General features: G+C 35.4%; 2 protein-coding genes and 1 long non-coding RNA gene across 7 annotated transcripts; 1 reads left to right on the top strand and 2 right to left on the bottom strand.

Annotated features, from left to right (window-relative positions):
* Positions 1 to 3,640: 3,640 nt before the first annotated feature.
* Positions 3,641 to 16,872, bottom strand: LOC149918880 (uncharacterized). 2 transcript variants are annotated; one of them, XR_016464630.1, is made up of 5 exons: positions 16,170 to 16,872; positions 15,057 to 15,238; positions 14,067 to 14,244; positions 11,561 to 11,683; positions 3,641 to 4,684 (listed from the first exon to the last, which is right to left on the bottom strand). It is a non-coding gene; the product is annotated as an uncharacterized LOC149918880 (long non-coding RNA). The 2 variants fall into 2 exon arrangements; XR_016464629.1 differs by lacking the exon at positions 3,641 to 4,684 and adding an exon at positions 7,570 to 7,751.
* Positions 16,873 to 20,037: 3,165 nt separating this feature from the next.
* On the bottom strand, positions 20,038 to 126,375 carry GPATCH2 (G-patch domain containing 2). Of its 3 annotated transcripts, none has more exons than XM_090135025.1 (10): positions 126,070 to 126,375; positions 117,856 to 118,566; positions 114,160 to 114,221; positions 107,379 to 107,561; positions 106,299 to 106,378; positions 58,574 to 58,638; positions 56,408 to 56,447; positions 53,087 to 53,151; positions 37,247 to 37,329; positions 20,038 to 23,940 (listed from the first exon to the last, which is right to left on the bottom strand). In XM_090135025.1, the coding sequence occupies exons 2-10, from the start codon at positions 118,548 to 118,550 to the stop codon at positions 23,771 to 23,773; spliced, it is 1,443 nt and encodes a 480-aa protein (XP_089991151.1). In that variant the 5' UTR covers positions 118,551 to 118,566; positions 126,070 to 126,375; the 3' UTR covers positions 20,038 to 23,770. The 3 variants fall into 3 exon arrangements, with proteins under 3 accessions (XP_089991151.1, XP_089991150.1, XP_031451720.1); XM_090135024.1 differs by lacking the exon at positions 126,070 to 126,375 and adding an exon at positions 125,233 to 125,353; XM_031595860.2 differs by lacking the exon at positions 126,070 to 126,375 and adding an exon at positions 125,311 to 125,538 and having other exon boundaries at positions 20,039 to 23,940.
* On the top strand, positions 125,464 to 216,269 carry SPATA17 (spermatogenesis associated 17). 2 transcript variants are annotated; one of them, XM_031595864.2, is made up of 10 exons: positions 125,464 to 125,859; positions 130,804 to 130,893; positions 133,217 to 133,298; positions 138,445 to 138,495; positions 144,579 to 144,682; positions 161,727 to 161,850; positions 177,732 to 177,935; positions 183,951 to 184,102; positions 193,068 to 193,203; positions 216,122 to 216,269. In XM_031595864.2, exons 1-10 carry the CDS (start codon positions 125,516 to 125,518, stop codon positions 216,200 to 216,202), a joined length of 1,368 nt encoding a protein of 455 aa, XP_031451724.2. In that variant the 5' UTR covers positions 125,464 to 125,515; the 3' UTR covers positions 216,203 to 216,269. The 2 variants fall into 2 exon arrangements, with proteins under 2 accessions (XP_031451724.2, XP_031451731.2); XM_031595871.2 differs by lacking the exon at positions 138,445 to 138,495.
* Positions 216,270 to 242,762: the final 26,493 nt, after the last annotated feature.

Raw genomic sequence — 242,762 nt, 5'->3', positions numbered from 1 at the left:
CTTAAGTTGCACTAGGGGAGGTTCAGGTTGGATATTGGGAGGAAAATTCTTCTCAGAAAGAGTGGTGAGGCAGTGGCACAGGCTGCCCAGGGAGGTGGTGGAGCCACCATCCCTGAAGGTGTTCAAGAACTGTGGACATGTGGCACTGAGGGACATGGTTAGTAGGCATGGTGGGGATGGGTTGGTGGTTGGATGGACTAGATGATCTTAGTGGTCTTTTCCAACCAATGATTCTATCTTCAGATAAGTTTCTCATTTATTAGACACCTTCACTCTTTTGTTTTCTTCTGAAAAATATCACCCTTTTTGTATTGGGCTTCTGTTATTTGCTAGTCAGTTTTGCTCTCCATTATTTGCTCTCTGTCTGCATTTTTTTCTCTTTGAAAGCACTTCTCCTGTTTCTGAAACCAGCATTGGCCCCTTACCAAAAATAGCAGATGTCAGGGTCTTGCGATTTGGTTACCCATCAAAATAAAAGAGCAGTGGTGTTAAACCTGGTGATTCCATAAGTTTTCTTGCCATAAATAGGATGCAAACATTAAGGAAATGCTACCTATGAATTAAATTAATCCAATAACAATTTAAGAAAAAAAAGCGCAGTTGGAAATCTTGCTTCATAGCTGTGAAATGGTGATACAGAATTGCAATGCACATACCTTCTAAAGAGCATCAGTAAAAAATTCAAATGAACAGAACTAATTATAGGGACATCCTAACACTAACAGGAAGAAATATAGACAGAGAAAATTGAAGTTGCTGAGAAAAACTTCCTGACATTGAAATGCACAAGGCTTTCAGGCTGCCTCTCAAGGGAGCAAACAGCAAGGCCCTTCACTAGAAATGTTTAACACTAGACTGGAGGAATCACTGGAAAAATATACTATTGGGAACAAGTTGTTATTGGCAGAAAGATGGACTGAATGCTGTAAAAGGGATTTTCTATTTCTAATGTTTACTTTTTATGATAGTCATTTATGTTTTTCCTTCATTACAGGTAAAGAAAAATCTATAAAAGTTATTGGCTCTGGCAAAGCATCTTTAATTTATATAGGGCAGTGCTTTTGGTGCACTCTAGCAAGCTTTAGCTCTACTTGCATTTTTCACGTACATTGGAAGGTTTTTCTTTTTTTTAAATATATTTTCCATTGCACCAAGTAAAACCTTTGCAGCACTGAATGAATGTTCCTCTCTTCTCCACAGCTTTCTCAGCATGTATGCAGAACACCCAGGAAAAACCCATTCAAAATCCCCAGATTGGGTCTAGCTGTGAAGAGGAAGAAATTAACATCGGAAGGCTAAAGGAAGAAGCAAATCAGTAGAGGCAAAAATGAAGCATCCAGATCATGAGAAAGGAAGCAGGAAGACTTTTAGGGTTGGGAAAGTGGGAACTGAACACAACTAGACTAGGATATGCCTTACAGCTACTTAAGAATCACTGTGATGCTCAGAGGCATTGCGTAACATCCATCTACACCTTAGTGATACCAATTTTCAGGACAACATTTGCCATATTCTAAGTGGTGAACGGCATTCAGGATGCAAACTTCATTGTAATGAGTACAGGGAACAACAAAGATGGAATAAGTAAGGATAAAACAATATTTGGTGATGGCTCTGTGTTGCACTGATGTGGTATAGGTTGCTCAGGGTTAAGATGATCAGTGTTATCACAGAATCATAAAGGTTGGAAAACACCACTAAGGTCATCAAGTCCAACCACCAAACACACATCTTTCTATTTCTGTATGCAGAAAAACAAGTCCATTCTTAATACCCAAACTCTTCTCCCAAGTAGCCTTAGAGCTGAAAATTGAAGCATCAACCTCAATGTGATGAGACCAAACATGAGAAAGGTTATTTCTCCCTGCCACCCCCTGCAGAGCACCAGCAGCTTGGGCTGGGCTTTCCAGAGGGATGCCCTGAGGATGCAGCCATGTTGTGCCATCCCACCAGGGACACCATGATAATGCAGCCAAAAGGCATCTCCAGTACTGTGGAGTGATGAGAGATGAGAGTGGTTTCCAAAGACACAGGCCTCTTGTTTTTGCTGAGCAGATTGAGTCTCCTTGCCTGGCTGCTGAACAAAGGCTATGATTAATGGAAAGATGTCAGGATGATAATCCTTACTATCACAAAACACTGGACAGGGTGTTTTTCTTGGCAAATTGAAGGGTAGTGGGAAGAGAATAAGAAAGCAAAAAGGAAGCAAGAGAAAGGGAGAGGTTTTGAAGAGAGAAAGTAGAAATGTTATATACATATATATATATATATACACACACATATGTACATATATATATTTAAAAAAAATACAACCACCCCTCTGCCCATCCTCTTTAATGTTTCTCTGGTGGAGTAATAAGATACCTTCAGTGTTATAAATAGCGGCACAGATGTTGACAGAAAAATGCTCCCTTAATTACCATACAAACTGCTTTACTTGAGTGAACCGTTTAAAGCGGCCTCCAAAGGAAGTTCACTCAAGCAATTCCACAGATTACAGCTAATGAACAATATTTCCTCGCTCCTATTTAGTGCTCATTAAAATGTAAAAGCCTTTCATTTTCAACAGGCATACAATAAATAATTCCTTTCTCCCTCTCTCTGCTGCCTCTGAGCAGTCGGGATGGAAGCGGGGAGGGGAAGGGGCTGGCAGGGGAAAAGAAGGGGGGGCTGTGGGAGGCTGAGCAGCGGCTGGAGAGCAGCAGCCATGCCATTGCCATCCCTTGTTGTGCAGGGCAATGGTTGTAGTTGGTGATGAGATGAAGCTTGTGCAGAGGAGTGTGCCATGGGACCAAGGGATGCACATGAACCTGTGGGATGGAGAAGGGAATAAGATGTAAATGCTATGGAGAAAACCAGCCATCTGGCTCAGGCTGAGTTTGTTTTGAGCCCCACTGAAGATTTCTTGCCTGGAAAATGCCCATTGCGCTTGGCTCCCTTTGAGCTCATGTACAGCCCCACAAAGCTGGAGGGGAAGGTAGTTCAAAGGCTGCACATTTTAGATTATTATTTTGAGTGCTATTCAAACGTTAAGTGAAAAGCAGAAGCACCAGCTGGATTCCAGTTACTCACTGTTCCTATCTGCCCATAGGCACAGGGTAGCAACTGCCATTGGTTTGTGCAGTAGAAGTAAAAGAAGAAAAAGATCAGGAACAAAAAGTTAGCCAGCCCCTAAGACGGTTTGTGGATACCTGTTTGAGAACTGCAGGGAAGAGAGCCTGTGTTGCTCCACTCTCAGGATGAATGGGTAAAATAGTACGTTACCGAAACACAGTGCTGCTGTTAAACTGAAAGCATACCAAAACAGGCTTCAGCAGTCAGTAATTACAGATAGAAAGATAACTCTCTTGATTCCTACATCTGCTGAACCCCCCCCCCCCAAAACCGCCATACCCTTCACACTGGTTTTGTTCACTGTTGTGGTTTTGTTTTCATTTCCTTCTGAATTTCTAAGCTCTGCTCCCCACATGGCAGAGGCTACATGTCCTGCTCTGCCGCCCAAGCAAAGCCTAGTGTTGGCCTCCCTGAGCAGCCCCAGTAGAATAAACCCAGCAGAGCTTTCTCCTGTCTTCAAGGCTGGGAGAGTTGGAAACTGTATTTCCTGCCATGGTGCTAGTGTGCCCTATACCTGAGCCATAAATAAGGTAGTGCATGGTATTTAATCATCAGAAAAGAAAGAAGAAAGTGGAGAACTAAGACCTCATGTTGACCTAAGCCTCAGACTTCGATAAACTTGTCAGGAATACCACACTGTGATGACTTTATCTTGATGAAAGCTGTGTCTGGGGAGGAGGCGCTCCCACCGCTCACAGGGCCGTGTGCCGAGGAGCCCTCTGGTTGTGAAATGAAGCTTATGGGCACACTGGGATTTCTGCATTACAATAATAATGACTGTAACAGTGCTCGATTTGTGAGAAGTATTTGCTGTCAATAGCTGCAAAAAGAGGGCAGAAGAGCTATAAAGCAGGTCCACCTCCCGCCCTCTACTGGGAGAAGTGGTGTCCCAGTCCCATCAATTGGATGGGCTCCTGTCTGATCATGTCCTGATGTCACAGCCCACCCTCCCAGTGGGTGAAGCCACCTACCCCAGTGAAGAAGTTTACCAGCAGCCTTGTTACTAATGCTTTTAGCACTCTGTACTTGGCTTTCAACTAAGGTCATTTGAAAACGGTCTTCAACACCCATCTCATTTGCTTTTTTATGCTTGCCAATTTAGTGTTGTATTCACAGTGATTAATTAGTTTGTGGGGAAGGTTTATTAGGTAATCTTCCTGTCAATCAAAAATGACTGAGGTTTCAGAGCAGAGAACAGAACACACAGAGATCTGATAATGATAGAGAACTGATGTTGTTGCCATTCTGTACAAAAAGTTGGAGCTTAGCCTCGACATGCAACCAGGTATAAAATACTTTAACGTGTGTTTACTTCTACTCATATTCAACCACAGAAGCAGTCTGATTCTCTCAGACTTCATTTATATTTCTAACAAGAACACAGAAATCCCCTTATCTGCTGTGCCTACAGCCTGCATTTGAAGACTGACAAACCTGCAGGGTTGTTTTAACAGACCAGGCTTCGGGCTGTGGTTGCTTCAACAAAGAAAATCCCATAGATCATCAGCCTGCCTTCTTTATGCATGTTTTTACCAATCATTTATACGGCTTCCAGCACTCCATGGGTTTACTGGAAAAAAAAAAAAAAAAAAAAGCTTAAAATTGCAAGGTGGTTCTTTTCCTTTTAGATAGGAAATGTAACTAACCTACATGAACTCAGTGTTTTCCAGAAGATCTTGAACCTTACTGTGAAAAATATAGTGAAGTTAAATGGCTTTCTTGACCAGAAATGGTATTATATTGAAGAGGCTACAGAGAGGACTCGAAGATATTAGCTGATTAAATTATACACTACGTAAATGTATGTCGCATTATGATTTTTGCAGTATTAGGTTAAAATGTGAAAGGATATAGATTAATACTAAGAATCTGACTAGCTTACCACTTTTCAGAGTCATTACTGTTCTAAATTACAGTGGTGTCTGTCTGTGAATGTAAAAAGGTATATAACACCCTGAGAATTAGTAGAAAGTTAACCGGACTCTTTCCTCCATCACCTCGTTGAGAGAGCTGTGGGTTATTTCTATCACTCAGAGGTGATGAACAGGCAGCAGCAAATCAGATTGTAAATTCAGATGAAATTATACAGATGTAACTTTTTTTTCTTTTTTTTCTTTTTTCTTCCCTAGCTAAATTTAGGAGTTCATTTTGTGGGCTTCGGGATTATAGATCTGAGGCTGAAACGGGAAAAGATAAAGGGCACACAAGGCTGCAAATTGGGTACCTATGACATAAGGACAGATAATTTAAAACTATAATCTGCTGAATGTACAATCAGAGTATTCAAAAGCAGCTTTTTCAAATAAATTAAAAAAAAAAAAAAACACAGAAAAAGAAGGAATAGGTAAGAGCATTTTGTTAAAATATTTACAGCACGTGTTCTACAGCTTTGACACATGCACCCTCCCTGCATCCGCTCCTGCACAGCCCAGTGCAGACTGATGGCAGCTGATGAACATGCACACGGGCAGACAGGTTTCAGCTGAGCGTTCCCTCGCAGACTGAGCTCTGCCATGCAGATGAAATAATTCAGGAGTGCACTATTTCAGTGTTACAAACACAGTGGTTATATGAAAATATGTTGAAAGTCAGTCTAGAAGCCAGAACAACGTAATTTCCATGTGCATTTGTTAATCTGCTTTTTTTTTTTTTTGCTTTTATAATTTGTTTTAGTTTGTATTTTATTGAATCCAATTTTGAAAAAAATCTTTCATAGCTTGACAAAAAGTAGTAAGGCTCCACTCAGAGGTTCCTTTTCATGCTCGAGACATGAAATTGGAGTAACCACCAATTTGCACGCATAATTCGAGCATACCGAATGGAAAACAAAGGAAGAGACAAAAATTAAATCTGGTTTCTTGCTGATCTTATTGCAGAAGACCACAAGGAAAAAAAAAAGCTGCAAATTAGCTGTTTTCTTAAGATTTCCTCGGAAAGCTGTATCAACAGCATTTTGTCCATGGGTATGCAGGCGATGCGGGTACGCCTCGCATGCCTGTGGTAGATGGATGATACTGATGGCAATCTAACTGGAACATCCTGCCTGAATATGAACAACAGATTTGTCAGTGTGTGACAGGCTGACAGCCCAGCTCCCAGCTGCTTGTCCACTGTTGTTAAATCAGTACCTTGTCTAAGTGTTCAGCAAAGAGGCAATCTGCTTCCTCCATTCGTACAGGCAGGTTGCCAGTTAAAAAACAAGTATTGGCTTTAGGCTGCGGTGCCATAATGCATTGAAAAGATGCAATCTAAACCTTTGTGTGCTCCTTAGGCAACAAACAGCAGGACTTGGGAGCACAGACTTAGGCTGGAGACTCTCCTTTTCAAAACAACACAGATAACTCAGAACAGGAATCAGGAAAGAAACGGAGGAGGATTTATAAACTGGGGATGACTTAATAGAACTATTTCAAAAGGAAAATATTGGTTTATTTTGGTGTCTGAGAAACAAGTCCGTGCTGCTGTACTGAAACTTGTGTCAGAATTTCCCTTACAGCCCTGTCTTTAAGCAGTTTGTAATTCATCAGCAGCAACAACTTGCTGTAGGCTGAAATTTTACATGCAAAGACACTACTCAGGAGCACTTTAGGGAAAACAAAAGGGTAAAACAGGAAAGGAAAAAAAAACAAAAACCACAGTAATTTGTACAGAAACACTACATTAGGGGACACAAAGAGCTTACTGGTTTTAGGAGCTTTTTCCACTTGTCTCCACCTGATTAATTTGTTTGCTATTATATGACCACATCAAAGAGGTTTTAGACCTGAGAACCATCACAAAATGAGCTAAGGAAACAACAAATCCAAGCATGAACACCAACCTTTCAACTCCTGGGTGTGGTGTTGCACAGGGGGCAGCCTGCAAGGCGATGCTCAGCTACATGAGGTCTGCAACAGATTTACAGTGCCCCTGGCAGTGTCTCCTTTGCAGCAGCCGTGGTCTGTCAGGCCAGTCATGAGATCTATTCAGGAGTCCTTAAATACAGATGTATAGATCTCAATAGGCCTCTGTAGGATCCAGGGGAGCCATTACATTCTGTTGGATCAATCCTCATCATGGTTTCTCTTGTCCTCCATGCAGGTGGGTGGGGTGTCACCTGGGGTTCCACTCTTGATCCAAAGTCATCGTGCAACCATACAGGTCCTCATGTTTTGCTCCAGCCTCCAGCCCTCCCTCAGGAAAAGACTTAGGTGGCAGGTGCAGCCAGCTATGCTTTCCCTCCACCGCTACCACTCCAGTGCTGCCTACTGTGGGCCAATCAACAGTGCCCAAATGGGTCACAAATACACAGCCACAGCTGAATTCTCTTCTTAGTGTGAAAACTGTACCTAATGAATGCTGCAGAGAACTTTAGGTCACGTGCTTACAGCTGATATAACAGGCAGACTTTGTGAATAAAAGGAGGGAAAAAAAAAAAAAAAAAGCTAAAAAGCTAAAAAACCTATTACTGGGTTATTCTGTGATTCTGTTGCAATTACCAAGCATCCCATCAGTCTGTGTTACATCAGCCTGTGTTACGGTGTTTCTCCTTTCAACAGATGCATGAGATCCAGCAGAGGTATGCAGCCAAGGCTGAGAGGAGAAACATGGTCAGTGTGTTTTCTGCAGCTGGAGTCACTGCCACTGTTTGCCACAATCTATTGGGGAAAGGAGGCAAAATGTTTATGAGAGCAGTGTCCACTCTGCAGCTCACATCACTGTTGTTAGGATGCACTGTAAATTCAAACATAATTCTGTCACCATTAGCTTCATTATAAAAAATAATATATTTAGAAATATATCACATTCTATACCAGGAACTATCTTCTGCTCTAGTATTTCATTATGGCTGTACTTTTTAAGGAAGCCAACTATTTTAAACATTCACATACTTAGTTGCAACCCATGATATCACATGGTATTACAGAAAAAAATCATTAAAGCAAAACAAAAAAGCTCAATCCCTTCATACAGTTCATGTTAGGAAATGTATGAAATAACAGATGTGTTTGTCTTGCAAGTCTTTCTGATGATTATCTTTAATTAAATCTGTGACTGAATCTTCCTTTTGCTCTTTGGTCCATCTTGGTAACCTGGCTAGGGACAATGAGTGTCTGAGTTGTACTTTAATTTACAGCTCCTTCCATGTTTGCTTTTCAAGGATAGAGTTAAGGATCCTTGAGCAGCCCCACTTGCACAAGGTTTTAAGGTAGCTGTGTAAAAATGGTAATTAACATGGAGGTATTATGCTATTTCTTTACCATGACACTGATACTAATGACACAGACACTGAGATGCTATTTTTCTGGCCAAAAAATAAAAATGACAAACTATTCTAAGTTAACCTGAAGCTCATATGATGGTTACTCAAGGCAGTAGAAAATCTCTCTCAAAATGAATGGGCTTTAATGGGTGTCACAGTTAAATATACAAAAAACTGCATTAGTCTCTCTCTCTCTCTCTATATATATATATATACACACACACACATATGAATACATACTGGAGTACTAATGTCAGTGGCTAAAAACGTGGGGAAAGGGAGAGGAAGAGAACAGTCAGATCTGTACCTGCAGCAGCCCTGTGGCTCTGGCCCCGCAGTGGTCTCTTTACCATGCACACAACCAGGAATACTAATGCACACCCAGGGACGGCGTCCTCCCCTGCCCTCCCTTAGAAATTCAGAGGGAAGAGGGTTTTGTATGTGATAACTATTTTTGCCCTCACATTCCACATTTCAAGATGATTTTCAGTCAGTGAGATATTATGAATCCTATTTAACTATGCTTAAGATCTCTCATTTAGAGTTAAGTGGAAGAAGAAAAGACAAAATTGTCTTTGCAGATGTTAAAAAGAAATTCATTGCAAGCAATCACCATTTAATATCCAGTGCTGACTTTTTGAACAAGTGCTTTCTCTAAATAATAAATCAAATGGGTTGGCACTAACAATAATACCTCAGAATATGAATGAGGAAAACAAGAATATTAAAACAATAGAAACATTAACATACAACAATCTGCTGCTTACGGGAAGGAATGGCAGAGGACAGAGTGAAAAATAGTGATTGCTTTTATTCTGTTTTGCTGTGATCTGTCATCTATAGGAAGAGGAGCTCCAGCCCCCAGGGCGCACAGCAACGGGGATGGAAATCCTCACACCAATCTACAAAGCCCAGGAGAGTGGTCCGGTGTTTGCCACCAATTTGTGCCAATCAGTACAGAGTGCACAGGGCTTGGGATATGAGTGTACTGTAACAAGATTGTTTTTTCTCTGGGCTGTCCTATATCTTAGGGTTTCACCAAAAGTAATGCCTCCTGTTTTATGATGCCAGCCCACTACATCAGAGGTGGATGTTGGTGGTATGGCAGTAGGCTGAACCTTTCACCAACATCCTATTACATTTTGTAGCCATGTGACAGATGGCAGCAGAGGGGCACTCTGACTGAATGGTGTCTGACGTAGAAATCTGTATGAAGCAAAGGCATGTCATTGAATTCCTCCATGTGGAAAAAATGGCTCCCATTGACATTCAATGATACTTGCTGAACGTCTGTGGAAAACCAACAGCGGACATCGGCACAGTGAGGAGGTGGGTGGTGTGTCTCAGCAGTAGTGACAGGGGGTTAACTCTGCTGGTTCAGAGGTTTACGAGCATGGCATGCAGGCTCTTGTTCATTGCTGGCACAGATGAGCAGCTAATGGTGCTGACTATATTGACATACAGTGCTGTGTAGCTAAGAATTTGCGCTATCAAATAATGTTACTGTGCTCTTTGTATCTATTGCAGTTTCCATGGAAATGAAAGAGGATGCATTACATCCAGGGCAACCTATGTAGACATTATGTCCTGGACTAGCCACATAGTCTGTGGAAACGGCTTTGCCTTAATTCTGCCACATTCACTAACCCCATAAATAACATACCCATGGACACGGTGAATGGATTTGCAGACTTAAGACACAAGTTAGAAACAAAATGAGCAGCAACTTCTAGATCAGTAATTGAATTGGTTGAGCCTTCTGCTAGGATCAATGTGTCCAATTACTTCAGACTACCATGCTCCTGTATCCGTTCACTTCCACAAAGGCACCTGCCACTTCTAAGCATCTGGATGCCAGTAAACATAAAGAAAAGTATTGAGAGGAGAATGGTAACCAAGACTGACCTAAAACCATTGTCTGCTCTTGTGTTTGGGCCAAATTAATGTTAATTAATTAACGTTATATCAACTTAATTAATGTTAATTAATTAAAGGCAACTTAAAACTGTCACAGAAAACAGGACTCAAAGGGATATGCGGACAACTAAAGCTGAGGAACAATCTCTGGAAGAACTGAGTCACAGAGACTGAGCTTCCTGACAGCCCTTACTCTTTTCTGGGGCTGGAATTGGCGGGGAAGCTGCCTGTTGCCTTCTTGGTTATTCACATGAAGACAGCATAGTTTCAGTTCCTGTTGCTGAGGTCTGCTTAAGTGACCTTATGCCAGTTCCCAGGGTAAAAGTATTCTCTGTTAACCAACAAGTGATTTTAAGGACCCTTGAGATAACTGCACTTCATCCTAATTATATCTAAGTACATCCACATCCCTGCTATGATTTCAGTCTTATTAGGCCTTGCTGCAGCTTCCCTCCTTGCTCTCCTGGGCTACTCCTACCCAGTATCCCTGATGATGGGTATATCTAGAACAGTAAATGAGGGCTTTTAAGTCAGCTGCAACATAGCACATGTGCAGTGTCAGAGACCAAGGGGAGATACTCTGGTAGCTGACATCTGATAAGGCTGACATTCCAGGACCTACAGTCAAACAGGAGTGCATTTTGGAAGCAATCCTACCAAATAGCTGCATGTTATGGAAAGTTCCTGCCAGTAAAACAATTAGGATGATCATAATTTTTAAAAGATTTCTTCATAAGTTCTCTCATGGCAAAGCTACTATCTTTTTAAAGGTTATCAACAAGTATCCAGATTTCAACAGCCACTTTGGGTATTTGTTTAAAATCAGGCTAGAGTAGCACACTGCTAACTCAACACTGCTTTCCATGAAACAGCAGGAAATCTTCAGTCTGAAGGGGAGAGGAAAAGTAAAGCAATGATTCACTGAAGCTGAAATAATCTCTGTTACATACTAGTCTTCTTCCAAGTATCCATGTATCAACATACTGAGAAACCAAAATTAAAAACCCTTCCAAATGTTATTCAAATTAAAATGCTACTTTCTTGGCATGCAAACACACATTTCATCAGAAAACACTGCAAGTCCATTACTGGAAAATCTCCCAAATCATTTCAAGGCAACACCTGGGACAACAGTTTTACTGCTGAGTCACACTGAGAAGTCTGCTGAGGAGGGACACTATATCACAATCCTCAAAAGGGATTTGAGAGGTAAGTTAACAAAAATCAGAATGTTGTTAATGCTCCAAGTTAAAACAGAGCATACAAAACCGTGGCAGATACACTTACTGTATGTGAATGTCTTCGTCCAGTGATTTCTCTAACAGATATGTCTCCCAGGATATGTATGATTCTTGTGGCCATTCTGCAGATTTTCTGCTACTTTACCCTTCAGCACATGAAAAATATTTTCTGGAAAAAAAGTTAATCAACGTTAAGCTGATAACAAAGCTCAGTTAAGAGGAGAGAACTATGGAAGAGACAATACCATGGAAAGTGCATTTCAGACTCATTCCCAATACACCTTCTATAGAAACACAAAAGAACATAATTTAGGTCAGGTCGATTGATTTCTTCTCAAACCCTGAACCAGGACTCCTCCACCCCAAGCCCTGCCTGCAGTCACCATGCAGTGCACTGGTTACCATCCCCAGGTAGGATCAGGATACTGACAGCCTGTTCTCAGAAGGCCCAGGCAGGAGAGATCCTGTTACTATCTCCCAGTTTGCCTTTTCCGTCTATTCCCTCTCTCTGCCACCAGTAAGTCCAACTTGCTATGAAGTTGCATTGTGAAATCTTCCATTGATCTTGCCAATAGCTACATATATTCAGGACTTGCCAAAGGAAAAAAAAAAAGGTAAAATTATTAAAAGTACAGTGTAGGACTGAGGAAGAGAATGATGCCAGTCTTTTACGTTACATTTTCCTGCAATAACATCAAGCTTATTGTAGCCATAACCTGAACTGTAATAACTGACCCAAAGCTGCAAATCTTTAACAGACTACATGGTGGACAAATGCAGGCAGATACAGTTCAATCACCTGAGAGCAGATCCAATCAAGGCTGGCTGCTGGAAGCCTGGAACCTACTCATGATTTTGATGCAATTGAATAAAAGCTGCTGAAGAAAGTCAGGGAAGACTTCACTGCATTTGAATGTTTAGTAAGAGCCTAATTTTATTCCTTGGTGAGAGAATTTTGATTAGTCATCTTAACTCTCCATTCCAGAACACAGTGTCCAACACAAAGTTTCCCCACGCACAGTATAGCACCAACTTGCATGTATGCAATGGATGTACTAAATGTATTTTCCCATGGAAGCTTTCACAGAAGCTTGACAGTTCATGTAGGTGACCATCTCTGCCACTATGCTTGCCCAGTGCCTTGGAAGCAGACCTGGTTGTGTCATGAATCCTCCATGCACAACTTCCCCTTGAGACGGGGGTGTCATGTCCCCTCCTGGGGAGGGTGATGAGGGGGCTGAGCATGGGTGCTTACCTTTCTACCACCCCTGCTCTTCTTAATGCAATGGCCAACCGTCCCCTTAAGGTCTTGGGAAGATAATTTGGATGCGAAGGATTGTGAAGGAGATGGCTTTATGCACAAAGCAGGCTTTTTTTTTTTTTTCTTTTTTTTTTCCCTTCATCTCTGTACAGGAATTATCTGCCTTCTGCTGACACACACCTGTGTTGTCACATAGGTCTCTTCCAGTGCCTTCCACCAAAGGAAATGGAGCTTCCAGTATTTCACAGAATGCTTCTGGCATGAAAGCTGCTGCCAGAATTGCAGTTACCTGGGATGGTATCATCATTTGCTTCTCAACTAATGCAATATTTGCCTTAAAACATTCTTGAAAGGTGTCAAGAAGTTTTAACAGTTGCAATTCATAATATATAAGCAATACTATCTGCTGTTATTGTTGAACTACATTTCCAACTAGCAGAGCTTCTTCTATTTGCTGTGAATGTATATCTTTTAAAGACCATATCTGTGCGATATTTTTTTCAGCAATATTGATGGGTTGATGTCTATTTACAAATGAGTGCTTCAGAAAAGACTTAGCTGAATAGTCCTAAATGATTATATTTAAAATATAGAAACTACTGAATTATATTTGCTTCATATTCTTTTATGGAAAGCCTGCTTATTTAAATACCCTGCACACACTGAATTTCCTGGTTATGAAAAAAAGTGAAGAAAAATACTATTTGCTTTTAGGTAATCGGATTCTGTGGGATCTAATCCTATATCCTATTTATGGCTGTGCTAGCTATTCAAAATTAAAATGAACCTTTCATCCGTGTGTATCATAAATGGGCATTTATCAGGATTATATGATTTTGCAATCCATCTGAATATGTAACCAGAATTTGTTTTCTTTCCGTTTCACTATGTAATTACCATGCAACAATAACAAAAGTGACATGTTTGAAGAACAGATAAAATGCTGTAAATTGGCCAGTAATGGTGATATTTCCTCATCTTCTGAAAAACCCATTTATTCTCTCTCTCAACAAATCAAGGCATTGTCAGCCCATACTCATCTTGTGGCCAGAGGGGCCCTACCAATTTCTAGATGTAAGCGAATACTGGAATGCAGATGAGGGCTACTAACTAAGGCTTTCAACCCAGGCAGCTGGTCTTAGCTTGCTTCAATTTCTAAATCATCCATAATGGGGCCAAGACCTCCGAAGCACTAAAAAGAGCAAGCTGACATGCTGGACAAACTGTTAATTTTTTCCTGAAGAAGCTGCTATATTGCACATCTGTCACTGCTGTGCAGACAATTACTCACCGAGTGGAAAAAAATCTGCTGCTTGTTTCTAGTGTAGTTGTTAACGGGCGTGATGGAAGAACACAAGAGCGTGAGAGAGGCTGCAGGAAGGCAACTCCATGCTCCTCCTAGGCTTGTGAAGTTCTATTTAGTAATCAAAACATCGATGCTCTCCATAGTGTTCAGAGTGCATCAGCTGCTACAATTAAAACCGTGCATTAGCTAACATTCTATAGCTGATTAGTGATGTAAGTTGCATATATTACTGTCCTTAGAATCCTTTTTGAAGTGCAGCATTGCTTCATAGAAGACATGGGTAAGGTTTTCAAACAGCATAATTGCAAACAAGAAAAAAACCCTCCAACAAATCAAAAACTCCAACAACAACAACAAAAAAAATACAAAAGCAAAACTCATAGGAGTAAGTCTGATTGAAGCATTACATTTCATGACATTTCTTAAAAACCTATTAATATTAAAAAAATGCTTAGTTGTAATTACAAATTTAACCTGAGAGCTGCTGCAGTTACCATTTGTAATTGTTCCGACCTGAGTGGGTAGCAGGACGTGGAACATGTCAGGGCATGTAAAAAAGCACCCAGGTAGAGCCTCCTAACAGCTATCAAAGATGGCAAAGGAATCTGTAAAAATCCCAACCTTTGACCATGATCGGCATACCGGTCATTACACCGTTAATCTGTATGAAATACTAAGTCTCTAAAGAACAGGCTTCAATATTTTATTAAAATCAGCTTACGGAGTGAGGGTAACAACAGCAAATCCAGAAATGATCTTTCTTGAGGGCAGAAAGATCTGAGCACAGCCTTCTGCTGGCCTGCACGCCTTCCTTCCTCCCTCCTTACAGCTTATAGCACACTTGTGCCCAGTGAGGAGTGCTCCATGTTCCAGGCCTGCTCTGCCAACCCCAAACTTTCAGAAGTCTTCAGTCAGATCCCTTCTTCCACAAATTAATGATTTCAACTTAAAATCATTAAGTAAAAAAAATATTACCTCCATGGTTCTTCTTCCTTCCCTGTGGCAATGAACATAATACAGAAGTAATTTGTGTTTTCCAGGCAGAAGGCTGCAAGATATGCACAAGTGGAAGTGGTGACTTTCATCGAACAAGCATTAATTACTATGGAAGACTCTCAGAAGAACATCTCGGCCGTGATCAGAAAGCTTCATATAAACTGTAAACCAACAAAAAACCTAAATCAATTTTTAAGAAGAGGAGCTGATCTCAGCTTGTGGATCATTATTTCAGCAGCCATCAGCCCTGGAGGAAAGACCCGAGGTGGGGGCATGTGGTCTACTGGCAGTGTGTCCACAAGGAACGCCTCACCTGCAGGAAAAGTGAAGTAACATTAAAGGACACTTCTGTAACAGAGCAAGTGGCATCTGCAAATTGGAGGATGATTTATGCTGTCTGACAACTCAAAGATAGAAGACAACTCTAATGTGTAGATAAAACCAAAAGTGGTAATAGTAGATCACACCCTTGGCAGCTAATGGCATCGTCTTGCTGTAGAGAAATCTGGGCCTACTTAAAATGTCAGGGGTACAAAGTGACGCGCCTGTGCTGAGTGGTATGCCAGCAGCTAGTCTGCGTGATTTACTTGTCAGTTGATTATATATTACATAATCCTGCTAAATAAAATAGTATTTATTACTGGTTGACTCGGAAAAAAAAAAAAAAGATAATAACACTTTCAGGGTAAATTTTGATATATAAAATTTTTTTGTGATATTAAATTGACATCTGAATAGGCAATAAATATTATTAAATTGGGTTAAAAATCAAAAGACTAATAGCATACTTCATTTGCCAAAGTTAACAGTGATGAGAAATGGTTACTCCACATTCACTTACACAGCCAGACTGCCAGCATTCCTCCTTTTTGATTTACCATGCATACGACAAAAATGCATTTTGCTTCAGTATAGTGACAGTATCACTTTGCTGTTAGCATCTTTATCACAATGGTTCCAAGAGATCCCAGCCCACATGGGCTGCATTTGTAAGACCTGCACTGACTGAAGAGCAGCTGACTTGGAGCAGACAGGAAATTTTGGCCAGAGTCTCACATGATTTTCTTCCTCCAACTACATTCAAACCCTCACCTTTTTCCTTCCCTCCATCAGTATTTATTATAAGAAATAGCTGCTGATCCTGGCTCCCAGTGAACAAAAGGACAGCTCTTATTCCTTGTGTGCTCAGAATCTGCCTTCTTTTCCAGGGAAACCTCTTCCAAATATTTCTCTGTAAAAGCATTATTTGGAAACAATTGGGATCACAAAGGTGTATATGAAGTGTCACAGAATTTTTCTACGGCTTGAAAAATAATTATCAGCTTATTTGCATTGTTAAACATTAATTAGCTGTGAATGGTAATTTTTTTTTTTTTTTTTTTAACACTGCAATACTTCAAATTCTCATTACAAAATAATTTCAGCTCTATTAATTAGATCCAACAGTAACTCATAGTAATGGATGACACCTTAAGTGAGCTATTAAATGCACTTTACCACTGATTAGGAAGAAGACAACAAAAAAACCTGGCTACGTTTACATTAAGGCAGAATATTAAACAATACACTGCAGATTTATTGACTTGTGTAGAAATACCTCACTTTTTTTATGCACTGTGGGTTACCAGAACCAACGTTTTGTGATAGTTTGGTGAAGTACATGGCTGATAGTTTAACAAAATGTCCATTATTTAAATTTTCCTTTCCTAACTTTATGTATTATTCTCTACAGGGATCTACATCTGTAAAATGTATGGGTGTTTACTTGTTAGATAAGCTGGCAAATGACTTCACCTGCTCTACCACACAGTAAAACAATGCTTTTTAAAATTACTATTATTTTTAATTAATTTTGTACTTTTTGACTCGCTAGGTCCAAAGAAAGCACAGGAATGTGGTTCTGGCCAAAATTCTTCAGGCAGCCACTATTCGAGACTGTAGCAAAATTCCAAGCTTCCCTTGCCATGACCATTGTAACCCTTTTGTTATGGTCCCATACAATCAGTCATGTAGTAGTTCACTAGAAATAATTCCTATCTCAAACCTTTGCCTAAAAATGTGCATCTATAATGAACTGATCCTGCCAAATATTTGAACCTCAAACATCATCCAGATGCTCTTTCTCCACGTCCTGGCAGCCTGTGCTGGGAAGAAAAAAATCCATGTTAGTGGCTATGAAACACTATGAGCAGCATATTGTGACTTCCTACCCATGTCGGAAGTCCAAGCCTTCACTTAAGGAAGACATTATTGATAATATGTCTCAGCCGCTGGTGCTCCACATGCTCACTTTTGCACCTGAAGCAGTTATTCCATAAGAGTCAGTGTGTCTCTGGGCTGCTTGGTGAGCCTTCAGAGCCTTCACACTGTAGAGCAGCAGCTAGAGTGACCAGGAAGAACCAGAAACCAATCTTTTCACAGTAAAGACCACTCACATTTCTCACGTACAGTAGCAAGTAACATAATTACCACTGAGTCTAAATGAAGATGACAAACATTGTCCTTCACATGTCATTTCAACAATTTCTAAAGAAATCAAAACTACAGAGAAGAAATTTTGCAACTTGCTACTTGCAAATGTAACAGAAGAAATTCCTGTCTCTTTCACCACAATACTCTCTAAGAAAACAGCCAAGTTTATGCAAAAGAGAAACAAATAGAAGGATGGTGAATCTTAAGTGAAATCAAGGATTCAAATGGAGAAACATTTTATGGAAGAAAAAATTGAAGACCATTAATCCTAATTCTTCAAAGAACCTTTTTCCATCACTGGAATCCAGGTTATATGAAAATATATTGAAACTGTGTTACATGAAATTTCCAAGGAAGTAAAATGAAAAAAAAAAATCACAGTTCAATAAGCAGGTAACAAAACTCATTGACACAGACAACGAGGGAGCGATAAGAGATGCCTAAGAAGAAGATGGAGGGAGTTTTACGGTGGATGAGTGCGGAACAAGCTAGGGCTGACTCAGTGAGAAAGAGTGAAGAATTAATGGTGGTAGATTCATGAGAACTTACCTCAATTACTAAATGAGCCAGTATATCTTGTGGAACTGAGTTTCCTGTATCATGTGCTTTTTAATCACTAATAATAACACTCTTAAGTGGAAACTAATGTACATTGAACTGATATATTTCTTGCTGGCTTTCTTTTTTTTGTACACTGGAGAAAATATTTGGGACACGTTCCTTCTGCATACTTCTAATGCATGTTCTCCCTTGCTTATTTTCTTTGAAATTTGAGCAATTTCAAATTGCTAAAACTTATACCTTTCTGCTATTTCCTTATTGAATCAAAAACATTTTTCAATTTTGTTCCTTCCGTTATTCTTGTTACTTGGCTGGAATGAAAGACTACATACCACATACAGAATCAGTTAGTTACTGTACCCAATATTACGTACAACAGCCAAACAGGTGCTCTGAAGAAACTCTATGCTAAAGATAAATAGTCCAGCATGATCCAGCTGACTCTAGGGTTTTGTGGGAACTCTTGCCATGGAAAACTGAGGATCCATATCTATAATAGGGAAGGAAGTTAAGGCCTCAGTCTGCAAACACTTTTACGCATGCTTATTTTTATACCTATCAGGAGCTTCACATCAGTGGAGATACTCAAGTTCAGAAAAAGTTGTGTGTCTTCCAGTCTTCATCAGTTTGGGGCTGGGGAAATAGTAGTCTGGTGGGGCTGAAGAAAATTCAAATTTGAAGTGTCAAAGTGTCAAAAAATAACTGACAAGGGCAAGAGTAGGCCAGTCATAAAATAGGCCAGGTGAGGTATGAAAAACAACTTCATTAGTCTGGTACAAATGACAGAAAATCTGGAGCCTTACCATTTAGCATAGACATGAGATAATGTGGGAACATGGGGAATTATCACTTCACACATATATAGTTATACTTTTTCAGAAAAAAAGGAAAGGAAGAACAACACTGAAGACTTAAGGCACACTAAGCTGAAGATACCTATAATCAAATATTCTGAATGATAATCTAATTTTCATTTTCAGCTTTTTACTTAAAGACTGACTATTCAAAACAAGCAATCTGTTCGTCAAAATACCTCCAGTATCTGCTTTGTTGCAGGACTCCAGAGACCCACAGGAAGCCTATGCATTTCCACCAGAATTATCTTACTGGCAGTTAATCATGAAACTTTCATTGCTTTAGTTAAGTTTTTCACAACAACTCAAAGCAGACATATTGTAAAGTTTGGTGATCGTCTTACCAAACTTTGTATATATGCTATAGCATAGATAAACAATCTATGCTGGTAAAGCTCATACAGTTTCTGTAGCAAAAAACCTCCCACTACTTAAGAATATTGATACTGAAATTGCTACATTCTCCAAGACTTTTTCCAGAACAGAAATATCATTAAGCAAACAAACATACACACACACACACACACACACACACACACACACAAACCTGTAAGTACTATGCCTGTAAATAAACAGACAAATGTAGCTACATCAAAACTTTTCCAGGAAGAATTCAAACCAAAAACAAGGTGTTCTTTTAACACGCTAGATTAGCTTTAGAGCTGAACTACAAGTGGATAGTGAAATAATTCTGGTTTTCACTATGCTGCATACTGCAGGCTAAACACATGCTGCCTTTAGGTATGGTATTCTGTTGTGGGCACCTCAGTGGATGCTGTGTGCTAGCTATGCCCCTGCTCCCAAAAACTTTCCTATCAATTAAAGCAAAATTAAAAAGCCTCCTCACTGTATAGTGTAAGAGAGGGAAGGGATTCCCATTTCTGATATGCCTTTACTGCTTAGCACAAGGAGCAAAAAGATGAAAAAAATGGCATGATTTCTCCTTGGAGCAACAGTTTTTGAGTCCTGCATGAAGAGAAAGCATAGTCATGTCACAGCTATCAAAGCATGCACATACTTAAAGCATGAAGTGGACTTGTATTTAAACATCCCAGAAGAATATGGTAACAAAAGTAATGCAGATATTTTATATGTGGCATTTTGTGATGTGGTTCATATTTTCTGGTTAATAACCAGCTAGTTAAGTACTGGTAAGGAGGAACAATACTTTTACTAAAACAGCGTTATCACAATAGACATGTGCTTGCTACAAGATATTATTAGCAATCCTAATTACATTTTCAGAAACAATGCTTTTGCACTCACCTGAACAGTAACACCACCATTGAAAAGGGCAACTTAAAGAAAAGAACATACAAAACCCGTGGAGTCTAATTATTTTATTTCATCTTGCATTTGTGCTGTTAAAGCAAAGCGTTCAATACATATTTAGCTATTTACTGCCATTCTACACCCATTATTGACCTAATTGAAGAAAGACAAATGCATGGACAAACTTGTTAAAATAAGCATATTGATAACGCTTCTCTGACTTCAACAAATATTTACTTAAAAACAGTATTCTGCCAGCAACTGCTCATGTGTTTCTTTTATTAACAGTTAATGGCTTAATTCACAGAACTCTGAAACACAATGGAATGTAGCAAAATGCGATGTTGATAATACTGGATGTGTCTTCTTTTTACTAAACAATATGCATAGGCAGAATATTATGTTAACAGCTTAACTACCAATTAATCAAACACTGAAATGGGAAAAATTTGGTGAGTGATAGTAATTTTTAGATACAAGATGAACCAATATTTATGCAGGCATAAAAACCTTCAGTATCATAGTCAGTACGAATTCTTATTGGAAATAGTTCTACATGTAATGTAAAATGATGTGAACCAGTTTTATAGCTAGTATGATTGTAAGTTAAATAGCAGATGATTTTAAGTTATGCATGGGAAAATCCTGAAGAAAAATAACCAAGTACTTCAACTTGTTTCAAAGCCAACAAACATTGCAGTGACTTAAAAAAGACAAAACAAACCACAATTATTTTATTTTTTATTTTCTTCCTAATGCTAGCCTTAATTGTGCAAAGTTACACTACTGGAATATTATAAATCACACCTGTGAGAAGTGGAAAAATGATGTGATTCTGAATGGGAATTTTACTGCATTAAATTACCTCAAAAAATGAGATTAAAATATTCTAATAAATCAATTTCTTCTACAGCTGATCGTTAACTGTGGCATCTAAAAATATCTGCTGGAAAACAGTCAAGGCGTACTTATCTCCATATGAAAATCAATTTGACTGGTTTTAATGTCTAATAATTTCTAACAGACTGATATAAAACAAAAAACATGGGACTTGATGAGATCCACCCGTGGGTTCTGAGGGAACTGGCAGATGAATTTGCCAAACCACTATCCATTGTATCTGAAAGGTCATGGAAAACTGGTGAAGCTCCCACTGATTGTAAAAGGGGAACCATAACCCCCATTTTCAATAAAGGAAAAAAAGAAGATCCAGGGAACTACAGGCCAGTCAGTCTCACTTCTGCGCTTGACAAGATCATGGAGCAGATCCTCCTGAAGGTCTTGCTAAGGCACATGGAAAACAAAGCTGAGGTGATTGGTGGTACCAACATGGCTTCACCCAGGATAAGTCACGTCTGACAAACTTGGTGGCCTTTTATGATGGAGTTACAGTGTCAGTGGATAAAACAAGAGCAACTGATGACATCTACTTGGACTTGCACAAAGCAGTCCTGCACGACATCCTGACTGTCAAATTGGAGAAAAATGGATTTGATGGATGGATCACTCACAAGATAAGGAACTGGCTAGATGGTTGCACTAAGAGAATTGCAGGCCCTGCCTTGAAAGAATGGGAGTGTGTCATAAAAATTTATTACTGTAAATAACAAATACAGAAGCGAGCACCTCTGCTGTCTGCAGAATTCCAGGTTGTTTGCAATTACGTGGCCCTGGAACTCTTTGGGTACGGAATGTATTTAACTTGGTTTGTGTGTAAGAGATATTAGAAGTGTCTAACATACATTATCCTATGCTCCAAAACATTCCATAAAAAATTTGCACTGATTATAAATGCCAAGTCTGTTTAAAAATTCTTATAATGTTAAAAGGCAGAACCACACAATGATATCAAGGATACAAAGAACAATAAATGGCTCTTCTGAAACTCATAGAACATCTGCACTCAGCTATTATCAAGAACAACAACAGGTACTAATCTTTTACTCTACACTATATAAGTTGTGAAAGAAAGTTTCTGAATTGACAGTACTCACCCTGGAAAGAATGAACAAAACTTTTAAGAAAATTCCATGTTATAATGTTGCTACATTTCCTAGCATTGCTTTTCTGGAAGAAAAAAAATGGGTGAATCTGAAAGAAAAAAATCAGTGATAAAAACGGTTCTTAAAATTCATCACTATGTTTCAGTCACATTAAGGAAGCTGCACTCCTGTTATTCTCAGAAATTTTCTTTGCAACAATCTTTGAGGTATTTTTCTAAGCAGTTTGGTAGCAAGGACAGGGAAGAAAAAGAAACTGAAGAACCAAATCCCGTTCCCTCTGTGATCAAAGTAAATATTTCTAGCTACTACCGCAGGTGCAATATTTTCTCCTTAGTCCATCTGCACAACCGTTTTCATCAGCCCTATCATTCAATTTTAAAGTGGAATTTGTTTTATACTACAGACCAGTAGTGCCCTAGGAGCTTGATTGGTTGCTGCTTAATGAAATTACTTCTGCTGATATTAGATACATTAGGATAATGATTAAAACACTTAATGACTCTTCTTGATTTTAAATTGCTAGCTTGGATGTTTAAGAAGCTATCAAAGTATGTTTTTCCTTCCTTTCCTCCATTCTAATCTCACTTCTTGTCCTTTTTCAGTTACTTTATGTTCCTTAAACATTGTGGCTCACTGGCACCAGCACAATCACAAAACAAATGTTGAACACTGCATTGTTTAAAATACCAAATCCCAGCATATTAATACTGACAGGGGCATCTTTAAAGTACAACTTTCTGGTTCAAAGTTGAAATATATTGTTAAGAGTAAACACATTATTCATATAAAGAGATATCCACACTCAGAATAAACTTTAAAATTTTAAAATATCTGCTGAAAAAAGATAATCCTGCAAATGTAAAAACAAGTATAAAAGCTTTACTTTTGAGCTTGAATGTGGAAGACAGTGATACATTGCCAGATAATGATGTTGAAATGGCATTCCTATGATGACAAAACCATTTTTCATGCTCTTATACAAAATTGTATAACATATCACCTTCCAGCAGAAAACATGTATATCTTACAGGCAAAATGACAGCTTATCCTCAAATACTGTTAAACACTAGAAATATCAGGTTTGGAAACTTGGCCTGAAAAGGGGGAAAACACAATTACTATATAAACTTCAATTTTCCTTGACAAACCTTATCAAGGCTCTTGAGATGAAATTATACTTACAAAAAAAATTGCTTATATACTAAAATCTGCTGTGTCAGAAGGTTCTATGAAAAGAAGCAAATACACTGAATTTTTTACTTAATACAAACTTTAAGACCAGAGGAAATAAAAAAATACAAGTGTTTGTAAATGTTAGCACCATTGTGAAATCAGATTCAAACGCCGGTTCTGTCACTGTGGCTGTACCTTGCAGCTGGAGTAGCTGATGTGAAGCACACAGGCTTCAGTGATCTTTGAGAGAAGAACAACTGGATTTGCTGATCATACCAAATAATACAAGTTTGCAATTCTTGTCTTTTTAAATTATTTTCTATCTTTACTTTCACTTGGCAGCCAAAGTGCATTTCTGTCAGCTGAATCCAAGTCCGAGTCCTTTTGGTCTCTGGATGGCTCGTATTGGCTCTGCTATCCCTTTCCCGTCTGGTCCAAGGCCAGTGCCAGGAGTCCAGCCCATGCTCTGAAGCATTCGGTTTCCAATGTTGTTTTCTGGGATTGGTTGAGTGTTTTCACCTACAAACCCTGAGATTAAAGAAACACACAGCATTAATCAGCACTGCCCGCCATGTGGAGAAAAGCAGGATAATCTCCTTTAAAGCTTTAAATCTTTCTATTCTCCTAATTCATCTAATAGGTTGCTAGAACAGGCTGTCTTTGCATATGTTGACCTCCTGACTGTATATGAATCCAAATAATACAAGCTAAGGCTTTACTTTATTTTCAATATTTCTAAGGACTCACTCATTATATAAGTGTGACAAACGCTGTTGCAGATCCTTTTTACTCCAATACAGTGGATTTTACATCAGTCTTGAAGAATATGCATCATATGCTTAAGTCTACCAATAAAAGGGCTAGATTACACAAATGTCTTGTCCTACACAATTATTAAGCTGAGACAAACCATACTATCATGGCCACCTATCCATCCTCAGCAATATTATCAATGCGCTCAAGAAGATCACTTTCAATAAACGCTACAAATGTTTTCTGCTTAAACACTTGCAGCTTCTACAGAGATTATAATACAGACAAGAGGTCTAATATTCTGAAATACAGCTATATCCTCACTCAGTTTCTGTTTTACTAAAATTGCAAGAGATTTGATATTGTCCAGTTTACTTTTTGGTATTTTCAACAACATTGAATATGCTGTTTACAGGCTTCTTCCTACACAATTGTAGAAAATTTCACATACTCCAGAGAAAAGACTGTCAAGATTGCAAAATGTAATTTAACATTCATTTTCTTATGAAAATAGCAAAAGAAATGCAAATGTCAAATAACAAAGTGTTGTTTTTTTTTTTTCCCCAGGCTTCCAAGCCCCTCAAGATAGACTTCTGGAAATGACACATGGGTAACCTTCCCTTATGTGTCCATCTTGCATCAGGAATATAAATTATATTAGTTTCAAGAATTTGCAGTGATTCTTATGACATTACAAAAGGCAAAATTTTAAGAATGAACTTTTAAGCTAGCACAAGCTACTGCATGTAGGTGGTTGGTTTTTGTTTTTATCTTTGTACAGCATGCTCCTTCCCCCTGACAAGAGAACAAAACCCACCACATGCCCAACTCCAGACATTATCTGCTTAACTTTCTACATGCTCATTCTGGCCAGCTACTTTCTGAAAAATATTTTAGGAGGAGTCCCTGGCGTTTTGTTTTTGAAGGCTATGATATCTTCAATCAAGAATTTACCAGACAAGAAGCTGGCTTACTAAACAGGAACAAAACAAAAGTTGAACAAGCACTTCTGAAAAGCCTCATTTAACACCCACAAAACAAAAGCAAAGCTGCATAGGGGAAATCCCACAGGGAGGTAGAGGTTCAAAAGAAGAGACGCATTATAGTGACTGAGTTGATGAATTTATGGTACTCAAACACAATCCACAACAGATCCGTTTAGATTCAGCAAAACAGTGGCTACATAAAAGGTTGGCAGCTTCCAAGTACCTCAGTCTTCGAGTCAAAGAAAAAGGGAAATGCACTGAGAGAAGGAATTCTTTAATACTAGTTTGAAGCTATGCTTAATGCTAGACTTAAAAAAGGCTTTTAAGTCAGCAGACTCTCATCCCCGAGAGGGTTTCCCTTGAACTGACCAGCACAGAATTCAATGACCAAGACTTCCTTTCTTTTCAGGCCCCCACAGGCAGAGGCAATTTTCATACAGTCAAGTCCCTGACATTGCCTGGCATACACAACACAGGCTTTGCAACCTTCTTAGTTAAACTTTCTAGGTCAAAAAAAAACAGAAAGAAGAAAGGCAACAGTTCAACAAAAGCAAAGGTAAACCTCACAGGTAAAATCCTGGAAGCCTGTTTTGGTTCACTCTTCACAGCAACTCATGGTAAGAAATGGCATGTGGTTTCAGTAGCCATGGAACAATTAAGTGAACTTCAAAGGAAAGAAAGATCCAAGAGATCCGTCAAGCAAGAAAGAACAAAGATAAGAGTATATTTCATCACATATAAGTATTGGAAATACCAAACCATTCATAATGCTGCTTAGACAAAGACAAATGCTGCTGGGCTGGCATGCAAGGCACAGCTTGAGTCAAAATATACAGATTTTTGTTGGTCCATTTGGGGGGAAACCCACATAATTTTTCCTGTAAAATACATACCTTTGTACTTGAACATTAATTCTCAAGAAATCCAGAGCAACTTCACAAAAAAATGCACGAAGAAACAATCTGTACCATGATATAGTTAAATAATTGGATGTTGCTATTTTGTAATTTTTTTTTAATGTTGCTCAATGTGACATTGTTTTCTTTCTGCAATTGACAGGAAAATTAGAATTCTTTTTGTTTCAACAGACATACATACATCAGAAATGCATATAAAAATTGTTTTTTTTTTCCCCCCTGAATATACTTCTATTTCCTATTAGAACACCAAGGCCTGCCCTCAAGCCTTCTGTTTCATTTTTACACTTTGCCAAGTTACAACAAAAACAGAGAGCAGAAACTACCATAAACTTGGCTTCCACGCTCCCTTTTGGGCAAACAATCAAGCAGCACGCGCTGTCCAAAGGGTAATGTGCTTGGAGGCTTTGTAGAGCAGCAATAATAAAGCAAAACCAAAAAGCCACACAAGTTGCCTATGTTATGGGCACGTACATTGACTAATTACTCTTTCACGTAAATAACGTAAATATGAATAGCTTTTATTTCAATTTTGAAAAAGTTTAATACATGCAAATCATTTGCAGTATAGTCAGTTTTTATATAAACATTTCTATGTCTGTCTTATATTTCTCAAATGATGAATAAGAATTGCAGGGATATTAATTTATAATGTAATTTTTTCTTCTGAATCAGAAGAACATGGGTAGTTATATTCATAACTGCCTTTTTCCTCCATCTCACAGTCAATCAGAAATAAAAACAAAATAAAACCAACCCTGCATCTTCGACCCACTGCACAATCAAAAAGAACTCTTAAAAAAAAAAAAAAATCATACACTACACTGTTTGTTATTTCCCTGACCCCCAATTCATATGCTCTGGGCATTAATTTTCTAATTAAAATCGGTAATTGTCCTTGTAATATTCATCTTCAAGTTCAGTTTTTAATTCAAGCCTAGGGCACTTCTTGGACTAGCCAGTAGGGCCTGTTAGAGAGAATGGTCCAAGCACATTGGCCTTGAAAAGGGCTGTGGTACCTCTGGGATGTGTTCAGTCTTGACCCACCCAGGAGCAAGAACAAAATCAACACATTGTGCCATCCCACAAAGCATAACTATGCAAAATCTGATTAAGCAAAAGAAAAGGGATACATTTTTCAAAGTTTATTGCTGTATGGGGCTTTGCGGGGTTGCATGAGTTATGAGGAAGTTTATTAATAATTTGCCCCTATGTAGAGTCTTTTCTTTTTACACGCTGAAAATATCTCACTATAACAATTTAGTTCCTGAACGTTCAGATGAGAAGTCTACATGCAGGAGTAGTTACCATTACACAAATGAGGAGCTAATACTGAGGAACAGTAGCTTGCTTGTGAAGATAGTACTTAAAAATTCCTACACTTGCATCCCTTCACTTAGCAATGCTGGTAGCCAGAATAATAACTTTAAAAAGCCCTACCCTCAAACATTAGCACATATGAATAGACACACTTCAAGGTCTACATTTATTATGCATATGACCTTACATACATGGAATATGATAAGAAAGAAACAAATCTAGGAAGAGAAAAAAAAACTCATCACATTTATGTAATTTTTGATATGATATTTATGATGTCATGAAAGGCAAGTTTCAATGAAAAATAAAGGTATGCAATTTTTTCTTAACAGCTGTTGAGACAGGTATGTCCTGGTTAAACAGTACACTAGCATTCAGTGCCATACCCTTGATTTTACAGTGATTGCCATGAATTAATTTAATTCCATCTGTAAGCTAAAATCAGATCAGAGGTCTAATGCTGCTGCAGGCTCCACATCTGTTTAATCATTTTTGGATACAACAGCTTGAAAAGTTCAGGTTTTAAATTTGCTTCATATTTAAGAAACAATGCTCCTCTGCAGGAAACAAATGAGCCTATGCATAGTTTTGATCAGACAGATATATTTCATTTGCTAAAAGCTTTTCTTAAAATACTTAAAAGCTCACTGATTATCATGTATTATAGAATAATAGACTGTGACCCTATCAATCAGAATTGTGACAATATTTATTTGTATGGTCCAATTTCTGGGTAAGACTAACATCAAGCATCTTTGGTTTAAATATGTGTCAATAAAATTGGAATAAGCTAGGTTCAATCTCTTGAATAACTCTTATTTAAAAAGCACTACTGTTTTTATTTTTAAGCTGTAAGAAGCAAATTAAGGCATACTGAAGTCATTTCATCTCTGGCCACTGAACTTTTGTGATGTTAAGAAAATGTGTTTTTTTTTTAAACAGTTCTGAGAAAATGACACCATACAGAAATATAGTCTTGGCCTTTCATCTTTTTTTTATATGATTAAGACCTGTGAGTAGAACAGCAATGCCTTTGCAGAGCATTCCACAACTATTATTTCCTTTTCTATCGCTCTCAGCAGCCTTAAATCCTTTAAATCCTTTCCTAGAAGGATCTCTTTTTGCTTGGGTAATTTTTGCAATACATGGCCTGCTAACCCTTACCCCCTACCCTGGATCTCACTTACGTCTATCACAGCAGAGTCAGTCTTTCTACCTCAAATCTTCCAAGGAGCGTTGTGGATGGTAATTCACTTGCGTAATTGGCTCAAGAGATGAAAATCTTGTATCTGCCTCTCTTAGCCACTAATCTATCCAGCTGACTGCAAGCCTAATTGGCAGCTTGTTTAGTAATTTGGCTCCTAAAGTGTTGTATTGATGTTGGATAAACAGCCAATGGAAGGCGAAACGATACATGCTGCTTCACTTTAAAAGCTAGTGCACTTTCCCCCTCATTTTCTGAAAGCATTTAATATTCCATCTCTTCTTTTTCTCTTCTGATTTCTGACTAGACAGATGAGCTCAGAACAGTAGGGACTGATCTTGATACACAATACATTTTAGAAGGAATGTAATCAAAATAACATGCTGCTGCAGTGCATCTTTGCTACGTTCATTCTCTCTAAAAAAAATGGGAATCAGACTACCCAGATATTTATATTCTTAAAAATGTTTTGGATAATTGTAGAGTCAGCAATGTGAGCATGGCTGACAGCCATACTGTGATTTTTTTTTAAAATCCGTACCTCTAGTGGTTTTCACAATTCACTATGCTGTAGCAATATAAAAAAAACAAGCAAACAAAGAAAACCAGATACTTAGAAAAATAATGCAGTATTTTCGTATTTGAGATTGAACTGTTAGACTTAGACTAACCTTTCATATATGCCTCACAATGAGGTATAAGGACTATGCCTCAATAATAGCATTAGAATAATTATGGTCTAGGTTAAGTCTGCCTGCATTGCATTCTACTCTAGCCACTGTAGAGATGAAACCAGCAGAGAAGGCAGTCAGAACCTCAGCTGTTGGAAGTCTTCATACCTACCCAGCACCCACAGCAGAACTCAATGTTTGCACTGCTACAGTTTCACTCCAATCGTCCCACTGCTAGCTGCATTAAAAGTAATTGTTGCATAATTGCAATAGGGGTAGATGCATCCTGTAGTACAAACCCTAGATTTTACATTAATTTCCAACCTTCCCAATTATAAATCCACACACTGATGAAAATTTGGACACCAAACTGGTTTAACTGGTCTTCCATCACTGCAGATCACTTGGGCTCCCAAGTTTTCTTCCCCTTTCTTGCTTGACAGGGCCACAGTGAAGTGGGTGAAGTGTATTCTTTTGCCCATTCAATCTCTACTATCTTTGCTTGGAAAAAGCCAGAATTAGTAGAATTCTGCTTATTCCTTGGTAGGGGGGAATCTCTTGATATTTGTATTTTCATATTTGTATTTTCACTGGGGTCCAAATGAGGCCAGCTTTTTCCCTATCTATGCTGACAGTCACTGGACTGTATTTCAGAAGTGTTTCTACCAGGGAGAATTCTAAAGTTTTGCACAACACCCTCAACTCTTGCCAAAACTGCCCTCTTCTGATAAGTATTCTCTGACTTGTATGAAAATAATTGTAACCTTGCACTGAGTCCTGCTGAGAAAGAACTTAAACCACAAAAATGTTCTCCAAATGGACAGCTCTATTATTAATTTCAGCAGAAGGACTGAGGATTAAATGGATATTAGGACTATGCCTCTATGCTTCGAATAACCTTAAACCAAATTTGGATGGAATACCAGGATACCATTGGTAATGGGTAATAATTACTTCTATCACTGATGCTGTACCTATGTGGTTAGAGTATTATCTTCTGTCACATTAAATTTAAAGATGAAGATTAATTTATTGAAACTAGTCAAATACATCCACACACATATATAAATTTTACTATGGGTTAAATAAACATTTGCCTATTTTTCAGGGCCCATATCTACACTGCTGCTAGAGGCTACTTTACTAACAAGTATACAATAATAAACACCAAGAACAAAAACTGGAACATATAACATGTGTTAAATGTTATATACGTTATGTATGCATGTTATATGTTATACATAGTTGCAGACTTCTGGCTAGAATACAGAGATGATAAGAGGACTTAGATGATTCTTGTTTTGGAGAGCTTTCTAATAAAATGAAGGCCTGGGAAGACATGGAACTATTTGTTTCCATTTGAAAGATATAAAAATAACCACAACCAGCAGCACTTTTTCTCTTTAAAATGCAATCATGTCACTTATACAAGCCAACTGCAATCCTTGTGTTGGTAATGAAGACATCAGAATGCAATTATCAGATGTGACCTTAGCAGTGATAATGTCAAGCTATAGGTTGACAATCAAAAAAAAAATCAAAATTTCCTCAGCTCTTCTCTTCATGGCCCTCCTCTGAACCCACTTCAATAGCTCTGCACTGATTTTGTTTTGGGAGCCCCAGGCCTGGATGCAGTACTCCAGATGGGGCCTCATGTGAGCAAAGTAGAGGACAATCACCTCCCTTTCCCCATTGCCATCTCTCTTTTGATGCAGCCCAGGATACTGTTGGCATCCTAGGCTGCAAGTGTACGCTGTTGGGTCACATCCAGCTTCTTGTCCACCAGGACCCTAATTCATTCTTTGCAGGGCTGCTCTCAATGAGTTTTTCTTTGAGTCTGTGTACATGCCAGGAATTGCCTCAACCCAAGTGCAACACCTTGCACTTGGTTTTGCTGAACCTCATTAGGTTCACATGAGCCCACTTTTCAAGTCTCTCCAGATCTTTTTGGTCACTTTTAATGGTCACCAGGGACTTTGCCTGACAGTTACAACTTTTCAAATATGATGGAACATGGCTTGGCAACCACATCAGGCAGTTTCTTCAGGACCCTGAGATGCACGTTGTCGCCCTGCAAACTTTTACAGTCTCATGAGGTGGTCTCTGACTTGCTCCACTCTTACAGTGGGAGGGATATTGTTCCCCCAGCCTCATCTAGAGGTTCAGGGTTGTGAGAGGTATGGGAAGCCCAATTGCCAGTGAAGGCAAATAACTTGAGAATCTCAGCCTTCTCCATGCCTTTTGAAGCCAGTTCTCCCTTCTCATTTATCAGAGAGGGTACCCTCTCTTTTGCTTATCTCTTCGGACCTGCAGAACCCCTTCTTGTTATTTTTTCACATTTAAGTTAATCATTCCAAGAACAATTTATGATGCAAGTTCAGTTCCATCTGTGCTTTGGCTTTCCTGATCCAATCTCTGCATGACCAAATGGCTGCCCTCTGTATACTTTCCAGGCCAAGCTTCCCTGTTTCCAGTGCTTGTACATTTTCTTATTTTCTCTCAATTTGAGCATCAGGTCCTTGCTTAGCCATGCTGGATTTCTGCCTTTCCTGCAAGCTCTTCTTGCTCTCAGAAAAGCATCCATGAAGTGCTGCAGCTCTGTTCCATTCCTATATCCCTATGGCCAGTATCCCAGGAGATCCTACCCACTAATTTCTAAGATGGATGTCAGCTCTCATGAAGTTCAGAGTCATGACTTTGCTCTTTGCCAGGCCCATATTCTCCAAGATCAGGAACTCAAACTATCAATGCATCTGAGTGGTTGACAGAAAATCAAGCAAAAATCAAAACAAAATTAAAAAAAAATCCTCCTCTCTCCCCAAAAAATCCCCCCCAAAAGCATTTAAAATGAAGGTGGCTCCTCTGCGAGGAAGTGTTTCTTTACAGTACTTAGTGTTGTTTCTAATACATGGTACACTCAGATCTTTCACTTTTTAACTGACTTAGTGAAAAAAATGAAAAAAGCCTCTAAAATTCCATCTCTGCAGAAATAAATTACATTAAAATATATATTATATATATATATATATATATCTTTATATATATATATATCTCCATAGGCTGGATGCTCAGGTAGATAGGCTTTGTAACCCATAAAAGATGATAAGAATCTGTACTGTGATAAGAGAGAGTATTCACAACATGGCAGTGTTATGACTGCTCTATGAAAAGAGACTTCTGTTGATAGAGTCGTACAGTTAGTAGGTGGAAAAGCCATGAATCAAGCTAAGAAGAAAGTAGGCATAAAATAGTTTGTCTAGAGTTTTGGAAATCTACTGACAGCTCATTCAACTCAGCAAAAGCCTTCCCTGTCTTTGCAACTATTTCAGTAACTTGACCTTCACCACAAACTCACCCTCAGAAACCTCTGTTATCACGGTGTAATCACAATCTTTTTCAAATCATCATTTTGGTACTGCAGATATTCAGGTCTGATTTTTAATCACTGACATATTAAGCATCAGCAAAATAGTTTGCTTAGCTGTTCTGTTGGCAATTTTTAAAAAGGAATGAAAACATGTACCCTTTTGATTACCTTGTTAAAGTGAGTCATGATGGCATTATAGGAGTGCTCAGTGTTTCTGCTGTAATTAAGAATGTCATATTTTTCATTGAAAAGCTTTTTTTTTTTTTTAAATGAGAATCTTAACTTTGTCATTTCAGTCTGTATCAGTCTATAGCACAGCATGCAACACTCCATATAAAGACAAAACATCTGAAGTTTGCTTTTCATAAAAATTATCAATATTAAGTTGTCTATAAAATGCACAATAACATATTTAATACGTAAATTCTTTGTATTTCAACTACAAGATAGCTTTCTTTTTAAACTTAGATTTTGCAAATCCACACTATAAAGCACAATAATAAACACCAGATATAAAAGAACATTTTCAAATATAAATAAATGGTTATTTACTATGCATACAAATAAAACTTAACATTTTTATTATTCTGGATCCAATTTTCTACACTCTTTAAATTAAGTTCTTAACATCCTTCAGATGTCAAGCAGAATTTGCACAACAAAAAAACAATTTCTTTCAGTAAGCAAGGTTTAGAAGCATCTCATATAAAGACAAACAAAAGAAAGAAAAAAATAGCTGATTGAAAAAATAAAATCTTTACAGAAGGTGACAGAGTCACTAGGAGAGAAACTGGAGTGAATATATCATGGCATCTGAAATTCTGTAGCATCTACTAGTTTGATATGAGACTTTAAATCGGTAATCTGAGTTGTTTACTGGAAGCATTTCCAATGTACACATTTCAACTATAAATAACACTTCATAGAGAATATCCTTTCTCTTCTGTACATTTTTTGTTGTTCTTTGTTTTGTTATTATTTTCATTGGTACCAGAACCCAGTTTTGGTAGGGTTATTTCCAAGATGATATATTGGCTTGCCAAAGAGCTTTTATACAAACTTGAGGACATTGTATTGCTGCAGTGAAATACGTCAGTGTGTCATCTGAAATAGCTCTACTGCTCAAGTAGTCAAAGAGGGCATAAAGTCATTAAAAATGACCTGGCCCCAAATTTTACTTCTGAATTACTGAAATAATATTGATTTCACAAAAGGAGGTGTGCAAAAACAGATATTTCTAATGTACAACACTTGATTCTTACAAGCAATTGTAGAAAGTAAACACTTTTTTTTTCCATCTTTTTTTTCAGTTGATAAACCAATTACCTGCCTAAGCTCAGTTAATACACAGATGGGGCTATATCAAGCATCCAAAATCCAGAAAATTTATTTTAGAAAAAAAAAAAAAAAGACAGATTAGGACTTCACCACCTCAGTACTGCCAGGTTTTAACAATCCATACCTAATATTATTTCCTGCTTTCTTCATTGCTTTTCAACACAGCTTTTCTTTACCTTTACAAATGACATTTTTCAAACTATATAATGCACTGTGTTGCTCAAACTTTCTTGCTTCAATAGTTTCTCATTGCTGTACAAGTAAATCTACATCCTTTGTTACTAATATACACAAACCTATTGGTATGTGACTTTGACTCCAGGCTGAGAACAGGTTATAAATTTAGAAATCAATACCTAACTCTATCAATATTCATTTTATTTTTTCAATACAAAATACAAAGGTGAAGGAGCAATAAATAAGCTGGAGTACTGAAATAAATTGGGTGTTCTTGTCACAATTAATAAACGTTTAACCAATAACACTGCTTGCTACAGAAGTCTGTAGCTTTTAAGATGTCTGAAAAGAGCAGGTGCTACTCTTGCGAGACTCAAAACAGAGAACATATTTCAGTACTTCACTGGTATCACCAGTCATTCCACTATTACTGAATCTAAACATTTAAATGATCGTTTCCAAGGCCGTGCATAGCACTACAGCAATTTCTTTATCACTGTAATTTTTTTTGAAAAACACAGATGATTTTTAGGATGTTTCCAGAGACTATAAGCTTAAGCAGGTCATGCTGTTTCTGATGCTATTAAATTCAATAGTTTATTTCCACTTTTTGCTCATAGCATACTAGAATGTTCAGTTTAAGTAGTATACTTTAAGAAGCAAAGTCTATGGAACTGTCTGATCTACAAGGGCTGCTCCAGAAGTAATGCCTCCTACTTTACTATGCTGGCCCACAATATTAGAGATAGATGTTGGTGGTATGGAAGCAGAGGTGGAACCTTCCTGCCAGTATTCCATTAAAGGCTGTTGCCATATGACAGATGGAAGCAGAGGGACAGTCTGACAGAATGCCATCTGACATGGAAGTGTATATCAAGCAAAGGGGTGTCACTGAATTCTTCTACATGGAAAAAAAATGGCACCCAATGACATTCATTGATGTTTGATGAATGTTTATGGAGACCAAAAAATGGATGTGAGCACAGCAAGGTGGTGAGTGGTGACTACGTTGAAAATCAGAGCAAATTTTCAGCTACAAAACACTACCAAATAGTGTTATTATGCTCTTTGTATATGTTGCAGTTTCTATGAAAATAAATAAGAGGCATTACTTTCAGAGCAACGTATGTACCTTTGTTTTTTTCAAAGGACCAACTTCTATTAGGCAAAAACATTGCAGCACACGTGTCTCCGGAAAATATTTGCAGTTAATCACTCATTTACAGTCACCCTTTCAGATTTCACTGTTAAATAAGGAAGGTTATTAGCAGAATGCTTCTTCTATCTTCCAAATTCCGTTCAAGTACGTATACACATATATTTTTCTTTCAAGAAAATATTTATTCACTAACTCTTTTGCATAAAATTTAGTCCTTCTGTTCCTATATCTTATCTGAAACAACTGAACGGAAAATAATACAATATCAAAAATGACCACTTTAATTCAGGTTTCCAGGTGTATTTTCATTCTTAAAGGATACCATACACCTTTCATAAAATGGTTTAAAATATTTACATATGTTATCAAGCCTCATAACAGATGAACTATAACTTAGTTGTAAGGAAGATATGCAGTGAAGAAAATAGTACAAATTTATAAAACGTTATATATTATCTATGTGTATGTAAAGTTTACCAAAGTTGCTTAAAAACTTACAACACATAATTTACAAAGTTACTTAAAAATTTACAAATTTACAAAATGCAGAAAAAAAAACTTGAGAGCACAGAAAAATATCCTCCCTCCTTCTGTAACAAAATTGAGAAGATTACCTTGAATTTAAAAAAGGAAATAACTCCTCAAATTACTTAAAAGGTATCCCATATGATACATTTACTCATCATTATTCTGTTATCCATCAAATAAAAGAAAGTCCTGGGAATTCAGAATCTCTAAAACTGTAAATATAGAGATACACAATGTTGAATATAATACATTTGCTTTAGTATCAAAATATTGGCTTTGCAAAGTTGCGCAGAGGAACCAGATTGTAAAATAAAATACTGAACACTGAAAGCCCAAGGTAAAATGAACAATAAAATGAATTTCATGATATTTCATACCCTCTTAGTACAAAATGACATCCTTTAGTACTTGAAAGTTATCAAGTGAAAATCACCTTGTAGAAATAATTATATTATTCTCTCTTCAACCATTAAGTATTTTTCTTTCTCACTTCACATATGTTCAGAGTCTTCAAACCTGACCCATACATTCTCTTTTTCCATACTACTGCCACTGAGGTGCTTTAATAACATTTTTAATATTATTCTTAGTCTGTTACTGCCACTGAGGTTTAAAACAATGAAATTTCAGAACAGAGAATTCAGCTGGAATACAAATATTAGCCTTCTCCAAAGACAGACATCTAGAATACATATGAAAAATCATATGTGTTATGTTATGTATGTTGCTATAGTAATTACAAATGACTACCATGTACAATCCAGATTTACATATTACCAATACATAAAACATCTTATGCTGACACGCACACACACACATCTATTGTTTCCAGTATGCACAAATATAATTAATACAAACAAACTGACAAGTGTCCTATAAATCACTGCTAGGTATTGAAAAAGTCATTTCACAGCAGTGACATCAGCAAAATGCACACAATGGTTGTGACCTCGCATCTGTAAAAATCTTTCAGAATTGTGCTTGGAAATTGCTTCCTATTTAATCCACAGCATTAATTTTAAAGTTTATCACCAACTCTTCAGTTCTTTGCAGGATATTTACTATATTCATATGCACTCCTCACAGAAAAATAAGACAACTTAAGTCTTCTACCTTTTAATGCTGAGCAGGTATGAGCCATAATCTTTAATGTCTGTGATTCTTAGTATATGAAAAAAATATAGTCTTTTTAAATAAATGCTCTTATAAAGATCTAGAAATTGAGAATGTTTGGAAAAAAAAAAAAGATATCCTCTTAATTCTACTAACAAAAAAAGATTAAAAAAAACAACCCTGAAGTTACAACGTAAGTTACTGAATTTACCCACCATTTATCTGGGTCACTGACCTACTGCTTCATATTTACAGATTTAACATCTTGTGTTTTGTGTTCTGTCCCACTGAAATTGGTTACCTGTGGGTCCTGGCAGGGGAGCAGCTTTCCTTCTCCGTTTGATGTCTCCCATGCACAATGATCCTAAATGCACACTGGTTTGCCTGCAAGTAATTATAGGAGAAAACTATTAACAAAAGAAGAAAAATGCCACAAACACAAAGCTTGTATAATCCGAACCTATATCAAAACATTCAACCGAGATGAAGCTGCGCTGTGAAGCCACCAATCTTGTTTATATCGAAGCATAATTATGTTTGTTGACAAGTGCTCAGTATCTAAACATAGCACCATAAATTGTTCTTGGAATGAATAATATAAAAGGGATGCTTTTTAATTTTCAAAACCGGTGATCTTTCTAGTGCAACATAAAACAAAAAACAAAAACACTGTTGCTTCTGACAGGAAAATAGCTAAGATTAATTATCTAAAGAAATCACAATATTGTCGGTACAATATCAATTGGCTAGTAATGCCTAACTGTCAGAACGACATTTATTGCAGGAAAACCATTGTCAATTTCTTTTTAAAGTAAGATGAAGAACAAATGAGAAAACATGGAACAGCCAACTCGTCAAAGGTACATGAAATCATCTTGCAGCATAACAATTTGCCCTTTACTAATTCAAAGGTATGGTATGATAACAATACAACAGAGCACAATGTCCAGTCTCTCATTAAACAATCATAAGCTTAAGACTAGTAAACTGTTAGAGCTGCTTAGGACAGTAGACAAGCCAAACTTACTGCATTAAAGCCACCTACCTAGCAATGAGGTACCATAGGAAGGGGTAAATTTGGAATTTCCAAATAATGAATTTTGCAATATAATCTTAAAGGACATATTTTTCTTAAAGTAATGTGCAATCCCTGTAGAAAGAAACGTACAGTTGGCTTTTTTTTTTTTTTTGTAAAGAAACGAAACCAAACAGGGGATAAATGGAATAATTTATAAATGCCACAATTTTAATGCTTCCAAATATGTTATTCAGAACTGTGAACCTCTTACCACAGTACCATGGCAAATTCTGATAAAAATACAAGCTGAGAACTGCATCTGATAGTCTACTGTAGCACAGAAATACTCTGTCACTCAGGGAATCTGGTTTCAGCATGGATATGTGACCTAGCCTTTACTGCATGTATAATTTTTTTTTTTAAGCTCCTAATGAATAACAAATGACCATTTATGTCGAGAGACTTCAGATCTTTTCAATAATGCAAAGAGTGAAAAGAATATATTGATTTAAAAAGTAGCAATGTACAGTCTTCTATATACTAAAAAAGAAAAAAAAAAAGATACAGTAAAATAAAAGCATTGAAGTACTTCCTTCTTAGTTAAGTAGTAAAATACTCCAATAAATAAGTTTCATGCAGAAAGGTATTCCAGCTTCACTTAATGAGTCCCTATTTCAACATGTTTTTCTCTTATTTTCAGTTTTTTTCTTCCCTGCAGTTCTCAGTTGAAATACCACCCTATTTAACATCCAGAAACTGCAGTAGAACCACTGGACTAACATAGTGCTATATTTCAGTCCAAATTCAGACAGAAATCAAGGAATGTAACACATAACCAACTGTACAATACAGAAAATGAATACTTAAACATAGTATGGGAAAATACATATTTAAGAGATGCATATAACATTGATATTAAACATGTAGAATAAGTTGTGTGGCAATTTATATACCAAACAGTGTGCAACTCTGCACTTTCAGAATGAAAAATGGAGAAAGTCTCCAGGAATGCAAGCAGGATGAAAGATAAAAATTAATAAAGTCAGGCAATTGAACCTGAAGACACAAGCTAGAGCAGTAACAGCTAGCAGTGTTTGAGTTATTTTACCCAGAATTGATTATCTGTTATACTACATTGAGATATCCAGATTATTGATCTCTAAGATTATGGTACTGGGGTCTCCCCACTTTTCCTCCAGGCACAGGAATGGAGTTGCAACAAATAACACTAAGTAAGGACTAGTTTGTTATTGTTGTCACCCTTCATGTAGAACACAGCAGTTACTTTTTAATTTAAAATCAATGAACATCTGAAAGGCAGCCCTTTCCTTCAGCATAAATGAATCATTTGTCTTTGCAAGGCACAACAATCTGATCACCAGCCAATGTGAGTGTGGGTATTTCTTTGCTGTTGAAAATTCGGTGTGCCACAAATAAATAGCAATATGCTAGAGTCCCAATTAAGCTTTGTCAAATCTGGTTTTATGGCCACTAACATCAAGTCTCAGACTGGCTCTCAATACGGAAGTGGAGTTCACTTTCACCAGGTCTTACCATCTGATATGCACTGCCATTCAGATCGCAGCGAAACACAAAGCTAAGGGTTTTAAGAGGAATGGACAAGAACCATCACGGTTCTTGAACTAGCAGTTAGATGAAATGAAGCATCGTACTTCAGCAGAACACTACATTTTGAAATGCTCGTAATGGGGGTATTAGAAAGTAGGGAGAACTCTGACCCTCAATCAGGCTAAGTTCAGCATTATGTTCCTTAGCATTAAATCAGAAGAGTGAGGATTACAGAAAGGAAGATAGCTATTTGCCTGACTACTCTCTACTTATCCCTAGCTTGCTTCTAGCTATCATTTATAAATAGTGCTCTGCAGGGAAGCTAGGCATTTTATTAGGGAAAAAATAAAACTTGTTAAGACCACCTTGCCTGAAAACTTGGCTTTTGACGAGCTGGTGACAGGGACTAGAGCAAGCAGTGTCAAATGGAATAATTTTTAAGGAAAGACAACAGGAACTTGTCGCCTCATTGTATGCATTTACAAATAGAGGCTTTCCAGAGTATTAGGCCTAGTTAAAGCTGCCCTCTGGATAAAAAGTGTTCCCAAGCAGCCTCAGACAAGCTTGGGAGACAAACAGATGTGACTATGGTCCCTGGCGTTTGGCAAGAACACTCACTGTCAATAAGAAAAATATGAACATGGACAGGGCATCAGCTGCACCACGGCAGAGCAGGCCTGCAAGTGTCACAGCCGCGGCAAAGTTGTGGCAGGGGGAAATCAGAGGGCTGCAAAAGCCAGGCTGGTGTGAACTTACACTAGCATGCCAGGAATTGTTGTTGTGGCATGCCTCAACATATTAAACAAAAACACTGAATAAACTACTGTCAACTTTTATTTATTTATTAAAAAAAGTCCTGGTTGCTATATTTAGACTCTTTATTAGACACGGTAAATAAGAGGCTCAAAACTGAATATAAACTATAGAAAGCAGGAACAGAAAAAAAAATTATAAAACTCTGTGGAAATAATAACAATGAAAACCATTGTGTGATGGAACCTACATCTGCATGGCTTACATGATGACCCACACTGAGAGCAACTGAACACACACCTCTGCTGCTACTGGAGTTAAAAATTCACTAGCCCAATCACTGAGAAGGGTAATATGATGAACTGGTTAGTTGATACTCCCCCAAATGACTTTTAGCTCACTGATTTATTACATGCTACTGTAATCACAACCATTCCAGGAGTAAAAAACAAACAAAAAAAAAAAACCAAAACCCCCACAACCCCTAAAATAAACAACGAACAACTACAACAACAATCTCAAACTCAATGCTCCCCCCAGTTAAAAAACAAAAACAACACATAAACCAACTAAACCAATAATTACTCTATAGTCTCTTCAGAAAGAAACAATGAAGGCTGTTATTAATGCAGTTAACTTCATTGACATTCAGTATATTTACTGTCAAACCATTTACCTTACTACACTGCAACATTGCTAAGATAACTTGTAAGTAATGGAAATTATGGTTTTATGTTCCATAATAAAAATGTATAGAAGTACTGATGACTAACAAAGTCAGATATGGGAGAGTGTGCATTTTCTGTTTAACAACATTTATTTAATATCTCTACTCTTGATTTGGAAAATCCTATGCTAGAGGCTATTATAACAGAATAATGTTTTGAAGAAGCCTGATTTCTATACTGTAATTAGGTGAACCTGCAATAATCAATACTTGTATATCCATTATATTCCAACCAACATCTCTCTCTCACCTGAGGAACAAATCCAGTGTAAACAGTGCCACATAATTCTGCCACAGTATCAATAAATTCCTGCAGATGGCTGTAGAACTCTTCAATTTTATCATAAGAACGCCTTAGCTACTGTAGAAACTTGACAAAAGTTTATAAGCAAAATTATTTAAGAAGAGATTAAAATAAAGGAAGAGTTGATGGGCTTGCAGTCTAGCAGAGACTTGAAAGAATTATTTTCAAGTGGAAATGTAATTGCCACTGTCATTTCTCAGTCTTAAAATATAGATAAGCAATAGATATGAATATAGATATAATTGAAGACAGAATGCAGTGAGGACCATGATTCACATTACGTTTCAAATGCTTTGAGAATTCCTTATAAGCTGAAATTAAGTAGACAGGATGTGAAATAACATTCACATTAGCATAAAGATTAAAAAAAGCAACAGAATTCAAAATTGCAAACAGAAGGAAGTCAGTAAAATGAAGTGCATTGTATAACTCAACTTTACAAAATCAAAGCATAATCTGAGTGATGATGACAATATCACAGAAAAGGTTCTCAAATTCAAACACATACTGGACCTGTACTACAGATTCTTGTTTATTACATGGCTCAAAATGCAGACACTGTTGTATGCTGTTGCCAATGGAAGCACATTCATTAGCACTACTTAAATAGAAAGTCTGGATGCATTTTTAACTCCTACTGTACCCTTCTAACTCTCTACAAGTGACTAGCAATGGCTTCAAGACCATCTGATTCCACAGAACATTTTATGATCATTTTAGAATTAAACAGAATTAAAAACTACAATGTACATTTTACTAAACTTCCAATCAGATTATGATGAACACAAACTTCTACAATTTCTTTTGACTGAGTGTCCAAATGTGGGCACAGCCTCTGGCTTCCATGCAAATGGCCAGAGAACTGTAAACCTGTGGTAACATTTATAAACAATTACACATACGGATGGCTTTTTTGCCCATTCTCAAGAAGGTTTCTACACCCTCTCACTCTCTAAATATGCAAAATGCACGTGCAGTTCAAGCAGATGTGCAGGACACTACTCTGAGGTCATCTCTGTGGATTAGATGACACCAAATAAGAATGAACAGAATAATGGATTTAACAATGAAGATCAAGACTCCAAACCTCAGTATAATGTAATGCAGCAATCTTGAAAAAACAATCCAGTAACATTTTGGTAAGAGAATTTGAGATAAATGTCACTCAGTGCAAATCTACCTTACTTCAAGTCAAATCAATGTCTACAACCTATTTTGTTATTTTTCACAGAAACATCACATGTGTGTGCCTGGTGACAATCTGGGCAGTGTGAGCATTAAGTATTAGAGCAGCTCTCACTGTCTACCAAAGCTACTGTGATAGCTACACTGTTGGTGAGCGATTCTGCACTTAAGTTTTCCATGCAGAAAAAAAATAAAACCCTTTGATAACGCGGTGCTGAGATCGATCATATACTAAGGGTAGATATGAGAGCCTACCACTACTTCTATCATACTCACCCAGCAAATTAAAAGGATTTCATGGATTTTATAGAAACAGACAATATTTAGCCCTAGGAGACTGATTCCTGGAAATTAAAAACTTAAAAATCTCTAGTATGCCTGATTTTAATAGGTGAAATCATTCACAAATTCATACTTACTCCCTCAAGTTAACATTTTGGAGATTGTAGAAAGAATAGTGCTCCCCCCCATACCTTCTGAACAATAGAGCATTGACAGTATTGGAATGGATTTCCTTCTTGGCTATGAGTGCTAAATGAAGACTGCTGCAAATTAACGTTGTCTACAAAATATGCTAAAAGTTTTTACAGTAACTCTTCATTCAGTGCGAAAGAACTGACAAAATAATATGGAAATATAATTCATATGTAGCATAAACATTAATTTTTAATGGTTATGAAGATGAATATAGATTTCTTCTCAGTATCATTTTTCTCAGACACCATTCACATGAAATCAGTTCCACATTTGATTCCTCTACTTTCTTTGCAAACACTGAAGCTTTTCTTTAAACTTGTTTAAAGAATGACATCATCCATACAACAGAGTGCAGCATCTGCCTCCACAAGTGTGAAAAAATATTATAATAACCACAAAAGCTATGCACTTTGTCCTTTTACAGAATTTTAAACAGCTGTGATAAAACAGTGCACGTCAAACTCCTTTCATATTAAGCCAATCTGTTCACAACATAACTTTCAACATAAGCATGACATACCTGTTTTATTGAAAGTCCTATGAAAATACTATCATTAATAAGAAAAATAAAGTTTTCCTCCTGCCCACGTCAGCTTATCTCATCCACATACTGTATCCTAATACCTTCCTTTGTGTTACCTGTTCAGCATTTCTAAGGGTCATTCTAATATAGAAGTAGTAAGTAGTACAAGGTCTGAAAGTCTATACAGGTAAAAGCAAATGCTATGAAAAATAAAATTTTACAGTGCTACAAACAGAGACACCTGATCTCAAGTCACTCATACTATATTTGCAAATCAAGAGTCTCTAAATTTTTTTCTTTATTAGAGGCCTACTGCCCTCAGAAAGGATAATGCATTGTTTTTTCTTGTTTCTAATTAGTAATTTAAGCATATGTTCAGCATTTAACTCTAAATGTTTGCCTTTTCCCCAAGCTCTAAGACAGCTGTCCAAGATGTGAATGCCAGAAAACATTTAAATATCAACATCTGTTGAATTATGTTAATTTAGTGTAATATAATTGGGCATGAGTTGGAATTGATCAAAAGTATATGAATTACACAAAGGCAAATCTAAACCAATATCTTTGTATACAAACAAGTCACCAAGGAACACTGATGGAACAGAACTAAAAAATCTACTTCTGTTAGAAATTAAATTGCTAAAACTACAGCTTTTCTTCACAAATGACAAGATTTCATGTTTTTAGAACTGAATATTTATAGCAGAATATTTCAAAATAGTTTTGAATACATATTTTCCATTATGATTTTTAATCACAAAATACCCGATAAAAATAGGTAATGCTCATCTTTGTGTGATTATGCAATATAGACAGAAAAGAGGTTCCATGAATAATACCATTCTTTCATAGGACAATATTGTTTCACAAATTCTAAAGCAAACATTCTTTTGTTCCTTTTTCATCTTCTAATAACATCATTAATATCCACAATATATGGGTCCTCATCTAGTCTGAAACAATTTCAAAAGCATCTTTTTGACTTGAGCAATAACCATGGCCTTGAGCAGCTATTTCCACGTTAGGATTGGATAGCTTAGTCAGCCACACTGTTCATTACAGATATTTCTGAATACATACTTGTTTACTGAGTATGACATTCACTAAATATAGTCAGTACAGGACAAATGCAACTTGTTGAAAATCCTTGCAAATGCAGTTCTGGATTATACTCACACTTATATAGCTTTAGATTATACTCATGTAGGGATAGGTTAATATCACTGCAAAAATTAGTCCCACTTTCAAAATGTTCTTTTTGTGCAGGCTGAGAACAAGAAACAGTGCAAAAATATATCATAAATATCTAACATAGTAATAACAGAACAAGAGAAACATTTATAAGGTTGGACTTTGATAAGGTCGGTAAACTTTGATATTGGTTCCCCACTTTGCCTCTACTATAAGAAAATGAGAAAGCACAGCCAAATGAAATGCATTTGCTCCACTGTAAGAAATTAACAGTTCAATTCTTGCAAGCAAACAGCCAGCACTACATAACAATTTTCAACTGATCATTCAGACCTAGATCTAGATCGGTGATCCAGAAGCTTTTCATCATTCTTTAGCCTACTGTCTTTCAACTGGCTCCAAGAAAATAACTCTACAGCTGGACTCCTACATCATTCCCCTTAGTCTTTTCACTCATATTTTTAACAGTGTGACAAACAATTCTTGAAGCAATCTCATTTTCTGGTCAAGATAGTACAGCTATAATTCAGATACTAATAACGTTCTGAGAAAATGAGATACAACCATGTGTATGAAGAAAGAGAGAGGGAAAAAAATTCACCAAAGCTGAGACTGAACATTAAGCTGTTACGAAACCTCACTAAGTACAAGGTATCTGCACGTGTAGGAGTTAATGCAAAATTTGAATTTCTGATATCAAAGAAGTGCAGATAAAAAGAAGCTAAAAAGGCATTGACTGATGTCCTCTCTTCTCTATTAACTGATGATACTAGCACTTCAAAAAGCCTTGACAACACAAAGTCCCAAATCCAAAAACAGTACACTGATTACTGTCCTCTTCTTTCTTTTGGCTAGGACAGTTCTTGAATTACATTTTCCCACATAGGCTGAAATGTGTTACTACAATAAATAACCACGATTTTGAAACATCAAAGAAAATAAAGAAAATTCTACATAATATGAAACAAGCTACTCACATTTTCTAAAAGCACACAAAAATGCAATCCCACCTTTCCTCCATACATAACTATTCATCCTTATGTTCTAGGAAAACAGCTTTCATGTCCCTGCATGGTGTAAAAACAGAGAGGATCTAAATTTTTAGATCGCCCAAGTACAAATCACATCCCCAGTACAAGTAATTTTATGACTACACAAAAACTCATGCCGGGACAAATGAGTGCCAGAAAAACAGAAAGCAAAAAGGTCTGTTGTGATTGCAACACTGTCTAACAGCAGACTAAAAAGTTAAGGGAACTTCAGCTCAAGTTTTGGATCACAAACTGGAATAAGCATCAATCTGGCAACTACAAAAAAAAGCATAGCTAAAAATAGGTGTGAGAAACAAGCATATCATGCTGAAATTCAGTTATATGAAACTGAGAAACTTGCTATCAATTCATACAGGGTAAGATTCAATCTAGACTGTGTATCAGGAAGATCCAGAAGTACACCAGTTCTGGACGTTCTCTGTCATTCTGTTTATTTTTTTTTAAATAAGGACTACTTAACTTATTAACTTGACAGTTAGTACACTCATGTATTGTTGGAATATTAAAGTTTTTTTTTCACCATTATTTAGTGACTTATTTATGTACAATATCGTAAACTATATTAGCTTTTAGTACAACAATAATGAAATTCCGTTTGTGGTTTTGTCATTAAAACTTAGCTTTACATTGCAGATGCAATGAAAGAATGTATTTTTCAAAACAAAGTTGGAGGAGTTGAGTTAAAAATAATATTACACTTTAAAGATAGTGACTCATATTAGTTTTGTCAATGGATACTTTAATTTATCCAAGAATGAATATGGAACCTTAAATATTTCCTTAATTTTTTTTTTTTTTTTTCCCAAAGCAGAACATACCAGCTACCCTTTGAAATAACAACTGAACTGCTCTCCCCTCTTTCTGCATAGGCAAGTCTTCTTATGACCTCAAAAATAAGGTCATTGTATAGAAAACTAGATCAGGAATTGCCCTCTTTCAAAATGGCACCATCTCTTCTCAAAGAGGAAAAATTGCAAACTGATGAAATAACATCGTCCCTGAGGGTGATGACAAGGGAAGAAAGCAATGTGTCCTCAAACATTCACATAATTTAATCTGGAACTGCAAATATTATTAAGCACCAATCACAAGCGTAGAGTTAGTGCTTCATGGCACTCCAAAGACGAGATAAAACTGCTTAGTTGTTAATTTCTAATGATGTAAACACATTTAGATTTTAATATTTTATCTGAATCTCCTGCATGATTGATTAGCTCTGGGGTTATAATGTATTAACTTATTACCTTTAATAGTTGTACACTTAAATTAAAATATTTAAACATTACCTTTTAAAATATTTTTGTTAGGAGTATTTCTTCATGTGATGGCAAAAATGAAGCAGGCAGTAAACCAGTTATGCATTCCTTAATTTTACTGCAATGCATCTATACGCACATTTTCATGTATAATTTTGAAAAAACTGGCTGAATTTAACTCCTCTGGTATTGTAATTTCATTCCACAAAAGCCACATTAGACAATTACAGTACTTGTAATTAACCAGTAGTCTAATGTACAGTTTTCTTATCCCAGTCTATTAACAGCTGCTCAAAAAATGTAGTAATTAATGGTTTCATTTATTTCTGGCAAACCTGCAAGACGACAAATAGTTTTGTATCTGCTGCAAATTAGGACTCTTTCCCAAACAACAGATGACACAGTGGGAAAGAGGGAGCGGACAGAATACTTGCACATCTTTGTTTCTTTAGAAGATCAAATAAAGAGCAGCTGTAATTCTATTTGTCACATCTGTGAAAAAGAACATACTGTCTTTGTATCATCAGGTGAAACTGAACAAGTGCTATACAAACATACAAATAGGGGCCTCCCTTCCAAACTGGGAAAGACTGAAATTCATATTGCTATCCAGAGGAAAAACACACTTTTGAAAAGCTCTCATCAGCTTTGGTGCTACTTTTCTTCTAGAAACTTTTGTTAAGAGAATACTACTAGTCATAATAAAGAAATAAATAAATCACAAACATACAGAATTGAGAGATGACACCTTTTTACCAACACAGGGCATAAATTTAATCAGGATAGAGAACAACTAAGGCAAAAAAGCGAAGAAGTTGCAGAAAACCCAGGGAAGTCATGATTAACATTCTTTTAACTGACACTCATTGTTATTTAGTATAATCTGACATTTCCTGACATAACATTTGAACTATTTCCATAGCCCTCTTCCATTAAGGTCTCTCATGTGGAGAAACCTGTATTTCAGCCTATGTTGTTTGCCATTGCAAGAGCATGCTGTATAGCCTCCTTGACAACTCAGAAGAGAACAGCAACAAGTGGCCATTGGAGGAATGGCACATAGTCTTCCTTCCTCATTACAGTAATGGCTAAGTAGATGCCTCTGCATCTATTTAAGCAAATATCAAGGTTCTATCTCAAGTTATGATCTACTTTGCAGCCACAAGAAGTGGATAACTACTTCATCCTAAGCTACATTGAAAAGATTGTTAGCACTGCATCAGCTACCTCGTTTAATCCTAAATTGAATAATTCTATACCACTGTGAAATCACTTCTGTAAGACTTTGTTCAAGCCAGGACTGAACTGTATAAGAACTACAAATAGGGTTTGTTTTTGTTTTTGTTTTTTTTTTCCTTTTAACGATCACTAGGGGAGCATTTGAGTGTGGAAAGCCAACATGGAGTTGTCAAGACCAACCAAAGAACTTGCATACAGCAGCAGTTTGGACACTCTTTTCAGTTTCTCCATCCATGCGTGTGCCATAAATTCTTACAATACAATAAGAAAAAATAAAGACGTAGATAAAATAAAGATAGATATTTAACGTGGGCACATTGTAAAAAGAAATAATGTACAAGACCATTATGTAAAGGAAACAATTATATGAGTTTAACTTATTTAAGTAGTAGTGGTTTCCCAATCTGAAATGCTGTTTCTAGACTACAGCATAAATAACTAGTTAACAGTGTTGACTGTATAATGAAAAGTAAAACTTTAACATACTTAAGCATTCTGGTTATTCTGTCAAATGAGAATATAGCAGCACTTCCTAGCTTTACAGGATATTGTAAAGACAAATACTTAAAAAATTAAGACATGCAAATAGTTATGTGACAGAGGTGCCCTAAATCCTTAGCAATATATTACTTGTTGAGAACAATGATTTTGTAGTAGCTCAGCAAAATATGGTTCTGCTCTGTCTCAATAGCCAGCCAAACGAATGTTCTCTGCACTGGGGAATCTTCCTTAGCTACAACTCCTTTTTCTAAAATTTTACAAAGGTGACTTAAGAAAATGCACTTCCCCTCATTCTGGGAGCACGCAAACAAAGAGCACATGCTCAGCTGTGGCAGCTCAGCTGCCAAGCAACAACTTGTTAACTTGCCATAACTCAATCATGTTCAATTGTTTGCCTGCAGCCTCAGGCTACAGACAGACATTTGGTCTGCTAACAACTGCACCAGATGAAGACATTACTATCCCAAGCTATTTGTTATCACACATCTGCTAGAGATTATCATCTCCACAGCTCTGCTGGGGGAAGAAATCATGTGAGCACTCCCTAAAATGGTTTGTACAAACCCAGCCAATTTAATTTAAATAGGTGAGTTGAGCTAACCAGGCTGGTTTTGCCCAAAGCGTATTAAAAAAATAAAAACAAAAAACCTACTCTACTGGCAAAAGACTAGCATAAAACAAGGAGCTGGGAGAATTAACACCTACAAGCAGTGTAGTGGGATTTGGGAGGAAATAGTTCCTGTCCTCATGCAAAGAGATAATATAAACAACTTTTTCAAGGCTATGTAGGAGGAATAAACACACAGCTTTAAACCAGAGATACGTAGCACTGTTTATATAATTTCAGTAATCAGTGACAGAAGAGTTTACTTATAAAGGTGACATAAATAAATACGTGTATTACAAATACACAAATACAGAAGATCACATGTTGAATTGTATCAGAATCATTTAAGTTATCCAGTACCTATGTTTTGTAGTGCAGAACTATCCCTTCCTAATATTTTGTTACTCAATACCTTTATTAACAGTTCTCAACAGTAATCCTTTGGAAGGAAGATCCTTCCAATAATAAAGCTTGCTATTAATTTGCATAAGATTAGCTTACATGTATTGATTTTGACAAAAGAAACCTAATACAAGCAATCTGCTATGGTAAATCTTACCCAGAAAGTATAAGCAATACTCCTCTATGGATAGAAAGTTTCAAACCACTGCAGTGTTTAGAACTCCACACCCTTCTCATGTATTTACCCAGTAAATTATTCCACAAGTCACCAATCTAACATAATGCAGGCCTTTACATCTGTCTACTTGCTGAGACAAGTGTGTTCAGTCACCCAAAAGGGGTAAGGAACAATCCAAGCAAGCAGCAAAAACATGCGTGTATACAACTGTCTTATATACATATAAAAAAAAAGAGTAAATGTTTTCAAGAATAGAAATAAAAAGATAAAGTCCACCACTAAAAATACAGTTGCATGAAAACTATATAAAGAAATAGATGGAGAAATTAAATCTTGCAGTACTGTTGTTATTCTACCACCACATTCAACAGCTGAACAGCAATACAGTTTAAAGTTACGATACTTACTTGTGTACTCATCCAAATTACATTCAATGCATCAATTAGTTTAAATAATCTAAAATACGAACTAATTATGTGTCAGTTTTAGAATGCTTCAGACTCTCAGGTGTGAGTAAACACCCGCTTTTAGCAAAAGAATGCAGATAACTGCATATGAACAGAGAACAGTACAATCAAACATTCACTTCAAGGATACTTAATTCTGAAAGGCTCTAAAATTTGTTCTGGTATTATCTGTTGGCACTTACATCTTGTAGTGGTGGGTTTTTTTTGTTATTTTCATAGCTGTTGTTTTTGGTTTTTTTCTTTGTTTTCTGTTCTAAAGCATCTGTGCATACACAAATGACAGATTTCTATTTTAATATTCCACATAATGAAATTGCATATTTATAATAAGGCTAGATCACTGTACATAATATGTGCTATTAAAATAGTAACTTTTATAAGCACTTTGTTAAGTAAAAATGTTTTCTCTGTATTGAGTGATGAAAGTAAGTTTAACCCTTACAGTAGAAACAACAATTTATGAGTTTTAACACAGGCAATCTTCAATATTAACCTTAAATAAATCTTACATTTCTTAGAATCATAGAATGCCTTGGGTTTGAATGAACCTTAAAGATCGTCTATTTCCAACTCTCAGCCATGGGCAGGGTTACCACCAACATCACATGACACTATGAATTTAATTTATAATAGAAGATCAGACAAACAGTCATGAATCGAATGAGGGTAGATACTATGAAAATATGATGACATCAAATATGTATTTGTCACATGCTGTTCCTATATATGTGAAGAAAAATCTATTTTGATGAGAACTGCTTTTGATTAAAAAAAGTGCAATGTTACAATAAAAAACACTAAAATTTGTAGGAAGAAAGTAGTCCCCATAACATTACTGGCCTAACAGAAAAAAGGCCTGCACATAGTGCAAATCAAATTCTTATTTGCAACAGTTAAGCTGCGGCAAGCCTGTTAAAATTTGTTCAAAGTACAGCTTACAAATACTTATTTGATATTCTTAGAATTGTCAGATTGTAAAAAAAAAAAATAATAATAATAACTACCATAGAAGTCCGAGAACTTATTTTCCATTCATTCTTAAGAACTGACAATGAAGGTTCTGCACTAGGCAGAGAAAACTTCCTCTTTTTTTTGCAAAACCACAAATAATTATTCTGAAATAACCCAATGACAACCCAGCACATGATCTTGCTATTTTTAAACATACTATAGAACCAGGGTATGTTATCATACTATTTCTATTTGCAGTAATAGTTTATGTAAGTCTTAGTTTAATAATATTCCACATATTTTAGAGAAAACAACAGTCTTCAGACCTGCACTGCTTTTATGCAATCCTGCCAAGTATTTGAAAATACAGTCTACCAACCTATTGCTGATTTGGACATGAAGAGGTTGAAGACCACTCCTTGTATTTAATGGCATTTAAAAAAAGTAAAAAAGTTACCTACAGAAGTGACTAGAATAATCATTTTGAGAGAACTTCACTGACCAGAAAAAAATAAACGTGAAAGTTAGATTCTGAATTCCTCAGACACTGTTCCAGGGTGCTAGGGCATAAAAATGGTCATTAAAGGACTTCAAATATAATCTGCTTCTTAACATCCACTTACTCTCAGTTTCATGTAAACAGCTTAATAGTGTATACTTATTATGAAAATTCTTATCTAACGTGGATTCAAACTAATACAATGTGATAAAAATATTTGCTAGAAGATGTATACAAAACTTTTTAGATATCTTTGCTCAAAAAATAAAAGGTGAAATAGGCAAAGCCATCATTTCTGACGATGAATGACCAGCATTTGCTTGACCAGCATTTTAAATATTGTCTAAGCAAAGTTTGAATACAATCACATAGATTCATGTTTAGTATGCATATTTTTGAAGGAAGTATTGATCTCACTTTCCAGTTATTCATCAAAGCAATTATTCAATAATGTGAAAAACTTGTTTCAGGATGATCACGTATGTACTACAACATAAATGCTTGAAAGACAGGTGTACTGTCTCACACAAACCCACAGTATTTTACAGTGATATAAATCCATGATAACTTTTAAAAATAATTTCAGGACATGATGTTTACACAACAACATTACAATTCTGAAAAGTACTGCGTACTTTCCCATAGTTTCTCAGTTTTGAAAAAATAATAGTTACAAGAATTCTTTTGTCAGACCAGATTGATTCAGCACGTAATTTACACAAAAACCCCTCTAGGAACAGACTTCTAGACTAAGGCCCATCAGTTCAGTATTTAACGTGTTATTTTGAGGGGGAGGAAACAAGCTGGAGGATAGAACTAGATATGTATGATTAGTTTTCACACTGAGACTCTTGTTGTTGAAACATGACTTAAGAACAATTGAACTGTTAAGGTATTTATGTTGACTTCTTGATTTCAAAAGTTTGCATGCATAATAGTTATTTCATACATTATCAACAATTAACTTAGATGCCAGAAGCATAAACCTTGCTTCGGTATCCATTTAATTCTCATGTTTATTAAAGAGATTGAGTTTATTAAGTGTAGTTGGATACAGAAACCGATAAAGTCTGTGCCAGCAAAGATTAGGTTATACAAAAGAGACTGTTTAAAGTAAATCACAAGCACAGAAAAACAATGAAAATACCCCAAGATATATATAAAATTTATATTAAAAATTGAGAATTAATAAATCAACAACTGCATTAACAGTTGTAAAGATGGCTGTTAACCCAAACTTACCTACTAGCTGTTTTTACAGAGCTGTTCTTCTTGTGTCCTCTGTCCGACCGGTTGTCTCGCAAGAGCTGAAGATATTCAGAAAATTGCTCAGAATAGTTTCACATGCAATGACTCTCTTGTCTTTTAGAAATGTTATTCTTTCCTGACTTTTGAGTAATCCTTCAATAATGTTTTCACCCTGGAGTCTGAAACTGATGGATGCCTAATAACATTTTATGGTAATAACTAAGAGTGCAAGATATATTCACAAACACACTCCTTATTATAAATTCCCAGTTAATTGAAAATGAAAAAATAAACATTCTAAAGGCACATTACAAAGCCAGTCACAGTGTTACATTTTACTTATCTCTAGACGTTTTCACAAGTTCCATACTTTCCATTTTTAAATTTTAAAATCAAAAGTGTTGGGGAGACTTAAATTATGAAAAAAATATATTCAGGTTGGTGCTTGTAGCTAAGCAAGTATGAAGCAGTTATAAATTTCTCTAAGCCCCAGGAATTTTGTGGTTTTTTTTTGTTTTTTTTTTGTTTTTGTATAATTTGAAAGCTGCAGAAGCAACAAAAACACATTATTAAAGCTTCACACAATAGTGGTGAAGCAGGGATAATGAAAGAGCTACTTAACTCTAGTAATTGTCTCAAGTTCTGGAACAAGCTTTGATTAACTCCTTTTTAGACAAACAACAGAAGACTTTTCGTTAGGATCATCTCCAAAGTTAAGAATTATATTTTCAGCATTTTGGTATTTGTCAAGATGGGTAAAGTGGCAGTTAATAGCAAAGAAATGCTGTTAAAAAGTTGTAGTAGTGAAGCCGAAACTCAACAGTATGTAAAAAATAGAAACATTTTTTAGAGCTAGTCATATATTGAATAAAGTATAGAATGAACTTAAAAGTCCACTGGAAATACTTGAATATTATGACTTGGTGAACTATACCTTCATCCTGTGTATGAGCATGAACTCAAAAAAATTACACCTACCTAAAAATTATGCTTAATTTTTCCCTAAATTTTTATTGCTTGCTTCTTACATGAAGACTGCTCCTTGTCATTTCAGTTATTAAATTTTCACATGCAGTGAATAAGCGTGCTTTTAATTTTAAAAGGCAATCAAAGGATGTGTAAAGAGATCTTATTCTGATACATTATTGCAAGTTAGTTTTTCCTTCCATTTTCTTAAGGTCAGCAAATCAGAGCACTTGCAAATCGCATTTAAATATGGCCACAATTCTTACCAGTATCATTATTATATAGTGTGTATTTATCTCATGATGAGATAAAGACAACATTTTTATCATTATCAATACTCAGGCTGAAAAGTAAACTGAAATCATATCTTATGAAAATACAGATCACCAGACAGATTTCAATTACCTTTTCTATTACCTATTTTCTACTGTAACAATTTTAATTTCAGGAATTAAACTAGAAAGTATTTAGCCTGCATAACCTACAGTTATACAGCATGGATCTTCACAACTTCAGCGATAATTCTTTAGACTCTCTCATTTCTTATATTGGTCAAAAAATGCCAACAAAAAAACCCAACAAAACCAAACATGATACCCCAGAAGCATGTCTTACTTGACACTAGCTTAACTTCAGAATTCATTAACAGTCTTAGTTAAGAACAGAGTGAACTTAAGATAATCTCTGAAACTGCAGCCCTTAGGAAATGCAAAATAAACGTGTAGAATTTAAAATTAATTCATAGCTACTGTTATCCGAAAAAAGATTATACTCTGAGACAACCAATATATTAAAAAAAACACTCAAAAATAATTACACAAATTCATTTTAATCTAGTAAATTTTGCTACTTACAGCATCAAAATTTCAGGAATAGGACAAGGATACCCCAAAGGGAATCTTTTATCATGATTAAGTCTGGATGAGGAGCTGCAAGATATGGTTTAATGCTTGTGGCAGCAATGCTAATGGGAGGACGGTCGTACTAGATGATCTTGCAGGTCGTTTCCAACCATACAATTCTATGATTCTATAAAATGAATCATGCTCATTTTTAAAATGCTGTTCTACTGTGATTCTTCTACTAAGAAACACATTTTGAAATGATATGAGTTAAAAGTGAATCATATAAAGCTGCCTGTTTAGATGTTAAGAGTCAGTCAGCTTAGTGTAAGATGTCAGAAGTTCTCAATTGATAGTTAAAACTGTTCTATGCACTTTTTTCCACTCCAACAGTTTTGAGCAGGTAAAATAGAGAGACTCAGCTTTGCTATGGAGTTCAAAAGAAGTGGGGGGCACAGGAAAAGAAACATGTTGATTTAAACTTTAACTTTCTAGAGTTACAAGTGGTCATGATGGATCACCCTATGATGAATCTTTCTAAAGATTCTACACATCTTATTTCTTTCTGATGTCTCAAATCTAGTCAAATTTGTAAGCACACAAGCAATCTGGTACAGATCTAATTACATCTACTGTGTTATAACAATTTTTACCAACTGAAAAGTGAACTACAGAACTGTTGTCTTAAACTTTGATGCATCACTGATTTATTCAGTTAGTTTTACTTCACATTTGATATTAAGTATACAAAACCAGATATATTTTCATAGTTGAAAGTTCTTGGACAGCATGTTCTCTTTGGATCTTATAACCGTCCATAAGGAAATGTATTCCTCCACGTCTGAAAACAAGCTAAAGAATTGTTATGACTCTAACCAAAAATAAACATGCTTTCACACTCTCCTGAGCACATTTCTAGGCTTGAGCATCTTAGGAACTATACCATAGAGGTAGTAGATACAGCTATAGTTTATCCTAACCAATATCTGTATTGCGGCACTCTTTGCTTGGCTGGATACAAGGGAAATTTAACAACTCTTTTTCTGCTACTGCCGTGGTCTTTTTAAACAATGAAATTAAGAAAAACTGAAATGAAAATCATCCTGCAGAAGCCTGCCAACTCTTGTCACTGTTAGGTTTCATTCACAAAAATCAGGAAATAAATTTTGTTTTGCTGCATTTTAAGAAAAAATAATATTTAGAGATTTTACGATTAACAAAATCTTTCCTCACTAAAACAAAAATGCAACAAAACAAGAGACTTTTTCCTTTAACTTGCCAAAACTCAAGGAAACTTAACTGAAATTAAGTTACTAACTCACAATTTTTAATTAAGGGATTTTTTTGAAAGGCGTTGCTGTTCATAAATTTTCTTGCAAGGAAATATGAAATTATACCTGCTTTGTCGATCATTTCTTTAAATATTAGCCTGCTGCCTTTGGCACAGAGGTAGTTAAATTCCTTAACACATCTCAAGTAAACTGGTTTTGATCAAAACAGTTCTTACCTGGCTATGTTCCTTCCTAGCCCCAGGGCTAAACCAATGGCTGTGGGAGAAGAAGAAAAGACAGGTTTAACAATATAACTAACAAAGCACATGCTGTCATATGACCAGCCTGTGCGTGCTTTTGGGTATTTTATTATCTGCCAGGAAAATACAGCCGTTGGCTACGCTTTATTTTAATGGGATATTTTTATTGAACTCTCGGTCTGCTACATTCTGAAAGAATACACTACAAATTTCACTTCTCAGTAGCCACTGGATTTATAGGTAATTATATTTTGTCAGAGAAGGTAAAATAATATAAAAATGATAATATTTTAATATACTATAATGCACATGCTATAAATAAAAGCAATCTGATATTTAATCCTGAAGTGTTATTTTTTAATGATTATAGCTGGAAAGATTTTTAAGTACTGTGGACTATTTGGTAATTGTTGCTGTATTACCTCACAAACTGAAGTCTGAGTTTGAATATAAAGTGAAATTCAAAGTCAGAAGAATTAGTGGGCTCATCTACATACAGGTACACAATTTTGACTATTGGTAGAGTTACTGCAATTATCTGCAATTATAACTGTTGCACTTTTTCTGAAGTTATTAACTACAATAGTTTATCTCCACTTTTTCTGCACAGCACACTGGAGCACCTACATAATGATGCTAAAATGTTAAGTTTAACTACTATACTTTGAGAGGAAGCAAAGTCCATGGTACTGTCTGAGCAATGAAGGATGCTCTAAAAGTAATGCCCCTGATTTTATTATGTTGTATCACAACATCAGATACAGATGGTGGTGGTACTGAAGTAGAGGTTGAACCATCCCACAAATATTTTTATTGCCATGTGACTGATGGCAGTAGAGGGGCACTCTGATACAATGGCAGTTGACATGCAAGCGCATATGAAGTAAAGGTGCATTGCTAAGTTCTTCCATGTGCAAAAAAAGCATTCATCAATGCTTGCTGAACAATGATGAAGACCAAACAGTGTACGTGAGCTCAGTGAGTGGTATGTTTCAGCAGTGGTGACAGCAACAGTAAGTCACCTCCACTGGTGCAGGTATTGATGAGTGCAGCATGCAGGGTTTTGTTTATTACTGGCAAATGTGAAAAGCTAATGACAGTGAAAATATTGAACACCAATGGATTGTAGCCATGAATTTGTACTACCACATAACGTTATTGTGCTCTCTGAATCTGTTACGTCTGTGGAAATTAATGGGAGGTATTACTTTCAGAGCAACATACATAAATTCTTAAGTCCCAAATCTGAAAGCTCTTTGCTGATGATCAGTCCATCTTCTCATTCCCATATAATAAGGACTTATCATACAGTACCAGTTCTACCTGAAACCTATGTACTGCTAATCCTTTTTCTACTTTCCCAGATAATTAAAGCATAAGTGTGAAATTTATAAAAAAATGAAATGACAGCAAGAAACTTACAAGTTTACTTCGAAATATAAATTAGTAGACATTACTATAAGCTGGACAGGAAAAGTGTTAAACAGCTGCACTGAACAATACAACTTTCAAATGTATGATTTAGAAATTATCGAAAAGTTACCTTATTGTTGTAATCACTCAAAAGAGATTAAGAAAGAATACAACTAATGTTGTCAGCTGGACAGAACAGCAGTTCACATTAATTGCACACTGGAGTAGCTAAATAAGCTGAATGACATTCTTTATTTGTGTGTGTCCAAACAATTAATGTATTTTCATAAAAAATCATGATAATCTTTTTTCCTCACCTGACACATAACATTTAAGATTCAAGAAAGTGATGCTTTTTTATTTTCAATTATTCAAACGAGGCATTTCTGAAATTTACTTTTGAAAAAAAACACAGCACGTCTTTTTAAACATCCTGTTCCATTTGATATCTATTCTATTTTAGAGCACTAAAGAGTGTTGCTTTTTAGAAGAGCATACTCTTAGCAGGTTAATAAAAATACATTTACAAAGTATTGAACTGCATGTTTCATTAAGAAACATAAAATGAATTACAGAGGATTATAAATGTTACTATTAAATAAATAACATTATGTAGCTGAGCCGAGGTTCCCTTATCACATTTGTACAGTTGCAAAACGTGGCTTTAGGGAAGAGGTACTACTGTAACACAAACAAAAAAATATTTCTAAGTCCAGTACTGATACTCACTCATGGTGAAGAGAATCCTGGGACAAGTGAATTGTCTTCCTGCTACCACCTGGTCCCGGAGTTATCTATGGTAGAAAAGTGAGAAAAAATATTTTCTTTGAATTATGGAGCAGAATATGAACACAGAGACTGTTTATTAAGGAAGCATATTGCACGTACTGAATGTTGTATCTAGTGTACTGTCTCAATTTTGAAAATGCAATTAGCAATATCTGCATTTTTAAATTAAAAACTGAGTGCAAAAGGTACTGTACAGGGTTTACTAAAATCCAATTCTGATTGGATGTTAGACATTTATAGATATCTGGAGCCCACATTACTTTTTGAAAGTCCGTGAAGTGCTCACTCTGAAAAACTGAAAGTTAGATGGTTAGAAAACCACATTCAACATACAAAAAAAAAAAAAGAAAAATCTACTCAGCCTTTGAAACCCTGACACACACATCTTGAAACTCAAGTTGATGAAAGAAAAAAAAATAAAGAAAATGATTTTTACTAAACTATGTTGTACAGTTTTTGTCTAGCCCTTTACATGCACTGAAATAAAAATGACTTAATAGACTTAAATTAAGAGTAATCATAAGAAATCATGACAGCACAGGTAGAATTTTCCTGTAACGTGCAGATGATAATATTCTGGTACTATTCAAATATGCAATCAGCTTTATTTTTATAATCTTCTTAATAGAACTAATTTGTCTGAACACGTAGACAGGCAAAAGAAGAATTAGGGACCACCCAATGAAACTGATGCTTGGAAAAAACAAAGCAAAAGGCAAACAATTCCTGCTGGAGGGAATGCAGGAACTGACTTTTAGTTCATTGGAGTTAGCTCTGCAGTCAGATGTGGGAAAGAAGTCAGACATCGTCAGTTTTGAAAGGAGGCAACAAAATTCACCAATAATATGCTTGTGTGGCTCAGACTTGCCGAAAGAAAATAAGCATAAGGTTCACAAATAAAAACAGCCTATGATTTATTTAAGGAACAATGTGTTCAACTTTTAAAGAAAAACATCTCATCTTATCATAGAGAAAAACCATGGCAGTTGGAGCTCCAAAATCTAGAAAACTTTGAAAGAACACTTACGAAGTAATTTGGAAGCCCCAAGATTTAAGTACTTGACACTACTCTGATTCTTTGACCTTAAAAGTAACAAGGGGCCTAAAAAAGGGACCCCTGAAATTAGTCACTCTTCTGGCTGGTGCTGCTTGAAAAGAAAGTACTGCAGAAAAATCTTCGCATGCATTAAAAGCCCCAGACAAAATGAGGGTGACTACATCATTTTACTATCTCAAGGATTCTCTTCAGCACAGAACACACATGCAGAACAGCACACCTAGTCCTTTATTAGCTTTTGCAGTTTACTGTTTTACGAGAGTTACTGATGCTGTACGTAACCACATGACAGCAGTAAATCAGTGACCAAAGTTTAGACAACTTTTACACTGTTATTCATCTATTAATTGAGAGCAAGAAACACCAGTTCACAAAGACAGACCTAAAAATACGATCAAATACTTAAATATATAATTTCTAAATGTTAAGGTTAATAACTAAGCTGTTACTTTAACAAAATAGGTAAACATGTTGCTCGGCTCTCAAGAGTTACATCCTGCATTAATCTCAAAATGAAGTTTTCATGCTATTCCAGTGGGTACCCCTGGAATATAGTAATCCATTTTCTACACTATGGCTATAAGAAAAGCCGACTGTGCCTATGTCATGCTTTGTTAGAGGTTCATGATCACATTATCTCATGGTGGACCTGACACTTTTATTCAGTTTACAGTATGTTCTGTGTACAGGCAACTTATTTCCTTTGCCAGGGCTGCTGACAACCTTTTCCACACTATATTAATCTTGTTTATAGACTTTATCTTGGTACAAATATCAGAAAACTGAACTTTTTATCTCAGGGAGAAAATAAACAACATGTTGACAGAAGCAAAAGCTATTTTCTGGACTAAAATTGGTTGTTTACCCACAGCCGTACTTATGGAAACAAGTTTAAGTTTCCAGCTTACTCAAAATACATAATCTGGAATTTAATAAGCATTGAAAATCCAAGAAAAAGCACTTGACGGATTTTCAGTTTTAAAATAATATATAAAAGACAAATACATTTTTCCATTAATTTATATGAGCATATGAGCTACCTGAACAGATACAACTGACCACAAAGTCCACCACTTCAGTTTTTCTTACATAACCTAGAAAGCTTCAATTTTACTGAGCACACACACAATATTTAATAAAATTAAAATCATAATGCATAATTACAGATCTTTGTATAAAACTGAATGGTGATGACTATAATATTCATGATGGGTAACGCAAAGAAATTCATCTTTGCAAAACTGCCATCTAGGGCAAAAAAAGCTATGGCTTATCTTAACCTGCTAAATCACTCTTAGCAAAATCAATTGCAATGTTTATACACAGGGAAACAAACAACCACTTAATTGTTCAGATTCTTTATTTATGTAGAAAAATTGCATAGTTTTCTAGAGTTGGTTTAGAAGTCCTAGTGCACAAAAAGGAGGTGAATTAAGTTCTAGTGTTCCACTGGTAAATGAAAACCAAACAGAACTGAAGGTTTACAAAAGATTTCTTTTTATTTTTTCCCCACTCACAAAATTGCCTGGACAGCCTGATCTGGTGGATGGCAACCCCGTCCACAGCAGAGGGTTGGAACAGGATGGACTTTTAAGGTCCCTTCCAACCCAAACCATTCTGTGATTCCACAACTTTATTTTTTGCAATACAGCGTATAGAAGGGGTTAGGGCCTGAATGTACACACACACACACGGGAATCATAATTACTGTGATGGCAGTAAGTAGATTGACCAGAGTGTTGTTTTAAACTTAAAATTCACCAACAGAATGCTTCTGGTCAATTCTTCTACAGTATTAAAGATCTTCACTCCATGCACAAGACTGTTAGCTTTTAAACACTCATATGTTAAATTAACAGTAAGTATAGAGTATCACAGAGCTGATGCACAATAATCTCTCAAGCTTCTTCCCAGTGTATTGAATAGTCTGCATTTCTCCAAGCCCTATTATAACTGAGCACACTCAAAGGAAATTAGGTAGCTGTAACTAATACAAAAAGTAGAAGTATTTCTATTTCCCTCCAAATAAGAACAGCAGCTTTTAAAAAAGACATAACAAATGACTAGGAATAATGTCTTAAAGAATGAAGGACAAAACTGATTTTCAATAATACAAAAGAAATATCACGGGTCTTCACACAGCTCAATTGTGTTGCACAATCTGCATTGTGGCTCAGATGTGTAAAGCAGCAAAATATGATGTGTAAAGGGAAAGTAGGACTGACCTACTGGTTCTATTAAGCCTTCATGAAGACATGGTCCATTAGCAGAATACCTAGATCTATGCCAGTTTCTTGCTACTCTATAATTATTTAAAATCAAACTTTTACTAACAAAGCATTGCAAAACTCAATGGATCATTGCCATTATGCTTGTGAAACATAAGCAAATGATCGGAAAGAAAAATCTCAAGAAAAATAAGGCAGAAGACTCGGACTTCAACATTAGTTAACACTTATCTCCCAGTACATCTCACCATTTTTTCTTCATAAAACAAACAAACAAGCTCCCATGCATCCTAGATAGAATGAGAATCAGAATGTTTCTAGGAGTCAAAGAAAATGTGCAAGTTCACCTATCTCGTGTGAGTTTCACACTCTAAGTTTTCTCTACATTTCTTTTTTACACAACTAATAAAATACATCTCTCTCTATTCATGCTTGGTTTTCAATCGAATGATTAATGGAAAAACAAAAAGAAAGGAGAGATTTAAAAAACAAGTCCAATATTCAACATCATTTCTTCAAAGAAAGGAAATTTAAATCACATACAAAAGCAATAGAGAGAACTTCGTTGTAAACCTACGCTTTATGCTTTTACACAGCTTTTTCTGAGCTTTTTTTTTTTTTTTTTTTTTTTAATATAAGACTTGCATTTGAAATTAACTGATTATAAAATTAAAAAAAATTTACACTCTCTTTGAAAGAGTTCACTCCAAAAGCAGCCTGGAGCTCTGCAAAAAGAAGACTGACACTATCAAGGATTAAGAATAGACTTCAGAAGAAAACATAAAAACTTTTTTCTTTAATTTAAACCAGCTCGTGGTATGAGACACATATAAGCTTCAGGACTGCATAAACACCATATAGTATCACAATGTCAATTTTATACATTGGGAAAAGAAAAGTCTTTAGGATAGCCGCCTGAAAAGTATTAAGTACGACAACAAAACATTGCCAACATTTTTTTAAAAAACATCTGGAATTCAACTAATTATATTTAAATTAAAACAAACTTCCCTTAATAGAAAAAGCTACCACTAAAATGTTGAGGTTCATATTGTGTATAAAAAATATTTATTACATTTCAGCTATCTATAGATAAAACTTATTCTAGGGTGAAGTCATCTTCACTAAGACAACAGGATTTTGACTTCAGTAGTGCAAGGACTTGATCCTTATTAGTTACGAATGATCTAAAATGCTGAAACAATGAGTTTTATGTAAAACTCTTATTAGTTAGTGAAGTTACCTGTATGGTGATATAGAGAGAAGAAAAGAGCAGAGCACAGTGATTAGGACAGTAGCCTCAGCCTGTGAGATTGGATTCAATTCCTCCATATGCTACACGCTTGCTTTTTTGACCTTTGGTTAGTTTTTACTTCAGCTCAGTTCCTCATTTGGGAGAAATAACAAAAGCATATAAACGAAATCTTCCCCTCTCCCTCCCCCCCCAGAAATCTAAATTGTGGTAGTTTCTCCTTACTTCATGGGAGTAAAGTAATATAGTGACAGTAAAAATTGTACCAACAAAAGATATTTTAAAAGTGTATTTGCTTTAAGACTGCTTGAAGTACACTACTGAAGGTGATTTTTATTCTTAATATGATAAGACCTATTAGATAAAACAAAAAAGTCAATATTAAACACACACAAACAGAACTACTCATAAGCAGAACCCCTTTCAGGTACAAGTCATGTTATGACAGCTCATGGCAGTATAAGCTTACTCAGAGCGAATTAGAAAACTCAAGCACACAACAAAACCCTATTTTCAAATCACCGTCCAGCTTCAGGAGCAAGCTATGAGTGGCCTCTACTGGCTGACCAAAAGCTATATAAGTCACTAAGCTTTTAGTATGAGTTACAGCCATGGTATCAAGTGTGTGAAGAAATGCTAGCAGAATTTGCTCATCAGTGCCAGGTAATTGACCTATATTCACCTAAATGACTAAAAATAAAAGGCAAGTCATGCATAGATAGGCAGCAGGAAAAAAGAATACATGCAGTCTTAGTGCTCTTATGATTTTTCAAATTAAGTACTGTAAATATAAGCATGCAAAAGTTTGTTTTCCCAAAATTGATAATAGAATTCAGCAGAATATACTGTCTGCTATAAAGTTGAAAATAAACACAAAAATGAAGTTGTGTATAATTTATTTTCCTTATATAAAAGATGATTAACTACTCCAATTATGATATCACTAATTTCGTTTAGATGTGCAATTAGAAATCAGTTGTACCATCTGAGATGACACGACAGCAGAGACTACAAAACTCCTTTCAGAAATATGCAATAGATTTGGCCTTTTCCTTATTTATAAACTTAAAATACAACATTAAAAAAACAAATAAACAAAACCCCAACAACCCTAGAAGTATGAAAGTGCATCTACTCTCACGCAGCATTGTCACAAAATTTCATCAGCAACGTAAAAATTATACTATCATTAAGAAAAAGAAATATTGATTTTTTTCTGGTTGCTGTTTTGACCAAAAACAAAACAACAATTGTGACCAACACAACAGGAAAGAATACAGGCAGTAAAAAACATTCACTAGGCTATCAGTCAATATCAGTGTTCCAAAGAAAAACTAGTATGTAATTTGATTTAAAATACAAACACCAAAAAAAAAAAAAAGCAGCTTGATAAGGAATTCAGTTTTTTCCTTCATCTTTCTTCTCTGCAGGAATATGGACTTGATTTGCCATCTTTCCCCATTTTCACTGCACCCAGCCTTGAGGTACTATTGTCAAACATAAGTCACTATTCAAGCCAAAAGGTGACTGCCTTTATAAGCAACAGCACTGTGCTCACACGTGGCAATGTATATTTCCAGCTCTCGTTCTGAATTGTACCCCATTTCAGAATTCTACCTCATTTCAGAATTCAGTCCTATTATCTTGACTGCTCAAAATGGTTCACAGGGATATCTGGCTGACATATGAGATAACCCTCCATCTCGCCAGACACCACTGGGATATGACATGCTGACCTACAGTAAGCCCTAATGATTAGCCTGAAACACAAACCATACAAATGGAACTTCTAGCTAAATAATTTGTTTTAAGGTCTTTTCATTTTACTTGTTCATTAAAACTCAATTCTGTCATCAGTTCCATTAACCTGCACAGCAATGAATATATTTAGACATGCTGATGTTAGATTTCAGATATTATCAAAAAATAGATTAAAATATTCTGACTAATATACAAACTGCAAGTAACATCATCTCTGTTTCAGAAGAGAATAGATTTTAGTGAAATTTATTACAACTAAATGAAAAACAAATGGCCTATCACTGGAACTGAACAGAAAGTCCCACTGCCCTTAGCACACATTGTTATCTTACAGTAAAATAATTCAGTTGCTTTCTTCCTTTTGTATAGTTTCTACATCACTGTACTTCCAATAGCTGAGAAAGTGGTTAAGACTAGCAGTCAGAGAGGTAGATCAAACTGAACTGCAGGGATAACTCACCTTCATCTTTCTGCTGCAGAAGGGTTTCTTATTTTAGTACCTCAGTTCTGCACAGCCTGAAAGTCTTGATCTAGTCAAGCTTCATTCCAGAATTATTATTATTATTTTTTAATGTGGTGTTCAATGAGTTATATTACAGATTACAAAAGCCAAACAAACTGATCAGTTTTCAGGACAACAAACTAATAGAAAAATGGGATAGTAAAGAATGTTGATTGCAGCATACTTAATTTCCTACATGAAGAAAAAAATCCAGGTATTGGAAAATTTTGATTTATATTTTGATAAGACTGGAATAAAATAACATTCCAAATGTATACAGATTGATAAACAACAACAGTTACGAAATTTACACATTTGAACATTCACCTTTTAGATTATGTCGTAATAGAAGAATTAGTGCCCACAAACTATTCTCTATTTCAGGTCAAGGTTGCTCCCACAAGTAATAAAATGGTGGGGAAAAGGTTTTAGAAGAGTCTCAGACACAAACTTGGCTAGTTTCATTGTTGACTTCCGTTCATGGATGACAGGGCTTTTTCAAGCTTGCCTGTCTGTATCTAACTGTTCTACCCTGCAAGCTTGCATGATTGGCCAGTTTTATAAATTTCTCTGTATTAGCCACTTTCTCTGCCATCTGAACTTGTAACATATAACTGTTGTCTCCAATAGTTAATGCCAGACAACAGGAGAAGCAAGTGGGAAGCTCAGAAATCAACATTTCATTGAGCACTTTTAAGGTCAAGCTAAATTCAGGCTTAAAATATCCTATTTTCTCCTAAGCAAAATGATGTAGAAATAAAATAAGTTTAAAATATATCACAATAAACATACATTTTCTTAGTAAGATACTCTCACGCTTTTCCATCGTCTTGTCTTCAAATATCAAACGTAAATAATTCATGAGTTCCATTATAGAAGAAATGGAAACAAGTAGGTTCTAATAGGGGTGTGTGAGAAATCAAAAGTGGGAATTCTACTCATACATTTTAAAAGAGATGGTCAAGCATGTTAGAGTTAATAGTGGTCCCACATCAGGATATCAACATTGAGATAAAGTAGTGTTGCACTTCAACATTTTGAACATAATGCAGATACCAAAGATGTATTGTACCAAAAGCTCATGAATGTATTCTGCTAAGTCATCAACCACTAACTTAGATTTAAAGAATAAACTGTACTTATCTTGCTGTCAAATCTCTCTTTATCAGTATGAATCTTTCAAAGTTCTCTTTGTATGACATTAAACCCTACATAAAGGAAAACTACAGTAGACTCTTATAAGACCTAATAGACCTTTACCTTGGGGGGTTGGACTCAATCTCTAGAGCTCCTTTCCAACCCTTACAATTCTGTGATTCTGAGATATTAATTTAAACTTGTAATACAAAAAAGCTAATTCATAAAATGGCAAAACCTGTCTTCTAGAAATAGAATGTTGCTTGTGTCTGCTACCCATTAATCTAGCAAGATGACACATCACTGTTGTTTTGTTTGGTGTTTTCTGATTATTAAAATGAATATAAAAGTCTCATGGTTTTCATGGCACACTATGTATCTGCTTGGTAGTTCCAAGGTGTTTTGTCAAACAATGGATGTTTGATATTCTCTGCTTTGTTTGAGGCTCAAAGACATCCTACTGGTTGTGTAAATAACACAGCTTGCTCAATACAGTGCTTGTCCTTCAAGTTGGTTGTGGTGTGTTTCCAGGCACAGCTTACCAAGTGAGTTATTAAATTTGCATTTCATTTGCTGCCAATTCCCATCTGTGGTATTTGCTTACTAAAGTTTCAGCAGTAGCACTGCTGTACATATATCTCCTGACAGGTTTAAATTGTATAGGTGTCAGATATTAGAAACAGGTTTAAAAAGATGTTACAAAAAAGAATTTAAGACACTATACTGACATGGACCTATGTTATGTGCAAATACGGCAAGGATATTAGGGTAATAATAAGCACAGTGAACAAAAACTGCAGAAATTACTAAGGGGGTACTGAATATATATGTAGAAAGAACAGCATAAAACTAGTCAGAAATGAGGACAAAAGAGGGTCAAAACGAGCAGTGAGACGTATTTTTTTGAAATAAAATATTGGCAATATTCGCATTGATTTTTTTTTTTTTTTTTAATAGTCTGCGATTTTAATTACGTCAATTTACTCAAAATTAAACTTTGGATTTTATCATCTCTTTTTTTGTTAAATATATTTTTAAATCAAATATTAAAATATCCCAGCCTGGCAATCAGTTTTGAAACTTTTCTCCAGGAAATAACTTGTACACATCAGTAACATCTAGTGGCAACCAAGGTATTTAACCAACTCAAAACAAAATACATTTTGAACTTATTTTTGTATTTTTAAAATTCTAACTATGTAGCGAGATTTATTAGAAAAGATGCTGTTGGCAAGAATTAAATGTTCAATAAAAAGGTGACATAAGTGCTATCAAACATTTGGGAACATTTTTAAGTTCTTCCTGCATCTAAGTATCTTAAGGAAGGTAATCAATTGAACAGAAAACTTGCATATAATTCCGGGAAGCTGGCAAAACATTTCATATACAAAAAGAATGATTCAGCTTACTATTAAACCAGAGGTCATCTGTCCAATCATAAAATAGTACTAATTGCACCAATCAAGATAGCTCTAATAGGCATGATTTGAGTCCTAATCTTTACAAAAGTCTTCAACTCTGAATGAACTAAGTGATGCAGACCCACTTGCCCTACTATAGTTTTCCCTAGCTTATCCCAATCTTTGACCAAACCAGGTTAGAGGAGGAAAGAACTGTAGGGGTAAAAGAGTTAGCTTTCATCCAAGGTAAAAGCGTCCTAGCTACAAAAATTCCCCCCATGAAACTACTTCTAGCCAGATTTCATAGTTACAAAGGACAACAATGTACTTCAGCTTAAAGTTTCTGAAGTTATTTCCTACAATGTTCTATGATCCACTGTGATAACATCCTTGAATCCTGATAAAAGATTCCTTATTTCTACTGTGGGACTTTTCCACACCACCTGAATCCTTTGAATTGACTCAATTCATCTTTAGATGAAGATACTAGTTTATCACATGCAAATGCATTTTTAGTGGAAGGCAACATGAGCAAGCATTTGGTGCTATGGATTAATTCAGGAATAAAATAGAACTATATTTTGAATATGCAATATTAAATATTACAGGCTCTTTTCAATAGTGCAAATAAGTTGCACTTGACAAAGCTCTCCCTTCTAGCATTGCACAAAAAAAGGAACAGTACTACAAAGATTTTGCTCTGCATGTTACTTTCAGCTCTCTACATTCTGATTTTTCTTACCCTTTATTTTTTAAAGGAAGTAGGCTTTCAATTGGTATAAATATGCACATTAAATGAGCTACATTTAATTGATAAAACTACAATCCCTGTATTAGCTGAGAAGCCAGTACTAAAATGTACACTCAAATATTTGTTTCTAGGACAATGAACTTCAAATAGGTTTGAAAGAGGAAATGTTAAGATCCAGAGTATCACATCATCTTCCATAATGCCAGACTGTAACATTTATATTTAGAAGCTAATTATCTCACAGTGTAAAAGCTCTCTGGTTTGCATTTTCAAAATAGTGCTATATATTTAAACTATAAATATCCTTCAGCTCTTCAGCAAGAACAGACTGCTAGCTTTTTGAAAAGGGCAGCTGCCACATTGTTCCCTGGGTGCAACACAATGGCAGGTCAAACTTTTGTTCCTCTTGTCCTACAAACAATTTTCAAGCCCACGCTCAATAAATAAATTTGGTCTCAGCACTCCCAATCAGGGCTGCACAATCCCCTCAGTAGCAGACCTATGATAAATGGACTTATTTTCCCAAATCAAACACTTGAATTTAAATTCAGATGAGTTAATGCAAAGGTCAACATTGTAATCAGTTCTTTTGATCTTTATAGAATTTCTGGAGTAATACATAATAAATCTGAAACAAGGCAATTTGCAGCTCTGTATGTGTGGCTGGTAATAAAAATCTTAACGATTAGAGCCTTTATGTACTTAGGGAACGTTTTATAGTAGTAGCTGTAGTGAGAGCCTCAATGCATGGGGAATGATGGCAATAGATAACACTGAAAGACATGATTGCTTGATTGTTTATATAGTTTATACAGTATGTATAGATTATACATTATAAATTAAAGTGCAATGTTTCTGAAGAGTCTCGATGTTTTTTATAATATTCAACTTATGATTTGTACCCCCTAAAAATATAATCTTGATAAAAACTTCTGAATTTAAAAAGGATCTCACATACTGAGAATTTTATTAGTTCACATGCTAGTATGTTAGTTCAGCAAATTTTAAAGAAAGCAAGAAATGAAAATGTTTTAGATCAGTGTGTGTGTTTGTTTTATAGCATTTCTAAAACAGGAAGATTCCTTTTACTGAAAGCATGTATTTAGAAATACAGTACACCACATCTCCTATGAATGCAAAGCTGATTGTTAGATAAAAGGTACCCCAACTGAAAACTGGAATGTACAATCCTAGAAGTACACTAAACATCAGGAATCATACAAGGAAAGATAATTTTAAGATAAAGGGGACAAAAGTTGGAAAATATATTTTTTTTAAATAAATCCTTGATTTTACATTTATCTTGCCAATTGGTCTATAAGTCTCTAAAAATATCTTTCTTTTCCAATAATCACAAAGGAAACATTTAAGAATTGGTATCAGTGAGAACACCTTCCACAAACATTCAATTATGCAGTGGAGAGAATAAAGCCTATAATTTAAAAGCAGCAAAAAGAATACTTTTCTAGGAGCACTAAACCTAAGCAACTGTCGGTAACAACTGCACAGGAAAGACCAAGAGTACATCCATGGAAATTGCAAACCAAGACCTCTTTCACCAGGGCGTATCAGTTAGCCAGCATCTATTCAGTGGAGTTGAGAGACAAAAATTGATCACTTGTTTAAGTTTCCTTACTCAAGTCTCCTATTTTCATGGAACATACAAGCTTCTCTTTGGTAAAACCGTTCTTTATCTCACTCCTAGTGCACTTTGTGTGTTAATTATACAAGTAGGTAAACACAGCATCACAGATGAGTGTTTGCAAAAAGTAATGCACTTAGTTTTGGTGCAGGACACCATCTCTTTCATAATAAACAGAATACTTGACTGTGATCTACTTGGCATGCCTGACAAAATGTCTGAAGTCTCATCAGCCAAGATAACATTACTGTTTCAAGATGAATGCACATGCTGCATCATGTAAGGGCGATGCAAGTGCAAGTAAGCCCTAAGAATTCTCCTAAGAATGTGAGTTAACACTGCATGACAGGCTCATTAAAAGTTATCATTAGTCAAAATACAACACCTAATATACATATAATGCAATAAAATCATGCTGATCATCTTCAGAAATAATTGCATATGGGGAAAATCTTATTTCAATAGATATTCCTTGTAGCATTCCACAGGAGTTTGATAAAAATAGCAAAAATGATAAAGTGTAAAACTGAGAAAGAAGTCACAGCACATACTGCGCAATGTAACAGTTGATATTGGGGCAAGTATGCACAAATCAGTTTTCACAGCTTCATCATTTGAGTAGAAAAAGACTGATGTGTTTTGATGATTATGGATAAAAATTCTCATCTGCCCTCCTCATAAGATACTAGTTTCCTAAAATACTGGTCAAGAAGATAGAGTGAGATCCAGTTTTTCGTGTCTTGTAAAAAACAAGCAAGCAAACATCAAAGATGCATGATAAAAAACAGCCCATATTCTCATGAACAAAACACATTCTAGGAACACACTAACAGTGAGGATGGGCCACTAGTTTCTCACATCTTAACTGACTAATACAGCATAGTGTTGGCTTCGTATGAAAAGCTTGGCATACAAGATTTCAAATACAAGAAGTTACTATTAGAGGAAAGTACATACATTGCCATCTCTGATTACTGGAGTTAAAAGCTTATGATTGAAAAAAAAAAAAAAAAAAAGAAAGAAAGAAAAAGAAAAAAAAGGAGGTTTTGATTAAATTGGTTAAAAATACCAAACAACACTATCTTATGATAAAGACCATGGACTACTGGATTGAAATGCATAGGAGGGCACCAAAGACAGATTTTTCCAGCTTTCTAGAAAATTGAAGACAGACAAATGTAGCATTTTTAAATTGGAAGGAGGGTGACAAAAAGAAGTAATAAAAACCGAAGACCACATCACCACATTAAAAGAACTACTTTTAGAGGTACTTGAACAAACAATACACAGCAATATCAAACCACAATCCATGTAACTCAATATTGTGCTACATGATTGAGAACAATAACCCACACAAAATTCTCCAGAAGTGTAAATCTTAAACCACAGTTTTAACTCAGGTAAGTAGCCACACTTGATTTTTGGCTATAAAAACAAATTTAGAAGAACCATAAGAGAAGGAAAAACGTGGGAAAAAAAAGGGGGGGAGGGAGGGAAGGCAGTGGAAAGATCATATGCTAAAGACATTGAGCTACGAATGCAATCTTTTTAACCATATTCCAAAAGGATATGAACAGGTAAAATGATTTTGCCAAGATTAAACAAGAAACTGTAACTGAAAATACAGAGAGATGGGAGCCTGAGCAAAAGACTGAAACCGCGTAGAAAGACCATAAAAGAAAGGTGGTTTCTTAACAAGACAGCCAAATAAAACAATTTAGAAAGAAAGCTAAGTCAAATCTGATACTACTGACTGACACAACTAAGAGTAGGAGCATAGTCTGCAATGACTGAGTACTATATATGTTAAAAAATATAAAAGTTGGCCCATTTGGGCTATTACAGGTGAAAGGGAAGAACTGGGAGAGGTGGAGATGAAAACTAGTTATGAGCAATTTGCTGTTACAAAAAAAATAAGGTCTTATTTGTGCTTTGCACTAATAATTTAAAAAGCAATATTGTGTAGCATACTAAATTCTTTCTACTGTTTCACCTTCTAGTATATTCCTATCCTGTTTTCAGCAACATCATCATGAATATTTCCCAGCTGTTTGCTCAGAACAGAGTTTCTGTTCAAACAGAGACCAAGACGATACTATACTATTATTTTAATACTAAATATTTACTTTAAACAAAACTGATTACAGAATGCTAGCTACAAACTTGCTTTCAGCTGGCACATTAAAGCCCCCCTCCAATATACAACTAATTTAGTAATTAAACATTTTGTTAGTATAATTAGTGCAAATACATATAACTTGCTAAGTAAGAAATATAATAACTTGTGTAATTGCATATTCAACTATCATGTACAATTTCCAAAAATTTACCTTGACATGACAGAAGACTATCTTAAAAGATTCTACAGTCTCACAACTTATCTTGAGGACTATATCCAAATAACTACATCATACAGCATGTTCAAATGATGGAATGTTTTTTTTCCACAATACAATTGCTTTCAAAAGTAAACAGCACAGACAATAGAGTTACTGATGTTTTCAATTATTTGGTTACAATATATACCTTGTTTAAAGATTCTGAACTTTTTTGTGAAAAAAAATCTCCATTTTCTAGGTAGTCCCTGATATATGGATGGTCATATTATAAAGGTATGTATGCTTACCATATTAAAGAAAAAGTAAGTTGAAATGCAATACGTAAGTATAAAATGGGTCTAATGAGGCATCATAACCAATTTTTATAATTGTTTCTAAATATAAGCATTACTGAGCAAAATAAGAAAAATAAAATAACCAATAAAAACATTGTTACATTGGTTTCACATTTTGAAACTGTGAGCTGTTTTTTTTTTTTTAAATATAAATATCAAGCAGAAAAGTTATAAAAAAAGGAAATGGTTGTTACATGTAAAAGTTGGAGATTGTTCGGAATTGTACTGGCTGTACTGAATTACAACATACTTTGTACTGCTGAGAAAAGACTAAAAAGACTCCTGTCAGAAACTGTATACACCATAATTTTTGTTAAACAACATGTTTGTTCAAATAGAATTGTGAATTTACATACATTAGTATGCTAATTGTTTACATACTAAAAGAGCTGTTGTGTAAAAGCAACTAAACAAATTACAGAGCTATGGTGTTGTAGAAGAGAAAAATATTACTGTACAATAGGTGACAAACACCCTAGTGTAACAGCTGATTGTGAGACTATTTGACACTTTACACAAAGGTTTTAAAAAATACACCACTGCCAATTCCATCATATTACAGAGATAACCGTATCACAAACCAAGTGCATTCAGTGATCCATTGATCCAAAAAACAATACGTCCTACAGTTTAGATTACAGATTCCAAGTTAACCATGAGGATCTCTCTGGAATTGTAGATGCTCATCTTAAGCATCAACAGGCAAGGGGGATGCAACATCTCCCGATTCTCTCAGGATACTCTTTAAAGCAGGACCAGTTGACTAGTTTATCAGCAGTTTGAACCCTTTTGAGAATTAATCTTACAGGTATAACTGACAGAGATCTTCAAGTGTAGCAGAGGGGATTTTTACTGTTAAACAATATGTCCACTATGGTCATTGTTTCCAAGGACGCTCTCCTTTTAGATAGACTTCATTCATGTGAGAAGGCTCAAAAATTTGAACTGTGTTTCAAGAAAAGAATCTGTCTACAACCCCGCCCCAAACATTCAAGTTTTGTAAGCAAGATCAGGTTTTAGACATAACTTTACATTTGCCCATTTCCCTTCACTCTGTTCTTGAATTTTTAATCCGCCGTGGGGAAATGCCTAATGATCTACATATACAGTGAACATAACGCTAAGAAAACAAACAACAAAAACTTCTAATTTTTATTTTACTCTAACGATCAGAAGTCAACAAGATATTTATTGTAGTCTGTAGGTGTTTATGTCTTTTGAGGCTTGCTTATCCTTTTAGTAGTAAACGAGTAAGATATTAGTCAACAGAAAAAAATACAGCCATCTTCCGGAAAAATTGCCAGTAAAAATTCCTTTATCTTCTCTATATAGAGTAATTAACATCTGGCTGGTATAGAAATGAAGACATCAAAGAGAAAAATATATAAATCCAGGAAATAAGAGAATTGTCTTTCTTTAATAACAAATAAACAATGTGCATCAGTTTAGTTGGACACAGATTTTATGAACTGAAGGTAGATGGTGAAAGATTTTTATAACCATTTTGCTTTAAAAGATATTAGTAATTAATGTTGCCTACTGTGATATACCTATGACTTAAGCTACCAGTTACTGTTACAAAATACTTCATATCACTTACATGTCATTTCTCACATTTGTTGTTGCAAGGAAGAAAAACAAAAGCCCTTCTACTTTTGTATTGTTCACTCTAATGAGCACTTGGAGCTTTGCAACTTGTTAGGTGCTTCATGCTGAACTGGTATTTATTTAGCATAGTCCTTTAAAAATATCAAGTTCAATTTGCTTGTAGAATGCACAAAAAAATATCTTACTATTGCTAAAAAAAAAAGAAAACCAACATGGAACAAACCCAGCTCTATGCTAAACACAGTGATGAATTCAGATTACACAAAACTAAACTGCACTCTAAAATACCTGCTTTGGGAGCTTGTGTATATGGGTAGCATCTATGTCCAACAGAGGATTTCAGCTGGACAATGATAAAAAGTCCATATGTTACAGTGCCACCATAAATTATGTTAGAACGTATGGTCAGGCCACAGAGGGGCTCCAAAAATAGGTTAGAAACAGCTCTCTGACTGAAAACAAATTGCCTAAATTCCAATATGAGAAAACAGTGTTCTTGACATATATTTTCATGTGGCTACTGCTGTTTTGAGATAAGTCTATTGAGATGGAATACAGTGTGCCAGTACTTTAAATTTGGAAGTTGTTATTCCATCAAGACTCTAAAATGCAGAGAAATCATATGTGTCTGATGCCTCTAGGCTCAAAGATTTATCATGAAATAAGGAAAAAAAAATGAATGATTGTATGCCAGTTTGCCTGGACATTAGCTATCAAACCTGCTGATATGGAAGGACTGAAATCTCAGAAGACTTCTCTTTTAATCATCATACACTTTAAAACGTTCAACAACTACTGTCAGACAGCTAAGGCACATATATGATGCAACACTTTTGAAATGCAAACAAAAGAACATACAAACCAGAATATTATTGTACTTAATACTCTAAAAATTAAAAGAACACCTGACTCCGCATATCTGTAATGCATCAATTCACAACTTTGAATCTTTTAAAGCTGGGATTAAGCCGTGTAAGAACCTACCATGAATGTAAAACAAGACAGCTTTACAGAAGAAACTGCTGTTAAGCCGCCTGCAATCCAGACACTATAAAATTCTAGCCTCTAATAAAATCACCTTCACTTTAAAATGATGACATCTGACAGGATTCTTCTTTCATGCCACTAAGTTTCTTAAACCACAAGAACAAAACAAATTTAAAGAGAGCAATTATATTGACTTCATAAATTAATATTCAATAAACTCAATTGTTTTCTGTTGAAGAACTGATACACCTAAGGGGGAAGGAGGGGGAAATCAATCTGAGATTCACTGATTAACATGTTATGTTGATTAATCCTATGATCTTATTGAAAAGTCTAAAGATCAAACGAATATTAGATAAGCTGACATGTTAAACTAAATAGTATTCACTTTTCAAATTTTTATTTCTAGTGTACAGCAATTATTTGAATAATCTTTCATGCTTGTCTGATTGCATGTGTAACTTTCAAGTATATCAATGTAAAAAACCCAGAAGAGTTGTATTTAGCAGAAAAAAGCATTGAGTTAAGATGCATTAAGGCAATTAGGATTAATAGTAATTACAAGAAACTTGCTGGGGGCTAGCAACTCTACTATTTCCACAGCAGCAGTTATGTCTTCAAATTTTTGCCAATTTCTGTTGCGTTTAGATACTTTCAGGTAATTTAAAGCATGCTACAGGGAAAACACAAGTATTCTTGTATTTCAGAATCTTTTTCCATTACCACCTTAATGTTTTCAGTAACTTGCCACTGATCTGTCTAACTTGATTTCCCATCTCAAAGAAATAAAAAGCTCCATTAATGTAAAGGTTCCTTCTTAGGATCACCTTTGGCTAAGGTAAAACAGAAGCTTGAAGTAAATGAAAAGTTTAGTTATTTTAATTGCCGTTGCTGTGCCAAACAGCACAAAGCCATATTGTCCCACAGCATGAAGTGATCAGATATCTGCCCGAAATGATGGACAGCTCTGGTCCAGTGAACAGGCAAAAAAATCCCATTTACTCTCAGCCAGATGGGACCTACTGGACGCTTCAGCGCAAACAACTCATCCTTCTTCAGACCTTCTTGTCCGACTCTTGAGCTAGCTCCAGCTGATAATGATGGATATCAAGGCTACAGTAAAGTGGGTGACAACAGCAGCCTTGTTATAACTGCCAGTCTTTCAGTGTTGTCATTATTACACGCTGAAGATTTATTTGATTTTATTGTTGTGCACTGGATCTAGCCATTTACAATTCATCACTTTCTACAGAAGGTTCAAGATAGTGGCCATAGCTATAATTGCTACCTCTACCTGCTTCTGGAAATTATGAGGTCACTTGCTAGGGCAGCCCAACATCCATAGAGCTCAGCAAGGTCTGAGGGGCATCTGCAGAAAATACCACTGATGCTACTCTTCTACATTTGGAACCATTATCTTGGACATTTCAGAGCGCCAAGCTTCACCTACAGTTATGGTATATACATACTTCAGAATGTCTCTGAAGTTCTAATTATTTAGCAGCATAATAAAATTTTATGCCTGCTTTAGAATCCAGTGTGTTGGTGTTATAACTCTCCTCTATTTGTAAAAAAACAAAACAAAACATATTTTATGTAACTATGAGGAAGGACAATGGCAGTGCACTTTTCAGACAAGCTTTCTTAAGATTACAAAATAAGATGATGTACAATGTATTAAGTTTAAATAAATCAAAAATAATTAAGAAAAATATTTCACTGGAAGAATCACGCATTTTTATGATGAGTTTCTTACTACATAATTACTTTAAAATCTGAATTGGTTACTCAATACTTCAGTTTTTGCCAGTATTGGTACACACTGAAGTATATGAATGTTAATTTCCTTGCCAAAAAGGAAATGCTGTCTTGACAGAATACTGGAAGATCAAATCTTCCATTCCTAGAACTGAACAAAATATGTTCTGTTTCTAGTGTAAGACTTAATTCTCACTTCACTGTTTTTCATTTTTAGAACAATCAATGTTATCTAAAACAAAAATCTGGTGAAGTATAGATTTATCTTCTACTAGCCATCATAAGGTAGCTCTGACAACAATGCCTGCTATCTATTTATTTCCACAGAACATACAACGTGCAAAGTGCACAAACTATTTGATAGAGCAAATTCTCAGCTACAAAGCATTACTTTTCAACACAGTCACCACATTAGCTATCTTTCTTCACCAGCAATGAATAAGATCCTGTATGCTGTGTTTATAAAGATCTACACTGGTAACTCACAGTCTTTCACCACTGCTGGGACATACCACCCACCACCTCACCGTGCTCACATCCACGTCTGGTCCCCAGAAACATTCAGCAAACTTTGATGAATGTCAATGGGTGCAACTTTTTTCAACTAGAGGAGTTAAATTCCACATCTTTGCTTCATACACTCTTCCATGTCAGATGCCATTTTGTCAGGCTGCCCCTTTGCTGCCATCTATCACAAAGCAACAAGATATAACGGGATACTGTTGGGAAGGTTCATCCTCTACTGCCATACCACCAACACCCACCTCTGACATCAAGAGCCAATATAATAACATAGGAGGCATTACTTGTATTATTCAGACAACCTGCTGATTTCTCTATTGCCCACAGTATTCTACAATCACTAAAACACAATATATGGAAACCATGAAGGAAAAGAACTGAAACTCTGTTCAGGCAAGCTAGGCCAGTGAGGAGGGTTAACTAGAATCCCCCAGGAGATGATAGAAATGCTTTTACCTAAAAGTTATTCCAAAGGTGCAATTTAAAAAAATAAAAACAAGTCTGTTCTAGGTCATGGTTATGCATACTGGTTAAGTCCCTTCAAAAAGCTCTTAAGTTTTCAGGTACTGTTAGATCAGTACCCTCCTAGTTCCTCTATCTTCGGCATACAGACAGAAACATCGTATAAGGAATGGTGTTATTAAAAAAAAAAAAAAAAAGTAGCTAAGACTTTAAGTCAGTCATTAAAAATGTATTTTCCAACAGTCTCATACAGAAGTGCAAACATACATGAAATGATTAAATTATTCAGAACTCAACATGACCTAACATTATTAAAATATCACTGATGGATTTGCACATTTCACTTTCAAGTAACTCCTCTCATTCAGGAAAAGTTCTGTAATTTTTTTCCTTTTCCCGATGTCACACAAGCAAATGACATACAGAATTCTCTTGGAGTATTTATTTTTTTGTTAAAGTAGTATCATTTAATTTCCAACTACAGAACTATCTAATACAGCAAAAACGCTTTAAGGTCTCAGTCACTCAGTCATGGCATTTCTAATAAAGGTGAGCATCTAAGAAAGACACTACAAGACACAAAAGGTCTGAAAAAGGCTGTCAGTATAAGAAGATACTGAAGTATTTTTCAGATATTCCACATCAAAGCAAAGCTTCAGTCTGTTGTTCCCTAGTATAAGGTAAAATAGAAAACTTAATTTAGGTAGTTCCACCTCAGCATTTCACTTGTTTGAAAGTGTAATTAAGGGCAGAACTTTATCATAACCAATCAAGACAAAAATCTACATATTTATTAATTTTAAAAATACATATTGAAGTTTACTAAAACATCTGAGGATGAAAGTGTATAGTTGTTTCGAATCCTGAATAAGTACAAGGATTTAGCAAACACAAAGGTCTCATGTTCTTAAACTCTAGTCAGCTAAAAATTTTTATTTCTGATATGTATGTAATACCACACGAACTATCTCAGTCTAATCTGGAACTTTACAATTATTTTCCTATTTTAAGCATAATAAAATATCATTTAGGCTGCAAGAAAATCCCTACTTATTACTAAGTTAGGAGTTTGGAAAACGTCTGAGTCCTCCAAAACAAAGATAATCATTTCCAAGTTACCAAACTTTCAAGGTTCTGCTTAAGAGCAAGTTGTATCTGCGGGGAAACAGAGTAATCAAGGAACTGAGAACATTAAATCATTTCAGAACCTATTCTCTGGCAAATACATTGTATATATTTTATGAATAGTTTTCCCAACTAAAGTAAGATTATTAAGAATATCTATTAAAACTGTCTCCTGCACCTCAGAATTAGTGCCAGGTTTTCAAAATGAGATTTCTTTATCTCCCAACATGCTTTTAAGGCTTCTCTCATGTGTTGCTTCTGTAGCTCACAGCTTTGGGGCAAGAATAAGTAAATTCTAACTGCTACATTCCTGTACTAGTATTTAAAAAATAACAACAACAAAATCAGTTTTGTGATTACACCTGGATTTAAAACGAAACAAAACTTAGGGATTTTTAAAAGCGACTATACTGGGAAAGAAGACACTGAAGAGGCCAAGAAAAAGTATCACACCAAATTGTTGCCATTCAAGAAGCTGTTTGGTAAAAATATGGAATGGTGTTTTATATAAAGTATTAAAAACAGCATTCTTGCACCCAGCACTTTCACTGTCTTCGAGCATGCTAGTGCCTTACTCATTCTCTGTTCTTGTGCCTCCACACCAGTTACATGTACCACTGTGTGTAACACTGCAACTCAAGAGACATGACTTAGGGTTAGGTGTTTTCTTCAAGTAGAAAAGACCTTGCATTTCTTAAAGTAGAAAAAAGTTTCTTGACCACCTTCCAAGTGATTTTTTCTAGTTGAAGTGAAAACTAGAAAGGATAATACCAAGAATGCCAACAAAAAAGTTAAAGAAAACTTCTTATACCTTGGACTACACAAGGGTTTTTTAAATCATGACAATCAAAAGATATGAAGCAAACTGATTAATGCATGTCTTTAAATGCTCCAAATAAAGGGATGGAAAGAAGATGGATGTCAAGAATCTTTGAGGAAGAATTAATTAATACCGAAAAACATAAATAAAATAGAGACAGAAGTGCAATGTTACAGATTACTAAAACAGCTTTAAAAAGTTTTTTTTAATGCCTTAATCTGACGTGATAAAAATCATCACTTAAAAACGATAACATTATTTGCAAATTGAGCAAGAGGACCTGATGATAGCCATATATAATCAGTTGTCACCTTGCAGCTCAATTAGACCTCATGTAAAAATGAGGCATGTAAGGAGAAATGAGGTTTTGACATTATCTCTGCCAGCAAGATAATTACACAGCCTTCATTTAACAGTAGGGCAACACTACTGTAGCAACAAATTAACTCAGCTCCATTTGCAATTCATGGTGTGTTTTCTCATTTAATACCATTTGTCTTACCCCAAGTGAATGTTTCCATTAGTTTTCTCCATCACAGCAAAATACTCTTCAACTTCATACATTACATCACCAACTACTTTAGTTCCAGTAACTTTCAGAAAGCTGTATAAATTTGATTAAGTGATTCCCCCTCCTTCTTCCCTACTTTTAACTAAAGCATTCCTTTTTTGGTTTACAGCCAAATAATAATACAGCAGGTACTTCTGGATTTGATTTAATGAGCTAAGAACTGATTCCATTCTAAGTTTATTTCATTTATTTGGTTGACATCAAAAGTCTCTACATCCTTCACTTTAAGAAAAATATATGAATACGCTTCTATCAGTTATGAGTCCAAACAAAGCTTCACTAGTGTTAGCAATACACACCGCTTAATGGAAACATTATTAAATAGAACAGGTGTGTGCATAGTGATGATACGCAAAGATTCTGTGAAAAGGTAGATATAACCACCTGGATTTACATTTAGAACAGATGCATACAACTTCTTAAAAACAAACAAACAAACAAAACTAAATAAGACACCCTGGGCAAGAACTGTCTTCTCTCAAAGCTGGATGCATGCTAGGTTAAAAACCCCAGCATTATCTTAGAGCTTGCCTTTCTCACAGCAATAGCATTTGAATAAAGCTCTGAAGACACCCTTCGTGCATGCACTAAAAATTCACATACAAAGCTTCAGAATATCCTTATTGGCAGCAACTAGCTGGCTCAAATTTAGTTTTTCACTTTTGAAGAATAATCAACATTTACATTCTGGTGGCATTATTGCAGTTAAGCAGAAGTTACCATAAATGATCGAAAATTACTGTTTTGTCACCTAGGAAATGCTTGCATTCTATAATATACAGTTTTGTATATATTGTAACTGCTAGTCATCTTTACAATGTACACAATTGCTAAACCCTTTTCTAGAGGTATCAATAGTTTGAAGCCTCTTAAGTCTTTAAATTCCTTCTCTTCACTGGAATTCTAATTGCACTTGAACTTGAAAACGCACAATGATTCTACCCTGTTATTTGGCAGGTACAGATGAAATGAATTATCTATTATCAAAAGCTGATTTCTCAGCATCTTCATTCTATTCCTCATAGCCACCTGTTTATTGTAACAACACTTCAAAATATTACACAAAATTCTAAGATGATAAACAATTTCTTGATCTTCTGAAGAATTATTTCTACAAAATACTACAACTTTTCCTACAAATTCCTACTATAGAAGTATGACAGCTACTATTGTGCTGACAAAAACATAAAAGAGGTAGTAGACGATCGTCCATCACAGTGTCAATCCATCATAAAAATAATCTACTCAGAACATGCAGGCCTGAAAACTTAAAGTCACCACTGTAGCTAGTATGAACTGGGGCAGGTTGATTGGCTAGTTTATTAAATGCAAGTTCTCTCTTTGCCTATTTATAAAATACATGGCTATTACACTCTGCACAAATAAACAAATTATGAAAAGGAGATACGTATTGGTTTTAATCACATGCTGTAAAAGATTAGCCATCTTTTGCACCAGTTGTAGGTCTCTTATCATTCTCATCATATTGAAAGCTTATCCAACAGATGTCCTCCTCTTACCCTCCAGTGGTTCTTTGTGTGCTCAAGATTAACACACTATCACAATGTTTTTATTCTGTATTAACCAGCACAAGATAGTTGGAGGAGTCTTTGTTGCCATAAAATAAGGAAAGTTACATTAATGGCATTCAAATTGTGTTCGCTTGCAAGGAACAAGAGCAAAATACTATGCCAGCATTTTGTGTAAGGTATTCCATGCAAAAGCTAATTAAAGAGTTTGAAAAACAGCATTATAGATACTCTTTTGAAACTTTATTTCATTTAAAATCAACTACCAACGATGTGCTGAATGTCACCTTTTTGTAGCGAGTGAACAACCTCTCTGATAATAATCTAAACCACTTAAAAGAAAGGGTTATGTTTTTGAAGCAGTTAACAAACATGAACTCTGTGCTCGTCAAAGGAAAGCAACAACTATTTTCCAAATTAATTAAACAGAATAACAGATAGAACTGACACACAGATGATTTATCCAACTAAAGTTCACAAGATATATTTAGCCTATAATAAAAGAAAGGGTGTCACTTTTTGTTACATGATTCCAAGGTGACTGCTTATATTTTGAACTGCTAGGCTAATTCTAGCCTGAGCACAAATCTGTCTTTTATTTCATAATTAATTTTCAGTGTCAAAACCAGTAGATGTCTTTTTTTTTTTTTTTTTTTTATACCAACCTCCTCTGTCTGCTAATTATATCACAAGAGAAATTAGGGTTGGAAACAGAATAACATTGTGACAGTATGAAAGCAGAGAAAAATTTCTGAATTCAGGCTGAGGCAAGCAAGTGAACTCCTTAACTCACTCAGTAAGAGACCTTCAGGTTTTTGTGTTGCTGTTTGTTTTTTTTTCCTCTTAAGCACAGTTAGATAACTGGTAACAAAGTATATAGAACAAGTGTTACCATTTTAAATTAGCAAATATTCTATTTTGCACTATTACCCAAAATTCTTCTTTCTATACACTACATGGAAACTCTACCAATAGAAATATCTGTTAGGAGGAGAATGGCGACAAAAGAAAGGAAAGGAAATTGATGAAACATACAGCAAACATTGGTGTTCTGCATCATTCTTTACAAGTCCCACTGCCTACATAAGCGCTTAAGTTAAAAGCCAAAGCTCCAAAAGTAAACTCTGACTTAAACATATGAAAATACTTCCACGAAACCAGCTCTTTAATCGCTGTTGTTGATCACCTCCAATACAATTAATAAAGCCTGGCTGTGCGAGTCTGCACTTCAATAAGACAATTGTTAACACTCATTCTCCCTGAACTTTCTTCTTTGTAGATATCCTTGGACAAATGTTAGATTTCCCATTGCACTCAATATACTGAAGCCGGGGTCTGCTTGATTGCAATAGGAAGGTACTTTCAGCAATGCATTCCACCTAAACAGTTTCAGCTAATTTCAAATGGAGAGCCTCAAACTACTGGAGCATCTGCCAGCTCCTCACGCTTAGCTCTGCACCCTGAAAAAAACCAGGAGGCAGCTGAGATCCTGCACACAACAGGCTCTGAGGAGTGTTTATCTTCTATGACCCAATTGTTAGCTGAACACCTTTCCTGAAAATGACGTCTCAAGTTCAGTTTAGCCCTAAACAACAACAAAATCAAAGTAAAAAAAAATCCATACCTCCAACCGAAAGGACTATAAAACGTGTTCCTATTTCCAAAATCTTTTAACAATCCTACAGAACTATGACTAGCAGTAATAATAACGTCTCAGGCTTCCTCCTTGTCAGTTATACTCAACTGAAGCAAAAGTTCAAGTTTCAGACTCACAGATTACAGGGATTATTTGAATTCTACCACCAACAGCACAATCTAATTCAAGCTTTTTCTCAAATTTTTCATATCCTGCACACATTTTTCTCCTGTTTTGTTTTATGTCATCTCCCTCGGCACAGAGAAGTTTCTGCAATTTTTATTTTTTATTTTTTAAATTCTTCCAGCATTAGTAGTTCTTTGATTTCTTCCAGTCTCTTGTGCAAAGAACATTCTGCATGAACTCATCAGTACAGCTTTCACCCTTCCTCCAGTTAATTCCCTTTGGAAGACCCTCATCTGCAATGCTGCCCATGGGAAAAACAGCTGATTTATACTGACAAGTTAATTAAAAAAAAATATTTTTTAAAAAATCAGCTTATTCTTATTTACCAGTCAACAGTCAAATACCCCACTACACTACTTCCCTCAATCTTCTTTGCACATCTGTTTTTACCTCCTTGTGGCAGGGACAGAGATTTTTACATCTGAAAGTACCTACTACTGTGTGAGAACAACAGAAAATAAGAACAAGCAAGTAAAACATAAGTCTGCTAGTAACGAAAATCCCAAGCTGTAATCATGTTAGAAGTAATGGATGAACTCCTATCAATTAAAGCAGAAACACACAGTATGAATTTTTACCTCAAGCAGGTTTTGTTGTTTTTTTTAAATGCAAATAACATTTTGGTAAGCACATTTAAGATATTTGGTAGAATCACTCTGAGACCTACCCATATTTTAAATTGGAAGTGAAAGACCCACCTCGGGATGGCTTTGCACAAGAAACCCAATAGAGAAGATACGTTCCCTGCCAAAAAGCAAGTTTTCCACTCTGAGGGGTTTGTTTTCCCCCTTCCTTTCTCCTTTAGGAGTATCACTCACGCTGAAACGTTAAGACAATGAGCTAACACATTAGACAGAACTGTCACCAATGGCTCACTTCACTATAACTGGTCAACAGCTTCACAAAATGAAGGTTTTAGACAGATGATAAAAAGAGAGAACTTGGATACAGCAGTAAGCTAGCTGTAGACTCTGGCTGGTTAGCATTCTTTGCTGATTTAACAGTGGTAATTCCCAAGATAGGCATTGCTTCTGATATAGGACTACCAAAGCACTTGAATTTAAATGTTTCCCTGTAAAATTTAAGCACCTGGTCAAGAACATAAATCAAGAGGCTGCATGCACCCTTTCAATGTTGAATACTATTAAGTTAGCCAAAAGACTAAGTGAGATGAAGTCTCTGCCAAAATTGGCTCTTAACTACTCAATTAAATCTGACACATTTTAAGAAAAAAAAGTGCTTGTTAGAGGCTTTTTTTTTTCTGGACAATGTGAGTATATGCAGTTTACTCTGTTCTTACTCAAGTCAATAACAGAACTTTCGCAATGCTACTTCAAGTCCTCTAAAGGCAACAGCAGACACTTTCCATTCCCACAGCGAATATATATTGGTGCCAAAAATAAGTATGAAGCTTCAAGTAATAGAAAAGACAAAGTGTGTGAGAATGAGAAAGACTGTCATTAGCCCACCAAACCCAGACAGGTTTTAAAGCTTCATGAGCTTGTGTTGCGTTGGTTTCATTTCTCAATTCTAAGTTATATAAACAAAACCTAAAGGCAAAATCCCACCAAGAAACACAGCCTGTCCTAAATGACTCACTACTGCTGAACAGGGCTGCCCTACTTTCCCCCCATTTTCATCCTGCTGTCAACTTCATTTTCCTATCACAGAAATCTAATCTAGAGAGAAAAATCTGATTTTCCTCCTTCCCCCCAGTTCTGGTAACTGACGTAACTCAGAATTGGGCCTTGTGACCCAGAACTGTTGCAAGAGGAAGAACCAAAAGGTATGAGAAAGGCGTAAAAACTAGAATTGAGTTTAAAAAAGAAAAAATCTTGAGAGAAAGAAATGAGATTTTTCCTTCTGGTTGCAGGAAACCACTGTATAAACTCAGCCACAAGAAACCTTCCACATCCATGTTTTTCTTAAAAGACATGCTTTCCTTAAACATTAGAAACCCAAAAATGCCTGCTTCAATTCCCATTAACTGAAAGACTGAAATAACTGAAAATCATAACAAATAAGCAATATTTTTCTTCCTTCAAGCTTCTGACATAATTCATATAATGCATTACATCTGAAAAGAAACTTACTGGATTTGTACTTGGACAACATTCAGTAAACAATTCACATGCAGAACCATCTCCCTTTGCATCAAATGAATTGTGTTATAATGGAATGAGTGTGATAGTTGAAAGAATTGCTTACAATTGCACATACAAGAAAAAAGATAGCTAAGTCTAAATTAAGATGTTGGCTATGAAGTTTCCAATAGGACCTTGACATGACTGTTGACCTGCTCATGACATGATCACACCAGTAAGGATTTGGAATTCTATTAGTATTACCAGAGGAAAAAAGTCAAGGAGTCATCAGGAAAACAAATCTATATCTGCTACTCCATCAGCCAATTACTGTTGTTAAAGTGGAATTAGATGGGTATTGACAATGCAAAGGGGATAAGGATTAAGCAGATGACTGAGTATACAGCTAGCACTGCTGTTCTGGCTTTTTTTTAATTATTATTTTTTTTACTAAAAAAGCCTGAAAGATACTCAGATAAGAAATATTTTCATACAGAATATGGTTTTTTAACTCTATAATGTCCTGAAAGTAGCAGTTATATCTATCAATATAGTATATACATTATTGTTCAAGACAATCACAAAACCAGGTGAAAACCTAGAGTATTGGAGTACACTAAGGCAAGAGCATATGACATGAGATTAAACTGAGAACTCACTTCAACCTCAATTATCTGCATGACACAAAGTAATACAGCTAACTTATGTTGGAGGTATTTTTCTTAGTTCTTGAGAAATTTAATTAAATAAACAAAACCTTAAAAAAATCTCAATTAAATGTAGCAATCCCCACAAAGTCAGCACACTCTAGACATTTAGGATTTAACTTATATTTTTAAATCTTTTCAAATATTGCAGACTATGTTGAAAAAGGGCAGAGTTGGAATTCTTACCCATCATTTATTGCAACATAATAATTATCAAACCACAACCAGGCATTATCTGAAGCTACTATGATAATTCCTCAATTCCTCGTTAAACACTAAATCTGTGAGAGTTGTGTTGCTATGGAACAACTACACAAAAAACTCTTAGCAAACAATTTTCTCTTATGGTCTAGATTTACTGATATACAACTTCCAGTATAAGGGACAAAATCAACATAATAATAAAGCTAATCATGAAGCTGTGATGAAGTATGCATGTTTTGCCTTTATTACCTAACAAAGATGCCAATACTACTGACAAACATGGCAAAACCAGGAGACAGACTGAGTAAAATTCTCTCCTGAATGTTATTATTTTTCAATAATAATTATTTCTAGCAAAGGTATTGAATGTCTACAGAATTACACAGCTATGGTATGAGTTTTCATCCATGATCAGCAGTACTGAGCCACAAATTATGTTTCTACACAAACCGAAGAAGAATTTGTCATATTCAAGGAATTTACTATCAACATAATTTTCAGTTTGCCTATTTGGTCCTAATAAACCAAGCTAATAAACCTGATTGCAGGTGATATAATAAAATGTGATAAGGATTTAGAAGAAATTGTTGAATTTGAGTGGAAATTAAAATTCCATGTGAAGGATAAAAAAAGAAAGTATGAAGATGCATGTAAAATGGTTACCTTGTTTTACTTGATACTAAATAGGGTTGATCAAAATAAACATACTTTCTATACATTCCAAATCCAAAGAATTCTTATGAATTCTACTACTACCTTTCCCATTATATGCTTCAGCTGACTATAACTAGCTAAGACCTAATTCTTATTCTGTGCTAACAGGAAGCATGTTTGTTTCCTCCTTGACCCATCATTCCTGAAAGTCAAGGGACTCAACCTTCTTGAAATTTTGCCAAGAATCTTCTTTATCAGTACCTTAGGGAAATTTAACCTTATACACTAATAAAACAGGAACACACTATACTTTTAAAATACTCAGACAAAAGTTGAAGAATCAGAGGTCACTATAGCCACAGATCTAGACACATCATAAAGAATTCAGTACAGCTTCTGTAATTAAAAAAAAAAAAACCTTTATTATAATGAACTGAAATATAAATAACTGTCAAAATAATTAAGGGTGAAAGATAGTGTTTACTAGATGTAACTAAACTTAACTAGTATAAATCCTTCAGAAACAGTAATCTCTACTTATTCATGATTTATTTTGGATAGAGATACTGTTAACTGGAAAGAAAACAAGCAACTCCACCTAGCTCCTTATGGCTTTACATACGACATTTAACTGACTTTGAGGTCTAACAAAAGAACAAACACTGATCAAACGTTGAAGCATTTATAAGGTCATTCCCACATGGGTTTCTTTCATGTTAATAACTGAGTTTATGCCACAGCCTTTCATCTGGGAATTATTAAATCTAGGGTTGTCACCTCAGGCTGGGAACTTTTTTTCCTCAAGAAATGTAAGGTATCTAACAACCATTTATTTCTGAAGGACTGTCGAATTTAACTAGGATTTTCTGAAATTATTAGAATAAGGTAGGAATGCAGAGGAAAACTGATGATAGACTGCCTAATTCCCATAGAATATCCCGTTGAAAACAGCAAGATAACTGAATTTCCATCCAGAGACTGATAATGGATAAAACAACCTACCAAGAAGTTCAATGCAAGTTGGGGAGACAAACTAAGCTGTAGAATTTTTTTTTTCTTCTAAGTTATAGTGTATACAGGTACGACATTCTGGGAAAAAGTTATTTTCCTTGCATGTGTACAGAGCAGACATCACAGAATTCAACAGCATTCTTAGATGATCCAATGGTTATAAGACTCTTGCAAGCAGCAGCAATGTGATACCACTGAACATGGAAACTATGTACCCAGTTTGCAGAATGCCTGTCATTTCCTAGATTTTAAGCAGTTGGAATGACAGTGAAAGACAGGAGTTCATCTATCCCAGAGTGGACTTACCTTGCATTTGTAAATATTCATGTGGGCTTACTAAGCATGATTACTAACACAATGTTTACAAACAAACAAAAAGGCTCACATTTACAATATTTGATTCACACCAGGTACATTAGCTAGGTTCAATATATAAGTGTTATATCCAGTTTTACATTTCACCTGTACTCCGGCTCAGCAATCAGCAGAGCATGTTGAACAGTCACAGATATGGACAAAGATGTTTTAACAGAGCATGTAAGAGGATGTAATTCGTCATACGATTACTTAGAATAAATGAAAAAATTTAACCTTCAGGTACAAAAGAATAGAAGTGAGAGAAGAAGAAAGTATTTGCAATGGTAAATCTTGTACACAGCAAGCAGCTATCTGAAGAAAAGAAGTAGAAAGAAGAGATAGCTGTTAACACAGTCAAAAAAAAAAAAGCACAGAACTAAAATTTTACTCAAGAACACTTACAGTACATTTGGTCATTTTGAGAATTCATAATTATTTTATCATCTTTAAGCTTAAGATTTGTAAAGCTCATTTCAAGTTTTTTTAGGTGTTAAACCACCACCAAAAATAAATACATAAATTTAAATGCTGACTTAAGAAGAATTGCCTTTTAACTAAATTAACTAAATTTGTTTAGAGTTTAAAGCACAGAAAGCTTAAGTTGTGTCATATTCAAATTGCCTGAACTTTGTATTAATTCACAGTGCAATTGTCTGCATTGTCAGCAGACATTTCAAATATCTGTAACAGAGATTGAGAATAAAGGGCAAAAGAACAAGAAATACACAAACAGGTAACATAGAAAATATAAACTTAAACCAATCCACTAAATGTAATCCGCCTTGCCACATCTCTTTTAACTTACTGGAAAAGTTGCTCTACTTAATATTGACAAAGAGATGTATAAATCAATACATTTGGAACAAGTGATATATTTTAATTTAAAAGTGCTCAAACTGCAGATGCTCTTAGCACATACAAATAAGAGTTTTCTTCTTGTGTATTCCTGACAAGATAAAATAGTTTAACACTTAGGCGCAAGCAAGGAACAACATAAAAAAAAAAACCTTTTGAAATAAAAACAGTACTAAAAATAAAAACACATTGAAATGAACTCTATTTAGTATTAGTCTATTTACCTAATGAAGTTTTTTTTTTTTTTAAAAAAAAAAAACAACCACCATCCACACTGCATACAAAAAGAAAAAGATTGAAATGCTCAATGTTTGTTTCGCACTCTGGTCCAACTACTTGCTATTGCCAAGAAGTTCAAACTCAGGCAACTATCAGTAAAATGGATATCAGAAAAAGAAGAGGAAAACTAGCTCTCAAAGTCCCAAGGGTAAATAAACATTCCCCACTTGCTTCTACTAATGCACATATTCTTTCTTTGCTACTTCAAAACCACTGTTAGCTTTCCTAGTTTTGCAGTCTTAGGTGTATTAATTGCACTAAACTTTTACTGAAAGAGTACAAATTTAAAATCCGTTCTCAATTTCACAAATGAATACGGACATAAAATCATAGATGCCACACACACAAAAAAAGATATATATAAAATTTTACCCATAATATGTTTTTAAAAAGTCTCTTTTCTGTCAGTACAAGGCACTCAGCAAATTCAAAAACAAAAAGTTGGTATGAAACTATTAATAAAAGGGAGAGTGGGAGATTCTTTAACAATGTACCTAAACATTAATTATTTGAGAAGCAGCAGCAGGCAAGCTGGGACAAACTCAAAAGGATCTCAAGTTAGGGAAGTTTTAACTAACATATTCTGTGAAGTTACTTTTTGCAATTCTCAATTTGTATTCATCACTGACTGACTGAAGGATACAGAGAGATAATTCATTCTTAAAGAAAATCTTTAGAATATACTTCACCAATGAAATTACTAGTCCTAAGTTTATAAAGTTGTAATTGTTTATAAGGTAAGCAATTAAAAAGTGATATGTAAGGGTGATATAAAGAGAAATATTTTTCTTAGCAACACTATTGCTCTTTTTGCTACTCCCTGGCATATAATCAAAGTTTCTGCTGTTTCTGCAAATGAATTCATCAAGTTTATAGTAATTTGAAATTTGAGCTACAATTTTGATCATAACAAATTACTGTTAATAAGGTCAACTGTTCATTCACCATGATGCTATGCTAAATTTGCAATGAATGGTAGAGACTAATTATAATTTTACTTGTAAGTACTGCAATAGACCATTTGAACTGAGAGATTGGATTAAATAACTCAAAATGGAATCCTGCAGTTGGGTTCTTAGGAAGAGCGAGAAGACATTCCTCTTTGTACTTTCTTTTCATTTCCAATATGCAGAGAGCATAAATGTTTTCATTTCTAACAGCTAAGCTGTATTTAAAGCTACCATCAAAACACAAACTCAGAAATTAATTGTAGTGGGGTCCTATTTGGTAGGTTCTGGCTAATGCATTGCCAAGCAGGGGTTGCTGCTGCTTTTCATCTTTGCTGTTGCTACTCTTTAATGGCAAAGCATACTCAGCTTTACATCAGGCTTAAAGTGATATATACATTTATAAAAACTGAAGTGAAATTATGTGAGAAGCCATAGTACTTTATTAGAAATGTAGGTGATACTGATATGATGGTACAAAGCATCAGACTTCTGGAAATGAAAGCCTCAAACATTAAGATTTGACCAGGCTAATTTATACTGTTTCACAAGGTAAGTATTTCTATTTTAATTGTTTCTAATAAATACGAAGATATTTAATAAAAATCTTAAAACAGTTTGAATCTGTTTCTAGCAACAGAATATCATCTGAATAATATCAGCAAGAACAATCTTCTTTTCATCATACACCCATTTTAAAATTACTTTATTTAATAAATATGCATCTTTCTGCCACATGCTTTACATCAAACATCTTTCCTTGCTCTTCTTAAAGCCCATGCACTATAAACCCTATTCTGCGTCACCGATTTTAAATTTCATCTATAAAAGTCATTTTACATATATCACAAATAACAATACATGCCCCAGTTTGAATATTAAAGCTGTAATTCAATTTCAAGGTTCTTCTGACAGTATTCCAGAATCACTGTTTTTTTTTTTTATTATTCCCTCCAAGATGCAACCTGAATCCTTTTCAGTACATTCACAAACTACTACAGATCAAGAGCTTAGAAGTGGATGCATTTAATCAAAAACTAAATTAGGCTTTATTGCTATACATTCAATCAGAACTGAGAAGTTGGTGATATATTATGATGATTACAGAAATCAACAAACACAAATAATTATATGTTGATAATCCATAGCCCCCCTCCCCTGTGACTCAATATGTATTCTTTCATTCTTATTAAATGGAAGTGAAGGTATTACCAGCTATTAGAGAGAGGTGAAAACCCACATAAATGGAAACTCAGATTTACAGAGTCTAAACTCCATCCAAGTCTCTGTTCTTCAGAATTTGTTAAATCTAAGAGCTCAGAAATACTAAACTAATTGAAAATACCAAGCTAGGACTGGATGAAATGATTGGAATTTAGTCTCTGTGAATTGAGATTGCTGAACCAAAGACAACAGTTCCTTCCTCTGTAAAGTATGAGATTATATTTTACATCATTATCAAAGCAGGGATCATATTAATATGATTACATCAGGTATAGTGAACGTAGTTACTAAAATCGTAGTTTTCTACATTACAGTGAAATATTAGCTTCTAGAGAAGTTAACCACTGTGTTACGTGTATTTATTTCTCCTTGCTAAGAAGTAAGCTGGTCCCATAGAATTAATTTGGACTACTTTCTTAAAATACGGTTGGCATTAATAAGCTATATACATATGGATATCCAGGCACAAAGGGGAACATTTTTTGCCATGCCTACGTACTCAAGTTTTTAGTCCTAAATTTCCTTTTACCAAAGCAAATTATTTGCATAAGTAACCTTAGAGATAGAGAAATGAAAAAATAACACCTCTGAAAATAACTTTTCCCTGCACTCTATTCTCCTCAAGTTTCTCGTCATACTGCTGTAAACATCTACATATCCAAACGCAGCCAAAGCTATTTATCTTGCATCGGGCATAGGTAGCAGGGTTTTAACAGAGAAAGAAGCTGCAGGTGAGACCTGTGTAGGACATGGCAAGGGACTGCTCTCTGGCACCTGGTATTAATTGGCTTGACAACAGACCCATCATGCAGATGGAGTTAGAGGTGTTCCCATTAGCTCTACAACATGCTTAAGAACAGAGGAGACAAGAGATGATAGCAGGACAGGAATAGTACATGACAAAGAGCAAGTGACAACAAGATAAGGAGCAAGGCAGAAGACATAAAAGAGAAGGAGAGCTGTTGAAGCAAATAAGCCACCTGAGCAAGGACTGAAAAGGAGACTGAGAGGGAGGTATGACCCCAAAGATCCATGGCTGGTGAAGGAACCCATGCAAGAGCAATCCAGTTCTGGATTACCACTTTGAGTGCTTGGAATTTTCCTGCCTTCCCCAAATTGTTCTTCAGAGAAGAATTCTTAAGCACAAAGGTGCTGCAGTTCAAAGAAACAATAGTAAGCAATTCTGTTTTGTCAGGCCACACAAAATGTGGTTGATACTAAGCAACACTGTGCACGTGAATCCAAAGGAGTCATCTATACAAAGCACACAGACTTTCAAAGTTGTAGAATTACTTACAAACCTACACGAGAGCCACCAACTTCCTCAGAATGTTCAAACTTAAAAGATGTGAGTTAAGGAACGTGTGTAAAGCTTTGAAAAAGTCTGCTCTGAAAGAATTTGTCAGGCATTTTGCCAAGAAATAGATCATTAATGGTTTCACTGATCTCCCCTTGGAGAGGGGGCTGCCAAGACAAATCCTCTTAGCTATACTGGAAAGGTTAAGTGAGGTCAAAAAGTCCCACCTCTCCCCAGCTGTGGGCACTTCATCAGTTTGATAATTTTGATAAAGAAATAAATGAATGCTTTAGGTGTTTATGTTTAATTAGTCTGATGCCAGCAGAGTTTCTTATAACTGGTATTATACTTCGGCTTGTGTCTGCTTTGATTAGCTCTCTTAACAGCCGACCAGCTCTGTCATCCTACTGGAATAATCTATTTTGTGCAAGTCAATGCCATTTGAGACCTCTGGGCTACGTGTACACTGACAGCATGGCTGGCCACTTACAGCTCCTCCAGCAAGGCAGAGTAAAATAAAGGGAATGCCAGATGTACCTGAATCTCCAGGCAGTTTTATTTCTTCCTTTAGGTTAAGGTAGACAAAGAGAGTATGTCTATCTTCTTTTGAAGGCATAAGAAATAGTAACTGCAGTTAGGAACACGCTTTGAAAGCCACAGACAGCATAGTGGACAATGCCTCAAGGATAATATTTTCCTTCTACGGCAAACTATTTAAACATCAACCTCTTCCCTAAACACTTTTATGCAGGGGAGGCAATGTTACCCTTCTTTCAAGAATAGTACTTCCACAGTAGATCATCATAGCAACTGAAAGCTGAATGAAAATAAACATTTACTATCATAGCAAAATAGCCACAATGAACACCAAGAGCTATTAATTCAAATACTTTCTTCACAGATTAATGTGCCATTTCAACTATTTTGAAGCTTCATTTCTTTACCTTCTTTACTGCACAACACTAACTGGAACACAACAACACTAACTGGAAGACTACCATCCTCTCTCAAAGAATCAGTAACAAGCAGTACATGATCAATTGTATGCGATAGTCTTAGCTTTTACTGAAATAGTAGCAAAATAATTGATGAAATAAATATATATATATTTTTATCATCACTACATGGTAAGCTGGCAGACTTTGCATGCAAAGGATGCAATCTAACCTAATACAGTACATTTGTGCCTTTTAACTTGGGTTAACCTTTCCAACCTTAACTATTCTATGCTTCTATGTACAAATCACACTTTCCAGAAGAAGCTAAATCATTTGCCTGACCAAAACTTAAAAAAAAAAAAACAAAAAAAAACCAACCAACCTAAACATTTTAGAAAGCATCTCTCCAGCTCGTAACATCTAAAGGAAGGAGAAGAATATAATGGAACATCTGAACTATCACTGGAATTTGCTACTAAAGGTTTTTATTGACTTATGTTTTATCATTTCATGTTAGCATTGCGTACACGTATTTCAATGTTATTTTGGAGGAAATCACGATCACATACACATAACTGAGAAGTTACAAGAAATTTCTTCCATGCAAGATATGCATCTTCTGAAATAAAAAGAAAAAAAAGACTGCTGGAAAACAGTAAGATCTGAACAAAAAAAATCTTGAGAATATACTGAATTTGAAATAATGAATTTAAAGATGTTTAAATTATAATCATGTTTTTCTAGTATCACAATTATTGGATCTCACAGTTCATCTCTAGCTCTGCATTGGCATACTCTATTAAATATTTATTTTACCAACTACATTTAGTGATGCTTTGTTAGTTTACTTCCATTTGGCGCTTTTTCCAAGCACGTGACAATTACTCTTTTTGCATGTGCATTATAAGGCTGCTGCTAACCAATGCTGCCTTCAAAAAGTAGTTTTAATTACCAGTACTAGTTAGGTGATCTCCACCACCCCATGGCAGTGAAAAATACATATTTAAAGCATTCAGAACCAACACCATATTTAAAACAGTTTGCTAAAGGGAAAACCAAGCTCACAATTCTATGGTAGTTTCTACAGAGTACGTAACTTTGAATAAGAGTCCTAAGGAGACTCTGTATTCATATAGATTCGCATAATAGCTAGAAACTCATCCTTTCCGGAATCATAAATTGAAAGTTTCAGTTGTTTTCAGTATTTTTGTAACATGCATCTTATAACAAGAAATAGATTAACTGGATAGTATCAATTTTGACATTTTCAAAAAGTAATACCTAACCAACCTGCTCTTAAAGAGCTTTCTAAATAGATACATTATGACATACAAATACTGTTGTAAATACTTTTTGTATCAGATTTATGTTTGTATATGATTCAACTGCACTAAGGTAAGGTCTAACAAACATATAACAGAATGGCATTCCCACAGAAATATAAAAAATTAACTTTAGAGGCATTAACATATTGACACTATTTTTAGATGAGTAGCTAAGACCTGTAATTAAAGACTGATCTTTGCCTAAGAAAACATCTGTTTTCTTCACTGAGCAATTAGTAAAATTAATGAATTCCAATTCATCCACACAAATGATTTTTTTTTTTTCTTAAAACAACTTTGGAATCAATCACTTCAAAATCCAAGATGCTTTCACCTAAGCAAATTTACCAAAAAATGATGCTAAAGATCAAGTTCAAATTATCAATGTCATCTTCCCGCACGTACACTTGAAACACTTCCTTGCCCTCTCCTCACTTTCTGCCAGCATTTATATTACAAAACAAAACAAACTTGTACATTAGGTAACTTGATGTGCCTACATACTATATCAAGCTTATTTGATGTGCCTACATATTAGGTCAAGCTTCTTATATGAAATCCTTGACAGAAAAGTAAAAGATCACACTACTTTACTGAATGAGAACAGGAAATATGTCTGTTAGAAGATTTAGAAAAAAACTAAGACTATTCCTCTCTGACACATTTTATTAGATAGAGAGCAGGAAACTGCTGAACAGTGAACACAATTGCACTGATAAGATTAGCAGATCAATCATTAGGAAAAGCAAAAAGAAGTTTCTTTTGAAATATTTTCTTCTTAAAAAAAGAAATAATATATATATATATATATTTTTTTTAAGAACATTTTTAAGAACAAGATGACCGTACCTTCAGAGGTTAATACTGGATAATTACAGAAACAATGCAGAATGCTTTAATTATTTCCAGAAGTATTATTGTGTTACTGCTATAAAGAGACAACAAAAGGAGGCTTATATCACACTCTGCATGGTTACAGTTGGCTTTTAATTCCAAGGTAGCAATTCTGATCATCTGTACTAAAAATCTTAGGCTAAATCTTATGCATCTGTTCATCTGATACAATTCTTTCTGCCCTCCTCTTTGAAACAGGGAGAAGCACAGGAGAAAAGCAGCGAACAATCTCCTAAGTACTTGTTTTATGAATCTGGCCCTCAGTCAAGAAGTTGCAGTGAAAAAGTCTTTTAATCACCTTCTGATCAGAATTTACTGGATTGTAAGTTCAAGGGTATTAAAATGTGCAAAGGAGACTATGAAAAAAAGGCTAGGTTATAGATTTTAACTTCTTAACTAGAAAATTGACTCAAAATAGATTTTCTAATTTACAATGAATCAAAAGAAAAAACATTAGACCATAGCAAAAGTGGCACAAATGTATCAAAAAGCAAATGAATAAACATTTGAAAAGATTTATTATTAGAAATTGTAATAAATTTTGGGAAGATGAATCGATTTTAGTTAAAAGGTATAACTGACAATTTATTGGGCGGGAAGATGCATTATTTTCCAATTGTTATCCACCTACAGTAAAACTGATTTGTGTCCTATTGTATTTTATGGAAAAGGAGAGAGCAACTTTCAGTGATTTAGATTAAATGTATTAATCATAACCAGGCACTGTGAACTATATATCTACTATTAAAGAAGATTTTTGACATCTAATTCTGTAGCAATATTTTGGCTCTGTACCACTCTTCCTAAATCCAATTCCTGCTACAGTTGGCAGATTTCTCCCTTTTAATTTTATGAGGCTTAAAGTAGCATTTAACCACCCATGCGGTAAATAATGCAGGATTAGAAATATTTAGTGTTTTGTTTCCCTTTGAAGAGTACTAATCCATCAACCTCCAAATATTTTTAGAACATTTTCCACATTCTAGTAATATTTAATACAAGATTCAGTAAAACACTATGCAAATGAAGTTGAATTTGCCTTCCTACAAGAAAAAAATCACATTAAAGCTTTAAGAAAATATGCATATACGTCACTGATATAAGGGAATTAACTTAATAAAGATACCAGTTTGTGTACAAAGAAAGCTCTAATGAAACCTTCACAATTTATAAGTATTATACATGCTGTGTCTATTACATGCTTTTTTGACAATCTGGCAAAATGCAGATAGGCATACTGTTCTTCTGAGCAAGAGATAACAATAAGTTTTAAAATATTTATGACCAACTAACAATGAAATAGTAGCTTTTCAGAAAGTTCAGCAGTCCTTTTTTTTTTTTTTTTTCCCATCTTTTGCTTACATGCTATATTCCAGTGCATAGGAAAGGGAAAGCTGCCTTATGGTAACTTTCAACAGGCAACGCTCTTATTCTAGGGACTGTAAATTGTCTTAAATTGCCTTAGATTTACATCAGTGATTAGATCCCAGATTTACAAAGAAGAAAAGACAGAAGTTCAACAACAAAATGTCAATCACTGTATGCATGCATTTTCAAAAAGTAACAGTACGGAACAAGAAAAGAAAAAGATTTCCTTTCTTCAGTTGGACTCTATTTTACAGAGACAAAAAAAAAAAAAAACAAATTACAGTAAATCCACTATATATATATATATATTAAGGTCTTTGCATACTAAGTCTTCTAGAACTCAGCAATGCAACAGGAGTGCATCAAAGGAGAAAGGAAAATGGGATAGATTTTGTCTAATACTCAATAAAGAATTTTACATGTGTTTAAAAATATACATTTAAAACAAGACAGTTAAAACAGTTTGCTCATCAGCTGGCAGTAAATATGACCACATAAATAAGACAATTTTTAGTTCTTAGAACTGAGGATAAATTTACTTCCTGACATTTAAAACTACTATCTGCAGGACTGCTAAGTTGAAGTTGAGAAACAACAAAATACAAAAGTTATTTTCATACTTAAGTATGCAGGTGTTAAAAGCATCTGTCAAATTAGGCACTGCAGTTAATACAGAGAAAACAAAAGAAATTTGAATTTGCTAAATGAAATTGCAAGGGACTGACAGGAACATATTTTCAGTAGTTATCAGAAGTAAAATGGATAAAGCGATCAGTTGTAATGGTTTACAGTCATCTCTTAATTCACTTAGAAATAAACTTTAAAAAAGCAACAACAGAATACAATACAGCTACTGTGCCCTAAGCAAAGGGACAGTAACTAAACTGCAAGGACCAATAATTATTGAACCACTCCAATTCATCTGGATGTAACATATGCCAGCAACCCTTTTTATTGTCCTGGTAATATACCTAATCCAGTTTACTGCTTATATATTCAAGACCTGCTCCAAAAATATTGACTCCTATTTTTATCTTACAATATTGGTCCACAATGTCATAGGTGTGAAGGTTGAACCTTCCCATCAATATTCCCTTATATGCTGTTGTATGACAGCCAGCAGAAGAGGAGCAGTCCAACAAAAAGGTATCTCACGCAAAAGAATATACGAAGCAAAAGTGCATCACTGAATTCTTCCATACAAGAAGAAACGGCATCTACAACATTCATTGATGCTTGCTGAATGTTTACAGAAACTAAAGCTCTTCTTTCTGAAGATCTTAGAAAAACATACAAAATAAATCCTACAGCTCCTTTTCTAAAGAAAAGGATCCATTCTGCCTTCTGATACATGTATACTTGCTGTAAAAACAAGACACTTACTGTAAACATCATGAGATAGCAAGTACCAGCAGTCAGTTCCAAGAAATTTATAGCTTTACTTCCTCTTTGAAACCATGCTCAGATATACCCATTTGATTTTCTTATTTCAAGAAATGAAATGGTAGCAAACATTTTGCAGACCATTCTCAAAATGTCAAAATTTTATGTTACATTCTCGTTAGGCTTTTTAATTCTAGAATTAAACATTTCTTTGCAAAATTAGAAAGAATGCCAGAACTATCCCTAACAACAATCCATTCATCTTCTAGTTTCTAGACTGGAGAGAATTCAGTGAAGTCACACCTACCAGAACCGTGGTTGTCTCCTCTTCTCCATCGTTATTTTTTTTTTAACAGGTTATGCAAAATTTTCCTTACAACTGACTAACTAGAGCCACGGTAACAGAACAATGGTAGAGAAATACCTCTTCACTTCTGCATTTTATCTCGCTTTACAAAAGCAATGAAATGACATTCCTGGGTGATTCAATTCCAGTACAATGCATCACGTGTTTGCTGCTTTATTTTTCAGACTGTATTTTGAAGATATTTGATATGAAAAATTGCTGGAGAGGATTTGAGAGATACAGTATAAAAGGCCTGTCATTGTGACATTTGCTCTGTTGTAAAACAAAGTACAAGAAAACTATCTAGAAAACTATCATTTTAGTGGTTGGGTTAAGGTGAATTACAAAGAATTGTGCTCAGACATTTAAAAAATAAGCAGCACATTTGGCATTTTTAAGACCAGTGCAGGAGGGAAACTTTCACAAAAGTGGGGTGCCATTTTCAACACTGTACTGCAAGTGAGAGTCCAAGAAAAAGGATTAAGTCAGTACATATACGTTAGTTAGACAGAAGCTAATCTTTGATATTTAAAGCATGCTCTGATTTTCATAGCAAGTGAAAAACACCACCACTGTAAGCTCTTCACTGTATAAACAAAATATCTGTTTCAGTAGTTGTACTGAAGAAATAACTTCATTTGTTGGTAAAGGAAAAATGTTACCTCAATAAACTGTTGATTGCATGACATGTTAGAAATACTCTTTACCTTTGTAGGATCAGAGAGTTTAAGAATGAAACTAAAACAAGTTTCAAAGCTACCTATACTTTAATTAACAGTATAAATGATATTCCATAACACTTTTCATGTATTATCCTTTCATTATGAGTTATAATCACACTTTATTTTTCAACTCATTGCAAAATCATAGTTCAATCACAGGCTGAGATAAAACAAAAGAAGTGAAGTGCTGGAAATTTTAGACATACAAAGAACATATGAACAGCATTAGTAGTAAAGGCAAGAAAGACAACTGTTAAGGAACACGCAAGAAAGACAACTGTTAAGGAACTTTTTTTTTTTTTTTTTTTTGAAGAGTTTGTCTTTCAAGGACTGTTGGAACAAACCATTACAGTTACTTGTATTTTTACTTTTCAACTAGAGATTTTTGAATTTTCTAAATATCTGCTTCTGTAGTGATGCAGGAAGAGATAAGGAAGAAGCAGTAGCTAGGCTACCAGTTGCTTCAGCTCCTTCTTACTTATGAAGCCTTAGAAGATTGATTCTAAGTATCAAGGATTGCTTATAGTTAAAGATTAATAAGTACACTTTTGCCACACATGTTGAGAAATCCGATTATTGATTTATTAAAAAAGTCATTCAAACTCACAGTCTGAAGGAAATCTAAGAATAGATGCAAAGAAACAGATGCTCACCATCATGAGTTAGTGCCCTTTGAACTACTGCAAACTAGCTGAGGATTTCTGTTTATCTTAATGCACGCTTAAGCAACAGAAATAACAACAAAACTGACTATCCATTGTTTGGTTGAAATCTATATGTTTGGTATTTGAAATGTTTGTAATTCCTTTTTGGCTAATGACCTACAGCTTTGAAGGAGATAAGAGCTGAGCTACAGCACAGCATTCATGAAGAGGCTTCTGACTAATCCTGTAAAAACAATGCTCAGTTCCCTCTTTAAGGAAGGAATCTGTAAAAAAAAAAATTTGTCATATAATACCACTTCACTCAATTTTCAAAATAATATGTCTTGAAAAAGCACCTGAATACATCTGTTTCATCAATTAGCGGATACCTAGAAATTGAATTTCTTATCTTGAAAGCAGGAAGAATTCCCCATACATCTTCTCATCAAATTAATATGGTAGTAGTTACCTGATTCTGTATGTGAGGCATGTGTGTGAGAGAGAAACAAAGTTGCAGGATTTGACAGAAAAGTCCAAAAACCAGACCTTGGATAACAGGTCTACAGATGATAGCTTTCACTCCTTACACGATTTTTGAATAACTGCAACTACATTTAGTTAAGCTCAATAGTACAACTGTGCTAGGAGAAAAAAAAAATCCCATCCCTAAGAACAAGACTCAAAAAGAGATTTTCTTATGAATCATGAAAATCAAAACTCATAATAAGTTAACAGATAGAAAAATTTGTCCAGTTGAGAGAAAGCATCATTTTTTATTGATTATGCTTTTTACACTGTAACCCAGAGAAATCAGTTCCCAGGTTTTTCCCTAGTTAAGGAACCAAAGCTGCAAAAAGAAACATGTAAGAGACCTTAGACAAAGCCCTGCAGCATCTTTGCCCATTTTTGGTAAAGAAACTGTGTAAACTAGATCGTATACAACTGCAGAATTCATGCAAACAACTTCACACAATATATGTTTGTTAAGAGTTCATTAAATATTGGTATGGTATAAAAGTACTCTTACCACTGTACAGGAACAGTTGAATCACAGTCTGAACCACTGACTGAGCACCCTGGGAAAGGACTAGGTCAGCCCTGGTAGCACAGGTGAAGGCAATTCAGCTGTGTGCCCGGAAGGAGTAGAGCCTGGCTCCACCTCTCCTAGAACCCATTTAAGGGCTGACTGCCACAGGGGAAGGATCTCTGATTGGAGATCCATCTCTTGTGGAGTTTTTCCCTGCAAGCCTAGATCTTCAGAGACAAGAGAGCGTTCTTTGCATTTGTCCTTTTTTCCATTTCACTCTTGTATCACCTCCCCATTACACTAATCTTTCCAACTGTAACAACCATGTTTCTGACTAGAACTACAAAACTGCTACAAGAAATATGACGCAGGCAGGATAAATTACACAAGTAACACTTTTCCTATTTCTTTTCAAAGAAAGTTCTGTTAAAAATGAGGCTGCCATAATGCAAAGCAATGGAAACATGAAATCTCAGCATTATAATTGCATGCCAAAATATATACTTGATAAATTATTTAATTTATGGATTCCGTTAAGGATTGTACCTTTCTTGGATAAGTAGAATGAACAATCCAAGGGATAAGTATTTGTAATGAACACATATATACTATAAGTTTTTGTGCTCATGTTTTTACCTACCTGCTACCTACTTACTCAACCTGCACATTAGATTAAGTAGAGATTTCTACAGTATTTTTCATGTTTACACTCTTTTGTGTTTTACTTCTGATGTTTGTGCAGTGTTGCACAATTATTAAAAAAGTGTTTTGATTCAAAAGCAGTAAACTGATGATAGAAAGTCTCATGAGTTTGCTTAAACAACTAGTCATTGAATGAAATGCAGGAAGAATATCTGGACAGAATCTGAGCATCAGATGTAGATACTTCACATTAAAGATCACTAACTGGCCTGCAAAGAGGTAATTTCCCCTGGCTCTCCATTTCTGCTACTTCTAGAAACAAAGGTGAGAAAATTACTTAAATTGGCACCTTCCTTGGGATATAGCAAATAATCATGCAGACATTTAGACTGATGTTTCTCTCATAGCATCCAAACAGTTGAGCATCCAAACTCTCCTAGAGGGTGATGATCTATCAAGGTATTACCTTACCTCTGCATTTTGCATTCTCAAAACCAGTAATCTTTTCAAGTTGCTAGATGCACAAACCTTTAACTAAATCATGCAAAAAAAAAAAGAAGTTCTAAACACATACTGCCTTACAAAGCACTAATTCTATGCTCACATTCCACAGATACAGACAACACATCTTTAGAGGGAATATATACTGTGTACTTCAGGAAACATATCTTAGCAGGAAAATACACTTTTTTCTGTGTCTCCCTTAAAGTCTGTGTAAAAGGGATAGAGACATGAGACTATAAAAAGAGACACCATTACAAAAAAATAAAATGAAAGAAGTCACATCACAACTCTGTTCAGTGAGTTGCGTACGCAGTGTTCTCTCCTCAGGATATCAATCTCTCTAAAAGCATTGCTGCTCATCTTCACTGTTACCATCTAATAGCAGTAATTACTTCTTGTTCTGTTTTATCACATGTCACAGGTATTAAATTGCTTTTTGCCACTGAAGTATCTAAAAAAGATTTTCTTTAAGCAGCTATCACTGCCTAAAAGGAAGTACATGAGTTCTTGCAAAGACAGATGCAGCAGATGTGCCCACAAACATAAATAGTTGCTAGGGAGGTCAGAAAACTCTGCATCTGAAGAGGCAACTGCACATCCATTCTCTATATGCTCTCCTGTCTAAACATAGTGGTTTAGAATGTACATTCACATGTCAACCTTGTTTCACAACTCTATGTAAATGATATATTTAATAACTGAAACTGAATTATCAGTCTTTAGTAGATCAGCTTTTGTATTTGTTATAAAACAGACTATGATACTATCTTTATACATGAGATATCATGACTGGAAGACAAAATGGGCTAAGGATAACCTAGAAAGCATAGAAGAAAATAAACATTAGGGGCTTTTATCATATATATACATTCACAGTATATCTTCAATTGAAACTTAATCACCTTTTTACAATTTAGAGGAAAAGGTGGTTTTTAGGGTAGTTAAGCCATGTATCATCAATACCATGAAGCTAACCTATCAGTTATAATAGCTCCTATAAAGTATCAGAGTGAAATTGCAATAAGCCTAGAAAATGGGCTACAAATCCTAGATATGCTCAAGCAAGCACTGAACCAAAAATAAAAATAGGTAGATAGGAAACGAAGAACTAGATAACATTCATCTCATTCATGACCACTAACAGCAGAGATCACAGGCCAAGGTTTTAAGGCATCTTATTCTGTTTCAAATGGCAATTATTGGATAGAGGTTTCAATGGCTATAAAAACCTTCTCTTTTTAAAAGTTACATTCCTAACAGTTCCTTCTTATTCTCTGCATGTGCAACGGAACTTACATTTCACAGAACTATCTTATTGTATTAAGGCAAATTAGGATTTGAAAACATTTACTGTTCTCAAGTAACAAAGAAAGTCAATGCTACAGTATTTACCAGTGAATAATAAACATATCCCCATATGATAGTCTTTCCCATCTCTCCTTGTCTTCCAATCGCTTTTCTGATAAGAAAGAAGTAGACTGCACTGCAGTAATTATATTTTAACATTTTAAGTTAAGAAGTGAACTTCTCCTCTTCATGACTACCTCCAAAGAAAAAAATTCTAAAAAACTCATTAGAATCCTAGCTTAGAAAAAAAGCTATTAGGAAATGCAGTTACCTACATTGTACATAAAAGCAAAGACAGCAAAATTTTATTCCTCCATTTATAAATATTACTCCTAGAGCTGGAGACACACACAAACACAAAAAAAAAAACAACAACAAAATTCCTATTTGTAGACATAGTTCAAGAACAGTCTCACTCCAAAGGAACATCTGATTCTATAAGAGGTGTGTCACTAATTTTTTTTCACATGCCTTTTTCCCTTAGCCAGTCAAACAGAAGAGATTATGAACAGATTTTCAATGCAAATTTTGGAAAGAAAAACAATAAAATTGAGTATTGTAACACTGTAATGCAAAGGGAAGCACAACAATAACAGTCAAGTTGCAAAGTCCTAGGCATCAGCAAGTGAGGACTTGCTCAAATGCAACAGTCATGAGCAGAGACACAAAGGAAAGAACCTGATCACCTTCAGAAGGTTTCAGGTACACAGCGATCTCCAGCAAGATACTCTTGCCTCTACTGCCAACCCTTAAAAGAAGGGGTTCCTGGCTCCATCTCTTCCAGTCAGTCAGGTGTGTTGTATGCACCTGAGCTCCCCTGGGTTGGCCCTGCCTTCCCACCAGGAGCTCAATCACTGGTTCAAGCCATGACTAAACATTTCTGCTACAACCACATACTCATTCTAGGACACCATCAGAATTAGAAAAAATTGAAATTAATTGGGTTTGATTTTCTTTTTAAGAGGAGAGAAACATATTTTCATATACACGTACTATATATACTGAAAAATGTGTTAATTATAAGAAAACCAAAATACCTTTTCCTACACAAAGCGCAAAATAAGCACTGAGGGACAATCTTGCATTGTTTTTGCCATTTTAGCACTCAGATATATTAAATTAAAATAGAACTGTAGTAGAGAGAGTCTAAAGCACAGAAACAGCAGTGACACTGAAGTCTTATCTTTCCATTACCTATTCACAACATTAGGAAACAAGAATGAGAGGAGTATGCTCTTACAAACAAAAAGGCAATAAGAATGGCTCGTAGAAATGTTAGTATCAATGAAAGGACCTACCAATGCATTTTGGTTTCCTGCAGCCTTTTTTGCGTTTCTTGCTGGCATTCCATGAAGATGACTAAACCTGCTCTGGAAACCTTCAAATAAAAAGTAGAGATTTGTTTAAGCATATTTCCTATACCATATAATGAAGAATATTTACCTTTATATAATAATCTATTGATTTACCTTTACTTAAACAAAAATACATTTAATATAGCCAGCGTACTAATAGGAAAAACAAGAACACAAGGGGAAGTGGTTAAAAAAGGCTAAGCTGTAATGAAAATGAAGTCTTCCTGTAGATGCCATCCTGGTTCTATGCTCAACTGGCTAAATAAGCGGAACATATATAAAACTACAGGAAACAGATTTTACATTGCTTACAATATCATTAGTACTAAAAAGCATTAAATCCTGTGAATATTCAGAGACCAAGACCACTGAAAAAACTGCAAGCATCAGGAAAATAAACCTCGTAAGAATTCAGTGAGTTCAATATGTAGATAAGGAGTCTGAAGATAATTTGACCACCGTTCACATGAAAGATCTATATCTGAATGTGAAAGAAGGTAAGGTAAGATAAAAGTGTGGCAGAAAAGTGAGGTCTGACAACTTCAGTCCTGAAAGAGTGGATCTATATGTAAAGGTATTAAGCTCTGGAATACTGTGGCCACTAGACAGAATGGATCCACTGTTGTTTAAAATATTTTAAAGTAAAAATTAAATAATACTCTTAGTAACAATCTCAATCCTTGCTCAAAGTGAACACTTAATTCTTTTTTACAAACAACACAGCCTGACCATAAAGCAAAGCAAATGGTCAAAGAACTCTAGTAAAGATTCACTTTAAGCAATACTTACTACTTCTCAATGCAAACATCAAGACAACAACAAAAAGGCTATGAAAATGAGCCAAGTTCTACATTGACTTTTGTAATTATTGACAGTTTTCTGATTATTTGTGAGATCTCAAAAGTGACATAATTCAAAAAACAAACTGGCATCTCCAGAACGTTCTCAATATTTAACATACTTTACAGACATCTTTCTATTGTACCCAAGTGATTCTACAGTTTGCATATGATTGTCACTTACCTCTCCTCCCTGAATGGGACATGAGGGGGAAAGTACCAGTTAAGATACTTTCAAAGACTGGGTCGGGCAATTCTCTGTCCAGTTCTGTAGAGCCTTCTTGATCCCACCAAGGAATGACTCCTGTAATTCCACATGCTCCACCAGATTCATTTTCATGAAACCAATCACTCTGCTCATCATCACCTGTGTAGGGACATACACCCAAGCCCCCCAAAAAACAGGGAGAAGGAGGAAGATAAAAATCAGATGTTATCATCCATAAACACTGACAGGACAATTCTTTCTTTTGCTTTATAGCTGTACAACAATTACTTGTGTATGGCAATTCTATTTGGAAAATGTTTCTCAGTAGCATGACAAGTGCTGCCATCAATGAAAGCACATAAAATGTAATGTTTTAAAACCAATTTACAATAGTGAAAAACAATAATAAACTAGTTAATCCTTTGGCAATAACTGCAGGGAAATCCATTTAAGTTACTGCACTTTACATATTAACAAAAAACAAGCTTTAATCTCCTGCAGGGAATTAAAAGGTATAAAACTGTGAAACTAGTTCTTTGCAGCTGATAATGGTATATAATTAGCTTAATTTCATGATTTGTATGGCTAGTAAGAGGGGAAAACAATCATGAACAGATGTGACTAAATGAAGTTAATCTGATTAAGTTCATTTAGAAATAAGTTTTGAAAAAGTTGATTTTAAATGAAAACTGACAATACCATGTGATTGAGCATTACACTGCATTATAGTACAAAGCTGGTCATTTTACTAACATTTACAGATGTAGTATTTAAATACATGGAGTCAAAGGCAAAAACGAGATGACTGAAAATCTGATCTTACATATGCCTCATATACAATACCAGCAATTAAAATAAATTGCTATGTTTGTCTTTAAAACATGTTCCTTTAAACTAGGTAGTTGACAGAATACCAGAAAATATCTTTAAAGACAAGAAAGAAAACTTGCCATATAGCCCAAAGTTAGATTTTAAAGGGTGTGCTATACTCTTCCATGAAGTAGCAAACTTTCTGGATATCTTTTTTCAATTTTTTTTTTATTAGGCATGATTATGAAAGACATAAGGCACAAAGACAAGATTTAAAACACAAATTTAAGAACAAAAAGCATTAGTGAAAAGACATTACCACTCCTTCCTATAATGGGAAAATACAAATAATGAGAATGTAAGTCTGGGGAAAAATAAAATTCAACATACTTTCTCCAAATAAGAAGATGTTGAATGGAAAAGAATACTTCTCCAAGCACAGAAGAAAATGCATGCAAATGATTGTCAGGACAAGCACGTCAAGAAAACAGAATAATTAAGTCCTTTACTGGTATCTTGCAGATGACCTGTGATCTTTTCATAGTTAATGATCTCTACAAGCAGTAAAATTAGTAAAGGCTATAGAAAAGAAGCTTTTAGATGCAGGAAGGGAAAAACAGAGACGGAAAGGGATTTACAGGACCAAATAGTAGTTACGTTTGAGGACTTTTCAGGCAGAATTCAGGTTATTCAGAGTATCTATTTGGATGACACCAAGCTGTGGGGTGTGGTCACACACCAGAGGAATGGGATGTCATCCGCAGGGACCTAGACAGGTTTGAGCAGTGGGTCCAGGTGAACAAATCCAAATACAAGATCTTGCACCTGCGTCAAAGCAACCCCTATTAGCAATACAAACTCGGAGATGAAAGGACTGAGCACAGCATTGCCGAAAAAGACCTGGGGGTACCAATGGATGGGAAACTGGACATGAGGCAGCTGTACCCTGGGCTGCATCAGAAGAAGCATGGCCAGCAGGTCAAGCGAGGTGATCCTGCCCCTCTTCTGTGCACTAGGAGGCCTCAACTGGAGTACTGCATCCAGGTGTGGAGTCCTCAGTACAGAAGAGGCATAGATTTGCGGGAGCACACCCAGAGGAGAGCCACAAAATGATCCATGCAATTGAACACCTCTCCCACAAGGACAGGCTGAGAGAGCTGAGGCTCTTCAGCCTGGAGAAAAGAAAGCTATGAGGTAACCTGAGGGTGGCCTTTCATTATTTAAAGGGGATCTTTAGGAAAGAACTGGACAGACTCTATAGCTATTCCAAACAATAGACTAATCTAAGTTTGGACTCCTTTGTTTATATTTTCCAAGTCTTCGTGCGAATAAATTTTGTTTGAATATTCTGTTGCAAGATGTGAGCTCTCGTTACTTCAATTAATTAAAAAAATAATACCAGTAACTCAAAGTAGTTTCCTTTCCTAGGAAATTAAGTAAGAATTTGACGTAGTCTTCTCAACTGGGCTCAGGGACAGAAGTTTATTAGAGCTATTCAAATTAATTCTGGAAGAAATAGCTGGAATTTAAGACTAGGTAGGTGGAATGCAGGATAAGACAAATAGCACCTATGGAAGGAAATCAGTGTCCTCATTACATGCCCTATATTTCCTCTGTGGGAAAAAATAACTTTCCTCTTTATGCAATAAGAATATTAGTACATTAAGAAAATACCAACAAAAACATCTTAATTGTACTATTACATATTTTCTTGCACCTCCTTTACTGGCAAGTTACCTCTTGCCAAAGATAGACTATAGGACTTCAGAGCTGAACCTTATAGGTTTTTCTGACATGACGAAAGAACCCAGGTATTCCTGCACAAAGAGCACATGCAAGCTGAAAAACAACTCTGAATCTTTTGACTATTTTCAATTGGATTATTGTCTTGAGATGGGCATAAGCCTATTACTGCTAGCCTGAGTGAGAGCACTCTCAGACATTTTGTTTACCTGCTGCCTCACCCTAAGAGATCTCCCTTTTCAAAAGGGCTCAGGGAAGACCCAGTCTGTTCAATGGATTTCAGACCTTGCACACACAGAATATAACACAGAGCTGGGAATGCAAACAAAGGCCTCCCAGTTCAAGAGCTGAGCAACCCAGCACTTTGACTTCATCTTACTGAAATGGTAGTTCTCAAATTCAAAGCAACATTTTTGCCTTCAAAATGTTTCAAAAGACGGACAACACTTCTTTTCTTAGGGCTGCTGAAGATCACCTCTATTTAACTCAAGACTAACTGTGTCTTGAAAGAATGTTATGTTCTAATGTAAAGTTAAAAACGTCTTTAGATCTCCAGAAACAGATCTAAGCCCATACACTCTCCTATCCACCTACTTAAAATAAAACACGCTTGCTTTTGACCAGGACCAACGCTTCAATAAATTACCTTGAAGCAATGTATGTTCAATCATAACAAAAATGCCAAATCAATTCTAAAATTTCAAGGCGCTTCAGTTCCTGGCTTAATGTTCTTAATATTTTAAAAAGCATCCCATACTCCAACACTTTCTCTAATATTCTCCAGTAACACCACATGACCTCTGCTTTGATTTCTACAGCTGCGATCCACAGACAACAGCTAGTATTTCAATTATTCTGTTCACATACAACAGCTTCATGTTTCTTCTGCACCTACAAAAACTACAAAATAGCCACAATAGCTCAAAAACTTTTGCACCTACACTGACTATTACACATACAATTTCTCTTATTACTGGGAAACAACACTGATAACTGCAACCAGAAGAAATGTTATGTGAGATTCAAATTAATTTATCAGTAAACAAAAAAGATGTACAAAATGAGTACTGGAATATTGAAGAGGGCACTGTAATTACTATATGTTTAATCACAAAATAACAATACAGCTAGATTTAAAAGTTTAGTCACAGCAGAACTTCAACACTTCCTGTCCTCTCCAATTTCAACTACTTATCACTATTAATGTAACTGTGCTTCCAATTTTCTGCAATCTTAGGGATATTTTCAGCGCTGCCCATCATGATCTACGAGACCTCAAGTCACATTTTTTTTACTTTTCCCAAGTGCACTAATAGATGTTGGTGAGCTGGGAATGCAAACATTTATTTTAAGATGTTGCTATTTGACTTGTTGCTATTCCTCTCTTGCCCCCTCTTTCCTCCAAAAAGCAGCATCATAACATTTAAATAGTGTTACAGTCTTCTTAATATAGTGTTGAAAGCTTAATTTGTAAAGAACCTTGAAATTTCAGGTGGTCCTACTAGCAAGGCCTATTGTGTTATACAACATATTGCAATATAAGGCTTGAACTACAAATGAGGCCAAGATGCTGATGCCCTGAATTGTACATTCTGGAGGAGGGACACTGGGAAGTCAGGAACTGGAATACAGCTTTTAAAAATGGACAACAAAAAAAAATCAGGTAGTTTTTAATGCTTTCATCTTGTCATTTTCCAGCTTTGTTTCTTTCACCTAGACTTCTACTTTGTTTTTAAATTAGATTTATTTTCTTGTTCCTTCAATATTTTCTGTCATGTGCATCTCAACTTTGGCATAAAGATGAAATAATTGCATCAGAGAGAAATAATTCATAAGAGGAATAGAGAAAATTATTAGCATTTGGGGGAGGAGGGGCTGGGGAGGATGGCAATAAGCATCACTAGAAAAGAAACAATTTTGGTTTTGTAGGAGGATCATTGATAGTATTTTCATGGAAATCATCACAAAAATAATGCTATAAAGTAGATTTAAAAATGCTTGAATCAGATTCTGTGTCAAGCTACTGGACTTCTAATCAAAACATTGAAATAACTATCACAAAGTAGAGAAAAGTAACATTTTGTTGTTATAATATCCTTCTCAAGTTTAAATATTCTTGCTTGTTCTATTTATATTCAGAAATAGTACTTCAAGTCTAACACTTTCTTCTTGACATTATCACAAATTGAATCAAGATCCAAAAAGCAGACAAAAAGAATTGCAGCCCTACAGCAAAGAACCAACACCTTTTTCAAAGTAACATTGTAGCAGTGGAAGAATACTGCTGTTCACTGATCCCTCCCCCTTACTCCCTCCAGAAAATAAACAAAGGAAACAAAATTACTGACATTTTCAAAAACACCTTTCAAAAACTTAAATAACTTAATTTGGTACTTAAGGAAAAAATGATACAAAAATATCAGAAGGGCACTTCAACAATGCGGAGCAATGAAATGCGTTGTCATCTTACATGACAAAGTAGAGAACAAATATTTTAAAAAACTGCAAGTCAAAAAGAAAATTCACACAGGGATGCAAACATAAAACTGCTGAAGGTATCTCATTTTGATTTTAGCATTTTTGAAAATTTAAAAGGTTGATCTAAACTTTCAAAAACAGCCTAGGTTATTCAGAAAAGCTCTGAGATACTTAGAATGGGAGGTACAGGATACATTGCAGCACTTACTGCTTGCCTTGGTCAAAGCAGGCACACTTCTATTCCATATTCAAAGAAAATTATCTCACTACTAAAATGTTAGAAGTTAAAAAACAAAAGAAACCAAGAGAAAGATAGGGAAAGACATTCCTTTAACATAAAGACTACTATGGAATATGCCAGCTTTTATTTTCTTGCACAGAATCAATTCTTCCTATCAGTGGAAGAACACAAGAAAATATGTAGGTCACTCCAGAAGTAGCGTTTCCTATTTATTTCCATGGAAACTACAACAGATATGAAGAACACAATAACACTACTTGATAGAGCAAATTCACAGGTACAAAACACCATTTTTCAACGTAGTTACCAGCACCAAGAGCCTGTATGCTGTGCTTGTAAAATCTGCATGACCATCCAGAACACAGCTTATATTTCGTGTCGCTGTCACCACTGCTCAGATGCACCACCCACTGCCTCACTGTGCTCACATTCACTGTTTGGTCTCCATAAACATTCAGCAAATATTGATGAATGTCAATGGATGCAATATTTTCTGCATGGAAGAATTCAATTCCACCTCTTTGCTTCATTTGCACTTCCATGTCAGGCACCATTTTGTCAGATTGCCCCTCTGCTGCCATCTGTCTCAGGACAACACCACATAATGGAATATTGGTGGGAAGGTTCAAATTCTACTGCCATACCACCAACATCCGCTTCTGACATTGTGGGCCAACGTAACAAAATAGGAGGCATTACTTTAGGAGCAGACCTAGTAGTTTCCAATACCATCAACTTAGAATCAATAACATAGCAAGTCTTAATTACCTGAGAGACTATTTTTGCTTTATCTTTTCATATTATCAAAAACTGCAGGTTCCTGAACTGTGAGTTTAGCAAATATGCTGGCACTCTGCAGGTTAAATGAGTTGCACTTAGAATAGCACAGTGAAAACTGAACTTGAAAGCTTGAAGTAAAAACAAAATATTAGACCACGATCCTCAATAGTTGTATCACATAATAATGTGATCATATATATTAAAGGAAATTTTGAATCTTTACTGCATTTTACTTTAAATCTAAGTTCTTCAGAGAGGAGAGAGTACATCTGTTGTCAGTCAGACTGATAAAATTGAGTGGTTGTTTAGTAAATGTCATCTCTAGAACAAAACAAATACATCAACTCGAGGAAAAAAAGAAAAAAGCCACATCAAAAATAGTCTGAAAGGCAGTATTATGATCACACTGTCTTGTCAAAAAAGTGGAGTGCTCAATGAATTAAAAATAGTTTAGATAATTAGAATATCTTCAAAATATTTTTATGTTATCTGTATTTTTGATATTTTAATTTTTTTTTAAATTAAGTCATGGGTTGGGGATGCCCTCTTATAACATTTCAAAATCCCTGAACAAAAGCCCTATTTCAGCTCATTAAAATAGTAATAGCAATTCAAACAGTAATTAACTCATGAAATAACTTGTAACACTTAATAGAATTTCAACTGAGGTTGTTTGAGAGGTGAAAGGAAAGATTGTTTCAATACCTTGTCTTCCCTCATCATTGGTAAACAAACCAGCATCACTGCTGCTCAGGCTGCTGGATTCACTGTAATGAGAGAAAGAAAGAAAAAGATCAAAAAACCAATTGATCTTTCAGTCGTAAAATGTTAAGGAGACAAGGCTGTGCTCAGATGGAAATTAAGCACAACAAAGATCAGAAAGAAAATAGGATTTTATTATTATTATTTTTAATCAAACTGCAAATATCCTAGTTCCATTAACTACAGAGTATTATTTTTGGCACATAAAACCACAGGAATCTAATGGTACCCTGACAGTAGGCCAGATGTGACTGCTACAAGGTGCTGACAAAATTGATGCATTTTATTATGTGCTTCCATCAAATGCTCACTGCTCCTTTCTTATGCTACGCAATTCAGCTTGTTTCTGGAGAATCACTGCTCAATAAAATAGGAAAAATCTCAATCAAAAGCATTCTACACTTTCCTTCAGCATGTGAAGTGCAGGAATCTGAAAAATACAAATTATCTTTCTAAATATCACTGGCAAATAATCTGAAAAAATGCACTGCTTAAGGATTCACAATTGTTACTGTCTCACTGAGAAAGAAAAAAAAATTAAAAAAAAAAAATCAACAGCACCAGTAGCAAAGTATATAAAAATAAAGGTTATCTTAAGAAAGTTAGTATGGCCAATGGTTGTAACATCACCAAATGAGCACAAGAAAAGAGCACAAAAGAAAACAAGGTACAGATGACGATTTCCACAATTTCCATCAGAACATTAAAATCAGAGTGCCTGTATACAACATGCATGCAAGTACTCTCTAAAAAAAAAAAAAACCACCAAAAAAAAAACCCAACAGAATCATCAATGAAGTTCATACTTCACTGTACACATATTGTAAAAAAAAAAAACAACTCCCTGCATCTCTAAAAACTTAGACTATTCTCTTTTCTTTTAATAACAGGTTACAATCTGTTGAGTTTCACTTGCAAGGGATTTCTGTAAATTAATTATTTACTTTCCATTGAATAGAGCAGAAAGCAGTCTCAGCAGAAGTTAATAATGTTTTACTTACAGTGAAACATAAAGCAATTTGAGGAAAAAAAAATAATCAATTAACCATATATTCAAATTAAAGCTGCAAATACTACAGTTACTCTCAACATTACACACAAGCTATGTGTGTAAACAAAGCACAAGTTCTTTTTACATCTCTGCTCATCAGAAAACACTCTAACACAATGTGAAACAGTATGGTATTGGGAACCAATAAGCAGTGTGAAGTTTCTTGTTTTGTTCTCATGTACATAACTTTAAAGATGAAGTTCTCCTAATCATTGCTGCATGTTCTACACTTACTACATAAGCAAAACTTATACATACATCTCTTATATAATATAAACAAAACAGATTCAAGCACTTGATTTGCACAGTTGTCCTAAGCAGAAGAAAGGTGACATGTTACAAGTGTTGATATTGTAACTATCTCTAACGATCATAACCAACTTAATCACCACACGGATAGCTTGACTAGCCTTACATTTAGTTGTGTACAATTTTACATCATACATCTCTCTAAAGAAAAAACACTTCCTTTACACAGATCCTTCCAGTCCACTTTCTACAATTAAAATGAAAGGTAGGAAATCCTTTCAGCCTTAGTATTTCTTTCATTTTTCCCCACCAAATTTTCCTATTATTCCCTATTTTAGGAACAGTTTGTTTGTTCGTTTGTTTTAATATGACATTTTAATTGTGCAATTATTCTTACTGAAGGACTAGCCAGTTTACAACAACATAACAACTTGGAACTTTCAAAAATACTTTTTTCCCCTCCTTTGTTTAAAAATAAATAAAAACAAAAACATCAAATTAAAAACAATACAACACTAACATAGCCAACAGCAAACAGTGCTCATTATTCTCAGGCCACAGTTAGATAGGGCAGGAACTCCACCTGAGAAAATTGCAACATGACAGTCAATGAACAAAGAGTCACAGATTCCCTTCAGCAATGAAATATAGCAAGCAAAAACTTTGCAGGAACACTTTCGATAGTGAAAAAGCTTTCACAGCGTTAGCTCCACATTTGTGGAAATAAAGAAAAGGAAACAATTTTCTTAATAGCAAACTGTCCCCTTGCCTTGTGGTTATTAATTAATCCTGCCCCAAAAACTGAGCAGTCACTGAGCACCAACTGGCATGCTGCTGGGTAAGCATCTCCTCCATTAAAGGACTCAGTTGAACCGCTCTCATTTTCAAAAGCAACAGTTCAGACTTCCTCGAACTTCAAAGAAAAAGAAGTAGGAATCAACAGTAAGAAAATATTTTAAAAATAAAATTTAAAAAAATGTGACATATGCACATAGGATGAAACACGCAACAGTTCCCAGCTCCTAGGAAGATTTCTAATCATCTGTCTTTAGGTACTGATCCTGAGGGAGGCCAATTCCCTGTATCAAAGAGGAAAGTGTTCTAAAGGCTCCCTGATGAGGCATACCTCTGACTTCAATGCATAAGTGAGATGTCTGAAGCTAAACTGCCAAGTAGTACTGCTTCTGTTCTAATAACTGAGACATAAGGAACACTTTTTAGAAGTCAAGATTCACATTATTTTCTCAACTGCTTATGATCTGCTGGTGTGAGACAATGCCAGCATGTAATAAAGCAATTCAAATAACTTTCCAGACAATAATTGGAATTCATCACTTATCAATACTGCTATTATTACTGTAACCAATCTGCTCAACAGTTTGTAGATAAAATGCCTAGGGGGAAAAAAAATAAACAACAAAAACACAACCAAACAGAGACAGTAGTTCTGTCACACACCTGATCAAAGTTATGTGTTCTAATAGGAGTCTTTCTTGTTGACAGTTCTGTATTGAGAAGCAGACACATGGGATAAACATAATCAGGCTTACCAGGCCCTGCAGGTAAAGTCCCTTGAGTAAGGTGGAAAAATGACTTACACCTTACTGTGTTGTCAAAATAGTACTTTCAAAACAATTACCATTGCAGTATGCCTGCTGTCTGGAATGGATGGATGAGGTGTACTGCCAAAGGGTCATCATTCCCCCATTTTTCTAATGGCAAGCTCAGGTGTTTCTGAACTGTAAATTGGTTTATGCATTTCATAAATGATGTATATCCTTAGCAAGCTGCAGACTTTTTATGCCCATGATACAGAAGAACATACTGTCTAAAAGATAAACCTAAATACTGACAGCCTTTCTGATGAAGAGATAACAACCAAAACATAAATGTCTAGAGATTAGGAAAATCTTAATTTTTGCCTGTGAGAGTGTCTGAGAACTGTTTCCTGTTGAAATACTCAGAATACAAAAACTACACAACAAACAGGATTAATCATTTCTATATTCTGTCATTCTTACCCTTGAAACAATCATGACACACTATTATTTTGTTACTCCTCTGCTACCTGACTATTTTATGCTGGATTCCATTAACCTGATCAATTCAGCTCAGTTTATATTAACTGCAAACTTATGTCAAAAAACAAGAAAACAGAAAAAACAAAAACACAAAAACCATCAACCAATCCTAAAAGTTATTTGTTAAACAGATGCTACTTGTACTAGCAATTTAACCCTGAAATGAAAGGAAAAAAGCATAAATATTTCCCATACTAGTAATAGAAACATAAGCAAACAAATATTATCTAAAGTTCTGTAAAAAGAAAAAAAAATAACCTGTCACTCATGTTCTCATCTGAGCCCTTTTGCTCTTCATATTCCATTTTGTCCTTATTTGCTTGGTTCATTTCTTCATTTTCTATTACTACTCCTTCGTCCAAGATTTCTGGTCCTTGTCGAACTGCAGCTACTTTTCTCTTTTTCACTTTGTTCTTAGAAAACTCCTGATGTTGGTATGATTTATTGTCATTGTCCATTTCTTGATCTCTGTTATCCTGCTGTTGAGTTATTGTCAGTGCATTAGAAACTTCTGACGGCAGATCAATTGCCATCCGTTTCACTTTTCTTCTCCTGCGCAAAGTTCTGTTTCCTAAATTGTCCACAGCCAAATCTGGTTCATGCCATAGAGGTCTTTTGCCTCTGATGTTATTTAAGTTTGAAGAAGGCCTGCGTTTAGCAATCAACAACTGGTCATCAGAGTCACTGTGGTCTTTCTTGTTAGTATGATTCTCCCTGTAATCTTTGCTTGATTCTTCTAAACTGGAATCAGAACCTTCACTTAAACAGTGACCGGTCTCCCAGGGATGATGGGTGGTAAATGAACGCCTTTTTCGTCCCCTCCTTTTTCTTGCCTGCCGCTTCAGAAGACAAGAGACACTTCGAGAATGATCTCCAGTATCAGCAAAACCTCCTCTGGCTTGCTCTGAACTTTCTTCCAGTGCTGAGACTAAATCGTGAACCAGCTCCTCCATAGTCCTACTGAAATGCCTATGTTTTCCAAGAGGAAAAAAACAAAAACAACAACAAATAAATCTAAAAAAACTATTAACAATCTTACATAAGATCATTTAAGTCATTTAGACAATGTACTTTTATTGTTTATTCTACAAATGCTGCTCTATTTCTGCTGAGATCCAAATCCTTGCCAGTCAGTCCTACAGAACTTACAACACATCAGTATGCTCTCCTTTTGAAAGTCACCAGTATGATGACAATTGATTAATATGAAGGACTGTCTGCAAGTTTTATACAGGACAAAATACAGTTTAAAAGCAAGATTCTTGATTTTGTAATACAACTTAATGACAGAATTAATAAGTAGCTATCTATGCACATCAACAGAGTTGCAGATATTGAGAAATACTGTATGCATAGCATATAAGTTCCCTCATTCACTACAAACTCCAAAGTTAAAGCTGGTTAGACAGTAATAGCTGAATAGTTAGGAACACAAAAGCATACAAATGCTAAATATTAACAGAGGGACTGATGAGTACACTTAAAAACAAATCCAAGTTGGTCATGAAAGCTTTTACCTAAAGACATGATATATTTTTCCTTTTACAGTTTTCACATATACTTAAAAATTCACTAGCAAGCTCACCAAAAGCAGTGCTAAAAACACAAACTCATTTTGAACTCTTGAAACTATTCTGTCAATTGCATTTATTCTTTGTATCTTCTTCTAACCTGCTATAATCTCTAGCCCCATTATTCTCACTTAACCTAACATTTTCTTTGTCTCTTAGTATAAGAGAATCTTTGCACTATTCTGTAAGAAATGAAAAAGCTCTGGAAGACTGCTACAACTGTTTTTAATCCTTGTGTTCCCAAGAATCGAGCTCTCTACAACTCTCCTTAACCCATTTGGTTCCCAAGAATCAAAATCTCCGTAATCATACAAAAACCTCCCAAAAACAAGAGAAACAACATAGCAGAAAAAGTGTTTCAAATGAAGCAATAATTATCTGAAAACTCAGGGAGAGAAGTGAAAGTCAATTAATCTAGAATTGACTTGCAGGCATGCAGCATTACAGTGATTTAAAACTAATTCTTGTTTTTGGTTCCTGAAGCTTCTCTTACTGCATGGGGTGGGTTTGCTTTTTTCTTTTCCAGGAGATATTACCACAATGCATTGTACTTAAGCTTCTCAACATCACTGCGCTTTCAATGTGACAGTGGCTCACATTAAAACTTTATTTCTGAAGAAAACAAGAAATCTCTCTAACGTTATTGGAGCTCCCCTTTCTCTTGCTATGATCTTGCTGGCATTGGCAATCAAACGGAAACAGATTTTTGTTCAACTGTTCTAAAATTAAAGAGCATATGGCTACAACTGTACTATTTACCAGGCAAACCCAGTTTTGCAGCTTTTTGCATTGATCACAACCAGCTGTCGAGGCTGCATTCCAACCCCACGTAGTATACTTTAATCATCACTGTAACAAAAATATTTGTGTTTGAAATAGGTTGAGAAACAACTGTGATAATGGGAGTCAGACAAAAAAAGTATTAAAGACATCACCCGTGAGTCTCAACCGTATCCTTTAAGACATTTCAAAGACTGCAATAAGGAACACAGAACAACATACTGTGATAGATAAAATATTAAGTTGAGCTGTAGTTTAGCATGACTCACAGCAGGCTATAAAAATGCTGTTACAGAAACAGCCCATAGCTAGCAATAAACTGTAATGTCCTCACTAGGAGAAGATTCTATTTTACTATAAGAAAATACACCTTGCCTACACTGACCTTTACAATTATCTCAAGCAATTTCCTCGTAGTTCACTCAAGACTGACCCGTTTCTTCTCTACCCTTATCAGAACAGACCATAAAAGCTCTGGTTGCAGGAAACAACGTATCAGCTTTTACCTACTCCACAACAGTTAACACAGATCACCTATAGCATTAATATTCAGTATAGAAACTACTAATGGAAGTAGTACTAATGATTCCATCAAGTACTAAGTAGTAGTATTAATCCCTATTAGTACTACTACGTAGGTGCTTGTTTTTGCAATGCAAATTAACTATACTTTCTATTCGCTTCCCACCTAAAACATATAATGCAGAGCTCTGACTGCTCATGAAACGTGTAACAAACATTTAACACACTGACAGGAGAGCTAATACAGTTGCACAACTCTTAAGAAGAGGTAATATCTTCTACTGACAGCTGCATTTACATTTACCTTCTATAGATTTTCCTGTTAAATAGACAAAGTGCTCCTTGCAGCAGAAGTTATGCCATATCTGTCTCATCAAGTGTGAAAAGTAACATTGATAACAAACCCAAAGAAAAGCAGTTTTCTCATATCCATGATTTTCGCTTCCTTCACAATCAACCTTGATCACAAGCTAAATGCACAAGAAAATCAACTGCTCCCTTGCACATTGGAATTATAAAACCAGACTTATATAATCTTGTCTCATATGGATTCCTGGATGTCTTGTAACATGGTTGTACTCACACTGCACCTTTATCTGCAAACAGGTACTAATTCAAGTCTTTCCACCTCAGAATTTATTTTCTAAAAACAATAGTTTTAAGACCTCCACTACTTCAACAAGCTGGGCTTGTTTAGCCTGGAGAAAAAAGGCTGTGGGGTGACCTAACTGCAGCCTTTCAGTACCTAAAGGGAGCCTACAAACAGGACGAATCAACTCTTTGAAAGGGTAGATAACAGCAGGACAAGGGGAAATGGTTTTAAGTTGAGGGAGGGAAGATTTGGGTTGGATGTCAGGGGAAGTTCTTTACTATGAGAGTGGTGAGGTGCTGGAACAGGCTGCCCAGAGAGGTTGTGGATGCCCCGTCCCTGGAGGCGTTCGAGGCCATTTTGGATGGGGCCCTGGGCAGCCTGGTTTAGAATTAAATATGGAGACTGGTGGCCCTGCATGTGGCAGGGGGGTTGGAGATTCATGATCCTTGAGGTCCCTTCCAACCTGGGCCATTCTGTGATGCTGTGATATTTCAATGCTTCATAAAGCTGAAATTTGAAGTGAACAGATGTAAGCACTTGGGAGGATGCAGTAGATGAAAAAAATCTCACTGCCCTGCCAAGAGAATTTACTGATTCTGAAGAACTATCACTGTTCTAGGGATAAGCATGAAGCAGAAATCATATCAGAGCAACATAACTAAGTCTAAAATAGTAAACAGCTAATAACATTCTGTAGCAGGCAAGGAAATAACTGACTTTTTTAATATATATATTATGGTATATGCACTTACTGTATATAGAAGAAACAGAAGTTGGACTTCCATTATTTAAACCCACCAGCCACCAAATGGTCATCCCAAAAAGGAGGACCCAGAGCATCCAGTTCAACATCTGCATCTAGCTACATCTTTAGTTGCTCTCCACAGCACATACAGGCTTGCAAAAGTTACACAATGACCCAAATGCACTCCACTCTTGTACCAACAACCATCACAGTCACAGCAGCTAGCAGTCAAGCAACAGAGAATCCCTGTACTCCTCCACTTCTAAAAATCTGGCCCAGTGCTTCCTGTGAAGAGCCAAGAAATTCAGAGTAAAATTGACTTGCAGACCAAAGAAACTCAAATGTAACTTTCATTTTAATGAATTTCTTTAAATCTGAAAGTGTCAAAACAAACTTACAAAAATTATGCCTCAGAAAACAATTATTTTGAGTTTCACATAAGACAATGTGAACAGGTACAAAATCAAGGATGCTAGAGACAAGTCAGGATACTGTGTTGATGCATACGTATGTTTGAAAAAGGAAAAACAAGCCCCAAATCCCAGGCTATAGTTCATCTTTAAGGTACAGAAACTCTCTTTCTGTAGGAAGATGTGTGTGCATTATAAATCAATTTCACAAACAATCAGAAGTGCAGAAGGGCCTCACAAAAAATGAAATTTTACTTAAGTCATAGTTCTACAATTACAGATGTACGCTTACTACACTGCTGAAATTTTCAGTGAACTAGTTTTGATATCAAATACATAGCTTCTAGATGATTATCTGTACAAACAACATTTTATTCCCCAACTTATACATTAAAAGTCAATTCTCAGTCCTGACTCTGCATTTGAGAAAATACTTTAGATATGGTTTAGGAATTCTCCTACATTTGACCTATACAAGAGAAAGTTAGTAGCATATGAGTAATGATGGGATTTCATCAGCTGATTTTGCCGCTGGTCCCCCTAAAAATCAAGGCCAGACAAACCTGTAACTCTGGATTTTCTACAATTGCTACTTACCTAAGAAGAAGCAACAACAAATACTGTCAAGCCTTTTTAATAACAGTCTCCACTCATATCTAACAGTGAAGAAGTATTCAGTACTGAGCAATGGTATACAGTCAGAAAGATGCTGACATTTAATAACACTCTAACACAAATGAATTGGTCAGCCAGAAATGAGATTTGGGGCAATTTATCATGAGAGGTAGCAATTCTTGCAGTACTATTCCTGCCATTTGCTGATATGCTTGCCCTTTTCAGATGTATGACTTCATTAATTAATTGTCAAGGTGGAGAATCACATGAACTGTCAAATAGTGATAATACACTGTACCATCAGAGTCATTGCTAGAAGAATCAGAGTGCCCAGTAAGTATCCAAATTGCAAACTATTCCTAAGTTGTCATAGGTGCTTGTAGGAAAAAATGAAAAACCTTTGGCTTCAAAGTAGATATGAGCAATTCTACTCGACAGCAGTTCAGAAATTGTCAGCTTATTTAGTGCCTTAACATTTTTACTAAGATCAAGTTCTTTATTTTCTACATTAAGTATTATGCATTGAAAAATACCTCGCTGCATTTCAATCAAACAGGCTTCTTTTAAATGACAGCTTCCAGAACAAGGATAAGAAAAGTGCAACTCTGAGGGACTGTTAGAATTTTTAAATGGATCTCCCTTCAGAACTACCAAACTAACAGTCCTATAAATTACAAGACATCAATAACTCTCTCAGTACTGAATTTCTCTGGGCAGCGTGTTTGGACAAGCAAAGTCATTGCTGTCTGAGGACAATTACAGAAGTATATGTCAAAATCCCATAGCCTGTTTTGCTGAACATTGATTTTAAGCCTCAGGAACTAAATTACTTTACATGGACAGAAAATAATAAAACTTAAAGACAAATGACAGATTGACCTTATAATGAAAACTTTTCCATAGTAAAGACACAGGTTAGGAAGGTCTTAAGCCATGTTTCTGCTATATGCAGCTTTAGTAATAGAATAAATATAGTTCTGCACACCTTGTTTTCTGAAGTGTTACACACTACATCAACAGAAGTTAGAGTAGGCAAATACATATACTAACATCACTAGTCATAAGTTTTCTAGAACTATATGCTATCTAGGCAAGTACAATCCTAATTAGAAAGCTTTCTCTTCTATTAAAAATTGAGAGGCATGAAAATACCCACAGGAAAAAAAAGTGATGCTGTCACATGAAGTGGAGAAGTTTGCTACATTAAAAAAAATTAAGTACTAAACCAATCTTTCCCTTCTTCCCCATGCCCATATGAGAAACAAAGACAATGGTAAGAGCAAATTTGTTGAAGATCTGGGAACTCTAATTGCAGATGTTTGTATACAGAAATTCTCTCTAGAAAAAGTAGCCAAGCCTTAAGCGAGGCCTGGAGTCATCATCAACATTCAAGAAAAACAAACAAAACCAACAAACCAAATAACAAAACCAAAACTCATCACACACCTCTCCACTTCCATTAGTGAAAATGAAATCAACTGTAAGTTCCCTCTAAGTTGTACATAAAATACTAAGAATACTGTGCAGGAGATTAAAACCAGCTAGTTGTGAAGAAAATGAAACTTGGTTTCCAGAACTGGCATCCTTCATGAAGACTCCCCTCAAACAGCCTTTTAATCTCCATCACCTGTTAACAAAACTCACTCTTCCATCTTCTGCTACTGAGTTACCATTGTCCTACCAAAGATGTAATAAAATCTTTGGAGTCACTGCGCTAATAAAGACTCAGAGAATCATTAAGGTGGAAAGATCACTAAGATCACCTACTCCAAACCACGCCCACTAACCATGTCCCTCAGTGCTAAATCCACATGTTTCTTCAACACCTCCCGGGACGGTAACTCCACTACTTCCTGGGCAGCCTGTGTCATCGCTCCTTTTTGAGAAGAAATATTTCCTAATATTCATCCTGATCCTCCTCTGGTGCAACTTGAGGCCATCCCGTAGCTGCTACCCAGCAGGAGAGGCCAACCCCCACCTCAGCACAACCTCCTTTCAGGCAGTTGCAGAGAGCAATAAGGTCTCCCTGAGCCTCCTCTTCTCCAGACTGAACAATCCCAGTTCCTTCAGTCGCTCCCCAGAAGATTTGTGCTCCAGACCCTTCACAGCTTTGTCACCTTTTGTTGCCCTGTGCCGCCCTACTACCTGAAAACAAACCACCCATGTACCACACTGTAACTGCACCTGCTGTGGTTGGCCATTGGCCAAAGCCACACTTGTTGATTCTCGGTTCGAATCAAGACGGCCCCAGAACAGGAGCCGCACCTCGCTGGACGCCTCGGCAGCCTACACCGAGAGGTCAGGCGTTCGGCAGGTGTACCACGGTGAAAAACAAAACCCCGCTAAGGCCGGACACAGGCCGAGCCCGGGGTCCCCCAGTCCCGGCGCCGAGCCCCATACCCGGCACGGCGACGGCGCTCCCTCGGCGCTTCCCCTCCCACCCAAGCGGCGGCCCCGCCGCCCGCGGCCCGGCCTCACCAGCTCTTCCTCGCCGCCGGAGCTCGGGTCGGGTTGGGCTCGGCGACCCGGAACATGAACCCGGCGCCTGCCCCGGCCGCTCCCCGGGGAGGCTGGCGCCGCTTCGCAGAGACTGAGCCGAGGGGAGCCGCCACGGGGGTCGGGGGCTGGCGGCGAGGGCCGGACGGGGAGGACGCGGGCGACCGGCGCTGCTCCTCAGTCCCCCATGATGAGAGCCCGGAAGCGGCCGCGGCTCCGGCAGGAAGGCGGACGCGACCATCTCGCCTCTCCCCCTCTCCGTCCGCATCGCCGACGCGCGCCTCCTGCGCCCCGCGCCGTGCTTACGGTCCCTCACGGCTCCCGCGCCGCAGCGCTGCCGCCGCCCTGCGCCCTCCGCTCCTTGCCGGTAGCGCCGCGGGATGCGCCGTTCCTCCCCGCGAGCACGCGGAGTGGTGCGGCCCCGTTGCCATGGCGGCCGTGGCGTCGGAAGGGCGGGGGGAGCATGGCCGCGCTGGTTCGGCTGGAGGCCAGGCTTTCGCGGCTGCGGGAGGAGTATTTCCTCAAGAACAGGTAACCCCGGCGGGATGGGACGCGCGTCCTGGCGCTGGGTTGGGGCCGCCCGTACCGCTGCCAGCCCCGGCTGCGAGATGGCGGCTGTTCCCGCCCGAAGCGGCGGGCGTTAACCGTCCCCCTCCGTGCTGCCGGCCGGTCTGAGGGAAGAGAGCAGCAGGTTCCCTTAAGGGTCCGGTTATTTATTTACCTATCTATTTATTTACTCACTTTAAGCGACTGAAAGTCGTTGAGAGAGCTGATGCTTAAGATCCACGGTGTTTGAAACTTCGCCTTGTTGCTGTGTCAGGTCGTGGAGTTTGACTTTGGTCCTTGTTCTTTTGGTTCTGGACGTCGGTCCTCTGCAGCACCCAGGATGTTTCTCCATCAAAGGAGGGAGGCACCTGCTCTGCTGAGATGCCCTGGGACAGAGCACCGTCTGCCCAGGCCACCTGTTGCCATTTTCTTGGCGCAGCGATTCTAAGGGGTTTTATGACAGCAAAGGCAGCAGCAGACAACTCGTAACATACCACATTTTAGGAAATAAGATGTTTTAGGAAATAAAGTGTTTTAATACCTATTTTGTTTAAAACCAATTTTATTACTTTGTGAATTTGTACTGTAAAGCCAAATGCACTGTACTTATTAGTGCACGGGTAACAATAAAGCTCACATATTTAGGATAGTTGTTTTTCTTCACTATTTAATGCAGCTTTTCTTTCAGAAACCAATTACACCACCATTAGCATCAATAACACAGCTGTAACATTACTAAAAGTTAAGAGTTGAAGTTAATATATGAAGTGTTCTGTTACTTGTTCTTTTGCTGAACTTCAGTTCAAACTGTTGCAGCTGTACACACAGCAGTTGGCTATATAACCTTCTTTTATCATGGAATCATAGAATGGTTTGGGTTGGAAGGGATCTTATAGACCAAGCTCCAGTCTCCCTACCGTGGGCAGAGTTGCCAACCACTAAATCAGGCTGCCCAGGACCTCATCCCAGAAACTGGCCTTGAGCATCTCCAAACTTCACTTGAATTTCAGGCATTGCAGGTTAGAAGGAGTAGGCTGAGCCAGACATGGAAATCAATTAGCGAGCAGCATGCTTGATATCTGGTGGTTTTTGTTTATTTGTTTGGTTGGTTGTTTTTGGTGTTTGTTTTTGGCACATCTTTTTGAACTTTTGAGAATGGGCTATAATCCATCAGTTTCCTAAAACTCAGACATTTTCATCTGAGAATTTAAATGAGAGGCTTCAAACACTCCCGTTGAGCTAAAGGGCTGACCAGTGATCTGATCTCTGTTCTTTAGTGTGCAAATCCTTAACTTCTTCAACAAGGCTGTCAGTAAAACCTTGAAACAAATCAGAATAACTTGTTTAGAGATTTTGATGGAATCAGAGAATCATTAAGTTTGGTAAAGGTCGCTAAGATCACCTAGTCAAACTGCCAACCCATCACCACCGCCCACTAAATCATGTCCCTAAAATGCTGCATCTGATTTCATGTCTGTTTAAAGTTTTAATAGTCCAGTTCCATATTCATTGCTTTTGTGAAGTGGCAGAAATTGTAAAACTCCTTGTAATGTTTAGGCAATGATGAGACAAAATACTCTCAGAGGTGCATTCTTCTATAGACAGCACAGCCCCATTAAATCACTGAACTTACTCTGCATTTTCTGAATAAAAATGATGATGAAATTATTTATGACATATTTTTAAATGCTCCTCTCAGCATTTTGCTTCATTATACATAAGCTCAGTTAAGAATGGTTGTTCAGCTGAGCCCAATGGATGAAGGATATAAAGATGTGGAATGCTACATAAATTCAAAGATCTTTTGCTTAACTTTTAAATTTAACAAGTAAACTTTGGGCATTGAAGCGTGTCAATTTTGCAGTAGTCTGAAGTATTTTGTTCAAAGTGAGACAACAGCTTTCGTTTCTGCTGCAGAACTATTCTACTTACAGTAATGGATGTGTTAAAATTGCCAAATCTGGGATGCTCTGAGTACCTGTGTGGGTAATGTGTGTTCATTCATTATCCACATAGTTGAATGGTATTCATACAGAAATCAGTGATATTTTTAAAAAGCACTTTTTGAAGTCAGCATTCTGCCATGAAATATCAGGTTACCCAAACACTTAACTTTCTCTGAAGCATCAGAAAGTGCAGAAGAGTATAGATTGCAAAGTACTTGGTTTGTGGGTTTTTGTTTGTTTGTTTGTATTAACTGTGCTGTTCCCAAGTACCTCCAGGAGTAAAGCTTGAAGGGTTTAGGTCTATGTGTACCAAACAGATTTTAAAACAAACAACAACAACAACAAAAAAACCAACAAAAACCAAAAAACATGTCTTTCTTTACTTATCTGTCAAAACCTAAAAGCAGAACTTTGTAGAAGATGTAGAAACTCCAGAGCAACTTGACTTAATGGGACACTGGTGAAAACTAAGTATTCTTGCTAGAAATTGCTGCTGCAGGCAGAATGCAGTAATTGAAGTCCCTGAAAGTAAATCCCAAATTAGAAAACCTTTATCTTTCAGAATGCATTTCCTGTTTGAGGACTCTACATCTGTTCTATTAAAGATCAGGGCAGGCCGATGGGTGTAATGTCCCACCTGTTGATTGTGGTTAGACCAGCTATTGATTTAACCTGGCTGTTCTTCTGATCTTAGTAATGTTCCTGACATTCTTTAAGCACAATTCCATTTTGTGTCAGAGTATGGGGTTTTCTAAACTGTCTGTCTTCTTAGGGAAAACACCTTCCTAGGGAAGATCTTGTCCAATTATAACACAATCCCTGCACTTTCTCACAATAAGCATTAGAATATACAGGATCTGCTAGCACACTTATTTTGTCAAGAACTTAATTCTACGTACTGTAATATTTATATGTCAGATTTTGCCCTTTAATATATCTTAAAAAAAAAAAAAAAAGTATTTGAAAAGTATTTTTGACTCTTAAGCCTAATTGAAACACTCTGGCAACTGTGCAATCTGATCAGGAGGGTAGATATAATATTGAACAACTTATGCTCCAAACCACTTATTTGCTGACAAGGCCAGTTGAAAGTGGAAACTTGTGGAACTAAACTGCAAGAAAAACTCTGTTCTTGATCTGCTTAAAGAAAAAAGATTCAGCCTCTCAGCACTGGAACTCATAGTAATGATTTCTTCTTAAACTCTCTGAAAACTCTCATCTTTAGTCTCTTTTAGATTCCTAGTTTCCTTATGTGCCTTTATGCTTTGTCACAATCACTATTTTCCTAGTAGACTAAGTCACAGGAAGAAGACAAGCAGGGACTATCTCTTGGAATTACTAAGTAACTTTCTGATGAGGCCCTTTTGCTTGTGTTTCTTGCCCCATTTCTGCACATGATTTTCACTTGTACTACCTAATTTAACATAAGTCTTCGACAGGTAGTAGTTCTTAAAGATCACTTCGAGGTCATCAGTTCTCCATCTATCTTGCATCTTCATCTGCCTGACCAGTATCTCTGTAGATAACCCTTCTTCTCATGTAAATTAAGAACAAATTCTTCATCTTTCTCTGTATCCTCACTTCATCATTAGTTCATCTAGGATCTGTACTAATCAATCATGCAGTCTCAGCATGTTTTCTACTTTGTTTCTTTTTGCTCCCTCCTTTCTGGCCTGCAGCACACACTAATTTCATTTTTACATTCTCTCCAAAATCCACATATTTGAATTCCCATTGTGCAAAGTCCTGTCAAGACTCAATAATCTGTTGCATTGAGTACTATAACTCTGTGTAAGAAGATCCCCATGATCATCTCTTTGGAATGTGTCCAAATTACATGTACAATTTGTTTCTAACTCCTGGCTTCCTCTTCCTATTAAGCTACGTTCAGATTTCGTATCCTGATAGTACAAGCCTTCCAAAATTTGGAAATTTCTGTATCTAATTTCTTTTCTATGAATATTTTTCTCTTATATTTGTCTCTCACCTTTTCTTAGTCATTTCTTCCTCTTTTCCTTATTTCTCTTTTTTGAATTCCTTCCTAAGATAGCAGCTAAAAGGTCTAAATCTTCTACTTTCGTACTGTAATATAAGCTCCTATTCATTAAAAAAGTCTGTGGCAAGATATCTGTCACCACGGATTCTATCATTGTTCAGGTAATATACAAATAAAACTTCTGGTATTGTTCATAAAAAAATGTATTAAAATTAGATCTCCTTAATAAAATTTTTATCTTTAATAAACACTCAATATTTACAATGATGGCATTGACTGTAGTTAATTTATTTAATATCTCTGTAGCTACCCAATTTCATACACAGCTGTGGGGGCTTTGTAATAATTCAGACCAAATTATTAATAGAGAATTATCTGTATTTTTCAGCTACAACAGAGGAGGCCCATAGTATAACATGGGTATTCAGTACTGTATGACAATAAGGCTTGCACTCTTGCAAACCTTATGTCATCTAGATGTTCTAATGCTTTAAGGTTGCAGTAGCATATGTTTTGTTTTCATTTCCTTTTAAAATCATTTCAATTCTGTACTAAGTCGTAGCATAATTTGGGCTCATTCATGCATTGATCTAACACAATTTCTTGTGTTTTTCTATTATTTTCTAATCCTAATAAAGTTTATTTTTTTTATATGTCGATTTTATTTAGTCTTCTTTCTTATTGATTTTAAAATCTTTAAAATTGGTTACAGCCTATCAAGTCACTAATTCTCTTCCAGAGACTTAACTGTTATCTTTATGTTAAATGACCAAACTAACTTATTTTTTTCTGCAGTAATATTGAAGTATGTGGAAGTATAATTGTAATTGTGAGTGCAAAAATCCAGTGAAAAAGATCACAAGCTACAATAAGGAATAATTACAAAGAATTTTCTGTTTTGGTAGTAAATTGTTATGTTAACAGGTATTATTACTTTTTATATTTTCTATGATTACTATAACTAACTACTCCTTCTTATATTATCAGATCTGTGGATGAAGACAGAAAAATAGTGTACAAAGCTGCTGTCAAAATTCAGAGCTGGTTCCGAGGATGCAGAGTCCGAGCCTATCTGAGGTAGTGTGTTAGACATATTTTAATCTGTATTTCATTTCTGAATTTCTTTATAAAATTTCTCATGGTATTTCTTGATTTTAATAAAATGAGAATGTTTTTAAAAATAAAAAAATATATCAAATGAATAAAACATATGCTCTACTCTAAAAAACTATTAATTTTTGATTTTCAGAACAACATGCGATTAAAATGTCAAGATTCTAACATGAAGCTAATAAGTAGCACAGAAACAGTCCATCTTCAGAAATAGAATCATAGAATGCTCCAAGTTGGAAGGGATCCACAAGGATCATCAAGTCCAACTCCTGGCTCCATGTAGCACCACCTGAAATTCTAACCCTATGTCTGAGGGCATTGTCCAAATGATCCTTGATCTCTGGAAGCTCAGGGCCATGATCACTGGGCAGCCTGTTCCATGCCCATCACCTTCTGGTGAAGAAACCATTTCCTAATCCCCACCCTGGCCCTGCCTATTCTGTCACTTGCCCCTCCACTCTAAGAAGGAGGACTCACTTCTCAACCTCACATATTAAAAGGGTTGTGATAATTGTTTTGAATACACATACTACAGAGTCCCGTTTGTAATGACTACACATCAGGACACATTTGCCAGTCTTTCCCATTATCTGTGAATAATTTCAATTTATTTTGATACCAGTTCATAAGTTAAACTTTTAGAATAGAATTAGCACTCCCACCAACACTATACTAATAGGTCCTAATAGATAGAAAGTATTAATTATGAGATCTCAGTGTGACTGGGGAGATGAGGATGTTCCTCAGATATGCTTTTTGCAGTGACTTTTCATATCTCAGTTACTGTGGACCTTAAAAAGATTGCCTAGAGAGCATTTGGTAACTGAAATCATATTGTAGAAAATTAAATTCCACTGCTCAATTTAGCCAAGTCATTTTTTGAATTGTTTCATTACATATTTTTCTCCATTTGTAAAACAGAGATCATAAACAATTACTTTGGTCTGTAAAATGCCATGTATGACATTTAGTTAAGTTTTTTAGAAGTGTTGTTGATTCCTTCTTCCAGGAGACTCTTCCATTTTTCATGGACATAAGCCCAATTGGTCCAACTCATTTACTTGAATTTCACTATCCTTATAAAGCTTAAGACTGTGGGGGGTAGGGATTGTTAGATATTTCAGTTTGACCCCTTACTTATCACAAATTATCATGTATCACCCAGATATACTATGTCAATCCTAAATTACAGTTAGGCTGAATAGCATTAATCACTTAAAGGCCAATATTTTTCCCAAGAACAACCATTATTTGCACTTATTTTAAAAAAGAAACAACAAACCACTGGTAATCTGTTGTCCATTGTCATGTGTGTTGTCACAGGATGCAGCCATCATATGCATGTATTTAGCAGGGAAACAAGCACGGTATTTTGGCCCTTCACAGCATATCAGCTGTACCATCCATGTCAAAAGCCCCTCCAAAGACAGACAAGAGAAATTGATGCCCCTCTCTTTCTAACATGAGTGACAACAGCACACTGCAGAAGAAAGTGAAAACTCAAGTGTCTCTACCAATGTATTCTATAGGAAAATGCTCTTCTAAACACACATCTGTACTACCTAATGGCACATATGACTTTTGTAACATAAGAAAAAAGACTGTAATTGTTATGAGCATGTAAGCAGAAGTAAATCAAAGTGGAGAAGAGGATTTACTCTGCCTCTATGTACAGAGTGATCCTGCTCAGTGAATGCCTCTTTCCAAAGATGGATGGACTTAGGAGCACAATTTCAATATATTCAGTTGTGAGTGTTCTGATTAATCCTCCTGAATTACCCTGGTGCTTTGAATCATGTACTGGGAAGGCTTACCTCCAATGAGTGACTGTAGCTGTACTGGGTGGCTTCTGTGTTAGATGTTCATAGATAAGTAGTACAAAAGGTCCCCAGTGCAGATTCTGAAATGGTTAGATATGTTGGTTAAAACAGTTCATGGAACCAACTGTCTTGCAAATTACATTCTTACAGCTTGTTCATAAATATTTTTGGAAGTATTATATGTGTTTATATATATGGAAGATTGCAGCAACCGATTTTTTCCAAAAGTAAAGTGGATGTGTATGAATGTATGTATATAAGTTGAAAAGTGTGTAAAGCATGTGTGTGTGCGTATATATATGTTTGCCTGCATTCATGCACAAATATGTATGAAGTAGGTTTGCAGTGGCCTTCAGTTTGAAGTATGTATGGATAAAGCACTATGCATTACTTTTAATATTAGGAATTAATGCATTTGCGGTTGTAATCTTTCAAAATAATATATTGTTAAATATGTTTAATTTTAGATATCTGACCAAAATGGTGATTTCTATACAGAAATGGTGGAGAGGTTATCAAAGCAGAAGATACTTCAGAAAAATGACTAAGGTAGAAAACCAGGTTTATAAATCTTGTTTGCATATTTATGGAATAAGTACAGAGTAATTCATTTACTTGCCTTGAAATTTAGGAGCTGAAACTTTGATTCTTGATCCATGCAGTCATGTACTTAACTGTTACTGTAATGAAAAACACCATAAATTTTTGTAAGCCTGTTCATGATAGTCAAGTTAAGTTAGTTCTGAAGTGTTTGCAGTTCTGGAGTAACAGTTCCCAATCTAGCAATGAGATCTGCTCCTGTAGAAGCCTTACTGCATGATGCTAATGGCAGGACTGCAGTGTTTCAAGATGATTTTTTGTTCATTTGTTCTTGCTGGTAGAAACTCTAATTCTGAAAATAATATAAACTCATATCTCTACATACCACTGTTCTGTATTTTAGTGGCTTAAATTTCTTACTTAATGAACCTTGAAGTATTTGAGGTTTTGCCTTAAGGCACACAGCAGATCACAGTCAATCTAATTCCCTTGAAAGAGTGGAAGATGGCAAAAGCATATGACAGCATACGAGCTGAAACCTTTTTAGCAGGTTTAAGAGATTAAGAAGGAGCTAATTTATCTTTAACTTAAAATAATAAAGTTTTTAATGTGTAGTTAACTTCTGTAATTTGTCAATTTGTGTGAATATTTTACAGTAATTTTGGCTTGTTAGTCATTTATTCTTGATGAATTTTTTTAATAGTTGTATTTAGTCAAAACTGACAAGTAAAGCAGAAGGAAAAAGCTGAGGCATTATAACTCATATCTTACAGGCTAATGTCCATACCTCCTACTAAACTATGTTTTTATGCTTGCAGACTTGTATGCCTAGAACTTATCTATTCCTCCCCTGCAATTATCAGTCATTTTATTAAAATTTTACCTCTTCCAGTTTACCTGGCTTAACTTAATTATGTCATCCTTCCAGGCTGTGATTCTCAGTCCATCTTCCAAAACACTTCTATTTTTTTTTTTTTTAATTATTATTATTTTTTTTTAAATATAGGCTAGATAGCTGTGTAGTTGGACTGGATTCTGCTTTAAAATAAAAATAACAATAATAAAAATAAATAAAAAAAATCTTCACTGAATATTGTCCTTAAATTTAGGGAGGTTTGGTTTCTGTGCTGTAATCTATGACAAAACCTTAAGCACACCCACTTAAAATATATTCAAAATTATACAACAAATCCGTCCAGTTTCTGGCATTCATCCAATATTAGCCAGAATTTTTGAGAAACAGGATCATGTCAGTGAGCAATACAGAGCAGTCAGCATAGAAAACCATATTTTCCCTCAAATGCCTCAATTTGTGCTTCCTGACTCTTTGGAGAGGACTGAATAGCCCAGCCTGATTGGAAGCCAACCTGAAAACTATACAAGTAGCAGATAATTTTGTCCCTTTAGACTGCTATATTCTATGTTGTCTGTTCTCAAATTGTATTTAGACACAAAGTTCAAGTTCATTCCCTATATTCACCCCTATTTTTCTACACTCAGTGACTGGGTGAATTTGGAAAATTTTAAAATGAAACAAAAATCTTATCAGCAGTTAAATGCAATTTTTCAGTTAAAAGATCACTTAGTGTTCACTCTGAACTCTTGCTAACAGTAGTTGTAATGACTCACGATAATGAAATGCGGTAATATGTTTGACATGATTGTTTCTTAAACACAAAAAAATTTGGTCACTTCAAAATTTTTCTGCTGATAATGACTATATTGGTATCTGCTGCCAGCAAACAAGGCAAACCATATGCACAAAATACCCATGATTCATAGATAGTAAATCATTTTAATGATTATATTCAAAATTGTGAAATGTGAGTGGTACTGATGCGGAAAATAACAAAGGCTGAGGCTCATCAGATTGGCTGTCCATATGTGCATCACTGCTAGTATTTCATTTGTTACTCCTCTATTGCCTCTTCTGTTGATTTTTAACGTTCATTAACTTAATAAAAAAAATCTATTTATAGTGTTTATGTGACCAAAGCTATGGAGTTCTCTATATTCTAATTATAGCAGCTTTGGTAAAAATGTTTCTTTCTTAAAAAATTAAGATTAAGAACTGATCTACTGTAAGTTTCTCAATGCCTTTGTTACATTGGTAGTACTAGGTTTTGAAAGTCTTTAAGTACCTGCAGGAAAGGATGAGTTTTCAAACCAGGCAAACACCAAAACAAGAATCAGTCTATATCTCTGTGCTCCATTTTATAGTACTTCCCAAAGACAAGAAATCGCCTATTGAGGCAAATGAAATTCTAACATTTCATTATTAAATAAAGTTGGTATGCATGATGGGCTTGTTTTCAGCTCTCTTTGGAAGAATACGTATATGTAAAAAGTATTTTATGGTGCATAATTTGAAACCATCTTAAATAATTTAGCTTCAACTCAGTAGCCAGTTTTAAATTCCCAGATCAACAGGAATTAGTCAAACGCTTATTTCTTCTATTAAAAAAAGTATATTGACTCAGACCAAATGATTTTTCCTTCTCTATGTCTGTTTGCAACCACAATTCTGGTTCTTCGAAATTGTCACCTCGTATTATCTGTATAAATGCAAAGAAAATACTAATCACGATCAGATTTGTAAGTGATCCCCCAACATGTTTTTAAACAGTAAAAAAGGAGAAAGATTAAGTGTTGCACAGCAGTTTATACACAAAAGGATTCAATTTTGGAATCATAGCCTTTAAAGTAGACTAGTAGGGAGATCTGTTCATAAACCTCAAAGATAGATACAAAGACTATGTAGTTGAAGTGGTGGTGGTGGTTCATGTGGATGGGATAGTGAGATAGTTTTTCTCAGAGAGTCAGCATGAAAATGCAGCCTTGGAATCGGTGTCCAGTGATATGATGAGAGGCAATGATCACAAACAGAAATGCAGGAAATTGCACTTAAGCATGAGAAAAGTGGACATAAGCAGGTGTCTTCTGGAGAAGAGAGGACCTTGGATTCAAAGATAACATTTTGTTTACTAGAAAGTATGTAAATACAGACTTGAATTGAAGCACGAAATAATGCTTATGCTTTTGTGAAAAGGGATGAACATATTATCTGTCACTTGTAAAAGCAGAGTTTACTGTGTTGTATTCTAATCAAGATTAGATCAGAATTTGCAAGAGAAGCAAACTGTGAAACAAAGTGATATGAGCAATTCTCCATTTGACTGACTTGTGATTTAGAGCAGCACTGAGTAAAAGCAGGGATGTGTAATTCCCTTTCTGTTATGAGTGATTTTGTTGAGTAGTGGTAAAGGTACAGATTTGTCATGCCTGTTTGAGGTGTGTATTCACAGTCTAGCTGCCTGTAAATGTCATAAGGAGGTGCTTTTGCAGAGCTCTTCAGTACTTCACTAAGTTCAGAGAGAAAGGGAAAGTGATGATCCCACTTTCTTTCAGTACCAATGACATAAAGAGCGCAATGATGGTAACTTAGGTTCTGCAGTGAATTGGAGTGCATTCAGATCAAAGCACTCAAGGCCTTCAAGTGTGAGGAAAACAAAAAAGTGTGAGATTGGTTAATTTAATCACTGATGGAGAGAAACCCCTTGTCATATTTAAGCTATTTGGTGGTACTGCAACTCTTATATTCTCTCCCAAAGAAAGAAAAGATGAGCTGAAAAGCAAATTTGTACGAATTTAATTGAAGAGTTTAAGAACATACTTACATATCTACAGTTAGCAGCACTTATAAAGTAGTTGCATAGAGAAAACTGAAGACAGGGCCTGCTATTTATTCATACATTTGGAATCCCTCAAATATATAAAATGTATATAATTATACTTGCATATATGCTTATACATATATAAGGGAAACTTTTTTTTTTTAGATTTAGCAGTTTTGCATTTTTCTTTCATTTAAGAAATATATTTACTCCTGTATCTATTACTAGTAGATTGGTATGATATTAAAGCGAGCATTTAAAATGCACCTTAATTAAACTGCAGGAATTATGCCTTGCTTAATGTAATGAAGAAAAAGAATTTAAAATGAAGTAGCATCATTGTGTTCATTTGTAAATAACATATTGCAGCCAACTGTTTCTTAATTGCCCAGACTGTTGATAAATAATCCAGTCCTGCTGCTCTCCACAGACAATTTGCTTTGGATCAGACTAGGCAATTCAAATAACACTAATTACAGTGAAACCCTTTTATAGTGAATTCCTGTTTGCCATGGGGGAGAAAATCACTATATCAGGGGAAAGCACTTTTGTCTTTGATTTGTGTCTAAAACATGAGAAAAACATAAAAGCTGCATGTTGTGCTAAATAAAGGACATACTCTTGCATTCAAAGTACTTATATTTTACTTTTTATGATACAATTGTGAATTATGTTCATTTTGCATTTGTAATTAGAGGGCGGAACAGATGTGAAAGCTTAGTTTAAAGTGATGTATCCATTAAAAAAACCTATGCTGCCAAGTGATTGCTTAGTATAATAGGGGATTCGTTCACTATGAGAGGAATTCTACTTTATTGGAAGGAAACCAGGACTTCAGGAAATGTTTTCTATATCAGGGGATTCACTGTAACATGGTATCATTGTATTTATGATTTTATGATGTTAAAATGAATATTAAATGAAACAAAATTCCCAAGGATTACTCGGGAGACAGCTAAGTACATAACATTTAGTACAGATGGTTGGAAGGTACAATTTTGCTCCATCACTGCATCCGTATCCTTGAACGATTTCGACTGAAGACAGCATTTCTTTGAATTTTTCATTAAACCAGACGTCTTGAAATATGAATTCCTTTTATGTTTCTGTGAGTTTTGGCTAAAAGAACCCCAGTGAATAAATCATACAATACTATGTGTCACCAGCACTTGTGAATATTTCTGCTTTGTTATTCTACTCTCAGTAGAGCACCATTGATTATCAAACTCAGCGGAGAGCATTTTATGATCATATATCTCCATTAGCTCCTAGTTTGACTACCATAGATTTTTCTGGTTAAGCCTGCATTATGTATTAGGAAGCCTATCTCTTCAATACAAAGTTTGATTTTATTCTCTCTAAGCCTAGGACTCTTATTATGTATTATGTATAAAGATTCTTATCTTTTATATGTAAAAATAGGAGCACTGTCTTTGTGTTAACTGAAATATATGCCATCTTTTTTTTGTCTTGATTCACAGACAGCATATTTTATTATGAAGATGAATTTCTACAATGAAATGGCTGTCAGGGTAAATATTTCTTCACTTGTTAAACAAATGAAAAGTCAATTGTGCTCCGAATTTGCTTTTAATAAAATGAGCAAACCAGAATAATATACACTTGATTGATATGCTGATGGCAACAGTGGGAAATAGTACGTAGTTAAAAATTAAAGTTACTCTCAGTAGCCTGGGTTATATTTGAAAACTGTAGCTGAATTGAAGGTATTTGTGTGTGTCTTGCCCCACTTAAATGTTCATTGTACCTTACCATATGTGATGATAAAACAAACACTCTGTCTGGGAGTATTCTTACAAATGTAGACATTTATTTAAAATTCTGACAAACAATAGAAGTTTAATGTTCATTAAAGTAGCTGTGCTTATTCTTTCGCTACTACATTACAAATGATGCATTGAATGTCAGAAGAGTTACTTTGTACTGGATGAGTTCACTGCCAGACATAGGTTAGAGCTGCTCTGATCTCATTGATAATATTTTGAGTGATTTGTGATTGATGAAGAAGTGAGTCAACAGTCCTTGAAGTTTAATAAATATACAGTTGTCATGGGAAAGCTGCAAAATATATTAATCTAAAATTAGCATTTTTTTTCCTGAACTCTGGAACTGTATTTGAAGAAATAAAGCAAACAAGGTAAGGACATGAGATAATCCTCGGGATGAAATCTTTTTGCCTCCTTTACTTCTTTATATTGTGGGAAAAAAAAAACAACAAAATGTGCTTTACTTTGAAGGCCTAGGCAAGGCCAGGCAAAGCATATTACATTTTGGATTCTACCAAACGTAGGGATGTGATGGGGTTGGAGAGTAAGCCAGGGAGATTCTTATAAAGTAGAAAGATTCCCAGAACTGTGGCCTTTCTTGTCTCCCAGATAAGTCAGAATCAAAAGCTGTATCATTACATTCCCATCAGGTTTTTGACTTGGTGGTGTTTCTCTGAAAAGCACAAGAATCCTTCATTTAGTGCATTTTAGAGAGCTCAAGATGTTTTACAGCAATCTAATTGTTCAAAAATGCACTTATTTGCTTTAGTTTATTCTTTAGTTAGCTGGCTTGCAACTATTCTATAGAGGGTAAATGCTATGTATTCATGCAGTTAAAATCAGTGGGAAAACATATGGTGTAAGTGCTCTCTCAAAAGTTAGCTGTGTGCTTTTAGAAGGCACTTGAAGACCAAATTTCAAAGGTAATTATATATTCTAGTCAACTAGTGTTTTGCATTTGGTCTTTCATTTTTGAAATTGAATGTGTTCTCATTCATTTGTAATGGAAATATAATGTTGAATCATTAGGTGATATAAATCTTCAAAGTAGCATTTTTTCAGTCGTCCTTTTCTTTAATGGAAATTTAAATCAGTAGAAAACAAGAGAACAGACCATTATTTCATTGCAAATATCAGAATCCAATTCTCATCTCTCTTTATCTTTTGCAGCCCTATCTACAGAGCAGATTTAAAATGCTACAATTCTCAAACACTGAATGTGTTTTTTTGCCATTATCTGGTTACTGAAGAACTAACTGAAATAAGAACAACAGCAACTAAGGCCTGTTGAGTTTGTTCAAGGAAATTGTATGGCCAGAATTTGAATTTCCTAAGCCAACAGTGCCTTGCGTTCACACATAATGGCTTGATTCACAATTAAAATGCCTCAGTGTTTTGAAAATATAACAATAACCATGTATATTTTTGTATTAGTTGACTAACTTTTGCTTCGTAATATTATTAAATGATTTATTTTGGCTTCCAGTCACTCGTTGAAAAGACATTTTTGATTTTGACATTGGAATTATTGCACATGCTCATAGTTTTGAAGTCAGTTACACCTCTGTCTCCCTGTATTGCATTTACTTGTAACCAGAACTGTCATTTCATCCTTGTAAGTTAAAAGAAAGAACTTGTTTTAATTAATTTTACTTTTGAGCACTACTTTGCAACATGATTCTCCCTCCTAAAAGATTTAAGATGCTATAAATTTTCAGCTGCAAAAATAATCCCTGGGAAAAAAATATTTTCATGAGCAGATGGCTTTTGATATATCAAGGTTTTGCCATTTGTTTTAGTGCTTAAAATAAACGTTATTTATAAGACCACTTACATTTTGATGTTACTTAATGAGGAATATGCATCATTGATTTGACTAGCTTAAGAGGTCATTTAGAACTTGCCCGTTAACAAGCTGTAATCTGCTGAGCACACAATGACTTTGTTTAAAATTATCTGTTCAGTGCTGATCAATGACAATAATTGTTTTGTACCAATCACTGTTGAAACTTGCTAATTACTTTGAAGGGCATACACACTTGCCTCTTTTTTTCCAAGAAATTTTCAAACATTCACCTTGGAATTATAAAGAAATATAGTTTTAATACATTATAAGTCTCTTCGAAAGTAATGCCTGTTATTTATTTCCCTGGAAACTACAGCAGGTACAAATAGCATAATAACAGAGTTTGATAGTGCAAATTCTTGGCTACAAAACACTATTTTTCAACAGTTACCACCATTAGCTTTGTATATTTGCTGGTGATGAACAAGAGCCTGCACCAAATTGTAATGTCACAATCAAAAATAACACTTGTCCGTTATTATAAAAGCATACCTTTAGAATGTTCACATTACAAGAGCATCATTAACATAGCTGTGTAAAGTGCTCTTTTCCAAAGAGATTAGTCTTCAGTCTTCTGATTTCTGACACATATAATTCGTGAAATAGAAATCAACAAGTGCTACTCCTAAAGTAATTTTATTATGTTAGCCCACAACAGCAGAGGTGGATGTTGGTGGTATAGAAGTAGAGGCTGAACCTTCCTACCAATATTTCATTACATTTTCTTGCTGCAAGATGGCAGCTGAGGGACAGCCTGACAAAATGGTGTCCGACATGGAAGTGCATATGAAGCCAAAGAAGTGGAATTGAATTCCTCCATGTGGAAAAAATGGCATCCATTGACATTCATCAATGCTTGCCAAACATTTATGGAGACCAAACAGTGGCTGTGAGCACAATGAATTGGTGGATAATGAGTCTCAGCAGTGGTGTCAGCAATGTGAAACACAAGCTGCTTACCCAATGGCCAAGCAAGTATTAACAAGCACAGCACGGCACGCAGGCTCTTGTTCATCACTGGTAAAAACACTTAGTTAATGACAGTGATTATGTTGAAAAATTGTGTTTTGTAGCTGTGAATTTGTTCTATCAAATAGTTTTTTTGTGCTTTTAGTAACTGTTGTTGTTTCCATGGCAATAGATAGGAGGCATAACTTTCGGAGCAACTTATGTAGCATAAAATAGTTTGTGATATAATGCAGTGTTTCTTTCCTATGATTCATTCAGTGAGGCCATTCTAGACAGGAAGTGGTGTACATAAAGTTAAAATGTGATGTTTAATTGGTACACTGAGCCTATTGTAGTTAATTATAGGTTTATGCAATTTTTCTCTTTTGTCTTTCAGTTTGGGTTTTGATTCTTTAACCCACAAATATCTAGTTCTGCATTTATAGCTGGAAGGTGAAGACTGTCAGAAATAGTTTCAAAGGGACCATAATCCTGCATTAATGAGCACACAGCTATATGGGAGCCAAGTTACTCTTGTTGAAAAATATTGAAGCCAAACAGAGAAACAAAGCTAAGATCCTTATTCACATGCAAAGGATTTTGCTTAATCCCACATCTCTGAAGGCATGCTCATTCTTTCGTCTTTCTATATCCCTTTTTAACCTGATGCACTTGTGTATGAGAAAGGGAGTTGTAAAGACTGTGAAATTTACTACAATTTTGTGCAAAGAAAGCATGTTTAGTGTGAACCTTTCTTGCTCCTGTGTTCAGCTGATTACATAACATTTATTTATATCAATGTCTAGAGGTTGAACTCTTATTTATTTATTAAAAACAAAGAAACAATACATAGGTAAGAAGAGAGGAAAAGTATGGTGATGCATAAAGGAAATGCTAACACTAAAAGTGAATATTATTCCTCATACCTTAAGTGAATCATTTTACTTTTTTGTGGCATACCACTCAAAGATTTAGTGCTAGCTTTCTTATGATACTTATTACATCTTACATAAAGAGATAATCATAACTGTACTATATCATCAGGGTATCATCAGTTTAGATTAAATGCCTGTTTTTACTTTAAACAGTAGTTTTGTGCTTGAAGAATGATACCAGAGGCAATGTTTAAAATTATGCAATTGTTAACTAATCTTCACATAGATGGTTCCAGTATGTTATTGTTTTCAGCACAGAAAATGCTGGCAGTTGCAAAATTGCAGTAACTTTCGTTACCACAGTTAGTGATACACAGTTTGACTGCAAAGGAACTGGAAGGAGGAAGGAGTAGAGACAGTTCTACCAGTTTCCTAAGAGCTCTGCCAAAACTTGAAGATGAAGTCACTCTGAGCAAAGTCTGATTTGTGATTTGGGCAAGTGGCAGCTTTTTTCCCCCTTGCTTTCTTTCCCAAATCAAACACAATTTGTAATTCTCTTTCTGCCTCTTCTGCATTATGCTACTTTGGAATAAAAGTTAGGGAAAGAAAACAGTCAACAGCAACAACAACAAAGTAGCAAAAAAGGGATTCACTCCACTTACAAAGTTGTAGCTTGGTTCTGAGGTTCTGGAAAGAGAAGAGTTGATACAAAAGGAAAACAAGAAAAACATTCCTAGTAGATACAGTGAAGAGTTGCATTTCTTGAAACATTTAGTAGCAAGAGACCTAGAGGAAAAGGAGAGCTCCTGGCAAATCCGAATGTTCTTCTTTTCAATACATCTGGTGAAGATGGATAGCTTCTGACCATGAAGTTGCTCCTTGATAGCAAGACCTCAGACTTTTTAAATTTATTTAGTAGACTTTGTTGTTCTGCTGTTATGTCTCATAAGATTTCAAAGCTGCAAAGGTCACGAGGTGTGAACTGGAGCAGGAATGAACTAAGGCAGAACTAAAGATGGAAATTGAAAAATTAATTTTGAAATACATTTGGAAGCAAGAGAAACAATACAAAGAAGAAACTAAAGAATATTTCATAGCTAAATTCAAGGGTGGAAGAATGTAAATAAAGAGAAATTCAGACACTGAGGACAGAGTAAAAGATTGTGAATCTAGTTTTTGAGATGTACTGATACAAAGTACACTGATCTGTTACAATATAGATAATGAAGACTGAAAACAGCCCTCAGCATGACTGAAAAGAAGTTATGTTTTCCAGCAGCATCAGTATATGTGATGCAGTACGGAGGGATAGATATGACTAGCAAATGGTAGTTGTGATAATTAATGCTTCCCTTCCCTTTCCACAAAATGTGTAGCCAGTAAACCTGTAATCATTTCAGAAACATCATAATTAGTATTTTCATATATGAGGGAATGTTTAAACTGTTTTGTTAAACTAAATACTTGGGGAGAGCCAGACTGAACTGTCTTTTTTTTGAAACTGATGCATTTTAAAATGCATCAAGCTGAATCCTTTCTCATGAAGGACACTACATCATTTCTGTTCTTACTACAATGTCAGAATTAACTACAGATAAAGAGGTTTCTTTTTCTGCTTGAAGCTTCATCTGTTAGGCAGAAGGAATAATATTTTGTGAGAAGATTGTAATTAATGTGTAACAAATAGACACGCATCATCTTACATGGGAAAGACTGACAGTTTGTAAATGATGTTTTCAGAAATCCTCATTCACTGAGTTACTGGGAGGCTTTCTTTCAGTTTACAACATACCCAGAGCACAACAGAGTGTAAAGATGCTGTAACTTCAAAAAAAAGCACCTCTTCTTTTTACTATTCTGACATGAAGCAATGCCACTGGCAGCAGCAGATGTTTCTTAACAACATAAACAGATGCAACATAAACAGTTACTTAAAATTTGATATTATTTGTTAATGTTGGCATTTAATAGTAAATTCATATCACCATTTAACTACAGTATGTTACATCTTACCTGCATTTTCTTCACTTAAAGATAGGGGTGCCTCTTCTTGATATTGCTTTTAAGATCATCCTATTCTTTGGGAAATATAACAGTTATTTCATACACATAAAAACTTTCAATTTGAAATATACTAAACAAGTTTTTATTTCTTGTAGATTCAGAAAAGATGGAGAGGGTATTATGTCCGAAAATATACCCATAATTACTATGCACTGAAGAAGTACCTAGAAGCCATTTCTCTGAATAATGAGATTGTCAGGTAAAGATAAAAACTCCATGTGGTAGAGCCTTAATTTCCTTTTCTTTTACTTGGAAAAAAAATGATTTTGCTAATTAAACTATTTCTTTAAGTGTAGGATCCCTTCCATTATCAAGTATATGTGTATGTTTCAGTCGTTCTCTTTAATTCTATGTCCTATGCGTGTTGTGCTACATTCTCTTCTCATTTTGACTGTTATGAATTCTAATTTCTTTGAATTAACTGGAAATACCTGGCTTGTATCAGGTTACTAAAACAGGATTTGCCTCTTCACCTATATTCAAAAACTAATAGATCATTATGTTACAAATGTGATCTGTTGAATCTTGTCATATCTTCTTGTTTGGAATTCCCTAATATTTGTTTCAGTTCATTAAAGAAAAAAAACCAACAAAACACAACAGTGCTTATAATTGTATAGATATTTTAATCAATGTGTTTCTTTTATTTAACAGGTAAGATGAATGGTATGATTTTATACTTTGTACTTGAAACTATGTCAAAGTTGGCATGTATGAGCTCTTACTTGGCTATTGGTATATTGATATTCTGCTAATTCGAATTCTGCCTTCTGAAATTCAGAGAATAATTTCTAACTATCAGATTAAAAAATAAAATCTGTCTTTCAGATTAAAAAAAAAAAACACCAAAAAGATAAAACTGAGTTTTCTGGAAAATTTGTCAAGTAGATCATATCCTCTCAGTTTTAAAAATTCTTCACTTCTCAAGTCCAACCAAGAATTGCTGCAGTAATCTTTTGCTCAGGTATATTTGAAACTAATATGTATATTATCTTCAACATTCTTTTGATTAAATCTAACAGATGCTTAGTGAAGATCAGGTGTAGGCCCTCAGCCAAACAGATTTTTCCTGTCATTGGGCTAAGTTGCTGCCAACTGCTTTGGCCCCAAGGTGGCACGGTGTATTTCCTACTAGGAATACTGAACAAGGTGGAGGAGGGATTCTCTGCATATTTGCATCCCCTAGTACATCAAAAGGGAGAGAACAACTTCATTGCTAATAGGTATCTCTGTATATATCAAATATGTCAATTTACATTGTCTGAAATTAAAGGAGTACATTTGTGAACTGGCTGAGTTTTATTCCAGCTTCAGCATTATGGAAATGTATGTGTTTATGGACAGAGTCCCTTGTTACACTTGTGCATTCAGATTAAGCTGCCTTTCAGTGTTTCACACCTCAAGAACACCAAGAAACAACAGAACCATGGTAAATGAAGCAATGAAATTATTTTATCATTTCTTACAGCTACATTCATCAGACTATATGCATTAGTGCTGTGACCATGAATGTAAAGAACTAAGTTTCTCCACAAATAGTACAACCACAGTAAAAAAATAAACTGATTTTTAGAACTTCCATGGTATAAAAAAACAACCAACTAACCAAAAAACACACACTCTAAGTTTGTCATTTCAGAAGTTTGTTTAAGCTGTATTGTTTCTGAAGGTATGCTGTAGTCCTAAACTGTACTGCATTATGTTTCTTAGTCTTCTGTAAAAATGGTAGTAGATTTCTTATCAACAACTACCTGGAATTACATCGCAGGTCCTTTCAAGGTACGGTTTTACCTCATGGTAAAACCAGAGGTTGTGCTTTGCTTTGTTTTCTTTTCTTTCATTAGGGAGAAGCCTGTACAGAATTATCACCCACTTCACAGGAAGTTACTATAGAATTTTGGACATTCTGTTAGTTTACAGCCTGGTATCTTAAAGGAATTACTGACCAAAGTTTGTTGCCTTCTCTCTCATTTTTTCCCAGTTTTTTTTTTCCCATACAAGACATTTATTTTACCAGGAGGTAATCTCATCTGATATCTACATCTTTACCTTCCAGCTTTAATACAAGCCGGCCTTATTTAATAGCTGCCCTCATTTAGTAACTGGACCTTTATCATTTGTCTTTACTGTGAAAGTCCCAGGAGAAAGTAAACTTAATAGAAGCTGCCCCAGTTTAAAGCCATAGAGGGATGTAATTAAGTTTAACAGAAATTGATTTAACAGAAATTGACCTAAAATATAATTAAATAATAATAGTCATATTATGTGTGAGTTTGCACACCTTAACAGACTGCTTATCCTAACCTAAGATGCTGTTTTTGTAAGAACTGGAGATAGCTATCTGTTTTAGTTCCCAGACTGGCTAAAGAATAAAGGGCAAAAAACAATAAGTTTAATTGCTGTAGAGTCTTCATAGAGTCCTTAGTTAAGAAGTGATTCAAAGAATCCCTTGACAGATGGCAAAAGAATGAATTTGTACACTGAGTTCTTTCTTCATAAGGGCATACTCAAATTTTTCTTTAAATTTGTATTGTTTAGCTTCAGTGTAACTTTGTAATGAGTTTCTTAGTCGTAAATTCTGAAATTTGTGCAAGGTTTCAGAGAGTCACAGAATGGCTGAGGCTGGCAGGGTCTTCTGGACACCATCTGGTCCCACTCCCCTGCTCTAGTAGGGCCATACAGAGCAGATTGCCCAGTACTTTGTCATTGAAACTTTTGAGGATCTCCAAAAGGGAGATTCCGCAACCTCTCTGTGCCATCACCTGCATGGTAAAGGATGCTTCCTGGTGTTCACAGGGAACTTCTTGTCCACAAACAGTGGACAGTTTGTGTCCACTGTCTCTTGTCGTGGCACTAGACACCACTGAAAAGAGCCTGGTCTTAGGAACTTCTAAACCAACCAAGTAGGAAACATAGTCTTAAATATTTTTTTAAATAGAATTTTGCTATGTAGATTTTTTGTAATAATTCTTCATATGTTGCAACCATTTGTATTTGAATAAATGCCGATGCATACTGTATTCTGCCTGAATATAGATTAACTGGATGGTTGCATACATAAATGTATTAAAATTAATTCGATTATTTCTCATTAAAATTACTATATTTCATGTTGAGGAAAAATACTTTGTTTTGAAGCATTCTTAAAGCTACATTTAACATCACTGAGACTTGGCAAAATTGCTACAAAGGGAAATATGCCAACAGCAATTAGCATAGTCTGTAAGTCCATATGATGTGTTAGAATTTTGTTTTTTGTGAAGCTGTTTCCAATCCATGATAAGGAAATGGACATCACATAAATTAGCATGCTAGTGCCATTGTATCAAAATAATTTATGGATAACGTCAGTTGTCCAACTGTGTGATTAACTTACACACAGTAAGTCTAAGGTTATCTGCACACTGGCCTTTAAACTACAGTAAAGCAACTTTGCTGTATGTCAGGTGTGCAAGTGGAGATAAGATTTTGGGATGTAGTGTTCCTTTTGCTGATGAATGGCACCATTTAGTTTTTTCCTACGTATACAACTCAGTAAGATAGCACTATCAGAAAACTAGCCAAGCGTTGGCAAAGTACTGGTGTAGGGGGTTCCTGTATAATCAAGGCAGGTAGTTTAGTCTTTGCAATTGAATAAACATCGACTTACATATAGCAGACTAAGACCAGAGCCTAGTTTTAGCAAGTATCATAGTTTATGTAAACACTGTTAACTCATGGATTTCACACTGAGAATATTCACACCATTTTATTTCTCTTTTCTTGTTGGTTCCTGTAGTGAAAGGGTCTTGAGTGTGGCCCTTGTGTTTGACTTTCATCTAAGTTAGACTAGATGTTCTATCAGCAGATTTAGAATCACCATCATCATTAAAGCTTCTTCAGATAGTGCTAAAAAAAATAGATAATGCTAAATGATAAAAATCACTTGGTAATACATATATTTACAAATCCTTTATGCAGTCTAATTATTTTATAATCTTATTGAACAGTGAAATATGGTACTGTTGTATGTTGCTGGTTATCTAATCCAATGTTTGGCTTTTCTGTAAATATGCTTGATCTCATAGCATGGAAAAAAAGTAAGAGTATTGGGTCTATTCTTGATTACTGGAGCATTTCTGAGTTTTATTTATTTTTAACATGAGAAGTACTTTGCTTCTTAAAACTTTTGAGGTATTGCTGTTTTCCACAAAAAGGGCTTGAAGTAAATCATCTGTTTTCATACTAATATGAGGAGAACTTGTTCAGCCTCCATCTGTCTGATTCTTTCTGGTAAAGATAAGTCCAGGTGCTGGCTATTTTCTCAAGTGTCAAAGTATTTTGAAGAATGCATATATTGTCTTATAATTCAATTAAAACGTTCCTCCTCATTGACTGCAGAAGCAATTGATTCTGTAGTCTATTTTCAATTAGTGCCAAAGCCTTTCAAACAGCTCCTTGGAGTTCTTAAAACAATAAAAAGCTCATTTTTGTAATGTTGTCTTTCACTTTATGCTTAATTATCTAATTTATCTTTAACCCATCTTCTTTTTCTTGTCTTCAAAGATATCTAAAGGAAACAGACTATAGTTTTAAAGTTATTTGCCTGTAATTAGAATTTTCTGAATGTAAACATATCCTGTCAGCTTTCTCTGGGAGCCATAGAAACAGAGATGAGTGCCAAATATGCTTTCTTTCATTTGAATATTAATCTTGAGTGATGGTTCCTGTAACTTGAGCCATCTATGCCTTTTCTAGAGAATTTTAGCCGTAACTGCTAGATGTGATAAGAAACATGGAACTAGAATCACTGAGGTTGTTCTTTGTGATTTGATCTACTTTCCTGAGAATGATATCAAGATGTGTGCACTAACTTAAGTGGGAATTAGACCAGAGAAAAGCTTTAAGAGAATCATTTTAAAGTGTTAAATCTAGTTAGATTATCTACAGTCATGTATATTATTATTGGTGTTCCTTCTTAAGTGTGTTGTCCGTAAATCTATCTTTCAGTGCAGTTTCAGAGCATTAAAAAAATCCATGAGAAGTTAGCCCATTTTCAGGTCTTCCCTTTACCTGCCTTTATAGATATTAACACAGTTGTACATACACGTATGATTTTATACAGCATATGTGCTTATATTCCTGTAGGCTTTCAATAATGCATTTTGCAAACCAAGACTTTTTAGATGAAGTTTTTTCTTTTTAGTTTGGTCATGAAATTGAAATAAATTGGCTAAAGCTGTAAAACAAGCAATATCTTGTTTTAACTGCATAGGAAAATAATTTCTGATTGCACTGAGAATAAGATAGGAACCAATATGATTACACAGAAAGCTAAATAGCTAAATTTACAGTGCAGATTGAGCTAGATACACCTCAGGCATGTTTTATTCTATATAAGTCTCTCTTGAGCAAGTGATATTTTAGCCAGTTCTTTGTAATATAGAACAACTTCTTCAGATAAACCTGAATAACCTAGGTAATGTATGTAATCGGTTCAACTGTACTCTTTAAAAATATGAAGGCTGTTTTTTCTCGTGTATTTTTGTATAGCAATAAGCTCACCATTTAGATTAAGAGGTTAAATATTAAGCTTTATTTCACCTATATCCAAAGCAAAGTTTTTAATCTGAGTTTGTAGAAAGAAATTTTAGGTCCTGACATTCAGTCATTGAACTGCATTTATTTTGAACGAGGTGTCTTAAAATTACTGAGATCTTATAAAACATTTTCTATAGACTGACTAATCCTAGAATTTCATATTGTCCTACAAAGACAGGCTTCATGGGTTTATGTTTTGACTGAAGCAGTATCTTTCTGTAAAATAAGTAGAAAAGGGGAAGAGGTACAGTTTCATTAAGCTCTAACATATCATTGACTGTCAGGTAGGTCTTGTTATGCTGTCCATCCTCATTTAACTATCCCACAAGATCTCTTAATGAAGTTAAGCCCCAAGTTCACTCCAGTAATTCTGTGGCAAGAGTTTGTGCAATGTAACAATTCATCACTTGTCATGAAGGCACTTTTAGTTTATACATTTAATAAGGGCATCCTCTAGCTTGGTTAATTAGAAGTGAACAGTTTGCATATTTACTAAATGCGGAGTGTCATTGCCACCACGGCCTATTGCCTACATGAATTATTTCTCTATCTGCAATAAACAGCTGGGTAATTATTACTGCCATAATCAGATAAATTCCCTCTGTAAGGCTTTTCTTACATGGCAATTCTTTGAACTCATCCAAAGCTGAACAAAATTTATGAACTCCAGCAGCTAGGCCACTTTTTCATAGTCTAGTGTCCCTGTTCCCTATTTCAAGGACATGTAGAATACTATAAATATTGTGTAAATTAGGAGCATAAATATGATTACCTAAAGATTACATATTAATAAACTTGATTTTCAAAATACAATTTTCAGTTTGTAACTGATTAAATTATAGCAGTTCTGGTTTTATCTAATTGTAGAGACATGACAGGCCATCTATATACAGGCTATGCTCAGTTATCAGGGAAGAGCTCTACCACTTGAAGACTAAGGACTCAAGAAAGTGTATCAATATTTTTTCATGCACGTTTTGAGTAACTAGGAATGTCATGTGTTTATGAAACTAGAAAAATGACATTTTATATGCCATTTACTGAACTTATTTAAGGCAGTATATTTGTCACTAAAAAATAGGCGGTTATTTTGGTTTGCAACTTTCAGCTTAATAATGAAGCATAAAATTTAAATGTGTGAATTTGTTACCTTAGAAAATCACACATCTTGTTTACTAAAGCAATCTGTGTACAAATGGCTAAGTAACTAATCTTGTTCTACATTGTCCAAGTAGTCCATCTCATATGTATTTTCATCTACAGGTACATAAGTGAGTACTTGATTTACACGTAGATCTTTTGCAGAATCTCTTGGAATTTAGCTTATTTTTCTGTTTTCTAAAGAAACAAAAGAAAATCAAAAAGCATTACTCTCTCTCTTTTTTTTCCCATAAAAACAAAAAAAAATTGTCTTTTTTGTTCTACTGATGGTCAAGTTTGATTTTTTTTTTCTTCTAATGATGCTCAAAACACTCTTCTGCTCTGAATCAGATGGTCTAGTCTAAATTCAGATCCGTCAACTTCACATCCATCAACAACAATTTTATAACAATATTTATTTTAGTCCAATAACCTTTGGCTAAACACAGTCTAGTTTGGTTTGATATTTTCAAAAGATGGAAAAAATACCATTTGTATTCTAATGCAGAAGTTAACTATCTTATGTCCCATATTTCTCCACTGAATTGCTTTAATTTCTTCTTCAAACCATTGCTTCTTTTTATATTCTCCTTTTGTAGACTGAGAACTCATTTAATATCCAAAATCCATACATTAATATAGCCACTTTTTTGTTTTCTGTTTGATAAAGAAATAACAATAACCAACATTTTTATTCTGACGGATTGTCAGTTTGTATATTAATTTATATACCTTTTCAACACAGGGTCATAGAAAAGCTTCAGCTCTGTGAATCCTACTTGTAATACCCCTCTACAAGACATAGTATACTTCCTCATACTGTGAGCATGATTTTTTTTAAGCTGTGCAAACCATTTCCCTATTGTTATCCTCCTTTCAAATTCTTCATACTCTTCACCTTGTAGGGATAATTACATGAATCCATTAAGCTGTTTATCCTTGACAGTGAAGCTAAATCCCAGTTCTTTTACCTTGAACTTCAGGGTTCCTGCTGTCTTCAAAACAAAGCAGCACAAGAGTGTTTAACAAAAGCAAGATTTTCAACCTTTATTTCTCCAATTAGGCTATTTTTTTTATTGTCCAATTTACTAGCTTATTGAAAACATTCACAGCTTCTTCTAAGAGACTAATCTGATCTTCCAGGTGCATGACTCCCAAAGTGATCCAGTACTCATTAGCCTGCTTGTACTTAGTGGTTGGAGGCCTCACCACCATTCACCTTTGGACTTATTTACTCAAGAAAGGATGTAGTACTCCAAGTAACAAATTATATGCTTAGGTATAGACAATAAAATCTAAACATTGGATGTACTCTTAGGCATGAATAATTAGATGCTTAAATCTCTAATTGACTGTACTGTTTTATATAGAAAAGGAACAAAATTTTAGATAATAGACTTTAATTCTGAGTGTCTCATAACCTAAAAATTGTCTGATTTTTTGAGATCTGGATTACATAGTATTTTCAACATATTCTAGCATTTCTGAATAATTGGAATCTAGATGATTCATATTGCTAATTACCCACTGCTTTGAATTGTGCTGTATATGAGTAGTACTGCAGTAGTTAACAATATTAGCTCTCTCCTAAAATGACTGCATTTTTTATTTTAAAAATATAGTTCTCTGTGTTATCTTTCATAGTATTTTATGCTTCATAAGAGCTGACATCACAGATGCTCGGGTGGCAACACAAACTTTATACACAAATTTATTTGGGAATTTGAGAATTTGCTGTGCTCTACATAATGGGTCAATATAAAAAAGCTCTCTCTACTTTGCCCTTGTAAGACCTATTTAATGTGAAAAAAAGTATACCAAACATATGCAGACTTTAAATATCAAAGTAAGTAAAAAATGTGAGTCAGTCAGTAAACTTTTCAGTCAAATTGTTGCTTAAAACCTTGAGAAGGAAAATCAGCTTAGCTGATGACCTTTAGAAGTTATAATATGTTTTTAAATCACCTAGTGATTTAAAATCAACCTACATATTGCCAAGTACCATATATTAAGGTAACAGAAATATATACATGTATATATTGTCGTGCACTGCAGCAGAAAAGTAACAGCTTAAAAGAGTGTGTTCATGTATCAGGAACAACTTAGCTGCAGCTGCATAGCATAGCAGTGTGCTTTCCTGTTGTTATTACTGTGCAGATGGTAGCATGCACAGTCTGCTGGAAATTGCAGTGCCAAAAAATAACAGATACTTTCACATATTTACTGAGAACTTTCATTGGTAGCTGGCTATCTTTAGACATCTTCATTCATATGTTGCAGGAAAAATTAAGAACTTGACAGCTCTCTTAGCAGCTTAGCGTTGCTAGAAATGACCACTTCTGCTGAACTGCCATTAGAATAATTTGTGTGTCAGGGCTGTGTAATCCATTCAGGACCAAATCAGCTTTGTTACCCCTAATTACTAATTTCACTATTTAGACTAATCAGGCTGATTTTTCATGACAAGCACCCACTTGAAAAAAGAATGCCTACCTATAGCTTGCTTCTACCTGTTACAGTTAGCTGTATTAGCAAAAAACTGAGCAGAAATAAAAGTGAAACAGGATACTTGGATACAGTTCCTCAACCAGTGGAAACTTTAGTACTGTTGACATTCTTATGCCACATCCATAATGGGTGAGTTTATAACTTTAAATCAAAATAGTTAAGCTAACAAAACTTCAGTGTTTAAATCATGCCTTTTACAGGAAATGTTTTTCAACTACATGATATTTTAAGCTGCTAATGAGTAGGAATTAGAATCAGCCTAAGGATTTGTATACACAAGGAAAAATATTTAGACTAGTATGTTAATTTTACATATTTCTAGAAAGTTAAATAATTTAGTAGCTTTTAAATATGTGTATGGAAAAACCCTATATGAGTTGAAACCTTACTTAGAAGATTCTGTGCAATGAATTAAGGAAAACATTCCCTTTTTATTTATAAAATGGCTATGTTACCAGTAACTTCAAAAGCCATTGCGCTCTATTGAGTAACTGTGCAGCAGTTGAAATTGGAAGGATAAGAAGGGTACATCAGTCTGTTCTTTCCTATCAGCTGATACATGCTGTGTCCTGATCTTCTGATCTGCACAAGGTGTTCATTCACTGTATGCCCTTCACTGCTATGTTCATCACATTTCCTACATAGCATATTGATCACACTGTGGACTTTGACAGTTGAACTGGTATGTCGCCTAATTCCATTGGTACACTCTGTAATTAAAGAAAGGTGGGCAGAATGTGTTCTGCTGTGCACAATGGGATTTTAAGGTGTAACAATTTTTTTTCTTTAAAATTAACAATTACAGAATCCATTGGATGTTTTTGCTTTTGTTTGTTATTTTTATTAGTTTCCTCTTCACTGCACTGCAATGACAAACCAGTTACAGTCCTCCAAATTTTGAAGAGACACGTAATTGTTAAGTTGTCAAGCAGATTGATATAATTAGTTTTGTTATGTTTAGGTGTTTATTGCACCTCATAGCCCTAGAAACTGTCCTAATACCTCCTCAGAATTACATTGACCCTGCTCTCTGAATCTGTAGAATTTCTGAATCCCAATTAGAATTTCAGAAAACTAATCCACTCTGCCAGGTTAATGTATCCTTTGAACTTAAAATCTGTTTTGAACATCAGTATCTCTAGCTCTTCTAGAGTGAAATCTTAACAAGTTCAGGATTATATTTTAATTTGAGATAAAAGCACTTTTTATTCCTATAAGAAAACTCTTTCCTCTGTTTCTTCTTGAGCCACGTGCTTTCTTAAAAACGTATCTACATTATTAAAGTTCTCCCTTCCATTTTCTCAGCCATACAGCACTTGTCTTCACAAGACAGCACTGTGAATACAACATACATAACAGAATCAAAAATTGAATATCCTACAGTTTGCTGTCTCTTACATTTGGTCTCTATACGTAGTCAGTTCATGGCAATTCCACCAATGCTAAGAATTTGGAAAGTATGTTCGTATTTCAAGTCTTCTTTCAAAAGGCATATCATATTTTTATTTTAACCAGATAGTTTATTTGCTGATATTTTTTTCCTGAATTATACTTTAGACATGTAGAATGCATGCTAAACTGCAAACTTTGGGTGCCTTTAGAGCTTTATTGCTTTGTTTGCATATAACAAGCTTAAACGCAACCTGCTCCAACCTCTTTGGAGCAATTGCAGGTAAGCTTGAAAGTGTTTCTGTCTAAAGGCTCCCCAGATAGTTGACTATCAGTATCATAATTTGATTGTCACTAGCCCACATTGTTTGTAAACTGTTTGTACGAGGTTGGTAATTTCCATTACAAGCATAATCACTGGTGAGAAAATACACTCATCCAATGGAGATCCGACTTTGTCTTTACATCTCCATTCAGCACTCTTCAATAACCTTCAGCCATTCGTGTACTGTCTCTAGATCTCCAGTAATACTATTAGTGTAGATTTCTTCTTTTCCTTGATCCTCTATAAACAAAAAGAAGTGGAATGACCATTGCTCCTATCTCATCTTCTATGTTTACAGAATGGTCATGAGGACATTCAGGATGCATGTGTGAACACAGGTTATACTGCTGAGTATTACGCTTTTGAGCATAAGGCCACATGAACAAATGCATGAGGCAGTAATACTTAAAGGCAGCACATGCATTAGAGTAATATAAGCACCCATTCTTGACAGAGAACTCTTCAGTGCTATATGAATATAATACCTTTAAATACTTACAAGTACTACTTCTTGTCTGAATCTCTTGCATAATCCATCAGTTTCCTGATGTTTGAAAGCTGTTAAAGCTATTATTTAAGCTTTTTTTTTTTTAACTTTTATTTCAAACTTGAAAACTTTAGAAAGTAGTATACATCTTTATGTTGTAGCAAATCACAGCTTTAAAATACTCAACAGAATATATATATACATTAATTTTTGCAAGATTCATGGGTCTCAGCATTGAATGTTATGTAAAACAGAGCTGAGTTGATTCCTTTTTTCAACAAAATGATCATATGCCAGAATTACTCTGAAGACTATTTGAGTTTTCTCTTACTGAAAACAATGGGATTTCATTATTACAAAAAAGCAAACTCCTACCCTTCTATTAAAAAAAAAAAAAAAAAAAGCCACAGTGCATTTTTTAAACTAATGCATTTATCTGCAACCAATCTGCTATAAACATTTTAATTTTATAGTAGCTGAAGTCTACCTAGCGAAGTAATGAACTGCAGAAGCACTTTCTGGACTTTAATCACTTTATGTTTTGTTATATTTCAAGCAAATACACTGAAATCCTCTATGATTCACAGCAGAAAGAACAGTGTTTATCATGCATTACCAATGAGTGGTTTAAATTTCAGCTGTGTGAATAAAACTATCTGGTACATATTTGAGAACAAATAATGTGCTTTTAAGAATTGGTTAATCCCAGATTTCACTGGGCAAGACTGCACAGTTGCAAACGTGTCACATAACATGGCAGTACACATCACAGTGGAGAGGAACTGGATGTTACAGAGTCTTTCTGTTTGTTCAGTAAATCTGAACAGATTCATTCAAGTATTCTGAATTAGGCTGAAGATGATCAAGCTGTCTGACACAGCTAACGCAAGAGTAGTGTGTGTGTGTTCTGTTAAAATTCTGCCTTTAAACTGTAGCACTCTCTATAAAGCGCCTGTACATCCTGGGCTTCTCTCTATATATAAACCTCATTTTTTTAATAAGAATAATAGGTAAAAGTAAAATCATATTATCATGGTAAGTATATTCTCATATATACCAGTGCAATGTGAAATCAAGTAGCATGCAGTTGTGTACCAAAAGTGTTGTCCCACTAATTTCATTTTCAGTTCCATATTCTCTGTTTGAGGAGGGAGGGTGATAGATAGTCAGGAAGGTAAAATTGATTTAGGTTTTCTCCTTTTATGCCAAGATTGCCTACTGCTATTTTCCTGGAATTTTATGATTTGGAGTCTGAACTATTTAAATTCAAAATAACTTTATACTCAGAGTATTATTCATCAATTTGATTTTCCTGGATTCTCTTTTGTTTAGTAAATATTACAATTTTATTATGGTTATCTCATCAAAGGATCACAGAATTTAAGTGGAAGTGCAAACAGAATGCAACTGTTTGATGAAGTTAATAAATGTAGGTCAGTGTGAATTTGTAAAATGTTGCAGTTCTCTGCAGAATTATGAAAATCTGTATATTGCTGAAATCATCACTTCAAGACCTTTCCAAAAGTGCCAGGAACAATATTATGTGTGTATTTTTAACCTTTATACAGACAGCAGGAGTACTGTCAACCAAATTTGCATCTCATAGCTGGAACCAGCACTGCTGCCTACTGCATAATGAAGTATCAGAATAACAATAAGTTACCTTGTCATATGAAAATGTTTTATTGTCGAACTATATAAAGCAAATAATTTTGTCATTAACAAATCAATAGCTACTTTACAGATTTCTTACACGAGATCGTTTTTATTTGTTTTCTTTGCGCACCTACATTGATAATGCTATGCTTTATTTCAATTACTTGGAGTATTCTGTATTACAAAGAAAATGCACTTTTTATTACCCTACGTATTCACTTTTTAAACAAAAAAATGCATGGTAAGCTTGTGCTAATTAGCACTGATATTCTTCGGACTTGAACAATTCTCAAGTAATGATAAAGCACTATATTTGTCAAAACTTACACATATTTCCTCTAAAATGGTATTCCATAAAAATCTGTGTGATAGAAACTCTAGTTAAACTAGAGTTTAGGCATACAGGCATGCCAAGTAGGCATACAGGGGAAGCCAAGTTTGTAGGAAGATATGGTAGAGGTAGATGATGTTAAAAAACTTAGATATGCTTTAAGACAATGAGAAAATTATGTTAAGAAATTACCAACTTTTTTTATTAATACGTTAGTTTAATAATTCCAACTATGAACCATGTAAAAGACAAATTATTCGCAAAAACAAAACAAGATTACTAATTAACCTAGAACATGTTATGCATTTACAGAACCCTTTTTCTCTCAACAAATTTGATGCAGGCCAAAATATTTTTCCATATTCAGTTCTCCTCCTTGAACCATGAAAGGTTCATCCTGAAACAAATTGCATCCAGAGTCTGAAAGGATAAAGTTATTGATCATGCATGGTAGCTAGTATTCCTAATATCAGTTAGTCCCAAGAAAACATTGTTTATTATCACTGATTGAACTTGAGTTATATACGAACAAAGAGAAAGCTCAGTTTAGTCCAAAGATCATTTAATTTCATGGAATTTTCTGTTGACTGTAATGGAGTTTGAATTTATTCTCTTTGAACTTTTAAGATTTAACTCTAACTCTGTTTGGAAGTCTAGATTTATGTCTTTAGTATCACTTATGCTTATATACCTTTTTCTGTATGGTAACAGTGAAACCCACTGCACAGTGAATAATATGTTGCTCTTGAATTGCTCACATATGAAATAGTATATTCATATCCTATCACTTATTGATTTCTTGATTTTGTTGCTCCTATTCAAATTCTTTGAAAATACAGTGTTATTTTCTGTTGCCTGTTAGAAGAGAATCATCCTGGGAGCTCCCATCCTCCAGTCACTATTGTCTGTATATTCTTTACAACTGTACACAGCAGTATTACAGGTGATAGAAATATTATAGCACAACTAACAAGATGTGTAGGCTGCGAATGTATACTGAAGAGTATTTGTAACTGCTAAAAACAAGCAAACTTTGGAAAGATTTCTGGCACAGTGTTATTGAAGACATGATTATCTGGAAAGTATCGTAACAATTTGAATTATAGTACTACCTAAAAAGATCATGAATTGTGTTGAATTTCTACAATTATTTTTTACTTTTTGTTTGAATTTGAATTACTATTATTTTTTTATTTTTGATCTCTTTTTAATTTCATCACATGCTGACTATTAAATATTCCCTGAAAATACTCTGGTAGATTCAGCTTAATGAATGGAAAACATTTTACATCCCATTATTACTACATCTGTAACACACATTCTAAATAACAAGGCTTCTTTTGAAATAATTACATAAGTATCTAAGAACATGAATAGCACTAGTAATGTGTTGATGCTGAATGGTTGACTGCAATAAAAAAACCAAGAAATAGTATTAAACAAGTAAAACAGATCATAGGGTCTGATACTGAAAGTAAAATGGCAATTTTTTTTTTTTAAGTGATACTATATGCATTTTCTATTAATCCATTTATTTCTGATTGATTGATATAGAACAAAGAGTATCCAAGTAAAAATGCTTATGTACCTACAGGCAGTGACTCTGAAATCTGCACCTTAAGGACAAAGAAAGGTCGCCAATCTCTCCAACTCCTAGTTCTTTGTCAAAAATGGACACAGTTAATGAGGTTTGTTTGGTACAGCACAAATTCTCAGACACAGATAGAGATCCTTTCAATGGAAACAAATTTGTTTGGCTTTACCAGGTTACTTAGCGATTAATAATAGCCTTGAGATGCAGGTCAGAAAGGTCATCGTACCCGCTTGCCAACACAATCTAAAATGTGCAGCTAGTCTGGCTTTGCAGGCTTTGAGGCCCCGAAACACTATGCATAAAGTAAAACAGGCTATTTTCCAACTTCTTTTTTCATATTAATAAGCAATTTTCAAGAGAAGGGTGGCAAAATGGGGGCCATGCCACTCTAAGTAATTCATTTATTTTGCAATTTAATCTTATGTTGGAAAAAAATTACACTGCTGAAAAAGCATAGCATGGTGATTTTTAAACGTCAGTGTGCTTCATAAGTAACCTTGTATGAAATATTGTATTAGCAGCCTTTAACAGTAAACTGCAACAAAAAATATTTCCAGGGTTTGAAAGAGACCTATACATCTTTTCCGATCTTTAATTTATTTCTTTTCCATTTTATTTTTTTCTGTTACATTTGAAATAAAATGTGTAAATAGTTAATTTTTTACTTACTGTTGTTGATAAAAACTTGAAAGATAGCATGAAATAAATAACAATTCTATGCTGCAATTTCTTTTTAATAATTTACTCTTTCACATATGTTGACAAACCTTTTTAATGTTATGATAGTTCAATATTAAGAATAGATCGGATGCACAATCTTAAACACACTTTTAGGAGTAATATGATGTTCCAACAGAATTGTTCATAGTAGCAAACTTATTCATACGTGACAGGATTTGGATTTTGTCCTATTGTATCTTTTTAGTATCCATTGACACAAGTGAGACCATTAATGTGGACCTTTCTAAATATGTTTTGCTGGAACATTTTAATAATCCAGATATATTAATATCTGGTTAAATATTTTAAATAATGGATAAATATTGATGTTCTTTTGTTGTTGTTGTTGTTTGTTTGTTTTTGCCATCTACTCAAATGCTTAAAAAAGAACCAACAAATAAAATTTACTCACCTAACTTTAAAACAATCTAAATGGTTGACTGAATATATTTGGTGTCTTTGGCATGCCAATTAATTTGAACTAGCCATTTCTTAATAACAAATGTAACAAATGTTAATCAAACTAACCTTTTTTACCTGGGTCAAAAATCCATGTGCACTGTGCACAGCAGCACAAAATTTTGTTTCTCTCTTCACTGTTTGCATAATTTATGAGAAACCTTGTTCTTTGCAAGAAGCCATTGTGGTGGAATCAATGGCCATTTTCTTTTCTAAATGTTCATTTGGAATCATGAGTTCTCGCCATTCTCTGCCAGCTGGTATTAGGTACAGTTCTTTAGTTCTTTTACGATGAAACAATGTCCTATAACCTATTGACTATGTCCTTTAGTTGACACTATTTTTGCAAACTTCTTTCATACACTGCCTCATGAGACAGTTATATTTTTTTCTTGTGGCCTGTACCATTGCTATCAGACTAGAGTATAAAGTGACCTGTGCAAGAAACTTAATGCTATGGAAACTCCTCTTTTTAAAGACATTGCTGAATAAAAAGCTTATTTCCAGTTCTCTGTGCATAAGTACTCAATTGTACAAAAGGCTCAAAGGTCTAGGAGAGAATATCAACTCTTATCCTGTGTTTACTATGCTTTTTCATGTCATAAGTTTGTAGATCAGAAGGAGATGTCGCAAAGCACTAATCGAAACTTAAGTGAACAGCTTGTTTTAAGACTGAAGGAACATTACTAAATTAAAATCAATTCTAGTTATAAAAAAAAGTCAAACGAAAATTATTCTGAAAGACAGCAAAATATCTATAAATTTTATTTGATCAAACTATTAAAATAAGCATTGACATATTCTTCAAAGTAATAACTAAACAATATGAACTAATATACTGGTTTTGGCATTTTAATCCTATTTCTTCACAGCTATCTCCATGTAGATTCTGCTGCTGTGGAACTTGATGAACTGTAATTTTCCATTCTACTGTTGCAGTATATTGCTAATGGTTAATAGCAAAATACCATGAGACTTTAAAAGGGTTAAAGTAAAATAAAACATGACCAGGTCCTTTATTATTACCACGATTGATAGATTTATTTTATTACAGGAATGAACTCCAAGAGTATGCAGAAATGAATGAAAAGGAAAAGAAGAAGAAAGACCTAGAAAAGAAAGAAAAGGAAAAGAAATACAAAGCCCGAAAGATGCATTACCTCCTTAGCACTGAGCAGGTTGGTATACCTGTCCCTGACAGCTCATGCAAACCACTTGGGCCCCCAGCCTGACAGAGATAAACTAGCAGGCTGAATGGGACATGACTTGTTGAAAAGATATCACAAAGACACTACTTCGAGTTCAATTTAGTGCTTTTCTATAGGCAAGAGCAGGTACCATGACTATTCCATGACAGCAGCTTCATAGAGGCAGCATCAGCACTGCTGGCAGAAAGAGTCCAAGTCAGCAGTTTGATCTGCCACTGTGATAACACAACACGAAGGGCATAACCTCGCTTTAAAAACTCATTTTGACTGGCTTATTGTTGTGTTGTTGCACTTGTCAAGAACTAACAAGTTATTAAGCTGAGGAGGGATTTCATTTTTTCCCCTTTTTTAAATTGAGCTAATGCTGGGACTGGTTCTATCTTCTCTTTGTTTTTAAGACAGATTGTAAATGCAGTTTTTCTGTAAAAGCTTTTCCTAGAACTGCCTGAATCAGCTTATTTAGCATAATTGTTTTTACATAGAAATGCCTCATAAATTTTAAATATTTACTGATTAATTTGTTTTGTATTGATAAAAGTGATATATTTTTCAAGCTTTCTTATGTATGCTGCTTTGCAGACAGCATAGCCATACATGTATCTTAGACAAAATGAATATGATTGGTAATGCTTGTGCTTTTGCCTTTTGTTACTGCTCTTTTTTAAACATTCACATAAATCATAAGTGCCTAGTGATTGGTTTTACTTCATATGAATAAGGAATAACAGACAGTTGGGATATGTTGACGTGAACTGAATGCTTCTTTTTCTTGATTCTTACTCATTTCTTACTTTACGTATCTGATTGGTTATTTATCTATATAGATTATCTATGTGGAAGAAGTGCAAATCCTAAAGAAAGCAAGAAAAATACCATGCCACTTAGTGGCAGAAAATTAATATTTTCTTCTGTTTGGGAATCATTTGTAATCTAAACGTTGCTTAAAATATATATGCATTGACTGGATATCAGTTATTAAAAAAAAAAAATCAATTTTCCAATAAAATGCTAAAAAATAGCATGATAAAAATGCTGTTTAGTAACAGCAGAAAAAATTCTGAATGACTTTTTTTCTGAGGAAATTGGTAACTAAAATTCATTCACAGTAATTAATTTATCCAGATGTAAAACTAGAATATTAACAATTATTTGTGCACTGTTTTTCTTTTGCTTTATACTATATTTGTGTTGGAGAAAATTATGTAAAACAAATAGATAGACATTAATGCATTTATCTGGAGCAAAAAATTGGATTTTTATTGACAATTAAGAGATTTACTGTCTAAAGAGAGTTTAGTAAACTTAGTTCATTTCACTTCTGATAATACTGTCTTAGCAAATTACTGACACTTATTTAAGGAATGGCAAGAGGGGCCTTACGTCAGCCATGCACCCAGAGGACTTCTGATAGTGGGCTGCAGTAATTATTATGGTCTGATGAATGTGTGTTTTGATTTTACAGAATTACATAGAATTCATTTTCAGAATCTTTCAGAACAAAAATATATTTGATTTTGCTTGCAAAGATAACTTGTGTATACAGTGACTCAGTCTACAGAATTTTTCCTTTATAACAGAATCACAGAACTTTGCTTCAAGAACTACCTTTCTAAGGTAGTATTTTGAAATATGAATGAATGTAAATCAAGGGAACACCTACAAACACCCTGAAAAACAGCAACCATCAATTTATTGTCATCAAGCTGTGTATTTAACAATTCCTCATAATCATAAAACTTAATATCTTCCTAAGATACAGAGCAAATGATTTTACTTCAGAATTTACTGTTTTTATGCTTTGTGCCTGGCAATTTTCTCTGAATATCCTTGCTCTTCTGACCTGACTATAAGTGTTTCTTGCTATCTTCAAAGGATAGTTAACTGGATTACTGAGTAAGGTCTGTTCATTGTCTCAGTATAATCAGGCAGCAAAAATCAACACTTCTGAGTGAGTGAAGGAAATGATATCTTTTGTAATCTGCGGACATAGCAAATGAAAAGAGGAGGCTGATAAAATGGATTTATTTTAAAGTCATGTATTAACTAAAGCCCAGTGAGTGCAGATGATTTGCTAAAGTTTTTGTAGTGGTGGAGCTAAGCCACACCAAGGATCAAGGCTGCAGATACTCAAGCAAGTTGTATGGACAGCATTACAAAATCTGCATCTGCAATAATAGTTTCTAATATATCCTATATATTGTGAATCTTTTTGTTTTATTACAAGCATGGAAAAAGGTGTGTTTACTTACTGTCAGAAAGGAATTGTCAGTAAAGAAAGATATGTCAAGTTCCTCTTTCTACAAGTCAAATCCCACAAAAGTATCTCAGAAATATGTTACAGGTTAAACAAGGAAATAACCAAGCATGTAGCTCTACACAGTGTAGCAGATAATACAGTGATCCCTTGTGCCTTTAAAGACTGTTAATCCTGTATTGAATTCAGAATTTGCATTTCACAGATATAATCTTATTGCACTGATAAAAATATATACAGGTACACAAGGCTGTGCCAATTTTTAATTGGTAGCATTATTTCACATTTCAAAAAGTAAATCTTACAAATGCTGGTATTGTAAATATACGGGGTTGTCTAGTATATTTTTATAAAATCATGGCATATGATAAAGTCAACTTTTTTTTTTCTGGTGTTAACTTTCTATTGAAGCATTTATTTCTTTCATAAACTGTTTCCTTTATAAAGGAAAAAAAAAAAAAAAGAGAGAGAAAGAAATGGAGATTAAATTCTGAATTACTATACATTATTTGTTGTTGTTGGGAGCAGGTATACACACATAGCCTTATATAGACAGTTCTGAGCTTGCTTTGGTTGCTTTCCAAGCCAATCTAGAGCTATAACATAGGGCTGAACCTAAACTAATTAGCCTTGTTGAGAGCCATGGTATATTAGCTGTAGAATTAATACAATTACACAGCTTCTAGTAAGCTCAAAATATGAGCAGTCTAAGTGTGTGAACACTTTAATCTTAGGCAGGAAGTTTGATCTACCAAAAAATATTGAAAAGGCATGCCTACATTTAAATCTACATTACATCTTTTTTTTTTTTTTTTTTTTTCCCTTTGGCATACTGATTTCCATTAACATGAAACAGTGACATTCCGGAAAATAGTTGGATTGTAAAAACTTTATGCTATTATACTATGTTTTACACTTTATGTTTTGCAAACAATTTTGACATGAAAATCTAACAAAACATGACTGTTTCACATTGCTATATGTACAAATACATTGCATTTACATAAACATTTTAATAGACATAAGTCATTTATTTGGATTAAAGAATTATTTTAGCAAAGAAATTTAAGGAATAGGAAGATGAACAAAGGGAATTTTTTTTATATATATATCCTGCCAACTTCATCACAGAAAAATGTTTTTTGGCTTTTCTGAAAAACAGCAACTTTTTTTTTTTTTCTTTTTTTCTATCTATAGTACCAGAAGTATCTATGCAATACAAATATAATACTCTTTACATGTAAGAGTTGGCTTGAAAAAAGAAAGCAAATTTTGTTTGATTTAAGCTAAGTTAGTTGCCAAGTAATCTCTGGAAAAATAAAATTTGAGCTCTAAAGCTTCATGGTTATGAAACACTGAGCTTTTAACCTATGTCAGTAGTTTCAATAACTAGTCAAGTAGTATCTAACACACATTAGCTTCCTTGGAAGAGAATTTCTCCTACATGATTCCCATAATTATGAAAAAAACCAAACCAGTTTGCAGGTGTTAAATCATGTTGTCTGCTCCACCTACTGGTTGCTTTTTGCAAGAGACTCCAGTGAAAAAATGCAGCAAGAAATAAATCTGTGAGATAGCAACTATAAAGCTTCCAAGTAAAATTCCATTTTAAAAATAACATGCTCTATTTCAAATTTTAATTTTTATATATGTAAGAACGTTATCCTTTTTTGTTTTTACCTTCACAATGGGATAAATTCTGACTTTATGATGAATATAATAAAAATTGCAGTACATATTTAACAAGACTTTGCCTTTGTTCAGAATATTTCTTGTCATTTATTACTGGAAATAGAGTAGAAATAACAATGCGGACCCATTTCTATTTTTTTCATTATTTTTGTTAGTCATACTATGAATGAATTACAAGTTCTTTTTGAGATGTGGAACTTGAAATAATTAAGATTTTACTGGTCCATAATCACAGTCTAATGTTTCTGTTACAGAGGTCATGATCTGTTTTTTCAGTTGTCAGTAATAAATGAAAAAGATCTTTAAGGTTAATATTTAATATCTATTATAAATATGTTTATCTATATGTATAATCCATCTCTATCCCTTTCATTTCTGTCTGTGTATTCACTAAATTCACTGTAATTGAATAGTTTCTGCTCTTTGTCATACTAGCAAGGTGGACATTTGTAGGAAGGACTGTCCTTTGCAAAGGGCTGACAAACTGTAAAGTCAATGAAAGATGGACTAGAATTACTAGAACACACTGATGACACTTTGTAAAAGTGAGTATGAAGACTCTACATTTGTCAAAGTGTGGTTGAGCAATTCCTATCATTGGTATTTCCAACCTTCCAACAAATTTTGCAGATTTTGGTCTTTGCCTCACAATGATGATTAGAATGTATGATAGACTAAATCCAAATAAGTCAAACTAGAATACTGAGATGGATTGTTTACATATCTCTTGGTGGAGCAAGAAACAGTGCTGAAGTGAGTCTGATCCTGGGTGAGAGCAAGTGTGTCAACTGCTGCTAGCACTACTGTAGCTACCCCTTACACTTTAGTTTTAGGAGGCAACTGTACTGGGTGAAGCAAGTGCAAATTTAGTGCTCTTATCTCCAACTTTCCTTTGCTTTTAAGCAGATAAATTTATCTGGTTAACATTTGCAAAAAAATCATATACTACACACATTTTTTAAGAAAAAGTGATCTGAAGCTAGTTCAGAAAGCAAAACTTCCTCAATGTATACTGTCTACAAAAGCATGGGGGCTTAGCCACATAACTGTAAAACTTGTTTTGATGTTATTGACAATGCGATGTTTCAACCTCATCTCCTTCTATGACTGGGTGACCAGACTGGTAGATGAGGGAAAGGCTGTTGATGTAGTCTACCTAGACTTCAGCATGGTCTCTCACAGGCTTCTTCTGGGGAAACTGGCTGCCCATGGCCTGGACAGGTACACACTTCTTTGGGTAAGAAACTGGCTAGAGGGCCATGCCCAACGGGTAGTGGTTAATGGACTGAAGTCCAGCTGGTGACCTGTTTTGAGTGGTGACCCCCAGGGGTCGGTACTGGGGCCTATCTCGTTTAATATCTTTATTGATGACCTAGATGAGGGGATTGAGTGTACCCTCAGTAAGTTTGCAGATGACAACAAGTTAGGAGGTGGTGTCGATCTGCCTGAGGGTACGGAGGCCCTTCAGAGGGACTTAGATAAGCTGGATCGCTGGGCTGAGGTAAATGGGATGAGGTTCAACAAGGCCAAGTGCCAGGTCCTGCATTTTGGCCGCAACAACCCCATGCAGCGCTATAGGCTTGGGGACAAATGGTTGGATGACTGTGAAGAGGAAAGGGACCTGGGGGTGTTGGTTGATGCTCGGCTGAACATGAGCCGACAGTGTGCCCAGGTGGCCAAGAGGGCCAACGGCATCCTGGCCTGCATTAGAAGTAGTGTGGCCAGCAGGAGCAGGGAGGTGATCATCCCCCTGTACTCAGCACTGGTGAGGCCGCATCTCGAGTACTGTGTTCAGTTTTGGGCCCTTCACTACAGGAAAGACATTGAGGCCCTGGACTGTGTCCAGAGAAGGGCAATGAAACTGGTGAGGGGTCTGGAGCGATTGGACTAGATGATCTTGCAGGTCGTTTCCAACCTTGTGATTCTATGATTCTATGATTCTATGGTTATACATGCCTCACTTCATCTTCTCATTGCCCTGGCTTGTGGACTCAATCTCAGCCTGGCTTCCAAAACTGAACTTCATGTTCTTTGATAAATCCTGCTGAGGTTTGATGAATTAATGTTGGTCCTCTTTTCAGTGGGATCTTTTATCTGAATGTGTTTATTCCTGAGACCTTGAAAAAAAAAAATGAATTGTGCAGTTCTGTATGTATGCCTACTCAGACTCTTGACCTATAAACATCAAAATCATAGTCATAGAATGGTTTGTGTTGGAAGGGACCTTTAAGAGCACGTAGGTCCAAATCTCTGCTATAGGCACGTACACCTCCCTCTAGACCAGGTTGCTCACAGCCCCATACAGCCTGGCCTTGATTGCTTCCAGAGAGGGGATATCCACAGCCTATAGGCAAACTGTTCCAGTGTCTCACCACCCTCACAGTAAAGAATTTCTTCCTAATATCTAGTCTAAAATCTTCTAGTCTGGAATCTTCTTTCTCTTGGGCTGTGATCAATTTGAGGTCCTAACTGAGTCAAACTGAAGGCTCTTGTGGCCCACAGTGCTGTCTCTGACAGTGACCAACAGAATGTGCTAATGGAAGAGTAAAAAAATGGGGCATGGGGCAATAGAATGATAAGCCAAGAATACTCTTGCAGTTTCCTTCAATCTGTATTTAAAAGACTTATAGTTATTAGAGCTTTCAATTTTTGGATTACTAAAGAGTTCAGGTTTTGCCGCAGTATTCCTCCAGTTCCTGCCTTTCTTAAATACTAAAATAAGGAATAGCTTGAACAGAAAGAATGTAAGACCACATTAACTAAAACTTGTATTGTGCTTGCTTTGAAGAACAAATTGACTCATTCTCTCTGCAATATTGTTTTGCAGCATGCTAATTTCACAGCATAGACTGTTATTGTTAAACAGTTAAAAAAAAAAAAAACTCTGAAATTTCATTTATTAACTACCAGGAACAGGATAAAGATTATTTAAAATGAAACTGTCTTTGGACACCTGGCAGTTTTGTTCTTAGATAAGGATTCAGATATAGCACTGCCCTTTGATCTTCAGATGCACAGTTTAAGAGACAAGTTTGGTCATTTTAGCTTAGTCCTGAGTGAACAGTCCACATCAAAAAATTATTATACATAATTTGTTATTACTGGAAGTGTCTGTTCAGGAAGGGCCAAGGACTGAGCTAGCATGAAGAATGAATTAGCTCTTACCTTTTACATTTTATTTCTTTTCTCTTTACTGTTGTAATTTTATTATCCTGTCTCTAAAAGATTCAGAGAATGAAATTAGCATTAATTATAAGCACTAATACATCCTGAAGATGAACTAAAATTTTTGTTTATTTTTTTAACGTAGGTGCCCCAATCACTGAACATCTTCACCTATCCATAGATGATTAATATCCACTTGTTGCTTCTCTGCCAAGAAGTCAGATGCTTCTTCCTACTTTCCAAAGCTTATACCATTAAAAAAATCCCATTTAAATTAAAGAGGAAGAAGTGAGTTTTCTTAGCTCTCAGACTGACTTGCAGCTACATTTTAATAGCATTACTCTATAAAGCACTTTATGCTACAATGTTCTGTTATCATAAGATATTATTTCTAAAGGATTCTCAATTTACAAAAAAAACTCTTCTTATAGTATTTGTGACAAGTATGTTTGATCAGAAAGCCTTCTTCACATATTCACTTCTGTTTGAGAAGCCAGATATTTCTCTTTATTCACAGATATTCAGTAAAGGAAAATAATTCAAGGGAAACTATACTCACCTACAATCTCACTTTGCATACAAGGAATCTTAGTTACTGCTGTTTAATGTTTCTGTCAAAGTAGGGTAAACTAGAAGTGGCCAGTAATTCGGCTGTTTGTGGTTCTGGAAGGCACTGTACCTGTCCAAAGATACATTTTCATCTAAAGGGTTAATTCTGCTGATTCTGAACTCCAACAAGTGATTCGGAATTATTTCTGCAGACAATAAAAAATGTTTAGTTTGCTTAGAATTTGAGCACAGCTCTTGCTATTTTGGATTGATTACTCATCCTGGGAACACTCAGGACCATAGTTCTGCTTCTCAACACAGTGGTGATGTAAAAAGAAGATAAGGGCTGGAAGCTAAAGAGTATCTCCAGGATTTACCCTGTATTCACTCTGCATAGCCATTTAGTGGCAGTTTACAACCCAACTTCTGCATATTTTTCATTTTTGCTAATATCCTTTTCAGTCAGCCTTTTCTTTTCTTCCAGAAGTGGTGATCATCTCACTAGAGAGGGGAAGTATGTTTTTTTCAAGTGTTTCCAGAAGAATTTCTTTGTTTCTCATGCTCCCTAAAAATTAGACATTTTCATTCTATTCTTTAAAGTGAAAGGGTGAACTTAAAATTGGGAAAAATAATTCATTTTAACCATGTTGCACAACAGTATTGCACACTAATTTTCTAGAGGCTGCTTCTTATAAAATCATTTTAGTTTGATATCTTCTATTTAATGCCAGCAAGAAAATTTTTCTGTTATTTTCTGTCCAAAGAAATGAGGAAGATTTTACACAATCTGATCATCTGTTGCTAGGAGGAACTTACAATAAGATGTGAAGATGGAGTTTTTTGGGGGTTGATTCTATGCCAAGTCCTGCAAGTCAGTTTAAAGATTTGTCCATATGGACATATCTTTTTCAGAATCTGAATTGCATAACCTGTGTTTTTCTAGACAACAAAATTCTTCCTCTACTCCTGTGGATAGGATTAATGGCAGAGTTTAAAGGACAAGCTGTGTGATCTATCAAAAGTGTACATGCTGAGATCTTAGAAAAAACATGACCGCATTTTGTGTTTTATTCTCAATTGAGATGGCAAAAGGGTTGAATTGCTGCAGGGTCAGAAAACCTGGGAGTTACATATTGAATGTGGGCTTTGTGTATGATGTACTACATGCTTTTCAGAAAGAATCCATACTGCAGAGAAATTACAGCATAGTACAAATATGAACTAAGTCCCTCACACATGGAGCCACATTCACACACACTTGCATAGATTGGAGTTCCACTGATGTTTCTGAAGTAGTTACTGGGGTAAATTTGCCTGATATGTAGTAGCCCAGCTGGTGTTTATACAAGTTTGATGTGATGTGTGATCTTACTGAGGTAATTTTCGAAACTGTAATATGAGAAATACATGCTGAATTAGAGATGAGTGCATGAGAAGAGGGAAGGTCAGGAATGGCATGGGAGAAGTCATGAAGATAAAATGCTGTACATTTCTCAACAGCAAACCTTCTTGTTGATTAAGAAGTAGCACTGATGGTATCCTTGCTTTAATGAGACTTCAAGATGAGTGATGTACACACCATTTCTTTTGTTTTTCAGCTCTTAGGCAAGTTAATGGTATACTAGTAAAGTTATTTCATTAACTTGCACAGTTTACTCAATATTCAATGCTTTTATTTAGCATATAATATATACTGTTAATCTGGGAAGTCTGTCCATCCTGCATTGGGCATCAGGAGAACCGTATATCTTTCCTGCCTTTATTCTGCATGTTTTATTTGTTTTTAATTTTTCTATTTCATCTGTCTTTTAAGAAAATCTTGTGGGTTTTGTTTGTTTGTTTGTTTGTTTGTTATTACATCGCCCTTTTCTACCTATGCTAATCAAAGTAATGTGGCTTGGTTCCCTCTTTATTCTTTCCTATACATGACACTATGAACATTAATTAAATCTTCACTTAATACTTTATTGGTCTCATTGAGGACTGCTTTTTTAAACACACTGCCACTTTTTGAGTTTTTAGTCATTGTCTAATCTTATAGGTTTACTACAACAAATTGCATAATAAATCTGTCAGAATATATATCAGTGAGAGAACATTCACATGTAAGGTGCAATGCAACAGACACGGGGAACAGTGTAAAACAATTAAATGTTACATGATTTTGTTCTATATTTGTATTTTCTGGTGAAGTGAATGAAGTCTAGCATTTTTTTCTTAAGCAAAATAAATTTACACATGGTTTCCATGGCTCTCTGTTAAGAGGTTGTTCTTCAGTCTTCTGATACATTGCCCTAAGAAACCTCTAGTTTTAGAAATTCGGAGTTACTAAATGGTGTACTTAAAAGGATTTCTCTTTACTCAGTGAGAAAAGCAGTGATTTTCAAGTTGATTTTTTATTTTTAACAAAGGTAGCTTTTTCCATTATCAAAATGAGAGCAGATGAAATTTTAATTTTAAAGACATGAATAGTATCACATATTTAAATAAGTATTTTAGGGTTCTGGAAAACTTCTCACGGGTGTAAATAATGTTAGCTTACAATATATTCCTGGGCAGAGAGGAAACACATGCTGTGTTTTCACATGCAGTTGATAGAATGTGCAACCACTTTCAGGGATTATTCTTCAGACTAATCTCTTAAATTCCCATTTTCACAGGGTGTTTGTAGAAGCAGGCTTATTTCAGAGGTTCCTAGAATTCATATATGATCCCATGCTCACAACATCTCTTAAAGAACAAGTGATAACTCTAATGGAATTTCCCATTCCTATTTTTAAAATTAAGTCATTAATCAAGCTAAAACCTATTTTCTGCTTGTTTTGAAATCAGTTAGAAGTCAAATGAGAAGTCAATAACAAAACTTTGAATGTTTGGTCACTATTTTGCATCTTTATAACAAGTATTGTTTCCCATGCCATCACTCACTCATTCAAGTCATTATTCCTGATCTGGTCAAGTCATGAAGAGCCTGCACAAGAAAGAGATCTGATGAAATAACCCTCAGTCAGAGAGTTAAACAGTGAAAGACAGATACATTTTTGGATTCCTCAGCATTTGCTGTGCTGCTGTATTTTGGATATTGTGTCATATTGATCCATGCATTAAGCTAAGATTTTGTTCCTCTTTAGTCATTTTGTGTAAATTCCAAAGCAGTTACCTGCTTGGAGACACAAAAAAATTCTGATTTCCTGCAGTTGAGCTTAGTGTCTCTGCAGGGTTCATGGTTGATTTTATGATTTGTGAGCAGGGTACCAGACCTGAATGTTACATTGACACCTCTTTGTATAGTCTATAAAATTACAGCCTAGTTTACTCCTAACCGTGCATTTAAAGTGTGATTGCGTTATTGTTTTGATATCAAACAAACATTTCACAGATGAAAAGGACTGAACCAAGCTTTAAAATCTGAAGGCAGAATAACAATAATTAATGCTTCTATTACTCTGTTTAAACAGTATTTATATTAAGCAGAAGACAGGTAATTAATCCCACTTGAAAGAATATACACTCGTCATCACTCATTTATGAATTCTTCTGTCTTTGAATAAAAGTGCTATCTCAAAGTTAAAATACCTTAACTACAATCACAAGCAATGTCCTCCAATTCTTTTAGAAGCAATTCCTTAGAGTATATTTTTATTATTTATAGTTTTTTTTAATTAAAGTTTACAGGATCAGGCCTAAAAAGTAGCATTATCTTGTTGAGCACTGAACTGTCATTTATAAAATTGGGTGACGGTTTTTCTATTGTCAGCCATTGTAAGAAAATTTTATTTTGAATTCGAATGGTGAACCAGACCATGATATTTTTCCAATATATCAATAAAATTCACACTATTTTTATTAATTGTTCATAAAAATATATATTCATATTAGTTTAAAGTAACAGATTATTCCTGTTAAGCCACTGTAATGTGTCTTAAATATTTTGATGTTTCAAATTTGATTTAGTGGACATCATTTCACTGTACTTGTTGCTAGATTATTATTACACAGAATTTTAATAGATGAATATTTACCCAATAAATGTCACATTACAGATATCCTGTTTTCATAATGCATGGAATATTTTGACAGGCTGTAATAAGCTATGTATTTAGAAGTTTTAAATCTATTTTTTCTTGCAGATGTGGCTGCAGGATCATTTAAACAAGGGTTTTTCTTGTGAATCATTAATGTTTTAAGGTATTTCTTTTACCTCCCAGAGAAACTATATCTGGGGATTAACAAGATTGTTCACTGGAATTCATGTGGAAGCATAACTGCAGTAGCTGAGAAACGATCATGTTTCCTTTTAGTTCTCAGCAAGAGTAATTGAATGTTGAATATCTTACTAAACGCTGGACTGTGACAGTGTGTTAACACTCCGACTATCTCCTAACAGCAGGGCAATTATTTGCTGAGTGGGATTTTTATAAATCCCCTGGCAGTAGTATGTCCTGATAATTATGATGAAGTGCACTGGTCAGTGTTGATTCAGCAATCCCTTCTCTAGCAAATATTTCATTCACAGCTCTCCTTCATGCTTTTACTTTTATGGCTTTTAGAGATCTTTTACCTCTTCTCTTAGCTTGCTTAGTTTTTTTACAAATTACAGTGGAGAAAAAAAGGATTTTTGAGTTGAGTCCCTATTTTGCTGAAGTCTTTTCTGTCTCCTTACATGCATTTTGAAGAAGGATTTATTTAAGACATTATTAAGAGAGCAGAGTTAGAAAATAGAGCCTTATTCATGGTCTTAGTGTGACAATTTCTTGCAAAGACCACTTCCAAGATATTTTTTTCAAAATTAAATGACTGTTAATAGAAGCATTTATATTCATTATAAATATTATTTTAGAATTTTGGAGTTGATATGAAAAGGAAATTAAAACTTATCTTTATTATAGTTCTCTTTAATTACAGTAAATTGTATTTTTAATATGTGAGGATACATTTTCTATTGACTTCATACTTGCAGTTTCTCTTTAACTCATGTTGTTGATTTTTAATTTTGCATGTATGTAATAATTCGCAAAGCAGTTGCTACACTGTATCTGCTAGGGCATGAATAGTTTGGAATAGTGGATGTAGATTTAATTACTTACAGTCAAGGAATAAGATATATTTTAATTCATAAGTAAAATTGCAACATCATTGTTCCCATTTTATCATACCACTCATTATCACTGATCTTTTCTGAGGAAATATCTAACATAATCAACACTGTTGTCTCTTTTCCTTTCTACTTGTGCCTTTTCTCTTTCTCCACTTTCTTCCTCACACTTTGTTTCTTTTGCTGCATAGTTTTGTTTTCAAGGCAAGCTTCTAAATAATTTCTTTGTTAAATTCTGGGAAGAAATATCAATTAAATTTTTCTCTGTTTCTGGAAAGAATAAGGAGATGGAGACAAAAAAAAAGGCCATTCTGCAGCATACATTGAGTTTAAGATTAGAGGTGGAAGTGATACAGAATATTAAAAAAAAAAAAACAACACACAAAATTATTTTTTCAAATTAAAAAAAAAAAATTTAGTATGCCATCATTAATTACACATGTAAGAAAATATTTGGGAGAAACTAGATGATAGAGTGTTAGAAATGCAAAATCATTCAAAATATTAATGTAATGCTAAGGATGACTGGGTAACAAATGGTACATTTGCCAGTATGCTTGACCTGACACAATTAATATTCCAGGTCATGCTTGGGTTTCCATGATGGAAGGTCTGAGCCCGAGAATTCTAGGGGAAAAATATATCTATTCTATAACTCATTTCTCTCCCTCCTTTTTCTTTTCTTTTCTTCTTTTTTTTCCTTCTCTGACGGGTGAGAACCATAGTCTTATAAAAATAAATAAAAAAATAAATCTGTGCTTTCACACCTCATTTGCCATATTCACCACTGGGCCACCATTCAGCAGAAGAGGCTGATGCAAGGAGGTCAGCAAGAAGCTATTAGCAGAGTCGCCTCCTGAGATTACCTTGGTCTTATTGAGTTGGAAGTTGGCATGACAGTACTGCAAATAACTCAGCTGCAGGTTTTTTAAAAGTAGCATAGATTTCCCCATAGTGTTTGTCACTTTGGAAAATTGTTTCTGGAAATGAAGTCCCAGAAATCTGGCTTTGACAGAGGACTTTCTGATTTTTGAAGAACACGAGTACAGAAAAATGTCATACTCCCTACAGAAGAGATACTTTCTGTAACCTATCATAATATTTTGGAGGGTAAAATATATTCTTGTGGACTAAAGGTGAAGAAAATATTGAAATCAAAGCATGAGTTAGTATTTCATGATATTTTTTTATATTAAAAAAGCGGTCCTAACTACAGTAGTTTTGTAGTTGAGAGGATATTGTATTTAAGCAGGGAAAAGATGAAGTTAAAGCTTTTAACCTATAGTAATTGTTTCAAGAAGATATGAAAATCTATTAAATGCCAAGGGCTTTGATCATTCAGATTCTTATATTTCTGCATACTGCCATCTCTCTGCAGAGGGTAGAGTGAATAAATTGCAAAAATGACTCTGATTTGCAGAGATATTTTAAAATTAATGGAAGCAATTTTACCAGAGATTGATCTGAACTAGAAAATGGAATCAAACTCATCCCCTACCAAACTTTCCTAATTTTAAATCTAGGCTTAAAACCCACCCACAAACCTTGGGGATTTTAGAGTAAATTAGTATTAATTTTATCTATCCAGATACGAACTCTACTGATTGCTCTGCTATCTGTCTGTTTGAATACTTGAACACATATAATTAAAATGTAAAGTAATTAACAGGATTGCTTGAAAAATCATTAGTTAAAATGCACTTCATAATTAATTTCGACCCAGATCTTAAGTAGAGTTTCAATAGTAGAAGGCGCAATATCTTGTAAAGTGTCCAGCTGGCTTCACAAATGTGCCTCACTAAAAATCCAAATCTGTTTTCATATTTGTTATACTATTTGTATTTTTAACCTGATAATATGTGAAAACAGAGCAATAAAACATTACTCTTACTTAAGGCAACTTTTCAGCTATAGTAATCCAAATGACACTGAATCAGCGGGTTCCCAAAACTATTATGGCTAATTTAGGTGTCATTAAAAGTGCTAGAAGTCAATCCAATTTGTGCACCTTGAGACAGCTGCATTTCAGTGTTTGAACACTGTATGAAATTCACATTACTGCCAAACGTTTGAACAAAGAAATGTCAAGAACATGCATAGTATCACAATATAGATTACAAAATGCAGTTTCAGAAGACCATTAAACTCATACGGCTATTCATACTTCTCTAAATATGAACTATAGAAGCAATGCCATTTCTTATAGCCCAGAATAACACACGGACTTCTATTTTGCAGTCACTTATAATCACACAGATTAATCCTGCTTGCCAGGTATTTGAAGCATGGATCTCTGTAATTTAGTTTGATATGCTGATGAGCTGAAGGAACAACCAGTAGTTGTTTGGAATGGTATGTGTCTGCCACTAATCTCTCTATTCATGTCCTTTTTACCATCACACAGTTACACTGATAATATAATAGTATAGTTTACACAAAGAAGAGAATGGACTTAATGGACAAAAATATATTGTCAGGTCCAGGACACTTACAGAATTTGAGCTTATGGCCCTTAGAATTTGCTAAAAATATTTTGAATAAGCTACCATCTTTGATTATTTTTGTCCATTAAGTAAGGTTGAAATGAGCCTTATTTAACTTTTTTGAGACAAGAAATTGTGTTTTCCCAGTAGGATATGCTAATGAAAAATGCAGTAGAGCTAATTGGGGATTGTCCTTTTATCTCAAAGATGTTTGTACTTCAGGAGGAGGCTGGAGAAAAACAAGGTCAGGAGCATAGACTTTTTTACTTACCTTTCCCTGCATCTTCCCTGCATGTCTTTTTTATTCTGTTTATTCATTACTTCTTAGCAAATAAATATAATAGAAGAAAAAAAAAAAAAAAAAACAACTGAGCTTTAAAACTACTGTAAGAGCGTTAAGAACATTGCAAGTATTATATTGTACATAGGGTACAATTTCAGGTACATGAAGATCATCTGTGTAATTCTTGTTTGCTTGCATAAAATGAAAGTTACATGCATTTAAGGGGCTGAAATGAAACACAGATGATACATTACGTTATCCTATTTAAACACTTGGTTGAAGAGAACTGTAAATTAGTTGAAGTCAAAAGTAACCTCATCTTCTACTCAGATTGCAGGCATATACAATTCGCCATTCAGAAAATCCCCAGATCCAATGGAACTACTGCTCCGGCAGTCAAAGCCATTGAGCCACAAGCAGCAGCGAGTGAAGAGTCCCTTCACATATGATCTGTATGACTGGCCAACTTGTAAAAGACCTCCAACTTTCCCCACAGGAGAGCCCCTGCCACCTATTGGCAGACAGAAACCTCAGGTAACATTTTTCAGTATCTCTTTGGCTGCTTTTTAAATATTTTATGATTTTTTTTTTTTTATAGAACTCATGCTTGCATTCAGGATATAAGTCTTTGAAACAAATCTGTCTAAAGAAAAGTATATGTTACATAAAAACAAGGAGATGTGATTCTCTAGTCTTTCCTTTGGAGAAAAAATGTCATTTCTGAGAGTCAAAGAGATCTGGTATAACTGAGTATCATCTTGATTCCTCAGATGTAAAATTTTTAGATTCCAAACAGTTAGGGAAATTAAAGGTAATAGGACAAATTTGCAATTGAAGTAACTGCTAACTTTTTTTGACATTATTTTCCATGTGGAGACTAGAAGTTATCTTCTCAGTATGGAGTAGTTCCTGCTTTTTCATGTCCACTAGCTGTGTGTCACCTTTAATTATGAAAGTTTCTACACATTGTTCTGTATCAGTCATCAGGTTGCTCTGCTCCCTTCCTTAACTGTCATGGTCTCAATTTCATTTTCTGTTGATGTCAACATGTGTTGCAGATAGCTCTTTTTTCCTCTCTTTTAAGTAATGGAGATCTCCAAGATAACGCATTGGAGTAAATGTACCACAGAATGGCAAAACAGCTTTTACCACCTTAACTAAACCTCCTGGAAATATGTCCAATATACACTGTAGATAGACCTTTGAGACCTTTATGTTCTTCACTGATGACAAGTGGATATTTTTTCAGACATATAGCTTTTCCCAATACATGCCTGATGCAGTTACTTTTGAGACAGTGGATTTTGTCTTCCATTCTGAAGAATGTTTTAGTTTGCCCAGTCAGCTAACTTTCTTTTTTATGTACCTCACACATAAACTTTATTGCCAACTTCACTTTGAAGGACTGTAATATCTTCAGAACTTCTCATACATATTTTGAATGATAGAATCCAAGTTGGAACAGACTCACAAGGACCACTGAGTCCAACTCGTGGCTCCACACAGCACCACCTGAAATCCAAACCCTGTATCTGAGAGTCCTTGAACTCCAGAACTGGGGCTGTGCCCACTGCCCTGGGCAGCCTGTTACATGCCCAGTGCCCTTTGGAGCAGAATCCTGTCCCTGTCTGGGACTGCCCTTCCCCTGACACAGCTCCATGCTGTTCCCTCAGGCCCTGTCTCTGTCACAGGGAGCAGAGCTCAGCTCTGCCCCTCTGCTCCCTGTGAGGAGCTGCAGCTGCCATGAGGCCTCCCCTCAGCTCTTCTGCTCTGAGATGAGCAAGCCAAGGGACCTCACATATCTTGCACTCTTGATCCTTCATCACCTTCATAGCATGCCTTTGGATGCTCTCTAATAGTTTTACGTCTTTCTAATATCATGGCACCCAGTGATAGAAGTGAGGCTGCACAACGCAGAACAGAGCAGGACAATCCTTCCCCTCACCTGACAGTGGTGCTGGATCTGGAGCACCCTAGGGGTACAGTTGGCCCTTTGGACTTCCAGTTCTTTCTGCTGGCCCTGATTCAACTTGCTGTCAACCAGAATCCTCAGCTATCTTTCTGTGGGACTACTTTCCAGCCTATTATTCCCGAGTCTATAAACATATGTAGATCTGCCCCATCCCGGGTGTAGAATCTGGCAATTGCTTCATTCTGTTGGTGGTTGCCCAGCTCTCCAATTCGGTCTCTCTGCACAACCTCTCTACTGTCAAGGAATTCAACAGCTCCTTTCAATTTGGTGTCATCCACAAACTTAGAATGCTTTTAAGTTCTGCATCCAAGTAATTGTTGAAAACATTAAAAATAACTGGCCCTAAAATGGAGTCCTTCAGAACCCCATCTTCTAAATAAGACCTTATCAGTAACTTTCGCTGAAGCTACCATTTAACTGAAGAAATTAAGTAACAATAATGAGCAATTAACAATATATAATATACCTTCATTGGTATTTAACTCCTCTCGGCTGATATGGCTATTTCCAAATACAGTCTTAAGTTTGAGCTACTGCTAGGTTCAAACCTAGTTTAGACATGCCATCTGTCACAATTTACATGTGGTATATTGGTTGAATTTGCCATGGTCTCATGGGCTAACACACACTCGAGGCTTTTGTCACCTTTGTATCGCATCTGACTTGTCCATAGGAAGACAAGTCAGTATCCATGATGGGATGTGAAAGCAGAAGTAATTGGGTTAGAGCACAAGGAACAGATGCAGATCTGACAGAAATAGAGGTGAGTCCCACAGAGGTCCACACTGCTTGTAATAATAAGGATCAGTTTCAAATAAATTCTCCACCTTTGTCCTTCCCTCCATTCATCCCCACACTTTAGCTGTTTAAGCTTCTTTGTATAATGAGCTCATTGACTCACGTTAGACCCAAGTCAAAGCGTGACCCAACTGTTTAGTGATCAGGAAGTTTGAAATTGACTGTATGTTCAAAACCAGATATATATGACATTAATAGCCTTATCTTCTGGGACCAAAGGGGCTATGACTATGACTGTCCCGCTTCAGTGGGATGTGACTAAATGCATGGTCTCTCAGGGCAGAAAGGAAGATTTTGTGTGAGTGGTAATGGTACAGGAGTCATACTTTGAAAAGTAAAGAAAGAAATCATAGTTTTTACATTGCTAAGTTGCTCTTGCAAAACCATTTTACTGTATATATCTTACAAGCTTCAGTTTGGGTGTGGAACATTTTATAGATATTTCTAAGTTCAGATGTACACACAGCAGTAAGGCACAGACAGCCTTCCAGAACAAACCAGAAGAGTCCTGTTTATTTTCTGCACCTCAAAGAGGGAATTTACTATATAATACTTTAATCCTTTCAGCACCCTGGGATGTACACTGTGGGGCAGATTTTCAAAGCACAGTGCGTGGATTTAGCTGTGCGACTCTTATTGATGTTAATGGGAGTCACACGGCTAAATCCCTGCACAACACTTTGACAATTTAGGGTTGTATTGTCTAAGGAAAGGACGCTGTTTTGAGCTGATGAAACAGCTGGAAATGAAAACCCATCAGAATGCATCATCCTGAAAGTTGTCCAGTGTTACAGTAAGGAATTTAATTACTAGCTATACTTGTGTCCTAGTTCTCTGTGATAACACTTTCTGGCACCATGCTTCTTTTTCCTGTATATATGTATGTCACATCCAGGGTGAGCCACTTGTTACTCCACAGTTCATTCAGATATCTAGAAACTGTGTTGCTGATAGGGTTGGATGTATTATATAAGAATTATATGTGCTTAAAAGAACAAAAATTAGATATCTGCTAGCATTCTCTTGGAGTAATTGGTGTTTAGCATTTTACGCGTAAGCTCTGTGCACGTAAGATAGTGTATTTAAGTGTTTTAATGGTGCTTGTATGTTAGTTATAACAGATCTAACATTTTTATTACTAAGTTAACTAGAATTACAGCTTGATGGAAGCTCAGATAATTCTAAATTTAGTCCAGTGTTCATTCAAAGGCATTTATAACAGAAAGCACATTCCCATTTGTAGGGGACTTTTTTCCTTTTTTCCATGTTGGTGACTGTTCTGGCATGGAGACAGTAAAGAACATAAGAGTTTGTGTAGATTTTATCACAAGTTTCTGACTTTATGATAAAGTAGTAAGAATGCCTATTTGCTGACCCTTTTATTTGGTAGACAAATCTGTAGCAATAATATTTATGCTGTTCAGTACAGATTCAAAAACATAGCATATGGTGTGAATGCCTTTCAGGGTGAAAATTGCTGGTTCCCTTTTGAAGCAGAATGGCTGAAATACTTGCAGGCATTGGAGATGTGAAAATATTTTTAAGCAACATTTTTTTCACAGATTACAACAAATTTTGAAGTTCATCTTGTAAAATGGAAGAGGCAAATGGATTTTTTTAGATGTCTTGTCATCTTAAATATATTCATTAGTTGCTTATTGCTAGATAAGTTTCTACAAATTCGTGACTCAGAGAAATGGAAAAATCTAAGGGGAAAGTTTAGAGTAAACTTAATATTTTGCAATATGCCTCAGTTTCATTAGTGATGACACAGACTTATTGGAGAGACCTTTTGCATAGTTAAACTCTTTTTATCTTCCTTTCATTAGTATTTGCTGTGTTCTACTAATTTCGTTTCAACTATGAATTGAGAAAGAGTTAAAAGTTCTTAGAAACTGAAGAGAGGGGAAGAAGCTTCCTTGGACATCTGAATTGGCCCTTACACTTGTGAAATATGAGTACATATTTTATGATGAAGAAGAAATAGAATATTCTGAAAGAATACTTTCCAAAAGCAAACATATCTGTTCTGATATTACTTGACAAAAGTTTCTTTCCTCTTTTCTCTGTATATTCAGCTCTGCAAATATCTTACAGTAGAGACTGTTCATCATTTTACTAACAATTTAAAACTTATTTTATATCTCAATCATTTCATTAAGAATTTAAAACTTATTTTATATCTTGATCATTAGTTTATGCGTTACTAGAATATTGTTTACCAGTTTTAATGACCTTCTTTAGCATTGATTATTCTCTTACAAGCAATAGCAATTTTCGTTCTGTTTTAAAAGACTCATTGTAGTCATGCTAAATCAACTTTTTCTTCTTTTTATTTCTTTTTTTGTGTGTGTCGAGTCTTTAGGAAAGTGAAATCAAGAAAGTGTCTTCAATAAGTTTAAGCAATATGTCTGCTTACTTACTAGGATCTCTAAAAAGGTCTCCAAATCACGATGCTGTGTCTTTAAAAAGTAAAGTTCCAGTAAAAATCCATTAAGTACTTTCAAATATAGCAATCCTCCTGTCCAGCTGTGAAAAGTACTAGATGATACTTATTTGCCATTTGTGTTATTTACGGTCCATGACTTTTATGGTAACTGGTTCCTATTATTGGTTTCTATTAATGTAAAACATAAGTGAACATAAATGAGGCGTGAATCATTTCTTTTTATTAGCCCCACAGTCTTCACTCAGCGCTTGCAGTAACTCCAGCTGTGACTTGTTAGTGATAACCTATTTAAAGAAGAATATCTTAAAGAATAAAGACTGTGATTAGGATTCTTTGTCTGCTCATAGTTTCCAAAGGTTTCACTAGTTCATGGCAGGATCAGCAATGGTGAAAATAAAATAAAAAATAATTAGTAACACTTCTAAATCCAGAGATGCCACTAAATTGTTCTGAGCATAATATGGCACTAATTGTACTCTAGGTGAGTTCACAATGGTTAGTACTAAAAGGCATACATGATGTACGTCACTTTGACAGTACAGGAGAGGACTTTCTCCTGCTGCTTATCTGTGCTGCTAAATAGTAGATGCTGGTATGATCACTTATTAAGCAATGTAACCTGGGGAAAAAACTCTCTCTATAGACTGTGTGTGTGTATGTGTATATATGTATATATTATAGATGTATACACACACATTTATGAAATAAGTAGGAGCTTTTAGGATTTTTTTTTTTTTTGAGACTAGTGAGATGAACATGGAATTAGACTTTTCAAAAATTGACTATACAGTTACATTATGATGGTCATTAGTTTGAATTGTATTAGAAGAATTATGTTTTAAGTCACGTATTAAGTTCCTTTCCACATAGCTTTATAGTAAAAATTGAAAAGAGCACGTTCTTTAAGGTGAAACGTGATTTATCCTATGAAAAGGAAGAGACTTTCTGCTTAAGCAGAATCTAGATGAAGCTAATACTTGTATATCACATTTTATTTCACCAGTATTTTTTCCAAGAAAAAAAATAAGCTCTCCTAATCAGTTCTAACAACGTATTGTTTTAAAATAATAAGTATTTATTAGAAGCTAAATAAATCTAGGCTGCACATTTCTCATTCTCTCTGTGGGGCTTTAAAGCATGTTATCAACCTTTGTGTTATCTGTAACTCTCTATCAAAATGAACTGCTTTAATTATTTTGGAAGAAAAGTCTTGCTGCACTTCCCCGACACTCTATGCCCTCTTTCACCAGTGATGTGTCATGAATAAAAGAAGGAAAAAAAAGAACTATAGCCCCACAATAAAGCACTTACATTATCCTATACCTTTCAGGGGCCTTTCCGTGATACCGCTGAAGTATTGCGGCAATGCTACAAGCCTTTGGAACCAACATTGCGAGTGGCAGCATCAATCAGTTCACCACTAGAGAAGGCCAGAGAGGAAATGAAGAGGGAGGAATGGAGAAAATGTATACATGACAGCGAGTAAGTTCTTTGTTTTTTTTTCTTATATTGTTATGAGAATGTTTTCTTTGTTCTGTTGCTTTCAGAAACCTTTCATGCCTGACAAAATGAAATGTCAAACCTGACAGCTTACTAGCAAATATTCTCTGTACGTACTTCTACATCTTTGTCCTTAGATTATAAACTCTTCAGGGCAGAGACCTTATCTTGTAATTGTGTGACATGTGCCTTCCATCTCTATGAATCAATAGAAGATCTTGCCATATTAGTACTACGTAATGCAACAGATGGGAAATAAGCAAACAAATGCAAATTCCTTTTTGCTGTACATATTTTGCCAAGGAACAGATACTGTTTTTACTCGTATTCAGGAATTTTCCAGACTATGGGAAGAGAAATGTTGTTGCATGCCAATGAAACTTGCTTTCTCTTCAAGTAGACTATCAAAACTCACTTGGAAGGGAACAAAGCATATGTTGCACATGTTAGAACATGATTTTTAAATGCTGTAATAACTTTTGAAGCAGTTTGGCTTTCTGAGCCATAGCATTTGTAATAGCATCACAGAAACCAGCTTGTTTTCCATACAAGCCCAAATACAGACGTCATCTATCCAAAAAGATTAAAGGTTATTGCTAAAACAGTTCCAGCTCCTTTTTTATTGTGATGAAACATTCTTGTCCAATCATAATAAAACCTACTAATTCACCTGTTCTGACTTTGTAGTTAACTAGAAACAAATGATATTTTGTCAGCTTTTCTGTTGAATTCCTGCTCTTAGCAATCCTTTGATATTTGAGTACCAGAATTCTGGACAGAAAAAAAATCATTTTCCTTGTGAGCATCTTATGGTCCACTGATTCACTAGGATGTGGTACTTTGCTCTCAGCTCCATATTGCACATGTTAGCTTAAGGACAGGAACTTTAGTATGATAGAATCAAATGTATTTGCACTTTTTAATTTTGAGTATTAAATCTTTTCTCATATTTTCCTTAATTGAATATTAACAGTGATATTAAAAGGAGATTCAGCTTAAAAAAGAAATCCCTTTGTTCAGCTACTTTTGTTCTGTTTTATTTTTTCTATTTGCCAACAAAAATAATTATCTTCATTCCTTTTATACCAAATGCAATAGGAAAACTTTAAAACTAAAAGTGTACCTCAGTTTTCTGTTCTTTCCTGTGTTTGCTGTTATTCAGAATGAGGAAAAGCAGCTTAATTTTCAAATCTCAGTTTAGATTTGAACTAAGTTTTTTAAAACTTATTTTTATTTGTAACTTATCTTACTGAAATCTGGAAAACACTGAGTAATGATTTTCTCTCGATTAAGATGTTCTTTTCACTGAGAAAATTTTGATTATGCATTCCAGATAAGGAGGAATTAAGTCCTTCACTTATGGGAATGAATATATGGTCTCCAGTCTTTATTTGATAAGATTCACATAATGACTCAAAGGTCATTATGTGGCCAGTTTCAAGTCTTATCTTGAAATATTTATTTTTCTCGTTCCTTTTGCTAAGTGAATCATTAAGGTTTTAGATTTACACAGTTCAAATCTGGACATGCCAACTTTGACAGATATAAATTGATCAGCAGTCTTTATTTACCTTATGGGTAAAGAAGCATTTAGTGTCATCCTTAATGCACAGAAGCAGTAATTCTCAGCTTCATGCACACTAAATGTATAGAGGATTATACATTTTCAGGCTGTGATTGTTCCGTTTGTGCTTCAGATTCAACCAACCATGCAAGGGTCACATCTGTAACCTTGAAAAGGTGATGACAGAGCTGCAGGTCATCATCAGGACTAACACTCACTAGTAATGCCGCAGCTGCTGTGTGGTATGGTGGTCTCCAGGGAGGAGTCAACAAAGGGTTACTCAGATTCTACAGTAATCTTTTTCTCAGCAGTGTCTATTATGAATTGACAAATTTCTTGTCTCTTTCTATGTAATTGTGTACTTTGGGACTGTATTTCTTCCTGGTAGTGCTTCCTATGCTTATCGTTCTACTATTTTAGAAAATGAGAGAAAGAACGGGGAAGTGTGTGGTATTTGTGGGGAAAGCTTGTGCTTGCATGTAAGGAGAAACAGAGTCCTTGATCTGTATTCTTCAGGAATGAATATTAGTGTTTTATAGGTTTTATATCAGACAACACAGAATTCCCACTATGTTTTCTTTAAAAAAAAATAGCTCTGAAATCAGCTTGTACATTTGTCTCTAAATGTTTCAAGCTCTGAGAAAATTCTTGCTTCTGATAAATGCAGAAATAATTGAGAAAGCTATGGGAGAGATTCAGATAGGCAGCGGCAGCGCAAATGCAAAATAAATGAGTAAATTTTGTGTATGCTTATAGCAACTGCTGGATTTTACTATTTTGTACTGAAAGAGTAACTGGACAATCTAACCTAATAAGGATGATTCCTTTTTCTTGCGTAATTGAAGCTGTTACTGCCTTATTGTGCTATTTTTCATACAAATGAAGTGATTTCCCCCTCCACTTGGATAGGAATGACAATTGGACTCCTTTGGGATGACCACTTAATAAACTAGTGTCTAGTTTGAGACATCAACTGCCGGATCCAGCATATTTAGATCACTGAGCATGAAAAGTTCTTTACTCAGTCGTATGCAGCAGTACACAGGCCTAATTTTCCGGAGAACAAAAATGTAAATTATTTTCATTAATTTTGTCGAAAGCTGTCTCACATAATATGCCTCATGATCCAAAGTATACTATTAAATATCTTTATGAAGTCCACATACATTAGAATGAATTGCAGTGTGGTGATAGAATAAGGATAAGCCAGTGATAACCAAGGCTGAGGCTTCCTGATTTATTGTTGGCTGCTGGTGTGACATCAGGCAAGTCACCTCGCTGCTGGCTGTCTGTGCTCAGAGCTGTACTAGAGGCAGCCACACCGGTCCTGAACACATGGATTCAGTTACGTGCAGCAGAGTGCAATGTTTGCACATTGTGTCTCGCACTTGTTTTCAGCAAGATGCTTTCTTTTAAAACCAGCATAGGTGCTTCTGTGCTACAGTGATGTGCTCAAAAGATGTACTTGAAGGCATCAGTGTCAAAATGTGCACAGCAAAAAAGGTAATAAAATATAAGAAAGCAAGTTGCTCTTGTTTGATAAAATTTTAAGATTTAAAAAAATCTTCTCAATTGTATGTTTTTAAGATCTTTTACTCTATTTCTGACATAGCTGCAGTGAAAATGGCCACTATGTTTTATGTCATGCAGATATAACACGTTTGAAAACTTTGTTCATATTATGCTTAGTTTTTCACATGCTTTGCAACTTCAGCAATCTGCATATTTTCCGGACTGTTATTGTATTATGATAAACAGGGATTATCATATATTTTCAGATAATGTTTTCTTAACAATTCAACTTCTATTTGTAACTCTTCCATTTATTTTAATTACTAGCACAGTGTGCAACATTTATTAATCAGCAGAGTCTTTTTAAGTTAAACTACTAAATTAGCTAACCCCATTAACACAGAATACTCCAAACAAGCAGTAATAGGAGAGGTAGTTACTGTGCAAATCGTATTATACATGCGGGTGCTCTAGGGCACAGTTAAGCATGATTACCCTCTTTTGATCCAGTATTCCTCTGCTTCTTCCAGCTAATTTCCACTGGAAATTTACAAAGTAGCGCCTTCATTTTTCCATCTTAATTTTTCTAATGAAGTTCTAGTACTTTATAACACTGGGGATGCAGATTAATAAGTCTGTATAATTAAGAAGTTCTGGAATTTGCTACAGAAGAGATCTCTTTTTCTTCCTATAGGAACTAGACAGTGCTTTTCTTCGTCACTGTACGGTATTGCAGACACGGGTTAAATAAAGAAAGAGACAAAAGACTCTTAGATTTACTCCTGTTAGGATAAAAATGACTGATAGCTTATTGAAAAATTGCCCATATGTATGTGGCACGTAACTACAGGCAAGATTTGTAAGAATGCATCCAAAATAAGTTTGTCTTGCAAAAATACTGTGCTGATCTTCTTAGATGCACTAAGTAAAATATACTGCATAAAAAAACTTTGATTTTTAATGCACACTCATTATGAACTACATAGCGGCAGCTCTGCTGCCATTGTTTTGCTGTGGAAAACCATTGTTTTTTGCTTTGTACTCCAAATGTAAAGATGAAGAGTGTTGGCTTAGAGCAATGACTTCAGGTAAAAGCTGAATCTGAAAGCTTGAAATTCATTATGTTTCTTTAAAAAAACAAAAGAGGGGTAGGAGTGGGGAGGGGAAAAGTCACAGCTTCCAGATGGTTTGTTTGGAGCTAATTGTTCATGGCCATTACAGTCAGAGGAAGCTTCTTTTCATTTGAGTTAGGTCAAGGCAACCTGAGGCATCCACAGCTTCTCTGAACAGCCTGTTCCAAGTTCTCGTCACCCTCACAGTGAAGATTTTTTCCCTATTTTCTGATCCTCGCCTACCCTCTAGTTTAAAACTACTACTTCTTGCCCTGTGACAGCATTTCCTGACAAATCCTCCCTCGTTTGCACTGCTGCACAGAAAGCTTTCTCTCTTGGATTGCCATAGGCAGTAGAGTCCGTACCTGCTGCTGCTTCTCTCAACTTGGTCAGACTAACTAGAAAGTCTTCAACATTTAAGAGGCCTCTTACCTGTCCTGTCAAAAAAGAGAGATATTGGAGACAGAAGACAGAGTGGAAAGAAGAAATAATAGGTGAAGGGATGCAGGAAGAAAGAGAATTAGGGGGCAAAATATATGGAAAAGAAGAATTAGAAAGATTAAGTCTGGCAGCCTAGTGATACAAAATAGAATGAATGAAGGAACAGAAAATGCAAGTTTTATTTTTATTAACAGATATTTAAGCTATCTTTTGAAATGTAAGTATATCCCACTAACCACTGTCAAGTCTAGGACTGTCTACTAATTCAAGGCTTCTATGTCTTTTTTCTTGCTAATTCAGTCCAACAGATTGTGGTCCTGGAAAAATTGCAACTGGCCTTTTTTACTACTGACAGTGCCAGCTGTGGTCCTGGTCCTCTCCCAGTTTTTGTTTATGTAATACTGCTATTTGTAGAACCTGAGGTAGTTATTCCCTTTGGTTCCCTTTCTTTCACCCTGTCTTGATTGTACTTATTGGTACATCTCATTTAAGCTTTTGCGATGGACAAAATGAAATAACTTTTCCTTTTTTTATTTACTTCTTTACACTTCTTGTTAAATCAGGAAGTTTTAGAAAGGTCCATCTTATGCTGACTATGGCATAATATGAAATCAACATGGAAGTTAATTCTTCTTTCATCCTGCTATTTCTGTTTTCTGTCATTTTTACTGAAACCCTTCAAGAACTTCTGAATTTGCACTGAAGTGAGAAAGAAAAGCTGAAATCCAGATATGAGAATCCTACTCAAGTGAACTTGTTATGATATAAACTACTGTGGTCTTAACTTGGGCAGGTCATAATGTTATTATACCATTATCTGTTTTAATTTTCTTCTCCTTCCATCACTCTCTTCTATCACAATCAAAGCACGAGGTTGGGGAAAAGCTGTGTTAGGTGTATATATAGAACTATAGAACAGAATGCCATTACTGAATTTTATTACAGAGCTATTGCTTTTTTACTAATATAATTGGTTACAGGGCTATAATGACTTCCATATGACTCATTAATTTGGTTATTTACTTAACACACACATACAAAAATGTTGTAATGTTATTTTATTTACTTATTCACATAGAATGATTTTTGCTTGCTTTAAACAGGCATTGAATTTGCAAACATCTTTTCTTGAGCTAGATCCTTGTTCATCAGCATCTGCTCACATAACTCTGACCTGAAATTTTCACAGTCAAACACTGCAACTTTGTTTCTATCACATTCAAAGATGAAACAGTGGTAATCTCTGTTCAGGCTGCTGTTTATAAAAGAATGATATGTAAGTGACATTTAGACTCTAAACGTTGCTTATTAATGAGCAAGAAGTGATTATACAGAAAAAAAATTAAATAAAATTACTGCTTCATGCCATCATGTCTTATTATATTTTTAAATGTTCTTTCACTTCAATTTTAGCATTCTTTTATTGTTCAGTGTTAAAAAATTCATAGTTGCTTTAACTTTTTTCTCAACCATAGACATATGTTCTAGGCTGTGTGGCACTTACTCCAGTCAGTGATCTTAGAGAAAAGATGGAGTAGAATGTGGAATATTTGTACTAAGTTGCATGTAGGGTATACATTTAGTTGTGTACTCACAGTCCTAAAATGTTAAAAACTATGTATAGATATTTGTTTGGAATCACAGTAGATTTTATCTGAATTTTATCTGAAAAGAATGTCTCATATATTTTGTGAAATTCCAATGATGCCACCATCGTTTCCAATGCATTGAAGCTGATATTCAGCTCTGCACATAGTTCCTATGTCATCATCTCCTGCTTCGTGTGGATGAGCTGATCAAGGCACTCTTCATTTCATGATGTGACAGCTGTGCATCTGTGTTCCATCTGGAACACAGCTTGTCTTTCATGTTACTGTTTCCACTGCTGAAGCACAGCACCCATCACCTCACTGAGCTCACATCCACTGTTTGGTCTCCATAAAAATCCAGCAAGCATTGATGAATGTCAATGGGTGCCATTTTTTCCATGTGGAGGAATTCAGTCATACCCCTTTGTTTGATATGCACTTGCATGTCAGATGCCCTTTTGTCAGATTGCCCCTCTGCTGCCATCTGTCACATGGAAACAGAATGTAATGGAATATTGGTGGGAAGGTTCAATCTCTACTGTCATACCACCAATATCTGTCTCTGACATTGTGGACCAAGATCATAAAATAGGAGACATTATTTTCAGAGCAACCTTAGTGGATTACTCTGAGTACTGGTCTGACAAAATAAATAAATAAAAAAATAAATGGTCCACAGTGCAGTCAAGCCCTTCACATTGGGACTGTTATAGGGAAAACTAGAATCATTATTGTTTTCCTTTACTTTATCTTCTACTCTTCTCCATATTTTTTTTTCCATTTTGTGTATAAATTTTACAGATGCAGTATTCATATTGAATTATGAATGTTATGGCTCAACTAAGTTCTATGCATATATAGGCAAATCCCTAAACTGCTAGCCTTGTCTTCTCAGCTATCCAATCCCCTGAGAAAGCCAATTTTCTTTCATGTCTGAACAAAAGAAAAATGTACTATTAAAATGCAATTCAGAAGTGATAAAAACTGCAAGTGGAGCAGCCGGCTCACAGCACCTTCGATGTATTCTCTGGGACACTGGGGCCGCATTAATTTTTGTGTGCTTGTGATGTCCATCCCATGTGCAAATTAGCATTACAAGTACCATAATCTGTCTTATGTGAGAGTGTCCTTTCCCATGAGTATACACATGCTACTACAGATTTGTATAATTTAAAAGTCTGCTAACTCAGTGTTTTTCTCATGCTAACTTTACATAATATTTTTTTGTGGTACTTGATAGAGTAAATTGCTATAACTATTGCAAAATAGTTTATTTTTATGAAATGGAATTTAAAACAACTACAACAACAACAACAAAAAAACACAAAACAAGCCCACCCAAACACTTGCTGATGGATTATTTAGTGAAAATAAATAATTTTCTGAGTCTGTATCAGCCAAGAGACAGAAAGAAAGTTTTTATTATCCCTTTCTTAATTAAAAATAAATAAATAAATAAAATTATTTGACTATCTAACTCTTACGGACTCTAGATCCTGAAATGCTTTCAACTACTGAAAAGGTTTTAATTAAGTACACATGTGGCAGTTAGTGATGCTTTAAGCTCCTGAAACAGCTATTTCTAACTTTATAATAATTCTTCTCCACTTATAAAGAACACTCCTTGCTTTTTTTGCAATACCAGCAATGAAGAGCTTCCTTCATGAGATTTTCCTTTGTATGAAAATGTACCCGTTTGCTATTTTTCTTGCAAACTAAAATAGAGAGGTGAAACTAAAATATATTTGTAGGATCTTTTTCAGATCTTTTATATATGAAGCGTCCTTTACCTTCCTTCACACAGTTTACTGTGGGTCCAACCCTGAACACGTGTCTGTGAGATTAGGGATGTCTGCAAACCACTTATATGTCCAAAGCGGGTAGCTGGAATTTCACTGTTATGGTGGGAGTATGCAAGAAGGGAGTTCACCCCTAGTATGATCAGAGATGAAAGAATCAAGCTCCAAAAGATCACTGATCAGGAAATACTGATCACTTCAGAGTAAATCACACAATTTGCAAATTTAAAAGAAACCATTAATTTACTTTGTGTTCGGTCAAAATGTGAATATCAATAGTATTATCTATATGTGTTCATTCTGACAAACTAGACTACAGTCTATTTTGTTTAACAGTTGCAAAAGGATTCATTTTCTGTTTTGATATATAGAAGGGGTTCTTTCTGGTGCAATTTAGATTTGGGTTATACTTAAATTGCTGACATCTTGAAGTATTTCCGTCCTGATGGAATGATCAGATTGAAGTTGTGTTGTGAGTCTTTTGGACTACTTGTAAGACAAATGCAAGGTTCTCTAGAAATGAATCCTCTACTTGTGCATGGCTTTTGCCTTCCACTGACTTGTGGCATGGACTGCAATGCCTGTATCAACAAGCAAATCACTGCAAATTGAATCTTGTTCATTTCCTCCTTGTCCACATCCATTAGTAGGACATATGCAGCCAAAGTAGGTATCTAGTAATACTAGTCATATGCTGTTGAAGCTCTATAGCTCTTTGCTCCAATTTTGGTTTTAAAAAGCAGTTATAAGAAAAACTTTTGTAATCTTCTTCAAATTAATTTTGGGGGATGTGCTACATCAAGAAAGTAGAGTGGGAAATCTCAGGAATGCATGTCTACTCAATATCCTAATTTGCTAATATTTTATTTACGTAAATCCTGTGGCATTCAGAGTATTATGTAGTAATTTTTAAATATTCTTAAATTTCAGATTTTTGCCATTTTCTTCGTATCATAAAAATGAGAAGTATGACCTGTCAATTCATGCATCAGAAAAAATTGGCAAAGAAACTTACGGAATTAAGCATTTCCGAGAAGTACAGCCTAATAAGTGGATAGCAGGCAAGGTGAGTCACTGCAAAAGTTAAAGAATGGCTGATTTTTTTTAGAAAGTTACTGTATGCAATAGGACCTAATCCTGAGATAATCAAATCCAATCTTTCTAGCATGTTATAAAATCACATTGAGCTATTGTGATGAGATATCAAGCTTCCTCAACACTCTGGAAAATTAAATTTGAGGAAATTCAACACATCTCACATCTGCTAGATATGGATTTAAGAGCATGCTTAAGTACATATCCGGTTATATCAGTTTTGTAAAGTTTTGCTGTTTCTGTTCTGTTTCGGCCTTTCCTCATTTAAGATATAATACATTTATTTACTCTTACATAACAAGAAGACAAACCTTCAGAAAATTATGGAAAAAAATAGACCAAAACTATTTTTTTGCATATATTCTTCAAAAAATAGTACAAGTGGATGAAAAATTGTTTTTAAGATGGTTTCATTAAACTGGCTTCTTTGTCAGAAACATCTTGTATTTTCCAATTTTCTGCTATAGGAAATAGTTTTCCTCAGAACTTTCAACGTTATGTAACCTATTTTCAGTGGTCGAAACCTAATACACTATGAGATTTCAAAAGTCCAAAAAGTTCCATGATTCACCAAGCATGATACAGAAAAAGGAAAATTGAACAATTGCTTCTTACTGTTTTTCAGATTCTTAGCAGCATTAGGAAACCAAAGGTTCAGAACTTCTGAATCTTCACAGTAGGTTTGTACAAAAACTAAGAAAGGATTTTTTTTTTTATCATGTGTCAATTCCTGCAAAACCAAGCACACTCTCTGAAACTATATGGAAAAGGAATACACTGCTAGAATATTACAGTAGTGTAGAATTCATGAAAAAGGGTGCAAATGAGCCAAAACAGTGTTCTAACATGAATTTGTAGATGTGTTTGTATTACTGTTTTTTCACTAGATATCAGAATCACATTATAATTTCCCAGTATGAGAAAGATATGGATTTGGCAGAGCAGTTCTAGTGTAAGGCCTCAAAGATGATAAAGGAGGTGGAACATCTTTTATACAAGAGGCTAAGAGAGCTGGAACTCTTCAGTTTGGAGATTATCAGGGGCGTCTCGCTTATGTATTTAAATACCTAGTGGGAAGAAATGAAGAAGATAGAACCATACTCTTAGTACTGTCTAGTGAGTCTATGCTGTGAGGGTGGTCAAATGCTAGAACTCATTGCCCATGGGGGTTTTGAAATTTCCTTCATTTCATTGAAGATATTCAAAACTCTAAAGGATACAATCCTGGGCCACCAGCTCTAGCAGGTTTTGCTTGAGCAAGGGGATGGAATAGGTGATCTGAAGAAGTCACTTTCAACCTAAGTAATTCTGAGAATTTTTAAGATGTGATTACTTACTTTCTTGGAACTAAGTTATCCTTGTATATATATAATAAGTTTCAATTAAATTTAGTTTGAGAAGTAATGTTTTTAATCATATTTTTTCTCAAAGTGTTCAGTTTTAAAAAAAAGATCATGGTAACATTTTGATATTTTACCATACAGAAATAGTTAAACTGCATTGCAAATAAAAACATGAAAATCAACATTCAAATAAAAAGATGAATTTGTCTTTCAAAAGCAATTAGGGGAGGATGGACTTGATTGGAGTCCAACTGCATGAGCATGATATATGTATGTAAAACAGTATAAAGATCTGTTGGTCATACTTATCTTACAGTGTAAAGATTCTCCCTCTTCCAGTCCTTAGCAGTTCTTGGTCAGACTGAAAAGACAATATCAAAAAATGTAAAAGTTGTTACATTGTATATCCTATATGATATATATATATATACATATATCATATGTATTATATAAATTATGGAACTTATCTGATATCACTAAAGTGACTTTTGATCTTGGATATGTTTCAACCTAAATCTCTGGAGATGTATAGCTGTATGCATTAACTCAACATGACAAACAGCCTTGCAACTCTAATTGTAAATCAAAATTAATCTTCATTTCAGAGTTTTGCTTAACAATTCATCTGTTTAATACAGCCATTTTGGGGGGTTTCCATGAGATGATATTTATGGTAATGCAGTATTACAGCCTGAATAACTGATAATTGCCAGGATGTGTATTCCACTTCTTAAAGTAGTATACTACATAAATCTTTCTTATCATTGCTGATAAGAAAAACTATGGTGTAATTTCTTCCAGGAAGACAGTTCTGTGGTTATTGGGTCAATAACCCTCTGATCTGCTGAAGTATTATTTTGATACTAACTGCCTTTTTAAAAAAAACTATATATTAAAAAGCTTTTCTCTGTGTCCATGTGCATGTCCTTGTTGTATTTCCTTTAGACTTTCACATATATATACAAGCATTTTAATTCAAATTACAGAATTAGTATGCAAATTATGTAATTACTTCAGAAGCAAAATAAGCAACAATGAAAAATAGTGCCTTGTAATACTTCATCTGGAATACTTCCACGTAGCTTTCAAAAAACTAACTGTTTATAAACTTACTGTTAAGGGACAACTAGTTCTGTTCTCAACAAAAACAAAAAAAATTAAGAAATGTAAATAATAATGTACTTCTAGTGGGGGAAGAGTATGTTTTTATCTAGTTGTAGAGTACTATAAAAATAAAATGTAAAAAGTATGCATGCATACTTTTTAAGTTGAAACAATATATATCTAAATACCTTGGAATGCTTCTGATTTATATGTGAGAAATACCAATATTAAAAAAAATATTACCAGGCACTGTGAGTTTAATCTATAGTGATAGGTCCCAAAATAGCTGGACAGTCAGGGGATCAAATACACTAACTATAATCTTTCAGTTGTCAAAACACTCACATATGTTCATATTTACTGAAGCAGAAATGATAGCTTACAGCCTTTAATTGGTATTGGAGTTAGTTTGCGTATGCATTTTAGAAAACTGACTTAAATGACAGCATTAAATGTTTTCTTATTTGGAAAATTCAGGACATGATGTTTGAAGACATTCTTTGCTGAAATATTCTTTCCTCTGATGCCTTATTAGAGGTGAATTACAGTACAACTGCATTGCTGTTTCATTATTTGCAGAGGCATTTTGGCCCTAAACACAATTTTATTATCTACAAAGCATAAAAATATCCAGTACTGCAAGGAATTAATTTAGAGAACCTAAGCATATTGCACAGAACATAAAGTTGACCTTTACCGTCTACAGCTTTTGGAATGGAGTGGGATGTGGAACACATCATAGATTTAATGTGGCACAACGCTGTCTGCAGAAACTTGGGTGGGACTGTGACTGCCTGCCCATTGCACCCGATGATTGAATCTGCTGTCACCAGCATCTTGATAATAATGAACATTCAGCTTAACGACCGTGATTATGATTATCATAATTGATGTGCAAGTGCAGTGTGTGGGGATCATTACAGCTGAACTGTACAGCAGAGAAACATGCCTTAGTTATGGATAATTTTACTTTTATGCATTGATTGGGATAAAATATGCCTTTCAAGTTCAACAGGCCAGAGTAATATAATTTTAGGAAGATTTCTACATGTATGAATTGATGATTATGAGCTTCCTGCAAAAACAGTCATTCTGGCTGTTTGTTTTGAATTGTTTCCTTCAATTAATAATAGGAAATAATTAAATAATTAGATGTTGAGTGGAAATCACTCACAGAGTAATGCCAGCATTAATCAAATATCAAGCTGAAATATTTCTGATTGTGATAGCCTTGCCTAGGCTAGGAAAAACAGCACTTGTATTACACCACCAACACAATTCCAGTTATGTTTGAGTGGTAGAAACTGGACTGTAGTCAACATCACTATCATTTTCACGCTGTATTGTGTAACCATTAGAGCAGACCGTAGTTGTTGGTTATATAAATTGTGTAGCTTACACCTCTGTCACCAGTAGCAGAGCTAAATGAATTAAGCTAAAAGCTTACTTCAGGCAGTGTGGATAAAAGCACAAAGCACAACCAACAGTTTCAGTCAATTTTGCTGGACAGTGATTGCCATCAGCTGAGATAGGTGAAGTTGCAGAATTATTTCGTTCAGTCATATAATGACGTGTAGATGCACTTCAAGCTCAAGTTTATAAAATAAATGTTAGAGCATTAGTATAATTCTAGGTTTTTCACTGATTTACAGTAGATGTAAATTCTTCCTCTTTGTTCAAGAACTGATAGAAGTGACCTATTTGGGATAACAGGGGTAACAGACTACAGAAAAAAGTCTAACTTGCTTTCTACCATAAGGAAGATTGCAAGGATCTCCATGAGTGTTTCAGCTGCATAATTGCTTGTACGTTGTTTTACTGAGTTTGGAGTTTCAATGATGAAAAAGAGCGTTGAGCGTTGAGGAAATTCATATAGACATACTTTGTATGTCTGTTGCCTCTGGAACTTCCAGAGTTTCAGTTGTTTTCATTGTTACTTGTGTTATGGAACAAGTTGAGCAACATTTGAAGTTTCACCTATGCAGGAAGAGATGGCCTGAAAATCTCAGATTTTAGAAAGTGAGCAAGACTTTTCTACACACATGACTTGTCTGTGTAGTCAGCCCATTTCCTTTCACATTCTTCTGAGGCCACTGTGTCCTGTGTCTGAAGTTTCACAGAAAAACTGTCTTTGTATTACTGCAAAAGTACACTATTCATGTTTTTCCGTCTCTTCCTACATTGAAATTTATTTGAATTTCACTTTAACTCGGCTTAATCTGACAGCAGTTATACTTGAGATAATGTATGTGTGATTTTTAAAACTTTTTCTTAGACTGTAACAATTTTTAAAGGAATTTGCTTGTTTTTTTTCTTTTTGATCAGAGTAAAAAAGAAAGTACACAAGCATATTTTCTAATTCAGAGTAGTATCCCTGAAGAATATGAATCTGTTCTATCAGCCTTATTAAATGTTTAAAAAATTCAAACACCATACTTACTAGTATGCTTTGTAAGAGAAGTTTCTAATATACATGAGGTAGGGTATTCTGAATATCAGATTCTTTGTTTCTCCCGTGCAATTGCAATGTGTTTCCCTAAGCAATGTAAGGCCGACATAATGTGGCAGCTAGAAGTGGCTCTATTGTAGGGGAATTATTAGGTGATCTGTAAGAGTTTGCGTTTTACACTACTGATTTCTACATGAGCCATGTCAGGGATAAGGGTTGTTGGAAAACTGTGTTGCACTCTAGCAGTCTTCGGCCAATGACATGGCTCCTGTGTAATTATTACTGCTAGTGTAACTTCATGGATCTGTTCAGATGCTTCGGATGAACCCTTAGCTTGAGTTATCCTGGTGGATGAAAAACTTTACATGAGCCAGCTATGTGCTCTTGCAGCTAGGAAAGCAAACAGTATCCTGAGCTCTATTAGAAGAGGGGTGGCCAGCAGGGACAGGGAAGTGATTGTCCCTCTCTACTCTGCCCTTGTGAGGCCCCATCTGGAGACCAGGTCTGGGGCCCCCAGTACAAGAAAGACAGAGAACTGTTGGTGAGGGTCCAGGGGAGGTCCACAAAGATGATCAGAGGACTGGAGCACCTCCTCTACAAAGAGAAGCTGAGGGAGCTGGGCTTGTTCAGCCTGGAGAAGGCTGTGGGGTGACCTCACTGCAGCCTTCCAGTACCTAAAGGGAACCTAAACAGGATGGGAGTCAACTCTTTGAAAAGAGTAGATAACAGCAGGACAAGAGGACATGGTTTTAAGTTGAGGGAGGGAAGATTTAGTTTGGATGTCAGGGGGAAGTTCTTTACAGAGAGAGTGGTGAGGTGCTGGAACAGGCTGCCCAGAGAGGCTGTGGATGCCCCATCCTTGGAGGTGTTCGAGGCCATTTTGGATGGGGCCCTGGGCAGCCTGGTCTAGTATTAGATATGGATGTTGGTGGCCCTGCCTGCAGCAGGGGAGTTGGAGGTTGATGATCTTTGAGATCCCTTCCAACCCAAGCCATTCTATGATTCTATGATTATCAGCTCTCTTGTTCCAAGTTAAGGCTGCTTTTCAACACTTTGCTTCTTACCATATATCTAAACCAAACTAAATAATCAAAATCCAAGAATCTGATCCTTCACAATGCATCCTATTAATGTATATCCTATATATTTCATGAAAAGTTAATCTCTTGGATTCTCTTGCTGTCCTCGGAACAATCATTGTGAGTCAGAGCACTTCTATATCCTCATTTTATAATTGGCTTGAGGTACGCCTTGACTCCCCATAGGGTGATTCCCACAGCAGCATCACTCTTCAGAACTTTGAGCTCCTTGGAGCTCAGGCATTTGGCTATAATCTTGGATGGACAGTACTATAAAGAAAGGCAAACATGCAAAAAGCCAGGAATATGTAAAAAACAACAGTGAGAACAGCAGACATTACCTCTGATTTACAGGAGTAGAGTGAAATCTCATAAGATGCATCCATTCAGTCTTCTAGGAAAGACAGTCAGAATTTCAACTTGTGATTGTTGACATAATGATTTTTCTAGATTCCTTGTCCAATGTATATTTACAGAAATACGTCTTATTATAAAGATCCAGTTTGGAATTCCCATTGTAAAAGTTCCTGTTTGGTGGTTTTTATCATTTTGAAAAAAATTCTTCAGGTCACTGCTACTTACTCAGGTTTTGCCCTTAAAAAACACTACTCGTATAATGCAAATGATTATTAAGTATCAGCCATCTCTGAAATTACTTTCTTAAGTGTGGAAAGAAGGCTAAAATTATGAAGCAAATTAAAAGATAGAAAATGGCTACTGTTTAAACTAAATGTAGAAAGGAATGGCTGGATAACTGGAAGGCTGGAAAGAAAACCTGGAAAAGCTTTCTAGCAAAGGTTACTGGTGACTTACAGGGTATGATTTTGCAGGAGTAGTACATAGTAGTGGCTGGGATGAGTCAAACCATTCAGTTGGTTATTTGCACGAGAAAAGATACTGTCACTACTCTTCTAATCAAATCCTTTCTAGTAGTTATTTGTCGGCAACTAGTTAAATATTTTATAAAACCTGATTTTTAGTCCTGTGATTTCTCAACGGGAAAATGCAGTCCCTTGATGATGATCCAAGGCTTTGAAGAATAAATTGATTCAAAAGAGAAAATTAGATGGTACTTATTATACTGTCTAACTAGCAATTCAGTGTCATTTGTCTGTAGGATGATAAATGTCTTGCTTTGCCTACCTTCCTCATTTAATAATGCAACTTGCATGTTTGTAGCATAGAAAGAAAATCTTGCTCTTTAGTAAGTTAACTTTAACCAATATTTTTTGAGGGAGATATATATACATATTTAACTTCCCATTCTATACATTACTTAAGCATTTTAAAAGCTCTCATTTAATGAGGAAAAAAAACTTTACTAATAGAGTATCTTGCCTAATTATGTCAGTGCACACTCCGAGGAAATCACAGCAACTTGTGGCAAAGCTTTTAGTCCAAAAACAAAAAAACAACCCCCCTGCAAGTTGATCTGGAAGCACTGGTGTTTGTTTACAAAATATTTAATTGATGTTGGTTTTAGAACTTACTGGAGTTGATTTGATTTTACTGGAATTGAAAGTCCTGTCACTAAACTGGGATGTGTTTGGCCTTACTTTTTGATGACAGTTTTGCAGGAGCTGTTCAGTATTCTTGGAATTAAGATGTGTTCATACATCCACCAAACAATGTATTTCAACCAAACTGATTTGTCACAATATTAAAGTAAAAGTCTAGATTTTGAAGTCAGTAGCAATTCTTGATGGAGCATATCTGCAAAAACATGCTACTTATTATTTGGTTACTCACCTTTAGCTTGATTGTGGTGATTAAATATACTTGAAATGGTAGTAATGAAGACTTTCACAACTCTGTAAGATTAACACAGCCCATGCTGCTATTAAAAAATACTTGTGATATTAAGACTAATTCTCAATGCTTACCATAGTTACATGTGATAACCAGTGATGACTATAACTGATATGCAGAAGAATTCTATCATTTCCTTTTAGGAAGAATACTCTAAGAAGAATGTTGTTACTCATCTTCACAGAAAAACAGACACTTTGAATCTCATCTTTAATTGCATATTGCTGGTGGATTTACAAATTGCAGTCTAAAAAGCATGTTCTAGTGGCTTCCTGCAACATATGCAGTTAGGATTTCAGAATGTCACATCTGAAAACATTGGCTGAAAGAAACATTTTATTGTACTGATACATTATGATTGGATAGCTGTGTAATTTATAATGCTATTAGCAGAAATATCTGCTTTGAGTGAATGCTAAAAGATTATGCTAGATATATGTCCAACCTCTGTGAAAGGCTACACGTTTCTTGCTCTGATGACAAAGAGCATGTGTAGATTATTCTCGGAGCAATAGACTTCAGTGCAGTAAAATGTAATCTAGGTTTTTAGCATCTGAGAGTAATCAACATTTCCTGAATAGGAAAAACTTTTAGTGCAAGTTTTGTGCACTTGTGTTGGAGTGAATAAGAAACTACAAGTAACAAAGGCTGCTTGTTGTCCCAGTGGTTTAACATAAGCAGCTACTGCTTCTTTAATATTTAGATTGTGAATAAACTCTGAACTTGTTTGCTCCATTTCAAGTAGTGATGTGGTGCACTTCTCTATTTATTCATTTCATGCCAGTGAAAAACTGTTTTCAAAATACCCTTTACAAATCAAGTTTACCCATGATCAAAATTATAAACTCTATTCTCTCGTGTACTTTGTTTTCTGTTGATCTCAGCATAAAATATATATGGAAACTGAAATGCATAGCCACATCAGTAGTTATTTATGAACAGTTGTATTACTGTGTGTTAATATTCAAGAATGAGAGTTACATAATTACTCAAGAATAATCTTTTCACTTCCATCTTCATTTTCATTTAAATAACCTTACAAGCTTTGATGAGTTAATGTACAGGGATAATAGTAGATATGGTATATGGGACAAGATAAAGACTGTGATGAACACAGTATCTGTTTTCTAACTGTACTGCTTTTGTTTTCCATAATGAGTCTCTCTGAGTAGGAATTTACATTTTGGCTGTGATAATAGGAGCTAACAGTATTCCCAGCCCACAGCTTTCTGATGTGTTAGGATCTCTCACTTGTAGTTATATGCAGGAATGACAGTGTAAGTGAGGAACGCTGATCATTAGCAATTGAATGCACTGCTCTTTTACAGTATAACTTGTTGGATATGAGAAAACAAAAGAAAAAGAGAAACAATAAAAAAACTGCATATTAACAGACTTTGTACACTAATGCGAAGCTGCTTGATTGAGCAGTGCAGTGTCAACCATATCTTTCTTCTAATGCTAAAAGTAATGCACATAGACAGAGTGACAATCAGAGTACAGCCTCCCATCAGCTGTAATTAATCTTTTAGTTAACAGAGACTAGAAAAGCTTCTCATCAGTCCCTTCTGAAGTCTGAGGCACCCTGTTTTTTGATGTTTGCATTCTCGGTAAAATTGTCCCCACCAGTTCTAACAAATTGAAACACCAGGCTAATTATGGCAGCTAATGAAGTGTGTGGAATGGTCACAGCTTGTCGTGAAACTGTTCCTTCAGCTCAGATTAGAGTTTCATCAATCACTTTTTTAAACTGATCCAGAATTGCTTCTGCTCAGTGCTTGGCATTTTTAATGCTGTTTCTGTAATTGGTTTTTTCCCCAAAGCTTAGGCGATTTTTTGAAATATTACATTCTTAGGACAGGACTTACAAACTCTGGTTTATAAAAAAACATTTCATTATTGCCTCTATCAGCTGATCAAGTGCTAGAAAGCTAATAAAAGAGGCAGAAATATAAAAATTGATGTATTGCTTTTAATCCAGCTAAAGGTAGCAATAAAGCATATACACATATATGTATATGAATCATTATTACAGTGGGCTGGGTGTATACTGCAATCTCATGAGACATGGTTTGTGGACTGGATGGTTCAAATCCCACTGAAGGATCTAAATGAAATGAATGAATTGGTCTTAGCTTATTTCCTTGTGGATTGTGATCCTCCATATATCACTCAAAGAGTTTGGCATGATTTGTAGTTTTTGCAGATACTCAAGCCTTTGGCAGCAGGAAGACCAAAATGTGTTGCTATTTTAAGCATTTTTGCACTTCAGGTCAAATCCAAAGTCCTCGAAGTATGGGAAACTTTACAGTATAACTTATATTGCTACTACACTGTCAATGAATAAATTAGCATATAAAACATTGTAACAATCTGAGTTCCTGTTTATCATTTATAAGATATAATAGTACTCAGCTATACATTGAAAGTTCTGCATGGGCATCAAAGGCAAAGATGTTAAAGTATAAGGCTAAATTCTTTCCTCAACATAAACAGTGGGATGTAGAATTTACTTTGGAAGTTAGTCAGCAAAAAAATGAAATAAACTTTCTCTTCTGTATGACCATAGAATATGTTTGTACAAGTTGTCACATTTGTTATATGTAACGTATTCATATAGAACCACGACAGCATGATCTTAGTTCAAGTGTTGTGAGTAATCTATTTATTGAATTTGTGCTAATACATGTCATCAATTTCATTTTTCTGAACACTTGAATATGAAATAATGATTGGCTATAAATTTCAAATGTTCCTCTCCCTGAAATTTCTTAATCATCTGAAATTTGACAAGAACTAGCTTTGTGTCAGTGCCAAAACAGATCTGTGGCACAAGTGAATAATCACTGATGCCAATGCTTCTCCTTGAACTGTGTAAAACAGCAGGAATGGAACAGTAAGCAACACTGAGAAATGTAGTAAAAAAGGATACACGAAGATATGTTTTTATACGTAAATAACTAGTGGGGAAATAAAAAAGATATTAGTCTAAGAGCTATTTCTCAGTGTTGTTAATTAGGTATAGTGTTTGTGAACTCTGGGTATGATATGACTAATTTTTCTGTCTTTAACTGATCTCCTCATTCCTGTTCCATTATTTCAGTCTCTTCTGAAGGTAGCTTATATTTACAGAACAGGAAAGCAGTTTCTCTCAGTGTGCCAAAGGAAAGCAATTTGTTGGAAGAATAAAATGTTTATTTTACTGTAGGCTCCCTTTACCTACTTGTATCCTTTCACTTTTGGAATGAGAGTGTGAGGATAGGGAGCAGGAGCAGGACTCCTTCCTCACTGTGAGTATTCCTCTTTGACATCTCTTCTTTCTGACATGACATAAATTCTCTTCAAGTCAAGTTCTTTTATATATCTTCGACAAAATGTCCCCCTGCATGGAACATGACAGGGAACACATCTTTCATATAGCTTTGGACTTCATCAAACCTCCACCAGTCATGAAGACATTGCCTGCTCAAGCATTCTGACAGAGAACTCCAGAAGCAAAGAGTCTTTGCAAGGAAACATATACTCAGAATTAGGCCCATAAAGTCCTGTGCACTCCCTTATCTCTGAAGTACTGGTACATACTTCATTACTTTTCTCTATAGTGTAAGAATATATTTCTATTAGCTTTCAAATGAAAAAAAAATGTGTGAAAAATAGCACAGTATTTAGCACATCCTATGCACATATAGCTTTTAATCAGGTTAAATTATGCTCTGTGAAGAGTCATGAGAAAGTAAGCTGGGAAGGCAGTGGTTTGCTGTAGAGTGGACTTTGAAGTAATTTCAGTGGCACGAAAGTGAGAATTAGTACAGTCTATACTATACAGTCTATATAGAGATGGTAAGCAAGATTGTTTGCAGTTATTTCTTCTGTTTAAGCTAAAAAAGTGTTTTCTTAAAAAATTATATATAAAGTCTATAAGAAAGCATTGTAATAAATAAAACTTCATTCTTATTCACACTAGGTGATTATAATCAATCAGTAACCTTCTATGTTGTACAGAGGATCTGAAGTGTAACTTTATTAGACAGTACATTTTTAAAATATGTTTTTTCCTTTAAAAACAAAGTTGGTTAAAATCTCTGTTAAACTGTTTTTCCTTGTGGAACATAGAAGACTAATATAACTATTCAGCGAAAAGACAGTACTGCAACCTAGGAAACACTACTAAACTAAAGTACAGAGAATTTCAGAAACATAAAAACCTTTCTGAACTTAGCATCCAGTAGCATCTTTCTCACAATTAGCAGGACACAGGAGTTAGGCAAAATTCTTGTAAGAATTGTGTGAAAAACATTTGCTTTTCTCTGTCATTTCTCACTTTATCAAGATTTTGCCTGTACTTAAATAATTTGCCCTAAATCCCTAAGAAATGGAAGTTTTGCAAATATATTTTCCAGAAACTGAAATAATTATCTTTGATCTCAGTGGATGCCAACTTTTTTTTCATATTTAGAGAAGTTAGAAAATTAGGAGCTGAAGATAAATTTAATTAGAAGTACAAATGAGGAGATTGTCTCAAGAAATGCCACTTGAGTAGCAATCTGTGATTTAGTGACAGTCTGTCCTTCTGTGTTACCATAGAGAAATGTTGCTTTAAGCACTTGTTTTAATAATATGTGATATCCTCTCAATTTATGTCAACTTATCTTCTCAATTTATGGAGAGTGAGATGCAAGGAAATGTACTGCATACTTGGCTGGACTGTCATACCGTATAAAAATACTGATTCTGGATGTGATATAAGTTACTCTTTTGTTATTTGCTACTTGTAATTATCAGTACCAAGGTGGGTGCTGATAATCTAAATAAAATTGCATCTAGATGTGAATTTGATGAGTCTGAAAAACCTGAAAAAAATGTGATACTGATGTGGCTTAGAAATATCATGTTGATATTGTAAAAACTCACAAACTATATTGGAGATTATAGAATTTACTCTACAGCACTAGTGTAAGGCCAGTCTAAAATCTAAGGTTTCTCTTTTTTGCAAGTTCATTATAAAGTTTTAAAAGCAGTCTTTTTCTTACGACTAAAGTAAAATCAGGCTTTTTCTAAGTCTTAGTCTTTGGGTTAATTTTTAGTATTTTCACAGTTATAATGTATATTTCTGCTTGTTTACTGGCTTATGTGTGCTTCTGTATGAAGACTACACAAAAACGTATTCTGTGACTGATGAAGGAATATTAACTTCTTATTCCCAATGAGTTCTGAATGCCAATTGAAAGCAATAAAATTTATAACTCATCACATTAAAATGACATCATTCAGTGCGGTGAATCTTTTCTGAACTTTAAGCTTATCAACACTAGTCTTGCATTGGAGAGCCAAAAAATAGATATTCTATTCCGTATGTCCAACAAGCGTGAAATAAAGGGGAATATTACTTCTTTGGCTATATTCCTGTGATATAGGCAGTTTTTACCTTTCAAAAGTGCATGGCACATTTCTAGCTCATATATAGTGAATGGTCTGCCCAGTCTCCATGATTTTCTTCTGCTTCCCAAACTGTCAACATTGTTCCTCAGGTTAGTCTGTGCCAGGTGCATTTGTCCATACTGAATTTTATTTGACAGACCATTCCTCTAGCCTGTCTGCATCACTCTGAATAATTACCCTCAAGTGTATCGATTGCACCCGTTAGTCTGTTGCTGTCTGTGAACTTGATGAGCGTACGTTCCAGCTGCACCTCCAGGTCACTTATGAAGATATTAAACAAGATAGGTCTCAAGACAGTGCCTGAGGAAATACAATTGTAGCCAGATTCTAGTTAGACTACCAGTCATTAATTGCTACCATTTGTGGCTGATACTCCAGACAGTTACTACATCTGTTAGTCTGCACATCTTGACAATAATTTACCAACTTGGATAAAAGGATTCTCTAAAGGTGCTGAAAGCCTTGCTAAACTTGACACAGACAGCATCTACCATTCTCCTTTCATCTACAGGTCTAGTCATTTCAGCACAGAAGGTAATAAGGATTGGAAAGTATTATACATCAAAGTGGATGCAGTCTTGCTGAGTATTATTTTTGCTGCATATGCCAAGTGTGATAGAATCAAAATATATTTTTGATTGATGTTAAATGACTACAACTTTTGTTCAGAAAGATACAACTGAAACTGATAAGAAGAAAATGTTTTCAGATGAGGATTTCAGTTTAGACTTTTTCCTCGTTAACTCCTAGAGGCATGATTTTGGCAAGTTAGAGATAGTTGCAACTTGATCTTGGCAGGTTAAACATTTTCTGGCTATAGTCCAGCAGGTTAAAAGTGGTTCTGAGTTTATCTTGGCAGTCAGCACTTGGCAGTGGCTTATTTTCTATTGGAAAGAGAATGTTTAAGAGAGAGTTTAACAGATTAGACAATGAAAGAAGCAGCATATAAATGGCGTAAGTCAAGATACTTATTCTCTTATTCTAAATGCATTATTTCCTAATGCACATCCTGTTGCGAGGAGAGTATATGTGATGGACTGGACAAGGAGTCTGTTTAAAAATACAAACAATTTGATAAAAATGGATCCTTTACTATTCATCGCTTTTAAGACCCTGTACATTTTTTCTACATTGGAATGTATTTAGGCATAGTTCCACCTCAGATTTAGTAACTTCATAAAAGGTTTATGCATTACTCATTACTGCATTTTCATATTCCACAAAATATTATTTATGCATCTTAAATTAACATTTACTCTAGTCCTAAAAATATATCTATATACATTTAAACACTCTGCAAGATGTAGGGATTTACATGAAAATAATAAACATCTCTTGGGATTCTGAGTACAAATTAAACTATTTCAAGTGCACATTTGTTTTTAAGCCCAGATTCAGTAAAGTTCAAGGGTATCCAACTATGAAACAGTTAGTGGAGAAATTCACATTGCTTTCTTAATTTAATTTACTTGATACAAAAAGAAAGAAAAAAAAATTAGGTAATAAAAATAGAGTATTATCTTTGGCAGTTTTGGTTCAAGTACAGACATTAGGCAAAACAGAGTTTGGGTGATGCAGTTTCTTAACACTGAAAAAAGTACTGCATGCACTATAACTTTGTGTGGCAAACTGTACTTGTAATATTAATTCAGGCTCTGAATATGTCTAAAAGCACCTAAAGTGTCTACATAGTGGTGATCTGTTCCTTCTCAGTGGATTAGCTTTATGCACATAAATAAATTAATTATCTGCATATATATTTATAAAGGAGGATGCTCTTTTTAAAGCCAAGCTAGTACATGTTTGGGAGGAAGAGCCAGCAGTATCTGGCTTGCAGATCATCAGTAAATGGGCTAAATGAATTTAGAGGGTACAGCTGGGAATTCCTTCCCCCTGGGCAACCACAGTGACTGCAGGATACTAAATATATTTAACAAATGCAAATTCAAACCACAAATCTTCATTGCTGGTTGTATTGCACATGACATAAAGGACAGACTATTTTCAGATTGCAGGTTAATTTTATACAGGCAAGCTTACAAGAAAAATAATTCACTAGATGAAATTCTTCCATCTTTTTTCTTTATTCTTTCTTGAATATAACTTCTGTCAAATATGAGATAATTTGCCTTTTCTTGTGAGAAAGCATTGTAGGGTATGATACAGTCGTAATGCTTAATAAATGCAGATACTAAAGTAAATAAGGGGAGATTTAGATTAGATGTCAAAGGTGAATTTTTCCCTGAGAGAGTGATGGGGCCCTGGAACAGGATGCCCAAAGAAGTTGTGGATGCCCCATCCAAGGATATGTTCAGGGCCAAGTTGAATGGGGCCCTGGGTAGGTTGATATAGTACCTAATTCTGTGGTTGGCAACCCTACTTATAGCTACGGGGTTGGAACTAAAAGATCTTTGAGGTCACTTCCAACCCAAGCCATTTTACGATTCTATGATGTTGAAAAATATCTTGTTCAGTCCAAAATATTTGTAATTTCCTGTAGAGTGGCTCAGACTATTGTATTCTCAAAAGGATCACTACTTCCTATCATGCTGTAGCTTAATTTGAGCAGCTGTAGAAGTGGGTAGTGGGGTCTGCTTTTGTTCTTCTGTCTGAGGTGCTTCCAACCACACAGGGGCAGAAAGAGGCTAGAACTCCTTTCCTGCAGAGGAGTTTTAGAGCTTCACTTGTTTGCGACAGTTATCTCCAAACTGTCAGTTAGCACAGCTTAGCTTCTAAGAAAGCAAACTCAGGTGAACACAGTAGAGCACTTCTCAGAATATTAGAGCAGGTGAGTAATAGAGTTATAATTTCCATATTAGACTGTCAGAGAGGAACATATACTGCTCTGTTGTTCATACTGGAGTCATCATACAGGAAGTATCAAAAATATATGTGATTTTTTTTTCAAATTCGTGAACCATAAAATTTCATTTTGGCAAGCCCTATTTGAGTTTGGCCTTATCCATTATAATTCCAAAAGATGAAATGTGTAAGAGTCAGTGGTAGTTGTAAAGCTCCATGAAAATTTAACTATAATGATAATGAAATGTTTCTTACATAAATTAAATGGCAATTAATGTTTTCTGTTTCTATTTGGAAGATAGGATATTAAAATAGTGTTGTTAGATTTCCTACTGTGAGCATAATTTCCTGATTTATTTTTACAACATATTATCATAACATCAATAACAGATTTAAACTAACAAGTAAAAAATTTGCCTGATGTAAGTATAACACAGAAGGTTTTAAGTTGCCTTTTATGATGTCTATACAATATCATTTTATTTTAAGATCTAAAGGCATGTTGATTCAAAGGGTAAGGTTTGCTCTTACAAAGTCATTAAAGGAAGTATAAAATTGCATTCCATAGTCACCCAGTCTTTTTAAATCAAAGAGTTTTATTGTTGTTAATGTCATTTGTATTTGCAGGAGGTAATAAGGGAATGAGTTAGACATCACACTCAGAGCCCTCAAGTTTGTCAAGAAGAACCATAAACTTCATTTGCAGAGAAAAAAAGAACAGACAGTTTAGGAGGAATATTGCAGAGAATAGAGAGAAATGAATTCATAACATCTTAGGTCAGTTTGTAAAGCACTGTGTTGATCCACAGTATGGAGAAGCTCATAAAGTTTTCATTGGAAGCAGCTTTTCTCATTGCCCTTACACAAAAGAACAAAATGTAAAAGGTTTAGGGTAGGTTATAGTAGTAGGCAGTCCAAGGGGAAGATCATGGCTTTTCCCCTCTGCACTGTGCTGACAAGCTGTATAGGTAAGGGCATAATTTTACCCCCTTTAACATAGCACTTAACATAGTGGTCACTTGTCTACTTTAGTGTGGGTAACTCCGATTAGGCAGGCTTTTCCCTGCAAGTCAATACCTCTGCACTGACAATGAGCTCCGGTCCCTAAGGCATGATAGAGGCTTTTGTTATTATCTGTTATTTGATGGGTCTAGTTGACCCAATTGGTTAACACATTAACTTCTCAATTTTATAGCCTTAAGTCACAGAAGACCTATTCCTCATTTTTGGAAAGCAGAATTGTTAGTCTGTGCCCACTGCCCACAAGCCACAAAAAAAAACAGTCAAAACAAACATCACCAGAGTTCTGCCAAACAACTGCGTCCTGAACTTTATGGCTAATTAGCTGCTGAAACTATGCCCAAGAAATAGGTTTTGTGGCCCATGGGAAGAAGTGTGTGGCCATTATTAATGTCCTAGCTCATATCTCTCCATAGGTCTTCTGACCAATGCTGCTTAAAGAGACTAAATGTACAACAGGGAATTAAAAATTATAGTACCCCTTTCACTGTCTGAAATATTGTAAACTTGTTTCACTGAGGCCAGGATTGGTGTCAATGTACTTTGTGTGAAAAGTGCAATAGAAGCATTAGTATTTGACAGCCCTGGTTGAAATAAGTGAAATTAATGGAGCTCTTTTCATATACGACAAGGCCATGGCACCCCTTTCATGCTGCTTACAGACAGAGAAAAGTCAATACTTTTTTATTACTTGATGCTGACCTACATTCTGCACTACAAGTGCCAGGCCCACTAATTGGTTTCAGTTGTGAGAAAAGTTTGCCCCAAAGAAACACTAGAGCAGATAAATCAATCTTTTTTAGGGTAGCTTAGTGGGTTTTGAGCACTTGAAATGACATTTCTGTTGTATTGACAGAATGGGTTGTTACACTCATTTTGTCATGTCAGAAGTCCCCCTACTAGTTGGAAGTATTGTTAACCAGTATTGATAAATTTGCTAAGAATAAAAGTTATCTGGATCAACGTTGCACTTGAATAACAACTCGCCATTTCTGGTTTTCTTTCTTGTTAGAGACCTCTGTAGCTATTAATAGGTTAGGAGGTTTACAATGACTGTTCAATTTAAAACTCTAATTTTACTATTACAAGCATTAAGATCATAGGGAATACTTAAATATGACCACAGTTTTAAACAGACAGGGTTGTGGGCTATGGCTGTACAGTGGCTCTTGGCAGTGCTGACTGATTTTCAAATGAGCAACATGAGCTGTATCTCACCTTTGTGGAAAAAGAAAGATTGCACAGTGTGCTTACCACATACTAAGGAACTGTAGCATGGATTTTTATGCAGAATTTCTCATTCCATTCTCTAAAATCATGCTATTTTTCTGTAGGTACTGATTTCAAGCAAAAGAGAAGTGACATTTGTTCTCTGTTTTTACTAAGCAGTAGCAAAGTACACATGAACACAGAACTAGTATTCTAGCAACTTTTCAGTTATTCCTTCTGCCATTGACTCCTAACTGAAGTTTCCTACAGCCATAGGTCTCAATAGGAGCAACAGGTAATCTAGCGCAAAAAAGAAAAAGATTTTAACATCCAAACCTTGCACTGATTGGTTAAAAATTGCATAGCACATGGGATCTTGTTGACATCATGCAATCATACTGTGTCTTCAATATTTTTAAACTTGCTCAAAAGAGGACTTGGAGCTCTGAATCAGCACTATAGGGAGAGGATACATGATTATTAGGGAGGATATTTGATTTATCTTTGCATGCTACTTCTCCTCACGCAGAAAGAAAGTCTCCATTCATACAACTGTATTCAAGAACTTTAATCTTTATGTATATATCAAAATCTCTTTTTATGGAATCATGGACTCATCTGCATTGGAAAAAGTCTTCAAGATCATCTAGTCCCACCATCGCCTAACTCTGCGAAGTCCACCATTAAATGACATCTCTAAGTACTACATTCACATGTCCCTATTTTCAAGGGATGTCAACTCCACCACTTCCCTGTACAACCCATTCCAATGCATAACCATTCTCTCTGTTTAGAAATTCTTCCTATTATCTGATCTAATCCTTCCCTGTTGCAACTTAAGGCTGTTGCCTCACGTTCTATCACCTCTTTTCAAGTAGATGTGGAAAGCTATGTGGTATCCCTTGAACCTCCTCTTCTCCAAACTAAACAACTGCAGTTCCTTGAGCCTCTTCTCATAAGTCTAGTTTTCCAGTCCCTTCACTGACTTTGTTTCTCTTCTCTGCAAGTGCTCAAGTAACTCAGTATCTTTCTTGTAGTGAGGGGCCGAAAATGGCAAAATAGGCAACAAAATGAATTGTTGTCTTTACAGAGAATGACTAAGGAATGCTCTTAAGCTGAAATCAAAGTTCAGTTAAGTAAGTGAATTGTTCCAAGCTGATCATATGCTTATTAGCTTCTTAATTGTTATGGACTTGATAGATTTGCTGTAGGAAGAAACCTGAAGTGTATATCCAGGAGCTAAGAATAAATTGTTGCAATGGTATTTTCTGGCCTTTAAATCTGTGAGTGGACATGCTGCTGCTGTTTGCCTACTTTGGACTGAAGTGGTTGACTTTCCACTTCATTAAATTTGCCAGCTTGAGTGTATTTCCTAGCTCTTTCCAAAGTGCATTTTTATTTTATAGGAAATTGTACAGTGCACTCAAGATTGTTTGGAAAAAAACATTGTTACTACAAATTTATCACTAGAAATATGAGGCAACACATTTTTGAAGGCCTTTAAGCTGGTATACATACATCCAATTTAGCTCTGCAAGCTTTTGCTTTTTTGCCCATTGTTTGTAAGCTGTCTTTCTATTTATGTATGCCTATGTACACAGATGTGAATTTCCTTTAGAATCTACTTTAATAATAACTTTCCAAAGATAAACTATGTGAGGATTTGGCAGATCTAATCTATGGCATCAGAGTGTGCTAATTGACACAAATCTTTATTTGGTGGCTTTATGTCACCTTTTTATCTTAATTGTTTGGAACTGATGAGTGCACAGGACAGTTAAGTAAGTCAAATATATTGAAAGAGTTCATAGGTCTTGTTAAGTTCTGCCATTTGGATCGAGTCACTTAAAATTTACTAGAGTGAAAGGAGTCAAAGCTTGACAAGTTTAAAAAGGAGGTGTTACATTAACTTGGCTTGGGAATTTAAAAATAGGTCTCATGTCATGCAAATTACAGATCTCTGATTCCAGGAATTATATTGCACTGTAAAAATGCATTGTTGAAAAACTTAATAAATTGAGAAAATTCAGATCTGTGCTTCTAAGATCTTGAAGCAGCAAAACTCTATTTCACCAATACATGGGAATTTGCATTCATAAGCTAATTCATTCCTGCTACCATCAATGACAGGATAAAAATAATATTGGAAGAGTGTTTTTCTGCACTTCCAACTTTTGTTCTTGCAAAGTAATAAAAATTATTCAAAATTATTTTTTACATAATTGTGTAAATTCAGTACTCTGTAGGATTCAGCTACAATGATATAGTAGGATAGGCTCAATTCAGTGCAGAGGAGTAGATCTTGCAAGGCTAAATGATATTTTCAGGCCTTTTTTACACTGTTAAAAACTGATTAAAAGTTGTCTCTTTAAATATAGAAATGACTGCATGTCTTTTCCTCAAAATGTATTCATATTTTATGTGCATTTTGTGCAACGTTCATCTAGTATTCATTATAAACTTCTTAAATCAGTCAAACTGTAAGGCCAGTAATAATTCCATTATCTGTCAGACTGTGTGATGTTTCCCAAATGTGGTTGAACATAACTGCTGTCGTCATAATCAGAGCCAGTTGTTTAAATGCTCAGTTGTGAGTATCTAGTGAGATAGCTTTAAATAACAAGATAAACAGTGCAGCTGCCAACCCAAAGTAATCTTACACTGAGGGGGCGTGTGGCACAGAAAATTTCCTCTTTGTCATCTTGATTTGAGTTTGAAGCTGGACCTGGGCTTAGTTCCAGCTCAAAAAACTGTTCACTTCAAAGGCTCCTAAATCGTCCCAAGGAGCTAATTTTGGCAGCCAATTGTTTTTGTTTGGCCAGGCATCCTAATAGCAAAAGCCGTCTGCTCCAGCAATTGAAGACTTCTTCAGTGCTCAGAGTCTCCATTCCTGATTTTATCCTGATGTAGGGGGTGTACACCAGTTTCCCTGTCTCACCCCAATTTCTCTGCTTTTTTTTCCTTCCCAAATTGTTAAACCAGAGCTTAACTCTCCTGGACGTAAATAGGACTATGTTTCCTATTTTCAAAAGAAAGGATAGTCTAGTCTGCTCTGAATTGCCTGAATGGACAATTTTTTCCTGCATTATGAAGGTGCTTGTGATGCCAAACACGCAATGAAAATTGAAATTCCGTGCCATTCTTAATTATAATATGAAAATATGCTAATAACCAGTTTCTGTTGGGTAAGAAGCTGGGAGGCACAATTCATTAAAGGATATCACAGAGGAAGTATTTCATTTTGAATGTGTATATCTACCTTTCTGCTTTAAGATTTATGTTCTAGAGTGTTGAAGGAATCATACCAAATAAATTTAAGTATCTGATGTAAGAAAAGATATGGCCATGGTGTGGAAGTATGAAGTGCAGGAGGTTAAACTTAGGTGTTCCAAGTCAATGTTAGCATAGAGCTTACCAGAAGTCGTAGTTGCTTTGCCTGCTTATGGAGATTCAACTGAACTGTGGGGTGTGAAGTAAGTAAATATAAATTATCCAGGAAATTATAATTCTACTTCACATCACCTTTCAGAAAACAAATGTTATTGTTTTGTTTTTGAGAAAAAAACAAACTTTACAAATTGCGAAATGTGTTGTGAAGCTATACCTTTTGGCTTGGCCCCAGCCTTTTTATTAAGACTCATTGCATTTCCATAGAAGCTTTTCACAAACATCATTTTGACAGTGAAAAGTTTTCTCTTAGAAGATAACCATTAGAGCCTGGGAAGCTGATAACTCCTCTTAGCACATTAATTGCTGAAAAGAAAAAAGATTTTAACGAACAAGTATTTTCCATGGCTGATAATATTCTTAGTATTTCAGAGTCATTGAAAATATCTTTTTTAGGAATGTTTTGATGATTCTAAATGAGTGGGCTTGCTACAGGTGTTAATTAGTAAATAGCTCAAACAGAATAATTTTTAGAATACTTAGCTTATTTGACTTTCTTCTTTGTTAGTTGTGGAGTTTTTACTCCAAGGCAAGGTTTACTTTCATTTCTCTTATTCAATGTGGATTTGTAATCATCTGCATTTTAAAAAATTCAGTGCAAGAATGAAAAAATTTCCTGGAAAAAAAAGTGCTCAGAAATTATCCTGCTTGTATTCTTTCTGCCACAATTCCATAGTCAATTTACTAGTTAATTTGATAACACTAATATTTATGTAATACACATCTTTTTTTTTTTTTTTTTTTTTTTAAATTCTCTCTCACGCAGCTGATTTTATATCCATATTCTAAGTTTAAACAAGGTAGAAAAGTTAAAAAATGGCAAAAATAACCTGCTCTCTTTATTTTACCTGCTTCCCACAGTGGAGAATAGAATTTTGTAAACCATGAGACATAAACGGCAGTAAATCTGCCTTCTGAGCCTGGAAATCTTTGCAATACTTATCATTACATAGAACTGTATTTTAAATATATATTTTCTCACATCTGTATCAATAGAATATTGTTTTCATCTCCAAACTAATGTATGTGTTATATTAAAATGTACATTTTGTCATTCATATTCTAATTTATGTAAAGAAATTTAACTAAAAGAGTATATTTAGTATTCTAAAGTACTGTGAGAAGTAAAAGGCATAGACATGAAAACTAAATTTAACATTCCTTTTTGTCTCTCTCTTCTTTCTTTAGGACTTTCAAACTGTGTTACCATCGATTGTTCTCTTCGAGAAGTTTGGAAAAACTTACTCAAAAGCTGGACAAATAGTGTAATCATTCTGTAAACTATGCAATGTAAGACACTTGATAAGTAATCAATAAATGTAATACAGCAAATGCACAGCAGTATGTTGACTGAATGTCCCATAAATTACCTTTTTGTAAAGTGATGTATACTATGTCTCAAGTACTGTTAATTGATTTTGCTTGATATTTAAGCAATACAGCTTTCAACATTAATCAAAGGTGGGTTTTTTTTTGTGTGAGCTTTTGAAAAAGAAGTCAGTATTATCTTAGGAAAATTGCATGACACTTAGAAACTATTTCTGAACATGCTATCTTTTATTTAAATGCAAATTATTTATGATACAAAACTAGAGAAATTAAGTAAAAGACTCCAAAACACACTTATTAGAGATTTGCAAGTGAGGCTAGCTCTAAAAGAGAAAAATTAAGAAAAGTTAAAAAAAAAAAAAAAAAAAAAAAAAAGTTAAGTGTATTTTTTTTTCTTTCAACTACAGATATACCCATTTCATCATTGTTCTTCATCATTTTCTCTATTAATCTACATCCTTTTTGAAATCCATCTTTTCAGAGGGACAGTGGAATTAGGTAGGCTATTTAAATGTAAGATGTTATTTCAAAATCTTTTAAGTCCTGTGTGGGTGATATAGCTTTACTGTTGAACAATGAAAGTTCTATCAGCTCCATATATACCTTATTACTAAATCACTTTTTCTATATCTACTTAATTTTCTTTGTCAATATCTATGTATTTAGTCTTGGTCCTGTGTTAAGCAGCATTTTACATAGTAACATATTTGTGTGATGTTTATCAAAGGACATATGTGATCACACAAAACTGAAGTTAGACTGCTGTGTTTTCTAGCACTCAATTCAACTGCAAAATGTTGAATATCTTCAAAGCTCACTAATTTCAAAAGACTCCAAGAAGTTCAGCATTTTGTCAGGACCAAATCATAAATTCAATTGACACAAGTGAGTTTTTACAGGAGTTTTCAGCTACCGTGCTCTCTCTTCAGTTCATTTGAATGTGTTTGCAGCAAGTAGTATTTTATCAGATAGTATTTGATTATAGTGTTTGAATCAGATATTCAGTGAGGGGCTTTTTATTACTGAATTTTGTTTTATTATTTTCTTGTTCTCTCCAAGTATTCAGGAAAACTCTATAGGATGTAGGTTTATGTAAACATGTCTGAGTACTTTCTGAACTAGGATTCACAAATTTCACTTCCATAAGATTTCAGCTGTTTGCCACTAGAGCTACACAAGAGTGAAAGCTCTTTCAGTTCCACTGCAGTAGGTTATGAGTTTAAGTATTGGCTGTAGTGTTGCTACTCTTTGGAATTTGTGATTTTCAAGGTTTGAAAAGTTTATTGTTCTACATGGAAATGTGAAATGCATTCTGAAAAGTGAGAAGGAGACATCTGGATGAGTCTTCCCATTAAGATTTAATCCCATCAAACGTATTCAGAGTGCTTCAGTTGTTTGTAGAGGGGATTGAGCATGATGCATTTTTGCAAAACTGTTGATAAATAAAGATGCCACAGTAATTTTTATATGTGAGAGCTATCTATTTGATTGCTTCAGCTTTAAGGTAGTTCATCACTTCAGAGAAATTCACCCTGTGTTACCTCTTTAACTCCATACCACAGTTTCCCATCAGTTCGATTAGAAATGGCAATGCCTTTATCAGATTAGTCTTTCTTTCACTTTCTTCCTTTCAGTATCTCTGACCCCAGGACAAAACAAAGCTTGCCATGCAGACAAGCACTGGAATAGCAGTTGTGCTCCATAGTAAAGAGTCTGCAGCACAGATGAAGGTTGAAACCTTCTTGTTTATTTTAATTGTCTGACTAATGCATATATATATATATAACCCAAGAGGTATAGATGCATAAATGAATATATTTGCCTCCTCTTAACAAACAATGAAACAATTGAAAAGGAGAAACAACAAAAAATGAAAAAAAAAAAAATAGTTTCTAATTAACTAGGTACTTCCCACAAGCCTCTTTACACTGTTCACTTTAATTGATAAACAAGCATTTGTCCTTCCCTTTCTCCTCCCTCCTTCCCTCCCTTCATACCTTCATCCCTCTCTTACTGAATAGTGTGTACTTTGGAGGAAATTTTTCTGTTTCATAGGGGATGTTGCAACCTATTCTCACAGTTTCAGTCTTACAAACATAGGATGGCTATAGATAGAGGCACAGAGAAAGGAACATTGAAAATCTGAAGTGAACTCATGAATCTGAAAGATATATAGTTCCCTAGAAATCTAGTGGGATTTGATAATTGACAGACTACTAACAGCACTATCCAAAACTCAAAAGAATCACTGCAGTACCAGGGAAGTAGATGACTATAAGTCGTAATTCCTTAGAAAATAAATAATAATAATGATTATTCTAATTGCCTCATCAAATAAAGTCAATTTTGGTTGAAAAAAAATATGAATAGTAAAGCATCCATAGCTAAAATATATCAAAGCGTCCTCGTAGCTGTTTTCTACAATTAAATAAAGTATCTTCAGCATGAAACTAGAGATGCACAATTCTTGCTTCTCAGACATGGAAACACAAACGTTTTGTTGACATTTGTACTGATTGAATCCACTTGCATGGAAGAGAAAAATACTTTTGGGCATTTTCATACAGCATGGCTAAAGAGGCTTATCAAATATCTTCAGGAAGCAGCAGATACTGGGAAGAAACTGTAAAACCATCTTGCAGAATGTTACTATGCCACTTGTCTAATGCATAAAAAGATTGTAACTTAATACTTTGACACTCAGTGCTATCTGTTCACCTTAAATACTTCATAGATCTTGACAGTCAAACAATGATGTTATTTATTCCTATATCACATACACAGGCCTACATGCCACGTGTTAAAGATTCGAAGCATTTGTGCTAATAATCTTTGGGTTTAACCACTACTGGGGATCACTGCACTTATAAAAAGGATTCAGGCATAGTCATTAAAATTGAATATTTTTCTGCTACAAGTTGCTCACAGGATCTCATATAATGAGAATTTTCTGGGATACTTGAAATGTCTGGTAACATTTCTTCTCAAAGAATCTATCTGCTGTTATCCTGTGGATTAAAGATCTTTTGGTGTTGCTGCCCAATAATTTTGTTTGAGTCCTACATAAATGATGTCATTAACACAGAAAATCTCTTAATTTAAGCAATCTAAGGGCTGTCTTCTGGGCTGATCCAAGACGCTCTCAACACTCCTCATAGAAAACATTTAGCTTGTAATGCCCTCTAGAGGCAGAATTACTATAGTAGTATTGACTACATTTTGATTTACTCTGCACACAGTTTTCAGGTCCAAATTTGATACTGTAGCTTTCAAGCAAAAGGGCATTTTTTGGTTGGTTAGTTGTTGTTGTTTAAAATAAGCCACACTTCAAATTGCACAACAGAAGAGGTCTGATGGTAGGAGCACTGTGAGTGATCTAGGTCCCTCATTCTGGATTTATAGTGAAGGCTGTGTGCAGCTGAGCTGTGACCACATTTAAACTGCAAAGTAAAATAATGATGTTTGTAAACAACAACACAATTTGACATACCAATGCTTGACACTGTATGAGGCTCTGAGAAGATCAAATTTCAAAAATATCTCCAAGAGATTACTGGTATTCCAAAAGATGTGTTTGCAACATGTCCTTCATAAGTCAATGGTCCTCAATTTAATGAATTCCATATGTGCTGCATAGAGTAGTCTGTTAGAAAGATGAGGAGCTTTGACTCTTAGGACAGCCATAGGATCCTGTATTCAGAAAAGCAGAGACCAAAAAGCAGAGAAAATACGTAATTCCTTAACTGTAAAATTTGGGTATTGAAACACAAACTCTACAAACATAAAGGAGTCACGCTCTTGTCATCAGAAACAGAATTTGGACCTTGGAGCTTAATTTCTTCACTGCTTTCTTAATACATTTTTTTTTCTTTGCTTTCTTTTACTAGTTGACAAAGATTTCTGATAATTCTGGAAAAATGTCAGCAAAGAATATCAGACACTGCAAAGCTGGCTTGGCTTCATATTCTTCCATCTTTTAATAGTTCAGCTCATTAATGAGAAAATCATCTGGCTGCTGGCACAATCAGATACAGTCACTTATCAGTACATTGAGTTCAGTTTATAGTACTCCGATTCATATTCATGATCAGAGGATGCAGTGGAGCAATTCATTAGTGCACTGCTGCATTAAGCAATCACTGCCAAAGTGTGACATACTGAGAGTTTGCATTAAACTGCTTCCTTTGAGGATCTTTGGTTAAGAAATTCCTAAATGCGGAAATCTGTTGAGATAAACCATTCAGGCACTTCAAGAAAAAGCTTTGATGCTCCATGTATATAATGGTTGGTTAAAAAAAATATGAAACAGCACTGACCAGTGCTGTTGTATGTGTGGCAGGTAGGATTCTCACATGTAAGTTAAGAGTACTGTGATAGCCAATAATGCACATGGACTAGATTAGAATTGTCCCAAACTGAACTCTCGTATCTCTTTACTACTTTATGCTGTTTAATGAATCTTAATATTGCTTTTGTTTTGGGTGAAACTATTCAACAACATAAAAAAGAACCTAACCATCTATATAATGTATCTCTGGTTACTGTACAAATAAAGGGCACTTGCAATTACAGGCTTTATGTTCTCATATCATGAGAACTATCTTTAAAGAGGGACAATGTTTGCCAGTTATTAAGACATGCTTCTTGTGAAAAGAAGATGAGAACAGGTTTAGTTGCCTTTTTTACTTTTTCTCCGTACATTTGTGGCATGGTGGTGGTGGTAATTCCTCATCCACATGCTTCATTTGATTCCACCGTATCATTTTATAGTAACAACAGTTGTTCTTCCAGTTTATTGCCACTTCATTAGATTTATAGTCTAAGCTACTCTGGTGGAGAGGTAGATAAAGAAAGAACTGTAGATTTTAATCATTTGCAAGCAAAACAAGTGCTAAACTTTCTTTTAATATATTCTTAAAGTAGCTTCTCTCTTGAGCAGGATTCTCAGTTTTTCTTGATGATATTGCTGATATTGTGGCCAAAATCTAGGCAAGTGAATCACTGTGCATAGGATGCAAAACCAATGTGAAACAGACTGTCCATACTTTACATTTTTGTGGCTATAACCATCTCACACATGCCTACTAGTTTTGAACAAAATTATGCAGCCAGCTGTGTTTCAGACCCTGGCGAAACAGACTGATGTGGTCTCTTGTTACTTCAAAAGATATTTCCTGGCTTCACTTTCCCCATTTTTCAAAGCAGTGTGCCAGGTATGTTAGATTCCTGTGTTCCTGCTAGGAATCATTCACCCTCCTGCATTTTTCCATGCTTGATCTTTTATTTTATCCTCTCTATTTCTCCATTTTCAGAGCAACACAGCTTATCTATAGTTTATACTAATGATGGCATTAAAAACAACAACAACAACAACAAATAACTTACTTAGACATTTGTTGGGAATAAAAATCTCAAATATTGAAGAAATTTGTGTCTCTTAAAGTTTCTTTCCCTCCTGAGATACAGACTGCTATATTAGTAGATAGATTTCCTCCCCCACAAAGATTTGCCATCTACAGATGAAGCAGGAATTGGTTTGCCATCAATATTTCACTTTCGACAAAATAGGAAATGGAGAATTCTGAAGAAGTCAGTGTGGATTTTGAATCACACCTAAACATTTTTCCCAAGCAGAGAGATCTTGCTCGTTTCTTCACAGTTCCCTGAACACACATGGCAGTAACATAAGCATGAACATTTTGCAACCAAGGGCTGACTAGACAGCTTATTTCTAAATCACAGAGTATATCAAAATGTTTAATGACAACTGTGTTTAGAAAGTTAAATTTCATCCCTAAATATTCAGTGCAGATGATTACTTAAACTATCCAAATTGCTAGGCTGTTTCAAAAGTAATTTACAATGGGTGCATTTATATGTTTCTCTACTGATGTACATATTTGTTTCAGTAATAGAAACTGGATGAGGAAGAGGTCAGTGCTGAACTCCAGATTTCCACAGACTTGCCAGGGTCTCTGCCCATCATATTTCTGGCAGGTTCTGTTGTGAGTATCACAATTGGTCATGTTTTTGGACGTCAGGTGGAAATTCTTTACAGAGAGAGTGGTGAGGTACTGGAACAGGCTGCCCAGAGAGGCTGTGAATGCCCTGTCCCTGGAAGTGTTCAAGGCCAGATTGGATGGGGCCCTGGGCAGCCTGGTCTAGCATTAAATGAGGAGGTTGGTGGCCCTGCATGTGGCATGGGGGTTGGAGATTCATGATCCTTGAGGTCCCTTCCAACCCTGGCCATTCTGTGATTCTGTGATTCACAAGAAGGTTCGTGTACCCTATTCAAAAGAGAGACCCTTGTGTGCTATTGCCACACAAATCTAAAGGAAAGATAAATTGCTTGAAAAGGGAAAAGACCACACAACAAACATAAGAACCAGGCCAAATAAGTAAATAGAGTAGGAACTGGAAGAAACATGGAAACAGTCTTCCCTATGAAATCTATCCAGTGACACATATTAAAAATAGTGGGAACATTTTATCCAGATGTCAAAGAGGAAAATGGAAGAGGCGGAATTAATCTGGGCAAGGGTGTGAATCAATCCCTGTTATTCAAAACAGTTGTGTCAATCATTCTAAATCTACAGTGGAGTGACTCAAAGCAATGTCTCTGCAGTAAAGAATGAACTGACAAGTCGCTGTTGCCCCTGAGAATGCAGAAATTCTGACTGAGACCACTTTTCATGTAGATATTTGGGGCCACAGCTCCTACAACTTGTTAGTTCGTCATTTGTAGTCTAATGACAGTTGAAGAGGATGACCGTGACAGGCAGCTGTGTCTGTAAACATCAAGAGAGAGCTTATGTTTGACCTAGTTCTGGGAATGATTAACACATGACTTAGCTCTCATTCATTTCTATTCATGGTCATATATCTCACAGCTGTTGCTGAACACCAAGAATCAGGAAAGGTTTTTGATGACTTTATATTTTACAAGTGGATAATCGAATGGTGGGATCTGACCATTTATGACAAGAAGATGTGTTTCTAGTTAAAAGACAAGAATATTTGCTCTGGTTCCTTTTAATTTTCAAAGTGCAAGTCTCTTTTAATATAATATTTTTGCAGTAAGGACTGTGTAACTCTTCCTCAGGCATAATCATAGCTAAAATGACAAGGCACTTCTACTAAATCAGTATTTATCCCTCTTACATCCTTCTCATTATTATATATGCATATATATACAATATGTATGTATATGTATATACATGTATATATCTATTGTCAACACAGAATGTCCCAGTGCCACAAAGAATCCACATGCATGTACACAGAAGTTCATAGTTTTGTCAGAGATTGGATGTGGTGGGTCATTTGCTGATCTCCTTTTTATTTTCCCTTTTTTTTTTTTTTTTTTCCTTTCTCCTTCCTTTTTTCTGGTTTGTCTTTGATAATGATTGCTCCAAATACCAGCAGATTTGATAGGATATGCTCACCTCTCACTGGTGTTTGCTTTCTCTCTTCACACATATGACTGATACAAGCAAACTTGTAAAGATGTTCGGATGCACACTGTTTTCAAAGCCACTCTAGCTGAAGGTGTTCAAAGCTGGAAAAAATGCACTCTTTCATCATAGCTTCTTTTAAGAACAGAGATATTTGTCAAAGAAAATAAAGATAGTTTCTTACAAAGCTGATTGTCATAACAAGGGTAAAAAAAATTTGCTCTTACAATTTAAGAACATAGAAAAAATGAAGCTTCAGAGAGCTGTTAATGTTTACTCCTTTGATTTTGTCATTCTTCTGGTATTTTTCAGTCCAGCAGCTAGTCAGAATTGCTAATGATTTGTTATTATTTTTTTAACAGTGAATGTATATTTATGCCTAGTTAGAAGAAGAAAATAAAATCTGTGCCAGCGATTCCTGAGAATTCTTTCTGAGGAATCACAAATTCTATTCTGAATATGAAAAGTTCATTTGAACAGTCAAAATTTGAAGGAATCAGATATTTTCTTCAGTAATTATATATGGAAATAGATTAAGCTGGCTAATTTTCATTCAAATCCAAATTATTCATAAATTTCAGATTGCTCATAGCTTAGAGAAATGGTAACGTTTTAACAATACCATAATTCTCTCAACAGAAAGCCTGAAGTGATAGTTGAGAGAAGATTCATCTTGAACCAGTCATTACTAACCTTCTGTTGAACTTGATTACTATTAGGTTGCCCCAGTTTTTACACTGATAAAAGGAATCTGACCATGCTGTTTCTCAAAATATATTGATAAACTGGCTCTTCACAGCATGACCACATTTAGCTGATACGTCTGTTACTCAGATTGTCACATAGAGTTAGCAAAACATAGCAAAGATTAAATGTTTTATTGCTGTCTATAAGTTTGTAGCAAGGACTTGACTGATGGATCTTGGCACTTTTCTATGCAAAAATTCTAAGTGAATAGGATTAGAAAAAACTGAGTCCTCTTCTCCAAAAATGCTGTGTCAGAATTGCTGCTAAGACATGAATGTAGGTCTGAAAATTTGTGGTTTTAGTACAGTGTCCAATAGATTTTCGTAGAGGAAAAACATTCTTCCACCAAGAAAGGAAATGTTAGAGATTACTGGAATTGGGATAACAATTCACTAGTTACTTGCTTCATATATGTAACTCTTCTGTTCTTCTCAAATTCTTTTTGTTCAGTTGTTCAGTTTTGTTCTTTAAAATACATAGAAGAATAGCATAAGTTGTACAATTAACCTACCAGAACACAGTTTTGCACAGTATGCGGTTTAAATCAGAGGTGACCAACATAAGAGTCCCAAGCAACTCAAAGCACAAGGTATGCTTTCTTTTTTACTGAGGAGACTGATATGGCACCAAGCTGAAGGGCAAAGCAGGTTGTCAGCTGTGGAGCAAAGGCAGGAGAACTGTGGGTTAACTAAAGGTCTGAGCTGTGAGCCTAACCCAACTGGCTGCCTGAGTTTACTGAGTCTGTTCAGAAGCTTTTTGCTTTCAATTCCTTTAAACCACTCTTGGAATGTCAGAGGTAGGAGGTATGTATTTTATAGCTCCACTTCATAAAACCTTCAATAAGTTGCTTGGAGTGTCTGCAAAACAGGTTATTCCTACACTTGTTTGACAGAGCTGACTTTAAAAAATACACTTAAACAACCATGTAATATAATGTTAAAAAGTTACTTCTATGTCACTAAATGGAATTAAAAGCTGAAAATAATTTATTCACCCTTGTAATCCTAATGATGCCTCTTCAGATAATGAAACCTGTTTTTATTTGTTACCAAGTGATGGATTATATGATAGATATAATCCAGATTTTCATGAGTCAAAGGAAATTATTGCCATTTTTTTCCAAAATACAAAAATGGTGCTGATGATGCAAAATAATCCAAATGTCCATTTAGGGATCTAACATCAAACATATCAAAAAAAGAGGAAGGTGTGAAACTGAACAAATTTTTGATATTGGTCTGTTCCATCGAAAACTAGATCCTCAAGTAAATAGTTACTCTGCACTTTGCCACAATTTATATCTTTTCTTAAAAAAAAAAAAAAGAAGAAGAAGAAGAAGAGCAGGCAGGAAAAGTAGTGATGCATGTCTGATATTGATGGAAAGCAAGTATATACCTCATCCATTGAAAACATTGATCAAGGCCAGTTCGCTCTTTTTTAATGATGGCCCCATAAATCTGCCAGCATCAATGAAAGTCACTGTTATCTACTTGAAGTTCTAAATAGGTAAGCTGAGAAAGCTAAGTCATAGATAATGGCTCTTTACATCCAGAGACAGAATTGTCACACTTCTCCCTTGCAACTATCCCCTTTGTTTTATTTTGTTTTGCCTTATTGCTGTTGTTTTTGGCTTTTGTTTTTTGAAAAAGCATGAACAAGTGTAGGACACATTGTAAGAGAGCAAGAAATTCCACATACCCATAGTGATTTTTACTGAAATAGTTTTAATGTTTGAAGACTTTTTTGCACATTTTTTTCTTCCATGGATTTTAGCCAAAAAGAATGAAAACCAAACAGGGTGCAGCATTTTTCCATGCACAGTCTATTGACTATGGCAATCAATTTTGAATAAAATATGCTGGAAAAAATGATATTCCAGTTGAATGTCAGTTACTTTGTGATTTAAGGTCAAATCAGAATTGGGATTTCAATTCAATAGCTATGAAACTCTACAAGTTGCTGCTTATCAAAATGAAAAAATGGTTCACTCTGACTGGATCATCACCCAGAAATCTGCACCTGAGCCAAAATTTCATATTCATATTTGAAATTTTAAAGTAATTCCCTATATATACATAGTATATATTACTATGTAAAATAGTAATTTTATAATACTATAAAACAAGTATAATAATTATAGGGTATTTTTAACATCGTTCAACCCAAATAAAGTAGAATGTGGGGGATAGACCTAAAATGATGAAACAAATATCTGTTGCCAGTTAGGTGATTGGGCTTGCCTTCCACGTTCCCATAACATCTTTACGTCTTCTGTAAGTAATCAGGTGAGGCTAAAAGGAAGTTTGGGCTATGGCTGGAACAGAAACTACATTGCAGGTGCTTCAATCACAGGACTACTCCAAATAAGCTGCTCTGTATGATGGGAGAAGACTGGGAATTTCAGTCATCTGGTTGTATGGTCATTTTAAGAAGTAACCATATAATCATAGCTGAGGAAGCATTGCAATGGTCAAAATTACTGCTTTGTTTAGTAAATCAAGATATTCAATTTGTCTAACAATGTCAGAGAGAAGCCTAACACCATATGTGAGGTGCTAAGGGTATTTGAAAGCATAACCAAGCAGAGAGGACTGAGCTTGTACCAGCTCAGGGACTGTTTCAATAGGTGGGCCTGTTCTGCACTGACAAACTTTCTATCTGCATCACAGTCCCTTTATTTCACATTTGTCAGAGACATCTCTGCAGTACCAGGGCAGGCTGAAGAATCCTTTTGGAGAAAAGTATAAAACACAGTATAAAACAGACTACCATTTCAACATTTAGAATAACAGTCCTGAACTATACCTCAGTGGAAAACTGTACCTCACACAGTGAGAAACAATAAGCACTCCTGCTCTGAAGAGATGCTGAGAACATTTGAAAAGGATTTTTTTCTTTGCCTTGAGAGTACCAAAGAGATTCTCTAGACAGACCTGACTGTATTTCAGCTATCTTGGCAATGAAATCCCTACTTAGCCTTGCCCCAACACACACAACTGTGTAATATGTACATGAATCTCAGAAACAGATGGAGTACACTTTACCCAGAATCTAATCCTGGTGAGGTAGAGGGACCAGATGGTCTCACTTTCCAAATGAAAACTTTCAGAGAGTCTTTAAACTAAGCAAAGATTTTATTAACATTGATGGCTGGTTATAGTGTAATACACAGAGAAGATTAATTAGGAACCCTAATTAAATGTAACACTGTAAAAGAACCAGAGCACTATTTGGCATCAGACAGCTTTTTAAGATTCTTGTTGAAACTTGGATTCTGCGGCATGGCTGAGCTGCAAAGTGAACAACAGAAAAGCAGAAACAATGAGGTTTACTAAAAGGTGCCAAGCTCAATTCGATATGCAATCATTGAGCACATTTTTTTATAGAAAGAGGGCTGAAAGGAACCTTTAGAGGTCGTCTAGTTCATCTCCCTACCCCAAGGCAAGATCAACTATACCTAAATCATTCCTGACAGATGTTTGTCTAACCTGTTCTTATAAAACTCCAATCATGGAGATTCCAAAACACCCCTAGGCAATCCATTCCAGTGTTTAACTATCCATGTTCTTTGAAAGTTTTTCCAAATGTTTAAGTCTGAATCACCATTGCTTCAATTTAAGCTTGCAATTTTATTATTATTATTATTTTGTTGTTGCTGTTGTTCTACTGTCAAAGAGCATGGAGAAAAGTTTATTCCTTTCCTTTTTTACCAGGTAACTTTTACAAATATGAAGATTGTTCGTATGATTCTTTTTGTTCAACCAAACAAACAAACAAAATGTTGTCATTTTCTTCTCATTTTGACTTCCAGTCATTTGTTTTCTCTCTTCATCTCTTTCAAAAAAGGCATCTGCAATTGAACACTGTAGCCATATTTACAGCTGTGCTGAGAAGCACAAACGGACTACATCACATGCATTATGGGCGGTATTCTTGTTATGTTACTTTTGAGAGGCTTGCTTATTTTCTGAGGTTTAGGTTTATTGTTTTACACTAAATTCATGCTCCTTTCTTACAGAACTCTTGCCTAGCCATATTCAGGTTGATTTTAAAAAAAGTTTACTGAAAAAGTTAAAAAATAAAAAACAAACAACTGAAAAAAGAATACACATCTGGAAGTTATGTCTCAGTTTTCAGACATACAGTGTGGAGACACTGAGGATACAAACATCACACATCCCTTCTTCCTTTACATTGTATTCTCATATGTTTGGTTTAAAGCAGGGTATCTTGAGGACGATGCACAGTAAGCAAAAGAATGTTTCCACACTTTCATAACATCCTAACTTATTGCCTGTTACTTAGTTGGTAATACTTCTGCTCTCCCGATGAGGTTGTGTAATCATCCTCAGACTAATTTGGGTCTTCAAGAGGTGAACTGCATGCTTAGGTAAAGCAACTGCGGCTGGTCGCCTGCCCATGGCACAGAGAGTGACTTCCAGAAGTCTCCTGATCCTACTTGCACAGTATGCTCCTGCTCCAGCTCCCACCTGGGATGCTGCAGTGAGACAAGCACAGGGAGAGCTACCTGGACTCTGGCTGATGTGAAGGTTTGCTGAGACAAGCACATTTATAGCTCACAGAAAAGGGAACAGATGTGCAGATTCAAGGAGTTTTATCTCCCCCAAATGCTGCAATCACAGCTAAAGAAGTAAAACTAGATACTGGTGTGGGAGCAGCAGTGATGGCAAGCACTAATGCTGAAAGGATGCAGAGAGGGAGGAGAGGACAACTTCTCACAGAGACAAGGATAAGTGAGAAGGACATTAATTACAGACTGCCCTGAAATAGTGACAGCGCCCAAACTGCCTCTCTTAACAACTTTCCTCTTCTGTAGTTCCCATCATCAGCTGCATACCACCCTTTCCCACTGCCAGTGTGCAGCACATATGGCTGCCTTGCAAGAATCACACAAATCATCCAGTAAGTTCATTTTTATTAGTAGCTTCTGCTTAATTAAGGGATGCATCATGCTTCATCAATCAGCTTCTGTGCATTTGAGTCGGTCTCAGCCACTCTGCTGATTTAAAGTCCACACTGATACATTTCTTATGCTGTAAGCAAGTAGAGGCTTTAAGAAGCCAGGGGCAGAACTTGTGTTTCTCATACATCAAAAAGAAGTCTTCTGCTACTGCTATGGCAATAGTAAATCCACAATGACTTACTGCTGTAATACAGTGAAAGACTGATGTCAAAAACTAATGCAAAGAAAGTATTAGTGTTAGACAGAGAAAAGCTTAGTTGCAGATTGAAAGCCATTGTTTATTTCTGAATGTTAACCTTCTCCAGCTTTGTGTGCTTTTCATTTTTGTTTTAAAGAAATAAGTTAAGCTTATGGGTACTGTGCTGGTTTATGCTGGTGTATTTAACCTTGTTTAAGTAATTGCTGCAGAGTTGTTCACCACACAGGTGTGTCTGACACAGCTCAGTCCAGTGTCAAATTGGATGCAGTACAGCTTTGCTTCCAGGAATGGACAAACAAGTCCACACATAAGTGCTGTACCTATAGCCCAAAGTTGGCCTGGTATCTCTTCATGATGCTGTGGAGTCAGATGTGTATGTTATTACAGATAACATACCTAGTCTCTCGGTTAATGATAAAAAAGACTGTCTGTTATTAGAGTCATAGAATCTTTAGTGTTGGAAAGACCACTAAGATCATCTAGCCCAACCGTCAGCTCATCACCAACATAACTTTAAACTATGCACTATTATTGTCAGTTCATTACTGGCTTCTGAATAGCACTCAGCATCAACTTAGTTGGTTAACTTTATTTGCTTAATAACATTAAAGATGCAGTAGGTCAGATAGAATTAGCTTCTCTGTTGCAGTCCCTCTTGTAGCCACAAGCATACTTTTCCTGGATTCTTTCTGTGCAGGAAGATTAATTCTGATTAATTGTACCAAACTCTATTGTAGTTTTTCTGTTTGAGAAATTCATTAAGAAGGGGGATCCTCCAAAACACAACTGATATAGAACTAAAATCAAATTTAACTTTGATCCTGTAATGTGAAAAGCTAATGCATTAACCCATCAGGTTATTTAACACTTGCATGCATCTTTTCAACAAAACAGTAGCTGAATGGAAGTAGCACCATAGCATCATGCAGGCTGCATCATCTAAAATATACAGGTCATCGTTTTCCTCTGATGTTTTCATGGTAGCTTATCTTTTACATATTTTATTATTAATTTTTATGATTGCTATTAAAGGCCTTTAGATGCTCTATGAATTGCTTGCGTAATAGTGAATGTACAGTATATATGGTTTTTAATAGTACAGTTAAGGTAGATCCAACAGTTTAACCATATTATTAGAAACATCTCTGTAATTAATATACTATAAATGTAGCAAAAGCTACATATGCATTTTACTATTGCAGTGTTATCAGGGTAAGTGTATTTTATTTTGGTATTTTCCATGCATTCAGAAGAAGGTAGGAAACAAATCAGTTTTCCAAATTGCCTCTCACCCATGTTCAGATACCTGAAAATCCATAAGATGACCTTAGCCTAATTAAAGACAGGTGTTTTTTACACTTCACCAGTCCTGACCCAAAAGTACCTGAATTCTTCTCATTCTGTAAGGTAATAATGAGAGTTAAAGATTCTGGAAAGTGATGCTAAATTGTGTTAGTGCCAGAGACTATTATTCAGTTGTGGTAAGAATTCACACACAGACTTTATACATTCTATGAAGGATGCAACAGAGATGGAGAGCCACATGCAGTTCTGTAGACATCTGTGTTGAGATCTACTGGAAACTGACTATTCCAATCAAATTTATTTCCAAGGAAATAAATCTGTGAAGCAGATGACATGGAGCTGTGGACTACTGCCTTCTGTTAGATAGAATCCAGGCCTGTCAAACTGTTCATAAAGCCTAACAAAGGAACAGTGATGATCCCGTTTATTACCTGTCATAAATTAGAGACAAACAAGGTAGACTCTTCTAGTGTTTTGGTTTTATTTGTTGCTTTGTCCCTAGAACTACAAAACCTTCGTGGAAAATAGATCAAGCAGTTTCTGAGCTTCACTCTAAGTAGATTTCCTAATGGCCATGAATTTTAGCTAGTTCTTTGCTGACCAATATTTCTGTATTAAAAGTAAATTGCTGTGAAACTTCCTGGGAGCTCTTTTGTGTCCAGTGAACAAGGGGAACAGAGTTGTGATTATAAAACTGACTTAAAGAAAGAAAAAGAAAAGGACACAGCCTTTAGTCTTACAACATCTGTCAGTTACAGAACTAGGACTGCTTAACTGTCCTTAGGAGCCTCCCGGTTCTACGCAGATTTGCAATGAGATTTTTCCCAATCCCCTGTAATTAGAGGGGACCATTCACGCAAGTTCCTCATGCACTGAGGAAAGTAAAGATATAATTTTCCCTTCATCTGTTTTACTTAGGTCTCCAAACGGTAAAGGTAGAGGGAAAGTAGAGAAATCAATGCAAACTGGGGAAAAATTGCCCAAAATGATTCATACCATTTCCTTCTATTTGCTTGGTTTCCTTATCACAGTGGGCCTGTGAAAACAACCACAGGCATTTGGTGGCAATCCTGCTCTAGTGGAGTCAGGTTGTTCAGAAGACAATAGCATGAAAATACTTTCACAAAGAATGTTTGCAGAAACCTTGCAGAAATTTCTTGTGACTCACAGGTGTAGGGAGTGGATCAGTGGATCACAAAAAGGGAGGTGCTGTGGTTAAAGTGTGGAATAGGATTTCTATGAAGGATTTTCTCCTGTGAGATCTCCCATGTACATTTCTCCTTGAATTGCCAATCACTTCAGTGATTTACTCCTAGTACTCCCATACGCATGCACAGAACAAAATGGCAGCTCTCAGAGAGGTTCTCCAGAAATTTTGAGGGATTTCTGATTTTGATCAAGCTCTGGACCTAAAATGTATCTTGGTAATAGATAGATAAATTTAGCAGAGGAATCAATCACAAGTATGTGACAGTCATGCATATTAAGGTCTTTGTTTGCGGGCTACTTTTAATAATAGGATGCAATTAGGCCTTTCTGCTGAAATGCAAAAACTGATATAGAGAAAATAGCAAGTTTATTCCTTGAAAAATATATTCCCAAATGATTGGCTGATGTATTTTTCCAGGGAATCATGTCTGACGTATAGAGATGGAGAAAAAGTTCCCATAATCTATGACCTGGTATCTGTTTCTAAGTAATTCTGGCTGTGTCGATAAATTTGTTCACAGGTCTAATTGTGTTAATGAATTGAACATGATTAAACTTGCAGAATGTCACAAGCTTCCTCTGGCAACTCTAGTAGGTTTCTTAAGTAACAATTTGGGGTAGTAAGAGGGGTGACTTCATCAGCAACTGTTTTTGCTGGCCTGTATCTCCCTACATACTTATCTCAAAACAGTGTTTCATTATATTTTCACCACTCATTTATCTGAGATAATGTATGCCATTGTTTTGGGGAGTCATCTTCTGTTTGTCAGCACTGCTTACTATGGATTTAAAGAAATTTAAACCATGCGTTTTTTAGCTATTTTACTTTGATCTGTTTTGAGTATCCCTTTTGTCAAAGCTAAGATAATGAAAATGTTATGTTATGCTATCTAATGGTATTGATAGCAAGAAATAATTACTCCTTTTCTAAATTATATTACCAGTAAAAATTTACCCTTGAACTTGTATTTATTCTGTTATTTTAGCACTATTGTCTTAACAACATGTACAGCACTTTCCGTCTTTAATTTAAAATGTAATTAAGAAATGGTGGCTATTCACTCTTTATTGGTAACACTCATTTGTTGAAGGACTGCACTGAATATATAGTCACAGCTGAGAAAAAATTGATAGTATAGATGTGTTACAATTTAATCAATAAGCTCTTTCTATTAAAATACTGATTCTGTTCCAGTGTTTTCATAAGAGCACAAAACATTGTAGGAATTACTGGTGCAGAACTTTATGGGGTGAACACAGCATGATGCCTGCACTGTTTTCACAATGTAACTTTTAAAGAAACTCCAGCAAACTAAACCCTTTTGATGCAGCAGGAGATAAAAATATAGAACAAATAAGATGATCTAGGAGAAATGTTGCCTCTAGCACAAATGACTGAATCTCATTAATATCCATGCAGTCATCTGCAGACTGCAAAAAATACATCTCTATGTGTTAACTAGCACAGATACCTCTGTTCAGTACTGCATGTAGAGTGTGTAGAGATGCACAAGGTATTTTCTAACTAACCTGCATCAGGTTTATTAAGATGCTATTCTTTCTTGTACCTTCATGTCTAAACTAAGTCTGGGTCTAATTTTCAGCATCTAAATAAATTGCTGCTTTGAATATTTTCATAAGTATACTGTGCTCTATAGACTAAGCAGTTGCAAACTCTCTGCTACTTAACATTTTTTTCAGCATTTGAAGAAGACTGGGTAAAAGCTTAAGTGGATAGATAAGAGCAGCACAATCAAACTTGTAGGATACACACTTAGCATGTATGTGTCAAAGACGTTTGTGTGATAAATTACACAGACCATGTGGCAAATTGCAGTTTGTGCTTTTGACTGCCTCATCTACCCTCTTTTTACTAATCCATTTCCTCTGGGAACACTTCTATCATTTAAAAGATCTGATCAACATCAAATAGCTCCCTTAAAAAAAAAAAAAAACACAAAACAACTTTCCTCTATATATTCTCACCAACAAGGAGGAGCTTGTGGCTTGAGGCTTGAGGAATGTGAAGCTCAAGGGCAGACTTAGATACAGTGACTGTGAAATGGTGGAATTCAAGATCCTTAGGAAAGCAAGGAAGTTGCACAGCAAGCTCAGTACACTGGACTTCAGGAGAGAAGACAGAGGCCAGTTCAGGGATCTGCTTGGTAAAGTAACATGGGACAAAGTCCTGGCAGGAAGAGGGGCCCAAGAAAGCAGATTAATATTCAAGGATCACTTCCTTCAAGCTCAAGAGCAATGTGTTCCAACAACAAGGAAGTTAGGCAAAAACATGGAGTCCTGCATGGATGAACAAGAAGCTCCTGGACAATCTCATATACAAAAGGAGGCCTACAGAGAGTGGAAGCAAGAACAAGTAGCCTGAATGAAATACAGAGAAATTATCTGAGCAGCCAAGGGTCGTGTTAGGAAAGCTAAAGCCCTGACAGAATTAAATTTGGGCAAGGATATCAAGGGTAATGGCTTTAAACTAGTTGGTAGATTTAGACTAGATATAAAGAAGAAATTCCTCGTGATGACTTTGATGAGGCAATGGGACATGTTGCCCAGAGAAGTTGTGGATGCCCCAACTATGGAAGTGTTCAAAGTCAGGTTGAATGAGGCTTTGAGCAACCTCGTCTAGTGGGAGTTGCCCCTGCTGATGGCAAGGGAGTTAGCACTAGATGACCTTTAAGGTTTCTTCCAACCAAAACCATTCTATGATAGTATGATAAAACAGCCTTATCTAACCATAGCAAATGCTAGATATGTCAGTAATCTTCAGCTAACCTATTTTGTGACATCTTAAAGAGCTGTAAATGGAAAAAAAATATTTGAGACTGTGTATGTAAATGCCTTGCCACAGCTCTTAGTAGAGATCTTAGTTGGACCTGAGAGATGAGGTCAGTCTCCCAGTGTATTCCGGGAACAGTACTTTGGTTCTACTGAAAAAAATAAAAGATGAAAATGAAAGAAAATTAATCACACTCCATTTCCCCAGAACAGTTCCAAAAACTTCAAAGTCCTAAGCCAGAAAGGTAATACGACAGTAAATGCAATATTGAGACTAAAATACTAATTCCACATGGTTAGATTAATACATTAATCATAGATGACAATAAATGAATATTGTGAATGCTCCTGAATTATCTAGATCTATCTTATGAGACGCAAAGAGTAGAAGACTTTTTAGAAGTAACTTCTGTGCTCATAATTAGTATTACATTTAAAATGTGAATCTTACACTGATGCTCTGCCTTTAAAAAGGCAAATCAATGTCCTCTTCTTCAACAAACTTAGTATTAGCACCTCAGAAATGCACTAAAGCCCAGAATTAATTAAATAACAAGGTTAGGATGAGACAATATATCAAGGTTATAAAATAGAACTCTAACATTCTGGAGAGAAAAGATTCTCAGCTTTCCAATGGAAACAGAATTTTGTGTCTATATTTGGAAGGTCCTGAGAGAACAAACTTTAGCATCAGCATAAATTAAGTACAGAGGAGGTAATTTAGGTATAGTCGTCTTTTTCTTTCATGCCGTGATTCACAACTGGAGGTCCTGAGTGTTCAGGGGCAATGCTGCTGCAGCTAATAACCACCAAAAATGAAAGCAGGCTGATTTCCAGGAGCTTTGGATCAAACCCTAAATTACCGTAGTTGGCAGCTGTTCTCCAGGAAAGGAAAGAAAGGGATTTCCACTCAGGGTCCTTTCTGCTGCCTTCCCTCTGTTTATTCCTCAATGTAATCTGGTTCAGTGATGCCGTCAAACTCTAACTCCAGAGTTCACTTTGACATCAAGTGCCTGTGGATGGGCAGTACCTAAACCAAAACATTCACCTCCTTAAGAAAAAAGCTGAACATAAGCCTATAAGGAAGAGAAAAATCCTTTTATGAAATATGCAATTGCCATCAGAAAACAGAGCACAGAGCCAAGAGAACTATTTCTTTGGCTTCTGATGAAGCCTCTCTACTCTGCTAATAAGGTGTGGGTCACAGATGAGACTATACCAGAATCACATTGCCCTTTGGAGTAGTGAAGTCTGTACATATGATAACTTGCTGTCCAAAGAAGGCAGTGTCTTTTGATGCATAGAAAGAGGCACTGAGGATAAGGCCATAAGTGTTTAACTGAGGGAAGGCTGTCTGGAGTAATAATTCTGTTTGTCTGGTGAGATCCAGGGAAATGTTACAAATTAAACAAGCAATCAATAGATTCATATTTCTAACTGAACGGCATAGAAACCTCAAACTCAATGAATTGTATTTCTGGAAAGTTTCCCTCTGTTCCAAATGACAACAGTGCTTGTTATAGTTTTGTAAAAGATCTTCTTAATTTCATTCAACTGTTTTTCTGTAAAGAAGATAAACTATCATTATTAATTTTTCATGCAAACTATTACGCATGGAGTAATTAATTATGAAAGAACTATTATGTTTCCAGAGTCAATACTTGAAAGGTTAATAGCACTTCATTGAAGCAATGCTTGAAAAGTATAAAGATACATAGTGAAAGCTTGGCTAAACAACAAATAGGGGAGAATGAGCTACTAGTTTGCAATGATATGTAGTTTGGATGAGCCAGAAAGAATGAAGAATTATAAAAATGTACAGTGAAGTGCAGCAAAGGCTAATGGAATGAAAATAAGAAATGAAAAACATAAACTGAGCACATCAGTAAGAAAGTTTTGTGTCCTGAGGTCAATTTTTCCTTTGATGAAAGATCTCACAAGTTCTATAAATGCACTCAGGCTGAGCTAACTACTTAACATCATGTTTTGTTGTAGAAAATATATTTACAGAGCATATGTATATACAAATACTACTTTATAATCAAACTTTCTCCTCCCTCTAGCAACATTTGCTCATTCTTGTTTATTCATTCAATTTCTGCCACTGAAATCCACGTGCTAATTAATTGGATGCTTATGGACATTTCAGCTAACCATATGTAGCACTGTAACTTATAAAGAGTAGAGGACCAGGGCTCAGGCACAGCATATCTGCTAAGAATGAACCCAATCATATGTTGAGGTTGCTGTTAATGGGCAGTTGATTGGAAGAACTCAAATTGAAAGTGCTAAAATCTACCTCTCAATCCAACAACAAGAATCCTATTATTTTCACTACTTAAGGTTATGAATTTAACATATTTAACTGGCTAACATAAAAAGCTGAGTGAAACTTTAATTCTGTCAAGATTTTGTTGTTTGAAAACAACATAATTGAGCAACAGTGATCTTGTCAGCTAGACTTGGGGAGCTCCATGTTTTATGAGACTTGTTTGACTTCTGCTTCTGATGTGAAGATAGACAAAAGTGAGTTTGAACTCATAGGAAGTTTAAAACTGTATGGACATCTGATGACTAAACATTTTCACATCTGGTAGTGGGATTTTGATATCAGAATTTTTTCAACATCCTCTTCTTAGTTACTGAATTTCTATACCATTCCTATTTTGATCTCAATGTACTTAATTATCTAATACAGACATAGAATCAGTGGGAAGTTAACTATTGTTCTTATCTGTAGCCCCCAAAATGCCCTACTGCAATCTGTGGAGAGTTATGTAGCTAAACATACTATTAAACAACAGTGAAAATATTGAAGGGCCTTTTTCTTGTTGAAAAAAAAGAAGCAAACACTAATCAATTAATCAAGTGACTTGCCTTATAAGATGAAAATAAGGAATTATTACAAAGGCAAATATTTCATTAGTTGACAAATATGCATTTTTATGGAAAAACACCCTAGGTAATATCAAATGGTAATACTTGATCTAATATTGACATTATTATTGTTACATTGGAATGAATAATATCACTTTTAGACAGTTGTTTGATTGATGTTATATGTTCTGTTGTATTTTGACAATAGAAACAACCCCTGCTTGTTTGCACCAAGACTTAGTTATCCTTTATACTTCTATTCAGGAAGGATCTTTTCCTAGAAACTAGTGATTATCCTTCAAATTAAAAGTTATTATCTCTTACCTTTATGGAACCTAACACACATCAAAAATGAACTTGACACCACTCTGCTCTTTCTCTCAATTATTTTAAGAATGAAGTCTACCTTGAGAAAAATTATAAAATATGGAATTTCTCCACTCCCAGGTTTACTTTGATTCTGTGCAAATTTGCTAGAATGGAAAGATTACATCTTTAAAGTAATCAGCTGAAAAAAAAGTACATTGAGGTTTTTTAAATTAAAATATTTCTTTTGACGAAGGGATTAGTCTAAGTTTGCACACTCAGTGTAATTAGTGCATATGGTCCAGCTGTGAAGAAATAGCTGAGGACTTCTAACTTATTATTAATTAGACTCATTAAAATGCAAGTAAGAGAACGATGCCTAGATAAACAATACCTTATGTCATAAAGTCATTACTTGACAAGAGCTAGTCTTGCTAACAGAAGTCATTACTGATATTTTAAAGGAGCTTTTTTTTTTTAAGACTCCATGGGTGCCAGTTAACTACTTTTGACTGACATCAAGGACAGACATGCAAAGCTGTAAGGAGCCAGCCGTACAGCACAGCAATTCTTTTCACATCGTTTCAAAATATGTCTGGTTGAGGTCAAAGGTTGACAACCAAATGACAGGCCTTCTTCAATTGCTTTGGTGTCACAGCGGGAGTGTGTCAGGGAAATTTTCCTGGGCCCCTCTGTGAATTTTTACATGTTCACATTTCTTTTCTTGTCTTGTAAGTGGGACAGGATTGGCAGATTTGTGATTAACACCTCAGAAGGAGAAGTGTAGACACCATCCCAGGTTGGGAGCTCATGGTAACTGCAGCTAATAATCAAAAGGTTCTCCTTACACATTAGCACAGTACAAGAGACCAGCATTTTATTTGTGTTCATGTATATTAGAGAAGGAATGGGCAGTTAACAAGGATTTTAGCAGTATGTATTGGTAGGGCTTACAGTGCTGCTCACTATCAGCACATTTCCCACTTATACCAGTACAGTGAAAATTGTCCTATAGACAAAGAAAAAAAATGTTTGTTTGTTTGTTTTTTGAAATAAGTAAATAAACCAGAAACCAACTTAAGAAATATTTCCTTTTCTTCTGACTCTACACGTGCTCTTGTACAAATCACTCTACTGATACAACCTCCACTCTAAATGCATAAAAAGATGCTATTGACAGGTGCTGAAATGAAGGTCTATCTTTAACACAGGGTCAATTGATAAGTGCCTGACCCACACTTTTGATTGACATGAAGAGCTGTCAGGAAAGGTGCATCATTATAAGTGGTGAGTAAGCACTAAGGGGTCTGAGTAATTTGTATGTTTGGAAAAATGTGACAGAAAGAAGAGATGAGAACCAGATTGCAAGAATATAAGGAATGTAATTTTACTGAGATTTAGACTATTAAAGATTGCTGTAATAACGACTTTCCATTTTCTCTTTACCGTATATTTAAATAATTCTATCTGGTCAGTAAGTCAAAAAAAAAAAGACATCTTGAGTATATCTGAGAATAAATGTAGATGCCAAAGTACTTAACTTGCCCTGTCTCAGAAAACCTGCACACTTTGTACCTTCCAGTCTCCCCATACTCATGAGATATAAAGTTTTCCTCCCAAAATAGGTATATTTGGGCCCTTGGGACGTGTTTTTTTTTGTTTTTGTTTTTGTTTTTTTTTTTTTTTACCATGCATTTGCATTACACGTTTTACTAACCAAATATATTCATGATTTAGTGTTGGAAAAGTTATTTCACTGCTGGAAACAATAGATGATATAGAACTGTAAGCAATCATAGAAATGTCTGAGAGATACAGTGAAATAATCAACTAAGAAAAATGGGTTTATCTACATAGTCAGATATGTATGTGCCATTGAACTTGGATAGAACAAAACCAGGATTTTAAAACTCCTAAGAAGGAGATGACTCCTATGTTTGAGCAGTCATCATTTGCATGTGAATCTACTCCTTTTCATGGCTGTAACAGAAGATATCCATGTTCCCCTTAATAAGATGCGGGAATGTCACAGATGCCAGCTACTGTCTTCCATCACGTCTTAAATTTATAAGGGTATGACAAAAACTACTGTACTACAAATGGCAAAAGCAGTTTGGCTTTAACCACTGGAAACTCTAGAGAATTCCAAAATATCCTGAGCCAATTTATGGCATCTGTTTTCACTTCAGAATAATGGAGGACTTAAAATGGCAATACAATATTGGCTTAATCTAACTTTATGCACTCTTTAAGCACATGTGAACAGTGGTAGTAGAGAACAGCTAATGAAGTACAAAATGTTGGAAGATGCAAGTGGATAACTGAGCTAGAGTTGAAGGTTTCAGAAGTCTGTAATTAGTGCAAATCAAGGCAAATTATACTCAAACATTTTGATAAATATTTATAATTAAATTGAGCTGCTCAGCACAATACCCCATGACTCTGTAAAAACCCCTTGGATGGAAAACCCACAAAATGAAAGATGAAAAACTGTGTAACACATCTGGTTTCACAGTGACACCTTGCAGGCTGCATCTGAAGCACTCACCAGCTGCATGGACTGGACATGCAATGAGTTGCCAAACCCATCCTGGTAGCAGAGGCTTTGTTTCTTTATGGACACAGATATATTTATATGCATGTAGCTACCTAGCTTGAAGCAGCAGAGCAAATAATTTGCATAGAAATAATCAATAATAACTTCCTGTAGTCTACCATATTCTTAAATGCATTAATTGCATAAACTAATCCCCTTGGGATAAGTTTATGATATATAGCTAATTCTTGTTTCCATGAGAATTTTAATGTGGGCATTTGATAGTAAAATCTGAGAACACTGATTAGCTTTGGGAGGATAAGTGAGTAAAAGGAGCCACTTGTGAGTGAGAACACTAATTTTTAAATACAAAAACTTATGCTTTTTGATGGTATTTTGTAACATACTCTCAGAATCAGTTGCTTGCATGCATAAACTAGTTCATAAGTATATGTGAACAAATATGCACAGAAGAAAAAAAAATCTTGTTTTCAAATATACTGTTTTAAAAATTCATATTTCTAAATATTGTAGTCTTCATCTAGGTGCAGGATTAGTTCTTTATTGTAAATCTTCTATGTGTATCCTAAAGACCATCCAAAGATTCATTGAGTTTATCACTGGAGAATAATTAACACTAAGAAACTGCAGACTGTGAAAAGTCAACTTCCTTGTACGCTGTATAAATACATCCTATTCATGTATGTGCAAAGAATAAAAGCAAAACCAGAAGAAACTGTGATCATCCCTAGCACAGAGAGAGCTTGTAGGGTTTAAATATCAGCCTACTCTCCTCATTCATCTCTGCTAGCCATAGTTTTAGGAATACTTTACAAACATTTTCTTCGGTACTTCAGGCAAGCAGAAAAAAGAAGCAGAGCCAGGGAGCTGTGGTGCTGTACAACAGCTGTGGCAAGTCCTAAATGACCAAATTAATTAAAATAATTAAAAATGTTAGCACGGTGGCAAACATGTGGTGGCAGGCAAGAGCAGCCTCATCAGAAACATCCATAACCCACAAATTAAAATACTAGCCATAATTCTGACCTCAAAGTAAGGCTGGCATGAAGATAAACCACAGCTGTATTTTATCCCTCTTTGGGATAAAGTTTTTATTGCGGCAACACAAACATGAGCAAGTGGGTGGGGGTGATGGAAAGGCTTGCTGCACGTGGAGCATCTCCCTCAATCACAGTGCTTTTGTGCCTCTTGCAGGAGGCAGAAGCTTCCTTGCCCTCAATTTCCATGCTGTGAGCATCCTCCGAATGCCTCCATGACCTTCCCTCTCCCTCCCTGGTGCACACTGACACATTGAGCCTAAATTTGCGTCTCGCATCACCTCAGGATACTCATGGCTAATTTCATTATTTTGGAGAGAAAATGCAAATGAAGCCAGACAGCTGGTGCTCTCCTCGTGGCTAGGAGTGATGGAGGGGCCTGAGGCCTACCTCATCAGAGGCTCTCATACCCTTCTGCTTAGACAGGCCCTGGCGGGAGGAGAGCAGGGAGGCTGCGGGAGCAGCAGGAACAGATGGCAAGGAAGGTAAAAAGATGGAGAAGGAAGACCGGCTTGAGTTATTCAGAGGAAGTCACAGTGTCAGTTACCTGTAGACTGATACAGCGCTACAGGACAGTTCTGCATCTTTCAGTCTCCTACGCTTTGCAGAGTTGTTATTTCTAATCCGCTGGGGATCAGAAAGTCGGTCACTGATTAGGCATCACACAGCATCCTTACACTCAGGATGCTTGAAAGCCTGCTAATACTGCTTTAAACCAGCAAGGAGCTTGGTTATCTATTAATGCTGGCCTATGGGCTGCTAAGTCCTAATAACAGTGTAATTCCAACTCCAGCAGCTTTGGAGGTTTTTTTTGAAATTGCCTTTCAGGAGTAGGTAAAGACTTAAAAATATTTTTTCCTCTCAATACACAAGAGAGGGAGAGATTTTAAATCAATTTCTCCAATTATTCATGAAAGAAAGAAGGGAAAACAAAATCATACCTGTAAAAATCTGTCAAAACATCATCTGATAAAGCACTTTTACAAGAGGTCTGGAAGAGTAATGTCACTCAACGCAAACCACTGAGCATTTCAG

Source organism: Phasianus colchicus, chromosome 2 (genome assembly GCF_987193195.1).
Source record: "Phasianus colchicus chromosome 2, bPhaCol1.hap1.1, whole genome shotgun sequence".
Lineage (NCBI taxonomy): Eukaryota > Metazoa > Chordata > Aves > Galliformes > Phasianidae > Phasianus > Phasianus colchicus.
This window is presented reverse-complemented; position numbering and strand designations above follow the sequence as displayed.

Bases quoted from the DNA above. Each gene is read 5' to 3' on its own strand.
- GPATCH2 (XM_031595860.2), bottom strand. From the start codon at position 125,366: ATGTTCCGGGTCGCCGAGCCCAACCCGACCCGAGCTCCGGCGGCGAGG. The intron at 114,222-117,855 runs GTTATTTTTTTT...CTCTCATTACAG, and splicing joins GATGAGAACATGAGTGACAG to TGAATCCAGCAGCCTGAGCA. The intron at 37,330-53,086 runs GTAAGTTTGGGT...AATTACTTGCAG, and splicing joins TCTGTAAAAACAGCTAGTAG to GCAAACCAGTGTGCATTTAG.
- SPATA17 (XM_031595864.2), top strand. From the start codon at position 125,516: ATGATGAGAGCCCGGAAGCGGCCGCGGCTCCGGCAGGAAGGCGGACGC. The intron at 125,860-130,803 runs GTAACCCCGGCG...TTATATTATCAG, and splicing joins GAGTATTTCCTCAAGAACAG to ATCTGTGGATGAAGACAGAA. The intron at 161,851-177,731 runs GTTGGTATACCT...TCTTCTACTCAG, and splicing joins ACCTCCTTAGCACTGAGCAG to ATTGCAGGCATATACAATTC.